Here is a 288,358-nt window from a genome sequence, read left to right on the forward strand (position 1 = left end):
AGTCTTTTGGGTTTTCTATGTACAGTGTCATGTCTTCTGTGAAGAGGGAGATTTTGACTTCTTCTCTGCCAATTTGAATGCCTTTAATGTCTTTTTGTTTTCTGATTGCTGAGGCTAGGACTTCCAGTACTATGTTGAATACCAGTGGTGAGAGTGGACATCCCTGTCTTGTTCTTGATCTTAGGGGAAAGGCTCCCAGTGCTTCCCCATTGAGAATGATATTTGCTGTGGGATTTTTGTAGATGGCTTTTAAAATGCTGAGGAATGTTCCCTCTATCCCTATAGTCTCAAGAGTTTTGATCAGGAATGGATGCTGTATTTTGTCAAATGTTTTCTCATCATCTATTGAGAGATCATTTGGTTCTTGTTTTTTCTCTTGCTGATATGATCAATCACATTGATTGCTTTATGAGTGTTGAACCAGCTTTGTGTCCCAGGGATAAATCCTACTTGGTCATGGTGAATAATCTTCTTAATGCACTGTTGGATCCTATTGGCTAGTATCTTTTTGAGAGTTTTTGCATCTGTGTTCATCAGGGATATTGGTCTATTCTCCTTTTTAGTGGAGTCTTTGGTTTTGGAATTAAGATGATGCTGGCCTCATAGAAAAAGTTTGGAAGTATTCTATCCCTTTCTATCTTTCGGAATAGCTTTAGTAGAATAGGTATTGTTTCTTCTATAAACGTTTGATAGAATTCCCCAGGGAAGCCATCTGGCCCTGGACTTTTGTGTCTTGGGAGGTTCCTGATGACTGCTTCAATTTCCTCCCTGGTTATCAGCCTGTCCAGGTTTTCTATTTCTTCCTGTTCCAGTTTTGATAGTTTGTGGTTTTCCAGAAATGCGTCCATTTCTTCTAGATTGCCTAATTTATTGGCATATAGCTGCTCATAATAAGTTTTTAAAATTGTATTTCCTTGGTATTGGTGGTGATCTCTCCTTTTTCATTCATGACTTTATTAATAATATTTGTTTCTCTTTTGTTTTTAATAAGGCTGGCTAATGATTTGTCTATCTTATTAATTCTTTCAAAGAACCAACTCCTGGTTTTGTTGATCTGTTCCACAGTTCTTCTGGTCTCGATTTCATTGAGTTCTGCAAGAAATCTTTATTAACTCTCTTCTTCTGAGGGTGTAGGTTTTATTTGCTGTTCTTTCTCCAGTTCCTTTAGGTGCAAGGCTAGATTGTATATTTGAGTTTTTTCCAGTTTTTGGATGGATGCTTGTATTGTGATGCATTTCCCTCTCAGGACTGCTTTTGCTGTGTCCCAAAGATTTTGAACGGTTGTATCTTCATTCTCATTAGTTTCCATGAATCTTTTTAATTCTTCTCTAATTTCCTGGTTGACCCTTTCAATTTTAGCAGGATGCTCTTTAACCTCCATGTGTTTGAATTTTTTCCAAACCTCTTCTTGTTGTTTAGTTCTAGTTTCAAAGTACTATGGTCTGAAAATATGCAGGGGACAATCCCAATCTCTTGGTATTGGTTAAGATCTGATTTGTGATCCAGTATATGGACTATTCTGGAGAAAGTTCCATGTGCACATGAGAAGAATGTGTATTCAGTTGCATTTGGATGTAAAGTTCTGTAAATATCTGTGAAATCCATCTGGTCCAGTGTATCATTTAAAGCTCTTGTTTCTTTGGAGATGTTGTGTTTAGAAGATCTGTCCTTTACAGAAAGCGCCATGTTAAAGTCTCCCACTATTAGTGTATTATTATCTAAGTATGGCTTAACTTTGGTTATTAATTGATTGATATACTTGGCAGCTCCCACATTAGGGGCATAAATATTCATTATTGTTAGGTCTTCTTGTTGGATAGGTCCTTGAAGTATGATATAGGGTCCCTCTTCATCTCTTACTACAGTCTTTGGGACAAACTTTAATTTATCTGATATGAGGATGGCTACCCCTGCTTTCTTTTGAGGACAATTTGAATGATAAATGGTTCTCCAACCTTTTATTTTTAGGCTGGAGGTGTCTTTATGTCTAAAATGAGTCTTGCGGACAACAAATAGATCGGTCTTGCTTTCTTATCCAGTCTGAAACCTTGTGCCTTTTGATGGGATCATTAAGCCCATTCATGTTCAGAGTTACTATTGAAAAATATGAATTTAGTGTCATAATATTACCTTTTCTGTCCCTGTTTTTGTGATCATTTCTTTGGACTTCCTCTTTCTTTTACAGAGTCCCCCTTAATAGTTCTTGCAGAGCTGGCTTGGTGGCCACATATTCTTTCAGTTTCTGCCTATCTTGGAAGCTCTTGATCTCTCCTATTCTGAATGAGAGCCTTGCTGGATAAAGTATTCTTGGCTGCAGGTTCTTCTCACTTAGGACCCTGATATATCCTGCCAGCCCTTTCTGGCCTGCCAGGTCTCTGTGGAGAGGTCTGCTGTTAAACTAATACTTCTCCCCATATAGTTAGGGATCTCTTTTCTCTTGATACTTTAAGGATTTTCTCTTTATCTTTGGAATTTGCAAGTTTCACTATTAAATTTCAAGGTTTTGAATGTTTTTTATTGATTTTCGGGGGATCTCTCTATCTTCTGGATCTGAATGCCTATTTCCCTCCCCAAATTAGGGAAGTTCTCAGCTATGATTTGTTGAAATATGCTTTCTGGTCCTCTGCCCTTTTCGGTGCCCTCTGGAACCTCAATTAAACGTAGATTTTTCCTTCTGAGGCTGTCATTTATTTCCCTTAACCTATCCTCATGGTCTTTTAATTGTTTTTCTCTTTTTTCCTCAGCTTCCTTCCTTGCCATCAACTTGTCTTCTATGTCACTCACCCGTTCTTCTACCTCATTAACCATCATCGTTAGGACCTCCAGTTTGGATTGCATCTCATTTAATTGATTTTTAATTTCTGCCTGATTATGTCTAAATTCTGCAGTCGTGAAGTCTCTTGAATCCTTTATGCTTTTTTCTAGAGCTACCAGTAGGTTTATAATTGTGCTTCTGAATTGGCCTCTGACATCGAATTGTAATCCAAATTCTGTAATTCTGTGGGAGAGAGGACTGTTTCTGATTCTTTCTTTTGTGGTGAGTTCTTTTTTCTAGTCTTTTTGCTCAGTGCAGAGAGGCTAAAAACAACTTGTACTGGAAAAAGGAAGAAAAAAAAAGAGAAAAGAAAGGAAAAAACAACAAAAAACAAAAACAAAAACAAGAGGGGTATCCTCTGGTTCTATATACTGTAAATCCATCTACTCCCCTGGAGCTTTCTAGCACTGCTAGGTCAAGAACTTGCTCTTCCCCTGTCCTTCCAGCTGGTCTTCTGGGGCAGGGGCCTGCTGTGCTGATTCTCAGGTGTGTGCTCCTGGGGGAGCTGCCCCGCCAGGAGCAGGGCTGCCCTGCCAGGTGCAGGGCTCGGTGGGAGCTCTTTTTCCTCTGAGGCCCCTGTGCCCTGGTGACCCTGCTCCGTCCCAGGCACAGGGTAACACCAGGAGGAACAAGATTGGCTCCGCCAGGTCTCCAGCCCTGAAGTCAGCTCCCGCAGTAACTACCGCAGCTCCCAGTCCGCAGGGGCCTGGATGCTCCGGGGGTGTAGGCGCCGATCTGCGATCTGCACACCTCGGGGCCCCGGCGGCAGGAGCATCCTTGCTGTCCTGTGTCCTCCCCACCTCCACCTGTCCCAGGGGAGCGCAGGGTCCTGGGCTCTGGGGCCTGCACCGCTGGCATCACACTCCTGGGGCCGCGCAGCCCCCGCTGCGCGGAGCCGCTGCTGAGCTGCTCCCGGGGCCCCAGCCCTTTAGGGAGCTCGGCTGGTGTGTGTGCTGCGCCCTCCCCTGGGGGCACCTCCTATGTTAGTGACCCCGGGAACCTGGGGCTCCACTGCCCATCCCGGGATCCTGCCCGAGTTCCCTGGAGTGCCTTTCCATCCAGGAAGATTTTTAAAGTTCCTGCTTCTCCAGGACTGGGCTTTCCTGTCCTGGGGGCTCTGGGGCTGGGCCTTAGCCTGGCTCCTGGCGGGGGTGGGGGAGGAGGGGACGGAGCCTCCGCCACTGGATTCTTTTTTTTTTTTTTTCTGTCTTCCTACCTTGTTAGAAGCGCGAACTCTTCACACTGTAGCATTACAGCTGTTCTCTCTTTAAATCTCAGGCCGAATTCGTAGGTTTTCAAGATGATTTGAAAGTTATCTAGGTAAATTGGTGGGGACAGGTGACTTAGGGACCCTACTCCTCCACCACCTTGCCCTGCCCCTCTGATCTATAGATTTAATACAATCCAAATCAAATCTCAATAAGTTATTTTTGTGATATCAATAAACTTATTCCGAAGTTTATATGGAAAAAGAGAAGACCCAGAAGAGTCCACACAATTTTGAAGGAGAACAAAGTTGGAGAATTGACACTACCCAACTTCAAGAATTACTAGATAACTACAGTCATCAAAACAATGTAGTGATGGTAAAAATACAAAATGAACCAACCAATGAAAACCTCACAACAGATCAGAATAGAGAATCCACCAAAAATAAACTCATAGACTCAGGTAAATATAGTATACAGATCTTTAACAAAGCATCAAACTCAATACAAGAAGCAAAGACAGTCTTTTCAACAAGTAGTACTAGAATAACTGGAAAGCCACATGACAAAACAAAATCAGAATCCGGACACAGGCCTTACCCTTTCCACAAAAATTAATTTGAAATGGACCATAGACCTAAATATGAAATGCAACATATCAAAACTCCTGAGAGAGAGCATAGAAGAAAATCTAGTTGACCCTTAGATAAGGCGATGACTTTTTAGATACAACACCAAAGGCATAATCCATAAAAGAAAGAACTGATAAACTGGACTTGATTAAAACTAAAAAATTCTGCTCCAAAAAAGACCATGTTAAGAGAATGAGAAGATGTACCACAGACTAGGTGAAACTATTTGCAAAAGACACATATGTTACCTAAAATATACAAAAAACTTTCTAAATGCAACAAGAAAATGAACCACCAGATTTAAATGGGCAAAAGACCTGACACCTTGCAAAGGAGATGCATAGATATGAAGTTTTTATGTAAAAGATGTTCAACAGCATTATCATTAGGAAATTGCAAATTAAAATAACAGTAAGATACCACTATGTATCTATTGGGATGGCTAAAATCCAAAACACTGATAACACCAAATGCTGATAAGGATGTGAAGCAGCAGGAACTGTCATTCATTGCTGGTAGGAATATAAAATGGTATAGCCACATTGGAATACAGTTTGGCAATTTCTTAAAAAGCTTTTACCATATGATACAGCAACTGTATCCCTTGTTATTTACCCAAAGGAGCTGAAAACTTACATCAACACAAAAACCTACACATGGATGTTTATAACTATGTTTTTTTAAACATTTTATTATTCATTTATTCATGAGAGACACAGAGAAAGAGGCAGAGACACAGGCAGAAGGAAAAGCAAGCTCCATGCAGGGAGCCCAATGCAGGACTCGATCCCAGGACCTCAGGATCACCCCCTGGGCTGAAGGCAGGTGCTAAACCACTCAGCCACCCAGCTGTCCCTGTTTATAGCTATTTTATACATGATTACCAAAACATGGAAACAACCAAGATATCCTTCAGTACTTGTATAGATTTTTTTTAAATGTGGTACATCCAGACAACACAATATCATTCAGTGATAAATTGAGATGAACTATCAAGCCATGAAAAGACTTAGAGAAACCTTAAATGCATACTACTAAGTGAAGGAAGCCTATCTGAAAAAGCTACATACTATATGATTCCAACTAAATGACATTTTGGAACAGGTGAAAATATGGAAATAGGGCCTGGGAGTAGAGAGAGCAGAAAGTTGAATAGGCTGAGTGCAGGGGATTCTTAGGCCAGTGAAGCTAATTTGTATGATATTATAATGGTGGATACATACCATTCATTTGTCAAAGCCCATAGAATTTACAACATCAAAAGACTATACAAACCCCATAGAATATACAACAAGTGACTCCTAAGGTAAAGTATGGACTTTGAGTGCTAATGATGTGTCAATGTAGGTTCATTGATTGCAACAAATGTTTCTCTGTAGTGCAGGATGTTGACAGTAGAGAAGGTTGCATGCATGGAGCAAATCTCTGTGCCTTTTCAATTTTGCCCTGAACCTAAAACTATTCTTTAAAAAATGGCTTTTTTGGGGCAGCCCGCTGGCTCAGCGGTTTAGCACCACCTTCAGCCCAGGGCCTAATCCTGGAGTCGCAGGATTGAGTCCCATGTCAGTCTCCCTGCATGGAGTCTGCTTCTCCCTCTGCCTGTGTCTCTGCCTGCCTCTCTCTCTCTCTCTCCTTCTCTCCCTCATGAATATATAAATAGAATCTTTTTAAAAAGACTTTTAAAAATGTTTTTTTTAATTATGCTAAGACTACTTTTTAGGTTGCTATGAAAATTAGATCTAACACCCACAAAGTATCGTGTGCAGAGTCTTTTTTTTTTTTTTTCATGTGCAGAGTCTTGCTGGCACATCATAGCCGCCCACTAAATGTGGGTATGAAAGTTTTTTTTATTTTTTTAAAGATTTTATTTATTTATTCATGAGAGACAGAGAGAGGCAGAGACACAGACACAAGGAGAAGCAAGCTCCATGCAGGGAGGCTGATGCAGGGGTTGATCTCTGGTTTCCAGATCAGGCCCTTGGCTGAAGGCAGGCGCCAAATCACTGAGCCACACAGGCATCCCAGATAGTATTAAATCAACCTTAATACACCTTCCTTTTCCTTTTGATTCATATTTTATAGATAATTCAAATTCTCTTCAGAGGAATTTTCTTGACTCCAGATTTCCCCATAGCTAAGGAGTATCAATTTGAAATTTCCTCATTAAAATATGATATTGGTTCTTTTCCATCTATATTAATAGACCACAATGGTAGTAAAAGCCCATACCTTGACACCTAAGTGTTGAAGCTTTTCTTGTCTACAGTTTCTACTTGAGAATTAGAAAAGTGTTTGTTTGTTTTCTTTTTTAATCTTGGATCCTTAGTTGTCATCAATTAAAACAACTGGATGTATGTCCCAGCACTTTCTTCCATGACCCTGGGCTAGTCACTGAACATCTCTGTACCTCTGTTTCCTTCCTTTTGAAATGAGGTCATGATATTACTGTCAGAAATAAAAGAAGGTAACAGTAGGACACTAACAGCCTATGGGGACTCAGGGAAAAAGACCAAAAAAACTATTAGCCAGGCATAGTAACCCTAAGAGCTTGGCAACTTCTCTACAACTTCATAACTTTTCTTAGAATGTAGCATTCTATCCTGTCCTTGTAGTATTCAGTAGCACAGTACAGTGAAAAAACAACATACTTTCAAGTTTGACAGACCTGTTCCTTACCATGTGACCTTGGGTATGTAACTTTTCTGAGCCTTGGTTTCCTCACTTGCAAGCTGATGATAATAATAACTATCCCACTAGGTTTCCATGAACATTAAAGAATCAATAGCATGGTTATGTTCAATATTCCTTATTTTTTCCTGTATTAATGAAAATCAGAGGACCTTCCAATATTTTGCTTTGTTTTCAGGCAGATGAAAAAAAAAGGGTGCTGAATGATTATCCTCAAGGTTGCAGGGGGAAAAAAGAGGTGATTAGATTGAGTTCCTGAGGTCATAAAATCATAAGAACAGGATACAAGCAAACAAGACAAAAAAAAATTGCTCATCTGGTTAGCAATGGTATGGTTTTCCAATATGGTGGTAGCCATTTAAGCAAATTTGCAATATAAGAATTTGATGATTTTGTGTCCCTTCCTATAATAATACCTAAGTAATATTTCCAAATATATCCACGTTCTAATCCCTGGAACCTGTGAATGTGCTGGCAAGAGAACGTGTAGATGTGATTAAATTAAGGATCTTGAGATAAGGAGATTAATCTGGATTGTCCAGACGGACCCTAAATGTAATCTTAAATGTTGTTATAAGGAGTTAAGGAGATATTTGATTACACAAGGGGAGATGGTGATCTGATGATAGAAGCAGAGACTGGAGTGATGTGCTCTGAGAGGAAGCACAAGTCAAATAAACACTAAAAGCTAAAAAATGATGCAATAAAACACATTCTCCCCTGCAAAGCCTCCAGTCCTGCCTACAGCTTGCCTTTTAGTCCCCTGAAACTGATTTCTGATTCCTGACCTCCAGAACTAAGAGAATACATTTGTGTAGTTTTACCACTAAGTATTTGTGACAGTAGAAACAGAAACCTCTCTTTTTGAAACATAGTTCTAACACAATGAAACAAAGTCCAACAGGCAAAACAAAGCAGTAGTGATTGGAGATAGACTTTAGAGGCCTTAAGAGATCATGAACTCTGGCTTTATCATGTAGAGTTCTCAGAAAAGAAGGAGAAAACCTCCTGACCAGCAGTCAAGTGCTGAGTCCCAGGCCCTGATGGGTCCCACATTAACTTAAGACAGGAAAGGACGTTCTCTAAAGTTAGCCTGTGATATATAATTGATTTCATTTGTTTTAGCTGGAGCTTAATTTGAATTGTGTACATCAAAAGAAGAACTCATAGTGATTTCTTTAAAATTTAAATGTACCTCCTGTGTACCCTCCAGGTTTTTTGAGATGAATATTGTTCTTTTATCTGTTTGCAATGAAAGGTACAGAAAATGATTTTGGGATTTTATAGCTTGAGGTTAAAACACGGCTTGCATGTGCTAATATTAAAAGCTAGTTAAATCTATTCACTTTTCCTCAATAGAATGTCTTATAAGAACCAGCTGCTTTATATCAACATTCAAGGCCTGCCATGATCTGAAATATATTTCATCTCACTCTGCTTGGTGTCCTATTTCCTAGATCTCTGAATAGTTGCAGTTCCTCAAATGCACTTTGCATTTCTTGCTTCCATATCTTTCAAATACTATGTTTCCACCTTAAAATTTTTCTCTTTTCTCCTTCAGTCCCTCACGAATAGAATAGAGAATGCCTACTCATTCTTTCGGGCCCAAACGTGACATGCCAATGTTAGTCAACAACATGAGCCTTCTTTGAATATTCAATATTCCCTAGTTTGTGCCCTCAGAGTATACTACACATATTATTGACTCCTAGTTCTCCTCTACTTAACACTATGGATTGTCTGAACACTCGTGGCCAATAAAAAGAGGCAGGGAGAGAAGTCTAAGAAGGTTGCCACCTTCTCCTTAAGCAAAACACGTTCATTTTTGGTTTTAGAGAAAAATACACTTAAGGATTATACTATTTGGTCCAGCTAAGTACATTTGTGATCCCTTCATTCATAAAGTCTACTGTTCTAACAATATGCATCCTTGTTTGGTGTCTTTTCTCTACAAAGTTTTATTAAGATCTACATTCCTTTTTTTTTTTAACCAAATTTACTAACAATTTATTTTATTTCTAAATAACTCTGACAACTACTTATTCCTCCTCCTATAAAATAGATTTTCCTAACGGATGCATCCTTTGATCAATACCACACATTTAAGATTCTTCTGGTTTACATATGTATTTCAAAATTTTTCATCTTCCTTTAACAAAAGCCCCTCCTCATAACTATCCACAATTATATGTTCTTAATAGACCTCCTCTCATTTCTCAGTTGCCCATCATTTGTAATGGGTAACCTAACTATTGGTCTAAACTCCAGCTTATTGCTCACAGAACTGAGGTTGTTCCATACATAGCATTTTATGAACAATACGGAAAAACTCAACTTCAGCCCACCTTGTGTTACCTTTCCTCTATTCGTGTTATCATGAATTCATGGACCATTCAAAAGATGCAATTTAGCTCTATTGACTGTAGTCATTGTTTCTTATTCTCAAATTATTATTTGGCCACTACAAGTCCTCTTTTCAGACTGTTCCTCCAAAACAAAGATGACTCAGATTCATCTTAAAACTTTCTGCTTGAGATGCCTGGGTGGCTCAGCGTTTGAGTGTGTCTACCTTTGGCTCAGGGGGTGATCCCGCGGTCCCGGGATTGAGTCCCACATCGGGCTTCCTGCATAGAGCCTGCTTCTCCCTCTTTCTGTGTCTCTGCCTCTCTCTTTCTGTCTCTTATGAATAAATAAATAAAATCTTTTAAAAAAAACTTTCTATGCAAGAAGTGAAATTAATTCATGAAATGTAGTTCTTTTCTGTAGAAAAATGATACAGCCAAAATTCATGGGCCAGAGATGCTCATGACACTGTTCCACCATTCTAACATTTCTGGCAGACAGCTAAAATAATATAGGAGAACACGCTCTAAACTTCGTGACAAAGGAGAGATTTTTTTTAAAAGGGAGGGAGTTCATAAATTCATGTTGTTTCAAACTGATCCCTGTTTTTAATTTATTCCAAAGCAAGAGTGTGTAAAATCCATTTTATCCTTTTAGAAGCCTTCAGTTTTGTCCACTAATATAGGGGTTCAGTCCTACAAAGCTGTGGTGATGGTTTCATGGATATATAGATATCCCTAAATTCATCAAGTTATATAAATTAAATCATACCTTAATAAAGTATACATTTTAAATAAAGTTTGAAAAAATTTTCTAGGATGATAGACAGGGTCTATCTTCTAGAAGACTATCATGCAAGACAGTAACCACTAACCACATATGGCTATGAGGCATATGAAATATGACTAATGTAAATGAAATGAGTAAGTGAATTTTTTATTTTATGTAATTTTAATTCCAATTTAATTAGCTACTTATGATTAGCATACACTATCCTGAACAACACATCTATAGGGATAATCAAATAAAATTATGTGGTTGAAAATTCTTACCTTTCTTTTACTTCTTCCTTCCTGTCTCTCAGCCTATCTCCAGAGTGGATAGATAAAATTTTGCTGGAGCACAGACTCAACTACCTGAAAACAGAAAATTCCAACTCTAATATTACCCTCTCCCAGATAAATACCAGGTGCTCTAAACACATAGATCATCTAGCACCTCAAATAATGTTGTCATGCACCTTGTAAAGAATAAATACTGTATTTTGAGATTTAATCTGAATTTCTCCTCTAGCTCCTTTTTATATGAAATATATTAGCCTAATATATTTTATTATACATTATATTACATCATTGTCTGCTCCCTTAGCACAGTTATATTTTAACATTGATTCCCAATATTTTAGAGGCATTGAGAACCATGATATCTATATCCACAATGTTTCAAAATAATTTCCTTAGTGGAGTATGAATTTTCAATAAAACTGAAACTATAAAACAAGAGGAATCTAAAAAATGTTTAGAAGTGGTGGTAAGTTGAGAAAGATTCTTACAACATTATTTCCCAAAAGATGATTTTTTAAAAAGCTGCTTTTAAGTCAAGACTTTTAACTATTAATATTTTGTTGTAAAATATGTCCATTTGAAGTATCTTTCCTTACAGGCAACAGGAAGACAGTGGCAACTACTTGGGTTAAATATTTGTACAAACAGTGGCAACTACTTGGGTTAAATATTATTGTTTAGTGGTTTAATTGCTGACTTAAGTGAAGACATAGCATTTTCACTGATGTGAAATATCATCTCAATGAACTTTATGAAATGTGGTCTGGCTAGGTGGTTCCATGTGTGAGATTAAAAAATTGAGAGATTCAACACTTTTCTAAAAGGCTCATGTAGTTCCCTACATTACTGAATTGGAGATGTCCTTAGGACAATTTACTGATAATATTATCATATATTAAGCTCCATTTAATATCACACTATTTTATGTGTCAAGCACACTTTTTTAAAAGATTTATTCATTTATTTTAGAGGAAGAGAGAGCATGTGTGTTGGGTCAGAGAGGCAGAGAGAGGGCAGGAGAGAGAATCTCAAGTAGACTCCCTGCTGAGCATGGAGCTGAATTTGGAGCTTGATCCCAAGACTCTGAGATCATGAACTGAACTCAAATCAAGGGTTGAACATCTAACCAGCTGAGCTTGCCAGGCATCCCTCAAGCACACATTTTTATTGTGAATGACAAATCTGCTGAATTAGTGTTAACAGAGATTAGGAGTGGGTAGGCAAGATCAATACATCTGGAACAGTAATTATCAAAGGTTCTCTCTAAACTTAAATTTTGAAATGTAAATTTTAATTTTTTAAGTTATTTTATTCATTCTGTTTAAGTAATGTCTATGCCCAACATGAGGCTCAAACTCACAACTCCAAGATCAAGAGTCACATTCTCTACCCATTGAGTGAATCAGACACCCCTCTTTTGAGTCATTTTAGAGTTTTGTAGTCAGACTGTGACACTGCCTACCTTTTAGCCTCTAACCTCTTCCATTCTGACCTCCTCCATGAGGAACCAGTGGTCTTGAGTCTGGGAAGCAGAGCTCAAACAATCCACCAGAACATCAACTTTATGGTTTGTTTAACTATTTTCCTGCTTTCATGGACACTGCCTGGGATAGCTGATTTTTCATCCTGGGTTTATGACTGCACCCTTTGGCTAAGGTCTAGGATAGATCTAACAGAATATATACTTCCTGGCCATCTGAGCTTCTATAAAACTTGTAGTCACTGTCCCCTAAAGGGGACATTCCTTTCTCAATTGATCTTCAATGCAGTATAAGATCCTCTGAAAACTAGTTGGGTGGCTCTTAGGCTGACAAAGAAGCCATGAGCAGTGTACTCATCCCTGGCCTTCTTGTCTTACACTAATTTTTTATTCATTTTAGTTTCCATCATATCCAAACCTTGCAGATAGATCGTACTACCCTGCTACTACCCATCCCTACCTCTAGCCATGTAAGGAAGATTTTTCCACTCCCTCAAAAATAATTCCAAATCTATTAACTGAATTAGCTCCCTGCAGCCTTCTGTATGGACATGAAAAGCCACATGTATTTCCAAAACCAAATCTGTATTAAATAAAATATATATGGCCAGAGAGAGAGTATTCCTGTGAGAATTCCACATGGGTTCATTCCAAAAGTATCTGCATTTGATTCAATTGCATCTGCGGCAGCTCAAATTATTAGACCCGGTAACAGGGTTCCCTTAGTGATCAACTCGTACCCTCCTCAAACACCAAGTCATTTATTCCAGGTTCTAATTAAATACCCCTATCCAGATTATTTCAGCCTTGTAGGACCAAGTAAGGGAGAAAAGGATCAATATAAATAACAGGTTACTAAAATCAATGATTTCTCAAACAAATTATATGGAATAACAACCTAGAATTGTTCACTGCTTTTGTACTGTATTTCCAAGTCCATTCCAAATACCAACCTCAATGGGGAGCATAGGCAAAGCACATAAATATATATTTTACCTAACTTATTGACTCTCCAATGCCAACCAGCAGGAGAAATAACAGTGAGGCATTATTCATAGAAGCCCTCCAGTGGTCAAATAAAATGTACCCTTTTAATATATAATTTAAATTTTTCCCTGTCAATAGTTTATAGCAAGTCTTACCTAAATCTGCCTCAGACTTTTCCCAAAGGAGAGCTACCTTGAGTATATATTATCCTACTCTCTTGTATTCTTCATTTGCTAGTTCATTTTATCATAATATTATTATTATAACTTGGAGGGCTCAGGGCAAGAGAATGGTGTACAGCAATTTGAGGATTATGGGATTCCTAACTCTAGCTGGTGAAACTGTAATCTTGTTCCCTTTATTCATACAGCCTAAAAAATGTAAGACATCCTGTCAATTTTGTTTTTATATGTCTTTCTACTAGGTTTTCTCTACCTTTTCATTTTTTTAACTTATTGACCTGATCCATTTTATTTCTACTAGATAAATTCAATGTCCTTCTTTACTACTACAAAAATAATTTCCTGTGTTTCCTCACTGATCAGTACAGTCAACTTCTATTCCCAATTGACCATTTGTTACAATATGCGTTACTGGTCTAAGAACAACTTTAAAATAAGGATCATGCCTTATTCTTTTTTATATAAACTGAATGGTTGAAACAGATGTTCAAAAATATTTTAATGCGTTAATTAGTTAAATGACCAATTTTCTAGAACCATAGAAATGGGTGGAACAGTAGGAAAAGATCCCAATGTGAAATTTATAGTAGGTACAATCTTTTCCCAGTCCACAAACTCAGGAATGCAAAAAAATAAATTTTACTTTTCCATTTCTGAACTTGATTTCTACCTCAAGTCCCCACTTGACAAAGGTAAAGAATGACCCTTGGTCTAGTTCTTGTTTCCCACCCACCTTCACCCAATGAATTCAAGATTTAAAAAAACAAAACAAAACAAAACAAAACAAAAAAACTTATGAGTAAGAGAGAGAGAGAGAGCAAGCAGGAATGGGGAGAAGGGGAAAAGGAGAAGGAGAAGCAGGCTCCCCACTGAGCAGGGAACCTGAAATGAGGCTCCATCCCAGGACCTCAGAATCATAACCTGAGCTAAAAACAGACGCTTAACCAACTGAACCACCCAAGTGCCCCTGAATTCAAGATTTAAATAGAAATTCAACATTTCCTTTACCCAATTTCCTCTAAGTTGTGTTTAAGTAGTGGGAAGAATAAGTGAGGACAACTAAATATCAAAGCTTTGGGGGCAAACAGTATGTGGGCCTGGACATATTTTGTCTACATGGATGTGCCCTGAGATGCAGATAATTTAATCTGGGTTTTGGCTGTTGTCATCTACTCACTCTGGCATCTGCTGAGATGTGTGCATTTTGCATCTGGTTAGTGGTTATTAAGTTTACCCTGGCACTGAACTCTTCTCCTCATCCCAACAGAGAACTCCTAAGGCCCAGCAAATCTTAGCAGCCCATGTCTGCTCTTCCTAGGACTGCACAAGTTAGGGAGCAAGGTGGCAGGGGAAGCAGTGTGCAGGGCCCCTTCCTGGAGACAGATGCTGGCATCTACTGATATTTTTTCTTCTTAGACATAAAAGAAACAACAAGCCAGGGATCAATATTAAATGTTTAAGGGGGAAAAACATTTTCTTCACACAAATTTGTCAGTTTAACCTTTAAACAAAATTAAATAAATTTTCCTTGTTATGACATTGCTTAGGAGCTTGGGATGCTAATATGTACTATGAATCTCCAACAGGGACTCTATCAATACAGCAAGTGTTATTTTATTTGAGCAGCTCCCCTGGAACAAGTGATCCCTAGAATACTATTTGGGAAACACTGTTCCAGTAAGCTATGTAATATTGGCCTGTTGTTATTGTTCACTTAATCATTAACACAGACAGGGTGTGAGAGTTGCTTGACTCTGTGCCTGAGAATCTGGCATTTCATTTCAATTCAGTTTAAATTCTCCTTTACACCACCTCAAACAAAATGCAAATGTGAACCCCCAGGGATAAATGGGGATGGAGAGCATTAAACAAACTCCCAACCCCTTTTGCTTCTCCATTTCTAACTGGTCATGTCAAGCTAGAGTATTATTATTTGATGAGGTTAGGAGCAGGGTGTTTGGGAAAGAATACTGGGCAGGAAGTGGAGGGTCCAGTGCTGGTGTCCCACTAACTAGTTGTGTGTCTTTGGTTAAAGCACTTCATCTCTCTGGGCCTCAGCTTCCTAATTTTATATTGGGGACTGCAGAATAAACAAGGAAGAGGCTGGACTTACCTTTCTTATTCTAATGGCACTCTGTCTAGTGACCACTGTCATTGGTTGATGGATCTATCCAGCAGACTGTTAAGAAATTATTTCTCAGAGCAGCAGGAGACATCAATATTGACAATGTTTACATTGCACCCTGCTGTCATTCAGTCTTTTCACAACAGTTACTTCATTTGATCCTTAGACTAGCCAATGATACACAGCAGGAATTACTTTTTTTTTTTTTTTTTTTTTTTACAGAAAAGGAAACCCAGTTTCAAATCTTTGTCCAAGGTCACTCAGCTGTTCAGTGACAGAACTGGGCATGAACTCTGGCCTTCTGACTGCAGTCTCATGTGTATTTAACCATCCTGTGTTTCCTTCCCATTCTGAAACCCCAGCAGGGAGTAATTTTACTCCATTCTCCATTACTGCCAGACCATCTCTCTAGGGAAAGCGATACTCATTATTTTTTCTGAGGGGAAAACACAATGTAACTCAGACAACATAATAATTTTATGGTTTGAATGAAAAAAAAATTGCTCCTGTCAAATTCAACTTACACCACAAGACTAAATAAAAATTTTATGTACTGGGTGAAGGAAAAATAGAGGGAAAAAAGGTCCTGAGTGGATGAGCTTAAATTATCTCCCATTTGAATGAGTTCATTTCCCAAAGAGAGTTTCATCAGCCTTTTTAATTAAGAGCAAATTGTTCATCTAGAATCAGTAATTTGCCAATGACCTCTTCTTAACACTCCCGTCTAAGGTGACAGAAATGACAATAGGACTTTCAAATTAAAAACATCAAGCTCTTGCAGATATTGGGCCCTCAGTTAAGTAACTGAATCAGAGGATGGTGGTGACTTGTGGGGAAACAGTAACATTTTCACCAAATTTCTCCCCTAAAATAAAGGCTCAGTAGTGTTAAAGAAGTCTTAGGTTTAGCAGGAACTGACAGTGGGGATTGTATACATCCAGTAACATGTATAAATAGGAATATGTATGCGAATCCACATATACACTCACATATGCACGTCTGTTTACATAACATTGTATGAGCCCAGAAAAAACTCAAAAGAATACCTCAAAGTTGTTAATATGATGTTATTATAGCAATAAATGCAAGCGAGGTAGAGGGAAAGTAAGATGGGAAAGGGTAGACGGGAGCTAAAGAAAAGAAAAAAAAGAACTAAAAATAGAAAGTATGAGTGATAGGATACCTTTTATTTTTTTATATAAGCTTTTATATAAATGTGTATGAATCAAAATTTTAAGGGAAATAATATAGCAGTAATTTTATGAGATACTAAAGCATGAGAGCTCTGAAGAATAAATACTGTGGCAGGGATTGTAGGAGATGAAGCCAGAGAGCTGGGTAGAGGCTGGCATAAATGCAAGTATAAAGGACCCTAGACTTTGTTCTAAGGTCAAAGAAGAGTCACTGGGGAGTTTTAAGTACGAGAGTGACTGGCTTAAACTTGGGTCTTAGGTCATTTCATCAGTGGTAATGTGACTAAATAGGGCAAAGGAGGAGGAAACCAATGATCCCTAATGATGAGTTCCTACACTAGGGCAGTGGTAATGGGATTGGTTGGAAGTACATGATACAGAAAAAAATAGGTTCTACAGCTATCATTATCTCCACTACTGACACATTTATTAAAACTACACTATTGCTATCACCATAATTTAACTGCTACTATTTAATCAGCACTTACTGTGTACCAGGCACTGTGTCCAAAACGATGTTATCTTAATTACCTATTACAGTAACCCTGGAAGATAGGCATCTGGCTGCCAATCACTGTATAGAGCATCGTGAAGCATGGCAAAGTGACCCTGGCAAAAAGAAGAATGAAACAGAAACCACAGTTTGCAGACCGACATGGCTTACACACTAAGCCATTATATGCAACAGAAACTACTACACTCACATTATTTCAACACTGACTCATTCAGATCCAAATGTTCTCCAAAATGATCATAAACTGTTTTGTCAGTAAATCCCAAGACGCATGCATTCCAAAGATAAGAGTTTGGTTCTTCCAGCAACTCACCTAGCTTACAAATTCTAACCCAGCCCAGAACATACTTATTAATTTACATTCTGAAATCACTCCTTGATTAACTCTAGCTACTAATAACCTCTAAGTCTCATCACTAATCATTAGAGAAATTGAAGTCTAAATTACTATATCACCACATACCTATTAGGAAAACCTATCAAAACAAACAGGGGCACAAGGGTGGCTCAGTGGTTGAGCACCTGCCATTGGCTCAGGTCATGATCCTGGGGTCCTGGGATCAACTCACTAAACAGGCTCCCCACAGGGAACCTGCTTCTCCCTTGCCTGTGTCTCTGCCTCTCTCTGTGTGTCTCTCATGAATAGATAGATAAAATCTTTAAAAAAAAAAAAGAATAGCAAGTATTGGTGATGATGTGGAGAAACTGGAACCCTTATGTACTATTGGTGAGAATGTAAAATGGTGCAACCACTACGGAAAATAGTATGATGGCTCCTCAAAAAACAAAAAAATAGAATTATCATATGATCCAGAGATCCCAACTCTGAATATACAAGTAAAATAAACTGAAAGTGAGGTCTTAAAGAGATAAACATACACATATTTTCATAGCACCATTTTTCAAAACAGCCAAAAGTGGAAGCAACCCAACTGTCCATCTACAGACGAATAGATAAACAAAACGTGGTGTATGTGTATAATAGAATGCCATTCAGCTTTAAAAAGGAAAGAAACTCTGGCACACGCTATAACATTGAAATAAGCCAGACATTAAAAGACAAATATGTTATGATTCCACTTATATGAGGTATCTAAAGTAGTCAAATTCATAGAAGCAGAAAGTGGAGTAGTGGTTACCAGTGACTCCGTGGGAGGGGAAGAGCAGGGAGTTGTTTCACAGGAAGAATGTTTCAGTTTTGTGGTATGAAAAAGTTATAGAGCTCTGTTGCATATCAGTGTGAATATGCTTAACATTACTAAACTGTGCATTTTAAAATGGCTGAAATGCTAAATTTAATATTATGTGTTCTGTTCACAACTAAAACTATTTTTTTCTCCTCTCAACCTCTTTATTTTTTTATTTTTATTTTTTTATAATAAGTAGGGTTTTATTTTCCTTTCACTTTACTGAAGTTCAATTTGCCAACATATAGCATATCACCCAGTGCTCATCCTGTCAACTGTCCCCCTCAGTGCCCATCACCCAGTCACCCCAACCCCCTGCCCACCTCCCTTTCCACTACCTCATGTTTGTTTCCCAGAGTCAGGAGTCTCTCATGTTCTGTCATCCTCACTGATGTTTCCCACTCATTTTCTCTCCTTTCCCCTTTATCCCCTACCATTATTTTTTATATTCCCCAAATGAATGAGACCATATAATGTTTGTCCTTCTCCGACTGACTTACTTCACTCAGCATAATACCCTCCAGTTCCATCCACTTGAAGCAAATGGTGGGTATTCGTCATTTCTAATGGCTGAGTAATATTTCATTATATACATAGACCACAGCTTCTTTATCCGTTCATCTTACAATGGACACCAAGGCTCTTTCCACAGTTTGGCTATTGTGGACATTGCTGCTATAAACATTGGGGTGCAGGTGTTCCGGCGTGTCAATGCATCTGTATCTTTGGGGTAAATCCCCAGCAGTGCAATTGCTGGGTCATAGGGCAGGTCTATTTTTAACTCTTTGAGGAACCTCCACACAGTTTTCCAGAGTGGCTGCACCAGTTCACATTCCCACCAACAGTGTAAGAGGGTTCCCCTTTCTCCTCATCCTCTCCAACATTTGAGGTTTCCTGCCTTGTTAATTTTCCCCATTCTCACTGGTGTGAGGTGGTATCTCATTGTGGTTTTGATTTGTATTTCCCTGATGGCAAGTGATGCGGAGCATTTTCTCATATGCATGTTGGCCATGTCTATGTCTTCCTCTGTGAGATTTCTGTTCATGTCTTTTGCCCATTTCATGATTGGATTGTTTGTTTCTTTGGTGTTGAGTTTAATAAGTTCTTTATAGATCTTGGAAACTAGCCCTTTATCTGATAGGTCATTTGCAAATATCTTCTCCCATTCTGTAGGTTGTCTTTTAGTTTTGTTGATTGTTTCTTTGGCTGTGCAGAAGCTTTTTATCTTGATGAAGTCCCAATAGTTCATTTTTGCTTTTGTTTCTTTTGCCTTCATAGATGTATCTTGCAAGAAGTTGCTGTGGCCAAGTTCAAAAAGGGTGTTGCCTGTGTTCTCCTCTAGGATTTTGATGGAATCTTGTCTCACTTTGAGATCTTTTATCCATTTTGGGTTTATCATACACCCTCTTTGTGTATGGTGTAAGAGAATGGTCTAGTTTCATTCTTCTGCATGCAGCTGTCCAATTTTCCCAGCACCATTTATTGAAGAGACTGTCTTTTTTCCAATGGATTGTCTTTCCTGCTTTGTCAAATATTAGTTGACCATAGAGTTGAGGGCACATTTCTGGATTTTCTATTCCACAATTAAAACTTTAAAACAATACCTCCTAACCCCTTTTTGTGACCTGCTTCTTTGCAACTACTACTGAGACTATTGAGATGGTACTCTCTCATACTCAACCCATTTATAAATTTAGCTCTGTATGATCAACAATTTTCCCAAATAATATCTGAGGGATGTAGTATATCAAGTACACCCTGCAGGTCACAAATCCTCAAATACAATGGTCAAGAACATGGGCTTTGTAGCTAGGCACATTAGAGACCTTTGAATCCCTAGCTCTGCACTAGCTATGAAATCTGGGGAAATGTATAAAACCTCTGATCTTTCTTCACCTAGTTACTGGGAATGAGAGTGCTTATTCCATAGGGTCATCATGGATGCTCAATATAATAATAAATGAAAATGTCTGACATAGTGCCTGGCAAAGTGGTGCTTAATAAATGTAGCTGCTAATATTACTCTGTACGCATTAATACCATTCCTCCCACTACTCCATCATTCTGCATGAAAGTGGGAAGGGTTCCTCCCCCCACCACCTGATGCTTCCTTTCTGTTTATTTAACTACCATTTAGTAAACTCCTACTAGGTGTCAAGCCCCGGGCTTGGCATTGGGAGTGTGATACACAAGTGCTCCTTTATAAAGGAGTTTCACCTCAGGTAGAAGAAGCGAACATGCACTCAAGTGATACGTAGAAGTAAACTGGAAGTATGGGCTGGGAAGTGCTAAGAGTGAGTGAGCACAAGAGCATCCACCTTCAGGGTTCCAAATTAAAACATTAATGTTACATGTGTCACATAAGTGCAATAACTAGTTCTAACATGTGATAGCCCTCACATGTAAAGGCACTCAATAAATCTCAGCTTCCTTTTATTTTAAGATATTTGGAAGCTTTCTCCTGTTTCTTTCAATATGTTATTATCTCTGAATCTGCTAATTGGAGTCACAAGTAATAATTAGGAGGTAGAATATCCTACATGAGAAAGTCAATGTTCTGGATTGTTGTAAACTTTTGTTCTGAAATTTTTCTATATGTCTGGAGGTCAGAATCCCAAGGGTAGAACAAATTATTTTAAGATTTGTGTGGAATCAGAAAAGACCCTGAATAGCCAGGGGAATTTTAAAAAAGAAAACCATAGCTGGGGGCATCACAATGCCAGATTTCAGGTTGTACTACAAAGCTGTGGTCATCAAGACAGTGTGGTACTGGCACAAAAACAGACACATAGATCAATGGAACAGAAGAGAGAACCCAGAAGTGGACCCTGAACTTTATGGTCAACTAATATTCGATAAAGGAGGAAAGACTATCCATTGGAAGAAAGACAGTCTCTTCAATAAATGGTGCTGGGAAAATTGGACATCCACATGCAGAAGAATGAAACTAGACCACTCTCTTTCACCATACACAAAGATAAACTCAAAATGGATGAAAGATCTAAATGTGAGACAAGATTCCATCAAAATCCTAGAGGAGAACACAGGCAGCACCCTTTTTGAACTTGGCCACAGTAACTTCTTGCAAGATACATCTATGAAGGCAAAAGAAACAAAAGCAAAAATGAACTACTGGGACTTCATCAAGATAAGAAGCTTTTGCACAGCAAAGGATACAGTCAACAAAACTAAAAGACAACCTACAGAATGGGAGAAGGAATTTGCAAATGACGTATCAGATAAAGGGCTAGTATCCAAGATCTATAAAGAACTTATTAAACTCAACACCAAAGAAACAAACAATCCAATCATGAAATGGGCAAAAGACATGAACAGAAATCTCACAGAGGAAGACATAGACATGGCAAACACGCATATGAGAAAATGCTCTGCATCACTTGCCCTCAGGGAAATATAAATAAAAACCACAATGAGATACCACCTCACATCAGTGAGAATGGGGAAAATTAACAAGGCAGGAAACCACAAATGTTGGAGAGGATGCGGAGAAAAGGGAACCCTCTTGCACTGTTGGTGGGAATGTGAACTGGTGCAGCCACTCTGGAAAACTGTGTGGAGGTTCCTCAAAGAGTTAAAAATAGACCTGCTCTATGACCCAGCAATTGCACTGTTGGGGATTTACCCCAAAGATACAGATGCAGTGAAACGCCAGGACACCTGCACCCCGATATTTATAGCAGCAGTGGCCACAATAGCCAAAGTGTGGAAGGAGCCTCGGTGTCCATCAAAAGATGAATGGATAAAGAAGATGTGGTTTATGTATACAATGGAATATTACTCAGCCATTAGAAACGACAAATACCCACCATTTGCTTCAACGTGGATGGAATTGGAGGGTATTATGCTGAGTGAAATAAGTAAATTGGAGAAGAACAAACATTATATGGTCTCATTCATTTGGGAATATAAATAATAGTGAAAGGGAATATAAGGGAAGGGAGAAGAAATGTGTGGGAAATATCAGAAAGGTAGACAGAACATAAAGACTGCTAACTCTGGGAAACGAACTAGGGGTGGTGGAAGGGGAGGAGGCCGGGGGGTGGGGGTGAATGGGTGACGGGCACTGAGGGGGGCACTTGATGGGATGAGCACTGGGTGTTATTCTGTATGTTGGCAAATTGAACACCAATAAAAAATAAATTTATTATTAAAATAAAATAAAAGAATCCCAAGGGTACATCAGTACTGTAAAACAAAACAACATAAAACTAAATGGGATAATCATCTGTAAGCTTCTATTATTGTAATGGTATGTAATAAGAAGTTACTAAACTTGACTTCTCCTCACTGTATTTCCTTTAGGTGCTACATAAACACTGTAAAATAAATCCTCAATATATCTTTGTCTTTGAAATACATATATACATACATACATACATATATACACACATAAATAGATCACCAAAGTGTTACAAAGCTGTTTTAAAACCCCATCTACAGGAAAGTTAGTGATAATAATAATTATTATTATTAGATTAATATTATTAGAATAAGATTAGATAAAAGTCTAATATTATTCTAAATTATTAGAATAATATTATTAGATAAAGGTCTAAAGACAGAAGCCATTGGCTTTGTTTCTTCCTCACGACACCTTTTCCCGTTTAAAAATAATCCCATCAGTTCAAATCCTTTTTGAGAAGAGGATCCAGAAACAGAGTGTGATTTTCTCCCAAAACAGAGAGAAAAAAGTAAAATCAACTTCCTGGATGCACAGTGCTAAATATTTTTACATATGATATCTCATTTCTTCTCATAGCATCTCTGCAAAATGAAACTAGTGTTCTCACTTTCCAGATTTTAGAAATGAGCCTCAGAGATGTTCTGCAACCTGCCCTATGTCACACAGCTGGTAAGTTTCCAGGTCTATGTGACCTGCAATCCATTGTTAGTTCTAAACTCCCTCCCTGGCAGAAGATGTGACTGCTCTCTAATAGCCTTATTCTCAAATTCTTCAGAAAGAAGCCAGATACAAGCATAACTTTTTCTGGAGACACTTAAAAATTGGAAAGCTGGGACAGTTACTAACCCAAATCATCTTGAACTTGCAAGCTTCTCAAGCTCTTGTAACTAAATAGATCACAAAAGAAAAACTGTTATAAATATTGCAGCAAGTTAAACTTTCTTTTAAGAAAGTTTCTCAAGTGCATGTCTATGGATACCTAAGAAATAAGAACTGCAAGTGGTATCCATATAATGCTCTGTTAGCATTCACTGCTCATTCTCCCTCCTGCTTCAATGATGGAAAAGATTAATATATCATTCAGTTAATACAAACTGTAATTCATTTCCAAAGTGCTGTGTTTCCTTCATAGCATCAAATCTGGCAGCTCTACACAAGTGCTGTTCTGTCAACTGGAATAACATCTTTAATGAACTTGTCTCTGGAATATCAAATGTATAATCTGCTACACAACTTGCAACCCTACTGCTCAAACCCTCATCATCTAGTCTACTGGCTTCCACATCAAAAGAAGAAAAAAAATCCATTCCAGCACCCTGACCTCAATAAGCTGCAAACCAACCACCAAAATCTACAAGATTAGTTCTAGTTTGTTCATGTTCCATTCTGCAATTCTGCTTCTCTAATCACTGAGCACAGAGAGGACAGGAATATTTCACCAACCCTTAAGTATGCTGTCCCTGGGCAGACAATATTCTAGAGAACCATGAAATTTATATTGCCTCCCCCAAGAAGAGTACAATCCTATGGGATCCTAACAGCCTTTTCTGGGGCCACCATTGGGTAATGCTTAGTTGCTCCAAAGCCAACACATGGCCAACAATCAGGTTTTGCCATTCTGTCATATTGCTCTAGTTCTTTAACAGAATTTTATCCAACTATACATCATGCTTTTAAGAATGAACAAAGGCAAGTCAAAATATCTACTCTGCCAATTACAATGAGCCTTTTTTTCCATGCATTCATTCCTGAGCTGCTCTCTTCTGATCCTTTTCTACTTCAGCTACCACTAGACCTCAAGATTTATCTGTGGCTCACAGAATGTGAACTTTGCTTTGCTCTCTTATCTCTCCCAGTGGAAACTCGGGTTCACCTAAGGACTGTGTAAATTTGGCTTATCCAATTCATTTAACAAAACATTTATTGAATACTTATATGTGCCAACATTATTCTAGGTGCAAAGAATAACAAAGAACAGAACAGGAAATATTTATTTCATGGAGCTTATATGCAGGGTGGAGCAGATAATAAACCAAATGAAAAACTAAGTTATATAAAGTGATGGATGCTAAAGAGAACAACTAAAGCAATAAAGTAGATGGGGAAGTATAACTCAACTGCAAACATGGTAATCAAAGAAGGCCTCACTTTGGAAGTGGTATTTTAACAAAGACCTAGATGAAGTGAAGGAGAAGGCTGCTCGTTGAGTTGCATCAGGTAAGAGTAACCTGCCAGATGGGAGAGTCATGGAGAACATGATAGAGTCAAGTGGCTCTATCACTTGTATTTAAGAAAATACCAACATATTACTTACTACTTATTTTTTCTAAGCCTCAATGTTTTCAACTATAAATATATCAAATGACTTTTGAGCTTGCAATGAGATAATATACATAAAACACCAGTTATTGCATAGCAGCTCAATGTTATTTAAATAGATAGATAATATATTAATAGAGAGATGGGCAGATTGACAAGAGGATATGGTAAATTAGGATAGGATTAGATAGGATAGGATAAGATAGGAGAAGACAGGACAGGGCAGGATAGCTAAAGAAGGCCACATGTGTAACTAGAGAGATGACAGATATCTAGGACCAGAGAATCCACCTTACTACTTGGCCACCACTTAACTGGAGCACCTAGCCACACATTCCATAAGGTAGGCAGACTTGTGATTTGTGTCCTATATTTAAACATTTACATTAATTAAAAATTAATGTGACTTTGGGTGATTCATCTAGTACTTTTAAGTTCCTCATCATTTAAAAAGATCAAGGTATACTAAATAATTACTATACCTTCTTCAAGTCTATTACTATATGTTTCAATAAGGTCCAAAATTTATTTTTGGGGCTTTACCACACCTAAATAAAGGAGTGAAAATTATTTATTCTAAGACATGAAGGTATTATCTGTCTTAAATACAGCAAGAAACAGGGACACTTGGGTGGCTCAGGGGTTGAGTGTCTGCCTTCGGCTCAGGCCCTGATCCCAGGGTCCTGAGATTGAGTTCCACATCAGGCTCTCCATGTGGAACCTGCTTCTCCCTCTGCCAATGTCTTGCCACTCTCTCTGTGCCCCTCATGAACAAATAAATAAAATCTTAAAAAAAAAGCAAGAAACATTCTTCAGAAAAGACCACATGTTAAGCCACAAAACAAGTCTCAATAAATTCAAAAAGATTGAAATAATATCATGCATCTTTTCAAATCACGAGAGTATGAAACTAGAAATCAATCCAAGAAGAGTTGGGAAAGAACAGAAATATATGGAGGCTAAACAACATGCTACTAAATCATGAATGGGCCAACCAAGAAATAAAAGAGGAAATCAAAAAAATACTTAAAGACAAATGAAAATGAAAATATAATAGTCCAAAATCTTCAAGATTATACCAGTATGGGCTTAGTTTAAGAAATAAGAAAAATAATCTCAAAAACACAACCTTAACATATACCTGAAGAAGATAGAAAAAGAACAAACAAAGCCCAAAGCCAGTAGAAGGAAGGAAATAATAAAAATAGAGACTAAAATAAGCCAAAGAACAGTTCAATGAAACCAGGAGCTAGTTCTTGGAAAAAATAAATAAAATTAATAAACCTTTAGCTAGGCTCAACAAAAAAAATGAAATGGAGGAAAAATAATAAGCAACATGACAGAAATAAAAGTATTATAAGAGAACACTATGAAAAATTATATGCCCACAAATTGGACAACCTAGAAGACATAGATCGATTCCTAAAACCATACAACCTCCCCAAACCTTCCTGATTCAGATAGAAATAGAAAATTTGAACAGACTAATTACTAGCAATGAAATTGAATCAATAATCAAAAAAATCCCAACAAACAAAAGTCCAGGGCCAGAGGTCTTCACAGGTGAATCTTACCAAATTCTACCAAAAAGAGTTAATGCCCATCCTTCTCAAATTATTTCAAAAAAATAGAAGATGAAAGAAATTTTCCAAATTTATTATACAAGTCCAATATGACTCTGATACCAAAACCAGAAAAAGACACTACAAAAAAATAAAACTATTCACCAGTATCTCTGATGAATATAGTTGCAAAAATCTTCAACAAATTTTAGTAAGCTAAACCCAAAAATATATTTTTAAAAATCATTCACCAAGATCAAGTGGGATTTATTCCAAGGATGCAAGTGTGGTTCAATATTCACAAATCAAACAATGTGATACATCACATTAACAAGAGAAAGGACAAAAAATCATATGATCATCTCAATAGACATTGAAAAAGCATTTGACAAAATACAACATCCATTCATGATAAAAACTCTCAACAAAGTAGGTATAGAACAAACATACCTCAACATAATAAAGACTTATATGAAAAAAACACATCATCCTCAATGGAGAAAAATGAACTTTTCTCTAAGATCAGTTAACAGATCAGGATGTCCACTCTCACCACTTTTACTCAACATAGTACTGGAAGTCCTAGCCACAGCAATTAAAATAAGAAAAAGAAATAAAAGGCATACAAATTGATAAGGAAGATGTAAAACTTTCATTATTTGCAGATAACATGAAACTATATGTAGAAAATGCTAAAGACTCCACCAAAAAAAATATTAGAATTGATAAATGAATTTGGTAAAATGTAGGATACAATAATATATAGAAATCTGTTGCATCTCTATATATGAATAATGACATAAAAATTAAGAAAATGATCCCATTTACAATTGTATAAAAAATAATAAAATAGCTAGTAATAAACTTAACCAAGAAGTTTAATGACCTGAACTCTGCAAATATAAAACACTAATAAAAGAAATTGAAGACAACACAAAAAAATGGGAAGATGTTCCATGGTCATAGACTGGAAGAACTATTATCGTTAAAATGGCCATATGACACAAAGCAATCTATAGATTTAATGCTAATGCCGTACCTATCAAAATATAAACAATGTTTTTCACAGAACAAGAAAAAATAATATTAAAATTTGTATGAAGCCACACAAGACTTCAATTAGCCGAAGTAATCTTGAGAAAGAAGAAAAAATGCGCAGGTATCACTCTCAGATTTCAAGATATTCTGCATAGCTCTAGTAATCAAAACAGTATGGTGCTGCCACAAAAAACAGACACATAGATCAATGGAACAGAACATAAGGTCCAGAAATAGAGCCACACTTATATGGTCAATTAATCTATGACAAAAGAGGCAAAAAATATCCAACAGGGAAAAGATAATCACTTCAACAAATGGTATTGGGCAAACTAGACAGCTACAGGAGTTAGAATGAAACTGAACCACTTTCTTATACACAAAAATAAACTCAAAATGGATTAAAGACCTACATGTGAGGCCTAAAACCAGAAAATTTCTAGAAGAAAACAGACAGTAATCTGTTGGACACTGGCCTTAGCACTATATTTATGGATATGTCTCCTTAGGCAAGGGAAACAAAAGCCAAATTAAACTATTAGGACTACATCAAAATAAAAAGCTTTTGCACAATAAAGAAAGCCAGCAACAAAACAAAAAAGCAACCCTTGAATGGGAGATTGCAAATAATATATCTGATAAGGGGTCAATACCCAAAATATAAAAAGAATTGATACAATTCAACAACAAAAAAACCCAAATATTCCCATTTAAAAGTGGGCAGAAGACATGAATAGACATTTTTCCAAAAAAGACATACAGATGGCCAACAGACACATGACAAGATGCTCAACATTACTAATCATCAGGGAAATGCAAATCAAAACCACAATGAGATATTACCTCACACCTATCAGAATGGCTAATATCAAAAACACAAGAAACAAGTTTGGCAAGGATGTGGAGAAGAAGGAACCCTTGTGTACTGTTGGTGGGAATGCAAGCTAGTGTAGCCACTATGGAAACTAGTATGGTGGTTCTTCAAAAAATTAACAATAGAATTACCATATTACCTAGTAACTCCAGCACTGGATATTTACACAAAGAAAATGAAAACACTAATTTAAAAATATATAGCACCTCTATGTTAATTGTAGCCTTATTTACAATAGTCAAGATATGAATGCAACCCAAGTGGCCAACAATAGATAATTGTATAAAGAAGATGTGATATATTCATACAATGGAATATTACTCAGACATAATAAAGAATGAGATCTTACCATTTGCATCAACATGATGGATATAGAGGATATAATGCTAAATGAAATAAGTCAGAGGAAGACAAATACCACACGATTTTACTCATATGTGGATTTAAAAAACAAAACAAAAGAACAAAGGAAAAAAAGAGACAAAGAAACAGACTCTTAAATGCAGAGAACAAACTGGTAGCTGCCAGAGGCAAGGTGGATGGGGGGATTGGGTGAAATAAAGGGGATTAAGAGTACATTTATATTGATGAACACTGAATAATTCATAGAATTGTTGAATATTATATTGTACACCTGAAACTAATATAACACTGCATGTTAATTGTATTTCAATTTTTAAAAAAGAAAAAAAATTGGGGGGGCACCTGGGTGGCTCACTGATTGAGCTTCTGCCTTTGGTTCAGGGTATGGTCCCAGAGTCCCAGGATCGAGTTCCACATTGGGCTCCCTGCATGAAGCCTACTTCTCCCTCTGCCTATGTCTCTGCCTCTCTCTCTGTTTCTCATGAATAAATAAAATCTTTAAAAAAGAAAAAAGAAAAAAATACAGAGAGCTATTTAACACTTGAATACTGACTATACCCACAACTTCCTCATAGGAAATGGGAAGAGTCAAAACAAAGAAACATACAACACTGACAAAAGCAATTAAAACTTTTAAAAATAGAAATGCATGGTCCAAGGCCTGAAAAGACGTTATTTAAAATGTATGGTAATTTTGACCTCTTGCACTATCAAGTTCAGCATTTGAAAATACCTTCTATATCAATTTTCCATAGTCCTACAAGTGTAAACGTCTCTTCGTTTCAAGTTTTTAAAGTTTGCTTCAGGCAGTAAATATTAGTTCCATTTGATTCCAATGTTATCTAATGATCACAAAAACTTTTTGGATATGCAAAATATGAAGTGAATGAATATGAAAAATATGCAAGCCCATTTCCCTGACCTCCATGATATAGCATACTGTTATTAAAACTGATGACCATTCATTCATTTACAAGCAATTATTGAGAGACTAACAGGCACTATGTCTATATGCAGGGACCACAAGTGTGTCAAGGTCTTTGCTTTGGAAAAGAACAATTTAGTGAGAAAGACAGAAAAAAAATTGCTTTGGTACTGAATGAAAATGCATAATCAATGTGAATACATAATAAAGGTATAGCATAATAGAAAAGTAGATTAATGACCCCTTGGATAATCAAAGATTTCACAGAAAAAATACATTCAAGGAATTTTAAAGAATGAATTTGTCAGGAAGACAATTTTCAACAAATATGTATCCTACTCATAATCAGAAAAAAAAGTGATAAGAGTCATTATTTCAAGGTGATAAGATTTTAGGTAATTATTTTTCTCTCTGTTCTTTTTTTTTTTTTTTTTGGATTGTGTCCAAATTGTGTTTTCTATTTCTAATCAGAAAGTGATGTAATACTAATATTGCAAAATGAACTATGTGCTGTTTATGGTTAAGGTCCTTAAGTTTCATAACTAAAGCTAGAGCTAACTTTTCTCTAATTTATCAAAACTGACAGCAGCCTGGGTATTAAAAGGTAAAAATTTAATCTTTAGTTTCCTGGTAGAGAAATAATAGAGTCAACATTTACTACATAAAAAGCTATCCAGTAACACTTAAGAGACTCAGGAAGCAACATCACTTGAACAACAGTCACACTTTATACTTTGACTTTAAATCTAAGTCACTCCTGTCCCCACATCATTTCTGCATCTTCCATAGCCCAGGCACATTATACTACTTGTCATCTGTGAGCACACCATGCTGATAGGTGCTAATTCCTACACTTGCCCTTCCTTGACTGTGTGCCAGACTTCCACACACACGATTCAAGACCTGTTCTGTGACATTTCTCTCTGATGCCTTCCCATATAAAATGGGAAATAAGAATGAGACTTACCTGTTAGGGTTTTTTCCAAAAAGAGAATCAAGGGTTCTTAAGAAAGAGCATTTCTAATTGTGAGACCTCCTCCATCCAGGCCCTCCTCGTCTTTGTGATCCTGTTAGTTTTGTTACTCCCACAGCTCTGCCACTCAATGACCCTTCCTAAATATACTGTGGTATTCATCTCTTGCCTTACTCACTTTCAGTTATGAGTAAGATACACCCATTCTCTTGTTTGGCTTCATGGATCCCTTAGATACCTGGACTCCCAAAAAGAACAGAGGCACTAGGCAATTTTAAATCAAGAGTATCTGTTGTGTGTAGTGATATTAATGCTATCAAGGTCTGACTAGTGAGTAATTTAGAGTGATTTTAATTCATTCCTTATTACATAGGTCCTCAATAAAAATGAAAAAACCTGTAGTTGTTAATCAATAAATACAATCTGTGAAAAAAATATCTTCAAGACATATTCAAAAAATGTTAATGAATTCTTACTGTATGCCAGGCATTATACCTCATGAAGCATGTGTTCTAGAGCAGGAAACAAAGTACTTACAAATAATAAGGTGATAAACTATACATAAAGAACAACTTCTGATATGAAAAATGAATACTCCATGTATTCTGGAGAAACTCTCCAGGGTTTAATTCAGAAATGCCATTTTGGCAATACCAGACTTGACAGAGTACCACTCCACTATGTTCCCAAGGCTCCCTTAACATTTTTCCCCATGAACACAGTGCTTCTCACTTGGAAATTATCTATTTATATTTCTATCTCTCCAACTAATGTGAGCTTCTCAGGAACAGGAGTCCTATTTCATATAACTTTTTAAGATTTAGCATAAATTAATCATCTAGTGATATGTCATAAAAGCAAATACACAATGACTATAAACCATCAAAATCATGTTCCAAGCTCTACAAAATGTCCACAAACCTCAATACATGTTGATTAAACATGTAGAGCAGCCCAGGTGGCTCAGCGGTTTAGTGCTGCCTGTAGCCCAGGGTGTGATTCTGGAGACCCAGGATCGAGTCCCACGTCAGGCTCCCTGCGTGGAGCCTGCTTCTCCCTCTGCTTGTCTCTGTCTCTCTGTCTCTCTGTCTCTCTCTCTCTCTGTCTTTCATGAATAAATAAAGTCTTAAAAAATTATTAAACATGTAGCCTCAATAGACTGTAAAGGAAACATGCAACAGCAAAAATTTGACAAACGTTGAGCTAAATTATCAGCGCTGAGTGGATAGAGTTCTCTGGTCAATTGTCTTTGGGTTCCCTCTCACATACCCACTTTCAAACTGGAATATGACTGCCTACAAATATCAACATGAATATGCACAAGGAATTTAAAAACCCACAAGATAAATTGGATGATTCTTCCTGTCTCTAGAAATGCATGTTAATTTCAAAATAGGCATATTATTTGAGTAGGACTCAAAGTTTGCATACATATTGAAGATAAGCTGAAAACTTCAAAATAAAGTCATGCTTTCATAGGATCACACTGAGTCATGGAGGTAGGAAATAGAGAAGAGCCTCACCATAACCTGCCATTTATGGAACTCTAGTGAAAAAACTTAGGATCCTCTAGACAAAATCAATCCCTCATTTGAGAAAGCAGGCATACCATTTTACTATACCATAAATGACAATAATTTATAAAAATATGCCAGCTCTAAGTCATACAAATTGAGCTCATCAATAACAACTTTCTCTTTTAGAACAGGCAAAAGCTTTTAAGAGATGATTTGGGATAAACTAGTTCTAAAGAAAGAGAAAAATAAATAACAGAGCCAAATGATTTCTTTTGTATTGATAAATTTAAAAGGAAAGAGCATCCAGAATAATGTCATTTGCCCTAAATTGGTATTCAGTATTACAGAATTTCTTCCAAGTTGTCAAATATTTGAAGACTTAAACAAGAATACAATTGGGAGAGTTTTGTAGAAAAATCTCAAATCTTTTCCTTATTATTATACACACTTTTTCTTTCCTACTTCACTTGAATTCCTAAGCAATATAAAAGAAAACTGAGTAAAAAAAGTCCCCAAAAAGTTATGTAGAGAGATATGTGAGCAGTGAGAAAAATTATCACTGTCTTTCTCTTAGTGACAAAGGTAAAATATTTACGAATTAAATGTACAAGTTTAAACTAACACTTCTTAAAACATTTTGAAATTTTTTAAATATTAAAAATCTTTAGTCTACTCATCCTTAATTTGCTATTGGAAAAGAATTTAGCAGTAAGAAAAAAATTTAAGGAAAACAAAGTCAAAATCCTAATTACAAAAACAATAGCAATTGGCAAAAAAAAATGTCAACCTAAGACAACACTGATCATGTTCTACTAATAAAGTTTTCTTCCCCCAAATTTTTAAATACCAAATCTCTCTGGGTGTGCATGACCAGTCACAGGTGACAGATTACCCAGCCTAACAGTGCAGTCCGAATTCTTCCCAGGCCAGTGATATAGGGTTGTCAGTGCAAAGTAATACCTGCCAATTAAATTCTAAAACTACTCTGATTAAAGGATACTCATACCTAAAAAATGAAAGTCATTTATCCATCAGAATTGGAAAAAAAAGTATTTTATTTTTATCATTTTGTAAGCAACTAAGAACATAATTAGTTGATCAAAAGACTATAGTCATCCCTTCAAGTCCCTCTAAAATAATTTCTTAAAATTCTTTTTAGAATTATTTTTGTCTTCCTTTGTGAAATTTCTGTTCATGTCTTTTGCCCATTTCATGATTGGATTGCTTGTTTCTTTGCTGATGAGTTTAATAAGTGATTTATAGATCTTGGATATTAGCTCTTTATCTGATAGGTCATTTGCAAATATCTCCTCCCATCCTGTAAGTTGTCTTTTAGTTTTGTTGACTGTTTCTTTGGTTGTGCAGAAGCTTTTTATCTTGATGAAGTCCCAATAGTTCATTTTTGCTTTTGTCTCCCTTGCCTTCATGAACAGAAATCTCACAGAGGAAGACATAGACATGCCAAACAAGCACATGAGAAAATGCTCCGCATCACTTGCCATCAGGGAAAATACAAATCAAAACCACCATGAGATACCACCTCACACCAGTAAGAATGGGGAACATTAACAAGGCAGGAAACCACAAATGTTGGAGAGGATGTGGAGAAAGGGGAACCGTCTTGCACTGTTGGTGGGAATGTGAACTGGTGCAGCCACTCTGGAAAACTGTGTGGAGGTTCCTCAAAGAGTTAAAAATAGACCTGCCCTATGACCCAGCAATTGCACTGCTGGGGATTTACCTCAAAGATACAGATGCAGTGAAACTCCGGGACACCTGCACCCTGATGTTTCTAGCAGCAATGTCCACAATAGCCCAACTGTGGAAGGAGCCTCGGTGCCCATTGTAAGATGAACGGATAAAGAAGCTGTGGTCTATGTATACAATGGAATATTACTCAGCCATTAGGAACGACAAATACCCACCATTGCTTTGATGTGGATGGAGCTGGAGGGTATTATGCTGAGTGAAATAAGTCAGTCGGAGAAGGATAAACATTATATGGTCTCATTCTTTTGGGGAATGTATAAAATAGTGAAAGGGAATAAAGGGGAAAGCAGAGAAAATGAGTGGGAAATATCAGTAAGGGTGACAGAACATGAGAGACACCTAACTCTGGGAAATGAACAAGGGGTAGTGGAAAGGGAAGTGGGCGGGAGGTTGGGGTGACTGGGTGGCAGGCATGGAGGGGGGTGCTTGACGGGATGAGCACTGGGTGATATGCTATATGTTGACAAATTGAACTCCCATAACAAAAAAAATATATTTTTGTCAACCTTACTTATTTCCTTACTAGTACTTCTTCCCAACATCACTGTCCACCTGGAGAGCTCAGTAAACCTCATATAACTGTTCAACCATATCCAGCATCATCTGTGTTATTTATGGAGACTAGCAATTAAATCAGTAATGGTGGAATAACCAAATAGGATATAATCCTAAAGTAGAACTAGAGAATAAATTATATTTCTCATGAGATTTCTTTTCCAACAATTAGTAGTATATCCTTAATAAATGCTCATATTAATAAATTATGCTGTGCATATGGTTGGAGTGGGTTGGGGGGTGAAAAGGCTGTTATGCTGAAAAAAAGGATCATGTGAAAAATAGTGTATTACTTAAAGAGCCCTAATGGCAAGAAGTTATTATTGAGGAATTCTGCATTTTTTCCACCTCATTTCTGACCACATTTGTTTCTAGCATTATTCAACTGCTAACGTCTTGATTCTTCCCATGTCCATTGGCATGAAGTTTCAACGGTATCTCTCCTTCCTTGATTTGGCTCTGGATTCTAACTCTGGTTGGTAATTGTATCTCTCTACCTTACACTTCCCATTACAGAGCTGGTCCTAGCATGAATGCTCACTTTTGAATCCCGTTCTTCCTTCAAGATAACTCAAATACTACATCTTCTTTGAACTTTTTTAATAACCAGTCCTGCCTCAGGTATACTTACCTTCCCAGATACAAGATATGCAGAATGTTAATATTTGCAAAGAACTTTGTGGATATCCTAGGACTTGCCTCATTTTGTTTATGTGGCAGTTTTCATACTCTAGATTACGATCTTCTTGAGCAAAAGAATCCTATCTTGTTCATTTTGTATCTTCAAAGCTTTATACACCACTTTATTACTCATTGAGTGCTTAGCATATGTTCAGTTATTAAGCTGAATGCTAAGAATAAAATGAACAAAAATAGGCATGATTCTCTGCCTTCATGAAGCTTATAGTCACATAAGAGAGAGATATTAATCATAATATCAAAAATTAATTATAATTGTGTGTGTGTGTGTGTGTATATATATATAAACAATGTGACCATGACAATGTCTGTGAAGGAGAAGCACACAAATCCTATGCACTTTTAATTGAAAAATCAGACTTCGGCAGGGTGACTTCCCTGAGAAAGAGACGTGCACAGAACTCAGAAAGATGAGTTAATTGGCAAATGGTTAAGAAATGAGCATCCCAGATGGAAAGGACACAATGAGTAAAGACAATGTAGCAAGAGAGAAAATAGCAAATATGAAGAACTGAAAGAAGGCCAACATGGCTGTTACGCTGAGGTTAAGGGTAAAGGTAGTGCAAACTGAGCCTGCAGATGTAAAGATCAGACCTTGCAAGGCCTTGTAGACATGACAATGGAATATTACTCAGCCATTAGGAATGACAAATACCCACCATTTGCTTCAACGTGGATGGAACTGGAGGGTATTATGCTGAGTGAAATAAGTCAATCTGAGAAGGACAAACATTATATGGTCTCATTCATTTGGGGAATATAAAAAATAGTGAAAGGGAATAAAGGGGAAAGGAGAAAAAATGAGTGGGAAATATCAGAAAGGGAGACAGAACATGAGAGACTCCTAACTCTGGGAAACGAACAAGGGGTGGTAGAAGGGGAAGTGAGCGGGGGGTGGGGGTGACTGTGGCGGGCACTAAGGTGGGCACTTGACGGGATGACCACTGGGTGTTATTCTATATGTTGGCAAATAGAACACCAATAAAAAACAAATTTATAAAAAAAATTGTGAGGCCAATGAAGTTGTAAGTGAGAGGGGAACATGATTAGATCTGTACTTTTACACCTCTTTCTAAATACAGAAAACAGAAAGGATGAAGGAGAAGTCTATGCATTAGACCAGTAACAAAATTATTACAGTTATGCAGTGAATGATAAGTTGAAGTCAGAATGGGTCATTGGTAGTGGAGATAGAGAGATGTGTATACAATTGAAAGAGTTACAGGAGGAAAATCCAGTAAGACTGGAAAATGGACTGGAGGTGGAAATTGATGCATATGGACTTATCAAGGATAATCCTGGTTTCTTCTGCAACTGAGGTTAGCAGTGCCATTAGGCATCATAGAGAATAACAGAAAAAGACCAAGTTTGAAAGAGAATCATGAGTTTTCTTTTGAACATATTGACTTTGGGGTACTTTGAGGATATAGAAGAGTCGAAAGCAAATGGACAATGGATTTAAGGATCTAGAATTCAAATGGATGGTTTTGGCTATAACTATAAATTTATCTATCATCTGAAAACAGATGTCCATTGAAACTGTGGCGGTTAATGAAATAACCTGTAGAAAAAGTATAGAGGAATGAGAGTAATAAGCCTATGGCTGAGACCTGAGAGAACCCAGCATACTGAACAGAGGATTATAATACAGAGTGAGAGTGAGAAGTCAAGGAGTCAGGGAGACCACAAAGAGACTTACATGTCAAAATAAAAAGGCAAGAGAGAGGGCATTTCAGGAGGGAAGAAGCAGCCAACAGTGTTGAAACTGCCAAGAATTTAAATTAAATGAGGATTGGATAAGGTGCACTGGGATTTTTTTTACAATACCGAAAATGCAACATAACATAATTAAAGATTCTGAAGCCAGAACAGCAAGTATCAAATCCAAGCTCTACCATTTACCACCTATGGGACCTTGAGAAAAATCATTAATCTCCCTGTACCTCAGTTTTTTAATCTATAAAATGGGAATAAAAATACTACTGTAGAGGATGTTGTAAGGATGGAGTGAGTTAATTATGTAAATTATTTAAGGCAGTCTCTTTCACATAGCATGAATCATGTAACTGCTAGTTTATGATATGTCTAATGAGAAGAAGCTAATTTGTAGGTGAGATTAATATAAGTGGAAGAAAAGAAATAGTAAATTAAGATTTTTGAGAAGTGGGAGGGGCTGAATGCAAAGAATAGAAGGAGTAGCCTAAACTATGAATACTGTTAGTCCCCATATTACAAAAGAAATGAAGAAGGATGAGATATATGCAGATATATGAAGGTCTAAACCATGTATTGGCAAATAAGACTGCTCCAGTCTGATAATCTAAATATTTTTTTCTGTTATAAATGGGAGCTAAGGTCATCTGCTGAGAGTGTGGAGAGAGAGGTATTTAAATTATTTATTGTGGGGAGTAGAAGTGCCAGTTGACAAAAGAAAAAAAATACATATATGTTTTTAAAATCGTTTGTATTTCCTTGGTGTTGGTAGTGATCTCTCCTTTCTCATTCATGATTTTATTAATTTGAGTCTCCTCTCTCTTCTTTTTAATAAGGCTGGCTAATGATTTATCTATCTTATTAATTCTTTCAAAGAACCAACTCCTGGTTCTGTTGATCTGTTCCACAGTTCTTCTGGTCTCGATTTCGTTGAGTTCTGCTCGAATCTTTATTAACTCTCTTCTTCTCCTGGGTGTAGGATCTATTTGCTATTTTTTCTCTAGCTCCTTTATGTGTAAGGTTAGCTTTTGTATTTGAGTTCTTTCCAGTTTTTCAATGGATGCTTGTATTGCGATGTATTTCCCCCTTAGGACTGCTTTTGCTGTATCCCAAAGATTTTGAACAGTTGTATCTTCATTCTCATTAGTTTCCATGAATCTTTTTAATTCTTCCTTAATTTCCTGGTTGACCCTTTCATCTTTTAGCAGGATGGTCCTTAACCTCCACGTGTTTGAGGTCCTTCCAAACTTCTTGTTGTGATTTAGTTCTAATTTCAAGGCATTATGGTCTGAGAATATGCAGGGGACGATCCCAATCTTTTGGTATTGGTTCAGACCCGATTTGTGACCCAGTATGTGGTCTATTCTGGAGAAAGCTCCATGTGCACTTGAGAAGAATGTGTATTCAGTTGAGTTTGAAAATACAATTGTCCTAGAATACCAGTAGCCCATGTGGCGAGACTAGTGAACTTAAATTTATAAAGGAATAAATCTGTATCTAGTGGGAATTTCTCCAGGAGCATTAGCTACTCCAGTGTAGGCATGGAGAAAACAAACGATTGGGTCTACTGTGTGGACTCAGGATGGTATTCTGCTGGAGAGTTGTGATAAAATGGGGCACAGCAAGGAAATGTAGGTCATTATCAAAAGTGTTAATTAAATAATGACATCATGGAACGAAGACTGAATAAGAAAAAATGAATAAAGGAAAGGCTTTATGGAGGGTGAAGACAGAAGGGCCGATGGAATGGAGGTCTTTCTCAAGTTGAAAATGGATATAGGGTGAAGAGGTGAGGCTAGAAGACTATAAGCTTGTAGTGCAAAAGTGGGAATTTTGAATTAGTGACAGTTTGAAGTAAGCAATTACAGGTAATAGCACAGACCAAATTATCACCTTGTCACCATGGGAGTGAATGTCTAAAGTAGAGCAAACTAATAGGTTACTGAAGATGTGAAGGTGAAGACAAATCACCTGCATATACACTGAAGTCACTGATGACAGTGGTGGGCTTGTGCCACAGAATAAATGCTGGTTTATATCTGTGAGAGAAACAGTTTTGCTTCTACTGAATTTTACTAAATTTTGAAAGATGACCCAAATAATGGTTTTAACAGTGAAAAAAGTGAAAATATGATTTTGAGATTTCTAAATTCAGTGTGCATATACCCTGTGATAACAACATAATTTTAAATATCATTATTAATCTATCTTAAAGATGACAAAACTGGAGGTGACTTGTCCAAATGATAAACATTCTAAATGGCAGAACTGATAGTCTGAAACAAATCTGTCTCTAAACTAGATATCCTCTAGAAACTTGATAGTACATGTCTAGCTCCTTCAGTTCAACATTATACTCTGAACAATTGAAGAATATGGTCCCCACGTTTTGTGTGATGCTTATAAAAAGCATAGAGAGCAGGAATATGAAGTCTCTTCTAAATTTGTTGTTCCATCATTTGAATGACTTAACATGTCTTTTGAGATGAATGAAGTTTAATAAGCTTGACCGTTCTCCATGGTCCTAGAAAAATCTAGGCACAGATATTTCCTGAGGCCCTTACTACAATTGATAACGCCTCAATGAAACATTCTCAGAAACAGTGTAAATGTCATAGAAGTTTGAATGCCACTTAATTTTCTGGTTATTCTTTGTCATCACACACTACAGAGTTTAATTCTTCATTGGATGATTTTCAAAACCATAAGTTGAAAGAGAAGAAATTTGATCTTGGTCCATTGAAGAAAATGATTCTATACCAGGAATTAGATTTTCTACTTTGCATAAATCCTATTTTGTAAGAGTTAATTATCCATAAAAAGAAATGAGTAGCTTCAGTCCTGTTTTAAAACTTGATATACCCTCATCAGGACTGAAAATTGAAAGTATCAATCTTTCACAAATGAGAAGTTGTCTTCAAGCCATAAAAGATGTTTTTACGATGACTATCTCCAAGAGGCAAAAGAGAAAAAAGAAAAAAGGTGAGTGAAATATCACAGCAAACTGGCACTTGCCCCATACTTTTCTGGGTCATGGTCTTACAGAGAAAAAAAAAAGAATTTTAGGTCTTTTCCATCAATCTGTGGATTCTAGAGGTTTGAAAGTTACCACGGTTCATTTCAATCAAAGCCCTCTATACTCAGAGAATATAGTAGATATTTGCTGTTTCTTGGTGACCAAGAATTCATTCATCTTGATTCATATCCGGGGTTTCCGTTTTCTATTATTAGATCACATGCTTCAGATAAAGGCTCCAGGACCCAGGGTCAGATGATGAGGTCTGGTCTACCACCCTTTACCTAGTCATTACCTTAGGGAAAGTCAAATGAATCAGGATAAATCAGAGCTGATCCTGGGGATTCTACTTGACAGAGAAAAGGCATTATTTCATTCCTTTTGGATTTGGAACGATGTGGATTAAAAACATAATGGGAGACTCTGAAAATATAGTTAATATAGAGGGAGTCAGAGTCAAAGGATGAAAAGAGAAACAAAGAGGAAACAAAAAGTCATAGTGGCAACTTTTGTACATTGAACACAGATACACTCAAACTCTTCCTCTTTTATATTATGTAAACCGATAAATATATTTATTGCAGATGCCAGTTTAAGATTTTTCTATCACAGCCAATGATTCCTACTTGACACAGTGACTACTATCTAACTAAATATCAACATTCTAGAAATTCATGCTGGAGGAGGGAGACCTGAGAGTATGACTTTTGAAGCTATGTTGTTCTAGAATTGTGGCTTCAAGTGGCCAAACTATTCTCAACCTTTAAGCCAGTTTCTGTATAATACAAAAACTAGTGCCTGTATAATATAACTGAGCAGTTAATTCAAATTGTATTGTACAGGAACTGACTTTCCTATATAATATAATCGGATACATAATTCAACCTCAGTTCATTATCTGTAAAAATGGGAGTAACAATAGTGGTTTATAATGGACTTATTTAGCATACAGTTAGGCAGCATATGTTCAACTTCTAACACAGTACCCAGAACATATATATATATTTAGTAAGTTATAACTATTATTCTTATCTGGCCTATATATCTCCTCACCATTGTTCATGAAGCTACTTTAAGTTATCTCTACACTGGGCCAGAGCCTTACACAGAGTACGTAATCAATAATTATTGAATGAATAAATGAGTTAATGAATAGTCTATACTAATGGTGACAATATTGTCCAAGTGGGCCCAAAATAGTCCCTATTGACCCTTGTAGTTTCACTCTTCTATTCTCAAAAGTGTCCTTGGCTGGATGGTAAATTACATGTTAACTTTATTTATAATATTCCTGTTTCTAAATTGATTTCTCCAGCTGTAATCTAAGCAGACTTTCTCTTACTTGGCCTTCAAAGAACACAAAGAAAACTTGATTAGGATTATCCCACAAGTGTTTTTGTCAAATACAAGCTAGTTTTAATTACTTGTTGACTGAGGAAGACTTGGTTGTAAAGGACAGAGTACAGGATTTAGACTCTAAAAGACTTGAAAAGGCCTAGTCCTGTAGTTTGCCTCCTGTGAAACTCTGGGTATCTTTATTTTCCCCATTTGTAGCAAAACAACATTAATAATTGCTACACCATAATAATTTGGGGATGATTAAATTAAATGATACAAGTGAACAAATATTTTGAAAACTCTAACATTTTGTAATTATGATTGATGCTTTGAATTAATGAGGAAAGGACTCATCCTCCTCTTCTTTCTGCCTTGGATACAACTGATCAAAATCTTTAGACTTCAAGTTTCTTATTTCTTTTCAAAAGTTGACAAAGGGTATGACTAAGCTTTAGATATTACTCTATTATTAAGAGTGTTTTATTATGAAGAAGGGGAAATGAAAGGAAAAAGAGGAATGCATTTTGTAATACCATTCCCTTAGCTTGGATTTTCCTTCTCTCCAATCCACCAACCCCACCTAACCCCTTAGGCCCATCTGATGATTTCCTACAAACCAATGAAGGCTCAGATCCCCTACCATCCATAACAGAAACACTAATTCCCAGGTAGACCTAGCCTCCAATTCTACTAGGTCCCCACTGTATGTGGTACTCCATCTCTATTTTTGTACTTCTCATAGAGAATGGCACTTATCTATTTATATGCTTGTCTTCCATACTAAGCTATAATCCGCTTGAAACACATTTCTAGGGACACCTGGGTGGCTCAGCAGTTGAGCATTTGCCTTTGGCTTAGGTAGTGATTCCAGGGTCCTAGGATCATGTCTCACACATCAGGCTCCCTGCGAGGAGCCTGTTTCTCCCTCTGCCTGTGTCTCTGCCTCTTTCCAGAGGTCTCTCATGAATAAATGAATAAAATCTTTAAAAAAAAGAAAAAGAAATGCGTGCCTACATACTACTTATCTTTCTATCACCAACTATTAGCATAGACATCAACACAGACAAAAAAAATCTAGGGTATATGTTTATTGAACTGAATAAATGTGAACATTTATTAAATACTATAGATTAGAAAATATACTAGGTGCTTTAAAAATGTTGTCTCATTTAATCCTCCCAACAACCCAATTAAATAGACATCATGTTTACCATTTTAAACTTGAAAAAAACTGGGGATTAAAACTTCCCAAAGATCATTCCATAATCCTCTAGATAAGCCAAATTTAAAACCTTGTTCATTAATAAGAATATAAGGTACAGAAATTTAATAGCTATACATTTCTCCTTATCACTATGATCTGCAAATAACCACTTAGATTGATAAAGAGTATTCTCAATTCTGTAAACATGCCTTGATCTGTTGATTAGTCAGAAAAGAGAATGATCATTTATCAGATTTTGTGACACTGAAAGTTTGATCATTCTAAACTTCACTAGAGGAGCTATTCCTGAGACATCAGAGAGGGAAAAAAGTAAGTATATAAGCTCTATCTGAAAAATCTAAAAGCTAGTCATGTTCTTTATCTATGGGAGAAGAGCAGTAGTTAATCAATTTGAGCTAGAAGCTACACGACCTAGCTTTGCCAATAAAATAATGGTATCCATGGTAATCAAGCCAGGAATGAAGCACGAGGTAGTAAAAGATAAGGAAGACATATTCATATAAAAGGACTGTAATTATAAATGACTTTTTAGCCTCAGCAAAATTAATTGAGAAGCTCTTGATAGATGGTTAAGACTGAGCCCTAAATGACGTTGACTGTGAGTTATAGCTTTCTGGTACAAACTCAAAGAATTTCCCTGAAGTGAGTCAAAGCTAGATCTATTCCAATGACAATGCACGAGATGGATAGGAAATGTGTCAAATGATTGATCAGATGCTTGACCACAGGGTTGCTGACTATAATTTTCAGAAATTGAAAAACAGTTTTTACAAGAAATTGGGCTCTAAACTATATCATCTAGGGAGGTAAAAGGAAGGTCACAGAGAATAGATGGTTTCAGCAGAAGGTAATAGATTAGTCTCTGAATTCACTTTTAAATTCCTCCATGAAGGCTCATCATCACCACCTTCTGATCATCCAACCCAACCTCCACATTGCTACCAGAATGATCATTTTCCAACACAGAGCTGCTCAAAATATTTGAGCTCTCAGTTTTCGATAGGATAAAGTCCAACCTCCCTTGTCTGTCATGTATTATCCTTCACAAGGTAGACCAGATTTAAATTTGCAGTGTTAGTTCACTCATTCCTAAAACATTCTATACTCTTTCAAAAATATATCACCATTTTGCATGCTATTCCTATCCTGACATGCTCTTTCCCTTTCCTGATTTTTTTGGTGAATCCTATGTATCCCTCAAGATCTAGCTCAGGGGTTGCATCCTCTGAGAATTCTTCTTTGATTCTCCTAGGTAGGCAGTGATGCCATTTAAACACTGATTCTGTCACCTTGTAATTATCTACCCTCCCCAAATGGTGCTATAGAACCATGACTTATTAACCTTTGTATATACTCCAGGAAATACTACCTGATATTGTGAATACCGTTATGTTCTCTAGGCTCTGGAATACAGTACTAAGTAAAACATGTCCTTACTTAATTCTATAGAGGCTAAGAAGAAGAAAAAAAGTACAAATACTTTTAATAAGCAAATATATGCCAGATAATGATAACTGCTATGAATAAAACCAGAAGAGGATAAGGGAGTACAAGTGACAGAGGTGGTATTACTTTAATTTACATAGGAACGATCTGAAAATGTGATATTTGGTATTTTTGCAGAGATATTTCAGCAAAGGCATTGAGAAAGTAAACAAGAGCATTCCAGCATCTAGATGGAATTGAACAACCAAGGGAGTATCTTAGGATAGTTATCAGGCTCAAGGAGCAATAAAAGCTGGAGAGAGAAAATAAACCACATTCTACGAAGGACTGAAAGTCAAAGCTGGGGAATTAGTAGAGTATAAAGAGGTTTGACGCAAGTATCCAACCACCCCAAGTTAGTATCCTAGCAATACCGACTGTCAGCTGTGTGTGTGCATTTGTGTACTAGAGCAAATGGCAGATAGTCTTACAATTATGAACTTCTACTCACACTCAGAATTCAAACAGATTTGAATAATAGTGGATACTTGAATTTTATTTACCTGGTCCAATGCCACAGCCAGCTCTACATGGAAAGTTCAGGGCTAGGAATAGGCTAGAGGATTGCAATCCCTGTAGTCAAGGTTTTCTTAATAGTGCCACTACTGATATTTTGAACTAATAATTGTTTGTTTTTTAGGGGGCTGTCTTCTCCATTGTGAGATATTTAGTGGCATCCCTAGCCTCTACCCAGTCTCCCAACATTGCCAAGTACCCCCTTGGGGAAAGAGTACAAAATTTACTCCAGTTAAGAAATACTGCTATAATAGACAAATGTAACAGTGTAGGGGGAGACGCATTAGTAGCCAGGAAGACAAAACCACTAATTAACCAGTAAGTAGGCCTGTGGAGTCTAAAACAAATTTTTGAGTTATCATTTATAAAATAACTACAGATAACCAGAAATATCTCTATAACTCCATTCATGAATCCTTGAAAATCTTTAATTATCTAACAGTCATGCTTATTTCACCAAATCAAATAAAAATGATTTATTTACTTTAGAAGGATTCTGAACAGTTCTGAAAAGATAACAGGCATTCATCAAATCCTCCTTTCTGACATACTACAATTAATCAAGACGATGGTGACCTGTTACAAATGTCAGCTTGGTTTTTATATTCCCTGAGGACTGAACTTTTTTTTAAAGGTGTCCTTCAATAGACAACCTATATTGAATGATTACAGTGTGTTCATACATGGGTGCTCTATAGGAAGAAGATATAGTCTCTGATCTTCAGGATTTCATATTGAAAAAGACAGCTATGTATTTGGAAGCATTCCACTTCTGATAGCCTGGGCTGCTAACTCCCTTTTAAGAATCCTCAATTAGAGATACCATAAAGGTGACAGGAAACCTGGTGGATCCCAGATACTAATGTAAGTTCTATAAAAAATTCCTAGGTAGTCAGTGTCTGGGTTGTTATAGAGTGTGTGTGTGTGTGTGTGTGTGTGTGTGTGTGTGTGTATGTGTCTTTGGGGGAGGGAAAGATGAGAGAAATGAGTCTAGAGCAAAAGCAGATTATATACAATGATTTCATTCCTCTTTGCAGATATCTTCAGTGAAATATTCACTCACAGAAAGAGATCATGAAACATTAACAAAATATAAACACTAGGAAAACAACAATCTCCATTATTTGAGAGTACTAATGAACTAATCAAAATTATTCAAAATAAATAAATAAATGAATAAATAAAACAAAATAATTCAAAATAAGCATAATAAACACTCTCAAGTGTATAGAAGATATTGGGAGGGAAAGAACAGACCGAGAACAATGGGCATTAGCAAAAATGTAGTAGTTGAAATAAAGAGCTCAATAGATTGGTTGAACAGCACAATGGATACAATGAATTAATTAGTAAGTTTGAATATCAGGATGTAGAACTCTCCCAAAGGGCATCAGGAATAACAGAGATAGATTTTAATTAGTATCAAGAGCAAAGGAAAAGAATAATGAAGGAAAAAATAAAAAATATATGATTTCACAGAATAACAAAAAATAGTTAGGATCTTGTATGAATTACAATAATATAAATGAGTTAAAGTCTTATATCAAAAGGCAGAGACTCAGATTCGCTAAGAAAGCAAGATCCAGATATTTATTAACCGTACAAGATAATTCTAAAACAAAATTACACACAAAGCTAGAAAAGAAAAAAATATGCAAAATATAATCCAACAAAAAGTCATAGGAGCATTTTTATATCAGTCAAAACAATTTCAGACAGAAAACATAATAGTCAAAGAGCTGTCACATCCTGGCAAAATGAGCAATAAATTGTTAGCAATCATACTTTTTATATAAATTAATACTACTGTTTCAATCTATATAAGGAAAAAACTGACAGAAATAGGTAGATAAAAGATAAAATAAAATTGCAGTTGTAGATTTTAAGCACACACCCACTTAGAATCTGATAGAATACCTAGGCCAAAAAAAGATATTTCAGCATCTAAAAGCAACTATAGATTAGTGTCTTCAATAAATAAGAAATTTCAATATGGTATGAATAAGGCAGAAAAAGATACAAAATGAATGATCAAAATAGTTAATATTCACAGAAGAGGAAACCTAAATGGCTTTAAGTATGTGAAGAGAAGCCAAAACATACTTGTAATAAGAAAATGCTAATATTTTATCTTTCTCCATATTTCTTTCTAAAGCAGTGGATTGAGTGTATATAAAATATGGATGGATATTAAAATCTGATTATACAGTGAGAAATACAGGAAAATATATTTAGTATGCTATGACATGTAAATTTAAATTTATATGTATATAACATATGTATAAATAACACTATATAACTTTCATGAATTTGTGCACAGCTAAGGACATAAACTGACTAGAGTAACTGTCCATGTTGGGTAGAGGTTAGGAATAAAGAACTGGGATGGAGAGTAGAACAGTAAAGTGAAATAAAAGAAGAGGGTTCTTGCAAAGACCAATGATGATTCTAACTCCATGAATGGATGAATAGGATTTAATAAACCCTATGAACCTGATAAAATATAAATTAGATGGTTTTAGGATAGGTTAAGGAAAAACTTTGGAAATGGATGGCAAGTGCTTCACAGAGGCAAGGACAACTAAACTGAGTCTCCAAGGAGAAGTAGGTTGGATTATACCAGGTGGAAAATGCAGGGAGGAAATTGTTCCAGGGCTATGAAACCTCATACTCAAGGACATGGTCAAAAAAGAGATCATTGTATTCAGGGAACAGCAAGTAGATTGGTGGATATAGATTATGATTCAGTGAATTAGGGAAAATAAATGGAAGGATAGGAGATACACGCCTGGTGTCAAGGCCAGAGTGATAGACTGGGTCCAGACTGTGAAGCCACTCATATGTCCTACTATGAAGCCAGTGGAAACCTACAGAAGTGGGAATATGGGATAGAGTGACCCTTATGAAAACCACATGAAAAATTTCCGAGCTGTCACAAACTAGCCAAGCTGTCAAGATTCCAGAGCTGAAGCGGAGTAAAGCAGTTAGCTAAAATGAGGCTCGCGTGAAGAATGTCCCTGTCACTCTGTCTGGGGTGGCATCTGCTGTAACTAGAGACTAGCAAGTCAACAGACACTTTGATCGTCAAATGATTTATGTCAGCCGTCATGTGTCGGAGTGGCAGCCACACATCTGTCATCAGGACAATGTTGTATAAAAGCGATTTTAATTGCCTCTGGATTATAAATAAAATGAGCAGAGCATCACAGAGATAAATTATGGGATCACTGCTAATTTGCAGACTGTGTTATGAAGGACAAAGTAAACCCCCAATGGGCTGGAAAAAAGTTATTTCACTGATAAGAAGTGTAGGCAGGAGTGTTTTAATAACAAATGGCAACGTTCATCCTATGACAAGAGCCTCAATTCAGAAAAATGTCAAGCTGATATATTCTGTTTTCTGTCCTGTATTTAATCAACTGTAGAAGGTATTGATGGAGGAAGCAAACTATAATAAAAGGACTTGTGAATGTCAAATGTTAAAAGATATTTTAGGTAATCTTTTTCAATTCATTATGCATATTAGCTGCAATTTAACATCTCCATACCTGCTTCTCATCTGCCTCTGACACTTCCCTCCGCTCCATTCTCTACCTCTTTGCCATCATATAAACCCTTGTCTTTCTCTTCCTCACTTGTATCTCTCTCCAGCCACAGCAGAATGAGTGCTCCTAAAGCACTATTCAGGCTATCTAACTCCCTTGCCTAGAAATCCCTTTAAGCTGACCACTGCCTGCAGAATCCAGTTCCTACTCCTACTTCTTGAGGTTAAGACCCTTCGTGATACCCATTAGGTCATTCAATAAATATCTATTGAATACCTATTGCATGCCACACACTGCTCTGGACATGTGGGACATACCAATAAACAGCACAGCAGAGGAGGTCTGCTGTGGGGGTCTAGGCTGACATCTTATACAAGAGTAGCCATGGAGGCCATGTTGGCCTGCCAGTACAGATTTCAGACTCTCGGAAGGAGAGAGAATTAAGGAGCAGAAAGGGACTAAGGCAGCTGGAATGTACAAATGTGGCAACCTGTGAGAAAGACTGAGCAGTGATATTTGTAAGGAATCTACAGTGGCTGTGCTGGATATTGGCTTCTTCAGTGGTGAAAGCTGGTCCATAGCAGAGCAGTCAGCTGGTATCCATGAAAGGGTCCTCAGTGATGAAAGCTGGGATGGGGGGAGGGACACATTCTGAAGTTTCCTGAAAAGTTATTGAAATCCTCTGCAACAAAGGCTATTGGGGTCTTCTGCAGAGCAGCCATTGAAAACCCCAGTTGCTCTGTCTACATCATGGCTATCAGTAGCTCCTGCTTTATCCATGCCTTTTGTGGTTTTTTGTTTGTTTGTTTTTTGTTTGTTTGTTTTTGCTTATTCCTAGACTTTTATAGGCCATCTCAGTTTTGCTAATCTCTGGATTGGGTAAAACTGAAGCCAGTCCTTCACGCAGTGCCCTAAAAGGCTACAGAAGCTGGCTGCTCATCTTGCTCCTGTTCTCTTGGAGGGCAGGAAACTCTTTTGGGCTGGGGAGCTTCTTCTTGGTGATGAGCAGGGCTGACCCCAAGGGGATGAGATGATATAGGCAAAATGAAGGTCTTACCCTTTTTTCTGCCGTTATTCTCGAGTTTTTATTTCACTGCTTGTTAAGTGAAATCCTGAGCTCTCTTAGGGTTACTTTTATTCATGGATAGCTAATTGTTGATTTCTGTGGGAAGACAGAAGCTGAGGTCTCCTATTCCACAACCTTGGTGACATTATGAATAGCTTTTTAAATACTAAAACAAGCTTACATTTCTAAAATAAGCTGAACTTGATTCTGATGTATTATCTTTTTATATACTACTGGATTTAGTTTATTATCTATTTAGGGTTTAGGAACTATGTTTTCTTTCTCATAATTGTATTACAGGGTTTCATGTCAAGGTCATATCAGCTTTATGCAGTGACCAGAAAAGCCTTTTTCTATCATGGAAAAAATGTTCAGAAATTGCTATTATATATTCCTTGAGTATTTTAATTTCTTCATGGATAAAGTTATCTGGTATGGTATCTTCTTTGGGAAGACTTACTAATAAAGTCAGTATCTTCATTAATCCTAGAACTATATCAGATTTTCTATTTCTTCTTTTGTCAGTTTTGATGAGCTAGACTCAAACTAGGAATTTCTCCCCTTTATATAAATTTACTGTCATAAAATTTTCAGATTTCTTGGCAATCTGTATAAATGGTCATGACACTCTTCTTTAATCCATGATATTATCTATGTGTGTCTTCTTTCATCATTATCAGTATCACTAGCATTTTATCAATTTTAAGAACTATTTGAAAGACTAATTTTAGATTAATCCTTTCTAGTATACCTTTGTTTTCTTCCTTTTTAATTTTTGCTCATATCTTTATAATTTATCACACTCCACATTTTGGGCTTAACTTGTGATCATTTCTCTACTATTTGAAATGATTACCATGTTGATTTTTTTTTTAAATCTTTGCTTTATCTTATATAAAGCTACACACTTCCCTCAAATCATGGGACTATTTGCATCCCATAATTATTTTTAGTTAGACTTATATTGAATTACGCATGGAGAAGTGCACAAGCATACATACCTAGTTCTGTGCAGTTACCAGACTACATGCAGTTACAGAGGCATTCCCCCTCAGTGATTTATAAAATCACCAGTGAGTTTTGTGTGTATTTAGAATTCCTACAAGTGGAATCATATAGTATAAACTCTTTGGTGTCCGGCTGCTTTTACTTCACAGTAAGTATATGAAATTCATCCATGTTGTGTGTAGCACTAGTTTGTTTATTCTATCCACTATTGTATAGTATGTCACTGGGAAAAAATACAATTTATTTAGTCATTCTACTGTTGATGGATGAGTTATTTCCAGTTTTTGGTTGTTACAAAAACTGTTATAAACATTCCTGAATCAGGTCTTTGATGATTGTGTGTACAAGTTTTTGTTGAATATACATGCAAGAATGATGCTGCTTTTTCTATCTTCTGAAAAGGAATACTAACATCATTAACTTTCAACTTTCTTTTCTATTATGCTCATTTAAAGCCATTAATATCTCTTGTCATGGCATTAGCTATAGTCTACAAGTTTTGACATCTCACATTTTTATTATCACTCAGTTCACATTTTTTTTCCTTTCCATTGTGACTTCTTTGATTGCAGGTTATTCTGAAAAATATTCCTTGATTCCCATAACATATAATTATTTTCTATATATTCTTTTGTTACTGATTTATAGCTTTATATGTGATGAGAAAACTTGCTCTATATAATTTAAATCAACGAAAATATGTTTTAAATAGTTTTAAAGGGGCACCTCAGTGGTCAGTTGGTTGAGCATACAACTCTTGATTTTGGCTCAGGTTATGATCTCAGGATCCTGGGATGGAGCCCTGAGTGGGACTTTATGCTCAGGAGGGAGCCTGCTTGAGATTCTCTCCCCCTATCCCTCTCTCTGCTTGTGCACTCTCTTTTTCTCTAAAATAAATAAATATTTTTAAAAAATAAAATGGTTTTATAATCCAGCAAAAATTCAATTTTAGTAAAGTTCTATAGGTACTTGAAATAAATATATATACATATACACACTCATTCTTCAGTGTGTTATATATGTCAACTAACTCATATTTATTCAAGCGTGATTAAAAATCTCTATTTGATGGATTATTTTTATCTGCTCTATCAATTATAGAAGAAGAATTTGGAAATCTCCCTGTATGATTATGATGTTTATTTTTTCATTTGGTTTTACTGGATTTTACCTCAAATATTCTGAGGTTATTTCATTGGATGTATACAAATTTAGAATTGCTATAACATCATGATGAGTTATCATTATGGAACATCCCTATTTATCTGTTACAATTTATGCTTAAGGCCTTCTTCAATATTTGTATTTTTTCTACACCTGAAACATAATATGTGCTAACTAAATTGAATTTAAATAAAGAACTTATTTTTAAAATCCACACTTTTATTTAGTATTTACATAGTACATATTTTTCCATCATTTTATTTCCATAGTTTTCGCCTCTTTGTGTTTTTTACAAAGACTGCTAAAATTGAATATTTTAAATGTGTTTTTTAAATTCAGTCTAAAAATCCTTATCTTTTAATTGAAGCAGGACATTTATATTGAAAATAACTAATGATATGGTTATCTCATTATTTCATATCCTCCCCTCATAGGTGCACGATTTTGAATCATTAAGTGACTATATAAAACTATAACATGAAATTATGAAACATAATATAAAACATAATTCATAAAACATGAATTAATGTACTATCTTTAAAAGGAAAAGTCAGTAGGGGTAAATAATTATGATGACCTTTACTCAATCTTCAGTTTTTGAGTTGATTAACTTACATTTTTCCTATGCCTTTGTAATAATTCAATTGAAAACGGGAAAAATAAATTTAATGTATTAGGCACTGGACCAAAAATTTTCACAAATGCTGAACCACTTAAAAGGGCCTAGTCCTGTGTTTTATATCCTGTTATCCTGATTTTAAAGATGAATAAACTTAAAAAAAAAAGAAGAAGGTAATTGTGTATAACAGAGCTTGGATTTTCATCTCTGTTTTTCAAAGCTAAATTTGGTTTTCTTTCCATTTGTCTAGTTACTGCCCAGAAACAAGAGCATGGGATCCCTAAGGCTTTAAAAAGAAAAAAGAAAGAAAAATAACAAAGTTGGAAGACTGATGCTACCCAACTTCAAAATTTACTATAAAGTTACAGTAGAGGCTGTACAGTCTCGGTTAAGCATCTGACTCTTTTTTTTTTTTAAGATTTATTTTTTTATTTGAGAGAGAGATTGAAAGCTGAGATGGGAGAGAGAGAGAGAAGCAGGCTTCCCGCTGAGCAGGTAGCCTGATGTGGGGCTTGATCACAAGACTCCAGGATCATGACCTGAGCCAAAGGCAGATGCTCAGTTGGCTGACGCCGGGCAGCACCCACCAACTTTTGCTTTTGTTTCAGTCATGATCTCAGGGTCATAAGATCAAGCCCCAAACTGGGCTCCGTGTTCAGCAAGTAGGCTGCTTAAGATTCTCTCTCTCCTGCTCCCTCTGCCCTCCTGCCCCCACTCATGTGTGCATGCATGCTCACTCTCTCTAAAAACAAAACAAAACAAAACAAAAACTAACACCCCTTTGTTGCACATTTGGGCTGACCAACTTTTATCATTCTAAATTCTCCAACATAATAGTAACATTAATATGAATAATAATTAGAAATATATTAGTAATTAAAATGAGACATGCATTATGCTAAATGATTTATATCTATAGTTTTACTGTCTCAAAACAACTTTATTCTACAGATGAAATACAGAGACTCAGAGAGGTTAACTGACTTGCCTAAGATCACATGTGTTACAGATCAAGTATAAACATAACTAGAGATAGTGACAGAGGATACAGAGATATATAAACCAATTACCTTTCAGAAAAGTTGCTTCAAATTTTCTCTCCACTAACATCATATACAGAGGCTATTTCAACACCTTCTTTCATCCAATGAATTATCTCCCGATTATTTACCTCTTCTCAGTAGGAGTTCTTTTTTTAAGATTTTATTTATTTGAGGTATAAAGAGAAAGAGCAAGGACAAGAGGGAGGAAGGACAGAAAGAGGGAGAAGCCAGCTCCTCACTGAGCAGGGAGCCCTACAAGGGGCTCAATCCCAGGACTCTGAGATCATGACCTGAGCCAAAGGCAGATACTTAACCAACTGAGCCACCCAGGTGCCCATTCAGTAGGAGTCCTAATGCTTTCACAAATCTTCCCATATACAGTAACTTCTTTGAAGTAGTAAGAACTGCTTCTTCAGAAAAACTGGCCTTGAAAAGAAAGCCCACTGGTAGGAGTGATGATGGAAATGGAGGCTAGGCAGGGAACAGATCTTAGCCAGAAAACTAGAAATTCAAGATAAATAACAGACTGCCTAATTCGATGGCAAATAAAAGTGTGTAGGTCTAGGGGAGGGGAGATTATCTATTACCAAGAAAGGATAGAAGCTCTATCCTTCAAAACAGAGAAGTGATAGAGTGAGTGAAGAGGTGATACCAAGTCATCCAAAAATGCAAAAAGGAAAGGGATCTATGAGAAGTAGATCTAACCTCAGGGCTATTTAAATGATTGGGAAGATCAGACCAGTTATGTGATTTTTTTTTTCATTTTTTTAAGCTTAACTGATGGTTTGACCCTTCCTTCTTTGTCACCTTCCAGTCACTACAAGCTTAAATACAGAGAAACAGAGTAAGAAGAGGAAGGCATTGCCTAGAAGAGAGTAGGACTGAGAATTTCTATCTTCCTAGTCAAAGAGACTTAGAGGCCAAAAAACTTAGATGGGAGAGGTACTATACCCATCAAAATGTGTATTTTAAAATGATATACAATGGAATATTACTCAGCCACCAGAAAAGACAAATACTCGCCATTTACTTCATGTGGATGGAACTGGAGGGTATTATGCTGAGTGAAATAAGTCAATCAAGAAGGACAATCATTATATGGTATCACTCATATATGGAATATAAAAAATAGTGAAAGGGATTATAAGGGAAAAGAGAGGAACTGAGTGGGAAAAATTAGAGAAGGAGACAAACCATGAGATACTCCTAACTCTGGGAAACAAAGGGTTGCAGAAGGGGAGGTTGGTGGGGGGAATGTGGTAACTGGGTGACGAGCACTGAGGAGGGCACTTGATGGGATGAGCGCTGGGTGTTATATTATATGTTGGCAAATTGAATTTAAATTTTTAAAAAAGAGGGCAGCCCAGGTGGCTCAGTGGTTTAGCGCCGCCTTCAGTCCAGAGCCTGATCCTGGAGACCTGGGATCGAGTCCCACGTCAGGCTCCCTGCATGGAGCCTGCTTCTCCCTCTGCTTGTGTCTCTTCCTCTCTCTCTCTCTCTCTATCTCATGAATAAATAAATAAAATCTTTAAAAAAATTTTAAAAAAAAGAAAATAGGCAAAAAAATAAAATTATTTAATTTTGTTATGTGTGAAGTGTTCCTTAATAAATCTATTTTTTTAATTAATTAAAAATAGTGGGTATCCGTTTCATCCAGAGTGAAATCTGAAAATCTTAAATTTACCTCCCTGATACTATCTCCTTTTGTTCTCTCCTTAGCCCATTCCTATCATGCCAGCCATTGAGCTAGTTCTCGAATACTTTAGATACCTCTCTGCTCAGAACTTTGATCAGCATGGTATTTTCTTCCCCAACCATCCAGAGAGCTCACTTTATCATCTACTCAGGCCTTCACTCAAAGTCACCTACTCAGTAAGGCCTCCTCTGGTCATTATACAAAATTACCTCCTTCCAGCCCCACCCTCTAAAATAATTTCTTCCCTTTTCTATTTCAATTTCTTCCTTTAACGTTGTCATGAACACACTATGTATATTTTCATTATTTATCTTGCTTTTTGTCTTTATTTCCCTTTAGAATGTAGGTTTTTGAGAATAGGGGTTTTGTTTGTTTTCTGTTTTAGTCAATGCTGTATCCCAGTGCCTAGACTAATACCTGGCTCATAGTAGTTGACAAATATTTACTAGGAAAATGTAATTAAAATTCTTCTATTTTTTTTCTCTTGGATTTCCCCTCAATTCAAATGTTCCTAAAATATTCAAGATGCACTATCAATTTTGTCTAAACAGACAGATCCTCTGGTCTTCCTTAGAACAACTCCCAAGAGTCATAAACCACTTAGAGCAGATCTTCAGACAGCAGGGGAAAGGGTCTTAATATAGAATCAGAGCACATCTTTGGTGTCTCCTATTCTCGGTTCTAGTTCCTGTTGATTCTGCTTGAGCTCTCAGACTCCGTGTGCTTTTGATAAAGCCTAAGGTAGGTTTAGATTTTTCTCAACAGTGACCAATTTCCCTCAGCCCATCAACTGCCTCCTTTCTGAGCTTTTGTGATTCTTTGGGAATGCTTCTCCCTTACCATCTGACCAACAGACTGCTCTAGATAACATACTTGCTTCAGACTCTTTTTTTAAGATTTTTAAATTTATTTATTCATGAGAGACACAGAGAGAGAGGCAGAGACATAGGCAGAGGGAGAATCAGGCTCCATGCAGGGAGCCTGATGTGGAACTCAATCCCGGGACCCAGGATCACACCCCGAGCCAAAGGCAGATGCTCAACCGCATCTGAGCGGTTCCGCTTCGGACCCTTCTTATCCTTCATGAAGATACTGAGGAATTCCTTTAAGACAGTCCACTGCTTCAGAAGAATACAACTTTTTTTAATTTAAATTAATTTGCATATATTATTGGTTTCAGAGGTAGAGATCCATGATTCATCAATCTTATATAATACCCAGTGCTCATTACATCACACGCCCTCCTTAATGTCCATCACCCAGTTACCCTGTTCCCCCAGCACCCTTCCCTCCAGCAACCCTCCATTTGTTTCCTATAATTAAGGGTCTCTTATCATTTGTCTCTCTCTCTGATTTCATCTTGTTTCATTTTTTCCTCTCTTCTATGATTTTCTGTTTTGTTTCTTAAATTCCATTTATGAATGGGATCATATAATAATTGCCTTTCTCTGACTGACTTATTTCACTTAGCATAACATCTGCTACTTCCATCTACATCATTAAACATGGCAGGATTTCTTTTTTTTTATGGCTGAATAGTCCACTTTGCAGGCAGACAGATAAGTAAATATTAGTGATTTCATAGGGTAGGAGAATGTGTGTACTGGGGAGATGGGACATAATGAGTGCCTGCAAATAGTTATGGAGTTTTTTGAGGGAGTGATGAAAATGTTCTAAACTTAGATTGCAGTAATAGTTGTATGACTGTGTGAATATACTAAAATTCATTGAATTGTATACTTTAAATGAGTGGATCTTATGGCACGTGAACTATGAAGATATTTTTAAAACTCATTTATATACATGTATTTTTGCCTCCCAGAGTATCCATCTACTGTTCTAATCTTTAGGTCCCAAGCAGTTTTTTCGTTCATCCAGAAAATATTTACTGAATGCTGCTACTTCTCAGATACCATGCTAGGCACTAGAGATATAAAAAGAACAAGGAAATCAGGCCCACACTTCTCTGTAGCTTACAATTTCATAAAAAAAATTTTTTAATAATAAATTTATTTTTTATTGGTGTTCAATTTACCAACATACAGAATAACACCCAGTGCTCATCCTGTCAAGTGCCCCCTCAGTGCCCGTCACCCATTCACCCCCATACCCCGCCTTCCTCCCCTTCCACCACCCCCAGTTCGTTTCCCAGAGTTAGGAGTATTTATGTTCTGTCTCCCTTTTTGATATTTCCCACACATTACTTCTCCCTTCCCTTATATTCCCTTTGACTACTATTTATATTCCCCAAATGAATGAGAACATACACTGTTTGTCCTTCTCCGATTGACTTACTTCACTCAGCATAATACCCTCCAGGTCCATCCACGTTGAAGCAAATAGTGGGTATTCGTCATTACTAATGGCTGAGTAATATTCCATTGTATACATAGACCATTCATCTTTTGATGAACACCGAGGCTCCTTCCACAGTTTGGCTATTGTGGCCACTGCTGCTATAAACATTGGGGTGCAGGTGTCCCGGTGCTTCATTGCATCTGAATCTTTGGGGTAAATCCCCAACCGTGCAATTGCTGGGTTGTAGGGCAGGTCTATTTTTAACTCTTTGAGGAACCTCCACACAGTTTTCCAGAGTGGCTGCACCAGTTCACATTCCCACCAACAGTGTAAGAGGGTTCCCTTTTCTCCGCATCCTCTCCAACATTTGTTGTTTCCTGCCTTGTTAATTTTCCCCATTCTCACTGGTGTGAGGTGGTATCTCATTGTGGTTTTGATTTGTATTTTCCTGATGGCAAGTGATGCAGAGCATTTTCTCATGTGCTTGTTGGCCATCTCTATGTCTTCCTCTGTGAGATTTCTCTTCATGTCTTTTGCCCATTTCATGATTGGATTGTTTGTTTCTTTGGTGTTGAGTTTAATAAGTTCTTTAGAGATCTTGGAAACTAGCTATTTATCTGATACATCATTTGCAAATATCTTCTCCCATTCTGTAGGTTGTCTTTTAGTTTTGTTGACTGTATCCTGTGCTGTGCAAAAGCTTCTTATCTTGATGAAGTTCCAATAGTTCATTTTTGCTTTTGTTTCTTTTGCCTTCATGGATGTATCTTGCAAGAAGTTACTGTGGCTGAGTTCAAAAAGGGTGTTGCCTGTGTTCTCCTCTAGGATTTTGATGGAATCTTGTCTCATATTTAGATCTTTCATCCATTTTGAGTTTATCTTTGTGTATGGTGCAAGAGAATGGTCTAGTTTCATTCTTCTGCATGTGGATGTCCAATTTTCCCAGCACCAGTTATTGAAGAGACTGTCTTTCTTCCAATGGATAGTCTTTCCTCCTTTATCGAATATTAGTTGACCATAAAGTTCAGGGTCCATTCCTGGGTTCTCTATTCCGTTCCATTGATCTATGTGTCTGTTTTTGTGCCAGTACCACACTGTCTTGATGACCACAGCTTTGTAGTACAACCTGAAATCTGGCATTGTGATGCCCCCAGATATGGTTTTCTTTTTTAAAATTCCCCTGGCTATTCGGGGTCTTTTCTGATTCCACACAAATCTTAAAATAATTTGTTCCAACTCTCTGAAGAAAGTCCATGGTATTTTGATAGGGATTGCATTAAACGTGTATATTGCCCTGGGTAACATTGACATTTTCACAATATTAATTCTGCCAATCCATGAGCATGGAATATTTTTCCATCTCTTTGTGTCTTCCTCAATTTCTTTCAGAAGTGTTCTATAGTTTTTAGGGTATAGATCCTTTACCTCTTTAGTTAGGTTTATTCCTAGGTATCTTATGCTTTGAGGTGCAATTGTAAATGGGATTGACTCCTTAATTTCTCTTTCTTCAGTCTCATTGTTAGTGTACAGAAATGCCACTGACTTCTGGGCATTGATTTTGTATCCTGCCATGCTGCCAAATTGCTGTATGAGTTTTAGCAATCTTGGGGTGGAGGCTTTTGGGTTTTCTATGTACAGCATCATGTCATCAGCGAAAAGGGAGAGTTTGACTTCTTCTTTCCCAATTGGAATGCCTTTAATATCTTTTTGTTGTCTGATTGCTGAGGCTAGGACTTCCAGTACTATGTGGAATAGCAGTGGTGACAGTGGACATCCCTGTCTTGTTCCTGATCTTAGGAGAAAGGCTCCCAGTGCTTCCCCATTGAAAATGATATTTGCTGTGGGCTTTTCATAGATGGCTTTTAAGATGTCGAGGAATGTTCCCTCTATCCCTACACTCTGAAGAGTTTTGATCAGGAATGGATGCTGTATTTTGTCAAATGCTTTCTCTGCATCTAATGAGAGAATCATATGGTTCTTGGTTTTTCTCTTGCTGATATGATGAATCACATTGATTGTTTTACGAGTGTTGAACCAGCCTTGTGTCCCAGGGATAAATCCTACTTGGTCATGGTGAATAATTTTCTTAATGTACTGTTGGATCCTATTGGCTAGTATCTTCTTGAGAATTTTTGCATCCGGGTTCATCAGGGATATTGGTCTGTAATTCTCCTTTTTGGTGGGGTCTTTGTCTGGTTTTGGAATTAAGGTGATGCTGGCCTCATAGAACGAATTTGGAAGTACTCCATCTCTTTCTATCTTTCCAAACAGCTTTAGGAGAATAGGTAGGGTTTCTTCTGTAAATGTTTGATAGAATTCCCCTGGGAAGCCATCTGGCCCTGGACTCTTGTGTCTTGGGAGGTTTTTGATGACTGGTTCAATTTCCTCCCTGGTTATTGGCCTGTTCAGGTTTTATATTTCTTCCTGTTCCAGTTTTGGTAGTTTGTGGCTTTCCAGGAATGCATCCATTTCTTCTAGATTGCCTCATTTATTGGCATTTAGCTGTTCATAATATGTTTTTAAATTCGTTTGTATTTCCTTGGTGTTGGTAGTGATCTCCCCTTTCTCATTCATGATTTTAATTTGAGTCTCCTCTCTCTTATTTTTAATAAGGTTGGCTAATGGTTTATCTATCTTATTAATTCTTTCAAAGAACCAACTCCTGGTTTTGTTGATCTGTTCCACAGATCTTCTGGTCTCGATTTTGTTGAGTTCTGCTCGAATCTTAATTAACTATCTTCTTCTGCTGGGTGTAGGATCTATTTGCTATTTTTTCTCTAGCTCCTTTATGTGTAAGGTTAGCTTTTGTATTTGAGTTCATTCCAGTTTTTGAATGGATGCTTGTATTGCGACATATTTCCCCCTTAGGACTGCTTTTGCTGTATCCCAAAGATTTTGAATGGTTGTATCTTCATTCTCATTAGTTTCCATGAATCTTTTTAATTCTTCCTTAATTTCCTGGTTGACCCTTTCATCTTTTAGCAGGATGGTCCTTAACCTCCACGTGTTTGAGGTCCTTCCAAACTTCTTATTGTGATTTAGTTCTAATTTCAAGGCATTATGGTCTGAGAATATGCAGGGGACGATCCCAATCTTTTGGTATCGGTTCAGACCCGATTTGTGACCCAGTATGTGGTCTATTCTGGAGAAAGTTAGAATTTCATAAAAAATTGATTGAACAAGTGATAATAAGGATAATAAAATAATTGCTCTCAAAGGTAGTATATAGAGTTTTATGCCTAACCCAATAGTCACTGTAATAGTTACCAAGGTAGTTACCATAGTAGTTATTAAATGTAGAAAATGTTGTCCTTCATATCCACAATTCTGACTCTGTTTTCTCTTTCTCTTCTCTGGTCTTGGCAACCTCCATACAGACACCTGGACATCTTTTCCACTGCCAAAGATCTGATGTGGTTCTGTATCCAGAAAGGACCCTCAGGCATCATCTTTTCTATGGCTGATACATAACTCCTGGCATTCCACAAACTCTTAGATTTTTTCCATGCAAATACCCATTATTTGAGAAGAACATGTTTTCAGAAGATAATTCCCTTTCAAAATTACCCAAAAAATCAAGCTCAACATAACCCACATTGTTGCACAATAAAATCCCAATGATTTGGCATGAGCTATTTCCTCCTGGCACTCTGTTTCAAACATAGCATTGACTTCTTGTTTGAAGTGTTGAAAATACATATTCTCAACACAATCATTATGAAACAGAATCCTTCACTTCAGAGAGGATTGAGAGACCAGAGGATTCAGAAATAGAGTTATTCCAAAACAAGCTACACTTATGAGACTTTAAGCAGTTCTCCAACACTGGCATCAAGGTGCCCCTTAGTCATTTCATTCCACTCCAATTTATGAGGAAAACCATAATGAAGTCTCATGTTACCTCTCTAGTTGTATTAAGCTGTCTGCCCTTATTTGTGAACCCTTATAGCTACAGTTTAGTGCATGATTTTTATTTCCTCTTTACTGGCTTCTCAGCTGGAAGAAATCAATAAAGAGATGCTTAACAAAATCCTCAAGAAATTAACCACAATCCTTCTAAGACATACATGTAGGCTGGTTTACCAAACCAGAGTATATGATTGTTTAGACACTAAAACATGCTACAAACGGCAGCTATATCGTACTGGAAAACACCTGGAATTGGGGTCAAAAGACCCATGATTAAGTCCAAACTTGGCAAGATACTGCTCTCTGAGCCTCAGTGAAAGGGGCCCAGTAATCTGAAAGTAATCTGAAAAGTAATTTGAAAATATTTTATCCTAGAGATACTTTAATATTTTTTTCATTATATCTTTTCAATTTTTTTCACTGATTTTTCAGACACCATGTTATATACAGAACGTTCTATAAATATTCACATTTTAAAACTATGCTACCAGATGACATAGCAAAGACTGGCCCCTTTGTGACCCTAAAACCTTGCTCTACCAACCTTTACTCCCATTGGCCAGTTCCTTCCCTGCCACTCCCTTGTATCTCTCCCTATCCACACACCCCAACTCCATGTCTGTGCTTACACTGTTCTGCCTGCCAGCTAGCTGTGCCTTCTCTCCTCCTTGTTACCTATCTTTTTTGCAATTTATCCCTTTAAGTCCCAAATGGATCCTGTGTTATCCACAATACCATTGTAGCTTTACAAATAGGTACTGTTCTTTTCTAACTTTTCGTGACACAAATAATACATGTGCCTGTGCACACACATACATCTTCTAAGTAGCCTCACTTTGTGTCTGGTTCTCCAACTATGGCAGATTTGTCTGCTCCTTGGAGGAAGGAGTAGAGAGCAAGCCTGGAATGGTTACCCTGGAATGAGATTGCAGAAAGTCTTGAATTGCAGGTTTCTCTAAGCACCTTGAGATACTTAAAGCTTATAAGCAGAAGAGTGGTCGATCAGGACTGTGTTCGGGGAGATCAGAGTCTAGAGACCAGCCCAGAGGCTGCTGCAGTCCACTAGGCAGGAAGAGATGAGGACAATAACTAGAACTCTGGCAGTGGAAGTAGGGAGAGGCATGGGGCTTGTAATAATGCCTTCTGGGGTCCTCATCTACCCATGACTCCTGTTCCTACTGAGTGTATCTCAGTAACTGAGGGCAGCATCCTCTCAGAGGACAATCACAGAGGACAAAAATCTAGGAAGCCATCTAGATAACTCCTTGTCCCTAACTCCACATCCCACCAGATCACTAAGTTATGCCAATTCAGCCTCTTAGATTGATTGCATCTTCCATTTCTAACAACTTGCCACCACCTGAAATCAGACCTTTGGTACTTCCAACTTAGATTATTCCTACGTAGTGTCCCTCCTCCAGACTTATGCTTCCAATCAATCCATCAACTCTGTCACATGGATCTATCTAAACTGCTACTCTGATCCTTTCATTTTATGCTTAAAATTTGTCAATGATGCCTTCATGCCCACATTAATTCCAGTTACCTTACCATAGCTGATAATATCCACTGTGAGCTGACCCTCTGCCAGTCCCCCCAGAGCCCTCCCTCACCCATGTTCTAACCCTGCCCCCAAACTGGTCACAAATGTGAATAGAAACTAATGCTGTGTAAACACCTCCATGTTTTTGCACATGCATTCTTTTCCCCTTTCCCTCTTTTTTCCATCTCAAAACTACTTTATTCTCTAAGTATTCAAGGAAATGCTCATCCTTAGCTAGAAATCCTCAATGGTACTTCCCTGTGTTCACAGAGCTACTGATGCTACTGACTTCACAAAACACAAAAAATTATAATTATCTTTACTTTATTTGACTCAGTTCCTTGAAGACAAGCTGAATTTTCATCCTATTCTCCTTAGTGCTATCACAATTTCAAGGCACATAGATGACATGTCATAAAAGTTGAACAAGTTAACAAATCAGTGACTGTGTGAGATGGCACTCCCAAAATAGAAAGATGGAAAACAAGTCAAATGTATAAAGCCTCAGATGTTCACATCCTGACCCAAGTCCAGGTTCATGCCTGAGTCAGGGCTAGGCCTTAATCAAAGATAAAGACTCCTGCTAAGATCAGTGACTTGGAAACATATTAGAGCTGGCATTTGTCAAGCTAAATTTATTAACTCAGCAGTGCTGCTGATTTTGAAAAAATAGCCAAAGTGCTGGAGTTAGCTTGACCCACCTGTCACTCTTGTGTAGTAGAAAAATCACTGGGCTTATTATCAGAAGCCCTCAGTTCATTTCTTTTTTTTTAATTTTATTTATTTATTCATGAGAGACAGAGAGAGAGAGAGACAGAGAGACAGAGACACAGGCAGAGGGAGGCTCCATGCAGGGAGCCCAATGTGGGACTCAATCCTAGGACTTCAGGATCACACCCTGGGCTGAAGGCGGCACTAAACCACTGAGCCACCCGGGCTGCCCCCTCAGTTCATTTCTGATCCTGCCTCTTTGTGTTCTGTAAATGAAGCTTATCATTTCTGTAACTAAGTTTTGTCATCTTTAAATGGAGAGGATAATCCTCCCCACCTTACAGAACTGACATGAAGTCTCAATAACATAGGGCAAATAAAGTTCCTATTGTAGTGGCTGGCTCTGCATTATAATTATAAATTACAATAATTATTACTATCATTTGAGGATTCATTAAAATATTTTGCATGTGCTTTTTTTTTTTTAAGAATGTGGATCACTCTGGGAGCATTAAGTTCTAATAAACCTAAATCTGCAGAGCATACTAGCTCAGGCTTAACCCATATTAGAGATTCATCCTAATTGATTAGTGACCAGTCTAGAGGATATAAGACATGCACACAAGATGAAGGATTTCAAATACTGGATGCTTTCACTCCTACTAGTCATCAGTTACAGAAGCAATAACTATATACCAGATGCCATAAATGCATTGCTGCCTTTAATCTACTCCACAATTAGAGAAGGTAGATGTTATTATCCCCATGTTAAAGATGAGGAAAGTAACGTTCTAAGATGTCATCTAATGTGCTCAAAGTCACATAAAAGTGTCAAAATCAAAATGTAAAACTAGTCTGTTGGCTCCCAAACTCATGCACGTTCCACTCATGCAGTTTTTTCACTGAACTTTATCCTGCAGTCTGTGGGTCACAGAGCATTTCATATACATGATATCCTTTGACCTGGTCCAACTCCCCATGAAATAACCAAACACAGAAACCGAGACTCAGGACATTTAGGTTGCTTGTGCAAGGTCACAAAACCAGTAAACAGCAGCCAAAGTATGTGGAACTCACACTGACTCATTCACTACACTTGCCTGCAATGGAAGAACCACATCTGGCCAGAATGAAGAGTATTGAAATAATAAAGAGAACTGCTTCTTCTCAAACCTTGTGTTATAAATTAACATAAAACTTCCTCCTGATGGAGTAATTATACAAGCTATACTTACATGAGAAAAAGATTATAACACCATTACATATAAATTTCTTCCCAACTTCCTCCTAGTATGAGAAGAAATTAGGTAATATATGCCAAACCATGCATTTGCCAAAAAGCACACTTGGGATTGAAGGAATCTGCTCATAGATCATAAGGCTATAATATTTTTAAATGGAGCTTCATTTAGTCAGAAGATGAGGTTTTATTAAAAACTACAGAGATTTGGATGAAAATGTAAACATGTGTTAAAAGCAATTTCACTGATCTATGTTGTATTAGGTAAATTGAAAAATCTAATATTCAAAGACAGTACCTATTCAATTTGTTTTAAAAGTTTATCAAGCAGGGGCACCTGCATGTCTCAGTCAGTTAAGCATTTGCCCTTGGCTCAGGTCATGATCCTGGGGTCCTGGAACTGACCTCTGTGTAGAGCTCCCTGCTCAGCGGGGAGTCTGCTCTCCCTCTACCACTCCCCCTACTTGTACTCTGTGTGTGTGTGTGTGTGTGTGTGTCAAACAAATAAAATCTTTATTAAAAAAAAAAAGGTTTGAGAGGGGGTGGGGAAAGATGGCAGAAGAGTAGGGTCCCCAAGTCACCTGTCCCCACCAACTTAATAGATAACTTTCAAATCATCCTGAAAACCTATGAATTCAGCCTGAGATTTAAAGAGAGAACAGCTGGAATGCTACAGTGAGAAGAATTAGCACTACTATCAAGGTAGGAAGACGGAAAAAAAATAAAATGAAAAAGCATCCAGTGGTGGAGGGGCCCCGCAAGGAGCCGGGCTAAGGGGGGCAGCGAGAGCCTCCGGGACAGGAAAGCCCAGGCCCGGAGAAGCAGGAACTTTAAAAATCCACACTGGATTCTTCCCAGAGAGAAAGGCACTCGGAGGGAACTCGGGCAGGATCCCAGGAGGGGCAGAGGAGCCCCCAGGTTCCTGGGGTCACTAACAGAGGACCTGCACCCCAGGGGAGAGCGCTGCACCCCGGAGGCCGAGCTCCCTAAGGGGCTGCAGCCGCGCAGCGGGGCCCCGGGAGCACCTTGGGGCGGCTCCGGGCAGAGGGGGCTGTGCGGCCCCGGGAGCCCGATTCCAATGGTGCAGGCCCTGCAGCCCAGGGCACGGGGGACACAGCCCAGGATCCGGCGCTCCTCCCAGGACAAGCGGAGGCTGGGAGGGCCCAGGACAGCCAGGACGCTCCTGCCGCCAGGCGCCCGCCCCCCCCCCAGCCCACCAGCTGTGCAGATCGGCACCCCCCGCCCCCAGAGCATCCAGGCCCCTGTGAAATGGGAGCTGCAGTAGTTACTGCGGGAGCTGACTCCAGGGCTGGAGAGCTGGCCACCAACACTGTTGCTGCTCCTCCTGGTGTCACCCTGTGCCTGAAATGGAGCAGGGCCGTCAGGGGACAGGGGCCTCACAGGGTCAACAGCTCCCACTGAGCCGGGCACCTGGCAGGGGGCGGGGCAGCTCCCCCAGGTGCACACACCTGAGAATCAGCACAGCAGGCTCCTCCCCCAGAAGACCAGCTGAGCGAGTTCTTGACCTAGCAGCACTGGAAAGTTCCAGGGAAAGTCGAGGGATTAACGTATATAGAACCAGAGGGAACCCCTCCTTGTTGTTTTTGTTTGTTTTTGGGTTTTTGTTTGTTTTCAGGTTTTTGTTTTGTTTTTGTTTTTATCTTTTGTTCTTTGTTTTCCCCCTTTTGTCTTTTTTTTCCTTCCTTTTTCCAGTATAACTTGTTTTTAGCCACTCTGCACTGAGCAAAATGACTAAGAAAAAAAACTCACCAAAAAAAATTGGAAATAGCACTCTCTGCCACAGAGTTACAGAATTTGAATAACAATTCGATGTCAGAAAGCCAATTCAGAAGCACAATTATAAAGCTACTGGTGACTCTGGAAAAAAGCATAAAGGATTCAAGAGACTTCATGACTGGAGAATTTAGATCTAACCAGGCCAAAGTGAAAAATCAATTAAATGAGATGCAATCCAAAACTGAAGGTCCTAACGACAAGGCTTAATGAGGTAGAAGAACGGGTGAGTGACATAGAAGACAAGTTGATGGCAAGGAAGGAAGCTGAGGAAAAAAGAGAAAAACAATTAAAATATCATGAGGAAAGGTTAAGGGAAATAAATGACAGCCTCAGAAGGAAAAATCTACATTTAATTGGGGCTCCAGAGGGCGCCAAAAAGGACAGAGGACCAGAAAGCATATTTCAACAAATCATAGCTGAGAACTTCCCTAATTTCGGGAGGGAAACAGGCATTCAGATCCAGAAGATAGAGAGATCCATCCCTAAAATCAATAAAAACCATTCAAAACCTCGACATTTAATAGTGAAACTTGCAAATTCCAAAGATAAAGAGAAAATCCTTAAAGCAGCAAGAGAAAAGAGTCCCTAACCTTTATGGGGAGAAGTATTAGGTTAACAGCAGACCTCTCCACAGAGACCTGGCAGGCCAGAAAGGGTTGGCAGGATATATTCAGGGTCCTAAATGAGAAGAACCTGCAGCCAAGAATACTTTATCCAGCAAGGCTCTCATTCAGAATAGAAGGAGAGATCAAGAGCTTCCAAGATAGGCAGAAAATGAAAGAATATGTGGCCACCAAGCCAGCTCTGCAAGAAATATTACGGGGGACTCTGTAAAAGAAAGAGGAAGTCCAAAGAAATGATCCACAAAAACAGGGACTGAATAGGTAATATTATGACACTAAATTCATATTTTTCAATAGTAACTCTGAACATGAATGGGCTTAATGACCCCATCAAAAGGCGCAAGGCTTCAGACTGGATAAAAAAGCAAGACCGATCTATTTGTTGTCTGCAAGAGACTCATTTTAGACAGAAAGACACCTCCAGCCTGAAAATAAAAGTTTGGAGAACCATTTACCATGCAAATGGTCCTCAAAAGAAAGCAGGGGTAGCCATCCTTATATCAGATAAATTAAAGATTATCCCAAAGACTGTCATAAGAGATGAAGAGGGACACTATATCATACTTAAAGGATCTGTCCAACAAGAGGACCTAACAATCATGAATATTTATGTCCCGAATGTGGGAGCTGCCAAGTATACCAATCAATTAATAACCAAAGTTAAGACATACTTAGATAATAATACACTTATACTTGGTGACTTCACTGTAGTGCTTTCTACAATCGATAGGTCTTCTAAGCACAACATCTCCAAAGAAACAAGAGCTTTAAATGATACACTGGACCAGATGGATTTCACAGATATTTACAGAACTTTACATCGAAACACAACTGAATACACCTTCTTCTCAAGTGTGCATGGAACTTTCTACAGAATAGACCACATACTGGGTCACAAATCAGATCTCAGTGGATACCAAAAGATTGGTATCATCCCCAACATATTTTCAGACCATAATGCTTTGAAATTAGAACTAAATCACAACAAGAAGTTTGTAAGGATTTCAAACACGTGGAGGTTAAGGATCATCCTGCTAAAAGATGAAAGGGCCAACCAGGAAATTAGGGAAGAATTAAAAAGATTCATGGAAACTAATGAGAATGAAGATACCACCCTTCAAAATCTTTGGGATACAGCAAAAGCAGTCCTGAGGGGGAAATACATCACAATACAAGCATCCATTCAAAAACTGGAAAGAACTCAAATACAACGCTAACCTTGCACCTAAAGGAGCTGGAGAAAAAACAGCAAATAGATCCTACACCCAGCAGAAGAAGAGAGTTAATAAAGATTCAAGCAGAACTCAATGAAATAGAGACCAGAAGACTGTGGAACAGATCAACAGAACCAGGAGTTGGTTCTTTGAAAGAATTAATAAGATATTTAAACCATTAGCCAGCCTTATTAGAAGAAGAGAGAAAAGACTCAAATTGATAAAATCATGAATGACAAAGGAGAGATCATCATCAATACCAAGGAAACACAGACGATTTTTAAAACTTACTATGAGCAGCTATATGCCAATAAATTAGGCAATCTGGAAGAAATGGACCCATTTCTGGAAAACCACAAACTACCAAAACTGGAACATGAAGAAATAGAAAACCTGAACAGGCCAATAACCAGGGAGGAAATTGAAGCAGTCAACAAAAACCTCACAAGACGGCAGCCCTGGTGCCTCAGCGGTTTAGCGCCATCTACAGCCTCGGCATGATCCTGGAGACCCAGGATCGAGTCCCACGTCAGGCTCCCTGCATGGAGCCTGCTTCTCCCTCTGCCTGTGTCTCTGCCTGTTTCTCACAAATAAATAAATAAATACTTTAGAAAAAAAAACCTCCCAAGACACAAAAGTCCAGGGCCAGATGGCTTCCCAGGGGAATTCTATCAAATGTTTATAGAAGAAACAATACCTATTCCAAGAAAGCTGTTCAGAAAGATAGAAAGAGATGGAATACTTCCAAACTCGTTCTATGAGGTCAGCATCACCTTAATTCCAAAACCAAAAACTCCACCAAAAAGGAGAACTATAGACCAATATCCCTGATGAACACAGATGCAGAAATTCTCAACAAGATACTAGCAAATAGGATCCAACAGTACATTAAGATTATTCACCAAGACCAAGTGGGATTTATCCCCGGGACACAAGGCTGGTTCAACACTCGTAAAGCAATCAATGTGATTCATCATACCAGCAAGAGAATAAACAAGAACCATATAATCTTCTCAGTAGATGCAGAGAAAGCATTTGACAAAATACAGCATCCATACCTGATCAAAACTCTTCAGAGTGTAGGGATAGAGGGAACATTCCTCAGCATCTTAAAAGCAATCTACGAAAAGCCCACAGCAAATATCATTCTCAATGGGGAAGCACTAGGAGCCTTTCCCCTAAGATCAGGAACAAGACAGGGATGTCCACTCTCACCACTGCTATTCAACATAGTACTAGAAGTCCTAGCCTCAGCAATCAGGCAACAAAAAGAAATAAAAGGCATTCCAATTGGCAAAGAAGAAGTCAAACTCTCCCTCTTCACCGATGATATGATGATGTACATAGAAAACCCAAAAGACTCCACCCCAAGATTGCTAGAACTCATACGGCAATTCGGCAGTGTTTCAGGAAACAAAATCAATGCCCAGAAATCAATGGCATTTCTATACACTAACAAGAGACTGAAGAAAGAGAAATTAAGGAGTCAATCCCATTTACAATTGCACCCAAAAGCATAAGATACGTAGGAATACACCTAACCAAAGAGGTAAAGGATCTATACCCTCGAAACTACAGAACACTTCTGAAAGAAATTGAGGAAGACACAAAGAGATGGAAAAATATTCCATGCTCATGGATTGGAAGAATTAATATTGTGAAAATGTCAATGTTACTCAGGGCAATTTACACATTTAATGCAATCCCTATCAAAATTCCATGGACTTTCTTCAGAGAGTTGGAACAAATCATCTTAGGATTCGTGTGGAATCAGAAAAGACCCCGAATAGCCCGGGAAATTTTAAAAAAGAAAACCATATCTGGGGGCATCACAATGCCAGATTTCAGGTTGTACTACAAAGCTGTCGTCATCAAGACAGTGTGGTACTGGCACAAAAACAGACACGTAGATCAATGGACATAATACAGAATCCAGAAATGGCTCCTCAACTCTATGGTCAACTAATATTTGACAAAGCAGGAAAGACTATCCACTGGAAAAAAGACAGTCCCTTCAATAAATGGTGCTGGGAAAATTGGACATCCACATGCAGAAGAATGAAACTAGACCATTCTCTTACACCATACACAAAGATAAACTCAAACGGATGAAAGATCTTGATGTGAGACAAGAATCCATCAAAATCCTAGAGGAGAACACAGGCAACCACCCTTTTCGAACTTGGCCACAGCAACTTCTTGCAAGATACATCTATGAAGGCAAGGGAAACAAAATCAAAAATGAATTATTGGGAGTTCCTCAAGATAAAAATCTTCTGCACAGCCAAAGAAACAGTCAACAAAACTAAAAGACAACCTACAGAATGGGAGAAGATATTTGCAAAGACCTATCAGATAAAGGGCTAGTTTCCAAGATCTATAAAGAACTTATTAAACTTAACAGCAAAGAAACAAACAATCCAATCATGAAATGGACAAAAGACAGGAACAGAGATCTCACAGAGGGAGACATAGACATGGCCAACAAGCACATGAGAAAATGCTCTGCATCACTGGCCATTAGGAAAATACAAATCAAAACCACAATGAGATACCACCTCACACCAGTGAGAATGGGGAAAATTAACAAGGCAGGAAACCACAAATGTTGGAGAGGATGCGGAGAAAGGGGAACCCTCTTACACTGTTGGTGGGTATGTGAACTGGTGCAGCCACTCTGGAAAACTGTGTGGAGGTTCCTCAAAGAGTTACAAATAGAACTGCCCTATGACCCAGCAATTTCACTGCTGGGGATTTACCTCAAAGATACAGATGCAGTGAAATGCCAGGACACCTGCACTCCAATGTTTATAGCAGCAATGTCTACAATAGCCAAACTGTGGAAGGAGCCTTGGTGTCCATCAACAGATGAGAAGCTGTGTCTATGTATACAAAGGAATATTACTCAGCCATTAGAAACGAAAAATACCCACCACTTGCTTCAACGTGGATAGAACTGGAGGGTATTATGCTGAGTGAAATAAGTCAATCAGAGAAGGACAAACATTATATATATGGTCTCATTCATTTGGGGAATATAAAAAATAGTGAAAGGGAATAAAGGGGAAAGGAGAGGAAATGAGTGTAAATATCAGTGAGGGTGACAGAACATGAGATATTCCTAATTCTGGGAAATGAACAAGGGGTAGTGGAAAGGGAGGGGGCTGGGGGGGTTGGGGTGACTGGATGACAGGCACTGAGGGGGGCACTTGACAGTATGAGCCCTGGGTGATATGGTATATGGGGCAAATTGCACTCCAATAAGAAAAATGGTCTATCAGGCATTTATTGAGCTGCCTATGTTTCTAGACAATGAGATTCAGAGATATAAGGTATGGCTACATCCTAAGGGATTTCTGGTCCAATAAGGGAAACTGAGCTATCAACAAATGAGGTTAATAAATTATGTTTATTTCGCTTCCATTGTAATGCTTGAAAGAGTTACACAGTGCAAGGAACAGTCAGTTTTATGCAAAGATACAAAAAGACTTCAGAAAATAAGTAACATATTAAATCTCAGAAATAGATAAGTGGTATTACCAGAGGGACAAGGGACTACATGTAGTTGTATGTAGATCAAAGGGCATTTGGGTTCTTTAGTCCTGAGCACTTCAAGTAGTACTATGAACTAAAGTTTAGGGGACAGTGGAAGCAGAAATAAGACTAAAGATGAAGTCATATAAGAGTCTAATCTCTGGTAGTAGCAGTGAAGATGGGCAGATGATTTCACAGATGTCAAGGATATAGAGTTTTCAACCTGTCTATATAGGAAAGATAAGAAAGAGAAAGTTTTTTGCTTTGATACCTTGGAAATCAATAACAGAAATAGGGAATAAAAGAGGAGCATATCATGGGAAGGGACATCAAATTCTGTCTTTGCTGATGGGCTTGAGAGTCTATGTAACATCCATATGAAGAAGGGAAGTAGGCAGGCATATAAGTAAGACAGTATCTCAGAAGAAAGGTCCAGCCAAGAGATATTACAGAGTAAGGATCAATCATATTTGGTTGATGGTAGATAAAATTATATGAATGGATAGCTTTGTACAGAGAGGGTAGACAGAATGAGAAGAGAAAAAGGCCGACTGAGTACTAAGTACTGACATTAAGATATGCTATAATGGTCAGAAAGAAGGAAAGACATCAGAAGATAAAGACTAAAAGTCACATAGATAAGAAGTCACTTTATCCTGGTTTCCTTTTAAGAACCAAAAGAAAAGAGTTTAGAGAATAAGAAGGGTAGTCAGCCACTCAAATGCACAGTGAGCTCAAGGAAGAAAAGAGACAGGAAGAAAAGCAAGGCTTCTGCAAAGAGAATTTAAAATACCTTTTAAGGGCTCCTGAGTGGCTCAGTTGGTTAAGTGTCTACCTTCGGCTCAGGTCATGATCCCAGGGTCCTGGTATCAAGTCTACCATCAGGCTCCCTCCTCAGCAGGGAGTCTGCTTCTCCCCCTACCTCTCCCCCTGCCCCTGCTCTCTCACACTCTCTTGCTCTCTTTCTCTAATAAATAAAATCTTTAAGAAATAAAAAATAAAATACCACTTAAAATATCACTTAATAGAGAGACAAAAGATGAAGAGAATTAACATTAAAATAAGAATGAGGGAATGATGAAAATGCAAGGAATGTAAGAGGCATTAAGAAGCCATAATTTGGGCCGCCCGGGTGGCTCAGTGGTTTGGTGCTGCCTTCAGCCCAGGGTGTGATCCTGGAGACCCTGGATCGAGTCCTGCATCGGGCTCCCTGCATGGAGTCTGCTTCTCCCTCTGCCTTTGTCTGCACCCCTCTCTCTCTGGGTCTTTCATGAATAAATAAATAAAATCTTTTTTTAAAAAGTCATAATTTGGGGGTGCCTGGGAGGCTCAGTCAGTTAAGCAGCTGCCTTCAGCTCAGGTCATGATCTCTAGGTCCTGGGTTACAGTCCTGTGTGGGACTTTCTGCTCAGCAAAGAATCTGCTTCACTCTCTTGCTCTGCCTCTCCCCCCACTTGTGCAAGAGTGCTTTCTTTCTCTCCATAAGTAAATAAAATCTTTTTTTAAAAAAAGTCATGATTTGTGTTCATACATATTGGGTAGGAGGGCTACGAAGAGATTACCTCACCAAAGTCTCTAGATTATGCGACACACCTCACTAAAAGGAAATAACACAGAAGGAATGAGTCTGATGATCAAAAAAAAAATTTTGTGTTTTAAATGACTGTGGTATATCCAGGGTAGAGTCCACAGAAGTTTATTTAAAAAAGAAAAAGAGAAAAAGACATAGATCCTGCTGAAAAGAAAGTGAGTGGCTAGAGATATACACTAGCGGTCTAAGTTGAATAAAGAATTGAAGTCATGAAGGGAAGAACACTGGAAAAAAAGTCAAAGGAAAGAAACCACTCCTTCAAAGAAGGAATGAAGAGCTGTTGGGCTAAGAGAAAATTTAGTTTTCTAAATTTTCTACATGAAAATGTAGTTTAACATTTCAAGAGTTAGAGTGGTACGTGCAATAACTACCATATGACTTTGGTAGTGAAATAGCTGGAATAAAGGAAAAAATTACTGGAGCCCGTGAGGTCAGGAAGATTCCAGGCTAATATGGATCAACCACTTGGCTATGGAAATTATTTAAAAGAACAAGGGTTGAAAGAGAAGTAAAAATAATGGCCAGGAGTAAAAGTCTTTGATGAAAATGAGGGAGTAGCCAGGAGTTCAGGAAATGGGAGCCATGCAAAGCTATATGTATGACCTAGTCAAACATCATGAGCCTCTTAGGTAGAGCTGTTTTATAAAAGGCAGGAGGATAGAGCAATGGTTTGCATGTGACAATGGGAAAAGTAAATAATGTCGGCAGAACTTCAAGGACCTTTCAGGCACATGATAGAAGAGAACAGCCAGGTTTAGAGAAGCAAATTCCAGGCAGAAGAGCCAGAGTTCTGCTGAGAGTTCAAGAGTAAAGGTCCCATGGAAAGAATGTGGAGATAGAACCAGTAGAGGGCAAGCACTCTGCAGAATGAGGATGGCAATATTTTTAAAAGTAAGCTAAAGATGGAGGCTCTTGCCTTTTACTCACATGATAAGATGAGGCTCACCTGAGAAATTATGGGGCCATTCTTCACAATGGGCATGGGATACCAGAAGCCTGATGAGGTGGTTGTCTTCATCTTACATGAATTGGTTGTTGAGGCTCTTAAAAGGAACCTGTGGTAACAAAGAGTGCATGCTCTCTGATCTCTGAGGAGCCCACAGGGAAGGAGCAGAGACAGTCTGAGAAGCAAATACCTGCTTACATGGTAGAATGATGTTATCATACTGATGGATTTCAGGAATCCTGCCCTCATCTGGTTTCTGCTACCCTTTCTTAGCAATTCCAAGTGTTCTCTACCGAATCTTTTACAATCCTCTCTTTTTTAAAAAAAGAATTATTCATGTGCATGCTACCTTGCTTGAGCAATGAGGTAGGAAGCAGGGAGGATAGAGTAGCAAGACTGGTTGTAAAAGACAACTGTTAACACACTGGCAGACATTCACTATCTTGGGTGTGAAGCTATCCAGAATGACAGCAGGAAGTGGGACAAAAATGAAAATTATGACCAGGCACAAAAGTCCTTAAGAATCTGAAGTTCAAGAGATTGTAGTTTTATGGCACTTACTGCGGGTTACTTTCATGATAATTGAGATGGTGTAGCAGCAGCTAGGACCAATTCAGGGGCTCATTTTCCTTACTGGTAAAATGAAAATTATAAAATGTACATTTTATATATGGCAAAACTGTTTGGAGAATTAGATGAGATAATATGTATAAAAATTCTTAGCATGATGCTAAACAGGTTGCAGATTCTTGAATCTGATAATGTGTAACATATATTTTTATATATAACTGTTCTCTCTACACTTCATTTTAATCCTACAGAAGGCCAGTGACTTGAAATGGGTTTTGTGGAGCCAAATATTCCACCAATTATTGCCCATCCAGTTGTCTTTTAACAATCCCCAATTAATCCTTATCTCTCTATGTATTAATTCTAAATCTTCAGTTCTCTCTGGCTAACAATTGCATCATTCATTCCAAAATTAGCATATAAATGCTAGCATATATAACACTACCCCATATGTATATATTAAAATATGTGCGCATATCATGGTAGGAAATTAATTTTCCCTCTATTACCCTAAACTCATTTTGTTGTTTATTTTCAATTTGCTTTGTTCATTGGATTTTTAAACCAATTTACTGATGTGTCACCACCATTCTAGAAAGTAAAGGCTTAAAAAAAAAAAATTCTCTAAAATTAAAATAAAACTTACATCAAAAGAGGTTCTATGAAGATGATTCAAAGGGATCATGTATCTGGCTAATTCAATGCGTGTCATATGGCTAGAGCTCTATATAATTATACAAATAACTTTTTTTTTCTTTTGATATGGAGGCAGCTTAAAGAGGAAGGTAGGGTAGGAGTTTTGTATCTAAAAAACATGAGTTAATATTAGGGCTCTTCTCTTTACCAGTCATAGGACCCTCGTCAAGTTATTCAATTTCTCTAAGCCATATTCCTCCTTTCAGAACAAGGGGATAATATGGACTTCACAGGGTCACTGTAAATAAAATGAGATTATATCTGGAAAGAGTCTGGAACAGTGCATAACATACTAGAGTTGCTCAAAAAAATAATTTTATAAAACCATATAATTTTCTAAGTGCATATTTTTCAGACTTTTGCAGATTTTTATTTTACATTTAATCCCCCATAGAACAGTAAGTCAAACTTTCTATGATTAGGAGAAACTGGCATTTCCCAAAATGAGGGAAAAGACAACCTTGTCAAGGTTTTTAGGACTTAAGCCATCTCTCAAAAGCATCTGAAAGGCTTTATTATTGCTCTTGCTTTGCTCCTATTAATCAATACTGATACCTTACATCAGTATTGTAATTTTTACTTTTAAAAAATGCTTTCGGGCAGCCCCAGTGGCGCAGCAGTTTGGTGCCGCCTGTAGCCTGGGGTGTGATCCTGCAGACCCGGGATCGAGTCCCACATCGGGTTCCCTGCATGGAGCCTGCTTCTCCCTCTGCCTGTGTTTCTGCCTCTCTCTGTGTGTCAATAAATAAATAAAATCTAAAAAAAAAAAAAATGCTTTCAAGAAATTCATCTTACGCTATTCATATAATACTCCCTCGGTTTAATGAGGATGTACATTACCATCTCCATTCTAGAAATGAGGAACTGAGGATAAGAAACTAATTCATCAAGGTCAAACGGCTGGTAAGTGTCAGAGCTGGAATTTGAATCTTGTCTTTCCAACTCCAAGGCCCATGTTCTTTTCACACAATCAGTTGGAATGGCAAAGTCCAACTTAAAATTATATCTCAAAATTGTAATTTCATGAATTATATTAGATCATAGCTGCCTCTCACATTAGTTAATACTATTTTTAGAATGCTAATTTTCCCTATATGACACCACTAAAATAAACAGTCAATTTAATGCATTTCTTTAATACAGTCATAAAGTCACAGAACATCAAAAATGGAGGAACTGTAAAAAAGCATCTAGTCCAATCTCAGGGCAAGAATTCAAACCAAGAAATGTTAAGAGATATACTCAAGATTATACTTATTAATGTCACGTCAGAGGTAACCATAGTCTCTACATTCTGGGCCATTGTCACTCTTTATACTGATCTCCTAGACAAGGACAAAAATGACACCGAATTTCTTTTGCTTCTTTATTTAAAAATTTATTTGCTCTGAATCTCTGACATAATTTTGTCTTCTAGTAAATTAAAATGAGATACTCTGGAAATCAGAAATTTTTATTTAAATTTGTTTAGCATTTTCTTTAAGCATTATTGAATGTGTAAAAAAAAAAGAAACATTATTCATTTAAATGTATCACTTTTAGTCTATAAGTTCAGATTTAAGTACATACTGTATTTTAATTAGAAAGAGAAAAGTTAGAACAATTTCATGTTATTCCTGGGATTTAAAATTATTTTCTTGAAGCAAACTTCACTTTAGAAGTGAATTTTGAACACTCTGTCTTGATTTCACAAGTAATGTAAAATTTTCCCCATTATTCTGCCATCACAAATGTAGTAACTAGACACATTTGATGCTGTCATGATATGATTGTAACTAGGATTATTAATATACCAGAATCTGTTGCAACATTCCCAGTTTAACGGTTATTTTCCTTCCTTTTCACTTTTTTATCAAAGCAATAGAGCATAACCCAGACATAAAAATTCATCCTTTTTACATGCATCTTTGTAACACTAGTTCATACAATTGTCCTTTCTTCTAACAGTTATTTTCTTCAACTTGGAGAAAGCTTCTGGGACCTGACATATACCATCTCTCTTCCTTTTGGGAAATTTAAACTTTAGAATTGGCTTAACACAAACTAAAAGTTATAACCTACAAGTGTAATAATTGCCTAGGAGGTAGGGTGTACAAAGAAAAGTACTGGCTTTCACGTGAGACACATGAGGTTTTAAGCCCCAGTTCCTCCACATAATAAGCTTTGTAACCTTCAGCAGCTTTAATTTCCACATTTTTAGACTATAGATAATAAAGCCTACCTTACAGAGAAGCTGCAATTATTAAAGGATATAAAGTCCATAAATAACCTAGTTTTTAGTATGCATTCATAGTATACCTTTAAGAAATATTGAAATAAAATAATAGTAATGAAAACCTAACATACTGCCGAAGACATTCACTAAACTGGAAACATGGTGTCAGACTATGCTGAAAGTTTTTATTACTCTCTTCTAAGTTTGAAGCAAATCATTCAAAAGAAGGGAGTGAATAATCAGGGGATTTGTCTCAATTCTTTCATCATTCATCCAAAAGTTATTTAGTAAAAACCTCCAAAAAGCTAGGCATTATGCAAGATACAGAAGACACAGCAGCAAGTTCTAAGATATTTCCCTGTGAAGCTCATAAATGCATAATAAGTAGAAAAAAATAGGTTATAGAAAATTATTGTTGAGGATATCTAGGTGGGTTTCCACCAAAGAGACCCCAAGATAAGGATTTGAGTACAAGTAATATATTTAGTACCTAAGGTAAGGGAGTGGGGAAGTGAGAAAAGCCAATAAAGAATGCCTTGATGGAACGCCTGGGTGGCTCATTGGTTGAGCATCTGCCTTTGGCTCAGGGTGTGATCCCAGTCCTGGGATCAAGTCCCACATCAGGCTCCCTATGAGGAGCCTGCCTCCCCTTCTGTCTATGTCTCTGCCTCTCTCTGTGTGTCTCTCATGAATAAATAAATAAAATCATTTTTAAAAATACCTTGAATAATACCATATTGTATACTTGAAATTTGCTATGAGAGCAGATCTTAAATCTCCTCACACACACATGCACACACACCCCATGTAACTATGAGGTGATGAATGTGTTAATTAGCTTGATTATCATTTCACAATGTATATACATTTCAATCCATCATATTGTACACCTTAAATATACACAATTTTTATTTGTCAATTACGTTTCAGTAAAAACAGTGGGTGAGATTCAACCTCCCCCACGAATGCCTCAGTGGGTTACCATGTGGGAAACTGGAGCTGAATCTCACTGTCAACCCTCAGAGAGACAGTGTAGCACATATTATTGAGCTGTTCCATCAATAGGGGAGAAAGCTGGTCTACCAAATCCAGCCCTAAAGGCTGAGGGTTACTTCTCAGGGCAATAACTGTAGTACTTCCAGCCCACCCCACCCACAACCCCAGCAAACACTTGTAGTCTGAATAAAGATTTCTAAAGAGGGACACAAACATTTGAAGCAGTAAGCTATATCTGCATGTACAGGAAACTATCCACAAAGATGCAGATTTCTAAGGTAGGCTTAGAAGATATGGGTGGGGTCCAACTGCATTTTCTATAAATGGGTTGCCATTGAAAATAGGGTGGTATACAAGGTCCTTTCTGAGAGATAGCAATATGATGAGACAAAAAAAAGTAAGGAAGTGAGACATGCAAACATCTAGGTATAGAGCATTCTAAGCAAAGGGAAAACAAATTACAAATTAAAATACCATAAGCCAGAAGCAAGCTTGACAAGTTCAAGAAAGCATGGGAGTAAATGATCAAGAAGAAAGTGCTAAGAGGTAGAGATCAAAGATAATCTGCCAAGAGCCAGTCATACAGAGCCCTGTAAACCATAATAGAGTTTGCACTTTAATCTAGATGAAACAAAAATCCACTGGAGGAGTATTAAGAAATGATGTAAATCAATTTACAGTTTAACTTTAGTTCAAAGTCCATTGGAAAATGGACTACGAGGGGAAATAAGAGTGTAAGGAAGGAGACTAGACAGGAGGTTAACACAATATTCTAGAAGGAGAATTTAGTATCAGTGGAAATGGTGAGAAGGGAACAGATTTGGGATATACTTCACATAGTAGAGCCAAGAGATCTTTCTTTTTTTTTTTTTTTTTAGATCTTTCTAATGAAAGAGAAGAGTCAGAGTTCTAGGACTAAAAAATAATCATAAAACTAAAAGCCAAAGGAAGAATTTTTTGGTTACTGAGAAACCGAAGAAGTAACTCTCATTTTTGATTGAAGCTCTGTAACTGCCTATATCAAGCCCTACTGAAAAAAAAAAAATGGGAGAGGGGGATCCCTGGGTGGCGCAGCGGTCTGGCGCCTGCCTTTGGCCCAGGGCGCGATCCTGGAGACCCGAGATCGAATCCCATGTCGGGCTCCCGGTGCATGGAGCCTGCTTCTCCTCTGCCTATGTCTCTGCCTCTCTCTCTCTCCCTCTGTATGACTATCATAAATAAATAATAAAAAAAAAAAATAAAGTGCTGATGCTTTAAAAAAAAAAAAGTGGGAGAGGAAATATAAATGGCAGATTCACATCACAGTGAGGTAGCTGTCTCTCCAGATCATTGGGGAAAAAAAGGATTACATTACAGGCTAAAGCATGAGAACCTGAAGATTAACAAGACCACGAAGTATCCATTTCCAGTAAGTACCAAGGAAGAATTAGGGACAGAAGTGGTCTGTCCTGAAGGAGAGGAATGGGTTATCATTGACATTAATTAGAATTGCTGGCCCATAGCGATCATAAAAAGCAGACAATTTTCAATCAGTTTTATTATTGTTTATGCATATTCTTACAATGTGTGCATTTATTCCCGCATCAGGGGTGGATCATTCATATCAATTCTTGGTAGCCACTGCCAGGGCCCAGAAAATGAAATGACTATAATTAAGATGATAATATTAGCAAATCATTATTAAACAATAATTAGATGCTAAGAGCTTTAGCTGTTTTACATTTTTATAAACAATATAAATGTTTAATACATTAATTAATAACATAATAATATTATAATAATACTAAGTAGTAGACCCTGTTACTATTCCCATTTCACAAATTAGAAAGCCAAGGTTAGTAGAATTTAAGAAAAATGATCGAGTTCAGGGCACCTAGGTGGGTCAGTGGGTTAAGCATCTGCCTTCGGCTCAGATCATAATCCCAGGGTCCTGGAATCGAGCCCCATGTTGGGCTCCCTGCTCAGTAGGGAGTCTGCTTCTCCCTCTCCCTCTGCTTGCACCCTCTGCTCATTCTATCACTCTCCCTCTCAAATAAATAAATAAAATCTTTGAAGAAGAAGAAGAAGAAGAAGAAGAAGAAGAAGAAGAAGAAGAAGAAGAAGAAGAAGAAAAGAAGGAAGAAGAAGAAGAAGAAGAAGAAGAAGAAGAAGAAGGAGGAGGAGGAGAAAAAAGAAGGAGGAGGAGGAGGAGGGGGAGGAGGAGGAGGAGAAGGAGGAGAAGAAGAAAAGAAACTTGATCAAGTTCACACAATTGTTAAATGGCCAGGCCAAAGATTCAAACCCCTGTCTGACTAACTCCAAAACACAAGATCTTAATTTTTCACTATTCATTTAATTTCGAATAATGCAGCATATTTTAACATTTTTAGATTAAAAATTCAATTTTAACATTCCACAAGCAAAAAAAAAAAAAAATTCCGCAAGCAAGTCCAATGATGCGGTTATGTTTAATGTTGCTGAGGCATGAATTTAATCACATATGCTGAGGGTCTTGGAAGTGAGACATCACTGTGCTTGTGAGAGTGAGCATGATCTCATCCAGTGCCCCCTCTCAAGGAGAGAATGGCCATTCTCACTCATCATGGTTAATAAATAAGTTGTGAGAGGGGTTGCCAAGTTTTGGTTCTTTGTGAAGGAAAAAAAATAGACTCAAAGAAGACAATTATTTATGCTATTGACAAGATGAAAAAGGAGTTAAAATATCTAAGTAATAGTTTACCAGAAAATGGAAATTTTAAGTAATTTAAACTATATACAATGTTACATGTAGTAGTGTTCACATCTAGGGCAGACACAACCATAGTTTGGAAATTTAGAGATATAAAGTAATTTATCCAAGGCTACAGAGCTGTGAAAAACAGCGCTACATACACTCTGCTATATTTCCTCAAAAATGATCATTATATGGTCTCATTCATTTGGGGAATATAAAAAATAGTGAAAGGGATTAAAGGGGAAAGGAAGGAAAATGAGTGGGAAAAACCAGAGAGGGTGACAGAACATGAAAGACTCCTAACTCTGGGAAACGAACAAGGGGTGGTGGAAAGGGAGGTGAATGGGGGGTTGGGGTGACTAGGTAATGGGCACTGAGTGGGGCACTTGACGGAATGAGCACGGGGTGATATACTATATGTTGGCAAATCAAACTTCAATAAATAAATATACATATTTTTTAAATGATCAAGGGAGTTAAATTGGTATCCTGGCAGCATTCCTTCTACAAACTGTAGAGGCATCTTCCTCCCAACCCCAGCCATATTCCTGTACCTCCTCCATCAATGGAATAGCTAATGTAATTGTTCAAAGTCCTAGAAACCATCAAAGGCCACTGTATGTTAATAAAGCAGCAAGCTGGCACTGGACTGCTTTCTATATTTATATGGTTAAAAAGCATAGGCAGGGTCTAGCCTCTCGGGATTCTGGTTTTTTCTCTCACTTCCTCCACATATTCAGTAGATTAGCTAAGTTTAGCCAAGTTTACACCACTCCTAAGGCCATGCAGCTAGCCAGAGAGGTAATAAAAGCCTTGCTTAGGTCTCATGCCTGAGCCTCAACTCCCTACCTAACCTCTAGCAGAGGTTTATATTAGGGAATCAGGTACTTACACAGCTAATGACAAAGTGGTACTTTACTTCTCAATCTGCTATTGTCCCCTGTGTATAGAGCCCCTTGGAAGACTCACAGGAGAAGGAACAACTGGCAGTGCAGGATTCATGACATAATACCATCAACATCCACCCCAAATTATAAAGCCAAGTGACAGGCTGTTTTCCAAGTTACTACCAAATGCCATATGTTACTTAGTGATAATTACTGCTTATGATAAAACCCAACAGAAACAATGATAATTACATGGTGAGGCAACCGTGTTATCTCTCATGCACCTGGAATATAATGCCTGTCATCACAGTGGCGACAAGAGGGATTAGGCTTCCCTCTGCTCCAATGCTCTCATGGTGAGACTTTCCTCTACTGGATAAAAAGATTTGTTGTCATTTTAATAATATAGCATTATGGGCTTTTGAAGTTCTGAAGGTTGATGCTAGGCATTTTTATTCATCCTTTGATTTTAAAAAAGACTAGAGGCATTTTTCCCACGTCGAACATATGGAAACACAAAACTGGTGGCACAAGGGGACCCTTTCTGTACAATCCAAGTTAGGAGATACACTAGGTACATACGTAGGCTATAGACTTCAAATCTGGGCTCTGTCACCTGCTAGCTGTAAGACCTTGGACAGATAGCTAGTAAGCTTGTCTTCTCACTTCTCCAAGTCTCATTCCTTAGTTATAAAATAGACATAATAACAACTATCTTACAGGATGGCTGTGAAGATTAAATAAGATTATGCTTCACACAAAGCCTAACATTGAGGGGATGCTCACAAATATTATTTTATTGCTCTGACAGGTTTGCTCCAGATCTTAGAGGAGACCTTCTTCTCCCCTTCTTTACTTCAGAATATTTTTCTTAATTTTTACAAATTCTCAATAGCCAAAAGGTCAAGCTATTAGGTAAAGGGAAAGAGGACAAGAAGTCACTTCTTCTGCTTCTATAAAAGACCTTTGACCTGAACTCAGCTGATGAAGATTCCTCATGGTTCTGTATAGTTCAGGTCAACTCACTAGGAGAAATATGTATTGCAACTTGGAACCAAACTTCAGCACATAATTATAAGTATCCCCACCATCAAGCATTCATTTATGGCACCTCATAGCCCTGAACAGGGGATCTGGGATCTCAGGAAATTGACATCTTGAATTATTAGATAATTATTATTAGATAATAATTCAATTATTATAATAATAATAACCAACACAATTCTTTGATTTAAACGCTGTTATAAGACTGAAAGTTGAACATGATGATCCTCCTTTCAGAGGAAGGAAGAATCAGAGACTCAGAGAAGTTGTTACATATCAAAGGCCACACCTTCAGAAAGTTGAGAATCAAATCCAAGTCTTCTGTCTACAGACCCAAGTCTTTCCCTGGCTGCTCATTTCTATAAGACTCACATCAATGAGGTTGATGTGCTGACCAGGCAAAAAAGGTTTAGGTCATTTTCAATAAAAGTAATTTCATTGATCCCTGACAAAGCTATTCTAATTCAGCAGGTTTATTTTTAATGATCATAAACAAAAAGCTTACATTATCTTTTAAGTAAATAAAATGGGTTTTAACACTTTTGAGCTAAAACATAAAAAACAGCATTTTGCTCAAATATTTACATCTATATTTGTACCAGAAAGCCTATTTATGAGCCTAATGAGAGCAGCAGGGCTCAGTGACAGAAGCAGCATAATTGGCCTCCTGTTCCCTTTTTTATGGGTTTCCACTTCCCTACCATCCAGCCAGAGTCCATTTCTCCTCCTCCCAGGAGAAAAAGTGAGTGATGAGCATTTCAACAAACCCTTTCACATTTTTGCTGCTTCTCTGGGCATTTCCTACCACTTTTATAGGTTATGCACCATTGAAATCAGTAGCCCTATAGAAATATGGTCAAGGAAATGTGATGTTTGCTCAAAAGTGGACTTGATTTATCAAGCTAATAAGTATAAATAGAATTACACAATTCTGGAAATATCCTTAGATACAATATGAATGGTTTTAAAAAGCAATATAATTTTCATTTCCAACCTTTTCCGAAGCCCCTCTCCCCTTCAAGAGCCAGCTCCCTGACATCTGCTTTGTAAAGCCCCTGCTGACTACCTGATCAAAGGGACCACCCTCCATCTAGTAGAGAGTCTTCCTGCTTCCTTATCTTATGGGGGGCCAGATTTTGATAATTTACCTGGACACAGTTAAGTGCCCAAAAAATATATATTGAAAATATACATACAAGAATAAACATAGTAGGGAAAAAAATGAGATTGATGTGTATCTAGCAAATTTGCTAAAATGCCAAGACTGGACACCTGGGATTCAAGCTCTGACTTTGTACTCATTGAGGTCTAGAACTTCCTAAGTTTTTATAACATTTCATTCATACACTACTCCAAGCAAACATGTATTAAGTATGCAGTCTGTAACAGGCTCTGTGGCAAGGCTCAAGAACACAGAATAAAGAAATAAAGGGGCACAGTATCCAACATTGGTGTTCATAGTTTAGGGACGGGCAAGGGGGTGGTGAGGCAGGGCGGTGGACAGCAATGGTGAAGAAGAAATGTAAATAAACATGACTATTTGATAAGGGCTACACAGAATGATTTGTAAGATGCTATAGAATTACAAAGAAAGAATTTCACACTCCTTGGGGAGGCCAAAAGAGACTTTTTCACCGAGGAAGGGAAACTGGCCCAAAAGAATGAGTAGTGTTTTTAATGCAGACACGGAAAAGAAAGACACTCCTGGCATAGGGTACTCCATAAGCAAAGAAAGAGTGGCATTTTAGATACATAGAATGCTGTACTTTAGTATGACTTCAGCATGTGAGGAAGGGCAAGAAGGAAAACTAGAGAAACAGGCAGGAAGCAAATCATGGGAGGGCTTGTTTATCATCTAGAAATCAGAACACAGTGAAGAGCCACAGAAAGCATTCAATGGTGTTTACCAATCATGAGTGAATTAGAATACATGTCTATGCTTCCATGTGTCTTCAGATCTTCCTCAGAAGAGAGTCATTCCAAAAAGGGCAATCAGAGAAGACGAATGAGGAAGAGTCACCGATTAGGCAGTATAAGTCATGCAGCTCAGGGAAGAGCTTGGCCTTTGAAAGGCAAAAAGAAGGTGTGGAGCCAGATCCTGGAAATAACAATACAAATGAGGAGGGCTGGAGCACTGAGACTCTAGCAATCAGGGAGAGAAGCAGCATATAAGGATGGAAATAGAGGCAGCCTGGAGCCAAGGACAGAAGCAACAAAAATGACTTCCTCCTTTAAGAGCCCACTTCCTATGGTGTCTCAGCCAAGGTTTCTAAAACTGTGACCCACAACAGGGCACTGCTATCTACCACCTGGGAACAAACAAAAAAATATGTCAGAAACTGGGAAGGGATCATTGTAGCTCCTGGGCAGGTTATCCATGGCACAGTTCAAGCCTGAATCTGTTTTGTAATTCATGTCTCAGTTCAAATGTCGCCTCCTCACTGACCCTTCTGTCTCTAAAACAGCCCCTCCTCATATATAAGTCACTCACCAGGGATTTGTCATTGTCCTCACAGCTCTCAGCAGTCTCTGAAATTATGTGGTTTATTTATTTACTTCTGTATTTTCAGTTTCTCCCCATTAAAACAGTGGCCACATCTGTTGTCTGTTCCTAGGAGAAGATCTGAGGAAGTACATAAACATTGTGTTCACTGTTAAGCACTATGTAAAAGTTAGTTACTGCTATCTATATATTTAGTAAGTTTTTATTTATCCAGCTTTCTTCTTGTTTCTTTTCAATATTTCTTCTACTACATTTTGGCTTACAAAAATATATCTTCCATCCAAAGCTGGCATAAATATACTATTCCACTCCCAGATTTTTCCAAGCTCGAAATATTTAACTCTCTTATCCCTCTGAAAATTATCTTAGTGTAGAGGATAAGGAATGCAATCAAGTTAATATATTTCATATATTGGCATCCAACTACCCACTAGTATATCCAATAATCATTTCTTTTCTCATTATTATAACACTTTGGTTAAATCTTCAGGCCCTAAATGTATTCAGTCTTTCTTTAAAAAGTATTTTTAAACATCTACTAAACTAATTTAAATCTCTTTCTGAATTCATCAAATTTTCAATTCTGTATCATGTAGCTTTGACAGTCACTTTCTAAAATGCCTTAAAATCTTATATAGCAATGACACTGTCATTGCCTTTAAAGAAAAAGCTCTTAGTACTCTTACCCACCATTACATAAAGATTTATATTTAAAAAAATCTTAAGATCTGGAATATTCTGCAAAAGTATAAATTACACCATAAATAAAATGAAGTAGAAGAAGTAGCAGAAAGAGGAATTAAGAAAACAATCCCATTTACAATTGCACCAAAAATAACAAAATACCTAGGAACAAACTTAAGGAGGTGAATAACCTGTACTCCAAAAACTATAAAAAGGTGATGACAGAAACTGAAGACAACACAAAGAGAAAAATATTCCATACTCATGAACTGCAAGAATATTGTTAAAATGTCCACATAACCCAAAGCAATCTACAGATTTAAGGCAATCTCTACCAAAATACAAACATTTTTCACAGAATGAGAACAAATAATCCTAAAATTTGTATGAAACCACAAAAGATTCTGACTAGCCAAGAATATTGAAAAAGAAGAAAACAACAGGAAGTATTACAATCCCAGATTTCAAGATATACCACAAAACTGTAGTAATCAAAATAGTATGATACTGGCACAAAAATAGACACATAGATCAATAGAACAGAATAGAAAACTCAGAAATAAACCTACAATTATATGGTCAATTGATCTATGACAAAGGAGATTAAAATATCCAATGGGAAAAAGAGCATTTTCAATAAGTGATGTTGAGAAATCTGGACAGCTACATGAGAAAGAATAAAACTGGACAACTTTATTATAGTTTCTTACACAAAAATAAACTCAAAATGGATTAAAGGCCTAAATGTGAGACCTGAAACTGTATAATTCCTCAAAGAAAATATTGGCAGTAATTTCTTTGACTTTGGCCATGGAAACATTTTTCTAGATATGTCTCCTGAGGCAAGGGAAACAAAAGCAAAATCAAACTATTGGTACTACACTACATCAAAATAAAACCTTTTGCACAGCAAAGGAAACCATCAACAAAACAAAAAGGCAATTCACCAAACAGGAGCAGATATTTGCAAATGACATACCCAATGAGGGGTTAATATCCAAAATATACAAAGAATGTATACATTTCGATACCAAAATCACAAATAATCCAATTACAAATGGGCAGAAGGGTGCCCAGCTGGCTCAATCAGTATAGCATGCAACTCTTAATCTTGAGGTCATGAGTTTGAGCCCCGTATGTGGTGCAGTTTACTTAAAATTAAAAAAAAAAAAATGGGCAGAAGACATGAGCAGACATTTCTCCAAAGAAGATTTCCAGATGGCCAACACACTCTTGAAAAGATGCTCAACATCACTCATCATCAGGGAAATGCAAATCAAAACTATGATGAGCTATCACCTTATATCTGTCCTAACGACTAAAATTAAAAACACAAGAAACAACAAATGTTGGCAAGGATGTGGAGAAGAAGGAACCCTCCTGCATGGGAATGCAAACTAGTACAGCCACTGTGGGAAAAAAAAATATTGAGATTCTTCAAAAAATTAACAATTTCCATATGATCTAGCAATTCCATTTCTGGGAACTTACCCAAAGAATGAAAAACACTAATTTGGAAAGATACATCCACGCCTATGTTTATTGCAGCATTATTTACAATAGTGAACATATAGAAGTAATCCAAGTGTCCACGAATAGATGAGTGGATAAACAAGTGATACCTACATGCACGCACAAAATGGAATGCTACTCAGCAATAAAAAAAATAATGAAATCTTGCCATTTAAAACAACATGAATGAATATAGAGGCTATAATGCTAAAAGAAATAAGTCAAAGACAAACATCATATGATTTCACTCATATGTGGAACTTAAAAAACAAAACAAATTAAAAAGAGACAAACTAAGAAACAGACTCTTAACTCTAGAGAACAGACTGATGGTTGCAGGGGTGGGGGAGGAGATGTTTAAAATAGGTGAAGAGGATCAAGAGTATGCTTATCTTGATGAGCACGGAGTAATGTATTGAATTGTTTAATCACTATATTGCACACTTGATAATATAACACTATGTTAATTATACTTGAATTTTAAAAATATTTTTAAAATTTAAGAAAAATAAAATATAAATGAACTAGGAGATAGTACCACCTTTATAATACTCGGTATAACCTGTCAGGAAGAAGGCGTAGCTCTCCTTTTATTCATAACTTTGTTTTTCCCATTGAGGCTACATAATTTCTTTTTATGAAAAAAAAAAACGTGTTTTAGAAAAAAAAAACATTAAGTATAAATATAGAAATAATAGGCAACATGAGGGATGGAAGCATTGACCAGTTTTATGAAAAGTATTTTTTTTTCAGCAATCCCCAAGCTCTACATTAATAGAATATAAGCAGGAATGCAATCGATTTCTGCAGATTTGTTGTAAATCTTGTATCTCCTTATTGTTATCAATAATTTTAGTTGAATATTTAGAGATATAACCAAATGAATGACTCATTCATTTCCTATTGTCATTTCTTTCAATCACTGAAAATGCTTTGTTGATTGCCAAGTGTGTGCTGCACACATTGGATACATGCTATTCTCTGCTACACACAAAAGCTATTCTCTTGCTTTTTGTTCAGGACCTAAAAGCAAGCCAGTGATTGAAGGCATAGGATAGTAAGGAGAGTTTGTTGCTAAGGATAGGATGTAATGTATTTTCTTTTTTTTTTAAGATTTTATTTATTTATTCATGAGAGACACAGAGAGAGGCAGAGACATAGGCAGAGGGAGAAGCAGGCTCCCTGTGGGAAGCCTGATGTGGGGACTTGATTCCAGGATCCTGGGATCATGACCTGAACCAAAGGCAGATGCTCAACTGCTAAGCCATCCAGGCATTCCAGGATATAATGTATTTTCTATAGGAAAGAGACTACCAGCATCTTGGACAAGCATCTGCAGGAAAAAGAGAACCAGATATTGTAATACCAGTTAATTTATTATGCAAACTAGGTGGGTTCTGAGGGACACTCAGGTCACTGCAGCAGTGACCTGCAGTGGAGCCTCTGGTGGGCCGCCCAGATATCCCTTCAAGACCACGGCACTCATCTTCCCAGTTGCTGGGAGCCTTGACTGCTGACAGCTCACTAGGGAGTCCTTCCAAGAAATGAGCTGCCTCACCCAAGGCTGTTCTCCTCCCTCCTCCCTCCCTGGTCACACACCTGCCCACATGGATGACTGAATAATGCAGGGCGCAAAAGCTGCTAAGTGACTCAATCCTGCTTTCTCACTCCCTTCCGTGTAGGGAGTGATATTGTCAAATCTCTATCACAGTCTCTTTCTCAAGAATCTGACCTATCTTTGCTGTGCATTTCTTTTGCTTCTTTTTTAATTCATTTTTTTTTTCGGGAGGTTGGGTTGGCTTTTGGTTTTGGTTTGTTTTGCTTTTGATCTCACCCTCAGGTACCAAAGCTAGGCTCTTTGCTATCATTATACTTCTTTATTCCCAACACCTAAAACAGTACTTGGCACACACCTGGGCTTAGTGAATATTTCCTGAGTAAACAAAGAGAATTCCGAGTCTTCCTTGCTCTTTCCAGGTACTCCTAAGGCTGGACCGTTGCCCCTGAGCCCCAGAAGCAGATGAGATGTGCTCCTAACAGACTCCTGTGCAGGTCTCTGAACACTGCCTGGTTCCTGGATTCCCACTGCTTGTAGAACTTTCATTATTTCCTTTTTGATCTCCCCACTGCTGACACTTGCCTGAACCTAAAGTTGGTACCCTTCTCTCCAATTACCTTCTTTTCCTTCTTGCCTGTACTCTACTTCATCACCTAGAATTGATTTCTTCCCAAACTTACACCCACCTCCAGTACATGACTGAGACAAAATTCAGACCCAAAGACATTTGATTTCAAAATTATATTCTGCCCACTTAACCATGCTGCCATTGAAAACATAGCAATTACAGCTATGCTTACAACAAATATTTGTATGCCACTTTACAGTTTACAAAGAACTGATATTTCACAGCTAAGTCAATACTTAATAACATCAATTACCTCACATATGACCTTTGTTGTCACTGTAGCCACATCTACCCTTCCTAGAAATATCTGACCTGTCAGAAAGCTCTTCTAACCACAAATTTACTTTAAGACAAATATAATTAAATTCAGAAATCATAAACAACAATAATCAAGTTGGTAGTGTCACAGAGACCCCAAAATTCCCCACGCTGCCTGAATCTCCATCCATAGTGGCCCATCACTTCACTCAGAAGGCTGAGATAGGAGCATCCTGGGTCATTCTCCCAGAGCCTCAGTTTAAGGTACCATCTAGATTCCTCCTCCCACACATCTGCTTGCTTAGTGTCTGTGACATGGCCTCAGCTGTACACAGGGCTCCCTGGGTCATTTTAAAATCTGCTGTTCCTCCTTTGCATCCTCCTTGTAAAAGAAACAGGAAGTAACTGCAGGCTTTCTCCCTTCTGAGGCCACCCTGTTGGTAGCTCATTAGAAGCATCTTCTTCCACAGCTGTTCCTCTTCTCTAGATAGTCACCTCAGGCTTCCTTTGACATGGCATTTCCTAATAAGATTTTCAGCCTCTCCACCCATAACTCTGAGTTACAGCCATGGTAAACTACATTCAGTGCTCAGTAATATCCTCCAAAGTGGCTGGTACAGGGATTATTACCATGTTGATCAGCATTTGAGCAAAGAGAAAACTAAGTCAGTGATTTACCCAAATTCACAATTTCATTAAGTGATGGAACGAGGACCTGATTCTAGATTTTCTAGCTCCAAATCTTTTGGCCCGGCCACTGTACCATCTTGACATAAATTGCAACATCAACAGCCATAAAACCTGCTTGTTATGTGCTAAACAGTGGCCTAAGCTGCTACCACACACTAGCTCATGTGGCCCTTAAGACAATCCTATTTTCATGGAAGAGGTAAATGATACTATCCACATTGAACTCAAAGGAACTGAGGTTGAGAGGTTGTATGCAATATGCAGTCTCATCACACAAGCAGGGTAGGGTGGAGCTGAGATGTGACTCAATCCTAGGTGATGGCTCCACCGTGCTGCAAAATTTAGCTGTTATTCTAACAGAAGTCATTCCTATTTGTTGGTTTTATTTGTGACATTATGTCCACAGGATACACTGTCCAGAGCCACCATGACTCATGTGGTACCTGTCACCTGTGCTCACCTGCCATTTTATAAAATTTTATAAATTTATAAAAACACATTTACTCCTCTATTCATCTGTGTTTTCTCAAGTAATTTTGACACATTTATTTCAGACAAACTCTTCCTTGAAAATTCTCTTACAGACACCAGAAACATAGGCCATTCTCCACATCTTCAGTCAGTAACATGTGAAAAAGAGGAAAGGAACTAGTATTTGTTGAATGTTCACCTTGTATCACCCATTATATGTACCTCCTGGAGTATAAGCAACAACTCTCTACCAATAGGTATCATAAACCCGTTTTACAGATGAAGAAATAAGATTCAAAAAAAGGTAACTTCCTCAGCATCACACAACCTCCAAGTGGCAAAGAATTCATTTTCAGATCTGCCTTACTCCAAAGTAGAATACTTTTCCCCACCACTTGCATGCAAGCTAATACACAATATACTGTGGAGAGAGAGCAGAGAATTACCTTTTTAAGCAATAATACAAAATTTCCAGGGATCCCTGGGTGGCGCAGCGGTTTGGCGCCTGCCTTTGGCCCAGGGCATGATCCCGGAGACCCGGGATCGAATCCCACATCGGGCTCCCGGTGCATGGAGCCTGCTTCTCCCTCTGCCTGTGTCTCTGCCTCCCTCTCTCTCTCTCTGTAACTATCATAAATAAATAAAAAAATTAAAAAAAAAATTTCCAGACTAAGCCTTTTGCCTTTCATCAGTATTTGCATTCCTCAACCCCCCTCCCCACCATGACCTCACAGGACCACTTGGACATTCTTCTCCATGAAGCAGAGGCATTTTGAATATTAATAATATAAAAACCAAAATACAGGGATCCCTGGGTGGCGCAGCGGTTTGGTGCCTGCCTTTGGCCCAGGGCGCGATCCTGGAGACCCGGGATCGAATCCCACGTCGGGCTCCCGGTGCATGGAGCCTGCTTCTCCCTCTGCCTATGTCTCTGCCTCTCTCTCTCTCTCTCTCTCTCTGTGTGTGTGTGTGACTATCATAAATAAATAAAAATAAAAAAATAAAAAAAATAAAAAAATAAAAAAAAAAACCAAAATACACATAACTCCAAAGCACCAAAAAGCAGACATTAGAATTCATCTAATTTGTTAGAAAGACTATTTGTTACCTTGTGCTGAGAAAATCATGTTTACTGTGTATATTGCTGGGGGCGAACTAAGAAGATTTCAGAGTTAATTTCCCCTCATAAATAATACATGCCTCAGCCAAAAGTACACAGGCCTCTGCCTCCGGACTTCATCTCCGGGCTACTGACGCCATCTATCGGCCTGTGCTGCCTGCAGCGGTGCCCGCAGTTGGGAACAACATGCACTGAACGTCCCAACACTGCCTGGACGGGTGTGTCTGTGGCTCTCTGGACCAGAAGAGAATGAAGCTTAATGTTACAAAAGATGTCCTTTAAAAGGATTCATTTCAAAAGGATGCTCTTGTTTTTCTTCAAAAAGGATGGCTTTTTCCTAACAGAGTGGCTGGAAGATGGGAAGAAGACCTCCCCCATTGAGGACAAGCACAATGGAAATGTGATAAAACTATGAGCCAGAAAGGAATACTTTGGCTGAAACAGCCCATGAAATTAATAAGAGAGGAACAAGAATGCAGCGTTCTGCAGTGCAGCCAGCACAAACTAGCTAAATCCCGATGGAAAGCCTGAGTATGTGAGGAGTTTTCACATCTTCAGGGCTCTCAACCTGGTCCCTAGAGGAACTTCAGGGGCCCTCTGAAATTTTATGCAAAATGGCTTTCATGTGCTTTTCTTCATGGCAGATTTATAGAGTTCGCTCGTTTAATCAAAGTTTCCACACACTAAAGGCTTGAAAACCACTGGCGCAGTTACCTCAGAAGACAAAATCTTGTCAGCCAAGAGTATGAGTTTTGGAGTTATATAGGGTAAGCGTAAGTCCCTTCTGCCGCTGTTCAGCTGCATGACCCTGAACATGTACACACAGACACATTTAAGTTCTCTGCCTTGATTTCCCCATTTTAGAGATGCAGATTAATTGTACCTGGGAGAAAGGAAATGACTTGCCACAGGTCAGATACCAGGGAGTGCTGGAGCCAGAGCTCTAACCATGTTTGGCTTCCCAAGCCTAGCAACTGTTTCATTAGTTTCCCTTCTCTTCACTAAAAAACCTATCCTGCCTGACCCACCATCAACACTGAGGATAGCTGGTCCTTAAAGAGAGCCAGCTTCATGAGCTTGCAACCTGTGCAGCTATGCAGGGATCTGTGCCCAGAAGAGTCCCTGCACTTGCGGTTTGATGCTCTATAGTCATCATCTTGAAATTAATAATCTTGTCTTTGAATTCTTGCTCTGTAAGTGAGGTCTGATGGGATGCATGAGGGAGGGGAGGGACTTGGAGCTTCAGCTCACAATTGATCTTACTTCTTGCAACCTCCTCATCTCCCCACTGGATTCTCAGCCTCCTCTGTCATGTCCTCTCATTGCCAATTCAGCACCCTAGCCATCTTCCCCAATTTCCCTCCCCAGCTGGCTGCCAGCAGACTCCACTCAAGGCAAAAAACAAGAGGTCTCAAGGCCCTGTTCTTCTATCTCCTCCCTCTAGTTTCCTCAAAGGGCCTGGGAGCAGGCGGGGGGGCGGGGGGGCGGTGAGCAGTGGACACAAGTAGGGGATGATCTGAGGATAGGGCAAGGCAGTGTCCATCCCTGCCACAGGATAACAGTGGGCAATTCAATGGGGGCCTCTCATCTACCCCCAATCCCAGCATGAGGCACATCTCTACACAGAGGGTGCAAATTGCTGCAGGTTGCTCTTTGCCTTGGAAGATTAGGACAGGGAACCCACGGCAAGAGGAAATTGACCACTCCACCCTGCTAGAGCCTCACATTTCTATTTTGCACTTGAGCCCCAGGAAATTATTATGTAGCTGACCTTGTCCTTAAAGAAAAATATATGTATATTTTAATATTGAGAAATAAATGCTAATAAGCTGCTATTATTTGAACTCATGCTTTTAACTTTCTCCTGTTAAATCCTCTGTCTGCTGGCATTAGCGCTCTGGCCTCATATTTATTTTGGCATGAAAGTGCAAACAAACAAAAATTCAATTGTATCAAAAAAGAGACTATATATAACACTACACTAAAGATGTCCTATCATATGGAACCATATGGTATTTCTATTTTAAAAACTAAGGCGGGGGGAAATGGGCCAGTTGGGAAAACTCTAATATTTTCCCTTGTTCTTACTGACTCTTATATGCTACAGCTCTGTTCTGATAGCACTGACAGGAAGGTCTGCTGGGGATTAGTCCATTTTATAGACTAAGCAGCTAAAAGGCTTTCTTTCTTTCTTTTTCCTACTTTTTCTTAAGGAAATAGTCTGCAAGCTCTATTTTCTAGTCCCAGCCAGAATGCTCAATCCATGGTATTTATAAAATAACATGCATCCATTCAAATCTCAGGGAAATTCAAAGACTCACCCACTTTCTCTCATCTTTCTTCCACTTTCTCAGTGCCCATGAGTGGACTTGTACAGGCAAAATTAGAAGTAGGAGGAGTAATTCTGATGGCCTATTCTCCCAATTTCAAATCAATCTATTCTACCTCAGGCCTTCAACCACATTATCACTTGGGTGAACACTTTAAAGAAACTATCATCTCACTCCTTTAGGTCTCCAGTGTTTGGAGACCACTAAAAGAACCTATTCTTCCCCTGCATTTAGGAGTCCTGAAACAACTTACCAAAAGGCAAGCAGAAGATAGAAGAAATCATTAATTGCACTAACAAACACACATAATACATAGGAGCTCGGCAAGGTCACAGTCCAAACCCAACTCAAAGAGAAAAGCTTTCACAAAAAAACAACATAAAAAATCTGCCGATTTTGTATACCTCCCAAATCCATGGAACAAAGGGTTAAGAAGAGAGATTTCCAATCCCATCCTTTCAATATCAGAGATATTTAACACTTTGCCTTTAATTCTGATAAACTTTAATTATCTAATTCAGAGGAACCTAGTGCCTTAGTAGGAATATTAGAGATAACACAGGCTCATTAGAGCATTTAGCTGGAATAGGAGGCAGGCGAATAGAAGCTTCTTGCAGAGGTCTGGCAAGCTAGCCAGCAGACATGTAGGAGACAAAGACAGGATAGAATGGTGAGGAACAGCAAGGGTTTCATCGGGGACTCCAGCCTGCTGGGGACACCCCAAGGGAAAGCTCTTCAGTAGTTCTATTATAGTGCTTATCATACTTGATTAGACTCACATGCTTAATTGTCTATCAACCCTACTAGACTGTGAATTCCTCTAGGGCAAAGACTGCTTAGTTCTTTATGCCTCAATGCCCACAATAAGTATAAAGTCTCTACCCCAAATTGTTGGTTTGGGGTGCAAAAGGCTTGAGAATACACATCTTTAATTGAAATCTGGACCACTGCATTTTCTTAAGATCAGTTCCTCATGGAGAATCATGATCAGTCATAGTATTCTTTTCCCTTCATTCAGTTACCCAACTGCCAGTCCTAAGGACAGCAACAATGTATTGATCCTGGTTGTGAGACTACTCCACACCTTAGTCTTCCTCCCCTGCTCAACACTGTATTATCATTAGGACTAGCCCCGTATTACCAAATTCTAGCACCCTCTGACCAGAAGAGAGAAAGACTTATGACCTTTAATTGGAACTTAGGAGCTTCAACCAATTCAACAGACCCATCCAAGCGCATCCTCTGTCACCTGGAGCCTTGTCAAAACCTGACTAACAAGCCAGTATATTTCATCGTCCATCAGTCTCCACCACTTCATTCCACCTGAGACAGCCTATTTTGAAGAACAGGACGAATGAGCCTTCAGCGTGTAGCTCCCTCTTCCCCACGATTTCTGTCAGAAATACCAATATAGACCAACTGTCCAATTTTCCATGATCCACACCACAATTGGGGAACATTCTACCTGCCATCTGTCACTTTTTTTCCGTCAGATTTTTCACAAGGCAAAGGAAACTGATTGTGTTTTTACATATAAATTAAATTGATACCAGTAATAAAACACCTGACCGAGTTGTGCGAGTTAATAAATGCAGCCTGTTCAGGATAACTACGTCTGCACAAGATGGAGTGGCAGTAATCTATCAGGGATGGCAGGCCCTGCTGCCTGCCTGCTCCTAACTTGAAGCTGATCTCAGTAGCCCATGGAGTGTCTATTTTTCTCTCTGTCCTATCCATCCATTTTCTTTGGAGTATGAATGTTGTGGGGCTGCAAAATCATGTAGAGAGACTGTCCTCAGCCAGGCAGTGAAGTGCAATGAGAAGAGCACTCACTCTGGGCCAGGCAGACTTGAGTAAAGATCTCCACAGTTCCTAATAGTAGAGTACACTCAGATTATTCACTAGGTTTCTCCAAGCCTCACCTTTCTCAAAATGTAATATTGCAATACTGCCTTTAAAGGTTCTTGTGGGATTAGAAATAAAGTATATAAAGCACCTGGCTTGCTGTTGGCCACCCATAAACAGTATTCAGTGGCCAGACATAAGCAATCATCTGTGTCAGCCTCCACTAAAAATTGATACTTGTCTTATTGTTGTTGTTATTTTTAACCATTTTAGTAGATTATTTAGAAGTATGGAAGATTTTTACCTGCCCTACGACCTAGCAATTGCACTGCTGGGGATTTACCCCAAAGATACAGATGCAAAGAAACGCCAGGACACCTGCACCCCGATGTTTCTAGCAGCAATGTCCACAATAGCCAAACTGTGGAAGGAGCCTCGGTGTCCATCGAAAGATGAATGATGAAGAAGATGTGGTTTATGTATACAATGGAATATTACTCAGCCATTAGAAATGACAAATACCCACCATTTGCTTAATGTGGATAGAACTGGAGGGTATTATGCTGAGTGAAGTAAGTCAGTTGGAGGACAAACATTATATGGTCTCATTCATTTGGGGAATATAAATAATAGTGAAAGGGAATATAAGGGAAGGGAGAAGAAATGTGTGGGAAACATCAGAAAGGGAGACAGAACATAAAGACTCCTAACTCTGGGAAATGAACTAGGGGTGGTGGAAGGGGAGGAGGGCGGGGTGTGGGGGTGAATGGGTGACGGGCACTGAGGGGGGCACTTGACGGGATGAGCACTGGGTGTTATTCTGTATGTTGGCAAATTGAACACCAATAAAAATAAATTTATTATAAAAAAAGAAGTATGGAAGATTTTTCCAAAATGAGGTAAGGAGGATGAGAAAAGTAATATCCACTTTGTACAATACAATAAAACTAAGAATCACCATCAACTATTACTCAAACAGCCTTTCTCCTATGGTAGCTAGGTCCCTTTAGTTCATTCTGATTACCTTATCTACAAATAGAAATAAGGGAAATAGGAACTTCAGCAGTAGAACCAGACCTCACCTAGATAAGAACGTTGCTAAAAGCCTGGAAGATCATTCAAGATTCAACAGAGCCCTAGCAACCAAGTTTTTCTGTCATTCCCTCAGCAGCCACTTCCATGGTCACCACTGCTCTGCCATCAAGTAATTCAACACTCTCCTAATCCACTTCTGCTCCTACTGTTGTAAGTGACACAGTGTCCTGCTTTTTGGCTTTTTCAAGATTTTTGCTTATACATAACTTCTACTTATTCAGGGTTCCTAATGCTCATGGCTTCTCCTGTTTCATGAAGCCTGTCAACATGTCTCATGATGTCCTCTTTGTGTTCTCTGCCTCCACGGACAGCCACTAACTCTACATCTCATATTCAAACTCCCCAGTGGAGAACTTTACAGTTCGGTTTATCACTGTCAAAAATAATCACCGACACCCAAGTAGGGAATAGCTCTTACAACAGGCTACCACAACTCAGATCTCTCTCTGCCTCAATTCAGACACCTACCCCTTGTCCAGTGAGTTATGGTCAGGACCTCAGAATCCAAATTCCGCCTAGGCACAGGATGACCCCTTCCCCCTGCCCCCAAGAGCTGCTTCTGTCCACAGCAGACTGTGAGCTTGGCAGGCAGTCAGCACAACAGATTCCTCTCCAAAACATCTCTTTCCTCAGGCATTTTCATTCCAGAAAGGGCTTGTTACATTAAACAGAGAATTGATTACTGCACCAGAGATGGTACTTATTATACAGGATTGCTCGTTTCACAAATTTCAGAGTAATCAGCACAACAAAACACCATACCTAAACTGTATCCATTGGAATAGGGAACTTTTGAATCATAGAAGACTTTGTATTTACGCATAAATGGAACCAAGTTAATATAAAATCCACTTTCAGGATAACTGGGATATTTCCAAGATGCCTCCTGAAATAAGAGCTGTGTAATAGAAACGGTGTGATACCTAACTTATTCTAATTCTTGATCCTGCATTTGGCATCCCCTATTCAATAAGTATTTGTGGACCATATACTAACAAAATGCAACTGCTTGCTGATTGTTTTACAACCTATGGATGATGAGGGACAGTTTCAAAATAGCTTTGGTGAATGCCAGGTGGTAAACCCTGTGAAAATTGGTAAAACAATTACATTTCATGCCTGAAATTCACACCTCTAATTGTGATGTTCTGCTGTTTTATTTCTTGGCAACACATCCTTAACTCATTCCCTTGCAGCATTAAAAACTAACAATTCAACAAAGCCAACTCTCTTTGCTTGTAGTCGGGATGAGTTTCTATTTTATTCTGTCAAGAAAGAGTTGTGGGGGGAAGAAATCCTTGGCCAAATCAGGAACTTCTTTTTTTAATGTTTGGGAGCATCATACTGCACTTTATAGCAGTTTAAGGCAATTTGCATGACTTATTAAATGATGAAAAGCAAAGTAACATTGTTTTATGAATGATCACGGGGTCAGAGGACTCAAGGGTGACATACAGCAGCAGGAACAATCTCGCCTGTGAAATGCTGCTGAGGGCAGTTACCCAGATGTCATTTCTGCAAAAGCTTCAGTCCAACAATTTCATGTCTCACACCGGCTGGACGGACCATATCGGAGCAGCCCCAGTGCGGTGCTTTTGTAATGTAGAATTCACTGAATGAAAGGCATGAAGAGGCTTAGTAGGTACGTCCATGATCCCCCAGGATCTTCTATTGCTTAGAAGAATAAATTGAAATGATCTATTTAAGAGGCTGTCTCTTCAGTTAGAAGGAGAGAGCCCTTCATCTCTGTTGCCTCAGTATCTAGCACAGAGCAGATAGCCAATGAAAGCTTGTTGGGGTGGGGTTCACCCACCTCAGACATTTTTTATGTGGGTTGCTGATGACATTTAGAAGCCAGAGGGGAGAATGAGCTAAGGATGACTTATTGGGATGACAGTGTATAGTTTTCTATTATATATGTATATGGGTATTATGGATCATGTATGTACATATATAGGTTTGCATATATGTGTGTGTATATGAGAAAGTCTATTCAGTGGGTTCTGGTATCACCAGAATGATTAAGTCTATTTGAGGGTCAGCCCAAACTATCTTTGTTCATTCATTGTAAAGACTGTTCTGTACCAGAACTGCCCCCAAATTTGTTTAACATTTCCATTTTCAACACTGCTAAGGACTGTCCCACCCTCTTCCCAGTTCACTCTGCAAAATGATACTTTTCAACCTAACTTGTTACCTCAAGAAGAACTGCCCTGGGGCTGTGTGAGTGCCAGTTTCTCTGCTTTGGGGGGCTAAATAATGAATTGGAAGGAACAGGGCCTTGGAAAACATACAGTCAAGAACTTATGTCCAATGTGTTTCCAGTTACTTAATACAGTGTTTGGCACATAATAAACTCTTAGAAGTGTTACTGCAAAAAAAAAAAAAAAAAAAGAAGTGTTACTGCAGTAAATCAGTTGGGCATCTGCTTTCAGCTCAGGTCATGATCTCTGGGTCCTGTTGGGGGGGAGAGGGTGGGGGGCAGGGAGTCCCTGATCAGCAGAGTCTGCTTCTCCCTCTGCCCCTCCTGCCTGCTGGTGCACACTCACTATCTCGCTCTCGCTCTCGCTCACTCACAAAAATAAATAAATAAAATCTTTTAAGTTGTACTTATTTTTATTACCATTTTTCCACATTATTTTCTCATCTGAACATTCTGAGTTACAGACCGTGGTGCTGAATCCCTTTTTGCTGTTTTGATAGGATGAATTAAGCAGCAAAACCACTTTTTAATTTGCATATGAACCAGAAACAGCCTCCCCCAGGCAGAGAACATTTGATATTCCTACTCTGATATTATTAAATACAGCCCCCAATCCTAATCATAGAAGTACTTAAAACTCAACATGGTATGGGCTACACTTTTGCTGTCTTAGCAAATGAGATTAACTTTCATAAAATCCCTTATCTTACAGAGAAGAAAAGGTCTTGAATTCTTTGTGAATCTTAGGGAGAACGAGTCATATTCTCTTTCCGTCAACCTAAACCCCTAATTCCAAGGACTGTTATTCTCAAATATTTCCTTTGACAGATATTAAAGGATTGACCATTCAGTGCAAGATGCTTTGCCATACCTAATATGCTCTTTTGACTAATCTACTCAATCAATTCTCTGACTTAAGTATATGCCTCTATAGCCTGATGACTGAGGACCACTGAAGCTAACCCTTTAGGAGTGATAGGCTACTTGAAACATGTTCATACATTTTCCATACCCAACAGCCAGGTTGTGAATCCGCCAAGAGCCAGTGGTGTTTATTCACAAATCTTTGTCTGCTTATTGTAGGAGATATTGTGATCATGTTATTTAATTTACTTTGATATAAAGCCATTAAGTACGGGTACAAAAAAGAGAGCTGTTATACCAATAAAATTAAATAGAATGTTTTGAAAAGATTCAATGAAGTTGAGTCATTTTTAAATGCTATTAAATTAGCAATGAGAGAAAAGATTTCTAAAAATTGGGAGGAGTGGCACCTGGGTGGCTCAGTAGATTAAGATCTTTACTTCAGGTCATGATCCCTGGGTCCTGGGATGAGCCCCTGTCCTGCTCCCTACTCAGTGGGGAGTAGTCTTCTCCCTCTGCCCCTTCCCCCCACTTGTGTGCTCTCGTGTTCTCTCTCTGTATGTCAAAAAAATAAATAAAATCTTTTTTAAAAAATAAAATAAAAATCTTTTTAAGAATTGGGAGGAAAAAACTATAAAATTTTAAAAAGATTTTGCATTTGGTTTACTTGGCAAATAACCTGAGTTTTAGCTCCACTTCCAAGAAATGGAATGTGGAGATTGTAAACTGTAATCATGGGTGGGGTTTTCACAAGTAAAATGACTGTGTGCTCCTATCCGCAAATTCATAATCAAATTGAAAACATGACCATACATTAAAAGATTGATGACTAAATATTCCCTTGACTGTTACAGGTTAAAGTAAAATGTTTAAAGAATGTATATATCATTCTAATGGTACATTAAGCAATTTTTTTTCAATTAACTAAAAAATAACTAATACAAATCACATGGCCTCACATTGCCTTAGTTATACAATGTGTCCCATGTCTAACATAGCAGCTGAAACATAGGGGACCATTAGTAAAAGCTGGAAGTCAGGAAGGCAAGCAGGAGGAGAAGAATGGAGTGAATGAATGGCTTTGAGGATTTAATCAAAAAATTGGTTCTTAGGCTGACAAAGTGGCCAGCAAGGAAGATGCAACTCCTGAAAAGTGCATCTCAAGGTGAGAAGAAGCACTTAGCTTGTCCCATTCCCCCCCCCCCCCAAACTATAAATGGTTTCAAGTAAAAACTCTTCCTTCCACCAATAGAATTCACTATCTAAATCAAATTCCCAAGAAATTTGAGAAGATTCTCCCATAATCTTCCCCTGTATTTAATATTTATGCTCTCCTTCCTCTCCACTGAGCATGCAGGAAGAGTTGCATTTTATACATTTCTACAGCCAGCAGAAGACGAGAGGACAATTTAAAAACAGCAGGAAGAGGTAAATCTGACTTGATAACTTCCAATGCCAGATGTGTCTAAGGTTAGAAAGTTTCTATCTGATGCATAATTGTGATGACTGTCGTACAAGAGATTAGGAAACCAAGGGAAAAGGACATTAAGCCCTACCATGCACCAAGCCCAGTGCCAGTCCTTTATCTTTTCATCCCACAGCAATCCTGTGGGAAGCATTGTTATCTTCATTTTACAAAGGAGAAAACAGACTCACAGAAGTATAGATAGCCATTTGCTCAGGATCACACAGCTAGTAAAGGGAAGGAAATCACTGCACTTGCTTGACCCAACCTTGCTCCCCAGTCTAACTTCAGGGATACCTGTGCCAATTGAAATTGGTTTGTGCTTAGCCCACAAGAAATTCCGGAGATTTAAAGTTTCAGCTGAGAGCAAAAATTTAAAGAAAGACTGTATATACACCCACTGTCTCCATCCTCATCACAATGCAAGCAGCATAACTGTCTGACACTCCAAATTATGCAAAGTGCCTGTGAGCACTTGAGTACACTGGAGGGTCCTTGTACACATTTGGGTAATTAGGATTGGAATCCTTCTAACCACTCATTGACCAAAGCAATTCTTCTCAGAAAAGCTTCTGCTCATACATCTTTCTTTTTTTTTCATCTGCATGAAAACTATTTCCCAGAGTAAGAGTTCCACCTGGAGGATGAGAGAGAATCCCTGACCCACTCTGTTAAATTGTGAAACAAATATACTATATAAGGTTTAATGCAGAAAAATGTTCAAGAAATTGAGCTATGTGTGAATTTTATGACCCAATCTTATTTAATCCTCAGTAACAACCTCTTGAGAGAGATACTATTATTCTTCCCATTTTGTTGATAAGGTAACTGAGGCTTCAAACCAATAATTTTTCTGATATCACTCAACAATTAAGCATTGAAGAGGAAATTAAAACTCAGGTTTTCATGAACAAATTTTGGGCTCCTAAGTGGTATTACTGCATCTTTAGCAATAGAAGTACTAAAAGATTGAATCTTGGGCTTAGAAGTCAAAACATTATCTTCCATCTCTAGCTCATACCCCACAAAATTCTCCAACCCAGATGTTTTGTTCCCCTTTATGCTACTGCTCTCACTAGAAACTAATACATCCTGCCACAAGCAATCTGACTTAAGGCCACTCACACTCAAGCGTAAATAAAGCTTAATCAATAAGGCTTAAGCTTTAATTATTTATTTATTCAAATTGATTATTAAGCTTAATAAACAAAGCTTAAGCAAAAATTCATTATTTCTTTACTATGCAATTAATTATTCACATTAAAATTAAGATAAATAAGGCTTAGTATATCAGGTCCTGATAGAAAACCCCAGTCAAGTCTGAGCTAGCCCTGGTTCTCCTTCCTTCTCTCTGCCCCAAGCCCCAAGCACCCCACTTTCCTCCTTCCCTCTAGGCTGCTACCACCCACCTCATCCCTCAAGAGGCTTCTCCCCCACCACCAAAATAGCATACAATCCCTCTAGCAACTGCAGTACTTGTAAATTTGATACAAATTCATACATCCTTTGTGTTTTAAGGATTTCCTTCTAGAGTACAATGAGTAAGTAAACGGAAGATAACGTAGGGTAATATGGCAGTTTTTGTTTTCCAAAACAAAAACTATGTTCTATGCTCTTGTTAAACTGACTTTGGCACTCTTTTCATTAAGTAGAAAGTTCTGCATGTACTTCTTTGAATGTGAGTGGATCTCTGTGACTGCCTGACAATAGAGAATGGTGGAAATGATCCCAAGCAACTTCCCATTTTTAAAAAAATGCCATAACCTTTCTCCTTGCATTCTTAAGACAACCCCTTTTAGAATTCAGACACCACCCTTAAATAAACCTAAACTAGCCCTCAGGGGAAGGCCATACTAAGGAAGTCACAGGTAGATGTTCTGCTCAAGAAATCAGCCAGAATGTTTTTCTGTCCTCTACACTCTCATGGTACTTCATCTAACTACTGTAACAGCTGACAGGGTAATATTATTGTCTTTCTTATCTCTCCATGGGATAAGTTTGTTGAAAGTAATCAGATTTGGACCCCAGCTCAATGCCTGGTGTATAGTAGTCTACAATTTTTAATTTAGTAACTAAATGAAATATTAATTCTTGGTTATTGATCAGGAAGGCTACCTGGAAAAGGTTATATTTGATCTGGGTATAAGATAATGGATTGAACTGGAACATTCCAAGTAGGGATTCTGTTTGAATAAATATTCAAAGACAGCAAAATGATGGCAATTTGTGGGGGTGTGAGGGGGAAAGCAGCAAAATATATGGAGAAGTATATGTATTATACAAGAAGAAATAGTGAAGGAAGAGTTTAGTGAGTAGGGTATGATGAGTCATGTAGTAATTTAAATTTCAACTTTATTTGTTAGCCATTGGGAGATAGTGAAAAGTTCTAAGAAAAGAGGTGTTGCCCGATGTTTATAGCAGCAATGTCCACAATAGCCAAACTGTGGAAGGCGCCTCAGTGTCCATCGAAAGATGAATGGATAAAGAAGATGTGGTTTAGTATACAATGGAATATTACTCAGCCATTAGAAACGACAAATACCCTCCATTTGCTTCAACGTGGATGAAACTGGAGGGTATTATGCTGAGTGAAGTAAGTCAATCAGAGAAGGACAAACATTGTATGTTCTCATTCATTTGGGGAATATAAATAATAGTGAAAGGGAATATAAGGGAAGGGAGAAGAAATGTGTGGGAAATATCAGAAAGGGAGACAGAACATAAAGACTCCTAACTCTGGGAAACGAACTAGGGGTGGTGGAAGGGGAGGGGGGTGGGGGATGGGGGTGAATGGATGACGGGCACTGAGGGGGGCACTTGACGGGATGAGCACTGGGTGTTATTCTGTATGTTGGCAAATTGAACACCAATAAAAAATAAATTTATTATAAAAAAAAAGAAAAGGGGTGTTGGCTTAGTGTTTTCCCTAAGCTACACTTCCTAATTTTAAACTATTTGTTTCTGACATAAGTGTTGATCAAATTAATCATGCCTTCTGTAAATGTTTGAACATACCTTTTCCATATCTAATAGTCAATGATGTTAAGATTCCTGGTCAAAATCATGGTCCAAAACTGTTAGAACAAGTGCTAATTCCCTGACCTTCTCTGAGAACCTAAGGGTGTGCCTAGAGGTAATTGACACCTTATGACAAGTTCTTGATGTTCCAAATCCCACAGTGGAACTCTTTATAGAATCACCAGCCAGGCTTCCTGTATCTCCTGCAGCAAAACTAATGCGATAAGAAGATTATCATCCAGAGACAAGTAGCAGAATTATTAGCTCCAGCATCACCTAGACACTACTTGGCAAAGAATCCTTCTCAAATAATCTGAAGATGTTTCTTTGACAAGTGTAGGCTGAGATCAGCTTCCTTTATTTGTGGCTCTAAAAAACTCTGTAACTTTTAGCATGATTTCTAAATGATCTAGCAGAATTATCTCTAAAAACAGATTCCTCTACTAGGTCAATTCATGAGTATTCATCAAACATGTAGTAAATACCTACTATGTGCCAGCCATTTTATACACACTACTTCATTTAATCCTGTCTTAATGTTCATGAGAAAAGGGTTCATTTTAATGCCTGTTTTAAACATCAGATGAAGTCCAAGATCAAGGATATTAAGTAATTAGGCCAAGGTCACACAGTTGGTAAAGACTAGTTTCAAACACTGGCTAGCTAGTTTTTTTTTTTCCTTTCCCCATTACTCAATTCTGTCTCTCTAGGACAAGAACCAGATTGGTATTGGAAGTACAAAAGTGAGGAAAATGTCATCCCTGCTCTCAAGAGCCTCACAAGATATGTAGAAGGTGACAGGTAAACAAAGAAAAAATAATTAAGGCCCAAATTGCAATACCAATAAGATGTAGTAGAAGCATTTAAAAAAAATAGTAATTACTTCTAGTCATAAGAATCTGGAAGGCCTAACAAAGGAGAAAAATTTGACATGGATTATTATGATTGAAGAAGATTTTTATTGATGGTGGACTAGAGAAGACCACTAAGTGACAGCCACCACTGGAATTAGGAGCTGGGACTGGGCTGTCAGACAAACCTGAGTCCAACAGAAATCTCAGAATCAATTCTAGATAGTGGAGTCATCAGATAAACATCTAGAGAAACATATCTATTGTGTTTAAAATATAAAGCAATGTACTGAAACTAAGAAAAAGAAAACCGCTGCAAATCAAAACCAATGAGATGTCACCTCACATCTGTTAGAATGGTTACTATCAAAAAGACAAGAGGCCTCCCATCCAAGTACTAACCAGGCCTGACCCTGCCTAGCTTCCGAGATCAGACGAGATCGGGCGCGTTCAGGGTGGTATGGTTCTGTATGTTAGTAAATTGAACACCAATAAAAAATAAATTAAAAAAAAAAAAAGACAAGAGGCACCTGGGTGACTCAGTCAGGTAAACATCCGACTCTTGATTTTAGCTCAAGTCATGATTTCAGGATTGTGGGATCGAGCCCATGTCAGACTCCACATTCAGCCAGGAGTCTGCTTAAGATTCTCTCTCCTTCTGCCCCTCTCCCCCCTGCCCTCAAATAAATAAACTTTAATAAAAAGACAAGAGAGAAAAATAAAAAAATTTAAAAATCAAAAAAAAAGACAAGAGAGGATGTAGAGAAAAGGGAATGCTTGTGCATTATTGGGCGGGGGGGAATGTAAATTTATAACAGCCACTATGGAAACCAGTATGGAAGTTCCTCAAAAAATTAAAATTAGAACTACTATATAATATAGCAATTCCACTTCTCATTATTTATACAAAGAAAATGAAAACACTAATTCAAAAAGATATATGCACCCCGACGTTAACTGCAGCATTTACGGTAGTCAAAAAAGAGAAATAGCCTAAGTGTCCATTAATAAAGGAAATGTGGTATGTGTACATGTATGTACATATGTATACATATCCATACAAAAGAATATTATTCAACCATAAAAAGAATGATATCTTGCCATTTGTGACAAAATGGATGGATGCATCTTGAGGTTATTATGCTAAGTGAAATAAGTGAGATAGAGAAATACAAAGATCCTACTTATGTGCTAAATATTTAAAAAACAAACAAACAAAAAAAAGCCCATAAATACAGAGAACAGATTGGTGGTTGTCAGAGGTGGAGAGTTAGTGGTGAGAAAGATGGGTGAAGGGATTAAAAAACCACAAACTTCCAGTTATTAAATAAATGAGTCTTAGTGATATAATGTACATCATTGTGACTATGGTTAATGCTACTGTATTGCATATTTATTTGAAAGTTGCTAAAAAAGTGAATCTTAAAAGTTCTCATCACAAGAAAAAAATTTGTAACTGTTTGTTGATGGGTGTTAACTATGCTTATTGTGGTGACCATTTTATGATATACACAAATGTTAAAGCATTGTGATGTACACCTGAAACTAATGTTATATGTCAATTATACCTCATTTTTTAAAAAAGAGAACATTAGGGAACATGGAAAAGGAAACCAAAAAAATCAAAATATTAACAAGCCTAATGCATCAATTTACTAAATGGTCTAAAAATAACAGCATGACTAAGTTGTCTTTGTTCTAGGAATGCGAAAATCTCTTAATGTAATTCACCAAATACAATACTCCAGAAGGAAAAATAAATATGCTCATCTAAATATATACAGAACACAATTTAAATTAAACTCAATATTCTTTTTTGATTAAAACTCTCAGCAAATTAAGAAATTAACAAAATTGTCTTAAATTGATATTTACAAAAACAAAAACTGCAGCAAACATACTCGAAGGGAAAATGTTAAATGAACTCTCCTTCAAAATCAAGGACATAACAATGATGCCCATTGTTGTTTCTCTTTAACATTGCACTTAAGCTACTACCTAAAATAATGACACAAGGAGAAAAAAAAGATGAGTACTGCATTGAAATGAAAGAAAAGAAACTATCATACTTGGTAGTCAATATGAATATCTACTTAGAAAACCCAAAAGAACCTTCAGACCAATTAGCAGAATAAAGATCTACTAATTCTAGAAAAACAGAACTTAGCTAAACTTTTAATTAGATTCAATATCGTAAAGTCAATTTTCTCCAAAATTAAAATGACAAATTCTAATCAAATCTCAACAGGCTTTTCACCTAATTTGACAAGCCAATTCTAAAATATATTTGGAAGAACAAAAACTAAGAATAATTATCCAAGTACACTATGTGGAAACATATATAATAAAGTTAACATTACAGATCAGTGAGGAAAGTACAGGGGGGAATTCTTTAAGACATAACTACAAAATCTTATGGAATAGTATTAATAAATTTGACTACATCATAATTTAAAACATCTTTGTATCAAACGAAGCCATGAAGAAAATGAAAAGATAAACCATAAGCTGGAGGAAAATATTTATAAAACAAAACAGAATTATTTATCCAAAGTAGATGAAGTTGAACAATACAAAACCATTATTTTTAGTGGCAAAAGAGTAAATATTGACAACTCATTTGGTTGAATTTAATGTAAAAAATTCTTATGAATCACTTTTTTAAAAACTAAGCAGGAAATGACATGAGCATCATGGCAGCATAAGGTCTCCCTCATTTTTGCCTCCCTTGATATTCCCCATCCAACTACAAATAAAAGTACCTTTCTGGGGGATCCCTGGGTGGCGCAGCGGTTTAGCGCCTGCCTTTGGCCCAGGGCGCGATCCTGGAGACCCAGGATTGAATCCCACATCGGGCTCCCGGTGCATGGAGCCTGCTTCTCCCTCTGCCTATGTCTCTGCCTCTCTCTCTCTCTCTCTCTCTGTGACTATCATAAATAAATAAAAAATTTAAAAAAAAAAGATTTTAAAAGTACCTTTTTGGGAGGTGTAGAATTTAGCACCAAAGGATCTGGGAGCAGTCTCACCCACCTGTGCCTAGGTAACGGGCAAAGAGCCCTCGGTAGGGCTATTGACCCTAACATGACCTATAAACCAGCTCTAGCACCTCTCCACCACTGAGGTCCAGGCATCCCTACAGAACATAGACTCCTACAATTACCAACACATGAAAGAGCTTTTGTCAAAGTCCAGGTTTCCAAAGAAGATCCAGCACTCGAAGTAAAAAAAAAAAAAAAAAAAAATCCAATATACTGGAGTAAGAGAACAGTCTGACTTTACCCATGTCACCTCTCCCCCAAGGTGGGCAGCTTAGGGCCCAGAGAGATTACCCCACCCCCTGGGAGAAAGGGAGAGAAGGTGAGTGAGCACCTGGCTTCCCCAAGTGGTCTCACCGAAGGGGTTCATTTTTCTCCTGCTCCATCCAGTACTGAATCAAGAACTCCATGACTAGAGGGGTAGACATGTACTAGGGAAAGTACCAAGGACTCTCAGCATTAAAGGGAATAACTGTATGGTAGGCTCTGTCTAGAAGCCTACCCATGAGCTGCTGGAAGAATCCCATCCATGGATTCTCCAAAAGACCGGACATCCCCAGCACTTCAGTGCCTCAACCACACACACCTCTGTGGCTGTCTACCTATTCACCCTCCTGTAGGTTACAGCGAAGGTGAGCTTTGGAAGATGGCAAGTGAGCGCATGGGAATGCAGGCCCTAACCTGTGGTCCAGGGAGAGAACATACACTTGAACATAGCACCATCTTTGGGAAAACAAATGAGAGGCTGTCTGGCTTTACATGGATTGTTTCAGGATCCAGAGGCATCAAGCTTTAAAATTTCTGCCACAAGAGGGAGCAAGAAGCCTGGAGCAGGTGTAACCACAGGAGGACCAAAAAAGCCTCAAAATCTCTAGGGGGGGGGGGGGGGGGGTCCCTGGGTGGCTCAGAGGTTTGGTGCCTGCCTTCAGCCCAGGGCATGATCCTGGAGTCCCGGGATTGAATCCCACATCGGACTCCCTGCATGGAGCCTGCTTCTTGCTCTGCCTGTGTCTCTGCCTATCTCTCTCTCTCTCTCTCTCTCTCTCTCTCTTTCGTCTCTCATGAATAAATAAATAAAATCCTTAAAAACAAAAATCTCTAGCAGGGCAAATGGAGGATATTTCTTCCAAGAAGTCACTAAAAACTGGACGAGGTGACTGCTACTTCCAATGTAAAGACAGCAATGTGAAACTCAAAGGAATATGAAAAATCAAGAAAACATCTAAAGGACCATAAAAATATTCCAGTAGCCAAACCCAAAGACAAGGAAACCTACAATTTACCTAATAAAATTTTCAAAACAGCTGCTTTAGGAAAACTCAGTGAGCTACAAGAATACACAGAAAGACAATTCATTGAAATAAGGCATGTATGTGGTATATGCACACACACACACAATAGAATATTATTCAGCCATTAGAAAGAAGGAAATTCTGCAATTCATGCCAACATAGATGAACCCTGAGGGTATTAAGCTAAGTGAGATAAATCAGAGAAAGACAAGTAGTATGACTTATACGTGGAATCTAAAAAAGCCAAACTCATAGAAACTAGGAGAATAGTGGTGGTTATCAGGAATTGGAGGATGAGAGAAATGAGAAAATACTGGTCAAAAGAAACAAACTTTATTAAAAGATGAAAAAGTTCTGAGCATCTAATGTAAAGGATGGTGACTATAGTCAATAATACTGTATTATATACTGAGGGATGCCTGAGTAGCTCAGTTGGTTAAGCTCAGGTCATAATCTCAGGGTCATAATATCAAGCCCCATGTCAGGCTCTGCAACCACCATTCAGTCTGCTTGAGATTCTTTCTCCCTCCCACTCTTCTCCTCCCTCTGCTTGTGCTCTCTCCTTCTCTAAAATAAATAAGTAAACAAAAAAAATTTTTAAATAGTGTATATACTTGAAAGTTGCTCAGAGAACAGATCTTAAATGTTCTCCCTGAAAAAAGGAAATGGCAATTACATGATGTGATGAAGATGTCAGAGAATACTCTGGTGGTAATCATTTTGCAATATATAAGTACTCAAATCAACATATTGTACACCTTAAACAATGCCATGTCAATTATATCCCAATAAAAAGGAAAAAAAAAGAAAAAGCTAAGTAAGCACTCTTATAGAAAAATGACTAACAGACATAGCCAGCATTTCATAAAAGTGCAAACAACTGACCAACAATTGAACAGATAATAAGCATTAGAATCAGTAAAACATGAGTTAAACCCAAAAATATAAGCAATCTCACGTGCATTATATTGGCAGAAATTTTAAAGATTGACAATGCCAAGAAAGCCAGCGTGGTTTAGGCTGAAAAAATAGAACAAAGAGAATTTTCACTGAGCGCTGATTCTCCATCTTGGAATGAATCACTACTATTACTCCTTGCTTTTGAAATCCCATCTCCCTCCAGGATAAGAGCAAGCACACAAGAACACAAGGACATTACTGGGCATTAGACTAGGGAACTGGGCTCTTGTAACTTGTGCAACATTCAGATTTGTTCAGGAGTAACAAGAACAGTGTAAACAAAATGCTGGACTCTAGTTTAAACAGGAAGCCTAAACTTTAGGGCAGTAGTTCTCAAACTTTACTATGTACCAGAATCACCTGGAGGAGTTCACAGATTTCTTAGTTCCATCTGCAGAATTTCTGATTCAGACATCTGTGATGGGGCCCAAGAATCTGAATTTCTAACAACCCCCAGCTAATGCTGATGCTGCTGGTCTGGGGACCACTTTGAGAACTCTTGCTCTGGAGAATGAACTTTGATCTATTATTGACTAAGAAGAAAAAAATGATGTAATGGGTGGGAAGCTAGCATTTATTTGTGCCATGTACTATGTGCCAGGCAATGTGCTTTTAAATAAATTTATAGTCACAGCAAATTCAAAAAGTATGTATTATTAATGCCATTTCACGAATAAGGAAACTAAGGTTTTTGAAGATTGGGTATTTTTCCAGTATCCCACATGGAATATATGAAAGAAGCGGAGATTAAAATACAGGATTGATTACACCTCTGATACATTTTGTACTCTGCCCCATTCAGCCATGATTGTCAGTGAGACAAAACATCCTTTACTACTGGTATCACTGCCTAAGATGTAAGTATATCACAGTTGCCTGGTACTGGCAAATACATCACTAATATACATAAGTTGGAAATGTAGAACCGACGTGAAGATGGCATATGGGGGGATAAAAAACCTAACTCAATTCTAAGGGCTCTCCTACCATCACAAAGTGCTTGTGGTTTCTAAATAGGATTACACAAGGGACTGAATGTGTGACTAGCATTTCAGAAGAGGAAGGCATCAAACAATGTGAACATTTATTACTATTTAAGCTTCATGTTAACGTCACTTACATCTCTGCAATTGTACTAAAACTCAGATCAAAAAGCCCACTTGAATTTGTAGTGCTTACTAGGATGAATAACTCCCTACTTCTGTTATCTCTTTAAAGCAGCAAAAAAATACCAAGCCTTCCTAGGTGGACAAAGCCCAGATTTATAAGAAAACACAAAACAGCAAACTGTGCTACACAGCAGAATTGGTCTAGCCTGCTAGAGAGGTCCAGGTACAGATGCTAAGGTAATCAGCCACTTACCCTGTAAATAGATACTCTGATCACCAATTCCAGTATGTGTGGCGAGTGGAGAGGGAGGGTGCCCACAGAAACAAGCAATGGTCAGCACACCAGCTGGGTGTCCTATAATCAACTCCATTCTGGAACTATCTGGCTGGAGATAGCATCAGATTCCACAAGGTGAAATCTCAGTTCCACAGAACTGCCCTCTCTCCACGTCAGATGCCAGTCACAAACTCAGGTTGTTACCTGTACTTCTGACCAACAAATGGAGGTTCCAACAACTCAGAATGCCCATTGCAAGCCCAGTGATTCCCACAATCCCCTCCTTGGGTTCAATTAACTTGCTTGAGCAGCTCACAGAACTCAAAAAGCCTGTTTATACACTAGATCACCTGTTTATTTTAAAAGGCTGTAACTCAAGAATAGGGCAAAATATGGGGGAAGGGCATAAACTTTCATATGGGCTACTCCCCCTAAATCTTCATGTGTTCATCAACACAGTGGTCCTCCAACCACTGTTTTTTGGGGGTTTTATGGAGGCTTCATTACACAGGCTTGACTCATTAACTCACTGGCCAGTGGTTCAACTTTTAGCTCCTCCCCCTTCCCTTGAGGTGAGAGAAATAGGAATAGGAATGAAAGTTCCAAACTTTTAATCACAATACTGGTTCCTCTGGTGACCAGCCATCCTCAGGTGATGAGCAGGCATTTTGAAAGTCAACTGATCAACATCACAAAAACACCTTTAGCATTCTCATCACTCAAAAAATGTCAGGGGCTTTAGAAGACCTGTGACAGAAAGGAGAGGAAGGTCAAATATATATATATATTATTTATTTTATAAATAATATATATATATATTTTATAAATTACAGCATCACACACTGTCACATTATACTGAGTTCTAATGTTATTCACTGTAAATCACACCATTTTATTACAGCTTTGGAGCAGGGGAAAGAACCACATAAATATTCACCTTTATAGATTTAACAATAATCTATATTTGTCCATACTTTTTCTTCAGTGTCCTAATCAAGTTTGGAGCTTAAGTTTCAGATTTGCATAAACTATGCTCATGATAGTGGCCTTTTCATACCTCTAGGATTAACAGTGCTATTTTCAGGCATCGAGAAGAATATTGGCGTTTCATTGGCATGCCCTTGGAGCTCTATCCTTTTTCTTAACTGAAGGAATGTCCTGAAAGTTAGCCAGCCTCTCTTGAAAGTCAGCCAACTGCTTTTGAGAGAGAGGCTGTTTGGCACCTAAATGACAGTAGTTCAGACACATAAATTGGTTACCCCAACTTCCCACGTTAGCATTTTTATGATCTATTCTAAGATATTTGGCAGTTTCTATTTCTTTTCATTGCATTGCCTGGCATATGTCAGTCATTCTTGTGGAAACAATAAAATTTTTTCATTTTAATGCTGCATTACAATGGGGTATTTTTTAATGCATTTAAATCAATAGTCAGAGATCCGGAAGTTAAGCTACCAAGCCCCCAAGTTACAACAGTGATACAAATAATTCAACTGAGTTAACAATCATGTGTTTAAATAACCTCCATGTATGGAAAAGTTCACACATCTAAGGCAATGTAAAAATCCAGTAACAAACTCTTCTGCCCGGCAACTGACCACTGTTTGTCTGAGTTTCGAGATGCATCTCAACCACAGAAACATTAACATGTAAGGAGAAGTACCTCACTGTCAAGGGAATAATAGTGTGGCACTATTTATTTATTTATTGAGCACTACCTACATGAAAGACTTGTAACCCTATAATAGAAGTATTAAACCTTTACTAGAGATGATAAAACTGAGGTCCAGAAAGGTTTAGGGAGTTTTCCTGAGATCAATAGTAGGAAACCCAGTGTGACCAAAATGTCAGATTCTCTTTCCCCTACAACTGTGTTTGTCTAAGATGCACATGAGAATCACCTGTGGTCGTGGGTCTTGTCCAGGTGGGCAGGCCTGAGAATCCTTCCTATTCAGCCAGCAAACATCAGATCCAGCTGTCGGATCCACCAGATTGTACCTATACAGTAGTTTGCTTATACCTTCTCACACATTTGCACTAATCCACATGATTCATTCTGCCAATCTTGAAAGGTTGCTTATTTAAAACATAGGGTAATAAAGAAAAATGTCACAATTTTAAATGTGGTGTGGATCTATCTGGATTTACAATGACCCTAACCTATCCAGTGCTTGTAACATTCAAATTACCTTTCAGAAATGCCAGGACACCTGCACCCCGATGTTTCTAGCAGCAATGTCCACAATAGCCAAACTGTGGAAGGAGCCTCGGTGTCCATCGAAAGACAAATGGATAAAGAAGATGTGGTCTATGTATACAAGGGAATATTAGCCATCAGAAAGGACAAATACCCACCATTTGCTTCGACGTGGATGGAACTGGAGGGTATTATGCTGAGTGAAGTAAGTCAATCGGAGAAGGACAAACATTATATGGTCTCATTCATTTGGGGAATATAAAAATTAGTGAAAGGGAATAAAGGGGAAAGGAGAAAAAAATGAGTGGGAAATATCAGAAAGGGAGACAGAACATGAGAGACTCCTAACTCTGGGAAATGAACAAAGGGTGGTGGAAAGGGAGGTGGGCGGGGGGGGGGGGGTGGTCACTTAGGCACTGAGGGGGGCACTTGATGGGATGAGCACTGGGTGTTATTCTATATGTTGGCAAATTGAACACCAATAAAAAAAAATTACCTTTCAGAGCCGAGTACTTAATCACTGCTAAGTATCATATCCCTTGAGTCCTATTTTTAAAAAATACAACCAAATAAAAACACAATAACAGATGTTTTTGTAGAATTCTACCAATTATTTATTTATTTTTTCTTTTGTTTTGTTTCAAGTTTTTATTTAAATTCTAGCTAGTTAACACATAGTGTAATATTGGTTTCAGAAGTTAGTGATTCACTATTTACTTAAAATACCCAGATAACAGATTTTTAATTTTTTTTTTTTTTTTTTTTTTTTTTTTAGGTAGCTGAGGGGTTTATTTTTTTTTTTTTTTTTTTTTTTTTTATTGGTGTTCAATTTACTAACATACAGAATAACACCCAGTGCCCGTCACCCATTCACTCCTACCCCCCGCCCTCCTCCCCTTCTACCACCCCTAGTTCGTTTCCCAGAGTTAGCAGTCTTTACGTTCTGTCTCCCTTTCTGATATTTCCCACACATTCCTTCTCCCTTCCCTTATTTTCCCTTTCACTATTATTTATATTCCCCAAATGAATGAGAACATATAATGTTTGTCCTTCTCCGACTGACTTACTTCACTCAGCATAATACCCTCCAGTTCCATCCACGTTGAAGCAAATGGTGGGTATTTGTCATTTCTAATAGCTGAGTAATATTCCATTGTATACATAAACCACATCTTCTTTATCCATTCATCTTTCGTTGGACACCGAGGCTCCTTCCACAGTTTGGCTATCGTGGCCATTGCTGCTAGAAACATCGGGGTGCAGGTGTCCCGGCGTTTCATTGCATTTGTATCTTTGGGGTAAATCCCCAACAGTGCAATTGCTGGGTCGTAGGGCAGGTATATTTTTAACTGTTTGAGGAACCTCCACACAGTTTTCCAGAGTGGCTGCACCAGTTCACATTCCCACCAACAGTGTAAGAGGGTTCCCTTTTCTCCGCATCCTCTCCAACATTTGTTGTTTCCTGCCTTGTTAATTTTCCCCATTCTCACTGGTGTGAGGTGGTATCTCATTGTAGTTTTGATTTGTATTTCCCTGATGGCAAGTGATGCAGAGCATTTTCTCATGTGCATGTTGGCCATGTCTATGTCTTCCTCTGTGAGATTTCTGTTCATGTCTTTTGCCCATTTCATGATTGGATTGTTTGTTTCTTTGGTGTTGAGTTTAATAAGTTCTTTATAGATCTTGGAAACTAGCCCTTTATCTGATATGTCATTTGCAAATATCTTCTCCCATTCTGTAGGTTGTCTTTGAGTTTTGTTGACTGTATCCTTTGCTGTGCAAAAGCTTCTTATCTTGATGAAGTCCCAATAGTTCATTTTTGCTTTTGTTTCTTTTGCCTTCGTGGATGTATCTTGCAAGAAGTTACTATGGCCGAGTTCAAAAAGGGTGTTGCCTGTGTTCTTCTCTAGGATTTTGATGGAATCTTGTCTCACATTTAGATCTTTCATCCATTTTGAGTTTATCTTTGTGTATGGTGAAAGAGAGTGGTCTAGTTTCATTCTTCTGCATGTGGATGTCCAATTTTCCCAGCACCATTTATTGAAGAGACTGTCTTTCTTCCAATGGATAGTCTTTCCTCCTTTATCGAATATTAGTTGCCCATAAAGTTCAGGGTCCACTTCTGGATTCTCTATTCTGTTCCATTGATCTATGTGTCTGTTTTTGTGCCAGTACCACACTGTCTTGATGACCACAGCTTTGTAGTACAACCTGAAATCTGGCATTGTGATGCCCCCAGATATGGTTTTCTTTTTTAAAATTCCCCTGGCTATTCGGGGTCTTTTCTGATTCCACACAAATCTTAAAATAATTTGTTCTAACTCTCTGAAGAAAGTCCATGGTATTTTGATAGGGATTGCATTAAACGTGTATATTGCCCTGGGTAACATTGACATTTTCACAATATTAATTCTGCCAATCCATGAGCATGGAATATTTTTCCATCTCTTTGTGTCTTCCTCAATTTCTTTCAGAAGTGTTCTATAGTTTTGAGGGTATAGATCCTTTACATCTTTGGTTAGGTTTATTCCTAGGTATCTTATGCTTTTGGGTGCAATTGTAAATGGGATTGACTCCTTAATTTCTCTTTCTTCAGTCTCATTGTTAGTGTATAGAAATGCCACTGACTTCTGGGCATTGATTTTGTATCCTGCCACGCTACCGAATTGCTGTATGAGTTCTAGCAATCTTGGGGTGGAGACTTTTGGGTTTTCTATGTAGAGTATCATGTCATCGGCGAAGAGGGAGAGTTTGACTTCTTCTTTGCCAATTTGAATGCCTTTAATGTCTTTTTGTTGTCTGATTGCTGAGGCTAGGACTTCCAGTACTATGTTGAACAGCAGTGGTGAGAGTGGACATCCCTGTCTTGTTCCTGATCTTAGGGGAAAGGCTCCCAGTGCTTCCCCATTGAGAATGATATTTGCTGTGGGCTTTTCGTAGATGGCTTTTAAGATGTCGAGGAATGTTCCCTCTATCCCTACACTCTGAAGAGTTTTGATCAGGAATGGATGCTGTATTTTGTCAAATGCTTTCTCTGCATCCAATGAGAGGATCATATGGTTCTTGGTTTTTCTCTTGCTGATATGATGAATCACATTGATTGTTTTACGGGTGTTGAACCAGCCTTGTGTCCCAGGGATAAATCCTACTTGGTCATGGTGAATAATTTTCTTAATGTACTGTTGGATCCTATTGGCCAGTATCTTGTTGAGAATTTTTGCATCCATGTTCATCAGGGATATTGGTCTGTAATTCTCCTTTTTGGCGGGGTCTTTGTCTGGCTTTGGAATTAAGGTGATGCTGGCTTCATAGAACGAATTTGGAAGTACTCCATCTCTTTCTATCTTTCCAAACAGCTTTAGGAGAATAGGTATGATTTCTTCTTTAAACGTTTGATAAAATTCTCCTGGGAAGCCATCTGGCCCTGGACTCTTGTGTCTTGGGAGGTTTTTGATGACTGCTTCAATTTCCTCCCTGGTTATTGGCCTGTTCAGGTTTTCTATTTCTTCCTGTTCCAGTTTTGGTAGTTTGTGGCTTTCCAGGAATGCGTCCATTTCTTCTAGATTGCCTAATTTATTGGCGTATAGCTGTTCATAATATGTTTTTAAAATCGTTTGTATTTCCTTGGTGTTGGTAGTGATCTCTCCTTTCTCATTCATGATTTTATTAATTTGAGTCTTCTCTCTCTTCTTTTTAATAAGGCTGGCTAATGGTTTATCTATCTTATTAATTCTTTCAAAGAACCAACTCCTGGTTCTGTTGATCTGTTCCACAGTTCTTCTGGTCTCGATTTCGTTGAGTTCTGCTCGAATCTTTATTAACTCCCTTCTTCTCTTGGGTGTAGGATCTATTTGCTGTTTTTTCTCTAGCTCCTTTATGTGTAAGGTTAGCTTTTGTATTTGAGTTCTTTCCAGTTTTTGAATGGATGCTTGTATTGCGATGTATTTCCCCCTTAGGACTGCTTTTGCTGCATCCCAAAGATTTTGAACGGTTGTATCTTCATTCTCATTAGTTTCCATGAATCTTTTTAATTCTTCCTTAATTTCCTGGTTGACCCTTTTATCTTTTAGCAGGATGGTCCTTAACCTCCATGTGTTTGAGGTCCTTCCAAACTTCTTGTTGTGATTTAGTTCTAAATTCAAGGCATTATGGTCCGAGAATATGCAGGGGACAATCCCAATCTTTTGGTATCGGTTCAGACCCGATTTGTGACCCAATATGTGGTCTATTCTGGAGAAAGTTCCATGTGCGCTTGAGAAGAATGTGTATTCAGTTGAGTTTGGATGTAAAGTTCTGTAGATATCTGTGAAATCCATCTGGTCCAGTGTATCATTTAAAGCTCTCGTTTCTTTGGAGATGTTTTGCTTAGAAGACCTATCGAGTATAGAAAGAGCTAGATTGAAGTCACCAAGTATAAGTGTATTATTATCTAAGTATTTCTTCACTTTGGTTAATAATTGATTTATATATTTGGCAGCTCCCACATTCGGAGCATATATATTGAGGATTGTTAAGTCCTCTTGTTGAATAGATCCTTTAAGTATGATATAGTGTCCCTCTTCATCTCTCACTACAGTCTTTGGGGTAAATTTTAGTTTATCTGATATAAGGATGGCTACCCCTGCTTTCTTTTGAGGACCATTCGAATGGTAAATGGTTCTCCAACCTTTTATTTTCAGGCTGTAGGTGTCCTTCTGTCTAAAATGAGTCTCTTGTAGACAGCAAATAGATGGGTCCTGCTTTTTTATCCAGTCTGAAACCCTGCGCCTTTTGATGGGGTCATTAAGCCCGTTCACGTTCAGAGTTACTATTGACAGATATGAGTTTAGTGTCATCATGATATCTATTCAGTCCTTGTTTTTGTGGACTGTTCCACTGAACTTCTTCTTAAAGGGGAATTTTAAGAGGCCCCCTTAAAATTTCTTGCAGAGCTGGTTTGGAGGTCACATATTCTTTTAGTTGCTGCCTGTCTTGGAAGCTCTTTATCTCTCCTTCCATTTTGAATGAGAGCCTTGCTGGATAAAGTATTCTTGGTTGCAGGTTCTTTTCATTTAGGACCCTGAATATATCCTGCCAGCCCTTTCTGGCCTGCCAGGTCTCTGTGGAGAGGTCTGCTGTTACCCTAATACTCCTCCCCATAAAAGTCAGGGATTTCTTGTCTCTTGCTGCTTTAAGGATCTTCTCTTTATCTTTGGAATTTGCAAGCTTCACAATTAAATGTCGAGGTGTTGAACGGTTTTTATTGATTTTAGGGGGGGATCTCTCTATTTCCTGGATCTGAATGCCTGTTTCCCTTCCCAGATTAGGAAAGTTTTCAGCTAGAATTTGTTCAAATACATATTCTGGTCCTCTGTCCCTTTCGGCGCCCTCGGGAACCCCAATTAAACGTAGGTTTTTCTTCCTCAGGCTGTCGTTTATTTCCCTTAATCTATCTTCATGGTCTTTTAATTGTTTGTCTCTTTTTTCCTCAGTTTCCCTCTTTGCTATCAACTTGTCTTCTAGGTCACTCACTCGTTCTTCCACCTCGTTAACCCTCGACGTTAGGACTTCTAGTTTGGATTGCATCTCATTCAATTGATTTTTAATTTCTGCCTGATTAGCTCTAAATTCTGCAGTCATGAAGTCTCTTGAGTCCTTTATACTTTTTTCTAGAGCCACCAGTAGCTGTATAATAGTGCTTCTGAATTGGCTTTCTGACATTGAATTGTAATCCAGATTTTGTAACTCTGTGGGAGAGAGGACTGTTTCTGATTCTTTCTTTTGAGGTGAGGTTTTCCTTCTAGTCATTTTGCTCAGTGCAGAGTGGCCAAAAGCAAGTTGTATTGGGAAAAAGAGAAAAAGAGAGGAGAGAAAGAAGGAAAGAAAAGAGAAAGAGAAAAAAAAAGGGGGAAGAAAAAGAAAAAAAAAAACGAAAAAAAAAAAAAAAAAGAAGAAAAAGAGAAAGAAAAAGAAAGGAGAAAAAAAGGGGGTGGGGGAAGGAAACAAATCAAAAAGCAAAACAAAGCAAAAACAAAAACAAAAACAAACAAACAAAAAAAGAACCACCGGGGAGTATCTTCTGATTCTGTGTACTTTAAGTCCCTTGGCTTCTCCTGGAAGTTGTCAGTCTAGCTGATCTTCTGGGGGAGGGGCCTGTTGTGCTGATTTTCAGGTGTTAGCAGTTGGGGGAGCTGCTGTGCCCCTGCCTGGTGCAGGGCTCGGTGGGGGTTGTTTACCCCGTGAGGCCGCAGGAGGAACAGCCCCAGTGGCGGGGCAGCTCTGGAAACCTGGATTCAGCTCCGGCAGGAACTCCGTCTGCAGGGCCTGGAGGCTCCGGGGCGGGGCCGCTGCTCTGCTCAGCTGGGGCAGGAGCGTCCTTGCTGTCCTGGGCCCTCCCGGCCTCTGCCTGTCCCGGGGGAGGCGGGATCCTGGGCTGTGTCCCGGCGCCCTGTGCTCCGGAGCCTGCGCTGGTGGATTCGCGCTCCCGGGCCGCAGCCCCCTCCGCGGAGCCGCCGCCCGAGCCCCTCCGAGCTGCTCCTGGAACCGCGCAGCCCCCTCCGCACGGAGCCTCTTCCTCTGCCCGAGCCCCTCCGAGCTGCTCCCGGGGCCGCGCAGCCCCCTCTGCGGAGCCGCCGCCCGAGCCCCCCGAGCTGCTCCGGTCCCGCCGTGCGCGCTGCAGCCCTTAGGGAGCTCGGCGCACTCTCCTGGGCGCGCAGTTGCTGTTACTGTCCCAGGGAACCCGAGGGCATCCCCGCCCTCCTGGGTCCTGCTCCCGCCCCGCAGCCCCCTCCGCGGAGCCGCCCCCGAGCCCTCCGAGCTGCTCCGGGTCCCGCCGCGCGCTGCAGCCCTTAGGGAGCTCGGCGCACTCTCCTGGGCGCGCAGTTGCTGTTACTGTCCCAGGGAACCCGAGGGCATCCTCGCCCTTCTGGGTCCTGCTCCACCTCCCCGCGAGCCCCTTTCCGCCCGGGAAGGTCGGTGCAGCTCCTGCTCCTCCGGGACGGGGCTCTCCTGTCCTGGGGACACTCGCCCCGGCCTCAGCCCGGCTCCTCGCGGGCCCCTCCCCTTGGAGGCCTTTGTTCCTTTACTTCTTTTTCCCCGTCTTCCTACCTTGATAGATGCGCGAACTCTTCTCACTGTAGCGTTCCAGCTGGTCTCTCTTTAAGTCTCAGGCCGAATTCATAGATTTTCAGGATGATTTGCAGGTTTTCTAGGTAGTTTGGTGGAGACAGGTGATTTGGGGACCCTACTCCTCCGCCATCTTGCTCCTCCCATCACAGATTTTTAAAAGGCTAAGTAATTTGTTAAAGTTTATAAAATTACAAAGTATGAGCCAAAACCAGATCTTTCTGGCAAGGGAACCATGAGATTTCAAAGAGAACAGGCTGACTTGGTGTTTCTGCTTAAATCAATCATATTTATGAAAATGGATATAAAAATTCTAAATAAAACTGTGGCAAATGGAATTCAGAATACATCATAACAAAGTAGAATCTACATCAGGAATGCAAGGATAGTTTTTAAATTTAGACATTTATTAATGTAATTAATAATATTATCTGATTAAGAGATATGCCAATGCAAGGGATGCTAAAGTTTTAATGAAATTTAATAGCATTCACACTAACAACCTAAATGTTCTATGTTAGGGAAGAGGTTAAATTATGCTCCATCCACTCAATAAGTTAGGGAACCATTAATGACATCTTTTTGGAAACTATATAATAACATAGGAAATTATGCATTGGACAAACTAGTGAATGAAATTGTACATAAGATTACAATTATATAAGAAAACAAGCATATAAGAAAAGATTGAAAACACACAAACCAAAATTCTAAATGTGATATAATGTGCAAGCATTATGGGTGTTTTTTCTTCTTTTTAAGATTTTAGTTCTAATATTTTAAAATGAAAAATATAACCTAATATAAATAAGAGTCTTCTCATTATAACTATTAAAAATGTGTTGAAAACACTTTCATCTTTATTCTGACTACCTGTATTCATTTTCTTCCTCATTTTCAGGGCAATTTGGTATATCAAGGATCCATGTTTTCTAAGAACTATTTCACTCTACAATGCCTGTTTTATATCTCATCAGGGGACTGCATGAGATGCAGGCACTGTTTATGCATACTGGCTTTGAATAGTGATCACATGGAGAAAAGCATTTTGTCTGCTGTCATACTTAATACATTCTGGAAATAAAATTACATTCTGAAAGTAAGATTTGCCAACTTTCCTTTCAATGAGACAAGCTTTTTTGTTAGAAGAGGCTAAATTGGTTTCCTTTCCTCATTCCAAAGCTCAAAACTCTCATGGCCTCATGATCTGTAAGAATACAAGTCGATGTATTAAATGTTTCCCATGTACCACTCGGCCTGTCCTTTCTCTTGCAGAAGCCAAAGGCAAGATTTTAAGTTTTATGAGTCTATTTTAAACCTGAAACAAAGGATCATACTTTCATGGCATCATCCTTAAGAATCCCATTGACATATTTGTTCCGGCTAAAGGGGAATTCAAAGGCTACCTACAGCCAACATTTTCTCAACTGCTTTAAGCTAGCCTTCTCCTGTCTAGCCCCATTTAATCCCTCCCCTCTCTCCCAAATCTTTATCCATAGTTCTGGTAGACCCCAGGAGGCAATCCTAAGAGTAGTACCACATGGTAATACTATAAGCTTGGAAACTGTGGGGTATTGTCTAATTAAAGAGGAAGAGGTTGGGCTTAGTTGTGTGACCTCGGCAAGCTTTGTCACCTCTCACAATATCACCAAGGGTAACAATGTCTGCTCATAAAATCACTATAAAAATTACAGAAGATTGTCTCTGACCTGCTGGCACATAGCGGTGACTTAAATTGTATATACTGAATAGTAAAGTATGACTTAAATAACTGCCCATCAGAAGGAGAACTAAGGTGAAAGAAATAATCAAGTAGAAGGGTGTGAAGGAAAAATTATTTGCTCATTTATCTAGATTTGGGTTCTAAACCTTTTTCTGACACTAACTAGCTGTGTGACTTTGGGACAAAACCTTTTCCTCTATGGGCACCAGTTTCTTTGTCTGTAAAGTGTGTAATCAGATTGCACGATCTTAGACTCCTTTCTGCCTTAATGTGCTCTATTCTTTTGGTTTCTTTCTTTTTTTAATCATACCAAGCACACTGCTTTCAAACCCTGCTCACTTCCTTGAGAGAAATCCTCCGCTCTTTCCCCTGATATTTCTCAGGCAGCTGTCACTTCCTACACAGAGCTACAGAAAGGGCTTGTCATAGCCCCAAGCAAGCATGGGTGTTTGGCAGCCAAGGTGCAGAGCTGAGTGAACAGGGCAAATTGTCTAACCTTCCTGCCTTGAACAGGGTGGCAACGCACACTCTTTGATCAGACAAAGCTTTTTCCAGCCCTTCCGCCTGGAACTCCCTCTGTGTTCAACCAGTCACTCACATTCTCGTTACAATTTCCCCATGAGCCAGAAGCAAATTGGAGCCAAAGGGTCTGAGTGCTTTGTGCACGTGGGAGCCTTCACTGCCTAGCAATCCCCAGCTGGCCTGCCACAGTTCATCTACAGCAATAAATGTGCCTGGTCAATGCTCACTTGCAAAGCTGCAGCAGGCACTTAATCTGGAAATGAGGGAAGGGAGATCCCTGCTCACTGAAGCAAAGGCTATTTCCACAAATGGCTCAAAAAGGGCCTTCCTCAAGGGACCTGCAGAGAGAGCCCAGAGGCACAAGCCCAGGGGCAGGACAAAGGCAGGTGGTGGAACTATGTAACAAACAAGAAAAAATGGATCCTGGAATTTTAAAGTAAAGAAATTCAGCAACACAGAGAGCTGGACACCAGCACCAGTTTGAACTGATCAGTCTGGGCTACCCTAATATATCAATCATAAAATGAAAAGTTACCCTCACAACTTGCTACTTGCAGAAATTCTCACAATGTGCTTAGAAATAACTGTTACCATTTACTGAATAACTACTATGATTCAATAACCTATGTGTGGTAGATATTACCATATTCCTTTTCCAGATGAAGAAAATAAGGTTCCTTTAATAAGTTACTTTGCCCAAGGTTAGAAATTACTAAATTATCCTAGATGAATTTCTCTCATCTTGAGGTGAACATTATGTGCAAGTAATTTATGAAGGAGGAGCTCCCAAGAGAAACCAGTAGCTGAGTGGGAGAAACAGGAGAGGAAAAAGGAAGGAGACAAGCAAGGATAGGATTTTAAGACCAAGTCCTGATCCAAGACGGGAGTACTACAGGGTTGATTTTTGTCTCAGAGTCACACCAACCAGAGCAAGGGAGCTGGGCTGACATACCAGTCATTGATTAAGGGCCTCCGAAGGTTAGTTAAGGACATTACCAGCACTTAGTAAAGTGGCAACCCACTACAGGCCATTAGCAGCAGAAGCCGACCAAAGCCAGGAAAGAGCATGGAAATGACAGAAAGAATCCATTCAAAGAGGGCCTGGACAGGGCCCTAACAGGACACCTCATAAATGGATAATGGAGAGCTCAACCCAGGTCTGCCTTCATTTGTTCTTGACAGCCACTTTCAGGAAAAGGATAGCATTTACTACTGTCATTATTTAACAAGAAAAATGACTCTCAGATTAAGTAGCCACCCAAGGTCATACAGCTGATAGGTGGCTGACTCCACATTGCCTTCTCTTTTCTCCACATTGGGCTGTTTTCTGGAGCAAAACAGAGGAATGGCATCACATAGGGGTACTTGAAGGCATCCTTGCCACCAAATATTTCCTCCTTTAAATGTTTATAAATCCACAATTAGGAGTACATTCTTTTGGGTAAGTACTGCTTCTCCACAGGTCCTGTATTGAAATGCTGTGTCCGCACCACAGACATTTCCTGAATACACACTTTGTGCCAAGGAAGGTTAAAGCAGGAATTAGACATACCCTAGCAGGACTCAAGCCCCTCAGAGGACATTGTACATATGCAAAGCTCTTGGGGGTTCCCTGAGATCTTCACAGAAGCCACAGTAGTAGTTGAGTGAAGAACTTTTTCCTCATTTTACAATTGAGAAAACCAAGTCTGAAAAAGGATAACTTCTCAAAGTTACACAGTAAAGACTAGAAGAGCTAGGAGGGGAAGCCCTGCATTGTCTTACCCTTCTTGAAGATTGTCTTACCTATGAAATCCCGGAGTACAGGGTGATCAACATCTCTTTTCCTATCTTTATCTCCTACTTCTTAATCTAATTTCTCTTTGAGGAACAACACTCTCCAGCCATGGTGAGACCACACCATACCACCACAACATTGGGCTCCTGATCCCAGTTGCCAAATTGGGGTACTTTATCCAAACCAGGTTTTCTCATATAAGGGCACGACCCTTATGTGACCCAAGAAAGATCAATCAATGTTTTGGAAAATATTGACATAGATGCTAAAAGAAAGGGTTTCCTTATTGCCAAGATCATAAACACTAAAAGCTACCTAAATTTCTAGCTTCCAAAATTACCTTTCCAAGCAGAGAGAGACTTTGTCTGGAAAGAAGCCAACACAAAAGAAAACAGAGATCAAGGAGTGAGAGATAGAAGGAGGGAGGGATGAAAGGATGGCAGAAGACAGGAGAAGAGAGAGGGTGCAGGAGGTAGAATTATTGCAATAGCCTGGATCTAGCCACTGCTGAAGGGAGCACTGGCCACCTCAGACTACCTAGTTATGTGAAGCAACACATTCTCTTCCTGTCACTTCTAACCAAAAGACTTTTTTGCAAATGCTATACTATATAACTTTCAGATGTGTCTATATATTTATCTATGGATATAATATCAATATAACAATAGATTCCAGTAAGTATAAAGAAATGTTTTAAAAGAATCATTTCTTTGAGCTACATGGTAAATAACATACTGAGAAATTATACTGACACAGCACAATAGTAAGTGGCCTCCAAAGATGGGATTCCAACTGCAGCTCCATAACAGAAAACTTGATGCAAAAGCCAACTCAATCACTTACCAGCTCAGCCACAATGACCAAATCTTTCAACATCTCAGAGGGCCCATCTCCTCATCTGCAAAATAGAACATGTGCCTGCCTCTCTCACACACTAGTTGTGAAAATTATTAGGGAAAAGATGTGAAGGTGCTACATAAACTAAAAAATACTGTTTAGAAGCAAAGGATTCATTACTGCAGCTATAGACCCTGATGGACTACTCACCCTTTGCTAAAGTGTAGATGTGTGTCTACACAGATGACAGTTGTATGGGTGTAAATACAGAATGAAGTAGCATTTCAATGATTACGCCCTCTTGTCACTCTAGCTTTGATGGAGTAAGTACTTTGAGGTGTTTGTTGGTTTGCAGTGATGATTCCTGGGTGATTTCCCCACCAAGCATCATAGCAGAAAAACAATAATGGACTATGACAGACTTAGAGTTAAAGCTGTCTGGACTGTTCAATACAAAACACAATTCTACATATACTATTTCATCCTCGAATGCAAATGCTCCTGACAGCATGTCTAGTGGCTTTTTAGGGTACTGCAAAATTCATGAGTTCTGTTAGACTCTGCTTCTTTGAAATCCCAGGTTACTGAGATCTGTAACCTGGGTATCATTGTCTTTCCCTCAACCCCTTATCTCATCAAACTGTCAGCCTTGCCAATTCCACCTCATCCGTCCTATCCCATTAGCACTGCCAATACCTGAATTCAGTCCTTCATCACCTCACAGCCCCAACACAAGATGATTTGTTTCTAAAAAAGTATCTGACCATGATATTCCCCAGCTAAAAACTCTTGAATAACTCCCTACTCTTTATAAAATCAAGGATTAATCTTTTAGTATATTAACAAGACTCTTCCTGAGTTTGCACTCACCTTTATCTCTCCACCTTTTTCTTTTTTCTACCCCACATGCACCTTATGGTCTAGCCATGTCAAAATATTACTTCAAACTTCCCAAACTTTGCTCTTTCATATCTCTATGCCCTTGCACTTGATGCTTCCTTCTTTCTTCTAATTTTTATTTAAATTCTAGTTAGTTAACATATAGTGTAATATTGGTTTCAGGAGTAGAATTTAGGGATTCCACCACTTGCATATAACACCCACTGCTCATCACAATAAGTGCCGTCCTTAATACCCATCACCCATTTAGCCCATCCTCCCATCTACCTCCCCTCTATCAATTCTGTTTGTTCACTATAGTTAAGAATCTCTTTTAGTTTTCCTCGCTCTCTTTTTCCCCCTCTTCCCCTATGTTCATCTGTTTTGTTTCTTAAATTCCACATATGAGTGAAATCATATGGTATTTGTTTTTCTTTGACTGACTTATTTTATATAGCATAATACACTCTAGCTCCATCCACATTGTTGAAAATGGCAAGATTTCATTCTTTTGATGGCTGAGTAATATTCCATTGTATGTATATACTACTGCTTCTTTAGCCATTCATCAGTTGATGGATATTTGGGCTCTTTCCATAATTGGTTATTATTGATAATGCTTCTGTAAACATCAGGGTGCATGTGCCTCTTTGAATGAGTATTTTTGTTTGCTTTGGGTAAATACCTAGTAGTGTAATTGCTGAGTCATAGGGTAGTTCTATTTTTAACTTTTTGAGGAAACTCCATACTGTTTTCCAGAGTAGCTGCTCCAGTTTATTCCTGCCAACATACTTGATGTTTTTTGTGCGTGGAACTCCTCATACCCTTCTCAACCATACCTCCTTTATCTGGAAATTTTCAGACTATTCAGAGAATGAAGTGAAGGCAGCATCCTCCCTATGAAGCTTTTCCTGGAAACATCATTTCTCCTCTCTAGCCTTTTGGAGTTCAACTTTCCACTTATATAATCACCATAGCTAACATATATAGAATGCTTACAGTGCTCTGGCCAGAACACCAAATGCCTTACATAGGCTAATCTCATTTTATCTTCTCTAACACTATAAAGCATATATCATTTTTATTTCTCTTCTACAAATGGAGAAAATAAAATTTAGTAATATTATTTAACTTCTTGAAATCATAGAGGTAATTAGTAGTAAAAGTAAAATTGGAATCCTGGACAATCAGACTCCAGAACTCATGTGCTTAATACCCAATATACCACAGTGCACTACTAGTACATTTCTTTTTTTTTCAATTTTTTTTATTTATGATAGTCACACAGAGAGAGAGAGAGAGGCAGAGACATAGGCAGAGGGAGAAGCAGGCTCCATGCACCGGGAGCCCGATGTGGGATTCGATCCCGGGTCTCCAGGATTGAGCCCTGGGCCAAAGGCAGGCGCTAAACTACTAGTACATTTCTATTATATCATTTATCACATTGCACTAAATTAATTATTAGTATGTCATACTTACAAAGAGCCTTGAACTGACTGAATCCTTAAGGTCAAGATGTATCTTCATTTAGCCAACTGCTCAATTGGTGAGGGAAAAACCTGAAAGTGACAAATACAATGCCATTTGGTAAGCATGGTGTGATTTGAAGGCAAGAAAAGGATGCTGTGAGGATACCAAGAAGCAGGGTCTGAAAAGAGAGGGGAGGCATTTCAACTAAGTGAAATAAGTCAGTCAGAGAAAGATAAATAGTGTATGGTTTTACTCATGTGGAATTTAGAAACAAAATAAATGAAGAAAGAAAAAAAGAAACAATAGAGAACAATCAGATGGTTACCAGAATGGAGGTAAGTGAGGGGATAGATGAAATAGATGATAGGGATTAAGACTATACTTATTATAGTCAGAGCTGAGTAATGTATAGAATTTTGAATCACTGTTATATACCTGAAACTAATATAATATGGTATGTTAATTATACTAGAATTATAATTTTTTAAAAAATAAAACATAAGAAAAAACCTAATGGGAAGACAAGGATTTAACAAACATTTAACATTAAAATGTGTGATGTGTTTTCATTGGGAATTTATAGGGTATCTTGAACTATTCACAGGTAGACCTGACCTCTTTCAGGGAATCAGATAAGGTCTCCTTGATTAAGCAGAAGTGGTCTTCCCCTCTTTCCCTATGTTTAAGCTGAAACCTGATGCATGAGTGAAATCAACCAAGAGGGGAATGGAAGGAGAATTGGAGTGCATGGAATAGCATGTAAAAACCTGAGTCAAGAGATGAGTAGCATAGTACAGACATCTCAGGAAATGAAAAACAGTCCAATATGGCTGGAGCATAAAGTATATGAGGCTGAAAAGGGTGACAGGAATGAGATCTTAAAAGGCTCATAAACCAGGATGCCTAGGTGGCTCAGCAGTTGACCATCTGCCTTTGGCTCAGGCTGTGATCCCGGTGTCCCAGCATCGAGTCCCACATCAGGCCCCCTGTAGGGAATCTGCCTATGTCTCTGCCTCTCTCTCTGTGCCTCTCATGAATAAATAAATAAAATATTTTAAAAATAAAAAAATAAAAATAAATTAAAAGGCTTATAAATCAAGTTAAGGAATTTGGGTTTTAACATAAGGGCAATGGGGAAAACTATTGACAGATATTAATCAGGAAAGGGACATGCTACATTTTGAGAGTAGCTAAAAAGAAATCCCAGGTCTCCTTTAATATAGTATCTAGGTCCTGAAAGTTTTAAGAGATAGGGCTTTTAAAAGTATAGGTCAAGTTGTGAAATGCTCTTTGATTTTTTTTAGTTAGACGTAGTTGACCCAAATGTAACATTTACAAATGTTAATGTAATGTAATACAATGTTATATTAGTCTCAGGTACAAAACATAGTGATTCAACAAGTTTGTACATTATGTTATATTTACCACAAGTATAGCTACCATCTGTCATCATACAGTGCTGTTACACTACCACTGACTATATTCTCTCTGCTGTGCCTTTTATATTTCTGTGACTTATTCATTCCATAACTGGAAACCTGTATCTCCCACTCTCCTTCACCCATTTTGCCCATCCACCCACACACTCCCCTCTGGCAACCATCTATTTGTTCTCTGTATTTACAGGTCTGAAACTTCTTTTTTGATTCTCCATTTGGGGTTTTATTAGATTCTACATGAGTGAAATCACATTTTATTTGTCTTTCTCCTTTTCCTATCTTAATTGGCCAAATCACTCTGACCTTCTCAATTTCTCCCTAATGGCAACTGTCAACAGGTACCATTTCCCATTTAATGTTCTGGCCTAACTGGGAATGGAAGATACTTCAGCAGCATTTAACTAAAATTTTACCATAATAAAAGAAAAATGAGTATTTACATGGTAAAACAAAATATGACCATCTAGCTCAAAAGCTCATACTCTGTCATGAATGTCATACTCTGTTATGAACCTCCTATTCTTCACTCATCTCTCCCCATAGTCTTCCCCCCATGGCTTTCAGGTAAATTATACACCGGTAACTCAAAATTCATGTCTTCCTCTGACTTATTCCTAGACTCCATGCTTGTATACTCAGCTGAAAACTTGATATCTCCTGTTTCCTCCCTTATACTTCCAACCAGATGTCTAAATAAACATATGTTGGCAAATTGAACTCCAATAAAAAAATAAAAATAAAAATAAATAAATAAACATCTTAAATTTAATGTGGTTAAAATAGAAATTCTGATTCTATCTTCTCCCCAAAATCTGTTCTCCCAAGTCTTCCCCATCTCTATGAACAGCACTTGTTATTATCAAATACTGTTCTTGTATATAGTCTATTTTCTCCCAGGAGATGCAAGTTCAATGAAAGCAGGGAACTTGGTTGTTGTTTCATTACTCTATTACTCAGTATCTAGAACTGTTGTTTCATTACTCTATTACTCAGTATCTAGAACTATAGCTGGCATACAATAAAATCACAAAAAAATATCTTCACCTACTAGCTTCTGACAGCCTCCAAGTAGCAGATACTTTCTTCCATACTGCTAGTTTTCAAACTGATTCCATCCACAATGACATAAGCAATTTGCTGGTTTGGCCAGTTGTGTCTACAATCATCAGGGGCTCAGTATCTCTCTTTTCTCTCGGAGGTTAATGTAATTCACATTAAGAAAAGGCATAACTTTGATTCCATTCATTTTAACAATGAAGGAAGAAGCTACCCTTGAATTCTAGAATTCAATTTAGAGAGATAGACATACCTAGATACCCCTTATGGAAGGCAGACTGAAAGTCTGACAGAGATTTTTTTAAAAACCATAATTAGAGTATAATTGCAAATATTAATTGCAACTCTTGAGGAAGACGGAGTCTGAAGGAAAGGAGGATTGAGCTAGATGTAAGATAGTGGTGAGGACAAGGAGGATGGCATCACAAACAGAGTTACAAATTAAACAAAGCCACATTTATGAAGGAATACAAGGAGCTTTCAAGAACAAATAGTAGTGATCTATGCCTAGAGCTCAGGGTACACAAGGTGGGAGAAGCTCAGGACAGTGCATGGATTACAGAGTGAGCATATACTCCGAACAAGGTCAGGACACATAGGAACTGATAAAACATAACAGTCATGAGCATGAACTTTGCCATCAGAGTATCTGGGTTCCAATTCTGGCTCTATTATTTCCTACTCCTGTGACCTTGTTACATAAATTAATGTAAGGACATACAAAATTGAAATGGTAGTAATACCTGCCTCAGAGGGCTCTTGCAAGGATTAAATGAGATAAGTTGAAGCTTCTGCAACATATAAATTCTTTTTAAAAGTTGGATATTTTTAATATTATCATTGTCTAGAAAATTTTTTCTGGTTTTAAGTTTGTTTCATATACTTGATAGAGTACAAAGATTAAATTCTTTCTGTAGTCTATTTAATAAACTATCTTTATCAAAAGTTTAAATAAAATTGAATCCATATTCATGTAGAAAATACTGTATTTAGTGTACAAAGGAGGAGAGGGAAGTACATTGAAAGTAATAATGGTGAAAAGCTTTAAAAACATAGTTTCTGATTCATGTTACCTGAATTGCATGACAAACCCAGATAATTCCTAGTTCTTAGTTGCCCCATATCCCCAAATCTAGAACCAAACTGAATCAACTCAAATCACAGACGTTTTCCCATTATATAGAGAAACTATCCCTTCTTATAACAGTTGGGGAAAGAGGAAGCCTGAACTTCAGGGTAGCTTCCTTAAACCCACAGGAAAAAAAAAAAAAAAAAAAAAACCTGCTTCTCCTAGTATAGAAAGAGAGAGAGTAGGGATTTCTATTTAAAAGAAAGGGCGATAGCAAGGCAAAAAGCCAACATCTTGGGAGCAGAAAATAAGGATTGTACTCTGTTCTCCACTCGGAACTTAAAGACAGCAGTGAGGAGCAACACACAAGATAGTCCCTTAGCAACATGGGGTAAAAAGTCACACAACTAGGTGCAAGAGAGCCTGAATTAGCATTTCCAAATTTCCCTCAACTCCAGTGTCGGAGGAATCCAAAAGTTTCCCCCGTGGACCATAGAATATGCTGTGGCTGGAGCAGGGCAACACTGTAAATGATAGCTACAGAAAGGGCTGCTCCAAGTGGAGTTAACCAGGAGCATACTCAGTACCAGTGAAAAGGGGTGGAGTTAGCAAAGGGTCAGAAGAACCACCAGACCCTACTGGAGGCCAGAGAATAGACCACAAGTTTACCAGTCACAAATTTTGTCCTCTATGCCAATGGCCAGGCAAAAACCCCAAAACACTGCCATGGAGATAAGAGCCAGAGAGCAATAAAAGGGCCAGAGAGCAATAAAAGGGCCTGCACGCCCCTTCCAGCTGCTGCAATAGCAGCATGAGCCCCAATCTCACACTTCATGAACATCTTTGTGAAAAGCAAGGAGGAAGCTGGATTTAAAAGAAGATCATTATCCAAAGGGCCTAATCATTCAAAAGCCATGGTTTAAAACTGGAAAGGACTAAGAGATATATCAGTAATTTTGAGTCCCCCTCCCTACCACTCACCCTTCTTTACAACTTCCCAACAACATAGGGCTTTTGAGGATTAAATCAGTTATAAAAAATAAAATCATATATTCTCTGAGTAATAGTGAGAATGCAATCATGACCCCAGAATACCTGCAATATCTCATCTATTCTTTATAATAGGTTTATGAGATAGACACAATTACTACTCCTATATTACATATGAGTAAATTGAAGCTTCATGAGGCTTAGTTGCCCAAAGTCAGTAGCCTGGGCTCCATCCTATATCTGATGCCAAAGTTATCTTTTTAACCACTATACCAAACTTAAGGTTAAAATCCAATTGAGAAAGATATTGACTATCAATATATGGACTCCAAGTTTCACTTGATAGAAATAGTAAGAAAGAAAAAAATTTACAAACTGTGGAAGGAGCCTCGATGTCCATCAAAAGATGAATTTGGATAAAGAAGATGTGGTCTATATATACAATGGAATATTATTCATCCATTAGAAACGACAAATATCCACCATTTGCTTCGACATCGATAGAACTGGAGGGTGTTATGCTTAGTGAAGTAAGTCAATCGGAGAAGGACAATCATTATATGGTTTTATTCATTTGGCGAATATAAAAAATAGTGAAAGGGATTAAAGGGGGAAGGAGAGAAAATGAGTGGGAAATATCAGTGAGGGAGACAGAACATGAGAGACTCCTAACTCTGGGAAACGAACAAGGGGTGGTAGAAAGGGAGGTGGACGAGGGGTTGGGGTGACTGGGTGATGGGTACTGAGGGGGGACACTTGACGGGATGAGCACTGGGTGTTATACTACATGTCAACAAATTGAACTCCAATAAAAAAATATACAAAAAAAATTTACAACCAGAAGGGAAATTATATTTGAAGTTTAGAAGAATCAGTCTCATGACAATATATGAAGAGACTAAACAGGTAGAGACTAATGTATGAAGTCTAGCAAAGAGGTTTACAAAAAGTAGAGTGAGAATTAAAACTTCAGGCCTATTTGATGTAAAAGTCAATGATTTTTCCTCTGGACCAATCTCCCTCACAAAGATGACCTCCAAATTTGGGAACATAAGGAAAGCAAGTATAGTGATATACATTGAGTGATGGGAGGCATGTCAGTATAGAAAGAAAATGTTAAAATTCCTTTTTTGATATGTGTCTTCCATAATATCAATCTCTTTGAGGGATGCCTAGGTGGCTCAGTGGTTGAGCATCTGCCTTTGGCTCAGGGTGTGATCCTGCGGTCCCAGGATCGAGTCCCACATCAGGCTCCCTGTATGGAGCCTGCTTCTCCCTCTGCCTGTGTCTCTGCCTCTCTCTGTGTCTCTCATGAATAAATAAATAAAATCTTGAAAAAAAATCAATTTCTCTGAAAATAAACAGGATTCTCTAAATTCCAAAAATTATTTCCAAACCTCTTGATACTTGAAAAGAGCACCATCATCATTGTAATATATACCTTGATTAATATTTTCTCAGCATGAGAAATGGTATTACCTCAATTACTTTTAAACTTTAAAACTTGAAAGTCCCATTTAACACAGTTCATGAATTTCATTGAAAGTTTTGGGGACAGCCCGGGTGGCCCAGCGGTTTAGTGCCTCCTTCAGCCCAGGGTGTGATCCTGGAGTCCCAGGATCGAGTCCCACGTCAGGCTCCCTGCATGGAGCCTGCTTCTCCCTCTGCCTGTGTCTCTGTCTCTGTCTCTGTCTCTCTCTCTCTCTCTCTCTCTGTATGTGTGTGTGTGTCTGACATGAATAAATAAATAAAATCTTTTTTTAAAAAAGAAAGTTTTTGTAAAATTCTTGTAATCACTTTGGAAAAGTAGAAAATATCTTTAACAGATAGATGACTTGATTTCAGATAAGTCCTAGGAAATGAGCCTTCGTAGTTATTAATGAAGTCAAAACATATACAACTAGAAGTATAAACAGCAAAGCAAAGGATTTTGATAAATTAATCATTTGGTTCGATTCAATCCAATTAAATAAACTGTTACTGAACACTAACTACTTCATGCAGGGTACTCCACTAGGTAATAGGATTACAAGGCAACTTAAGGTAAAGTTTCTGTCCCCTAGGACTCAGAAATCTATCTTGCTGCAGAAAGAACGTGTTTTTAGCAGCCACACTGACCTGGCTTCGAATCCTGGCTCTGCCTTGCAGTGGTGCATGTAAGGCAAATGATTCAAACTTCCAAGCCCCCACTTCATCCCCTTTAAAACAGTCAAAGTAATATATACTACAATTGCTATACGAATGAGTAACAAGTAGGTAAATCCCAATAAATGTTGGCTATTAGCCTTAGTAGATAAGACTAGTTTACAAACAACTATGACAAATAACCCTGTAATAGAAAAGTTATGTTATAGAGAAGCAGAGTCATGATGCTTTTATTCTTTCTGAAAGGTTTTTTTATTCTAAAAGATATTTTTAAGATAATAAGTAGGTAGAAATTTAAGTTTTCTTGACTGATCCAATAGATATTGTTAGAAAGCAGATACCCCAACTAACAAAGGAAACTAAACATTTATCAAACCAACCACATTATCACATGTATTTAAACCTAACCACAACCCCATAAGGATGTATTATAAGGAAACAGACTCAAAGAAATTAAATAATCTCCAGGATCACACAGCAAACAAGTAGCAGAACTAGAATCTAAAGTTCTATGTACTCTGTGCCTTGCATCCCTTGTGCCACCTCCCAGACTATCTGGACATGCCTACACAAAAAGGTTCTTGTAGAAGGTGTTCCAGGAACATTTGCTGATCTGAGTGGTGTTGAAGGAGTGAGGTGGATGCAAAAGGAGTACAGCAAAGCTGTCTTGCTAGAGAGGTTGTTGATTTCAGCAAGATTTGGAGATCTTTGGGATAAGGAAGGGATGGAGTCATAAAGGACTGGATGGATACGAATGAAACCCACCCATCTCCAAGTTACCTTTGGAACATTAGTCAATTGATGCTTCCAGAAAACCTCTTTCAAAGGCACCCCTTTGTGCCTTTTTTAGTATAAGTCACCACTTATTCACAGGGGAGATATGTTCCAGCACCCCCCAGGAAATGCCTGAAATAGAAGATAGTACCAAACCCTATATATATATATATATATATATATATATATATATATATATACACATACTGTAAACATAGTGTTTTTACAATAGGGAAAAACATAGTGTGTATATATATATATATATATATAGTATATAGTTTAATTTATAAATTAAGAGATTTTTAAAAATAATACAAAATAGTACAATTTTAACAATATACTATAATAAAAGTTATGTGAATGTGGTTTCTCTCTCTCCCTCAAAATATCTTATTTACTGGGGATCCCTGGGTGGCGCAGTGGTTTAGCGCCTGCCTTTGGCCCAGGACGCGATCCTGGAGACCTGGGATCGAATCCCACGTCGGGGTCCTGGTGCATGGAGCCTGCTTCTCCCTCTGCCTATGTCTCTGCCTCTCTCTCTCTCTCTCTCTCTCTCTCTCTGTGTGTGTGTGACTATCATAAATAAATAAATATTAAAAAAAAGATTTATTTAAAAAAATATCTTATTACTGTAACTCACCCTTCTTGTGATGATGTGAAATGATAAAATGCCTACATGATGAGGTGAAGTGAAGTGAATGATGTAGGCATTGTGATATAGCATTAGGCTACTAATTACCTTCTGATGATACATTGGAAGGAGAATCATCTTCTTTCAGACCAGGGTTGACCACAGGGAACTAAAACCACTGAAAGATAAGCTGCAGACAAGGAGGCACTACTATATGAGTTTAGATTCTTCCAATGCTTCCAGATGGCCACTTCTGAGCCCTCCCCCATTCTGATCTACATCTGAATATGCTGCCTCAAGAACAGGCTATATCCTTCTTAAAATCATAGCTCCCAGGAGCACCTGGTGGCTCAGTGGTTGAGCACCAGCCTTTGGCTCAGGTCATGATCCTGGAGTCCTGGGATCGAGACCCACATTAGGCTCCCCACAGGAAACCTGTTTCTCTCTCTATGTCTCTGCCTCTCTCTGTGTCTCTCATGAATAAATAAATAAAACCTTTAAAAAATCATAGCCCCCAGATATGAATGCAATGGTCCAAGTTGTGGTCAGTTTAAAATGAATTGAAAAGCGCCATAACCACCTCTACTTTGAACATTATCAAAATTAATGTGGCCTGAGATGAAAAATGTATTTTGTTTTGTTTTGATTTGCTTTTAGCAGCATGCACCATTTACTGACTCTGATAAGTCTGAGCAAGTTTTATTCAAGAAATACATGTTTTTAATTAATAAAAAATGAAATTCTGATATTTTCCAAAGTCTATAAGAGATACTGAAAAGAAAACTTCCTATTTCAGACTGTGACTAGAGTTAAAGGGGTTTCAGAATCACAGCATGATTTCCTAAATCAAGATGACAGCTAAAATGTTTTCTCTTCAGTGATTCAAGAGGAACTGAGCAACTATCTGAAGAACAAATCCATCGTCAGTGTGGCAGTTCTTTTCTTCCCCATTTGTTTTCATTCTATCTGCATCACAAATTGGATATAACATTTAGGGGCAAGTTCTCTGATTAAAATGGAAAGGTTTTTCAAGAAAGAAATGCTTGTATTGGGATCACAATTTTTTAAAGAAAAATAAATGAACAACTCACTCCACGGATCTGCACTGCTAGTTTAATATTTCTGAATTGAGGCTTTCTGGGATTTTTGTCAGGGTTTGTTAAAAGACTTTGATATATGAGAAAGAGCTAGCCCTCATGGACTGTGGCTCCTTCCTAGGATGCTGTCTTAATAACAGAGGAAGGAGAGTACTCTTTGCTACCAAGTAGGTCCTAGTATTCCTAAGCACTAGTCATGCTATGAACTAGTAATACTATGAACTAGTATTGCACAGAGCATTAGCCTCATGATTTGTAAGGACAAAGACAAAAGCAGCACCTAAATGATTGTGTAAAAGAATTAATTTCTAATCCTTAATAGTAGGCAGATATATGAATAAATAGGAGAATAAGGTTATTAAATTAAGGAAAAACACTTAGAACCAAAAAAGCAGCTTTTCCCTTTCTATTCAGAATCAAAATACATATCAAAGATATTTTTTAACTAGACCAATCATGTGGCAATTTTTCCTCAGATCCAAATTTCAATAATTAAATATTTATTGAGCACCTACTCATGGCCAAGAAATAGGTAAGTATTGGGAATACAAAGAATAATAAAACAAGTTTCCTTATCTCTTGTAGCTCTAATTTAAGAGTGATATAAATCAATAAATAATAATATAGTATATTTATCAAAAAGTGCATCAGGCCCCAAAGGCTCTTTTCATTTTTTAAAAGATATTCATGGGATCCCTGGGTGGCGCAGCGGTTTGGCGCCTGCCTTTGGCCCAGGGTGCGGTCCTGGAGACCCGGGATCGAATCCCATGTCGGGCTCCTGGTGCATGGAGCCTGCTTCTCCCTCTGCCTGTGTCTCTGCCTCTCTCTCTCTGTCTCTGTGTGTGACTATCATAAATAAATAAAAATTTAAAAAAAAAAATAAATAAAAGATATTCATTCATTCATTCATTCATTCATCTATGAGAGAGAAAGAGAGAGAGAGAGAGAAGGGCAGGAGCAGGAGTAGGGACAGAGAGGGGAAGGACAGGGAAAGAATCTCAAGCAGACTCTACACCTAGCGAAGAGCCCCACATGGGACACAATCTCACAACCCAGAGATCATGACTCTAGCATAAACCAAGAATCAGATGGTTCAAATGACTGAGCCATGCAGGCACCCACCAACCCAAGGCTCTTTTCATGAGAAACCTGTGCAGTTTGCCTTCAGGCTTCTTGACTTTTCCTTTTTGTAATATCTTCCTGTTCTCGACCATAATCTTACCATAGACTCCCAAAGTTCTTAATCACTGCTATGGGAGAATTTGACCTCTACATGAAGAGCAGATCTTAAATTCTCAGTAATAAATCCCAGGGTCTAATCCTGGATTTATCACTAGTAAGCTATGTGTTTCTGACTAAGTTATTTCTTCTATCTAGACCTCAATTTCCTCACTTGTAAAATAGAGTGAGGGTCTGAAAAGTCTTCAGGGGCCCTTGCAGGTCTGATATTCCATGGTGTGGTCTGCACCAACCAGGGGCATTTGAAGTGAAATAGCAACACTTGACCAAGAGCAGAAACTCTCTAATAAAGGAATTTCCAAATACTGGGCTACCCCTTGGGGTAATAGATTTGGGGAAAATAGATTTGAGGCTGAAGGCAGTAGGTCTATCTAATTCCAATTCAATTCAATGGGCATTTGAAGAGTGTCCATTATGAGCCAGATGAAGAAGGAGTTTCAGAGTCCAAGAAGCTTTTGTTTCAGTGGCAGAAAAATTGTAAGCAGATGATGGTTATATAAAAAAAGTTAGTATCAGAAAGGGAGACAGAACATGGAAGACTCCTAACTCTGAGAAACAAACTAGGGTGGTGGAAGGGGAGGAGGGAGGGGGTTGGGGGTGACTGGTTGGCCAGCACTGAAGGGGGCACTTGACAGGATGAGCACTGGGTGTTATTCTGTATGTTGGCAAATTGAACACCAATAAAAAATAAATTTATTATTAAAAAAAAGAAAAGTTAGTACTGAAAGGAAAGCACAAGGCATTGTATGAATGCAGAGAATACCTAAAACAATCTAGAATTTCAGGAAAGGCTTCCCAAAGGTCAGGACAATTGAGCTGAAGCAAGGAAGACAAGGGAGGAAGACAAGGGAGGAAGGTCTTAAAACAAAGATGTCTTTCTGGGAATATCTACCAGGCAGAAGCAGCAGGTGAAAACTTAGCAGTCACATTAGCAGCATGCCTCTAGAAAATGAAAGTTGCAGCTAGAACCCAAGGTCCACAATGCAAAGAAGCAGGACATAAGTTGAAGATGGAAAAGTGACAAAGAGCCAGAAAATTCAGGACTTTATGTTTCATGCTAAAGATTTTAGACATTTTCCTGTGAACCTCAAAGGACAATTAAAAGGTTTAAACAGAAATGGATGATCCATAAGTAATGCCTCCCTCAACCACACCTTGGACCAGTTCATGTCTCTTACATAAACATACAGTTAGAGATCAGAATGCATATACTTTCCAGTCTGTTCTTGAAGATCTTCTAAGCGCACCTTCCATAACCATATCCCTAAGATGCCATGCTACGCCGACCCCAGGATAATTCATTCTGTACAAGCTAAGCATTTCTCCACGGGCTGCTTCCCAAGCAAGACAGTCAAAAGCTGCAGCACAAGCTCTGAACAAACTGCAACTCCTGAATTATTCAGGGCACTATTAAAATGAGACTCACGACTCACAGGGCAAATTAATTTTAATTTTTAAACAGGCAACATTTTTAACTGTTCATTGCCTTGAAATGTATCTGTCCTGGCATTTTTATCATCAGAAGAGTAAGTAAGACTCAAAGTGAAAGAGGAAAAAGAGCCACGATGCCATAAACTAAGGACTCGCTCATGTCCAGGAAAGGCCTTCTGGAATGAGCAAGAGTCACATTATCTCTTCTCAGAGAGAATATATCTTGAAAATCCTGTGTCATTCTAAGAAATTCAGTAGTGGAAAATTCATTTTCCCTCTGCTTTTGTCATAATGACATGTGGTCAGTTGTCTGAAACTCCAGTACCTTCAGCCAGGGTGCTTTAACTCTAAGCCCATTTTTATACAAAAGCAAGAAGAAAGTGGAGCCAATGGCCTAAGGTATTGAGACCTGAGAATATTCATCTGGGGACACTTAGATGGTTCAGTGGTTGTACATCTGCCTTCGGCTCAGGGAGTGATCCCAGAGAGCCATGGAGTCCCACATCAGGCTCCCTGAATGGAGCCTGCTTCTCCCTCTGCCTGTGTCTCTGTCTCTCTGTCTCTTTCTCTCTCTCTCGAATAAATAAATAAAATATTTAAAAATAAAAAATAAAAATAAAAGAATATTCATCTGGCCCCAGCACCTAACACATAGTTGTTCCATTAAGTTTTACTACATTGAGCTAAATTTCACGTGAAAAAGTCTTTCAAACTGGGCATATCCTATATGTTGCTCCCTTTCTTCTATATTGTTTTTGTTCTCTATAACTAGTAATTTAAGTACCTTTGGGATGTCCAGTGACCCCAGGAACAATATTAAATGCACTACTACTACCTAAACTTCGCCTCAAAAATGACCAGATTCTGACCTCCTTGTCATTCAGACATTTCAGATCAGTGTAGCTGCCATGCATAAACTGAAAATAAGGAGGCCAAGTTGGGGTTTGGGTGAGACTGGTACCTAGGCTTTCTGTCTCCTATTCCAGGGGTTTTATCACCACACTCCATGGACTGATGGAATTAGGAAGTCCCTCAGATGTACCCTGGCTTCCTACTCCACTCTTTCCCTTCCTGATTGCTGGGAATCACAGAATAAAGAAAATAAATGAATGTTTTTGAGGCCCCCTCACTATAGGCCCACCACTCTACTAGGCAATTTTTATACACTATAATAATATTTAATCCTTTCAATAAGTCTGTGAGGAAGAACTTTTTTAATTGACATATAATTGACATTTAACATTGTATTCATTTCAGGTGTGTAACATACTGATTCAATATTTGTATATATTGTAAAATGATCACCACAATAAGTTTAGTTAATATTCACAACACACATAGTTGCAAAAGTTTTTTTCTTGTGATCAAAACTTTAAAGATCTATTTTCTTAGTAACTTCAAATATGCAATACAGTATTGTTAATTATAATCATGTTGTACATTACATCCTCAAGACTTATTTATCTTATGCCTGGAAGTTTGTACCTCTTAACCTCCTCCACCCATTTTGGTCACCCCCATCCTCTCTGCCTCAGGAAACCACCAATCAGTTCTCTGTATTATGAGCTTATTTTTTGTTGTTGCTTTTTTTTAAGATTCTACATATAAGTGAGATCATACAGCATTCCACTCTCTGTGTCTGATTCATTTCACTTAGCATAATGCCAGGAAGAGTTTTTTAGACCTATTTTACATCTAAGAAAAAGTTGAAGCCAAATAGGATTAAATAGTCAACCCAAGGTCACACAGAAAACTAGTAGTAGTAGTACTAAGATTTTAATCCTCATCTGACTCCAAAGTTTTTGTTCTTTCTACTCTACTAAGAAGGAACTGAGTAGGTTGGGGTGAACTTTTTCAACGAGCAAGGAGTCTTCCATTTCACAGCCTATATGATATTTCTCAGGCTGACAGCCCATGTGCTATTTCTTGAAACTGGTATTCCTTCACTGGTAGGCAGATAGGATTTCTCATTCTCTGCCCATCTGTGACTCAACACAATTTCTCAGACTCATCAAAGAGGCCCAATGGCCAAAAAGGCAGCACTGTTCAGTTCTATTCCACCCACTCTCAGTCTCATTTCCAGGCTCCTAACACTGTCTTAACTAAGAGTCTCATTATCTCTCTTACAGCTTCCTCATACCTCATTTGTCTTTCTTGTCTCCTGTCTCTCTTTCTTCCAATCCATAGTCCACACAGATTTCAAGGATGTGGCTCCAAAATGTAAATATGAATATGTCACTATCAGCTTAAAACCCCTCACCTACCTTATCACATCCAAACTGTAAACAAGACATATAAGACCCTCCATGCTCTGGTCTTTTACTCCTTCCTTCTGCCTTGCTACTCTCCCCACCCCACCCTCATTCTTAAACTTATGCTCCAATCCTACCTAAACACTGCCACTTCCCATTCTGTGCGCACCTATAAGTTTTACTGCAACGTACACACACACACACACATAAATACTCCTCCAACTACTGAACTCCTCATCATGCCTCAAAACCTAGATTAAGTGTAGTTCTTTCATGAAGCATCCTATGGTCACTGCAGAAGAAGTTTATCACTCATCTCTGGGCACCCACCATTCTTTGTACATTCTTAAATCATTAAACTTATACCATATCAATCTGTCATGTCAGAACTCTCTTTACTTTTCTTAGGCTGTCTTCATTAAAGGAAAATAAACTATATCTCATTTATCTTTAAATCCCAGGTTGAACCTACTGGGCATCCAACAAACATTAGAGGAACAAACAGATTGAATATGTGGCTTAAGAGTTAATATATCAAGGAATGGAATCAGGTTAGCCAAAATCTATATTCAGTTTTTTTCAGTAACTTTTTGTGTTAAAAATCAATCAGTTTTCTGAATATTATTTTCATTTCCCACTTAAATCATTTCTGTATGGAAAAATGTGCTGATAAGCTAATTGTCCTCCTATAGTTATATTTCTTTTAAGTTAATAAATGGGCATTCTGATTTACATGTCAACCTTCTATGAACATGGATAGTCTAAGTCAATCCTCATGAGACTAACCTCTGGCTTCACTGGAGAAACTGTCTTTGGAGTCAAGATAACCTAAAAACCAGCTTGTAGAGCTTTGTTGAAGCAGGCAGTCAAGTTTTATCTTTATAGAACTGCTCTTTAATTGAAATTTAAATTGGGAGAACTCAGCCACTCAGCCTTAAATTTGTTAATTGTAAAATAGAAAATTGGATTAGATCTTAAATCACAAACTCCAATACCTGTTGTTAACCTAAATGAGTAAACTCTGCTGGGTTTTAGACAAAAAGAAGCTTGGTTGCCTGTATGATTATCACAATCAATCATGATTTCTACCTAGTTGCATCGCCTATTAAAACATAAGATGCTAAACAAAGCACAACCATAAGCCTTGTACAGACATCAGTCACCTGGTAGAGAAGCTCTTTGTGACTCTAGGAACCCTAAATGCTTTAAAAGCATGATACTGTGACTGCTATTTCTCTGAATTTCTTTCTTTCTTTCATTTATTCATGTAGTATTAAGTATTGCAGGCACTAAAGTAGGGGCTGGAAATACTGGTGTCAATAAACATGACCCTGCCTTCCATGGACACTAGGGTCTATTGGAAGAGATGGCTTTTAATTAATTAAGGACATTAAGTGGTGTCAAAGACAAACTACAGAGAGCATTGGGAACATAAGAAAAGATACTGTCTAAGCACAAGATAGTTTCCCTGGAAAAGTCAGAAAGGCTTCACAGAGGAGGTGATATGTGAGCTGAATTCTTAAGGATAAAGAAGAGATTTTCAGACAAGGCAGGGCATTCCAGGCAAGGTGAAGAACATGGATAAAGGCACTAAAAACTGAAAGAGCTCCAAGTGGAAGAAGAAATGATATAAACATTCAATTGCTCTTATTAGGCCAAAAACTGCAAGAGGAGAGGAGTGGAAAGGAAAGGAAAAATACTCTGTAATTCCATGAGGCTTGTCCCTAGCTTCTTGAAGGACAGTAAAACTCCACCACAAGCACCAACCATTCCTCATCTGCACTGCTCACTTAGTCCAGGTTTTTCCATTAAAGAAGTGAGTAAGATATTTCTCATTACTGAAGCACTGTGTTCACACTGCAGCTTTGTTTCTCATGGGGAGCTGCTCAGCCCAGCAAATAGGACCCTCCTTCTCAGAGGCCCCAGTGGCTCAGAGGCACTCTTCACTGAGACGCAATCTGATCCATGTTAATTCTTTGTAGTAATAGACACTAGGCAGTTGATTTAACATATTCCTTAAACTGCCTCTAAACAAAGTGAAGGAAACAATCACTTACTAAATAGGTTGTTAAACCTTTTTTTTTTTTAAGATTTTATTTATTTATTCATGAGAGACACACAGAGAGAGAGAGGCAAAGACACAGGCAGAGGGAGAAGCAGGCCGCATGCAGGGAGCCCGATGTGGGACTCAATCCCCGGTCTCTAGGATCGCGCCCTGGCTGAAGGCAGGCGCTAAACCACTGAGCCACCCAGGGATCCTCTAAACTTTTATTTAAACTTTGGATACTTTCCTTACCCTCAAGTTGAAGATTGCCAAGGAAGGGAGAGAGAAAGGAATAAACAATAAGATCCACTGCTGCTGGGGGGAGGAGCAAGACGGCGGAAGAGCAGGGTCCCCAAATCACCTGTCTCCACCAAATTACCTAGAAAACCTTCCAATCATCCTGAAAATCTATGAATTCGGCCTGAGAATTAAAGAGAGACCAGCTGGAATGCAACAGTGAGAAGAGTTCGCGCTTCTATCAAGGTAGGAAGACGGGGAAAAAGAAGTAAAGAAACAAAGGCCTCCAAGGGGGAGGGGCCCCGCGAGGAGCCGGGCTGAGGCCGGGGCGAGTGTCCCCAGGACAGGAGAGCCCCGTCCCGGAGGAGCAGGAGCTGCACCGACCTTCCCGGGGGAAAGGGGCTCGCGGGGAGGTGGAGCAGGACCCAGGAGGGCGGGGATGCCCTCGGGCTCCCCGGGACAGTAACAGCAACTGCGCGCCCAGGAGAGTGCGCCGAACTCCCTAAGGGCTGCAGCGCGCACGGCGGGACCCGGAGCAGCTCGGGGGGCTCGGGGGCGGCTCCGCGGAGGGGGCTGCGGGGCGGGAGCAGCTCGGAGGGGCTCGGGCGGAGGAAGAGGCTCCATGCAGAGGGGGCTGCGGGGCGGGAGCGCGAATCCACCAGCGCAGGCTCCGGAGCACAGGGCGCCGGGACACAGCCCAGGATCCCGCCTCCCCCGGGACAGGCAGAGGCCGGGAGGGCCCAGGACAGCGAGGACGCTCCTGCCCCAGCTGAGCAGATCAGCGGCCCCGCCCGGAGCCTCCAGGCCCTGCAGACGGAGTTCCGGCCGGAGCTGAATCCAGGTTTCCAGAGCTGCCCCGCCACTGGGGCTGTTCCTCCTGCGGCCTCACGGGGTAAACAACCCCCACTGAGCCCTGCACCAGGCAGGGGCACAGCAGCTCCCCCAACTGCTAACACCTGAAAATCAGCACAACAGGCCCCTCCCCCAGAACACCAGCTAGACGGACAACTTCCAGGAGAAGCCAAGGGACTTAAAGTACACAGAATCAGAAGATACTCCCCCGGGGTTCTTTTTTTTTTTTTTTTTTTTTGTTCTGTTTTGTTTTGTTTTGCTTTTTGATTTGTTTCCTTCCCCCACCCCCTTTTTTTTCTCCTTTCTTTTTCTTTCTCTTTTTCTTCTCTCTCTTTTTTTTTTCGTTTTTTTTTCCTTCCCTTTTTTTTTCTCTTTCTCTTTTCTTTCTCTCCTCTCTTTTTCTCTTTTTCCCAATACAACTTGCTTTTGGCCACTCTGCACTGAGCAAAATGACTAGAAGGGAAACCTCACCTCAAAAGAAAGAATCAGAAACAGTCCTCTCTCCCACAGAGTTACAAAATCTGGATTACAATTCAATGTCAGAAAGCCAATTCAGAAGCACTATTATACAGCTACTGGTGGCTCTAGAAAAAAGTATAAAGGACTCAAGAGACTTCATGACTGCAGAATTTAGAGCTAATCAGGCAGAAATTAAAAATCAATTGAATGAGATGCAATCCAAACCAGAAGTCCTAACGACGAGGGTTAACGAGGTGGAAGAACGAGTGAGTGACATAGAAGACAAGTTGATAGCAAAGAAGGAAACTGAGGAAAAAAGAGACAAACAATTAAAAGACCATGAGGATAGATTAAGGGAAATAAACGACAGCCTGAAAAAGAAAAACCTACGTTTAATTGGAGTTCCCGAGGGCGCCGAAAGGGACAGAGGGCCAGAATATGTATTTGAACAAATTCTAGCTGAAAACTTTCCTAATCTGGGAAGGGAAACAGGCATTCAGATCCAGGAAATAGAGAGATCCCCCCCTAAAATCAATAAAAACCGTTCAACACCTCGACATTTAATAGTGAAGCTTGCAAATTCCAAAGATAAAGAGAAGATCCTTAAAGCAGCAAGAGACAAGAAATCCCTGACTTTTATGGGGAGGAGTATTAGGGTAACAGCAGACCTCTCCACAGAGACCTGGCAGGCCAGAAAGGGCTGGCAGGATATATTCAGGGTCCTAAATGAAAAGAACATGCAACCAAGAATACTTTATCCAGCAAGGCTCTCATTCAAAATGGAAGGAGAGATAAAGAGCTTCCAAGACAGGCAGCAACTAAAAGAATATGTGACCTCCAAACCAGCTCTGCAAGAAATTTTAAGGGGGCCTCTTAAAATTCCCCTTTAAGAAGAAGTTCAGTGGAACAGTCCACAAAAACAAGGACTGAATAGATATCATGATGACACTAAACTCATATCTCTCAATAGTAACTCTGAATGTGAACGGGCTTAATGACCCCATCAAAAGGCGCAGGGTTTCAGACTGGATAAAAAAGCAGGACCCATCTATTTGCTGTCTACAAGAGACTCATTTTAGACAGAAGGACACCTACAGCCTGAAAATAAAAGGTTGGAGAACCATTTACCATTCGAATGGTCCTCAAAAGAAAGCAGGGGTAGCCATTCTTATGTCAGATAAACTAAAATTTACCCCAAAGATTGTAGTGAGAGATGAAGAGGGACACTATATCATACTTCAAGGATCTATTCAACAAGAGGACTTAACAATCCTCAATATATATGCCCCGAATGTGGGAGCTGCCAAATATATCAATCAATTATTAACCAAAGTGAAGAAATACTTAGATAATAATACACTTATACTTGGTGACTTCAATCTAGCTCTTTCTATACTCGATAGGTCTTCTAAGCACAACATCTCCAAAGAAACGAGAGCTTTAAATGATACACTGGACCAGATGGATTTCACAGATATCTACAGAACTTTACATCCAAACTCAACTGAATACACATTCTTCTCAAGCGCACATGGAACTTTCTCCAGAATAGACCACATATTGGGTCAAAAATCAGGTCTGAACCGATACCAAAAGATTGGGATTGTCCCCTGCATATTCTCAGACCATAATGCCTTGAAATTAGAACTAAATCACAACAAGAAGTTTGGAAGGACCTCAAACACGTGGAGGTTAAGGATCATCCTGCTAAAAGATAAAAGGGTCAACCAGGAAATTAAGGAAGAATTAAAAAGATTCATGGAAACTAATGAGAATGAAGATACAACCGTTCAAAATCTTTGGGATGCAGCAAAAGCAGTCCTAAGGGGGAAATACATCGCAATACAAGCATCCATTCAAAAACTGGAAAGAACTCAAATACAAAAGCTAACCTTACACATAAAGGAGCTAGAGAAAAAACAGCAAATAGATCCTACACCCAAGAGAAGAAGGGAGTTAATAAAGATTCGAGCAGAACTCAACGAAATCGAGACCAGAAGAACTGTGGAACAGATCAACAAAACCAGGAGTTGGTTCTTTGAAAGAATTAACAAGATAGATAAACCATTAGCCAGCCTTATTAAAAAGAAGAGAGAGAAGACTCAAATTAATAAAATCATGAATGAGAAAGGAGAGATCACTACCAACACCAAGGAAATACAAACGATTTTAAAAACATATTATGAACAGCCATACGCCAATAAATTAGGCAATCTAGAAGAAATGGACGCATTCCTGGAAAGCCACAAACTACCAAAACTGGAACAGGAAGAAATAAAAAACCTGAACAGGCCAATAACCAGGGAGGAAATTGAAGCAGTCATCAAAAACCTCCCAAGACACAAGAGTCCAGGGCCAGATGGCTTCCCAGGGGAATTTTATCAAACGTTTAAAGAAGAAACCATACCTATTCTCCTAAAGCTGTTTGGAAAGATAGAAAGAGATGGAGTACTTCCAAATTCGTTCTATGAGGCCAGCATCACCTTAATTCCAAAACCAAACAAAGACCCCACCAGAAAGGAGAATTACAGACCAATATCCCTGATGAACATGGATGCAAAAATTCTCAACAAGATACTGGCCAATAGGATCCAACAGTACATTAAAAAAATTATTCACCACGACCAAGTAGGATTTATCCCTGGGACACAAGGCTGGTTCAACACCCGTAAAACAATCAATGTGATTCATCATATCAGCAAGAGAAAAACCAAGAACCATATGATCCTCTCATTGGATGCAGAGAAAGCATTTGACAAAATACAGCATCCATTCCTGATCAAAACTCTTCAGAGTGTAGGGATAGAGGGCACATTCCTCGACATCTTAAAAGCCATCTATGAAAAGCCCACAGCAAATATCATTCTCAATGGGGAAGCACTGGGAGCCTTTCTCCTAAGATCAGGAACAAGACAGGGATGTCCACTGTCACCACTGCTGTTCAACATAGTACTGGAAGTCCTAGCCTCAGCAATCAGACAACAAAAAGACATTAAAGGCATTCAAATTGGCAAAGAAGAAGTCAAACTCTCCCTCTTCGCCGATGACATGATACTCTACATAGAAAACCCAAAAGTCTCCACCCCAAGATTGCTAGAACTCATACAGCAATTCGGTAGCGTGGCAGGATACAAAATCAATGCCCAGAAGTCAGTGGCATTTCTATACACTAACAATGAGACTGAAGAAAGAGAAATTAAGGAGTCAATCCCATTTACAATTGCACCCAAAAGCATAAGATACCTAGGAATAAACCTAACCAAAGATGTAAAGGATCTATACCCTCAAAACTATAGAACACTTCTGAAAGAAATTGAGGAAGACACAAAGAGATGGAAAAATATTCCATGCTCATGGATTGGCAGAATTAATATTGTGAAAATGTCAATGTTACCCAGGGCAATATACACGTTTAATGCAATCCCTATCAAAATACCATGGACTTTCTTCAGAGAGTTAGAACAAATTATTTTAAGATTTGTGTGGAATCAGAAAAGACCCCGAATAGCCAGGGGAATTTTAAAAAAGAAAACCATATCTGGGGGCATCACAATGCCAGATTTCAGGTTGTACTACAAAGCTGTGGTCATGGAGACAGTGTGGTACTGGCACAAAAACAGACACATAGATCAGTGGAACAGAATAGAGAATCCAGAAGTGGACCCTGAACTTTATGGGCAACTAATATTCGATAAAGGAGGAAAGACTATCCATTGGAAGAAAGACAGTCTCTTCAATAAATGGTGCTGGGAAAATTGGACATCCACATGCAGAAGAATGAAACTAGACCACTCTCTGTCACCATACACAAAGATAAACTCAAAATGGATGAAAGATCTAAATGTGAGACAAGATTCCATCAAAATCCTAGAGAAGAACACAGGCAACACCCTTTTTGAACTCGGCCATAGTAACTTCTTGCAAGATACATCCACGAAGGCAAAAGAAACAAAAGCAAAAATGAACTATTGGGACTTCATCAAGATAAGAAGCTTTTGCACAGCAAAGGATACAGTCAACAAAACTCAAAGACAACCTACAGAATGGGAGAAGATATTTGCAAATGACATATCAGATAAAGGGCTAGTTTCCAAGATCTATAAAGAACTTCTTAAACTCAACACCAAAGAAACAAACAATCCAATCATGAAATGGGCAAAAGACATGAACAGAAATCTCACAGAGGAAGACATAGACATGGCCAACATGCACATGAGAAAATGCTCTGCATCACTTGCCATCAGGGAAATACAAATCAAAACCACAATGAGATACCACCTCACACCAGTGAGAATGGGGAAAATTAACAAGGCAGGAAACAACAAATGTTGGAGAGGATGCGGAGAAAAGGGAACCCTCTTACACTGTTGGTGGGAATGTGAACTGGTGCAGCCACTCTGGAAAACTGTGTGGAGGTTCCTCAAACAGTTAAAAATATACCTGCCCTACGACCCAGCAATTGCACTGTTGGGGATTTACCCCAAAGATACAAATGCAATGAAACGCCGGGACACCTGCACCCCGATGTTTATAGCAGCAATGGCCACGATAGCCAAGCTGTGGAAGGAGCCTCGGTGTCCAACGAAAGATGAATGGATAAAGAAGATGTGGTTTATGTATACAATGGAATATTACTCAGCTATTAGAAATGACAAATACCCACCATTTGCTTCGACGTGGATGGAACTGGAGGGTATTATGCTGAGTGAAGTAAGCCAGTCGGAGAAGGACAAACATTATATGTTCTCATTCATTTGGGGAATATAAATAATAGTGAAAGGGAATATAAGGGAAGGGGGAAGAAATGTGTGGGAAATATCAGAAAGGGAGACAGAACGTAAAGACTGCTAACTCTGGGAAACGAACTAGGGGTGTTGGAAGGGGAGGAGGGCGGGGGGTGGGAGTGAATGGGTGACGGGCACTGGGGGTTATTCTGTATGTTAGTAAATTGAACACCAATAAAAAAAAAAATTCCTGCATCTGAAAAAAATAAAAAATAAAAAAAAAAAAAATAAGATCCACTGCTTACATAGCACTTACTTTGTTCTGGTTATGATTTTAACGCCTCACAAACATTAATTCATTTAATCCTCACTACAGCCCAATTAGGCAAGCCCTGTTATTGTCTTCCTTTAAAGGTGAAGAAACTAAGACTCAGAAATCTTGTTTCTCGCCTATTTGCTAATAAGGGGAGAAAATTGACGTTTGAACTCAGGCAGGTGACTTTGCTCCTAAGAACTATGATCCGCTGCCTGGTGATACATTAAATGAATGGCTCTGGAAGACTTGTGAACCCAATGTTTTGGATAAATTGTATCATTTAATCTTCAAAACAATATCATTATGAATTAAAAGCTGAGGCTTGGAGAAAATAACTGGTTCAGCACTGCATAGCTGATAAGTGAAAGAGGTAGAATTTGATTTCAAGTCTGACTTTATTCTCACGCTACCATAACTATCTCTATAAGTGGTAGTTAAGGGTTTATACAGAAAACTAGTTAACAAAGCACTAGGCCTGACTTCCCTGGATGATATTATTTGCATTTTAATTCCAATATCGGATAAAGTTGAAAATACCTAAAATTGAGATTTAATTAAACAGGAGTTTTGCCTGGGCTAGTTGGTCGTTAAACAGTGTTCTTGAAGCCCCAGGGGCTTCTCCAGTGGGAAAAAGTCTAAGTCCTTCACATAAACCGCTACATTAATCAGCTTTTGTTGTAGTGGCAAACAACTAATTCTCAAGGCTTCTTAACAACAGAGGTTTATAGCTAACTCACCTTGCATGCAGTCTGCACCATGGCATTACCAAAAAATTGTATCTCCTCTAAAATTATAAATTCAGGGATGCCTGAGTGGCTCAGTCGGTTAAATGTCTGCCTTCAGCTCAGGTCATGATCCCAGGGTCCTGGGACTGAGCCCCACATCGGGCTCCCTACTCAGCAGGGAGAAGGCTTCTCCCTCTGCCTTTCCCCCAGCTTTTGCTCTCTGGCTCTATTTCTCTGTCAAAGAAATAAATAAAATCTAAGAAGAAAAAAAAAAAGAAGAAAGAAAGAAAGAAAGAAAGAAAGAAAGAAAGAAAGAAAGAAAGAAAGAAAGAAAGAAAGAAAGAGAAAGAGAGAGAGAAAGAGAGAAAGAGAAAGAAAGAAAGAAAGAAAGAAAGAAAGAAAGAAAGAAAGAAAGAAAGAAAGAAAAGAAAGAAAAAAAGAAAAGAAAAGAAAAGAAAAAAAAGAAAAGAAAAGAAAAGAAAAGAAATTCAATCTCCTACTAACCAACCACAAATCCTACCCATCTTCTAGCTCATTTGCTCTAGTTACTCCATATCAATAATCACTTAACCTCATTGAGATTACCAACCCATTGACCCTCTACTTTTTCTCTAACCACCAGCCTTCTATCATGTAAACCCCAGCCCATGGACAATAGTTATTATCAACCTCATATTAATATCTTGAACTCTCTTACCTCTGTACCCCTCAATTGTGTTCATACCAACCTTGAATGAACCTAACCCTCTGCTTCACTCATGCAGTTGAATTTGTTGAAGAATATCATGTAACTGGAAAAATTGTTCTCACTGTAGATTCATGATCATCAACCCCAAACTCAGCACTGCCTGGTGATGCTACTGCATTCTTCTGTTCAGCTCAGGCTCCTGCTCTACACAAAATTCTCTAGTTTCCTCAAAGATCCTATACTTCACCCATATTTATAGTAGTTGGTCTTACCTTGTATTTTATTAAGAAAAAAAGAAACCACCTGACAATAGCTCCATACCTTTAAATCTACAAAAATACCTACTTTGCAACCATTTCTCCTTCTCTCCTGTAATAACTGTGAAACATTCCTTCTTCTAGCAATTGTCACTTCCTCTACCCTTAATATATGCTTTGGATTTTACTCTCTCTCACATTCTCAATTATCCTTCTTTCTCTTCCATCTTCTGTTTCTCCTTTTCTAATGGATTTTTATATCATTAAATCTATTATCATACTTCTGATAGTTAAGAAGAAATCTTCCCTAGCTCCCAAATCCCTCTCTAGTCAATGTCTCATTTTTCTGCATAGCGAAACTTCTCACATCTGCCACACTTAAATGATGGGACATGAATCAACATATATATGTAACATTTTTTACCACATCTGATCTATGCCACATGGTCAATAAATGATAGTATTGGTAGTAAAAACAGTAATAAAAATAATTGTAACTGACATAAAAATTTTCTTATATGCCAGCATAGCCCTTGGCATTGTAAGTAGATTGTCTAAATTTGCTCCTACAACAACCCTATGAAGTAGATATTAATTTTATCCCAGTTTTTATAGATGATGCATCTGAAGCTTAGAAAGATTAAATTGCTCAAGGTCACACAGCTTATGAAAATATGTATGAAAATATGACTAAGATTTCCTTCCATTTCAGACTCCATAGCCAAATGCTGTTACTCTCTAAATAATCCCAGCTTCTATTCCTCTAACATTCTTTCTGTACTTCTACTTCATAAAAATAGATACAGTTTTTCCCAAAAGCAGAGGAGTAACAATCAAGAAGAACCTCTGTGAAGCTGGATGATGCTGCCATCATCTCCAGGTTCCTTAGGGTGTCAGTACATGAGCAAGTCCACTAGGAAAATTCAAAGGTAAGTGTTGATGGGGTTCAGGGCAGGCCACCCCATAATATACTACCTTGGCATGTGGATTATTTTGAGCTGAAGACAACCAAGGCTCAACAGACCAATGAAACCTTTTTATAGCCCCCTTAGCTGCCTAAAAGAATTCAGATAGAACACCTGCCCAGGAAGAGAGCTTATTAATTGTTTGCCAAACATTTGTTCTCCTTGTCTTCCTGTGAACTGTTTCCCTCCTGTTTGAAGTCCCACACCTTTACCCCCTTCTCCTTAGCTTGGAGTGGCACATGAGCCTCAATTGCCTGGCTATCTGGGGGGCCTCATGCCTTTGTGGAGCTCCATACATATGAAATTAAATTTGCTTTACTCCTGTTAATCTGTCTAATGTCAATCTAATTATTAGGCCAGCCAAAGAATCTAGAAGGAAAGAAAGGAAAAGTTTTCCTCCCCTATAGTGTTTTTATGTGGAAACACCAGGTTTAAATCACAAGAAATGACAGAGGAAACATGGTGTGGATAGTTAAAGATGGTAGAAGAGGTTCTAACGGAGGGCACTTGAGGGAGTGCAAACTCTGTGATTTTGGACTGGGGGAAAACAGCATAGGAATAGACTGATGATAACGGTTTGGTCGATACATCAAATATGCACTAAATATAATGAACCTTTTGGGTAGGAATAAAGTATTAGTTATAATGGGATCCCAAATTTCTAAAAGGATTTTAGACATTGAGCTATTTGTACCAAGCTAATTGTGACCTTGGTTCAGGGTTTTATTTTTTTTAATATATTTTTTAAATATTTTATTTATTTATTTCTGAGAATACACAGAGAGGAGAGAGAGAAGCAGAGACACAGGCAGAGCAAGAAGCAGGCTCCATGCAGGGAGTCCGATGTGGGATTCAATCCCGGGACTCCAGGATCACGCCCTGGGTCGAAGGCGGCACTAAACCGCTTGAGCCACCCGGGCTGCCCGGTTCAAGGTTTTAACAACTCACATGAGTTCATTTAGGTAAAGGACCTAGCACAGTCCCTAGTACATTATAATAATGATGCTATTACTATTGTCATTCAGAAAATTCACATAATGGTTATTGAGTAAATGGTAATTCTTCTTTTTTATAGAAATGTTTAAAAATCGCACGTTAGAATTCCTTATTCATTAAAAATAAGTAGTAATATACTTTTTAAGCACTCATTCTACCAGGCTCAAAAAATGAATTATATTAACTCATTTATTCTTTTCAATAACCACTTAAAGAAGATATTATTATTTTTCTGATTTTACAGAGAAGCTAAGCAGTTTGTAGATCAAGTGGTAAGTAAGTGTTAGAGGCAGAATTGAACTCATACCCTTAATCACCATCCCACAATGATCAATACGGGTATTATACAATCCATTTCTCTCATGTGTATAGTACCAAATTAGAACATGAAGTGTGTGTGTGTGTGTGTGTGTGTGTGTGTGTGTGTGTAACAATAGCAAATTATCTAGTATTTATTTCCAACAAATAGAATTTTTGGTTAACATGCAAAAGAAAAGAAGAAAAGAAAACAAACAAAACTCCGAATTAAATCCAGCTCAATACAGATGGAAGGAACAATGAGTAAGAAGCAGAAAGTATCCAATGAATGAGGTGATGACCCACTCTACATATGAAACCTGAGGGGATGACTAGTAGAGTTAGAATGTCCTCAAAGTTGTTCTCAATCAATAGGAAAATGTCAAGACCAGAGGGAAAAGCTGAATGAGAATGGAGGTATCAGAAGTGCTTACAATTAGATAACAAAAAGCCAAGTATCAAACACTGGAGGTTAGAACACATTGATTGCAAAATCAGTAACAATATGGAAAGTGTAGCTTTGTATGCCTCAGAGGCCAGACAAAAAAAAAAACTGAAGAAACTATAGGAAACTAAGTATAACCAAAGGAGGAAAGAGGAAAAATAAGTTGTAAAGGCAGGGGAGGGTTGCCTAATCTACTATGTACCAGCATTTCATGTTTATAATCACCTTGAGATATAGTTAATATTCCCGTTTTACATGAGAACATTGAAATCTAGAAAGGCAAAGTGAATTTTCCGAGGTCATTCAACTACTACAGTGAATTTTAAGCACAACTTCTTAGAATTTGAGCTATCTGGATTTATAAGCCATGATCTTTTCATTCCCCAGGACTACTTTGTGAAGAACTCTCTAGGTATGGAAAGCATGCTCAAGAGGTTTAACTAAAAAAAGAAAATGCTATGGAATCTTAACCCTTTTCCTTCCTGCAAGCTAGAGGGTACTTCTCATGCTTCTGAATCACCACTGTATTTTGAGAACACAAGTTATAGGACTCTGAGCCTATTATAGCCTTATAGAAGTTACTTGTAGATCATGGTTTTGTTCCCCATGTCTTTCTTCATATTTATATTTTCATGGCACCAAAAACTTTCATTTTCATGGATTGGTGGAAAATGAACATATGAAACACATACACACATGTGCACACACATGAACACACTTCCTTCTTTCTTTAGACCAGAATGCTAAAAGGAGGCCACACAGAGTAGGGGCAATTAAAGTTTGTCCAACCACAGCTTTTCTAACAGGACTATGGTTGCCAGTTATATTATTCAGGCACGGTAGGGTCTTTCTGCATCCATTAAACTTAATTGTATGCTATACCACATCCTCTTATACTGGAGTTATATCATTATTCTGGAAAAGTTTACATAATCCCTTTAAGAGGATATTTACAAACATTGAGATTGTCATGATTCTGTAACTTTTCTCTAATAATTCTAAAATTTTCGAGTCTGTTCCTTGTAATATTGTGTTCCTGGTCCCAAATTCTTTTTCAGTTAGGGTTCTTTGGCTTGGAGGCTTGGAAGCAATAGAAAGTCAAATTCAAAATGACTTAATCACTAAGGAGAATGTATCATCTCCTGGAACCATTAATGTAAATCCTAAATAAGAGGGCTCCAGGGTTGGTTAATTCAGTTACTCAACTTATTAAAAACTCAGGGTCTTTCCATCTTCAATGTGCCAGCTTTGCCCTCAGGGAAGCTCCTGTTTTGACTGAAAGATGCTGCTGCATTTTCCAACTCCCCAAATAAACACCTCTCTCTTATGTGTCCTTTTTAAAAGGAAGAAAAATTTTCTCAAAAGCCCTTCATTAGACCTCCTGTTTTGTCTAAGTAGCTAGGATTAGGCCACAGCATTTTGAAAATTTTAAGCTCAATGAAGAAATAAATGTTGTTGGTCTTGTTCACTTCTATATCCCTAGAACTCAGAACAATATTTAGTGTGTAGCTTATATTTAAACAATCTCTAGCATCCTGTTGTATTTTATAATATGTTAATAGCAATAACAATAGGAAAAACATAGCATATCTGTTGAGACTATGGAGCCAAAGAGCTGGAGATATTTTTTTTTTCGTTTTTTGGACCTCAGATAAACAGAAATGGTTTAATGATACCCCTACATTCATGACAACTCTCATCATTGCTCCATGTAGGGCTCATTTCTTTATTTACTTATTTATCAATAATGTAATGGAAGATAGTCTCACCACTCAAATGTTAGGATCTTGACAATAACCTATGTCTAATTTTATGATCACCATTCATATTCCCTGCCTATCCCCACCAAAGATAACCATCATAATAAATTGTGTCTCAATATTTTCTTCATTCTCTTTTTTTAATATAGTTTAGTACATTTATAAGTATTTCCAAAAATTTTTATTTCATTTTTTTCAACTTTACAAAAAAGTAATCAACTTTAATATTTTGGGATTTACTTTTTTTACTTAAACTTATATTTGCTGATGTCAATTATATTTATGCATGTCACTGTAGTCTATTCACTGTGACTGCAATACAATAGCCCATTCTGTCAATATATCACCATTTATTTTCCTACTTTGATATTAGCAAACACCTGAGTCATTTAATTTGGGGTATTATAAAAAAAAAAAAAAGCTGCTGTAAACATTCTTGCAGAGCTCCCATACAAGAGTTTCTCTTGTGTATTTACACCTTAATATGGATTTGCTGGATCATAGAGTACATAAATATTCAAATCAAGTAAATAAAACCAAACTTTCCAACTAGTTGACCTATTGGCTTTTGGTTCCATTATCTTCTCCAATACACAATATCATCATATCCCTAATTCCATTTTTTCGATTATTTGTGCTTTCCTAATTCAGTTGTAGATTGCATGCATACCACACACACACACACACACACACACACACACCACATATTTTTTATACAACTACTTTGTTGTCTGTCCACCATAAGTAATATAATTGATCTGTGCCTTCATTTTTCAATCTATAAAATAGGGTAAAATATAAAATGTGACACCTACCAGGGATAGTTAATTTTATGTGTCAACTTGACTGGGCTAAATGTTATTTCTGGATGTGTCTGTGAGAGTGCTTCTGGAAGAGATTAGCATTTGAATCAGTAGACTAAGTAAAAAAGAGCACCTTCTCCATTGTGAGTGGGCATCACCCAATCCACTGAGGCCCTAAATAGAACAAAAAGGCAAAGGAAGTGCAAATTTGCTCCCTGCTTGATCTGGGACATCCATCTTTCCCTGACCTTGGACATCAGTCCTCTTACTTCTAAAGTTTTTGATTTCAGATGAGGACTTATACTATTTGCTCTTATAGTTTGCAGGTCTTCAGGTTTGGACTAGAATTACAGCACAGGCATCCTTGGACCTCCAGCTTATGGGGAACTTCTCAGTCTCCATAATCATGTGAGCCAGTCACTCTTTTTTTTTATATATAAATTTATTTTTTATTGGTGTTCTATTTGCCAACATATAAAATAACACCCAGCACTCATCCCATCAAGTGCCCCCCTCAGTGCCTGTCACCCAGTCACCCCACCCCCCAACCTCCCCTTTCACCACCCCTAGTTCGTTTCCCAGAGTTAGGAGTCTTTATGTTCTGTCTCCCTTTCTGATGTTTCCCACACATTTCTTCTCCCTTCCCTTATATTCCCTTTCACTATTATTTATATTCCCCAAATGAATGAGACCATATAACGTTTGTCCCTCTCCGATTGACTTATTTCACTCAGCATAATACCCTCCAGTTCCATCCACGTCGAAGCAAATGGTGGGTATTTGTCATTTCTAATGGCTGAGTAATATTCCATTGTATACATAAACCACATCTTCTTTATCCATTCATCTTTCAATGGACACTGAGAGCCAGTCACTCTTGAGAAATTTCTTGCTATCTATTTCTTTGGAGAATTTCAGTACACTACCTAATAAGGGATTTTTTGAGGAATATATTATTAATACATGTAGAATTATTGATTAAAAGTATCCTATCAAATATCAATGTTATTATTCCCAACTTACAAATTAGCAAGTTGAGGCTTAGAAAGGTTAAATAACTTAACAAACATCACACAGCTAAGATGTGGTAGGGCTAGATTGTATACCCAAACTGAAACAGAGCTTCTGTGTGTTCTTGACCACTCTACCATACTACCTCTTTTTATATCATGAAATTAAAAAGTTCTTGTGAAACTTTGCTACAAGGGAAGGCAATGAAAAATAATACTTTTGATGACTACACTCATTACATATTTGGAAAATATATCTCTCCCTTGCCAAATAGATACTAGAATGCCAGGATGATCAATATAAGGTATGTAGCATAACAACTAGCACAAAATAGGTAGTTAATATATTTTAGATATAATTACTACCTCATAATATCTCACAAAACCAGGGTGACAGAGCTTCTCCTTATTTTATCAATAAGAAAAATAAAGCTTTAAATGAATAAGCAACTTGCCCAAGGTTGTATGTTACAAAGTAGTAATAGATCCATAAGTTTGTCTAATTGTAAAGCCTGTGTATGTCTGGAAAATGTTGTATTTTGCTGTAAAGTAAAAACTGAATTTCTCTAGCCCAAAGAGCAAAGATTACATAACATAAACAAAGAAGCATGAATGCCCACAACTGTTATTATCAAATAATGGCCTAACAATTATGAAAAAGATCAATTCAAATTTCAGGAAAATTTATCTGCTTAGAACATTTTACTATAAATTTTTATTCTTATTCAAGAATCAGATCAGTGTTTCATGATGCAAAAGAGAAAAAAATAAACATACTCAGGGCCCTTCAATAAAGATATACATACTAAGTGAATGTGATAAATACCAAGAGTGGGAAATATGGTGTTCAAATACCAAATCCCACCATTTTTTAAAATTATCTACTTTTAATATTGTAATAATGTAGTATGGTGACGGATGGTAACTACACTTATCATGGTGAGCATTAAGTAATGTATAGAATCGTCGAACCAATATGTTGGACACCTGAAACTAATATAACCTTGTGTGTCAATATACTTCAATAAAGAAAGATCTTTTTCCCCTTTACCTCCATCTACTTAAGTGATAGAATAATCATCCTCCAATATTTGAAAGTCTTTGTGATGAAAGATGAATTAGATCTGTTCTGAATGGCATCATAGAACAGATCTAAGATCAGTGGCAGACTGTATAACATTATTAATAATAATATTAAGCTAACATTTATTAAGTATTTATTATCCAGCAGGCACTGTGCTATGTACTTCATATGAGTCATTTCATTTATTTCCAACAAAGCAAGTAGTAGTAGGTCTCATTCTGCAGGTGAGTAAATACAGGTTTAGAGAAGTTAAATAATTTCTGAAGTTATTTATGATTGATGAGCAGTGGATACTAATCTAGGTTTGCTGGAGTCCAAAATGCATATTCTCTACCATAATGGTATGTGCTTAACAGAAAGAAAACTTTGAACTTCCCAAATACAGTAGGATCCCTATCACAAGAGGTATAAAAGACAGGGCTGGAAACCACTGGACTGGTATCTTACTGAAAAGATTCATATATTTATTCATTCAACTCATACTTGCTAAGTGCCTACTATGTAGAAATCATTTTATAATTTAAGGATTATATGAAAAGCAAGATTGTTCAAAGAAAATAGATTTAAGGGATCCCTGGGTGGCGCAGCAGTTTGGCGCCTGCCTTTGGCCCGGGGCGCGATCCTGGAGACCCGGGATCGAGTCCCACATCGGGCTCCCTGCATGGAGCCTGCTTTTCCCTCTGCCTGTGTCTCTGCCTCTCTCTCTCTGTGTGTGACTATCATGAATAAATTAAAAAAAAAAAAAAAAAGGAAATAGATTTAAATGGAAGGCAGGAAAAACTGAACTGAATGATTTTTTTTTTTTTAGTTTCTCTAGTCATATAATTCTTTAACTCTTGATTCCCCAATTCCAAACAATGCTAGCAGTTTCTAAAGCATTAAAACAGGAGGAACTTCCTACCTCAGTTACTTTCTCTTTCCCAATATCTATACTCCATCCTGTATTCAATATGCTGATTTGAATTAGCTTAGATGCCACTCAGAACTGAGGAGTGAATTCCAGAGTTCTTTACAACTGATTGCTCAAACCTCAAGCTGTGATACAGCATGAACAGCCCATCTCCCAAGTGTTTCATATGCTCTCACTGTCATTTCATCAGGGAAGGGAAATCACTTATTTTTTTGCTTGAAATCATTTCATTTCCCGTCTTCAGGCTGGGTAGCTTAGCTATTCTGATAACAAGATAATAGATCTCGCTCGTGTTTGCCTTACCTATCAAACATTATGAGACATTTCCTTCACTAATTACTAAGCAAACTGAGAGGAGTAAGACAACTGCCACTGAAAATACAGGGATTTTCTTTTTATTTATTTATTTTTATTGTGGGAAGAACACTTAACGTGACATCTACCTCTTCATGGTTTTTTTTTTTTTTTGGTTTTTTTTTTTAATTTATTTTTTATTGGTGTTCAATTTACTAACATACAGAATAACCCCCAGTGCCCGTCACCCATTCACTCCCACCCCCCGCCCTCCTCCCCTTCCACCACCCCTAGTTCGTTAGTTCTTCATGGTTTTTAAGTGCACAATACAGTGTTGTTGACTATGGGCACAATGCCGCACAGCAGATCTCTAGAACTTACCCACCTTCTATAACTCAAAGTTTATACCTTTTGTGGAGCAACTCCCTGTTTCCCTCTCCCTCCAGCCCCTGACAACATTCTACTTTCTGCTTCTATGACTTTGAATATAGAAATCTCATGCAGGTGGAATCACGCAGTGTTTGTCCTTCTGTGACTGACTTATTTCACTTGGTATAATATCCTGCAGGTTCATCCATGTTGTTGCATTTGAAAAGGTTTCCTTCCTTTCTACATGCCATGTGATTAGAAAAAATTTATCCATTTCTGAGTTTTGTGATGAAATTTTTATCAGCTTTTTCAAAACCATAATTTGTTGCTAATCTTTCTCTAATTCTAGATAAATATAGACTTCCATGGGTTTTATGAAAAGGGCAAGTACCAACCTTCAGCATCTGAATCTTTCCTAAGAATCTATTGAATTATCCAAGTATATATGTTGGGAAGATTTTAATAATTAAGGTGGTTTTGAAAAATTATTCATGGTAATTTTCACATTATGTGACTTCTAGCAAGGATACATCCAAAAGGGAGGCTGATCCCACAGTCATCAGATTCTATTTATTTGATGAATTTGTTTAGAAAATGGCAATTCATTATTTTAAGATTGGACAATAAGCATTATAATCCAACTTGTATTTTTTTATTTTTTAATAAATTCATTTTTTATTGGTGTTCAATTTGTCAACATATAGAATAACACCCAGTGCTCATTCCATCAAGTGCCCACCTCAGTGCCCATCACCCAGTCACCCCCATCCCCCTAATTTGTATTTTTTTAAGACAGCTGTAGGTCATACCACAGTGATAGAAAAGCAAGAGTACTTCATGTGGCAATAAAAAAGACAAACTTTCAATGATTCTACCATTCTCTGGCATGGCTTTAGATCAGACTGGTCAATAAAGCTACAAAAATAACATATACTAGAGGCATACATTTGAACTCTCTAATTCAGGAAACCTAGGATGAGTACAGGTACCGGAAATGTATTTGATGTCTTCAATGAGTCTGATGTGTGAAGAACCACTGACTTGCCTGGGTATAGTCCAAAATCCTTAGCATAGTCACTAGAGTCATCATGGCTAACTCCAGCTTAGCACCACATACCAGCCCCATCTCCAAACTACTTCAATATTTATACCTAAATAATATGAGCTACTTGTGGTTTTTTTAAATCATCGTGCATTTGCTCATGATGTTCCCTCCCCAGAAATAAACTTTCCCCCTTGTACAGTTGGAGCATTCTACTCCTATTTCAAGACTCAATTAAAAAAAAAAATCATTACCTGTTTCATTTTTTTCTGAGAAAACATCTTATTGTAATTCCTCAGGCTACCTTATAACTTAAAAATACATATATTGCAATTAACACAATGTATTTTCACTGTTTGTCTAGATCTCTGTCTTCCCTGCTAGGCTGTGAAGCCCATAACTATTCATCAGTTTATCCATAGTGCTTAAAACGGTGCTCCATCCGAGAGAGAGGCAAACCAAGAAACAGACTTTTAACTATAGAGAACAAACTTATGGTTACCAGAGAGGAGGTGGGGAGGTGTGGGTGAAACAAGTGATAGGGATTAAGGAGCATACTTGCCATGATGAGCAGAGGATGATGTAAGGAATTGTTGAATTATGATATTGTAAACCTGAAACTAATATAACACTATATGTTAACTAACTGGAATTAAAATAAAATCTTAAAAAACATTTTTTAAGACCATGCTCTGCCAAAGGCAGGTGCTAAAGTGATATTTGCTGAATTTTTTGAATATATAAATGAATGAATAAATGACATCACCAATCATCCAATCGTTCAGGCCAAACACTTCAAATCTAGGTTCTTCTCTGCTGTTCTCATGGATTCCACTGTTAGATCTATTCTAATGACTTACTTCTCTCCTTCTCCATGGCAAATGCATAAATTTTCATCAACAGGCTAGTGCCATCTTAATGCCCTCCTATAACAAACACCCCATGGTCTTCAGCAAAAAGTCTAATGCCCTATCATGCTGTATAATGCCATGCCTTCTCTGTGTCTCCTTCTTAACCCTAATTTCTACCATTCCCACAAACACAGCCTACCGTCTACTCATATGGACCTACTCAGGCTTCCAAAGCAGACCATCAATTTATGTCTTACTTCTGTGTTTTTCATGTATTTCTCCCCTTAGAAACTCCTCCTTCTTCTCTGCACAGATAAAAAAGTACCACCATAAAAAAATTCAGCTCAACTCTTCACCTTCCCTGGAAAGGATCAGCTAATCCTTACCCACCTAGATTGGGCTAGTGACATAGTCCTCCTTCCACTCCCCTAAACTCCCAGCACATCCTTCTAGGCTCAGGTCACTGCAATTGCTGGCTTATCTGTATTTACCAGTAAGCTAAGAAATTTTCCAAGGAAGAGACTCTGGCACCTACTACAGGCCTACTTCATGTGATTCTGACAAACTACCAGCTGTATCTACAATGTAACTCTAGACTTACCTCACATCAATTTGTTTAAAATGTATTTAATTTGAAGGATTTAAATGTAGTTTTTCTTAAATTAATATCACGTGGAAAATATTGTAATTAGAGATGAAGCTTGAGAATTAAAAATCAAGAGCCATTTTATCAGAAACATGTCTTGTAAGGGGATTTTTACAGAATGTACCTAAAGAAATTAAGGCTTTTCATGACGTAAGCACAATGCCAGAAACAAGGGACCCAAAGATGAGTGAGACAAGACTCCTACAATTAAGGACTTGGCAAGTGGTGTTTATAATTAACTAAAAAAACAACAACAAAATAATCAGTGTTGATCAATACTCTTTTGGCATGTGATCAGAAGCATTTTTTGCACTGAGCCCTAGAAATTTAAACAAACTTATATTTTCTCTGCTTCTTTTTTTTATGATCATGAATCCTGCTTGATTAAAAATCTCTATAATATTCTTTCATTCACTCATTAACTCATTCATTTAATAAGTATTTCCTGACCATGTCCCACATCAGGCACTTTGCCAAGCACAGATGGTACAAAAATATAATAAGATAAATACTTTTCCTTAGAGACATTTTTAATGAAAACAGATAAATGCAATAAACATAGTAAACCTAAAAACGAAGTAAACTTAACTCTGCCTGGGGATCATGAACAACTTCTCAGTGAAGATAACATTTAACTTTAGTCTTGAAGAAGGAGTTAGAGTTTGCCAGAAGTTTTATTATTTGAGGTGGCAATAGAGATGAATATGGAATTGGTTTTCACAGTGTGTGCTAACCAATATAAGCCTCTAGCTGTACAACACAGTTAACAACCCATGAGGGTGTTCTGGCATTTTCCTGACTGGAATCTCTTAAGATGATTTTCCCAGGCACTTGAACTTAAAGAAAAGTATAAGTATATGTGTGGGGAGCACTCAACAAACTATTTTTCTATGCCATAAAATCTTTCACTTGAGAATAAATTTGTCATCTCCAGATTTTGCTAACATGGGCTTTTTAGTGCCTTCCAAACAGTAAGAAGTAGGGATTCATGGAAAAGAAAAAGTTTCACAATACTTTCAAAAAGTAGAAGACATACCAGTCAATAGTCAACATATTTTAAATTCCTCATTAAGACAAATAAGGAGGAAGACTTGTACTATATATCAATTTTGTTTATTTTTTCTTCTAAGTTTGATTTTCCTAATCATAAATGAATAGATTCACACTGGAAAACTGGGAAAGAACAGAAGAAAATAACAATAATCATAACCGCTGTCACTTACTGAACACTTTCTCAGGGCATTGGGCTTTACCTACATCATCTAATCCTTACCACAACGCTATGAGATAAGGTAATATAATCATTATCATTTTACAGAAAATGAAAAGAGGCTTAAGGACACCTAGAGATAGCAGCGAGAAATAGTGCCACTTAACAATAACTTAAAATATCTGATTCCAGAACTCACATTTATTCATCTTCTTTCAACAAGGCTGCCAGCACTTAATGTAGTTACAGATTTCCCCCTTTTTCTTAATTAATTAATTATTTTTTTAACAGATTTATTGAGAGAGAAAGAGAGAAAACACATGAGTGAGTATCTGCACACAAGCAAGTGCCCTGGGTGGAGGGGCAGAGGGAGAGAGAGAAATCTCCAGCAGACTCCCTGCTCAGCTGGGAGTCCAATCGGGCTCAATCCTAGGACCCTGAGATCATGGCCTCAGACAGAATCAAGAGTCTCATGCTCAACCAAGTCAGTTAGGCATCCTATCTTAATTAATTTATGGACTCAAATAATATTTTATTGCATAGTTGCATCAGGCACTATATTAGGTGCTGAAGGACAGTCTCTGCCATCATTGAATTTTTATTCTAGTGAAAGTGGTGGACATTGCATGCAAGCAATTACAAATGTGCAATTGCAAAGCAATTACAAATGTATTATACACATATAATAAAGGAAAGGTAGTTTGGGACCGTAAAATAAGAGGGACCAAATTTAGCCTGGTGTACCACAGAATGCTTCCCCAAGCCATCTATCTGTGTACTTACTTATTTATAGTTGGTCTACTATTTCTGAGTTTTCAACATTACTTTGTTTACTTAACACTATATTCTAAGCATTTCCTGAGTAATTAAGTGTGATTTGTTTTAGCTACTTACATAATATTTAGATTTAGTAATGCATCCATTAACCATTTCTATTATTGGATATTTCAGTAGTTTCCCATTTTTCTTTGTTTTAAACAATAATATAGTTAACATCCTTGTTCATAAAGCTTTTTTTTTTTTTTTTTGTCTATGCCTAATTATCTGAAGATCATTTCCTTGGGAAAAAGAATTCCCAAATTAGAAGACTATAGATACCTGGAATATTATAGGATCTCAAAAATACATTTGCTGAATAAGTGAATACAGACATGAATGGAAAAATAGAAAATTATCACCATTTCAGTTTAAAACAGATGTATGGCTGTTCTGAGGGGTAAAAATGGGTTTCTAAACACCTCTTGCAACTCAAGTCCAAATTATCATTATTTACAGCAAAAGTAAAAAGCAGTTAGCACCTTCATCAAGTGCACTTCTATTTGTAACTTTTGTACAAAACTGTATTCCTCATTAGTGTAAAATGAGACCTTCCCTTTTTTTTTCCTGAGAAAGTGTGTGCACATGCAAGCATGAGTAGAGTTGGGGAGAATCTTAATTTAAGCAGGCCTCCCTGCCAACACAGAGCAGGGCTTGATCTCACCACCCTGAGATCATGACCTGAGCTGAAATCAAGAACTAGATGCTTAATCTATTGAGCCCCCCTACCTAGATACCCTTAGACCCTCCTTCCTGATCATCATTGCCATGCATCAAAACAGAGTGCCATGTAACTACCAATAGGAACTACTAGTTGTGAATTTCACACAAACTCCCTGTTACCACCATCAAAGAAGAGTTTTGGAGACCAGTTATGTGACCATAAAGATGTTTCTTAACTCCTTAGATTCCAATTTCTATATTCAAAGAATTAGGAAAAATATCTCTGGCTGTGTGGCTGTCAAGAGGATTAAAAGATAAATGAGGAACGGCATACATATGCTGCCTACCAACTGTGCATCAGGTACTGTGTAAGGCCCTTCTTATGCTACATATAATGTCTAACCATGGTGACTCAGCATTTAGATCATTTGTCAAGAAGTATATATATACATGGGGGAAACAGGATAAGAGGATGATAGCAAAAGATACAAATTTCTCCTTGAGATGATAAAAGTGATCTAAAATTTGTAATGATAGTTACAATTATCTGTGAATTCCCTAAAAACTATTGAATTGTACACTTTAAATGGGTGAATAATGTGATATATGGATTATATTTCAATAAAGCTGTTAAAAAAGAGAAAATAAGTTATTAGGCAGCAATATTACCCAGTCAGACAGATTCTGGACTATGCAAGGCTGTATTTTAGCTCATTTAACAAATATATATTAAGCACCCGGTATGTGACAGAAGCAATTATAGATGGCAGAGATATAGCAACACACAAATGAAACAAAGCCCTACCCTAATGGAGTTAATAATAAGCCAAAAACATAGGCACATATAACAAGTATCAAGCATGGTAAGTGTTATTTAAAAATAGATCAGACTATTTTAAATTCAGTGATCAAGGAAGACAGCTCTGTGGAGGTATCCTGTGAATGGAAAACCAAATGAAATAAAGGAGCACCTACAGTAGAGGAAATGGCAAATATCATGAGCCTGAGATAAAAACGAATGTAGATATTCAAGAAACAGAAAAAATGCCTGTGTGCTGAAAGTATATTGAGTTCATTATCTCTGAGTTTGTGCTTCTGCCAGTCTGAATACCTGCTTGTACCTCTTATAAAATGTTGCAACTTCACTAGAAATAATTTGGAATTATAGTATCACCAAGGGAACTTGGGATGTAACCAAAATTCCCCATTGTGGAGGCATCTTAGAGCAAAAGGGAAGTAAAATTTCTAATAATCAATGGCCATTTGCCTTTGGTTGGAGCAAAAATCTCTTAACTCTTCATTAAAGCTTTAATATTAAGCAAAACACATTATCCAAATACATTCATATATATGTGATATTATATATATATTCATTAAATGCTTCTTTGCCCAAACTCAATGAAATATGTGAAAATTTACAAACATTTCACTTTTGAACCCATCAAAATCTTGTTCCTCTATTCATTGCCTATCTTCTACAATAGCTTTTCCTTCCTCTGATAGTCTCCCAATTTTTCCTTTATCTTTTTCACCTAGATTTTCTTTCCTTTTAGCCAAATTCTCCTGGTATTAACCCAACGTCCCCCCCTCTCTGATGTTATCCTAATCCTCACAATTTCCTTCAAAAATAGGATCACTGAAACAGGATTACATACTTGTAGGTAGATTTTAAGATCTGGCCTTTGTCTACCAGATAATTATCACATATTTCCTCAAACTTTGAAAGGAAAAGTAGAAATTTACTGAAAACTTTTAATAGTATGGGGAACTTGGAATCCCAATCTCCCTGACCTATAATAACTAATAATAACTAATACTTGTATTTATAGATGCGTTTGATCTTTGATGCTGAAGTCTGGCAAAAACAACAACAGAAACATCTTATTGGAAATATTCCCAAAGTGAAGTTATTTTCAAGGCCCACCAAATAGAATAGGAATTTTAAAAAGCACAAAATGCGGGGCAACCCTAACTGAGGATCATACTTGTTATATCTCCAGTAAAAAAATGCTAGATACCAATCTAGTCTTGCAAGCAAAGAAAGGGCAAGTAAATCAGAGGTCCTGGCAATCACCTTTCCAATAACTTCAGTCAACATTCAGGATAGATCCACAGGCAGATGCTTCTGCTGCACTATTCTCACCATTTATGAATAGCCTTAAGCTATAAATGCAGGATGTGGTATGTAAACAAATACTCCAATGGGAAATAGTTCTAACAGACTTTTAGCATTTGCCCAAACATATTGAGAGAGTCTCAGAACAAAAGCAGAGTAAGACCCAAAACAAAGTTAATGGCTTTGCAAAATAAGACCATTGAGTAGTTGGTCCCTTGCCATCTCGGGTGACCCAAAATAAAATGCCCATGACAGATCTTTGGAATTACCCATGATTTGGGATGCTTTGCAAAGAGTAATTTTTTCCTAGGAATGCCTGGGTGGCTCAGTCAGCCGGGTATTCAACTCTCGACTTTGGTTCAGGTTGTGATTTTGGGGTCATGGGATTGAGCCCCATGTGAGACTCCATGTTGGGCGTGGAGCCTGCTTGGGACTCTCTCTCTCTCCCTCTATTTTTGCCCCTTCCCTGTTTGTTCTCTCTCTCTCTCTCTCTCTCTCTCTCTCTCTCTCTCTCTCTCTCTCTCCCCCTCTCAAAATAAATAAATAAAATCTTTTAAAAAGAAAAGAGTAATTTTTTCTAAACACAATATGGATTCTGATCTACAATGATTTGGAGTCAAGGAACTTCCAGATGCTCCATTGCTGACAAAGGAATCAGCTACTCTAAGAGGCAAAAATTATCTTAAAAATGGATGACCTAGAAACCAAGAGACTAGCTTATCATTATGTCAAGCAGAGAGTCCTTAAGAAGGGTATTTGTGTCTGTGATGCCTCAAACACCTAGATTTTAGAAGTGCTCAAATAAACCATTATAGAATGCTAACATTCATCAAGGAATGCTCTTACACCAAAGAACAAATACTGGAAACTATATGAATGTAAGTTACATGGAGATAAGCTCTGACATTCCCAGGATAGCTGACTGGTAGTACCAGATGACATCGAATGGAACCTTCCTAAGATGCTTCATAAAATCCACACCACAGCAAGGACAATCTGGCCATCATTGTACACAAACAATGTGGGGGAAATTTGGAAAATTCGCTGAGGACATCTCTACTGCTCGTCTTACCTGCTAAAATGTAATCCTAGCAAAATTGTAAAGATGGGGGCATGAATGGCACCAACTTCAGACTCTATTTGACTCTCAAAATGGAATTTTATTTTTTTACTCTGCTTGTTGCATGCTTGTTTTCAGGGTCATTAAAGCTTTTCCTTGTCAAAGAGTAACAACTTGACAGCAAGAGAGAGTTATTTTGTTTTAGACTTCGCAAATCTAAATTACCTTTCTAGTAACCATACCCATTACACTGGGACAGTGGTTAAAGAACTCTGCAAGGCATTACGCTAATTTTGGGGCATCCTTACTTTTCAGGCAAAACAAATTAAATTATCAGTTTAAAGTTAATCAAATTCTCAAAAGAATTTGAATATACTTTTTTAGCCAAGGTCTTGTCCTTAGCCTAAAGACAGTAATATCAACTCCCTTTAAAGTCATCAGTCTCTTCCTATGATTTAATAACAAGCCAACCATGCATTTAGTAATATAATTTGTAATCTTAGACTCTGCCTTGATACAAGTAAATATGGCTAAAATTCAGAAAGGGACTAATGTAATATGCTCAGTTTTATCAACAGATATGGTCAGCCCTCCTCAAAGTCCATCCAGCAATCCTTGTATGACCTAGAACCTGAAGAACTGATCTTCCAAAAGAGATATCAGAGAAATACAGCCTTTGATCCCCAGTGAAAAGGACACTATCAAGTTCTTTTAACAAAAAAAAAAAGCAGTAAAACTCCAACGGGGTGGATCCGTGGATATATGTCTCACAATTTAAAAGTCACAAGCTATCTTCAGAATATAGGTAGATCATCCCAACTGAACACTTCAAGATGAGAATCCCTAAGAATTCTCCAGAAGCATATGATCTTCAGGAGAGTGCTAACTCAAGATTATTTAGGTCAATATGATAACAGCATAGAATACACAGTTTCCACCCAAGATCTTTGAAACTAGACCAACCAGATTCCCAGAGGCAAAGAATAACGTACTATCTGTCATCCAGCATTCTTACTTTAATAGTTGTCTATTTCCTGCCATTTTGCTGATTTTCAGTCATAAATTGCTAATAAAGGAGCCTCTGCACCATAGTCATAGTAAAGAGACTTCCTCTAGTCATATTCATACACCATTTTGTTCAAGATAGAATTATTCAATACTATCATAAGATTCTTATATACTTTTATTGAAGTATGGTTGACACACAATGTTACATTAGTTTCACATGTAAAAAATGGTGATTCAGCAAGTCTCTACATTATGCTATATCATAAGATTCTTACAGATTTTGACAACAATGACCCTAAACCACAGTTACTTGGGTTTGCCATACACTCTCAGTACATCAGATAAAAATTTAATCACTATTTACTTAAATACTCAGAGTCATCCACAGAACATTTCTAGTACCTCATATATAACCATGATATCAACTATAATATACAGTCATGTAAAAATTGGACTTGACTGTCTAACAGTAAAAAAGATTTTTATAAATATTATTACAGTGTTCTCAACAGAAGCCAAAAAGCCAGCAAGAATGGGAATGAACAGTGAGGCTATGTTTTCATAATATAGAGAATCTCCTCAGAGATTCTCCAACATCCTTACAGGAATCATTCAACAATATCTAGAGAAAAACTCTCTTCTCAAAATAAGAGATAACTGGCACTCTTATTACATTAACCATCTACTTCCACAACAAAATTTGTGTTCCAACAGGTCCTGTCTTATGTGGCCCTCAAACCCTTACTTGTTTACTATAACAAAATTCTACTTGTCTATACTGGTAATTAGTCAAAAGTTTCAGGTACTCATGATCACCATACCTCTGTGCTTTAGGTCTCATTTAAGTGCATTCCCAAAATTTTCAAAACAAAGCTACTATAAGCTATTCTGGAGAATTAGATTAATTACTGATCCACATTTTATATGCACCAAGTGAGCAACAATTTCTACAATAAAGGTCACGGAATTAGAAAAGGTGGTCAGAAATTTATCACTAGATCAAAATTATAAATGATATTTTCCTAGTATCTAATGTTCATGCCTTAGAAAGCAGGTCTAAAACTATTTAGCACAAATAAAATAAATAATTAAATAGCTTTCACATCTATTAGCTAGCCATGATGGTACCTGTGTAATTTTAAATACTTCATATTGAATTTGGTTAACTATAATTGGTCAGGTAGAACAATTCATCCAACTGAAGGTGATGACTCCTGACTGTCCAAAACAGATCAAAAGGGAGTGTGGGGGGAGAGGGGGAAGGGGGAGTGTGCGATGTGTTTTCTTTATAGATTTTGGTATTTAGGGATCATGATTCCAAAGCATTCGGGCTCTGATTCTTGGTGTATATAGCAGTTGTCAAGTGTGGCTTCTCATGAGTTGCAAATACTGCTGCACATCCACTGTCACATCAGATGATCCTACCACTTAATCATCTGACAAAAGAAGCAAGTAGGGCAAACCCTTGTTTGACTCTGAACTGCTGTGAGTTAAGGACGTCACCTAGAAATCAGGACTGTAGTGTAAATCTGGCATACACTGATTTTAAGACTGACCCTCTGGCCTCACTCGAGAATGACCAAAGGATAGAGGTCTGAGAACCTATACAACAAATTCCATTGGTCATGCAATACTGAGAACCTAAAGAACTATCTTCATCAGTTATTCAATGATATTCAAAATCTCATGTCACTTAAATTGATTCTACCTTTAAGTTCAACAAACCTAAGGACTTACCCTACTTCTGATACCTGATTTCCCCTAACAAGATGTCATTTAAGAATTGTATGTTTGGTGTTCTCTGTCAATGGCATAAGTCAATAAAACTCAGTTTGGGGGATCCCTGGGTGGCTCAGCAGTTTAGGGCCTGCCTTCGGCCAAGGGCGTGATCCTGGAATCCCGGGATGGAGTCCGGGATCAAGTCCCGCATCAGACTCCCTGCATGGAGCCTGCTTCTCCCTCTGCCTGTGTCTCTGCCTCTCTCTCTCTCTGTGTGTGTCTCTCATAAATAAATAAATAAAATCTTTAAAAAAAACTCAGTTTGTATTGTAATGGGTATTTTTATTTTGCACTTTCTACACTTCAAACAGGCAAAAGAAAATATAATCTAGTGAACAAGTGTAGGATCTGCTCCTCCGGATGTAAAATGACTTTTTCATGGGTTAAAGAAAGGAAGGCAAAATGTATATGGTACAGACACACTACCAAGCCATTTCCAAGAATTTTGCCTCAAGAAGATTGGCATGCGCCCAATGTTAGATAGGCTTTCTGCTTTCCTGCTCTGATATAATACTGACTCAGCTTGGCTTAGACTCATCTCATACAAAATCAATATAAAATGATAGATATGTATAGACACATGGATCAAAGTACATGGTAGAAAAAGGACTGCATTTAACCTTGATGCTCAAAGCAAGTTATCTGTTATCATAATAACAGGAAGAAAGTAAATGAGAGACATATATTTCCCTATTTAGATGCAAAATCACTAATATGTCAAAGTGATTCTAGAGTTTACCTGATAGGATAAAAAAAGTGAGAACAATTCAAAATTTTTTTATATAGATTAGCAATGAATAATCAATGTATAGATTATTTTTAAAATAAAGATAGCCTAAAATACCCATTTTATTTACATTACAGAGGAGAGATCCTAAATGAATGAATAAATCAAAGACAATTCAATAAATAGTACCAAGACAACCAACTTAAAGCCTAATGAAATTAGACAAATTTTCATAATCTTGCTATGTAAAACTTCTTACAAATCATTATGAAGAAAACTAAAACTCCAATAGAATTACAAACACAGTATATAGATAAAGAATTCACACAAAATAAAATCCTGAAAGGAATAAAACCAGTAATCAAAGTGAGAATATGTTAATATTACTAGTCATTGTGGAAATGCAAATTAGCTATAAAATCGACACTCTCTAAAAAACATTTTAACTGATAATGCTCAAGATAATGGTGAAGCGAACATAAAACCACAAATGTCAGGAGTATTAACAACTTCATGGGACTATTCTACCAATGGTAAGAATCACAGCAAGGTTTTACTCAACAATACTACTCTACTCTCAAAGAATTTTTAAAGCCAACTTATAACCAATATTCAGCACAACATTATTTTAAAAAGTAAAGATTCAGAAACAACTTTAATATCCAGTCATAGGAGAATACCTACATTAATTATGGAAGGTTGAACATGCATCATTTGTGGATAATCACCATTTTGAACACTTTCCAAAATTTTGGCAATTTTTTTTACATTAAAAGTTTTACCTCCTAATGTAGAAGTAAGAAAACTAACATCCCTAGACTTCCTGTAATCGAATGCAAGACTTGAAGTAGGAAATGAGCAATAAGAATAGCACATGATGGGAAATCAATCTTGTAGCAAATTCAGTTATGGAACTACTAAAGTCAGTGGTGGCTGCAATGAGGTACACAAGGAGTGAAGCTTTGAAGCTAGGCTTCTCCAAGTTAGGACACCAGATGATCTGATTACAGACGAGTTGGAAAGAGATTCTGAATTGCTGTGAAATGCTTAGAATGATTTTGCATTAATTCTATAATTGGCCTATATACCTTATTTTTTATCTTCCTGAATTCTCATAGCAACTCACTTGTTCAAATATATTGTTCCATATATAAGTAACCTGAATATTTCAGAAAACAGTTTCATCAAAAGACAGGTGACTGTTCAGAAGTTCAGAAATGAGGATGAAGAAAAGAAATCAGGTATTTGAGTACCTACTAGGTTGGAATTAATGAAATTTGGGCCCATTACCTATATTTCTCATTAAATCATCACAATCACCTAGAAAAATAGACATTAATGTTTCCATTTTATAAATAAGGAAGTCAAGGAAGGCTAAATAATCTTCTAACAGTTACTGCTCTAATGGAAAGATCATTTCCTTTTTTAATCTTCACAACAATTACCATTTTCCAGATGAAGAAAGGAAAGTGAAATCACAAAATTATCAATTCCTGAGAGTTTTCATTATAATTAAGATTTGAATTAAAATCTGTCTGGCTCTAAAGTCTACCTAATTCACATTCTACCATACTGCCTTCTGAATTTCAGTATGGTTGGTGGATACACATATGTACACAGAAATAAAAATATTCAGTAGTTTTGATGCTCCTTGGTCATTGACATTGCCCCAGTTCCAGAATGAAGTCATATTTATTCTGGATTGCATTGAAATTACATAGGAATGGCAAAATGATTCATTATAAGGGACTTATTTCAAACTACTCCTTGTCTTCCATGTTAGATGAAAAAGAAGTGATCTCCAGCTTTCAATTTATTATTATTAATTGACTTTACCAATTTCTCATAAATAGGTGTTGAATAATTTTATTTTTTTTTTAATTTTTATTTATTTATGATAGTCACAGAGAGAGAGAGAGAGGCGCAGAGACACAGGCAGAGGGAGAAGCAGGCTCCATGCACCGGGAGCCCGATGTGGGATTCGATCCCAGGTCTCCAGGATCGCGCCCTGGGCCAAAGGCAGGCGCCAAACCGCTGCGCCACCCAGGGATCCCGGTGTTGAATAATTTTAAATCAACAATTTGCTATAAATAAAAGGATGAATGATACTCAACAAAGTCACACACAATAACGTTTTATCTCTGCCTCAAACACAATGTCATTGTGTGACAGATTGATTTGCATTGACATTAAATGTCAGTTTTGTGAAGTTCCATCATGATGCACGTAGGACTGGCACCCAATTGAATAGCCTGCATTTCCATGTACAACAATAAAACCAAGTACATTTGGAAATGTCAGAAAACCTTCCATTAGCACCATTTGAGAGCATGATGGTTAAGACTATAGACTCTAGAGCCAGACTGCTTAAGTTCAAATCTCAATTATTTAACATTACTAGCTGTGTGACCTTGAATAAGTCACATAACCTTTCAATTCTAAAATAGAGAAAATAGTAACTTCCACATAGGTTTATGAGATTTGAAGAAGTTTCCAAAGCACTTGGCATAAGGGCCTGGCATGCAGAAAACACTAGGTACATATTACCTAATACAGCTACCACTTGCCATCAAAAGACTTTGGGAGAATGGAATTTAAACTACTGCACATACACATATCTGTATTTGGAAAGTTTATTTCAATTGATGTGAACCTTGATGTGCAGAAACTTGTTGGAGAAATCCTTTCACAAGGCATAGGAATCTCAAATTACAATGACGTATGCTTTAAATATATTATAATTTTGTCAATTATACCACCATAAACCTGGGAGGTCGGGGTGGGGTGGGAGGGGTGAGAACAAGCATCAAAGCAGGACAAGTATAAAAGAGAAACTGGAAAGCTAGGAACTCCTCAATTGTGTTTCCATGATTGAGTTCTGGGGGTCTTCCTTGAATCCTTCTGGTCATTGTCTTTTTCTTGATTTACTTTGAGTAACTTTTGCTTTCATGCATCTTGAAGATCCCTAAGACAGTCTCCTTGCTAAAAAGACAGAAAGAAAAGAGAGAACAGATACAACTGAGAAGGAAGTCCTTGTCCCAGCCAGTGAGAACAGGCTCATCCACGACTTTGGTTGGCCCAAATTAATTCCTTCCACCCTCTCTAGTGGACTATCTCACATTTCCCCAGCAATGATGTTCAAAATGTTAGCCCAAGTTATATAGCAGACTCTGAGGTCAGAGCCCTTAATGATATGTAGATATCTTGAAGAAAACATGAGTTAGAAACTTGAGCTGACATGTAGATTGAAGTTTTTATTTATAGCTTATTGAAAGTGAGAAGCTACATTTTCATTTAATTCATTTTACTGGAATGTAGAGGGTTGATTAGAAAATATATTAGATAGAACCTTTACCCCTAAGAGTTAAAGCCATTCCCAGGCTGCAAAGAAGTAATGAATTTCAAGAGTCCATGGATTCTTCTCTGTTCAAAGAAATAACTTTGGGGATTTTTTTATTTTGGGGTTTCTTTCATCAGCATCAAAATTTTCCAACTACTATATTAAGGAACACAGTTATATTTATTTAAATTGTTTCTCCTTGCCACAATATTTTTCTATGGTCTTCCTTATTTAAAAAAAAGGTGAGGGGATTTCAAAGTAGTTATCACAACTTTTCTTATTATACTATGCAATTCCTTCATATGTAAACTCCAGCAGATTTATCTATTTGTATCACCAGCACCTAGAAGAGTAGAAAGCACATCATAGGCTCTCAATAAATTTTAATTATTATTGAATCCATGTTACTATAACAATGATAATAGAGTTCTCTGATCACTAAAGCAAAAAGGTATAGAAGAAGCCTATAGGTTTTAGAACCAGAATAGACAACCTAGCTGTGTTTTCTTAGCCACTGTGAAGTATAGTAATAAAGCACATGGCCAAACAGTTTGAAATCACAGTTACTTTTTCAATTATTTTTATATAAAATTATCTTAAATTATGTATTGAATCTTTGCCATTGTTTGGGGCTTTTAGTGTGCTTCTTAGCATTTTAATATAAAATTTAAGTTCTGTATTCTCTATGAAACTGATGCTCTGAAATATGAATAGTAGGTAATACCCACTAAGACACACTATCTGAAGGCATATTTCCAAAAAATGTAAGCTGATTCTCCATGATAAAATCATAAACCCCAAAACTTGCAAAATTGAAAGGTTGGATGTCGAGAACATTTACTCCAGTCTTCTAACTTCTAGCATATGAGAAAGGATCTACAGATCTGATGAAGATTTTAAAAATTTTGAGTGTCAGCAGCAAATATTAAAAGGATTAAAAAGAAAATAAAATTGTAAGAACTATAATCCAGGGAAATAACTTTATTATATATAAAATCCTTAAAGTAAAAAATCACTAAGACTATAATATATTAAAAAATCAGAAGGCGCAAAATAAGTAATTTGCAAAAGAGAAAAAGCAACTAATAACCAATATATAAAAATGTAATAACATAACTCCAATTATAGCAATATAGTAATTAACTCCTTGTAGTAACAAAGAGGTAACATCTTTCATATGTGTCTTTAGTGATTTTACATATAACAGGCTGGTGAGCAATAAAACAGTAATTTTTCTATTTAACTGGTAGAATTGTATACTGCCTTAAATCTTTGGGAAACTTAAGAAATCAAAAACTTAAAAAAATTATTTTATTGACAGCAATTGCATCCTTAGGAATTTAAAACATGAACGAATCAAATCCAAGTAACAATTAATCACATAAGTATTTATACTTATTTTTAAAATGAAAATAAGCAACCTTCCCTGGGGAAATGGTAATGTGAACACTGATATCAATTTAATGAAGTATTATGCAGTCATTAAAAATTTGGGTTTTGTATGATCTTACAGACATATCTGCAGCCCCATATTCATTGTAGCATCATTCATAATAGCTAAGATATGAAAACAACCTGTGTCCATCAACAGATAAATGGATAAAAAAGAAGCTGTATGTATGAACAATGGAATGTTATTCACCCATGGGAAAGTAGGAAATCCTGCTGTTTGTGACAATGTGGATGAATCTTGAGGGTGTTATGCTAAGTGAATTAAGTCAGACACGAAAAAGACAAATACTATATGATATTGTTTATATGTGGAATCTAAAAAAGGCAAACTCAGAAAACAGATCATAAATAGTTGTGGTTACCAGAGGCTTGGGGAGGGGAAAATGAAGAGACATTGGTCAAAAGGAACAAACTTCCAGTTATAAGATTAACAAATTCTGTAATGCAATCCCTATCAAAATACCAACAGCATTTTTCACAAAACTAGAATAAATAATACTAAAATTTGAATGGAACCACAAAAGCCCTGAAGAGCCAGAGTAGTCTTAAAAAAGAAAACAAAATTGTAGGTATCACAATTCCAGATTTCAAGATATACTACAAAGATATAGTTATTAAAACAGCATGATACAGGCACAAAAATAGACTCAGAAATCAGAATAGATCCATGGAGAAGAATAGAGAGTCCAGAAATAAAGCCACACTTTTATGATCAATTAATCTATAACAAAGGAGGCAATATATACATTGGGAAGAAGACAGTCTCTTCAACAAATGGTGCTGGGAAAACTGGATAGTTACGTGCAAAAGAATGAAACTGGGCCACTTTCTTACACTATACACAAAAAACAAACTCAATGGGTTAAGAACTGAAATGTGAGAACAGAAACCATAAAATTCCTAGAACAGCATACAGGCAGTAATTTCTTTGACATTAGCTATAAAAATATTTTTCTAGATGTGTCTCCTGAGACAAGGGAAACAAAAACAAAATTAAACACTTAGGACTACACCAAAATAAAAAGCTTTCACAGGCAGAAGGAAACCATCAAAAAAAAAGATAAGGCAACCTAATGAATAGAATATATTTGCAAATGATATATCCAGTGAGGGGTTAATAACCAAAATATATAAAGAACTTACACAATCAACACCAAACACAGACACACATACATACATAAACAGACAGACATAATTCAATTAAAAATAGGCAGAGAACAGACATATTTCCAAATACCTATAGATGCCCAATAGACACATGGAAAGCTGTTCAACCTCAGGAATCATCAGGGGTGTGCATATCAAAACCATAATGAAATATCACCTTACACGTGTTAGAATGATTAAAGGAAACAACAGGTGTTGGTAAGGATGTGGAAAAAGGAATTCTTGTGCACCTCTGGTGGGAATGCAAACTGATGCAGCTACTCTGGGAAATGGTGCAGAGGTCCCTCAAAAAATGACCAATAGAATTATCACATAATACAGTAATTCCTCTACTGAGTATCCAAAGAAAACAAAAACACTAATTTGAAAAGATATATGCAGCTCATGTTTATTGAAGCATTATTTACAATGGAAAAGATACGTAAGCAGCCCAAGTGTCCATCCATAGATGAATGCATAAAGTGTTTGTGTGTATGCGTGTGTGTGCGTGTGTGATGGAATATTACTCAGCCATGAAAAAGAGTGAAATCTTGCTATTTGCAACAACATGAATGGTTCTGGAGGGTACTATGCTAAGCAAAATAAGTCAGTCAGAGAAAGACCAATACTGTATAATTTCACTTATATGTAAAACTTAAAAAATAAAACAAATGAACAAAACAAAAAGAGACAAAAGACGTAACTATAGAAAACAAACTAGTGGTTACCAGAGGGAAGTGAGAGGTGGGTGAAATAGGTGAAGGAGATTAAGAAAATAAAAGAGGGCAGCGCAGGTGGCTCAGCGGTTTAGCACCGCCTTCAGCCCAGGGCGTGAGCCTGGAGACCCGGGATCAAGTCCGGCATCAGGCTCCCTGCATGGAGCCTGCTTTTCCCTCTGCCTGTGTCTCTGCCTCTCTCTCTCTCTCTCTCTCTCTCTCCTCTCTGTGTATTTTCATGAATAAATAAATAAAATCTTTTAAAAAAGAATAAAAGAAAGATCTTTTTTAAAAAAGATTAACAAGTTCAGGGGATGTAATGTACAGCATAGTGATGATAGCCAATAATACGGATTACATACTTGAAAGTTGCAAAGAGAATATATCTTAAATGTCTCACTACAAAAAAAGAAATGGCGATTATGTGGTGGGATAGAGGTGTTAGCTAATGCTGTGGTATAGTTTATAAATGTATCAAATCATCACATTATGTACCTTAAATTTACACAATGCTATGTGTCAATTATTTCTTAATAAAGCTGGGAAAAAATGGTTTTGAATACTATTCAAAGTCTACATCAAATATTAACTGAGCAAATCAAGATACAAAATATGATATGAATTTTTATTACAATAATATAAGCACACTATAAAAATTTTCTGAAATGAAATATACCAAATACTAATAGTAATGACAATAACAATTACAAAATAAAAATCGAGCTATGCTCATAGAGATCTATTCCACTCAAATTAACCCAAACCTACATCTAAAGAATCATGAAAATATTAGCCACCACAAACAAAGATTAGAAAGTAATTCTTCCTTAAACATGTAGGAATTTGAAATAATAATAAAAAGTTTTCTCAATACATCCACCGCCACAGAAAATTTCTGTGGCAAAATCAGAAAGAATGAGATGATGTTTCATTGCAATTTTGATATTCATTTCCCTGATGGCCATCTGCATGTCTTCTTTGGAAAAACGTCTATTCACGTCTTCTGCCCATTTTTACAAGTTTGTTATGTATTTTGGTTACTAACCCTCTATCAGATATATCATTTGCAAATATCTTCTCCCATTGCATAGGTCACCTTCTAGGTTTGCTGATTTTTCCCTCACTCTCCAGAAGCTTTTAATTTTGATGTTGTTCCACTAGTTTAATTTTGCTTTTGTTTCCCTTGTCTCAGAAGACCTATCTAGAAAGAAGTTGCTATGGCCAATGTCAAAAAGGTTACTGCCTGTGTTCTCTTCTAGGATTGTTCAGGTTTCACATTTAGGTCTGCAATCCATTTTGAATTTGTTTTTGTGTATGGTGTGAGAAAGTGGTCCATTTTCATTCTTTTGCATATTGCTGCCCAGTTCTCCCAAAACCATTTGTTGAAGAAACTGTCTTTTTCCCATTGGATATTTTTTCCTACTTTGTCAAAGATCAATTGACCATATAGTTGTGAGTTCATTTCTGGGTTTTCTATTCTGTTCCATTGATCTATTTACCTATTTTTGTGCTAGTAGCATACTGTTTTGATCACCACTGCTCTGTAATACACCTTGACGTCTAGAATTGTGGCACCTGCTTTTCCTTCTCAAGGTTGCTTTGGCTATTCAGGGTCTTTTGTGGTTCCATACAAATTTTAGATTTGTTTGTTCTACCTCTGTGAAAAGAACTGCTGACATTTTGATAGGGATTGTATTAAATGTGTATATTGCCTTGGGTAATATAGACATTTTAACAATATTTGACCACCTCACATCTCTTGGAATGGCTAAAATGAAGAACACAAGAAGCAACAAGTGTTGGCAAGGATGTGGAGAAAAAGGACCCTCTTGTACTGTTGATGGGAATGTACACTGGGGCAGTCCTTCTGGAAAAACAGTATGGAACTTGCTCATAAAGTTAAAAATAGAACTTTCTTAAGATCTAGCAATTGTGCCACTAATTATTTACCCAAAGAATACAAAAATTATAATTTAAAGGGCTACTTGTACCCCAATGTTTATAGCAGCAGCATCCACAATAGCCAAATCATGGAAACAGCCTAAGTATCCACTGACTGATGAACAGATAAAGAAGAAGTGGCATTTGTATACAATGAAATATTGTATCAGACATAAAAAAAGAATGAAATCTTGCTATTTGCTACAACATGAATGGAGCTAGGGAGTATTATACTACGCAAGTCAGAGAAAAACAAATTCCATATGATTTCACTCATGTGTAGAATTTAGGAAACAAAACAAACAAGCAATAAGGAAAAAATAAGAGAAGAGAAAGAGAGAGAGAGAGAAAGCAGGAAAAACAGACTCTTAATTATAGAAAACTATGGTGACCAGAGAGGTGGAGTTGAGGGTTGGGGTAGATAAGTGATGGGGATGAAAAAGTACATGTGCTATGATAAGCACCAGGTGTCGTATGGAAGAGTTGAATCACTATACTGCATACCTGAAACTAATATAACACTGTATGTTAACTACCTGGAATTAAAATATAAACTTTTTAAAAATGAAAAACAAATCAGAAGGAATAGGAGGGACCTATGAAGAAGTTGATTTATGGCAAGAAAAGAAAGTATAACATGGACTGTCTTCTAAGTTTGCTAGGAAAGATATTTTATTACAGATAACCTAGGCTCTAACTCAGTAAACCCACCCTAGATTTTAGTAAGTCCCAGTCTCATAACAAAGTTAAATTCATCTTTCTACAGCCTATTAACCTTTCATTATTGGCTCTCAGTAAAAGTTAAAATCTTTTATAAAGCCATAGATGCTATATCAATATATAGCATTATATTACAGCAGAATTTTTTGATATTATTTAAAACCAAACTTGATTGTAGATACTTCTGCCTTCTAAAAGTTTGGATAAGGTACACAAATCACATTAATGGAAGGAAAAATATCTCCACCCTGGTTTCGTCACCTATGGTGAATAAGATAGTAAAACATAAGATTTCCTATTTTTTATACTACTTCCGTATTGTTAAAGAATAAGTAAGACCCAGGACAGATGACACTGTTTTAGCAGTTACTCAATTAGTTTTTAGTTCTCAAAAGTATGCCTGGAAGCAAATAAGGGAATGGGAAGTTAAAATCATTCTCAATAACTATTGTGAAAAGTAAGATGTGAATGTACCTTTTTTTTAAATTTTTTTATTTATTTATGATAGTCACACAGAGAGAAAGAGAGAGGCAGAGACACAGGCTGAGGGAGAAGCAGGCTCCATGAACCGGGAGCCCGACATGGGATTCAATCCTGGGTCTCCAGGATTGCGCCCTGGGCCAAAGGCAGGTGCTAAACCACTGCACCACCCAAAGATCCCTGAATGTACCTTGAAGAAGGAAAGAGAGGTACTAGCATGGCAAAAGGCTGGAACTTACTGGCAAATTTGATCAGTTTCCAGTGGTGGAGTGGTAGAAGAACTTTTAAGGAGGGAGATGTCTAAATTTGAAATTTATGGTATTTTCAATTTTGGCAATGAAAATGATCCCTCTATAATGCCTACTACAACATAAATATTTTTGTGAATGGTTTGAGAGGAAATTAAGGAAAAAAATAGTGTTTCTTATTTGAGTTGATGGCAATAAACTGGTAAATAAGATACAGTGTTGTGGAATGTTTACAGAACTGTAAACTCCAGGAAGTCAGGGTCCTCTGTCTTATTCATCACCTAGAGACTGAGTTCATGACTGAGAAAATCTCCAGTAAACATGTGCTGAATGAACTAACAAAATACAGCATCAATATACAAAGTTTAAACATAGTCATGTGAGAACACAGAAGAAAGTACTTAACTGTTCCTAGAGTTTTTAGGAATAGATTTGTGAAGAAGTTTAATTGAATGAAGTGCCATTTGAGCAAAATCTTGAGTTCCCCAGAAAACAGCATCATGAGTGCATTCTAGCCAATGGGGACAACACATATGGGAGCACAGAGGTGTGAAATGGCCTGGGGTGTCTGGGGATCTGCAGACTGTGTGGTGTGGCTCAGTCTCAGCATCCATGTGAGAAACTGCTGGGAAAAAATACAAAATAGGAGCAGAGGCCAAATCCTACTGACTTGGTGTGATGCACCACAGCAGAGTTCAGATGTTTCACTATGGGGATATGACTGGGTGTGTGTTAATAGGATAAGTACCCCATTTGACCAGGACACCACACTCTTATAAATACAAGTGAATAAACTAACCTCTGTGGTAATCTGAAGATACCCTCTTTTGTCCATGTCAGTTGAGGAAAGAAGCCATTTACACATCCAAGATGCATCCATTTGGAGGCCCAGAATTGTGGAGGCATTTCAGTCACACAACTTAAAAGACAACACAACACACTGAATATTGAAACTGTGAGACACCCCCTGCCTGTCAGTGCTGTATCGACAAGATCAGATGATCTATGAGATGAAATGGCATTCTTGCCTATTCATAAATGATACACACACACAATCATAATTTAAATTCTAACACATATGGAAGAAAAACCTAATTAGGATCATCAGAATGTGCATTGGAAATAGCACTGAAATATAAGGAGACTGGGAAAAGAACCTCCAGGTCTTTTGATTATCATATGCCTAAAATCTGCATATTCATACTCATCTGGAAAGCTACCATGAGCTGTATGGTCCTTATGCTACATCTGCAATTGCTATCTTCCTTTCCCCACCCCTTGAGTCTTCCACTAAATAATTGCTTTTTTTAAAAAAAAAAAAAAAGCAAAAAATGGCAAGAGTAGCAAAGCAAAATTTTATCACTGTATTTTGCAGCCTCAAGCCAAATTGACAGTTCAAGCTTCCTTATTCTTATATATGTTGTTAATTTACCCCAGTATTAGTGATATTCCAAGATATTTAGACAAAACTATATGACAGCAAAGAAGACTCAAAGAGCAGATCCCAGTTGCCTAGTACAGAGGACAGGGGCAGAGGACAACTGACAGGAAGTCCTGAGAGACAGTTTTAATTTGGGGTCCACATACCACCAATAGGAATATAGATGGATTTCTAAGGTCCATGAACTTGCATGCATAAAGATAGTGCATATTATTTTCACTTATTTCTAATTGAAATTTAGTATTTCCTTAAACTATGAATGTAACTAATAAATCACAATAGTATGAGCAGTGCCCATGACTTTATCACCAGGAGAAATGACAGATATTTTTATTTAACATTATAATCATTACAAATATATCACACATCTCACTAATTTGAAATTATAGTATTTAGACTTGCCTTTAATCACACTTAATCACAATCTTCTTACCTACAGATGTCAGCCTAACTATAGCATGGCTCTGCCCCTAGTAGTCATTCAACTCCTAACAATAAAACTGTGTGTTCACACACTAGTAACCAAGACATAGTCATTGCCTTCCAGTGAACTTTATAATTGCTTATTGGTGAATATACCAAAAGGTATGAGTCATGCTAATATTTTAATTCCTGTATTTCAGTATAATTGTCATTCTCTGTAATTTTGTACATTTATTATATGCATATAAAAACCTTATTCTGAGAATTGGTCTAAAAGCTTCACAGGACTACCAAAAAATTCCATTAAACAAAAAGATTTTTAATCACTTGGCCTAGATCACATTGCTTTCTGGAAATTACCAGGCATCAATTCATATCTTCCTTTCTTCCATTTATCAACTTGGTGTCGTTAAAGGATAGATTCTGGAGAATGAAGTGTGGGAGGGTTGGCAGTCTCCACTACTTAGAATAAAAACAGTAGGACTTCTAATTTTTATGTCAGGAAGGACTCAAGTCTGGAAGCTAAACTCTGATAACTTTCCAAAGTTCTGAACACTTGTTCTTTTGCTTGTATTCTGTCTTTAAAATTATTTGTATTCTATAGTTGTCAGCAAATCCCTAAGCCAGAAAGGCCTTGGGTTTCCCTTCAGAGGTAAAAGGAAGGCAACCATTAAAACAAGAAGAGATCTCTCACACTCATAAGAATGGCTAAAATCAAAAACACAAGTAACAACAAGCATTGGGGAGGATGTGAAGAAAAAGGAGCCCTTTTGCACTGTTCGTGAAAATGCAAGTTGGTGGAAAACAGTATGGAGGTTCTTCAAAAAATTAAAAATAGAACTACCATATGATCCAGTAATTTCACTACTGGATATTTACCCAAAGAAAATGGAAACACTAATTTGAAAAGATACATTAACACAGCATTATTTACAATAGCCAAGATATAGAAGCAACTCAAGTGTCTATCTATAGATGAATGGATAAGAAGTGGTATATGTATGCAGTAGAATATTACTTAGCCATTGAAAAGGAATGAAATCTTGCCACTTGCACAAATAGATGGTTCTAGAAGGTATAAAGCTAAGCAAAATAAGTCAGAGAAAGACAAACACCGTATAATTTCACTCATATATGGAATTTAAGAAACAAAGCATACAAAAGAAAAAAGCACACAAAAAAACCACATTCTTATTTATAGGGAACAAACTGGTGGCTTCCAGAGGAGAGGTTGATGGGTGGATGGGTAAAATAGGTAACGAGTATTTTGCACAGCAAAGGAAACAACCAACAAACTAAAAGGCAACCTATGGAATGGAGGAAGATATTTATAAATGACATATCAGATACAGGGCTATCCAAAATCTATAAAGAAATTATCAAACTCAACACCCAAAACAACAAAAAATCCAATTAAGAAATGGGCAGAAGACATGAACAGACATTTCTCCCAAAGAAGACATACAAATGACTAACAGACACATGAAAAAAAGCTCATCACTCAACATCAGGGAAATACAAATCAAAACCTGATGAGATACTACCTCACATCAGTCAGAGTGGCTAAAATAAACAAGTCAGGAAATAACAGGTGCTGGCAAGGATGTGGAAAAATGGAATGTGTCTTACACTGTTGTTGGGAATGCAAACTGGTGCAGCCACTCTGGAAGACAGTATAAAGGTTCCTCAAAAAGTTAAAAATAGAGTGACCCTACAACCCAGCAATTGCACTACCAGGTATTTATCCAAAGGATAAAAACATAGTGATCCAAAGGGGCACATGCACCCCAATGTTTATAGCTGCAGTATCCACAAAAGGCAAAATATGGAAGGAGTCCAGATGCCCATTGACAGATGAATGGTAAAAAAGATAGATTAGATAGATAGATAGATAGATAGATAATGAAATATTGCTCAGCCATCAAAAAGAATGAAATCTTGCTATTTGCAATGACATGGATAGAACTAGAGGGAATTATGCTAAGAAAAATAAGTCAACAAAAGACAAATACCAAATAATTTCACTCATGTGGAATTTAACAAAACAAATAACATACAGAAAGGGAAGAAAAAACAAAATAAGATAAAACAAGGAGGTTAATGATAAGAGACTCTTAACTATAGGAAACAAACTGAGAGTTCCTGGAGGTGCAAGGGTGAGTGGATGGAGTAACTGGATGATGGGCATTGAGGAGGGGACTTGATAGAATGAGCACTGGGTGTTATATGCAATTGATGAATCCTAAATTCCACCCATGAAACTGATAATACACTGTATGTTAACTAAATTGATTTAAATTTTCAAAAGATTCCACTTATCATGATGAGTGCTGAGAAATATACAGAATTGCTGAATCACTACATTGCACACTGGAGGCTAATTTAACACTGTATGTTAAATATAACAAGAATAGACCGAGCAACAGAATAAGTGGTGGAGTGTGGTGGGGGAGGTAATTTCCAAAAGGAGAGATAAGCACACTGACTTCCTGTCATAGGAAGAGAAGAAGGCAGATACCTGGAGCCATTCTGTGACTGGAGAAAAGTCACAGTAACATAGCGGACATCTGACATAGAAAAATTGCTGAGAGATTATTGTTAGGAATAAATCTGTTCTGACTCCAAGATCTGTTAGAAAGCCTATCAAAATACCATGGGCTTTCTTCAGAGAGTTAGAACAAATAATTTTAAGATTTGTGTGGAATCAGAAAAGACCCCGAATAGCCAGGGGAATTTTAAAAAAGAAAATCATAGCTGGGGGCATCACAATGCCAGATTTCTGGTTGTACTACAAAGCTGTGGTCATCAAGACAGTGTGGTACTGGCACAAAAACAGACACATAGATCAGTGGAACAGAATAGAGAATCCAGAAGTGGACCCTGAACTTTATGGGCAACTAATATTCGATAAAGGAGGAAAGACTATCCATTGGAAGAAAGACAGTCTCTTCAATAAATGGTGCTGGGAAAATTGGACATCCACATGCAGAAGAATGAAACTAGACCACTCTCTTTCACCATACACAAAGATAAACTCACAATGGATGAAAGATCTAAATGTGAGACAAGATTCCATCAAAATCCTAGAGGAGAACACAGGCAACACCCTTTTTGAACTCAGCCACAGTAACTTCTTGCAAGATACATCCACGAAGGCAAAAGAAACAGAAGCAAAAATGAACTATTGGGACTTCATCAAGATAAGAAGCTTTTGCACAGCAAAGGATACAGTCAACAAAACTCAAAGACAACTTACAGAATGGGAGAAGATATTTGCAAATGACATATCAGATAAAGGGCTAGTTTCCAAGATCTATAAAGAACTTCTTAAACTCAACACCAAAGAAACAAACAATCCAATCATGAAATGGGCAAAAGACATGAAGAGAAATCTCACAGAGGAAGACATAGACATGGCCAACATGCACATGAGAAAATGCTCTGCATCACTTGCCATCAGGGAAATACAAATCAAAACCACAATGAGATACCACCTCACACCAGTGAGAATGGGGAAAATTAACAAGGCAGGAAACCACAAATGTTGGAGAGGATGCGGAGAAAAGGGAATCCTCTTACACTGTTGGTGGGAATGTGAACTGGTGCAGCCACTCTGGAAAACTGTGTGGAGGTTCCTCAAAGAGTTAAAAATAGACCTGCCCTACGACCCAGCAATTGCACTGTTGGGGATTTACCCCAAAGATACAGATGCAATGAAACGCCGGGACACCTGCACCCCGATGTTCATAGCAGCAATGTCCACAATAGCCAAACTGTGGAAGGAGCCTCGGTGTCCATCAAAAGATGAATGGATAAAGAAGATGTGGTTTATGTATACAATGGAATATTCCTCAGCCATTAGAAACGACAAATACCCACCATTTGCTTTGACGTGGATGGAACTGAGGGTATTACGCTGAGTGAAGTAAGTCAATCGGAGAAGGACAAACATTATATGTTCTCATTCATTTGGGGAATATAAATAATAGTGAAAAGGAATATAAGGGAAGGGAGAAGAAATGTGTGGGAAATATCAGAAAGGGAGACAGAACATAAAGACTCCTAACTCTGGGAAACGATCTAGGGGTGGTGGAAGGGGTGGAGAGATGGGGGGGGCTGGGTGACGGGCACTGAGGGGGGCACTTGACGGGATGAGCACTGGGTGTTATTCTGTATGTTGGTAAATTGAACACCAATAAAAAATAAATTTATTATAAAAAAAAGAGGCCCCCGCATATGATGACCACAGTGGTCCATCTCTAATTCTAGAATATGATCACTGACCTTAGAAATCCAAAGCCCCTGGAGTGCCACCACCACATCATTCCCCCCTTCCCACTACTTCCCACTATATCTTATAAAAGTGACAAAGTATTTCCACTCTGGTATAAAATGTCAATTCCTTAGGAAACAGAAATAACTAAGACCCATTCTCAAGAATACTGAGCAAGCTGAAACTCAGAGGGATTAATTAATTTACTGAAGTTCAAATAAAATAGTCAAGGTTACTTGACTCTAAATGGTTATTCTATATCTACCACATTCTGCTATGCAGAATCATAAACAAGAGCTCACATTATAGAACCAAATCCAAGCTTCTTCAACTTCATAGCATCATAATTTTGGTCAGATTTATTTCTCTCTCTGTGCCTCAATTCCTTCATCTGTAAAATGTGAATAATAGTTCTACTTCACTTAGCACCATACACTTGGCACATAACAAGTGGGTGATTAAAGTTATTTTCATTATGGCATAGACATAAGTACAAAACTCAGAAAGAGAAGGCGGCACGAAACTAAAGATAGCAAGGCAAGATCCAGTGTCTCACATGATTTGCACAGCATTTTTATTCTTTCCACTTTAATTTGAGAAACATTTATTGCATATCCAATATATACAAGGAATAGTATAAAGATGACGCGGAACCAGATCCTATTTTTAAAGGTTTATTCTCTTTTAAGAAATGATCGACGTGTCACCATGAGCTAGATGGAAGAGACATTCAATTAAAACAAGACCTGTTAAAAAAAATTAAAAAAAAACAAGACCTGTATCATTGTATTGTAATTTACCATCCTCATTTGTACTATGAGCTTTTTAAAAGCAGAAATGTTTAGTCTCCATTGTTTTCCCAGTGTCTATTCCAGTGCCCCGAAAACAGAAACTACTTAATAAATGTTCAGGAAAGAAGGGAGGGAAAGGGGAAGCAGGAGGAAGAAGTGAGTGGAGGAGAAAGATGAAAGAGCAGGAATAAATAAGAAGGGAAATAGTCTACAAAGAGGCACAATCAGAAGATTGTGGGACTTCAGAGGAAGGTAATATTAACTGGGTGGAAATACTGTGGTATTGGAGATATACTAGATAACTTGAAGAATGGGTTGGGACTTAATCTTGTTCATGGTGCCTGACATGTAGTGGGATTCAGCATTTGTTCATTGAATGAGTTAATGGACAAAAATCACATGGGTGGGAAAGAGTCTTGGGAAACCACTGTTGGAATTTGGACATGCTACTTGCCTTTCCTATTATCAGACGGTTCACCAGACAAAATAAAGAACGAAATCGTGTCTTTTAATGTCTCCTACTCACATTTCCATCCCTAATTTTTTCCAGTTTATTTTTTGAAAAATCTAAAATAGAAAAACTTTATTCTCTGTTACATAGTGGTTAACTCACATTTTCATAATTCTATGCCTCCCCTCTGGTTCCATGTGGACAGTTCCCAACACGGGGTGGGTATAAGAGTTGATGCTCCACAACTTTTTACAATATCTGAGACTCATTAAACATGTTAAACCAGAGAAATGTATCTAATGCCTCTTAAATGACACGTTTTTTATGTCTCAGGGAATGAGGAAGGACTGTATAGTAAAAACCAAGAAGCTGACAAGTTACATGAACAACCTTCTTTGAGATCTTTTCTGGCCTAGTAGCTCAGATGTTCTGTCTCATTAAGTAAAACTACTTTCCTCTCCTTGTGCTATTAAAGAGATAGGTCATAATACCTTTGAACTGAACAACATGTAGAGCTCTCTCTTTTGCCTACAAATGTTGAGCAGTGGAAACAGTCCCAAACAAAGATGGTGAGCGGGGGAAGAGGGAAAAATAAGATAGGAAGGAAGTTATTTAAACAAATCTCTGGCAGGTCATCAAGATCATCTAATAAATGTTAAGATTTCTTGGGAAGAAAGAAAGGAGAGGAGAGGAAAGACTAGAAGAATGGAGGAAGAAAGGAAGTAAACTAAGGTAGGTAACAGCTTGCAATTTTTGAAAAGGGGATATTTATGTCTATTGAGATGTAGTCCATGTGAAACATGGTACCAGGCATTGCAGATAACAAGATGAATGGGGCACAATCTCCTCAGCACCTTGCGCCAGAATGTGAAGACAGGTTGGTAAACAGATGTTTTCTGTGTAATACAAGGGCCATAATAGAGGCATATCCACCATGGGTTAGGACATCTTGGAGCTCTGTGTATGTCAACAGCATGAAGAACAGAAATCATGTGAATTCCAGCACAGCCTCTTACTGCCTGGATGATTTTGGTCAAGTTACATAATTTCAGCTTCCTCTTTAATAGCAGCCCTTACCATTAACAATCATTGGGGATGTTAAATGAGATAGCATACATGGAACTTTTTATCTCAGTGTGGGAGCCATAGAATTTGTCATTTGTATTTGCTCTATTATTTGAGAACATTCGATTCTTCTCTAGAAAACAAGAAATATAAATGGAATGGATGAAATCCTTTAGAAGTACTAAGTATAGAAAGGAAGTAAAGAAGTAGTTTGTAAAATGGAGGCAGAATTCACATGGTATGTTAAATATCGATAGTAAATAAGTTAGTAACCCATAAGATATATTAAAGTTGGATAGGATAAAAGAATGTATGAAAGCATAAAAAAGAGTGCTCCTAATAAATAGAAAGAGATGAAAAGATAAATTCATATGATAGATCATGCCACTTCTGGGATGATGGCTATGCCATCAAAAGATCAGCTACCCAGCATGGGCCTATTACGGCACAGTGTATCCTTTGCCCAGGAAACACAAATAAAATCTCTCACAGCTCCTCAAGCTAATTTGTGAGCCTGCCCTGTGTACTTGCACCTGCATCTCTATAAAAACAGAATATGTGTTTGGGCCCAGATACTTTGTGTTTATTGGCCCTTTACTCAATCCTCAATTCTGGTCCTTGCATATACATCAGTCAAGAAGGCTGATGTAACAGAGACAAAATATACAACATCACATACTTTGGGTAGTATGGTGCATACATCTCACTTGCATCTTAGCCTAAGGATACTAACCTGATCTCTTTCCCTTTGCATCTCCTCATTTTTTAAATTGGTTTGATAAACTCTACAATTAAAGAACCTTAATTTAGTCTATAAACACTTCCATCCCATGACTTCTGAGGTTTACCTTTTTATAGGGTGCCATTGCTTCAAACTGATTTCCTACATGTCAGAGTTGTGCATATTAATTCCTTTCTTTCTTTTTTTTTTTTTTTATGATAGTCACACAGAGAGAGAGAGAGGCAGAGACATAGGCAGAGGGAGAAGCAGGCTCCATGCACCGGGAGCCCGATGTGGGATTCGATCCCGGGTCTCCAGGATCGCGCCCTGGGCCAAAGGCAGGCGCTAAACCGCTGCGCCACCCAGGGATCCCAATTCCTTTCTTTCTTTTATCTTACTGTAAGATAACAAAAGAATTGCAGTACATTCTGGAATGAGTATGGCTTGCTTATATTTTTCTATTTATACTAAATAGGTCTATCATACTCTGTCTCACTCATAAGTCCTTCTGTGTAACCATCACCTACATGATGCCATCTCTCTAGACCAGGAGTGGATTGATACAATACCAGATAACCATTGGCTGGCCAGTGACCTGAGACTTGCAAGACATGATTCAAAAAGATCAGCTAGGCCAGCCAAGTAATTATGCTGAGAATTTGGATCTGAGACACTCAAGCTAGTATCAGTTATAAAGAGGGACTAAAGTGGGCATCCCATGCTATGACTGATGTGGAAAGTAAGCAAAGAGATGAGCAGAGCTCTACTGGCCACACTCAAGACAATAAGAAAGGAAGAGAATGCTGGTTTGTGGAAAGAGGGAACAGAGCAGATCCACAAGAAGCAGAGATATCACTGAAGAGTGACAACAAATTCTCCTAGCAGAAAAGGGGGCAGAAAAAGGAATGGGAAATTTGCCTTAGTGGAAGCTTTCCATTTCCAGCTTTAGTGGGGCCCAGCCATTTTGAAGTTTCTCTCCTGGGTCACACACAACAGTACAGTTTATAAGAAACCTCCACTTTCTTTATTCCTGTTTCTTGCAACCAAATCAATAAAAGATTTCATTAGAATACTACTTGTTCATTTTAATGTTCCCAAATAACCCCCATTTAGAGGCCACTTACAAATCTTATTTTAAGAGCCTATATTGATGGTAAAACTATATGATTCAATTAATACAGTGTCACTCATATATTTAAGTGCTACACTGTTAGTGTATCATAAAAGACACCAGCTGTGCAGACCCTAGTAAATTAGAGTATTTGCTGGTGACATTGAAGCCACCAATGGAACACTGGTCCCCTTACACCTATCCCATTTAGGATAATTAATCCCAGGAAGCTTCATAGTCTCATGCTACTGGACAAGTTAATGACAGAGAAAAAAGTAACATACCCCTAAACTCACCCAATTTATAGAAATGCCAATAAAAACTGTCATCAATTAGCAAACTGAGTGTGAGAGAGCAGTAATGGTGCTTCTCCAGAAAACTTACTTCATTTGATAGTTGGATCTCATTTGGCCTAGATGTAATTATTTCTTGGTGAAAAAATTAACTAGCAAAAAAAAAAAAAAAAAAAAAACCTAATCTGCTAGTCTCCTGATTTTATGGGAAATGAACTGTGAAGGCTGGACAAAGTCACATAAAAAATGTTTGTAAGCACATCACAGAGAACCTAAAAATGAATTTCTCAACTAAAGTTTTATTATGCATATATTAACCAGTGAACTGATTTCCAGCTCTAAAAATTATTTCTAACTCAAAATATTATTTTGAATGAGAATTTTGATGTTGCCTTAACTGCATTGCCCCTAACAATTCAAGCACTCTGTCAATGACTTTTGACAAATAGATTTTTACCCCATGTACAAGAGAGGAAACTGAGATTCAGAGAAATAATATTACTTGCCCAAGGATACAAAGCAAATAAATTATAGGGCTCATATTCTAATTAAACTGTGTCTAGCTCCAAACCTAGCTTTTCTATTTCATCATGTTACTTCAACCCAATAAGAATGTGTTAAATTAATGCTATTTAAGCAATAAAATATGTTCTACTTAATCATTTTTAAGAATTTGTTTAGCTGTCTCAAGCCTTATTTAATTTTTTTTTGATCAAGCCTTATTTAAACACAAGAAATAGTTTAGGCTTCTTCAATGAATTGAAGAGATAATTAATCAGGATCACTGATACTATCTAAAAGGTAAAAAGATAGTGGTCTGAGGCTCTCCAACAACATAATACTTGTTATCCCTTTAAGAAATGGTCTTTAGTCATCACAGAGTCTGCACACCATACATTTGCTAAATAAATAAATGAAAATCCCTCAGGCACCTGAAACTCAGCATCTCCAAAACTAAATTCATTTTCTCTGTTCCCTTTTCCAAAAATATAATAAACTTATATGTCTTGTACATCAATGAATATGATTACCATCCATTCCATTTCCTACAGTAGATTATAGAAGTCATCCTGACTCTTCTTTTTTCTGGTCCCCTGCATTCAATGTGTTACTGTACTAGATACCTTCCAGATACCCTCTCCAGATTCACTTTCTTCTCATTTCTTCCGTGCTCTGTGTCCCTAGAAGTTGGCTACATATGGATGGCATCAGTGGGCTTACATTCAGCCCATGTAGAGCCCCAGGAAGATATTTAAAAAGGGGGAAAAGTGAAGTCAGTGTAGCTATACCCATGGTGTCATCTCTACTAGGATCCTGTGAGCTAGCTGTGACCTTAATCAAAAGTAACATTTCCAATCAGCCTTTCTCACCAGTTCTGGTAACTACTCTTTCTTCTTGCTATTGAAGGCTAGAGGCAGAAATAACTGCCCATATTGTATTAATCTTCTTTCTAACATACCTACATTCTATCCTCACGTTTATAAATATTTACTAAAACCCACCTCAAAATAACTTTTGAGTATGCCTTTTATTTCCTGTATTCTGAGTAATACTGCAATCTAATCCTGTTTATTCTAGATATTTCTTGAATCTGTCCATTTCTCAATGCCTTTGCTTTAATTTTGAACTTCATCTTTTGTTTTCTGGATTTCTGCGATGCCCTGTTGACAAGTCTCTAATTCATTTTCCATATCCTAATTAGTGATACCTTCTTTAAAAAAATATCAAGTCACAAATTATATATATATGGGACATTATATATATATATATTATATATATATATATTATATATATAACATCATGGCCTTGTTTCACACCCCTCAATGACTGATTCATCACTGTATCATGGCTCCAAGCCCTCAGAAAGTCCAAGTTCCTCTATTATCTGGTCCATGGTCACCTCTCTAGATTGATTAGCATCCTAATCCCCTTAAACTCTATGTTTGAACCACACTGGTTTGTAGTCCAGCAGGCCTCTGTAATACACTATGTTTGATCCCCCAACTCCAAACTTCATAATTGACTTCTATATCCAGATCAACCTTTTCATCCAGCTTGCATTGACTAATTCCTGCTTCCCCCTGAAGGACTCACTTTGGCTTTATCATCTCTGAGAATCTTTTCCTGAGATCTCTTCCCATTCTAGGTTAGTGTTCTTTCTCTGTGTTCCACATGCCTATCTTTGTAATGATACTGATCACACTGCTTGCCCCTACTAGACAACAGTTCCTTGAAGGCAATAACCAAGTCTATTATCTCTGAATCCATAGCTCCAGGAAAGTACTTGATATAGAATAGGTATTCAATAAAGGTTTATTGAATTAATTTAGCCCCATGAACATTCCTCCCAGCAAAATTCAAACCTTACAAAACATACTTTCCCTATATTCTCCTTATCAAGGTGTCTTTGGTACAGAAGTGTTTGTGATGTGCATGTTTATTTGAAATATGATGTGATATTGATTTGTATGTATATTTATATTTCATGCAGTCACATTATGCCATGCTTTGGTAATAGCTGCATAATTCTCCCACTGGGAGAGCAGTTTCTATAATCGCAGCTGATGATTTCTTTTTATAGACTTTATATTTTATGCACTGCTTTTTATTGTCAGAAATCAAATTAAGAAAGGGAATTCTCCTGAAATGAGGGTTCTGGCCCCGAAAACTATAAATCCAAAGGTAGGAACTTATCTATCCCAATGAAACACCGGGTAAATTACCACAGAGATTACAAACTGCTTGAGAAAATAGTTTTCAATTCACCAAGATAGAGTAGGATGTAAAATCAGAACAAATATGATGAGACTCACAGAACCTATGATCTTGAACTTTGTGTATGAATTGCTGAGATACTGATATATTATGGATATCAGTGTTACAGTTAATTTTTTTCTTTGCTCTTTTTTGTTGAAAGGCAGACTGTATAATTATAGATTAAAGGAAGTAAGGTGTGGTCTTTTAGTCTTTAGGTATAATAAAATACTACTTGTTATAGAATCTCTGACATACTCCCATTGCCCCCTTTTCCATAGAAACCATAAACTTCCCATTTTATGAGAATGTATCTTCCACTTGTCAGTTATCTACTGCTGTACAACATACCACTACAACTTACTAGTGGTGGTTTCACTTATTCTATAACAATTCTCTTTTTTTAGGATTGTATTTATTTATTCATGAGAGAGGCAGAGACACAAGCAGAGGGAGAAGCAGGATCCATGCAGGGAGCCCAATATGGGACCAAAGGCAGGTGCCAAGCCACTGAGCCACCCAGGTATCTCAATTCTATCACAATCCTGTGGGTTGGTAATGTGAGCTGGGTTCAGCTGGGTGATTCTTTTGCTAGATTAACCCATGTGGTAAATGGTCAGCTAGTGGGTCAGCTGGGGCTAGTTAAATTATGAAGGCTCTTCTGAGACTAGAGACTCTCCTTATGTCATGCCTCATTCTCCAGCAGGCTACTTGCTCCAATTCACATGGTGGTCACAGAGTTCAAAGAGCAGAAGGAGGGGCACACCCCAAAGTGCAAGAAGTTTTCAAACTTCAGCTTAGACCATGTTTGCTACTTTTCCATTAACCAAAACAAATCACATGAACAAACCCAGAGTCATTGTGAGAGGAGATAAAGGAAATTTATGGATATAGGAAGGCATGAATAAATTGGCAGCTGTTCTACAATATCCAACTATATCATTCCTGATGTTTCCTTATGTGATAAAGACTCAGTTATATATTGCTCCTGACTTCTCCCTACCCCTCTACTCACTAACCCCCAAGAGAGTAGGAGTGATCTTTTTTGCTTGGAAATTTGTATGGAAATAAAACAAGCTCCGACAGCTCTGACAGCTCTTCTCTTCTTTCCCATTTGGAGTGGGACTGCCTACAAAGAGCATGCATTCTTCCTGCACCCTAAAAGTTGTCTGTGTCTATCAAATTTAAGGCCTCAGTAATAGAAAATCTATTCGTTAAATGTTAAAAGTCATATTCTCCAATACCTACATTTTGCCCACAAAGAAATTCTGGGCCCCTATCTATATACTGTTCTTATTTCTCAAGTAATTCAAAAGTCAGTCAAAGAACATCCTGCCCCTTCCATCCTAATTAATTCTCCCCAAGCATGCACATGTGTGCGCACACACACACACACACCAGTATTTGAATGAAAAACTAGCCAAAATGGAAGCTCTTTTAACTGAAAAAAAAAAGGAATACATAAGAGGAGAGTTCCTGGGAATGAGATAAAATAAGATTACGGAAACTCTATTATTGAACAGTGGAGAACATAATGAAGCAAAGTCTTCGAAAAAGACTTCAGCCACAAGCATTAAAACAATAAAATAAAACTTGAAGAGATCTAATACATTACAAAACCCCAAAAAAAATAATTAACCAGTGCACTGAATCAGAAAAAAGGCCAAACCCAAAGACTCCCAGTGAGGGTAACTAAGACTGTGTTTACCAAAATAATTGGAGTTGGTAACAAAGACTAAACTAACAAGAGTTGGCTGGCAGCACAACATGTAAATAAATGAAGAGAGAGGTAAACTAAAGGAAGACATTTTTCCCTTTCTACATCTATAATCTTTCTTGAGGGAGTGTAGAGAGAGATAACCTCAAGCAGGGTATGGAGCCCAATGAGGGCTCAATCTCACAACTCTGAGATTATGACCTGAGCTGAAACCAAAGAATTGGACCCCACCCAGGTGCCCCAGTCTACTTCTGTAACCTTAATCACATATGATTGATCTCATTCTATAAGTGAAGGAATAGAGATAAAAGGAAATTAAGAGACTTTTCAGTGTGCTATAAAGAATTTAATCTTGCCTAAAAAGAGGTCTGGCCTTTGTACTGGCATCTGGGCATCTGGGCTTGTTTGAGAGACTTGGGCTAGCCAAATAATAACTAAGAGTTAAAATGGGGGCTTTGACCCATACCGTGTGATAAATTAGGGTAGGAGCTATGGATCACACCTGGTGGGGCTGGATGCTAGAGACTGAGATCGACCATACGAGCAATTAGTCAATCAGTCATGCCTATGTAATAGAGCCCCACTATGAACACCAAGACTTGAGTGAGCTTCTGTGGTTGGCAATACTCCATGCATATACAGTCACACATCGCTGCCAGGAGAGGATCACAATTGCCAAGAGAGTAATGATGGAAGCTTCATACTTGGAACACTCCTAGACTTTGCCCTAGGATCTCTTCCTTTGACTGATCTTAATCCCTATAACAAACTGTAACTGTGAGCATAACAACTTTCCATGAGCTCTGTGAGTTTTTCTAGCAAATTATCAAATCTGATGACACTTCGGGGAACCCTCTCTTCCACACTTAACCAAACTTGCAGCATGAATGAGAAATTAGATCTGTCTTATGGAGGACTGTGTGCTCTCTAACTCTGTAGTTGACCCTAACTCTTATACCAGAGTAACCCATGAGCCACTATGTGTGGCTCTGAAGTTTGCACACTCAAAATCTAGAATGCACAATTTATACTGAGTACAACTATTATCACCAAGTAAGATGGATAAAAACACTACTCAATAGACCTCTTAAATAATAGATATTTTCACCAGTCTCAATAAAGACTATAAGAATTATGAAAAATCCAGTATTAGTTGTTTAGGCCATATAAGAGCATTATCGGAAATGGGCTTTAAGCCAAATAAAATCCAAGTTTAGACAACCAAAACTTGGTGTGACAAGGTCAAGTATCATGGGGCAACTGTGCAATGCCTAACAATTCCTAGAATCGGTGCATATCTGTATGTGATGGTCCTGTTAACTCAGGTAGGAAGAGGTAAAGTCATAACTCAGACCAAGTCCTGGCACAGGATCACTACTAGTCCTAGAAGCCATGGTGCAGATAAAACTATATAAGGGAATTAAACAAAATAAAACAAATGATAGGCAGCTGTTAAGATTCAAAAGCTTGGAGCTTTGTAGGACTTAACAGTAAATAATGAAACATCCTATTTGTACAATGGGGGGAAAAACTACTGTTCCCAAGATGAAATAATGATCTACTATGAAGTCTATGACTGGAATTATCTTGGGGTACCTTGGATTATTTTCTGAACAAATGTCTGGAATACATCTACTCATTGCACAAGAAAGTTATTGGAAGCCAATAGGTTACACATACAACAAATAAAAATAAATAAATAAATATGATCATGATTAGTTATTGGTACCTGGGAAATGTTTAAAGTAAAGTTGACTCTTGAACAATGTGGGGGTTAGGGGTGTTAACCCCTATGCATTCAAAAATATAATTTTGGTCTCCCCAAAATTTAACTACTAAAAGCCTACTGTTGACCAGAAGCCTTACTAATAACAGAAACAGTTGACTGACATTCACTTCATATGTTATATGTATTATATACTATACTCTAGTAATCTAGAGAAAAGAAAATATTGTTAAGAAAATCATAAGGAAGAAAAATACATTTACAATACTGTACTGTATTTTTAAAATCTGCATATAAGTGGGCCCATGCTGTTCAAATTTGTTGTTAAAGGATCAATAGTATCACTCAAAATAGAAGTATAATATTACACAAAGAGGGTATCCATTTTAAGTTTGAACTTTAAGAGTACAGTAATCTGCCAATTTCTAAAGAAAAACCAGAATCTGTTGTCTTATTCTTTGTTGCTTTACCAACTTCTAGCACAGGTATAAGACATAGCACTCAATAAAGGATTGTTGGATTTGTTTAAATTAATGAAAATAAGTAGGAAATAGTACTGTAATCTGGGCCCTGCTTCCTGAAAGACTCCTCTCTCTCTCCTTCCCTCTACCTTTTATTGGCCAACTCCCTCTTAGGGAAGGGAAGGAAAGGGAAGTGAAGGGAAGGGAAGGGAAGGGAAGGGAAGGGAAGGGAAGGGAAGGGAAGGGAAGGGAAGGGAAGGGAAGAGAAGGGAAGGGAAGAGGGGGAGGGGAGGGAAGGGAAGGGAAGGGAAGGGAAGGGAAGGGAAGGGAAGGGAAGAGAAGAGAAGAGAAGGGAAATAATAAAATTGTAATAATATCTAATATTTCTTCAGCTCTAGGAACATAATGATTCTGCTTCTCTGTCTTCTACAGTTTATACTAATTGAAAAGGATAGAAAATCTATAAAATAGACTTTGCAAAATAATATAGATCCTCATTATTTTTATCATAGATGATGATGAAAAGAAGCAATTATGAATATTGGTTAAAACCACCATGACCTATTCAATGCTAAAATTCAATATTAGTTGTTCTGACCATATAATAGTCTTACTGGTAATAAGCACTAAGTCAAATACAATCGAGAGCAGGCAAAGTAAAACTTTGCACCCCATGATCAAGTCTCTTGAGGCAGCTGTGCAAAACTTGACATTTAATTTAAAAAGCATGGAGGCATGATGGAAAAGCCTCTCTGTGTGGAGAGTGGAGAGCAGTGGCGCATTTTATTTGACATGGTGGATTTGCTTTCCTTTATTTTCATATTTTAATAAGTTCAACTCATGAAAGCATAATGAAAATAGAAAGATCAGCTATAATCAGGATGCATGGACATTTGGGGATCTTGATTTAAAAAGCAGTTGCCTTCCTAAGTCTTTCAACAAAATGTAAATTAAACAGATGAAATTGCCTAAAACATCACTGATTCCCAAGGGAATGTAATCATGCTTAAATGCCAACACTAAATTAATCAGAGGAACAGAATGTGGAGATGAGAAATTTCATTTTAAGCAGCTTCATGTTTCATTAAAGTAAGTGGACATGGCAGGTCAGGTTAAGACTTTGCAAAGAATGATTTGAAAAGCAGAAGGCAAAGGTTTCCATCTCAAAACTATGCAGCCACAAAACCTATTCAAATAGAACTGAATGTTAATTCATGTGTATTGTAGTCTCCATAACTGATAATTTTCCCTAGATACTTCTTTTTTCTCAGTGCAGAATTCTGGGGGGAAATGTATTAATATTTGTGTAACTATGTTGTTTTCTTCAAAATAGCTTAGTTGTAGTTTTATATACTATACTCACGTTGCATATAAATAATCGTGTTCTACACTAAATGGACTACAAAAAAAATTGAGCTGCCATTTGAAACATGGCATGTATTTAACGTGGAAGAGGCAAAGAAAGGGGTTTGGATGAGATGGTAAATGAACAAAATTTTGTCAGAACTTATTTATTTGTTCAACAAATGTTTTTTGAATGCCTGTTCTATACTAGGCACTGTTGTAGATGCTTGGCATGCACAGCAAATGCACATACATGGAGAGCTTTAGATCTTAAAAAGTAAAATATGTCATATAGTAAAATATAATAACTGGAATAGAAAAATATAGATTGGGGTAAGGAGGAGAGGGGGTGCATGGTTGAAGAAAAGAGTCAAGTTTTAGTATCAAAGAGGGTTATTAAGGCAGGCCTCACTGTAAGGAGGGTTTGAAAGAGATGAGAGGGTTATCCATAGAGATGCTTTTAGGATCATTCCAGATAGAAGAAATATTAGTTCAAAAGCCTTGAGCATGCTTTTTGACTTGAATATGGGATCACAACTTCAATATTTTTGACATGGGTTTCTAAAAGGCAGACATTATCAAAAGAGATGAAGAGGATTAGCAATATGAAAAACTTGGGGTTGGGGAAGATAAATTCAGTATTGGACATGCTGTGTTTGTGAGATCAAGTAGTAATCCAAATGGGAATACAAAGAAATGATTACATATGTTAGTTTAGAATACAAGAGAAATCTGGCCTGGAGATACAAATTTGTAATTATTAACATACAGATGATAAAGCCATAATAACAGAGATCTCCAAGATTAGGACTCACTTATTTAGACTTGCCAAGAAATATAAAGTTTTCTAATTTTTAGTCCTTGTCTGTTTCTTTTTATAAATTTTAATTCCAGTATAATTAACTTGCAGCATTATATTAGTTTCAGGTGTATAATATAGTGATTCAAAATTCTATACATTACTCAGTACTCATCATCTTAAAGGTACTCTTTAATCTCCATCACCTATTTCAGCCATCTCCCCACCCACCTCCCCTCTGGTACCCATCAGTTTGTTCTCTGTAGTTAAGAGTCTGTTTTCTTTATTTGTATCTCTCTTTTTTTATTTTCCTTTGCTCATTTGTTTTGTTTCTTAAATTCCACATATGGTATTTGTCTGTCTCTAATTTATGTTGCTTATCATTATACTCTGTAGCTCCACCTATGTCATTGCAAATGGCAAGATTCCATTCTTTTTGATGGCCTGAGAATATTCCATTTTATATATGTCATATCTTCTTTCTCCATCTATCTGTCAACAGACACTTGGGCTGCTTCCAAAATTTGGCTATTGTAAGTAATGCTGCTATAAACACAGGAGTGCATGTATCCCTCTGGTTTTTGTTTGTTTGTTTTTACTGTAGTTCTATTTGCCAACATATAACATAACACCCAGTGCTCATCCCATCAAGTGCCCCCATCAGTGCCGGTCACCCAGTAACTCCCACCACTCGCCCACCTCCCCTTCCACCACCCCTTCTTCGTTTCCCAGAGTTAGGAGTCTCTCATGTTCTGTCTCCCTCTCTGATACTTCCCACTCATTTTCTCTCCTTTCCCCTTTATTCCCTTTCACTATTTTTTATATTCCCCAAATGAATGAGACCATATAATGTTTGTCCTTCTCCGATTGACTTACTTCACTCAGCATAATACCCTCCAGTTCCATCCACGTCGAAGCAAATGGTGGGTATTTGTCATTTCTAATGGCTGAGTAATATTCCATTATATACATAAACCACATCTTCTTTATCCATTCATCTTTCAATGGACACCGAGGCTCCTTCCACAGTTTGGCTATTGTGGACATTGCTATAAACATCGGGGTGCGGTTGTCTCCGCATTTTACTGCATCTGTATCTTTGGGGTAAATCCCCAGCAGTGCAATTGCTGGGTTGTAGGGTAGTTCTATTTTCAACTCTTTGAGGAACCTCCACACAGTTTTCCAGAGTGGCTGCACCAGTTCACATTCCCACCAACAGTGCAAGAGGGTTCCCCTTTCTCCACATCCTCTCCAACATTTATTGTTTCCTGTCTTGTTAATTTTCCCCATTCTCACTGGTGTGAGGTGGTATCTCTTTGTGGTTTTGATTTGTATTCCTCTAATGGCCAGTGATGCGGAGCATTTTCTCATGTGCTTGTTGGCCATGTCTATGTCTCCCTCTGTGAGATTTCTCTTCATGTCTTTTGCCCATTTCATGGTTGGATTGCTTGTTTCTTGCTGTTAAGTTTAATATGTTCTTTATAGGTCTTGGATATTAGCCCCTTATCTGATATGTCATTTGCAAATATCTTCTCCCATTCTGTAGGTTGTCTTTCAGTTTTGTTGACTTTTCCTTTGCTGTGCAGAAGCTTCTTAACTTGCTGAAGTCCCAATAATTCATTTTTGCTTTTGTTTCTCTTGCCTTCATGGATGTACCTTGCAGGAAGTTACTGTGGCCAAGTTCAAAAAGGGTGTTGCCTGTGTTCTCCTCTAGGATTTTGATGGAATCTTGTCTCACATTTAGATCTTTCATCCATTTTGAGTTTATCTTTGTGTGTGGTGTAAGAGAATGGTCCAGTTTCATTCTTCTGCATGTGGATGTCCAATTTTCCCAGCACCATTTATTGAAGAGACTGTCTTTCTTCCAATGGATAGTCTTTCCTCCTTTGTCAAATATTAGTTGACCATAAAGTTGATGGTCCACTTCTGGATTCTCTATTCTGTTCCACTGATCTATGTGTCTGTGTTTGTGCCAGTACCACACTGTCTTGATGACCACAGCTTTGTAGTACAACCTGAAATCTGGCATTGTGACGCCCCAGCTATGGTTTTCTTTTTAAAATTCCCCTGGCTATTCGGGGTCTTTTCTGATTCCACACGAATCCTAAGATGATTTGTTCCAACTCTCTGAAGAAAGTCCATGGTATTTTGATAGGGATTGCATTAAATGTGTAAATTGCCCTGGGTAGCATTGACATTTTCACAATATTAATTCTTCCAATCCATGAGCATAGAATAGTTTTCCATCTCTTTGTGTCTTCCTCAATTTCTTTCAGAAGTGTTCTGTAGTTTTTAGGGTATAGATCCTTTACCTCTTTAGTTAGGATTATTCCTAGGTATCTTATGCTTTTGGGTGCAATTGTAAATGGGATTGACTCCTTAATTTCTCTTTCTTCAGTCTCATTGTTAGTGTATAGAAATGCCACTGATTTCTGGGCATTGATTTTGTATCCTGCCACACTGCCAAATTGCTGTGTGAGTTCTAGCAATCTTGGGGTGGAGTCTTTTGGGTTTTCTATGTAGAGTATCATGTCATCTGCGAAGAGGGAGAGTTTGACTTCTTCTTTGCCAATTTGAATGCCTTTTATTTCTTTTTGTTGCCTGATTGCTGAGGCTAGGACTTCTAGTACTATGTTGAATAGCAGTGGTGAGAGTGGATATCCCTGTCTTGTCCCTGATCTTAGGGGAAAGGCTCCCAGTGTTTCCCCATTGAGAATGATATTTGCTGTGGGCCTTTTGTAGATGGATTTTAAGATGCTGAAGAATGTTCCCTCTATTCCTACACTCTGTAGAGTTTTGATCAGGAATGGATGCTGTATTTTGTCAAATGCTTTCTCTGCATCTATTGAGAGGATCATATGGTTCTTGGTTTTTCTCTTGCTTATATGATCAATCACATTGACTGCTTTACGAGTTTTGAACCAGCCTTGCATCCCGGGGATGTATCCCTTTGAAGGAAACAACCAACAAAACTAAAAGGCAACCTACTGAATGGGAGAAGATACTTGCAAATGATATATCTGATAAAAAGTTAATATCCAAAATATATAAAGAACTTATAAAACTCAACACCCAAAAAATAAATAGCCCAATTTAAACAAAAATGGGCAGAAGTCATGAACAGCACTTCTCCAAAGAAGACATACAAATGCCAAAAGACACATAAAAAGATGCTCGTGATCATTGATCATCAGGGAAATACAAATTAACAGTACAATGAAATATCACCTCACACCTATCAGAATGACTAAAATCAACAACACAAGAAACAAATGTTGCCATGGATGTGGAGAATAAGATACTCTCTTGCACTGTTGGTGAGAATGCAAACTGGTACAGTTCTGGAAAACAACATGAAGAGTCCTCAAATAGTTAAAAATAGAACTACCTATGATCTAGTAATCACACTAGATATTTACCCAAAAAATATAAAAACACTAGCCCTTTCTCTTTTGATCTTTTCTGTCTATGTCACATCCCACCTATTAAAGTCAACTAACTCATCCAGTTCAAATGAATTCTCCTCTAAGAGTCTTTACACTATAGTGATAACATCTATTCTCATTTTATTTTCATAGCTGTTTGTTGGGCCCTCTCTTTCCATTTGTATCATAATCTATCTTATTATACAGCCCTATATCTCACATCAACCAACATCTGCCTGACCGTGAAAAAATTCCAAAGATTTATTTTAGTCATTTTATGTTTCAACCCTCTCCTAGAGCCTAACACAATGCCTAATGCAGTAGGTGTTAATTGAATGTATTAGGTCAAATTGGATTACTAAGTCTTTAAGTTAACAATAGAAAATCATTTAAGTGAAGAAAAGAGAAAAGTTATGTTTTTATCTAATTTGTGTGCAGCTTGAACTGGAATTGGAGAATTATACAGAAAAATTTCTATCATACATGAATGCATCCCTCAAGTGGGGAACATAAAAAATTATTTATCACTTACTCTGTATAAAGCACTTTAAATACATTATCTCATTTTATTTATTTAATGAGCTCATCTTGTTTGTAGAATTAGCCTCACTTACAAATAAGAAGACTGCATAGTAAATAGAATAACAGGAATTTGAGCCCAGACATATCTGACTCAAGAGCTCATCTCCCTTGCACCATCTCACTGCTATAACTTGGGTTATCAGAGCTCTAAGCATCACAGCAATAGTCCAGGTATGGCTGGTGACATCTTGAGATTTCTGCCAATATGAGACCAAAAAGCTATGCCCTCTAATTTCAAATTAAGACATCATCATCCTCTGCACCATCCCACCTTCACTACCTACCTTGAAAGCTTCACAGTTTAGGAGTGAAAAGGAAAATTAAACTCAAGAAAGGATGAAAGAGGAAACTCAGAAAGCTGGGCTAGCCCTTAGATTTTTCTGATAATTGACTATGTCTATCATTCAGGCCTCTCTGGCCCAGGACATCACCAGGCCTCATCACCTAAGGCCCAAACTTCCAGTTTGAGAAACATTATATTAGGTTGTTTATGACCAGTAAAGGAAGTTAATCTGGTCTTAACATCAGCCTATAGCAAGCCAGCCAACGAAAGACAACATGCACAGTGAATCAAGAGAAGGACCTACACTCAAGTAACCTGGATTCAAATCCTAGCCCTACCACTTATAGTTGTGGAGCCTCAAAGATATAATCTAAATTCTCTGACCCTAATTTCTGGATCAGGAAAAAGAGGGTAGTAATATCTGCCCTACCTATCTCTCATGGGACTATTCTGAGAATGAAAGAGATAATGAAGGACAGGTGCTTCAGAATCCAGGGATATTATTTCACTTTTATCTATCTAGGTTTATGATGACTATTTCTGCAATCTGAAATAAGTTTGCATAATTTCTCTATACAGTGTGTAAGAGACATTAAGAAGGATCTGAGTTTGTGACCAAGGCATCTAAGATAAGACCCAGGAATGACCCAGAAATGAATAGGCTTAATAGGAATGTTCCTTTAAGGACAGAATATTTGCTGGACTTCAAATGAGTGGAAGAAAATCTTCAAAACAAATAAAACACAAAAGATATCTACATATGGTAGGTTACCAAAAAATGCCACAATTATTTATAGCTTCTTCCATCAAGGGTGGAACATATTTCTCCACCCTTGAGTCTGTCTCGACTGGTGATTTGCTTCGGGTACTAATAGTATACAGTGATCCTGACATTATGCAGGTTCTAAGCCTGAGCCACAAAAGGTTTTGTACACTTCTATCTGCTCCCTTGGATCTTTGCCCAAGTCATATTGTACAAGTCTAGGCTTGTCTGATGGATAATGAGAGACCATATGTAACTAAGGCAAACTATCCCCCTAAGCCATCTTGGACCAGTGAGGACCAGCCAACCCTGCTGTCCATATATGCATGAGAGAATTCAGCCAAAGTCAACAAAATTTGGCCCCATGCAACCAATTCCAGACCAAAATTCTGGCCCACAAAATCATGAGTTAAATAGTTCTTTATAAGCTATTAATTAGGGGAGTAACTTATTACATAGAAAATGATGCCTGTTCTGACAACTGAGCTTATAGGAGTGGGAACTTGCAGTTGAATCTGAATTGTTGCCATACCTATCATGTCCATCTTTGGAAAATTTCTATTTGCTCATCTTGAAAGTTGGCTGGAGATTTACAAAGGAGTAGAAATCTCCTTTGCCTCTAAACAAGTAACCTTGACTTGGGAGCTTGAGAATGTGAACAGAGTTGAGAGGTCCATTTTACCTGGTCCCAAATGAATCTCTAAGGAGGAAAATAAATAAACAAGTGGATAAGCAGCAAGGAGAATGAGCAGTAGACTCTAAGCTGAAAGACTTCAACTTCCTGGAAAGAAACCCAATAATTCAGACTTCAATGGTTCACTTTGTTCACTTGGTTGCAGATTCAGCACAAACATTACATTCTCACAATGTAATGAGGAAGAGCTCGTTTTTCTGCCTATCCAAGAAAAAGTGAAGTTGCAAGCTACCTTCATTATAAATCAAAATGCCTTTCTAACCCTAGTTGTTAATAACAAATGTATATTTCCCATTTCACCCTCATCTTTTTAGAATACACACATTAAGGGACTTTATAAAATATTCTGCTTTGCTCAAATTTATTTTCTTTTTTTTAATAATAAATTTATTTTTTATTGGTGTTCAATTTGCCAACATACAGAATAACACCCAGGGCTCATCCTGTCAAGTGCCCCCCTCAGTGCCCATCACCCATTCCAGAGGTCACTGAGCCTCTTATCTAAATACTTTTTGTGGGGTTTTTTAGATTTATTTTTTTTTTTTATGAGAGAGAAAATACAAGCACGGGGAGGGGCAAAAGGAGAGGGAAAGGAACAAGCAGACTCCCTGCTGACCATGGAGCCTGATGAAGGCCTCAATCCCAGGACCCCAAGATCACACACCTGAGCCAGTCAGACACTTAATCAACTGAGCCTCCCAATTGCCCCTAAATATGTTTTTTATAAGTTAGGAAATTTATATTATTAATAAACAGTCTAGAAATCTGACCCTTAAAGTGCCTCACAAATCATTATAATTTTTAAAATATAACATTAATTCAAAAAACATAGTCTTCATTTTTATTTTCCATCAACTCTGATACCAGTAATGGCATTCTTTTGGTTGCAGTAAAAGAATAGAGAAGAAAATCAAAATGGCAGCTGAAAATATTTGTAAGATAGTGTCATCTTATTTCAGAAGTTTACAGAAATGTTGACTGTGTTCTATTGGTTGATCTCGAAGCTTAACACAATTGATCCATCTTCTACCCAAAATTTATTAGAAGGAACATCCTTATTATCACCTATTCATCCTGACTGCCAGGGTTTTCCTGGAACTCAGAAAAAAATCAAAGAGCTTCCTCACCAAGAAAAGTATATGGAGGCCACCAAGCCCCAAGAGGTGTTGTGTGAAATGCATAAGTAGTTGAAGATATTGCCTCTATTCTCAAAGAGCTTAGAACCCTTTTATGGAGATATTCTAACACACATGAAAACTATGATAGAATAACTAAATGCCAAACTGAAAAAAGACAGACAGAAGTGCCATTAGGAGGAGAAATGTCATTTATTAATTTCCTTCTACTTGGTGTATGTTGCAAATACTATCTCATCTATCCTGCCAACAAAAAGGAAAGTATTATAACTATTTAATAATGGGGACGTGAGGGAAAGAAAAGTGAAGGAATTTCTCCAGGTGAACCAATAAAGAGTAGAACCAGAATTCATCCAAATTTGTCTGAGGATCCTATGCCTTTCTTTCTATATTACATTGTCAGGTTAGAGTAGAAAAGAAGCTGCTTCATGCCTCTTCAAGTTTCCCCTAACACTACTTATATGCTTCTTTATTTATAATAGTTACTAATAAGGAAGGTGTTGGTATATTGAATTCAGAATAAGCTTTGGAGTCAGAAAGATCTGATTTCAAAATCCCTACTCTGCCTCTGACTAGCTGAAATGATATAGGCATGTCACTTAACATCTAATAATACCTATCTAACAGCACTTATATGAGGAATAAATAAAATTCATTCATGCATTCAACAAATATTGATTATCTACTATATTCCAAGCATTATTCTGGATTTTGTTCACACAGTGAATAAAAGAGATAAAAATCCCTGCTACCTTGGTTCTTACACTGTCAGTAAAGGAGACAGATAAGTTAATAAATAGATGGTATAAATTTAAGCAGTGGTAAAACCTATGAAGGAAGATAAAGCAATGTAGGGGGTAAAGAGTACAATGAGTACCTTCATTAAGCAGGTAATGGGCTATTCACTGAATTGAATAACGTAGAAGCGAATATAAACCCATGACTGTCTGGTGGAAACAATGGTGGGTTGAAGATAACACATACAGATTGCACCACCTGAGAACCATGCCCAAGAGCTATAGACAAGTACTTTGGGACAAGAAAGGGGACAATAATCAATTCTTCCAGGAAGAGACAAGGTGATGACTTTTGGTGGTAATAATAAAAGGAAGAACTCAATAAAAGGAAAGACAAATGTAGCTACCACTTTGTGCCAGGCATTTTATTTTATTTTTTTAATAAATTTATTTTTTATTGGTGTTCAATTTGCCAACATATAGAATAACACCCAGTGCTCATCCCATCAAGTGCCCCCATCAGTGCTCGTCACCCAGTCACCACCCCCCGCCCACCTCCCTTTCTACCACTCCTAGTTCGTTTCCCAGAGTTAGGAGTCTCTCATGTTCTGTCTCCCTTTCTGATATTTCCCACTCATTTTTTCTCCCTTCCCCTTTATTCCCTTTCACTATTTTTTATATTCCCCAAACTAATGAGACCATATAATGTTTGTCCTTCTCCCATTGACTTATTTCACTCAGCATAATACCCTCCAGTTCCATCCACGTGGAAGCAAATGGTGGGTATTTGTCATTTCTAATAGCTGAGTAATATTCCATTGTATACATAAACCACAGTTTCTTTATCCATTCATCTTTCAATGGACACCGAGGCTCCTTCCACAGTTTGGCTATCGTGGCCATTGCTGCTAGAAACATCGGGGTGCAGGTGTCCCGGCGTTTCATTGCATTTGTATCTTTGGGGTAAATCCCCAACAGTGCAATTGCTGGGTCATAGGGCAGGTATATTTTTAACTGTTTGAGGAACCTCCACACAGTTTTCCAGAGTGGCTGCACCAGTTCACATTCCCACCAACAGTGTAAGAGGGTTCCCTTTTCTCCGCATCCCCTCCAACATTTGTGGTTTCCTGCCTTGTTAATTTGCCCCATTCTCACCGGTGTGAGGTGGTATCTCATTGTGGTTTTGATTTGTATTTCCCTGATGGCAAGTGATGCAGAGCATTTTCTCATATGCATGTTGGCCATGTCTATGTCTTCCTCTGTGAGATTTCTCTTCATGTCTTTTGCCCATTTCATGATTGGATTGTTTGTTTCTTTGGTGTTGAGTTTAAGAAGTTCTTTATAGATCTTGGAAACTAGCCCTTTATCTGATATGTCATTTGCAAATATCTTCTCCCATTCTGTAGGTTGTCTTTGAGTTTTGTTGACTGTATCCTTTGCTGTGCAGAAGCTTCTTATCTTGATGAAGTCCCAATAGTTCATTTTTGCTTTTGTTTCTTTTGCCTTCGTGGATGTATCTTGCAAGAAGTTACTATGGCCGAGTTCAAAAAGGGTGTTGCCTGTGTTCTTCTCTAGGATTTTGATGGAATCTTGTCTCACATTTAGATCTTTCATCCATTTTGAGTTTATCTTTGTGTATGGTGAAAGAGAGTGGTCTGGTTTCATTCTTCTGCATGTGGATGTCCAATTTTCCCAGCACCATTTATTGACATTTCTAATGGCTGAGTAATATTCCATTGTATACATAAACCACATCTTCTTTATCCATTCATCTTTCGATGGACACCGAGGCTCCTTCCACACTTTGGCTATTGTGGCCATTGCTGCTATAAACATCGGGGCACAGGTGTCCCAGGGTTCACTGCATCTGTATCTTTGGGGTAAATCCCCAGCAGTGCAATTGCTGGGTCATAGGGCAGATCTATTTTTAACTCTTTGAGGAACCTCCACACAGTTTTCCAGAGTGGCTGCACCAGTTCACATTCCCACCAACAGCTGTGCCAAGCATTTTAAATACACTACCCTATTTATCATCTCAATATATTAGAAGTATAGACGTTATTATTCCCATTTAACATATGAAGAGACTGAGACTCAGGTCAGGTGTCTTGCCAGTCATCCCACAGCCTGAAAATTAATATTCAAACCCAAGTGTCTGAAGAGTTTGATTATTCAAGATCATTTGGTTTTCCCTCCATAAATCAGTAGGTTCAGAAAAGTCTGTGCTGAAAGAACTGCCCTCAGAATCAGCCAATTTCTTTTTTTTTTAAGATTTTATTTATTTATTCATGAGAGAGAGGCAGAGACATAGGCAGAGGGAGAAGCAGGGTGGGGATCCATATAGGGAATCAGGCCCTGAGCCAAAAGCAGACGTTTAACTGCTGGGCCATCCAGGCATCCAGAATCAGTCAATTTCTATAAAAGCTCCTAGTATATACAGTAATCTCATGTCTGGCTTTCCAGAGCATTCTATTACTCTTCTCACTCATGGGAATTATGACACTCTGCAATTTTTTCCCAAGGCACTTTCCCACAACCTTCTAGATTAGCAGAGTGCTTTCAAATCCACAAAGTGTTTTCACACTCTTTAGAGTATTTGGTTTTTAATGGTAACTCTGCGAAGTAGGCTGGAATGTGTGTCATACCCATTTAACAAATAAGAGAAATTCATGCAGTTTAAGTAATTGTCTGATAACACCTAGCTGGTACGTGGGCTTCACAAAGCTTTAAATATAATCTTTGACTCTACATCAATTGCCTTTTCAACTACACTCTACCTACATAAAGGATAAAGAGGCCAGTTCAGGCAAAGGCAATTCCTAATGCTCCCCTTTATCTAAACAGAAAAAAAGAAAATTCAATACAAAAAAAAAAAAAAAAAAGAAATGAGACAGAGAAGGAAATGACTGTGCTGAGAGACCTCTCTATACTTCTTAAATTCTCCCTGGATCTTTCTGCTTGCTTTTCTAGAACCACTTATCTCATCACACCTAATAGGCATGGACTAGTTCTGATATCCTGAGTTTAGGAGAAGCACCACTTGGGCAGGAAGTCTATCCAACCTAGAATAAACCTAGAGGCAAGAGTTAAGTACAAATCTTTGTCTGTGAAAATCTTGGTACATATAGTTCAATTACTCCATACTAAACACTGTGCTGGGCTCTGGGAACAAAGATAAGATTCAGGGAGAGTCTCTGTCCCTGAGCAGACAACAGCAATTGAAGAAGAATAAGAAGCCCTCTACCAGTAATAATGAAAGGAAGAATGAGACAAAGGCTCCAAGGAAACACAATCCAATGTCTTCCAGCATTCAAAGCCTGGTTCACTCATTCTATGAAGTAGGACCAGAGAAAGCTTGATCTCTGGCTAAGAATTTAATATGGAGGGGCTTGATATGCACATCCACTCAGTACATATTAGTGGTTAAAAGTCTAGTTGGCAGGGGGTAAGAGGAGAAAGAGGGATGAATAAAACACATAAGATGTTTAGGGCAGTGAACCTATACTATAATAGTGGATATATGTCATCATAAATTTAACCAAACCTATAGAATGTACAACAACCTACCATAATCCAAGAATATACCCAACCATAAACTACAGATTTGGGGTGACAACCACATGTCAATGTAGGTTCATTAATTCTTAACAAATATACCTCACTGATGGAGAATGTTATAATGGAGGAGGTGATGGATGTTTGAGGGCAGGGAGTATATGGGAAATCTCTGTAACTTCTGCTCAATTTTGCTGTGAACCTAAAAGTGCTCTAAAAAATAAAGCCTGAAACAAAAGTCTAGTTGGCCGCAACTCTGCCACTTTATAATTATAAGACCATGAGAAAGTTACTTTAGCTCTTCTTGTCTCAATTTTTCACTCATAAATAGGCATAAAAATACACACTACATATAGATGTTCAGAAGACTAAATAAAAGTAAATGACATATTTCAGTAAAGTGCTTTAGCAGAGTGTCTGGCTATGTCAACCCTCAGTAAGAGAGCCTCTTTTTTTTTTAATATCATTCATACAATACTGAAGAACTGAAGAAACTAGTAGACCAGAAGGCTGAAGCATGAAGTCCAATGGGAAATAGAAGACTGAACAAGATGCCAATTGCTTCCCAAATAATTCTGTATGGAGAAGCATGGGAGCTATAAAAGCATATCATAGACTGAACTCACTGTCTCTCCTTCCAAACTTGTACTCCTTCCCACAGTCCTTATCTTGGTGAATGACACTGACTCCTCAGTCACTAAAAACAGAAAGCTAGAAGTCAACTCAGATTCTGCTCTTTCCTTACCTCCCAGTCACCAAGTCCTATAGAATCTACCCACTTCAAATCTTCCCTTTCTCTCAGTTCAGTCCATGAAAATGTGCCATTACTATCTACATTGGTTTCATTCTTCATCATCTCATCTGTGGACTAAGGCAGTGCTGGTCTATCTAGTTAACCTGACTTTCTCCAGGCCTCAGCCCCTCAAAGCCAGAATAATCTTTCTACAGCCACATCAAAACCAGATTAATCTTTCTACAGCATTAAATCTGATCACTTGTCTACCTTTTTAAAAATATTTCAATTGCTCACATTGTCTAGGACAAAGCCCAACCCTTTTACAGTGCTCCCTATTATGGTGCCCCTCCTCTATCCCCTTTCATGCAGCACAACTCTGGTGACCTCATGATTGGTCCCCAGATCCATCAGGCTATTTCATGCCTCTGTGCATTTGTTCATGCCATTTCTTCCACATTTCCCACAAAGTGGTTCTTGAAATACTCAGCCCCTAAGATGCTCTATGAAGTAAATGACCTTTTGTCTAACAAGTTTTAGGAAAACTACACCTTTTTATTCCTCCTGGAGGCTCTTTAGCCTCTGAGATGTCCTAAGTCAGGATAATGAAAGGAAGAATGAGACAAAGGCTCATTTAAATGGGATCTCCATTCCTATACATGAATGATTGTATGTATTAAATTTAGTCAATCCTTCATCTTGTTGGCTTCTGAGCCTGATAAATATTTAGCACTTTTATTTTCAGAAAATAATAGTGGATCTTTGGCTCTAATTTTATTAATTCTACCTGTCATAGAATTAGATGGATTTAGCAAAATCCAAGAAAAAGCATATCAGATTTGAGGCTTGCTAACCATAACAGTGTGTTCTTAAGATTGATGCATTAATAATTCTTTATATCATAGAAGCAGTGAAATGTGGAGAAATACTCGTTGCTAAGTATGAGCTCAAAATCTTTCTCCAAATTGGGAATTTACGTACTGTGTCATTTGTTTGAAATAATAACGTCATTAACTTCAATAAAACATTCAAACCCAAATCAAATTAGCTGTTACCTGTCACTGTTCTTTCCATCAACCATTTTATCTTTGAAGAGTGGTCAGGACTATAAGTGAGATTGCTAACATTAGCAAAACTTGGAGAAGCCAAACGCTGAACGTTATAAATGGATTTGTGTCCAAAACAAATTTCAAATATTGAGACTCTCCAATTCAGCCTAGTTTGCATAGTCTGCATATCTTATTGTGGTAGAGACTCAGAAAGAGCAAATGGTGAACAAAGAAGACACCCCTCAGTGTAGAAAAATGGAAACTTAGAATCAGGGAGACTTTAGATCAAAATTTAGTTGAATAGTATTTAAACCTAGCTTTCTTAATCTCTCTGAACTCTGTTTCCTCATCTGCAGAAAGGAAGGCAATAATAAAAACCCTACCATGTTATCTCAAGGTTTAAATAAGAAAATACAGAAAACATCTAGAATAGTACCTCTAACATACCATGACACAGTAGATAATAAATATTAGTTTTCTTCCCTCTTTCCTTTCTAATCTACTTACAATTCTCATTGATATTTGTCCAGATCTTCATTCTGTTGTCATAGACATCCTTATCTTTGTCCACAATACACTTAGTTTTGCTCAAGATCATAAACCAGGGATTGGCAAACCATATTACACAGACCAAATCTGGTTAACCACCTTGTTTTTATAAATAAAGCTTCATTTGGGCATAGCCTCATCTTTTGTTTAATCTATGGCTGGTTTCACACCACAGTGAGAGATTTGAGCAGTTGTGATACAGACATATGTATTAGTTGTCTGTTGCTGCTGTAACAAAACCAGCACAAACTTAGTGGCATAAAACAATGCATTTATTTTACAATCCCATAGTTTAGAAGCCCAGTACAGGTCTGATCAGACTGAAATCAAGGTATTGATAGGGCTGCATTCCTTCTGGATCCTCTAGGGGACATTCAATTTCCTTGTTTTCTTCAACTTCTAGAGACTGCCTGGACTCAGTGACTCATGGCCACCTTGCTCCATCTTCAAAGGCAGAAGAGCAGACTGAGGCCTCACATCTCACATAATATCACACTGATCTCTTATGCTTCTCTCTTCCACTTTAAGGATCTTTGTGATTACACTGGGCTCACTCAGAAAATGTGGAATACACCATTTGCTTCGACGTGGGTGGAACTGGAGGGTATTATGCTGAGTGAAATAAGTCAATCAGAGAAGGACAAACATTTTATGGTCTCATTCACTTGGGGAATATAAAAAATAGTGAAAGGGAATAAAGGGGAAAGGAGAAAAAATGAGTGGGAAATATCAGAAAGGGAGACAGAACATGAAGATTCCTAACTCTGGGAAACTAACTAGGGGTGGGGAAAGGGGAGGTGGCAGGGGGTGGGGGTGACTGGGTGACGGGCACTGAAGAGGGCACTTGATGGGATGAGTTAATTTCTCTGTGCCTGAGTTTCTTTATCTATTCAAATACTATCCATTTCATACGGTTGCTGTGAAGATTAAATGCATGTAATATACTTAGTGTAGTCTCTGGCATGCAGTAAATTCTTAATCTTAGTTGTAAATATAAGAAAGAGGTTCCAAGTAAAATTAGGAATATTGCTCTGTTCTTCAATTTACAGAGATATTTGAAGAGATGTCTCAGCAAGATCCAAGAATATAGCTAAGTTTTTTTCTTAAACCTGCTATCCTTAACTCACTACTGAAGATGCCAACCAATGTTGCCAATGGCAACAACCAATTTTTCCTCCTCCATGCTGCCTGAACTCTAGGCAGTAGCTGACTTCACCATGTCACCCATAGCTACTTACAATTAAAGGAACATTTGTATCACTTGATTGCACTGACTAGTATGTAAGGGACTGAGGCTTTTAGGGGGCAGCCCTCCTGTATATAGACATTCTAAACCAAAGCCATTAAAGAGGTCAGGTCAGGACCTAGAGACTTATATTTAGATCCAGAGGCCAGAGGAGCCCTTACTCTGGGCTCCAGGGGTTAGAAGGCCCTATGTATCACAAAAACCAAATCATAGTCCTTTTCCTTTTAATTCCACAAGAAAGATTTTTTCTTTAAGTTTTAGTAATCTATTACGCAAACAGGAATTATAAAAAAGGGTCATACAAGCCAAATCCTTTCTCCCTACCCCCAACCAACACCAGATGTGGGATTGAGAGTATATACAGAAGGAAGAGAAAATTGCCACCTCTTGTCTGAGAAACCAAAGTGATGTGTTGAGGAGAAACTGCCCCCTTCAGTCCCTAAGATCAGTCTCCAACCTGGGTTGCATCTAACTCAACACTGCCCAGGAATCTTGAGCTCTGGCCCAGATTCCATTCTGCCTTCTCCAGAGTTCTGAGGCTTAGGAGGGATAGGATCAGCCCAAAGCAGAATGTTCAAGTCTCATGAACATTACGTAGGCCTCAGACTATAGGGCCCTGGGTGGAAATACGTGCCAGGCTGTGGGCATAGCTTGATTTATACCTTTTAAAAATTTAGACATATGGTATGTAGGCCTCCATTTATCACCCTGCCCTGAATCTTGCAAATATTAGGGAGGATCTGTTCACATGTTATCTCCTTATTAGAGTGCCCACCTCTGAGTTCCCTTTCTTCACTGCACTGCTAGGGGTGGACTGTGAACGACCATAACTGTACCTGTGCAAAAAGGAAGAAGCAGTGACTGAGATCATGATGGCTTTCCAAGGCCAACATGAGGCAGCTTTGCTGACCCATGTACCTTTGTCATCAGCATCCTATTGCTTAATAGTAATCCATCTCCTCTTTATCAAGTGGATCAACAGAATAGAGCTGGTACCTTTGTTTTTAGCAAACTTATCAGAGGAAGTATGAATTCATGTCATCTGAAGAGGAGAGAATAAGTCAAATACTAAGAGGAAAATCCAACTTGATACAGGCATTCCACAAACATATGCTGAAAAATACAAACAGCTAAATTTCTATGACTAAAAACATGTCACTTTCTTCCTCTTCAAAAGTGAGTTTGAAAAGAAGTACCAAAGGATACACATATACAAAGCATAAAAGCAAATATTTATCCACTTACTGAAGGTCGGGAGTGGGGGAAATAGGGGGAACAAAAATCAATATGTTTAAAATAAAAAGCCACCTTGGGCTTTTAGGTAGGTCTTGAGCTATCAATGAATTAATTTCTTGATCAATGCAGCAGGAGCTAGGCAGCTTATCTGAAGGAAATCGGCCCTTAAGAAGCTCATCTCTGCAAAAGGTTCCTGCTGACAGAAGGTTAATAACCCTTCTATCTGCAGCTACCTCAGTAGATTCAGGAAGGGAAACAGAGTAGAACCACATACCTAAGGATGTCACAGAAATTGACATCCAGAAGATTCCAGACAGAAATTAAAACAGTTCAATCCTTGGTCCTATTGGTGTATCTGCTAACAAAGATAGAGCACTTGTAGGAAGGAATGGAAATTTGACAATTATTTTTCAAAATAGTTTCACACTATTGAGGTGCATTTAATAGTCCAGTTAGAAAGTTTTAAAAAGATTATTTTGAATTATATAATCTATTTTGTTTTGGTTTTGTTCAACTCAGCAAATGTCTTTTGAATACCACTCAAGTGTCCACTTAAGGTGCTAGATGTTGTGGTTTCAAACATGAAAAACACAAGCCCCTTTATACAAGGAATTCATTGTTGAATAGGAAGTGAAACAGACAAGTTCACTGATAATTAGAGAAAAACTACTGTACCCTAAAGTAAGGTAATCTGACCTCGTCTGGGTTCTTGTCATACAAATAGAAACCAATCCAGGATTGAGTTCAATATTTCTTGTCTGAAAGGATAAACTAGGCATACTCCCCCCAATCTCACATCCACAGTTTTTATCAAAAGAGAAGAAAAAAATTTAATCAGATCCAGCAAATCCTCATCCCTCTCTTTTAAGATACCAAAGAGAACTTCCATTAGCTACAAGTAAGGAGGGGCAAGAAGAGCCAAGAGATTCTCAGTCCAGTAACTAGAGAGTCTATATTTCATAAGATCAAGGACAAAATACTTCTGACAGGAGAAACAGCCTTTCTTCAGTATGGGACTGTACTACATAATCTCTGGGGGAAAAATAAGGTTTAAATTATAAGGGTAAGCTTACTTCAAGATGACATGGTAAAGAGAATTAGTTCAAGGTTTTCAGTGGTTGAAAGACTAAGGGGGACCCATATTATCCTTATTCGGAGGACCAGATTTCATCTCTCTCTGGATCCCTTTCTGGACCACAGGCAATGATATGTATCTAGCTGTAGTCTGTGGTGTTGCTCAAATTTGTAAGCTACAAGAAAATATAAATTTGCAAGATCCAAAGTATTATACCTTATCCTCTGTATGGGATAAGCAGTGTTTTCTGAATGAGGAGGGTATGGCTACAAGCTTGAAAAACTTGAGAAGTGGCTTTGTAAGAAAAAAAACCCGAGACTAGAGTTAATTCAGGGCTATCCAATGGGAACATGTTCACCCACCGAGGCTCACATCCAGCAGAAGGAATGCTTCATTATCTGGAATTCCAGGCTTTATCCTCCCTTCACTGTGATGCATTTTGAGATCTACTTAACCCTTTACTAAGAAAACTTACATGAGTGCCTTGAACACACTGTTTGCTTGAGATGATGAAGATAAATAGGACCCAAACCTTCTCTCATTGTCTTGAGAGGTTGCTGGATCAGGAACTTGAGGGGCATTAAGCTTTTTGGTTTTTTGTTTTGTTAATTTTGTTTTTATTATTTTTAAAGATTTTATTATTTATTCATGAGAGACACACAGAGAGAGAGGCAGTGACACAGGCAGAGGGAGAAGCAGGCTCCCTGCAGGGAACCCAAGTTGGACTCCATCCCGAGCCTCCAGGATCACAACCTGGGCTGAAGGTGGTGCTAAACCACTGAGCCTCTGGGGCTGCCAGCATTAAGCTTTTTGATTAAGTTAGGGACAGGTATCATTTGAGTCATTACAGCAGCAGAGAGACCTGGGTAGAATGGAAAATCCTCAAGATGCCCAAGGCAGAAACAGCCAAAGTTATCTGAAGAATACCTCTTCACAACTTAAAAGGTGAGGAAGTCACCCATTCACCCCCACCCCCTGCCCACCTCCCTTTCCATTATCCCTGTTCATTTCCCAGAATCAGGAGTCTCTCATGCTCTGTCATCCTCACTGATATTTTCACTAGCTTTCTCCCCATTATTCCCTTTCACTACTTTTTATATTCCCCAAATGAATGAGACCATATAATGTTTCTCCTTCTCCAATTGACTTATTTCACTCAGCATTATACCCTCCAGGTCCATCCACGTCAAAGCAAATGGTGGGTATTTGTCATTTCTATGGCTGAGGAATATTCCATTGTATACATAAACCACATCTTCTTTATCCATTCATCTTTCGATGGACACCGAGGCTCCTTCCACAATTTGGCTATTGTGGACATTGCTGCTAGAAACATCGGGGTGCAGGTGTCCTGGCGTTTCACTGCATCTGTATCTTTGGGGTAAATCCCCAGCAGTGCAATTGCTGGGTCATAGGGCAGATCTATTTTTAACTCTTTGAGGAACCTCCACACAGTTTTCCAGAGTGGCTGCACTGGCTCCCATTCCCACCAACAGTGCAGGAGGGTTCCCTTTTCTCCGCATCCTCTCCAACATTTGTGGTTTCCTGTCTTGTTAATTTTCCCCATTCTCACTGGTGTGAGGTGGTATCTCATTGTGGTTTTGATTTGTATTTCCCTGATGGCAAGTGATGCAGAGCATTTTCTCATGTGCGTGTTGGCCATGTCTATGTCTTCCTCTGAAATTTCTGTTCATGTCTGGGTGATATGCTATATGTTGGCAAATTGAACTCCAATTAAAAAAAAATGGTGAGGAAGTCTTGACTCACCAGCACTACATTTAGATTTATGCAAAAGTATAAATTTAACAAACACTAACAAAAATCATTTTTCACACTCCAGTTACCCAAAGTTACTGGATCTTATACTGACAAGATAGTCCATGTTGTGATGAGCACTGGATATTGTATATAAGTGTTGAATCACTAAATTCCATAACTGCAACTAAATTATACTATATGTTAAGTAGAATTTAAATAAAAACTGTTAAAAAAGATAACCCTATCCATGAACAACCTGGGTTTGATCTCAGTAAATCAGGTCATAATCAGAAATAAACTGGGAACTAGTCAGTTATCTGAATTTATCTGTTGAACACCTTCAAGACTCAGTCGATGCATCACCATCTTATGAGATCTTCCCATTTCATCCCAAGCTAGGATTTATAGGCCAGTTTGTCTGTTCCCAAAGCATCTTATAACATTCTTAATTATAAAATACTTCACATTGCTGTGTGACTATTTTCTGGTCTTCCTTGAACTCAGAGTTTGATCTCTTTCAGGAAATGATCTTGCTCTTCCTGTATCACTAGCATAGTGGTTAATGAAACTTCTGAGGACCTTGAGTGGTCATCAATAGGTTACCATAGGTAACAAGAATCACTGTTTTGTTCACAAATTCCTTTTCTGACTAACAATATTCCACAGGGATGCTGCTAGCCCCTGTTACTTCCCAAGATCCACAGCTAGTCCCAAATAAGATCCCTCACAGCTAATCCACAACAAATGTTTGCACTTGCTCTCCACCCCTAGAAAGGATGTACCTAAGCTTACTGATCCATTTTTAGCATTTGGCAGGTCCTATGGCATCTCATCTCAGAGAGTTTAAACTGTGAGCTCCTTGAGGACAAAAATTTGCTTTTTATCTCTCCTTCCTGAGACTCTAACAAATGGTGGGCATTCAATAAACATTTGTTGGCTAAATAGCACACTTGCTGATGTTCTTGCTTATTTTTAGTTACAGCTCTACATTTCTATAGAACATACTACTTCAGGAAGGTAAAATAACATGTTTATACAGGCAGTAAGCCACAGGGTAGGAATAAAATCTTATGTCTACCTGAGCCATAGATCATGCTCCTGCAGCTGCACCAAACCGCTCTTCATACAACTCTTAGATTAACCAGATCCTTTCACATTTCAGCACAAAGGAATAATTGAAAAGTTGGAATTTCAAGCAAAAGACAGTTAATGAAGAAGAAACATTTGGTTACAAGGACTTTCCCTGGAACTTCTCCCATAACAGCAAGCTTTACTACATTCCATGGTGAGCTAACTATATTCTGGAGATCACAATGAATATTCTTCTCATCAATCTATTTAATACTCATAGAAAAGAGACTGGTTCTAGTATTCCTCTTTTATGGATATGGAAACTAAAGTTAAGAGAGGTAGATTGCCAAAGGCACAGGTTTTGACAGCTGATACAACTATGACTGAAAACCAGGTCTCTCAAGCTCTTTACAGTCTAAGTACATAACTAATTCACTTCTCTAAAATAAGTACAAAGTTTCACATTATTATGATCTACTCCAATGATCAGTGAGAATCAATCATTAAATGCACAAATAATCTTCAATTGGGAGGAATGATAAATGCACATTAAAGAGATTTAAAGTGCTAGATTTGTCCTAACTAGTAAAATGCCAACAAACTCACTAGGCACAGTAACAAATGAACTACTTAGAGTTTAAAAGATGTCCCAGGTCAGGGAGGTACAAAGTGAAATTTGCATTTCAAAAACATTGCTCTAAATGTTGCATAGAAAATGACTTAGAAAGGGGCGAGAATTAATATAGCTAGTCCAGGTGGAAAGCCATTGCCATAATGCCTGTAAGAGTTGGCAACACCCTTAACTAGGGCATTAAGTTTGGTATTTTCTCTATATTAACAGTCCATCCTTGCCCTCTACTAGGAGGTACAAATGTTTTCTCTTTCCAATACTTTCTTGAAGAAAAAAAAAAAAAAACTAAAGGAATAGATCATTCAAGATTCTAGCATCTAGGAGTGTTCTGGACTCTGTTTAGAGAGAAGCTTCCCAAATAATCAAATGTGATAGCACAGAAACAGAGAAGAAACAGAGAAGAAAAGTTTCTGGGGAGGTCTTAACAGATTAGTGGAAGACAAGCAGAAGTTATCTGTGGCACAAATATGCTACACAGGGAGTTAAATCGGAGAAACATGAAAAAGACTGTAGACAGTATAATACAAAAAAAAAAAAAAATAGGAGGCCCTGCCAATAATGTGTGTGAGAACAAAAATAATACAACCATCCACCTGGGAACAACTCAGAGTCATTGACAATGAAGCTGGACAAGTGAAAACAAAGTTAATGAGCAGAAGAAAAAATAAGGTACTTCTAGTTCTGTTTTTCAATTAATAGCTAAGGAGCAGTAGCCATTAGTCCCATTCATCTATGTCAAGCATTTTCCCCATAAAATACTGTAGGAATAGTTCAGAGGAATTCTAGTCTTAAGTTTTTTTTAATTGAACTCAAGAATTTATTAAGAAACCATTCTGTGCTAGGAAATATGGATGCAAATGAGTAAAATGTGGTTCTGACCCTCCAAGCATTCACAATGTAAAAAGAAAGCCGGGATATAAACTGTTAATTATGATGAAAACAGCTATAATTTTTTCAAGCAGCTAATATATGTCAGACAATGTGCCAGGTGCTTCCATATATTATTAACTTACTTAATTCTTAAGCAACTCTGAGAGGCAGGTATAATTACTCCCATTTTTATGACTGAGAAAGTTTAGACTCAAAAAGATTATATAGATTTCCCAACATCATACATTCAGACGACAAGAAAGTCTCCTTTACTATGAGGCTCATATTCTTCCCATTCCATCATATAATCTTTCCAGAAGTATAGGCTATAGGTTAGGGAGTGAAATAGACTACACACAGGAGCAAGACACACAGTGATATCCTGAGGAAGTCTGGGACACCAGCTACATAGGCAAAAAAAAAAAAAAAAGGGTTTCAAGGTGGGTCCTACAGAGAATGGATGTCAAGTGGTCAAAAACTGAAAGAAGATGAAGTCATGGTATAAGGACTGACAAAAATCAAAACTAAAGATCAAATTCTGTCCCCGGGCAACCAAGACTGATAAACAAAGCAAAAAGGGGAAGTATCAGCAGATAGTGAGAATGGAGCAGAAAGACAAACCCCTGAATGTCTTCTATGCATAGATTCTGTACTTGAAAAATGGAGGCACCACACCCTAATGGGATTGTTGTAGGACTCAACCAAATTAATGAGTGTAAACAAACAGGAGAGATGAGGAAGAAGACAGGGTAAAAGGTTCAAAATATGAGAAACACTGTCTACCACTGCCAGCTTTGAAGATGGAGGAAGTGAGCTACAAACCAAGGAATACAGGCAGCCTCTAAAACTGTAGAACCCTTGGCCAGCAGCCAGCAAGGAAATGGAGACCGCAGTCCTACAGGTGCATGGAACTGATTCTAGCAGCACTCTGAATGAGCTTGGAAGCAGATTCATCTTCAGAGCCTCCAAAAAGGAGTGAAGTCATGCCACACCTAAATTGTGGCCTTGGGGAATACTAAGCAGAGAAGAAACTGAGCCCCATTGTGCCTGAACTTCTGACCTACAGAAACTGAGAGAACAAATTTGTATTCTTTTAAGTTGCTATATCTGTGGTTGTTTGTTACAGCATCAATAGAAAACCACTTTGACGGGATGAGCACTGGATATTATACTATATGTTGGCAAATCGAACTCCAATAAAAAAATATACAAAAAAAAAAGAAAACCAATGAACCAATGCACACTTGTTGATTATTATTATTTACCCACCTATTTAACTCTTTATCTAGATGATGTCTTGTAATCACTTTTACCCCTATTTTTTTCTTTTTTTACTTAAATTGAAGTTAGTTCATACATAGTGTATTATTAGTTTCAGGGGTAGAATCTGGTGATTCATCAGTAACACACAGTGCTCATTACGAGTAGTGCCCTCCTTAATTTCCATTACCCAGTTACCCCATTCCCTCACCCATCTCCCCTCCAGCATACCTCAGTTTGTTTTCTTTATTTAAGAGTGTCTTATGGTTTGCCTCTCTCTCCATTTTAAATCTTATTTCTTATTTTATTTTCCTTCCCTTCCCCTATGTTCATCAGTTTTGTTTCTAAAATTCCACATATGGGTGAAATCATATGACATTTGTCTTTCTCTGACTTGTTTTGCTTAGCATCATACTCTCTAGCTCCAACCATGTCATTGTAAATGGCAGATTTCATTCTTTTTAATGGCTGAGTAATATTCAGGTGTCTGTCAACAGATGAATGGATGAAGAAGATGTGGCACAGACATACAATGGAATATTTCTCACTCATATTTTTTCCCTAATCAATTATAACTTGAAGAGTCCAAAAACTAGCCCCCAAAGACATTCCAACTTTAATCTGCCATTTTGTACAAACATAAGTCTAGACACAAACATGGAATTTGTAAAGCTGATTCTTTACATTGGTAAATAGGTGAGCACTGAACACTAGAATTGCAAATAATCACTTTTATTTTAAAATACTAATAAGAATTATTTATGCTTTCAAAAAGTTAAATTAAAAATTCCACCTTTCTTAAGAATACACTTATCTTGATGACCACTGGGTGATGTATGGAACTGCTGAATCACTATATTGTATACCTGAAACTAATATAACCCTGTATGTTAACTGCACTGGAATAAAAAAAAATTTTTAAATCCACCTTTACTTAAACAATTTTGATTAATACACCCAAATATTGTTCAACATCGATATACAGCTCTTGTGAATATCATGCTGATTCATGGAAACTACATATTAAAACACAAAGAAAAATATTTCCTGATGGATGCTGGGCAATGCTAGAATACTAATGGGATGTTAGGCAAAAATCTATTGCACTCATGTTACCTAAGAGAAGAGATTCAACAAGATAATAATTTTGCCTCCTCTCTTTTTCTAAAGCTTCTGTTACTCAAATCCTCACTGTATTCAAAAGTATCCATCTCTAACATGAATAGGTAAACCCACAAAACTTCAAGTATTTAGACACAGTTGTCTTCATTCTAAGAGCACAGGGCAGGAGATATGAAAAAGCATTTTCCTGGGGCCTGAATGGTGGTACTTATGTGAGTTAATGTTTGGGATGTGGGTCACTATATGCCAGTGCTAAGCATCAGATTCTAAGTGAGAGAGATATCCATATGCTCTTAAGTAAGTTTTATGTTGGTGTGTTTTTCATCTGTAGGGCCTAATAAAGCACAGGGCTCAGGGTGCCTGAGTGGCTAATCAGTTGAACATCTGCATTCTGCTCAGGTCATGATCCTGTGGTCGTGGGATCGAGCCCCACATAATGCTCTCTACTCAGCGGGGAGTCTGCTTCTCCCTCTCCCTCTGTCTCTCCCCCTGTTTGTACTCTCTCTCCCTCTATTTTTCTCTCTCTCAAATAAATAAATTAATACAATCTTTTAAAAAAATTAAAAGTACAGGGTCTTGTATAGGGACACCTCTTACCTCATTCTAAGGGTGACCCCTACCTCAAGATGAAACCAAAGATGCTACTTCTTTTGACTGTGCACCTGAAGAGTGTACTATTATCAAGGTTAGATAAGTATCTCTGCAATGATACACAATAGAAATTTAAATTTGTGCTCCTAAAGCTACATGTATACATGCCCACACACAAACACATACACAAATTCACACATACACATGCATACTTCTATGCCTATTCTGAAGCCAGTAAAGAGTGCTTTCTTAAAATCAAAGTGTCTACACTGGTTTTCTCTAATTTAATCAAAGTTTGCATTATTTTGTGGGGTCAAGAGGTGGATACTCTGTTGATCAATGAAGGCCAACCGCAATATTATTTCTAGGGCCACCACTATAAAATCAGAATCACCCTAATTACAAATAGAAGTTGGAAGCACTATGTAGCTAGAAAAAAAATAAACTTAAATTCACAACAGAAACATAAAACTTGAATAAAAGATCCATTAGAAAAATGCGCCTTCAGATTGATGATAAATGTTTCACTCATCACTTTTACTGCCAGATTCAAATGATTACCAGATGGTTTTAGCAATTAATTTGCATTCGGCACACAAGTATGGAGCAGTTAACATGCATTCAGTGGGCTTTTCTCTGATACTTTCCACAATAAAACAAATGTAGGTTTAAATAATCTATGCTCTGTTTTTCTTTGCAGCCCTAAAATACCTACTCCATAAGTTCATCTTTCTCTTCATCATGCTTTCCCTCTTCTCCTTCTTCTTCTTCTCTTCCTCCTTTTTTTTTTTTTTGAAATGAATGCTTGAGATGGAAGCTTCCATTCAAAATTCCTTCAGCCTGTGCTCTAGCACAGAGGGATGAGGTATAAAAAATTATAGTATGGTATATTATATAGGATATAGCAGAGACTATAAATACACATATAGTAGAAATAGTAATATTCTTTGAATATAGACATTCAAATTCATACTCAAGTTCAAACAGAAAGACACAGGGCACTATAGAAAGAGCATGAACTTTAGAAACAGACAGCCTTGAGATTGAATCCCAGTTCTCCCACTAGCTAGTTATGTGACATTGAAGAGTTTAATTAAATTCTCTGAAACTTAGGACTTCATTAGTAAGGTATGGATTATTAACACGTATATTTTAAGCTATTTTAAGGTTTACAAAAGACAAAGGTTATAAATCACATTGCACAATGCCTTACCCATGGTAAAAAATAAATAAATAAATAAAACAAAATAAAACAAAAATATCTGTTGGTTGGTTCCTTTCCCTAGCAGTTACTGAATTGCCATCACATATCAGGTACTCTGCTACCATGTATTTCACTGAATGCATGTTTCAGACATCCTGTGTGCAGAGGGTTCCACAGGAAACCTGATGGAGGTATCCGTTTTGTTAGTGGGTAATTGGTGGAGAGGGGGAGGTGACCAGCTCAGGGTTCTTTCTGCTTGCTGCTTATTGGTATATATTTGACCTCAGCCTCAAAATTTAAATCCATAATCCAATACAGGGAACAAAATCCTCCTCCTATGTCTCAGAGAAAATCTCAGATGGACAACAGATTTGTCCTGAAATAGGAAATAGTTAAAGTGGTAAGATCCAGGACAGAGATACTAGCTTAATGTAAATGAGAATAGACTGTTTGGACTAGAAAGACATATGATGCCATGAACATCTTACCACTAGTCCTAGAAAGAATTTATTTATTCTTTATTGTGTTAGGGGCTGCAGTAACAAAAATACCATAGACTGGTTGGCTTATAAACAACAATAAATCATTTTTCATGGATCTGGGGGCTGAACAGTCTAGGATCAAGATGCAGGTAGATTCCATAGCTGGAGAGAGCTTACCTCCTGGTTCACAGATGGCTATCACCATAACCTCACTTGGTGGAGCTCTCTAGGGTCCCATTCATGAGTCCACAAGGAGCTCTTACAACCTAATCACTTTCTGAAGACCTCACTTCCTAATACCAATATATTAGGCAAATATGAATTTGAGGTGGGGTGGGGGAACACAGCATTCAGACCATAGTACTGATATATAGCTAAAATTAACAACTGGGGAAACAACAGATGTTGATGATGATGCGAAGAAAGTGGAACCTTCTTATACTGTGAGTGGGAATGCAAACTGGTACTGCCACTCTGGAAAACAATATGGGGGCTCCTCAAAAAGTTAAAAAAGATATATGGAACTCTTTTTAAAATAAAGAAACAATAAAAATTTAATTAAATAAAATTAGAGGCATGAACAAAGAAAAGGTCAACACAATGAGGTTAATTTCCTGATCTCAGTAAAAGCAATTGTTAGAGCAAGGAGATAGGGAGAATCACATGAGCCCAGGAGGAATGATGACAAGTTGGCACAGTAGCAGTGAAATAAGTCTGGGCTTCACAGAAGGAGCAATACAGTCTCAGTTACCATTTGAGCCACCCAGAAGCATCAGGGTGCCCCAGCCAAGATTAGGAGAACTTATCAGCAAGAGGACATAAAAGACCACCAAGATGAGGGCACAAAGCCCTTCTAGACACTACTAGAAGAAAGGAAGAACTCCAGAGCTCACTAACTGAGACTTCACATCATCTTTCTCACTGATTATCTTCATGCAGTTGTTTGGCTAGAGGGAACAGCATCCATTTAAAAAGAATACATGAATTAGATAATACATACATTACCATAGTATACAATTCCTATTTAACAAAATAAACATTCATTGGGTAACTACTGTTTATCAAGCATCCTTCTAGGTGAAAAGGATGCAAAAGTAGATATATAGGCAAAAAACTACGACAAAATAAAGCAATGAATAAAAGCTAGCAGATAAAGAGGAAATGGGGAATAAGTGGGCTTCAAGTTGCTGAATACGGCTGGTATCTACTGAACATATTTTGGAAGAATAAAATATTTACATTTCTTTTCAATAATTTGTTATATAGTTTTCTTGTCCTGTGAAACCCATATACACACTAAATGTTATCTAGTTTTCTTGTCCTGTGAAATCCATATACACACTAAATGTTTAGACATTTTTAAGGTTCTATTACCCTCACTTACTATGCAGAACTCTAGAAGCCAAGCTTATACTACTACTCTATTAGATGATATGGTGTGCCACCTAGATGCCTCTTCAGTACTGTAATGCTGAAGGTTCTCCAGAGAAATGGAACTGATAGATTAGATAGATAGATATAGATGATAAAGATATAGAAGACAAATAGATACATACACTTATTATAGGAATTAACTCACACTATTATAGCGACCAAGAAGTCCCATAATTATTTGTCATCTGCAATACAGAGAGCAAAGAAAGCTGCTGTTATGATTCAGTCTAAGTCCAAAGTCTTGAGAACCGGGAAAACTGATGGTGTAAATCTCTATCTAAGTCTAAAGACCTGAAAATCAGAAGCACTGATGCCTGAGAGCAGGAGAAAATGGAGGTCCCAGCTCAAGCCAAAAGAACAAATTCTCCCTTCCTCCATCATTTTGTTCTATTTATGCACTCAACAAATTGAATGCCCACCTGCATCTTCTTTATTTAGTCTACAATTCAAATATCAATCTCCCCCAGAAACACTCGTACAGACATACCCAGAAATAATGTTTCACCAGCTATCAGGTGTTCCTTATCCCAGTTACACTGACATGTAAAATTAACCATCTCAAGGACTAAAGTATTCTGCCCCCACCCCCAGATGTCAGAAATTCTGACAGCAGACAACTCTCAGCTGTCAGTCCTATTCAGAAAATGTCTCAGGTGAAGATCCCCAAGGCCATGGCTCCTGTCAGGGGCAACTACTTCCAATGACTGACCAACATAAAGATATAAAGACACAGTAACTGCTCATATCCATGTGCATCTAAAGATAATTTAAAGTTAAAGATAATTTTAGATAAAGTATCTAAAGATAATTTAGAAGGGCTATCCCACATTCAGAACCTCCATAGGGTCAGCTAAGGCCTTCATTGAGAATATATCAGAGCCCAAATTCTCTTTGCCTAATCCTGATTTTCCCTCTTCACTTCTATAAGTGTTGATCCCAAGGGTATTCTCTAATAAACTTCTCACATGCTAATCTCTGCTTCCCAGGGAACCCAAACTACAACATTCTTGACTCAAGGGATGAGGAGATACTTTTATGGGGAATCTGACCAGCTTAAGAAAAAAGGCCCAAATACAGTGATATCAAGGGCTTCCCAGTGAAATTGTTCAGCCAGATCTCTCTAAGGTAAGGCACATAGTTGGCAAGAAAACCCACCCATGGTTTAAAAGAAGCTCATAATTAAGTTTTTTATAGCCCACTTTTAAATATACATGGTCAGCAAGGATCACCAGCTACCTGAGAAAGCATTTTAAAATGAAAGACAAAGACCAAAACAAACAGAAGTTAGCAACTTATTAAGGAAATAGATGATACATGGAGATATAACCCAAAAAAATCAATATTTGATTCTAGAAAGATGGCAGTGGAGTAGGAGGACTCTAGCCTCACCTGATCCCATGAATCCAACAGATAACTAACAAAACATCCTAAATACTCCAGAAATTCACCTGAAAACAGGAGAACAAACTTGACAATTAAAGGCAGAGAAAAGGCCATATCAAAGAAGGCAGGAAGTGTGGAGATGGAATTTAGGAGAAAAACAGATCATGACCACTATGGTGGGGAGGGAGCCATGCGCACAGGAAGGGTGCACACAGTGGGTACATAGGGAAAATGAATCACATCAGCATTTGGCTTGGAAAGTAAGAGGGGCTGAATTTCATGACTTCTGACAACCAGCAGGGCTTAAAGTCTGGAATTTTAAAGGTCAGTGGACTTGGCTGGGATAGAGCCCACAAGGCATTATGCTGCTCTTAGAGAGAAGGCAGTCAAACAAGCCACAGACGCACAGAACAGAAACAATGATTTGGAAAGTGCCTGGGGCATACAGTGGGGAGGTTATTCATTCATCTCAGAGTGCATCCCAAAGTGGTAGCATTCATGAAAAGACCCTACTAGGGACAAAGGAATTGGTTGGCACCACTCCTGCCTCCTACCCCTCAGCATCAACATAGAGCCACCCGTGGGAACCAGCAGACCATCTACACTAGCTACCTACTTTGCTTACACCAAGTTCCACCCTGCTGTCCTCTGGTGGAACTGCCCCTCCCAAGAACATTTGTCTCAGGCCCAGCATGGTGAGCACCCTCCCTTGAAGACCAGGCCAAACCCCTGACAACACCATGTCTCCTGACATGGAAGTTCGCAGAGCTTTTGTTCAGGTAGCAGTGGTAACAGGTCTCATTTTGCAAATAGACCAAAGCACACCTAGTTAAAATGTACCACATTCAGGCCAGGGACAAAACAATATCCACAACAGTCAGAGAGTCTTTATAGATAACAAGCCTAAGGGATAAAGTGGCCAGGACAAAACAGCAGAGAACATGTAGCACACATCACATTGGAGATATTCCTAGAAGGCCCTGGGGAATAGAGAACACCACACAGCAGGGCACTACAGGACATCTTCATAAGGCCATTACCCTCAAGAATAGAAGATATAGCTGACTTTCCCAACACACCGAAACAGACACACAGAGACTTGGACAAAATGAAAAGACAGAGAAATTCATACCAAATGAATGAAAAGGACAAGGCCATGGCCAGAGATCTAAGCAAAACAGAGAATATAAAGTAATGATCATTAGGATACCAACTGGACTTGACAAAAAAGAAGACATGAATGAGACCCTTAACACAGAGAAAAAGGAAAAATAGCAGAGATAAAGGATACAATAAACAAAATGAGAAACATACTTGATGGAATGAAGAGCAGGATGGAAGAAGCAGAAAAATGAATTAGTGACCTAGAAGACAGAGTGATAGAAAGTAATCAAGCTGAACAAAACAGAGAAAAAGAATTATGCCAAATTATGTGAACAGCCTTAGGGAACTCAATCACTCCATCATAGTAACATTCATATTATAGGAGTCCCAGAAGAAGAAGAGAGAGAAAAGGGGGGGGGGGATTTATTTGAAGAAGTAATAGTTGGAAACTTTCCTAATCTGGGGAAGGAAATAGATATCCAGACCCAGAAGGTACAGAGAACTCCCATCAAAATCAACAAAAGCATATCCACACCAAGACATATTGTTAATTAAATTGGCAAAATATAGTGATAAAGAGAAAATTTTAAAAACATTAAGAAAAGAAGAAGAGGAGGAAGGAGGAGATAGTAAATTACATAGAAAAACCCACCAGGCTATCTGGAGATTTCTCAGCAAAAACTTTCCTAGCCTGCCAGTACTCACACATAATATATTCAAAGTACTGCCTGGGGACAATCTGCAGCTAAAAATATTATATCCAGCAAAGCTATCATTCAGAATAGGAGAGATAAAGAGTTTCCCAGATAAACAAAAACTCAAGGAGCTTGGCAAGAAATATTAAAAGTTACTCTCTGGGTGGGAAAGAAACCAAAAGTGACAGTATGAAAGTAGGAAACACAAAGGAGTAAAAATGAATATTTCTTTTAAAAAAAAATCAGTCAAGGGACTCACAAAATAAAAGGATGCAAAATATAATAATATATACCTAAAACATGAGGAGGAGAGAAGAATGGGTTCAAATTTAACCATCAATTTAATATAGACTTCTATATACAGAACAGATTAGATACAAACCTAATAGTAACCATATGTCAAAACCACTAATAAATATGCAAAGAATAAAAAGGAAGAAATCTAAATATGTTACTAAAGAAAATCAACAAACTATGAAAGAGAGAAACAAACTATGAAAGAGACAAGAAAAATCAGAGAAAATCTTCAGAAACAATAATAAAATAAATAATAAAATGACAATACATACCTATCAATTATTACTTTGAATATAAACAATCCAGACACTCCAAAGACACAGGGTGTCAGAATGGATAAAAAAGAAAGACCCATCTATATGCTGCCTAAAGGAGACTCATTTTAGACCTAAAGACCTACAGATTGAAAGTGAGGAGATGGAGAAATACCTGTCATGCAAATGGAGATTAAAAGAAAGCCAGAGTGCAAATACTTGTATCAGACAAAATAGACTTAACAAAGATTGTGATGAGACAAAGAAGGGCACTATATAATAATAAAGGAGACAACCCAACAAGAAGATATAACGATATACACTTATAAGTATATAAGTATATATACTTATACACCCAACATAGGAGGACATAAACATATAAAACAATTAATAAAAAACATAAAGGAACTAACTGATAATAAAACAATAATAATACAGGATTTTAACACTCCACTTACATCAATTGTCAGACCATCTATGCAGAAAATCTAAAATGATTTTAGAAACAATGGCTTTGAATTACACACTGGACCAGATGGATTTAGCACATATTTTCAGAACGTTCTATCCTAAAATAGCAGAATACACATTCCTTTCAGGTGCACATGGAACATTCTTCAAAATATATCACATATTAGGCCACAAAACAAGCCTCAACAAATTCAAGAAGATCAAAGTCATATAATGCATATTTTCCAACCACAATGTTGTGAAACCAGAAGTCAAACATAAGAAAAAATCTGGAAAGACCACAAATACATGGAGGTTAAACATGCTACTAAACAATAAATTGGTCAATGAGGAAATCAAAGAAGAAACTTTAAAAAGTATATGTAAACAAATGAAAATGAAAAAACAACAGTCCAAAACCTTTAGGATGCAGAAAAAATAAGTTTTAAGAGGGAAGTTTATAGTAATACAGGCCTACAGGCCTTCTTCTTTCAAAAAGAAAGAAAAATCTGAAATAAACATCCAAACCTAACACCTAAAGGAGCTATTTAAAGATGACCAAACAAAACCCAAAACCAGCAGAAGGAAGTAAATAATAAAGAATAAAGAACAAATAATTTAGAAACAAAAAAACAGGGGATCCCTGGGTGGCTCAGCAGTTTGGCGCCTGCCTTTGGCCCAGGGCACTGTCCTGGAGTCCCAGGATCAAGTCCCGCATCAGGCTCCTGGCATGGAGCCTGCCTCTCCCTCCTCCTGTGTCTCTGCCTCTCTCTCTCTATGTCTATCATAAATAAATAATCTTTTAAAATTTAAAAAAAAAGAAACAAAAAAACAATAGAAGAGATCAATGAAACCAAGAGCTAGTACTTTGAAAAAAATCAACAAAATTATTAAACCTCTAGCCAGCTAATCAAGAAAAAAAGAGAAAGGACTCAAATAAATAAAATGAGAGGGGAGAGATGAGAGGGGAGAAATGACAACACTAAAGAAATACAAACAATTCCAAGAGAATATTATGAAAAACTATATGCCAATAAATTACACAACCTAGAATGCAAACTGGTGCAGCCACTCTGGAAAACAGTATGGAGGTTCCTCAAAAAGTTAAAATTAGAACTATCCTATGATCCAGCAATCACACTACTGGGTATTTACCCAAAGAATACAAAATCACTTATTCAAAGGGTTATATGAACTCCTATGTTTATAGCAGCATTATTTACAATAGCCAAGGTATGGAAGCAGCCCAAGTGTCCATCAAATGATAAATGAATAAAGAAGAAGTGATATAGATAGATAGAAAGATAGATATAGATACAGATCATATAGATATATATAATGGAATATTATTCAGCCATAAAAATGAATGAAATCTTGCCATTTGCAATGACATGGATGGAACTAGAGACTGTACTGCTAAGCAAAATAAGTCAGTCAGAGAAAGACATACCATATGATTTTACTTATGTGTGGAATTTAAGAAACAAAATAAACAAGCAAAAGATCAGGGGAAAGAGACAGTGATAGGAAGACAAATCAAGAACCAGACTCAATTATGGAGAACTGATGGTTACCAGAGGGGAGATTGCAGGGAGGGGATAGGTGATATATTTGATGGGGATTAATGGTTGCACTTTTCGTGATGAGCACCTGGTGTCATATGGAAGTACTGAATCACTATATTGTATAGCTGAAACTAACATAACACTGTATTTAACTGGAATTTTAAAAAGGAAAAAATTGAAATCCCTCCAATCAATTGCAAAAATAAAAATTAAATATTCCTGTACTATAATACTAGAAATAAAATCAGTGACAAGCTGGGGGGAAAAAATCTTTCAAGAAATATGAGAAGGCATTGCAATTCTTAAAACAAAAATAAAAGCTTACTAAAATAAAAAGAAATGTTCAGAGGACATAACAGAAATTTCAAAATAGGATAATCAAAATGAAAAATTCAATAGAGGTTTGAACACAGAGTTGAGAAATTATCCCAGAAAGCATAATAAAAAGAATAAGAATGGAGAAGAAAAAAGATATGAAATTAAAACACAAGTTCTATTTATTTTGACACCCAAATATTAGGAGTTTCAGAAGGAGTGAACAAAGGAAATTTTTAAAAATCATCTTAAAAATAAATTGGCAATTTTTCCAGGAAAATAAGAGTTTTCATATTTCTAAGGGTTTATTGAGTGCCCAGAATGATGGATAAAATAGATCTATACCAAAGAATAACAAGAAGAAATGTCAGAGCTACAGGAATAAAGATCCTAAAAGATCTATACAAGTTCCATACAAGAAGATCTTAAGGGTCTATACAGTTTTCATACAAAGAAAGAATCAGAATGACATTGAACCTCTCGACTAAAACTTGAACCTCTCGACTAAAACTTGAACAGAGCAATGCCTTAAAAAGTTAAAGGGAAATTTATTTCAAACTGAGAATTCTATACCCAACCAAGCTATCAATTAAGTGTAAGACTAGAGTAAAAATATTATTTGATATGCAGTATTTCAAAGTATTTACTGCCAATTCATCTTCCTTATGTTGTTTTTGGAGGACATGTAAGGTTTTTTTAAGATTTTTTATTTAGTTAGTTGAGAGGAGAGAGACAGAGAGTGAATGATGTAGGGAAGAGCAGAGGGAGAAGCAGATTTCTCATTGAGCAGGGAGCCTGATGTAGGGCTTGATCCCAGGATTCCAAGATCATGATCTGAGCCAAAGGCAGATGCTTAACTAACTGAGTCACCCAGACACCCCTGTAAGTTTTAAATAACAAAATAACAAGAAATAGAATCACAGAAATAGGGCAACCCAGGTGGCACACCGGTTTGGTGCCGCCTGCAGCCTGGGGTGGATCCTGGAGACCACGGATCGAGTCACACATCGGGCTCCCTGCATGGAGCCTGCTTCTTTGCCTGTGTCTCTGCCTGTGTCTCTGCCTCTCTGTGTGTCTATGAATAAATTTTAAAAAATCTTTTTAAAAAAGTATCACAGAAATAAGGAATTCCTCATTGGGGAGAGGCAAAAGAATACCAAGATGACAACTCACAACAAGCACAGACTTCAAAACAGAAAATGCTGAGCTACACTTTTTCCAGAGAATAAAATTAATAAAATACCTGATGTTTTTTAATGTGTTGAGAGGATATTTGCTCAACTTGGGGTGAGTTGAGAGATAAATTAGTTGTAAGTACCTAGTAAACTAAGCAAATAAAAATCAAGAACTTTATTAACTACACAGAAAACAATAATAAACTGAGCAAGAAAATTGTTTCTGAACTCTGAATAGAATTGGCATAGTCATAATAATATAAACTCTATTTATGTAGCTGAGACTATAATATACTTTGAGAAATTGGGGGATGTTAAGTGTGTGTATGATGGGGCAGGTGGGGGATGAGAGGTGAAAATAGTTGAATTCTCATTTTCCATAGTGGGAAATCAATAAATGCCTAAAACTAAAATATCAAAGAGTAGCAGTATAGACATATGATTTAGAAAACTGGAGGTAAATATCTAAAATCAACCAAAAGGAGGAGGAGGGGCAAGATGGCGGAAGAGTAGGGTCCCCAAATCACCTGTCCCAACCAAACTACCTAGAAAACCTTCAAATTACCCTGAAAATCTATGAATTCGGCCAGAGATTTAAAGAGAGACCAGCTGGAATGCTACAGTGAGAAGAGTTCGCGCTTCTATCAAGGTAGGAAGACGGGGAAAAAGAAATAAAGAAACAAAAGGCCTCCAAGGGGGAGGGGCCCCCGAGGAGCCGGGCTGAGGCCGGGGCGAGTGTCCACAGGACAGGAGAGCCCCGTCCCGGAGGAGCAGGAGCTGCACCGACCTTCCCGGGGGAAAGGGGCTCGCGGGGAGGTGGAGCAGGACCCAGGAGGGCGGGGATGCCCTCGGGCTCCCGGGGACACTAACAGACACCTGCGCCCCGGGAGAGCGCCCCGAGCTCCCTAAGGGCTGCAGCGCGCACGGCGGGACCCGGAGCAGCTCGGGGGGCTCGGGGGCGGCTGCACCGAGGGGGCTGCGGGGCGGGAGCGCGAATCCAACAGCACAGGCCCCGGAGCACAGGGCGCGGGGACATAGCCCGGATCCGGCCTCCCCCCGGGACAGGCAGAGGCCGGGAGGGCCCAGGACAGCGAGGACGCTCCTGCCCGAGCTGAGCAGATCAGCGGCCCCGCCCGGAGCCTCCAGGCCCTGCAGACGGAGAGCTCCGGAGCTACTGCGGGGGCTGACTCCAGGCTCCAGAGCTGGCCCCGCCACTGCGGTTGTTACTCCTGGGGCCTCACGGGGTAAAAAACCCCCACTGAGCCCTGTACCAGGCAGGGGCAGAGCAGCTCCCCCAAGTGCTAACACCTGAAAATCAGCACAACAGGCCCCTCCCCCAGAAGACCAGCTGGACGGACAAGTTCCAGGGGAAGCCAAGGGACTTAAAGTACACAGAATCAGGAGATACTCCCCCGTGGGTTTTTTGTATTTCTTTTTTTTGTTTTGTTTTGTTTTGTTTTGATTTGCTTTTTGATTTGTTTGCTTCCCCCACCCTTTCTTTCCCTTTCTTTCTTTTTCTTTCTCTTTTTCTTCTCTTTTTTTCTTTTTTCTTCCTTTTTTTTTCTCTTTCTCTTTTCTTTCCTTCTTTCTCTCCTCTCTTTTTCTCCTTTGCCCAATACAACTTGCTTTTTGGCCACTCTGCACTGAGCAAAATGACTAGAAGGGAAACCTCACCTCAAAAGAAAGAATCAGAAACAGTCCTCTCTCCCACAGAGTTACAAAATCTGGATTACAATTCGATGTCAGAAAGCCAGTTCAGAAGCACTATTATACAGCTACTGGTGGCTCTAGAAAAAAGCATAAAGGACTCAAGAGACTTCATGACTGCAGAATTTAGAGCTAATCAGGCAGAAATTAAAAATCAATTGAATGAGATGCAATCCAAACTAGAAGTCCTAACAACGAGGGTTAACGAGGTGGAAGAACAAGTGAGTGACCTAGAAGACAAGTTGATGGCAAAGAGGGAAACTGAGGAAAAAAGAGACAAACAATTAAAAGACCATGAAGATAGATTAAGGGAAATAGACGACAGCCTGAGGAAGAAAAACCTACGTTTAATTGGGGTTCCCGAGGGTGCAAAAAAGGGCCTGAGGGCCAGAATATGTATTTGAACAAATTCTAGCTGAAAACTTTCCTAATCTGGGAAGGGAAACAGGCATTCAGATCCAGGAAATAGAGAGATCCCCCCCTAAAATCAATAAAAACCGTTCAACACCTCGACATTTAATAGTGAAGCTTGCAAATTCCAAAGATAAAGAGAAGATCCTTAAAACAGCAAGAGACAAGAAATCCCTGACTTTTATGGGGAGGAGTATTAGGGGAACAGCAGACCTCTCCACAGAGACCTGGCAGGCCAGAAAGGGCTGGCAGGATATATTCAGGGCCCTAAATGAGAAAAACATGCAACCAAGAATACTTTATCCAGCAAGGCTCTCATTCAGAATGGAAGGAGAGATAAAGAGCTTCCAAGACAGGCAGGAACTGAAAGAATATGTGACCTCCAAACCAGCTCTGCAAGAAATTTTAAGGGGGACTCTCAAAATTCCCATTTAAGAAGAAGTTCAGTGGAACAATCCACAAAAACAAGGACTGAATTGATATCATGATGACACTAAAATCATATCTCTCAATAGTAACTCTGAACGTGAACGGGCTTAATGACCCCATCAAAAGGCGCAGGGTTTCAGACTGGATAAAAAGCAGGACCCATCTATTTGCTGTCTACAAGAGACTCATTTTAGACAGAAGGACACCTACAGCCTGAAAATAAAAGGTTGGAGAACCATTTACCATTCGAATGGTCCTCAAAAAAAGCAGGGGTAGCCATCCTTATATCAGATAAACTAAAATTTACCCTGAAGACTGTATTGAGAGATGAAGAGGGACACTATATCATACTTAAAGGATCTATCCAACAAGAGGACTTAACAATCCTCAATATATATGCCCCGAATGTGGGAGCTGTCAAATATATAAATCAATTATTAACCAAAGTGAAGAAATACTTAGATAATAATACACTTATACTTGGTGACTTCAATCTAGCTCTTTCTATACTCGATAGGTCTTCTAAGCACAACATCTCCAAAGAAACGAGAGCTTTAAATGATACACTGGACCAGATGGATTTCACAGATATCTACAGAACTTTACATCCAAACTCAACTGAATACACATTCTTCTCAAGTGCACATGGAACTTTCTCCAGAATAGACCACGTACTGGGTCACAAATCGGGTCTGAACCGATACCAAAAGATTGGGATCGTCCCCTGCATATTCTCAGACCATAGTGCCTTGAAATTAGAACTAAATCACAACAAGAAGTTTGGAAGGACCTCAAACACGTGGAGGTTAAGGACCATCCTGCTAAAAGATGAAAGGGTCAACCAGGAAATTAAGAAAGAATTAAAAAGATTCATGGAAACTAATGAGAATGAAGATACAACCGTTCAAAATCTTCGGGATGCAGCAAAAGCAGTCCTAAGGGGGAAATACATCGCAATACAAGCATCCATTCAAAAACTGGAAAGAACTCAAATACAAAAGCTAACCTTACACATAAAGGAGCTAGAGAAAAAACAGCAGATAGATCCCACACCCAGGAGAAGATGAGAGTTAATAAAGATTCAAGCAGAACTCAACGAAATCGAGACCAGAAAAACTGTGGAACAGATCAACAGAACCAGGAGTTGGTTCTTTGAAAGAATTAATAAGATAGAGAAACCATTAGCCAGCCTTATTAAAAAGAAGAGAGAGAAGACTCAAATTAATAAAATCATGAATGAGAAAGGAGAGATCACTACCAACACCAAGGAAATACAAACAATTTTAAAAACATATTATGAACAGCTATACGCCAATAAATGAGGCAATCTAGAAGAAATGGACGCATTCCTGGAAAGCCACAAACTACCAAAACTGGAACAGGAAGAAATAAAAAACCTGAACAGGCCAATAACCAGGGAGGAAATTGAAGCAGTCATCAAAAACCTCCCAAGACACAAGAGTCCAGGGCCAGATGGCTTCCCAGGGGAATTCTATCAAACGTTTAAAGAAGAAACCATACCTATTCTCCTAAAGCTGTTTGGAAAGATAGAAAGAGATGGAGTACTTCCAAATTCGTTCTATGAGGCCAGCATCACCTTAATTCCAAAACCAGACAAAGACCCCACCAAAAAGGAGAATTACAGACCAATATCCCTGATGAACATGGATGCAAAAATTCTCAACAAGATACTGGCCAATAGGATCCAACAGTACATTAAGAAAATTATTCACCATGACCAAGTAGGATTTATCCCTGGGACACAAGGCTGGTTCAACACCCGTAAAACAATCAATGTGGTTCATCATATCATCAAGAGAAAAACCAAGAACCATATGATCCTCTCTTTAGATGCAGAGAAAGCATTTGACAAAATACAGCATCCATTCCTGATCAAAACTTTTCAGAGTGTAGGGATAGAGGGAACATTCCTCAACATCTTAAAAGCCATTTACGAAAAGCCCACAGCAAATATCATTCTCAATGGGGAAACACTGGGAGCCTTTCCCCTAAGATCAGGAACAAGACAGGGATGTCCACTCTCACCACTGCTGCTCAACATAGTACTGGAAGTCCTAGCCTCAGCAATCAGACAACAAAAAGACATTAAAGGCATTCAAATTGGCAAAGAAGAAGTCAAACTCTCCCTCTTCGCCGATGACATGATACTCTACATAGAAAACCCAAAAGTCTCCACCCCAAGATTGCTAGAACTCATACAGCAATTCGGTAGCGTGGCAGGATACAAAATCAATGCCCAGAAATCAGTGGCATTTCTATACACTAACAATGAGACTGAAGAAAGAGAAATTAAGGAGTCAATCCCATTTACAATTGCACCCAAAAGCATAAGATACCTAGGAATAAACCTAACCAAAAATGTAAAGGATCTATACCCTAAAAACTATAGAACACTTCTGAAAGAAATTGAGGAAGACACAAAGAGATGGAAAAGTATTCCATGCTCATGGATTGGCAGAATTAATATTGTGAAAATGTCAATGTTACCCAGGGCAATTTACACGTTTGATGCAATCCCTATCAAAATACCATGGACTTTCTTCAGAGAGTTAGAACAAATTATTTTAAGATTTGTGTGGAATCAGAAAAGACCCCGAATAGCCAGGGGAATTTTAAAAAAGAAAACCATAGCTGGGGGCATCACAATGCCAGATTTCAGGTTGTACTACAAAGCTGTGGTCATCAAGACAGTGTGGTACTGGCACAAAAACAGACACATAGATCAATGGAACAGAACAGAGAACCCAGAAGTGGACCCTGAACTTTATGGTCAACTAATATTCGATAAAGGAGGAAAGACTATCCATTGGAAGAAAGACAGTCTCTTCAATAGATGGTGCTGGGAAAATTGGACATCCACATGCAGAAGAATGAAACTAGACCACTCTCTTTCACCATACACAAAGATAAACTCAAAATGGATGAAAGATCTAAATGTGAGACAAGATTCCATCAAAATCCTAGAGGAGAACACAGGCAACACCCATTTTGAACTCGGCCACAGTAACTTCTTGCAAGATACATCCACGAAGGCAAAAGAAACAAAAGCAAAAATGAACTATTGGGACTTCATCAAGATAAGAAGCTTTTGCACAGCAAAGGATACAGTCAACTAAACTAAAAGACAACCTACAGAATAGGAGAAGATATTTGCAAATGACATATCAGATAAAGGGCTAGTTTCCAAGATCTATAAAGAACTTCTTAAACTCAACACCAAAGAAACAAACAATCCAATCATGAAATGAGCAAAAGACATGAAGAGAAATCTCACAGAGGAAGACATAGACATGGCCAACATGCACATGAGAAAATGCTCTGCATCACTTGCCATCAGGGAAATACAAATCAAAACCACAATGAGATACCACCTCACACCAGTGAGAATGGGGCAAATTAACAAGGCAGGAAACCACAAATGTTGGAGAGGATGCGGAGAAAAGGGAACCCTCTTACACTGTTGGTGGGAATGTGAACTGGTGCAGCCACTCTGGAAAACTGTGTGGAGGTTCCTCAAAGAGTTAAAAATAGACCTGCCCTATGACCCAGCAATTGCACTGTTGGGGATTTACCCCAAAGATTCAGATGCAATGAAACGCCGGGACACCTGCACCCCGATGTTTATAGCAGCAATGGCCACAATAGCCAAGCTGTGGAAGGAGCCTCGGTGTCCAACGAAAGATGAGTGGATAAAGAAGATGTGGTTTATGTATACAATGGAATATTACTCAGCTATTAGAAATGACAAATACCCACCATTTGCTTCAACGTGGATGGAACTGGAGGGTATTATGCTGCGTAAGTAAGTCAATCAGAGAAGGACAAACATTATATGGTCTCATTCATTTGGGGATTATAAATAATAGTGAAATGGAATATAAGGGAAGGGAGAAGAAATGTGTGGGAAATATCAGAAAGGGAGACAGAACGTAAAGACTGCTAACTCTGGGAAACGAACTAGGGGTGGTAGAAGGGGAGGAGGGCGGGGGGGTGGGAGTGAATGGGTGACGGGCACTGGGGGTTATTCTGTATGTTGGTAAATTGAACACCAATAAAAAAAATTAAAAAAATAAAAAATAAAAAAATAAAATAAAATAAACCAAAAAGGTTAAAAGTGATTACTTCTCTAATATGGAAAAATGGGGGTAGATTATAGATCTGAGGACTGCTCTTTTTTTTACAAAGCATTGTAAAATGAATTGGCCCTTTATACCATGAGCATATATAATTGATAAAAATAAAAGCTATTTGAAAATCTTTAATGATTCTCCATTTCTCTTAAATTGCAGTCTAAATATACAAAAATTACTTTCAAAATTCTTTCTAATCTGGATCCTAATAGGCTCCTTAGTTTTTTTCTTATCTCTCTCCACCCTCACATTCTATGTTCCAACTAAACTAAGTAACTTGCAACTCTTTTCAGATGAAGAAATGGTTTGTAGGCCTTGAAAGGACCTTTGCCTTTATTCTTTAGTCAAAGACCGGGAGTTTCTGAAGAGTTTTAGAAAGAGTGGTGTATCAGTGTGGAGAATAGATCAAAAGGAGACCTGTCTATAAACCCAGAAATCACTTAGAAGGCAGTTGCCATAGCAGTGAATGGAAGGAACAGAAACTGAACAATGAGGGGTCCAGAGATCTAAATTTTGATCACTATTGATTTGCTGCACAATCTGAAGCAATTCACTTAACCCCTCTAATTCCTAGATCTTGGCAATGCATTATACAAATATAAGATGATTTTTCACCCAAACCTGGCCCATTTTTAGAGTCACCATCTCAGGGGATGTCACCATAAAACATCCAACAGTAAGAAATCTCTGACCCATTTTTTACATCGCCCCCCCACTCACATCCTGTCAATCACCAAGTCCTTTTGCTTTAACCACTAACATTTCTTGAGTCTATTTATCTCCATCCCCATTAGTACAACCCTAATTCATTCCACTGTAATCTCACAGTTGAACTATAACAACTAGTTTCTTATATCCACCTCTGCTCTCCTCCAATCTATTGTCCACAGTGTGTCTGGAGTGATTTTCGAAAACCAAACCTGATCACATTACCATCCCCTAACACCTAGCTTCCTTTTGATCTTAAGATAAAGATAAAAATCTCAAACATGGACTCCCATGTTTCACAGACTTTTAACTTTTTTATTCTGACTCCTGGAAAGCTCTCTGGCTACATCATGTGCCGTTCTCCTCTATTCTTCAACTACAGTAGTCTTGAAAAGTGATATACTTCTTCCCATGCCACCTTTGCATATGCTGTTCCCTCTGCTTAGAATGCTCTTCTCCTCCCTCTTCCCCACCTCCCTTGCTAATTCTTAATCATCCTTTAAATCTCAACCCATTCATCTTTTCTATTAGAAAGGATTCTTTGATCTATTCCAAGTTGGGTTAACTCTTTACCATTCACTTTTAGAATACCTTAGAATTTTTGTTATGGCATTTGCCACCACTGTGAATAAATCATTTTTTTCTTGTGTAATTAGCCACTTAATAACTAGCCCCTGAATGAAACCATAAGAGGTCTGAAAATGATCCAAAAAAGGAACAATAAGAGAATATTTAGTGCCATGCTCTGGACTGAGAATAGATGTATGAAAGAGCTACAAATAAGATAGGATTATTTAAGGTAATGGACTATGCCTAAGCCTTTCCAAACTTTGTGGGCACGATGACAGAATAACAAATTTTAAAATGTTTTTTAAAAGTCTTCTCACCCTGAACTTGAGAATTTTGTAGTTTGCGTCCAATTTCTAGCCTCCCCATCACATAATTCCAGAAACCCTAAACAGCTCATTGTTTTCCCATATGCACCACATAAACTCTGCTGTACCACATTAGCCCAATTCTACTTCCCTTTGGCCTATATCCCTACCCTCAAAACATTCCTCAAAACCCACATCAAAATTTGAGCTCTCATATGAAACTTCCTTGAGTTCTCCAGTCAGAAACCATCTCCCTTATTTTTGCTGAACCCTCATAGTCTGTAATTTGTGGCCATTATAATTATTTATAGCATATTGATTTGGTTCTTATAAGCCATTGTAAATAATTCTATAAGCTGCTTTGTTATCTACAAAGCCCTTTTACACCCAATATTCTTCATGCTCCCACTCAGCAACAATGCTGTAAAGCAATGTGCTTAACTCCACGTTATCGGAGAAAGGTAACTCAGTTTATAGGAGAAGATGAACAGGTAATTGTCCAAAGTCACATAGCTAATAGATGATAGACCTGGGATTTATGTCCAGATGCTTTTACTCCAAATAATTTTCTCCTTCCATTATTTCAAGTTTACTGTCTTCATTTCCTGTCTTGCCTAGCATCTAGGTGTGAATATGTCTTAACTTCCCTTGTAAACTATGAAGCATTTGATAAAGACATAAATCTGTAGGCACTTTTAATGAATTTCATAAATTGGCTGATGACACAGAAGGTTCAGAGAAACTTGAGAGTCAAGTAAGAATTGACTCAAAAAGGCATTTTCTTGATATCTTGATTTCATTATCATATGAAATTATAATAACTGTCTCCAAACCCAATGTGAACATCTAGGAAATGGGTGAAATTGTACAGCTTGAAGTACGTTAGGCTCCAGACATATTTTTAGTGCTGTTCATCAAAAGCAATGAAGAAGCTAAGCTGCTACTGAAGGGAAAAACAGAAGAAAAGCTTTTGATATGAAAGGTTCTCATTAATAAAGAATAATGTGGGTATTTCCATTAAAAAAGAAATGATTTAGCAACAAATATACATCAGGCCCTATTTCTGTGTAGTAAATTACCCTAAAAGTTAGTGACTTAAAAGTGTTTCACAGAGACACTGGGGTGGCTCAGTTCATGTCCTACTCTTGATTTCAGCTCAGGTCATGATCTCAGGTTCCTGCAATTGAGCTCCACATCAGGCTCCCCAGTCAGCATGGAGTCTGCTTGTCCCTCTCCCTCTGCTTATCACCCCACTAATGCTCTCTGTCTCTGTCTCTCTCTCACATACACATGCATGCATACACATGCTCTCAAATAAATAATAAAATATTTGTTAAAAGTGTTTCACAGACTTTTAACTATAAAGAACAAACTGACAGTAATCAGAGGGAGATGGCAGGGGGATGGGTGAAATAGGTGACAGGGATTAAGAAGTGCACTTGTGATGATCACCTGGTGATGTTTGGAAATGCTGAATCACTGTATAATATACTGGAATATATGTTAACTACACTGGAATTAAAATAAATACTTAATTTTTAAAAAACTGTTTCAATGGGTCATGAATCTGGGCATGGCTTAGTTGGGTGCCTCTGATTTAGTATCCCTGATAAGGCTGCAATCAAGTTCTTGCCCAAGGCTGCAATCTCACATTAAAACTCAAATAAGGGAAGATATGCTACCAAGCTCACTTACATGGTTATCAGCAGGCCTTGAGTCCTCACTGCCTGTTGGCCAACGATATCAATTCTTTGCTCTATGAACCACTCCACAGAGTTACACATAACATAACTTGCTTGCTTCTCCCAGAATGAGAACTGAGAGAGCAAAATGGAAATCAGTCTTTTTATAAGCTAATCTCAAAAGTGACAACCCATCACTTTTACAGCATTCTATTTATTAGAATCAAATCACTAGGTCATCTTTGCTCAGAGGAGGGAATTATATCAAGGACTACAAACAAGGATCATTGGGGACCACTTCAGAAGCTACCCATCACAAACTCTGAATGTGTATGTATATATATATATACATTATTTGTATATATAATAATATATATGTATTATTATATATATGTGTATATGTATATATACACATTATTTCATTTGGTCTTCACAACTGTTCTATACTATTATAGTATAATAATTTCAGCTTTACAGTTGAGAAAATTAGGATTTAGAGGACATTAAGGAACATATACAAAGCCATATAGTTAATAAAAAAAGAATTAGAAGAAATTTAAATCCAAGACTGCTTCCAAAAGCCCATTAGTTATAAGCAGAGTGACCCATGTACCCCTGATCACCTGGGACAGTTTCAGCTCATACCTGTTATCCCAGTGTAATTATTAATAGCACACAGTTTTACCTCCAAAAAGGTTCAGATTTGGATATAAAATTATAGAGCCATCCCATTGTATATATTCAAAGGAAGCTCATTTCAAAAGTCAATTCCTCCTGGACCATTTTCTGATCCTCCAAGGTTGGAGGATCCTTATGAGGAATGTGCACTCAATCCTGATTAACTGAACAGAATCAAATTGATTTCTCAATGCAACTGAACTTAAAATACTTAGAAAACATCAGTAGACATAGGAATTAATAAAATAGCTAAAATCATCAGAGGGACAAAGGAAAGACTAGATACCTTTCATTCTTTCCATATTTACTGAACACTTACATGAGCTAGGTACTATGCAGATGTTAATATGTGTTTCTTCTCTCAAGGACAAGATACCTAGGAGAAGCCTGGGATTCTATAGTACAGGTGGATCCATGCAATGACAATATAAATGTTTTTATACTTCCATGCCTTTACCTCTGTCTAGAATTCTCTCACTCTAACTGCCCACATGTCTGATGGATTCCTAATTGTCTTTTAACAAACACATAGATGAAGTATCATCTTATCTGAGTCTTCCATGATCCTTTCTCCACCCCTCCATTAGAGTGGTTCGTTCTTGCCTTTGTTTCCTTGTATGTTTTATCCTAATCTCTATAATGCTTATTAACCCTCCACTATAAGAATTGGTTAACAGAACCATATCCCCTACTCACTGGACTTTAAGCTCTTGACAACAGGAACCAAAACTTACGCCAAAACATAGTATGTGCCCAAGAAATTTCTGTGTTGAATTGAACTAAGCAAAAGGCTAAACATTCATCACTATCATCATCTGCTGATACAGACTAACTGCCACATCCAAGACAGAGCCTGTTGAAGTGCCCTTATTCCCCCAAAATTTAAGACTACAGAGAGTGACTGATCTGGAGCTTTCATTTTACAAGTCAGTTCTGATTAGCTGGAAATGGCTACATGAGAAGGATTCTGAGGCTGGATCCAGATTCAACACAAAACAAAGTCATAGCTATCTGAGAAAGGATAAAAAGCAGGGAGAAAGACCCCATGTGCCTGTATTTACCATCCCTCACATATATTCACTTCTGTAACAACAGCGTAGAAGTATCTGTATATTCTCACTAAAATACACACAGAAAGAGAGAGAAGGTAACTGCTTTTCCAGCATCCTCAAATCAAAACTCTCAAAAATGTTATAAAGCATTGAGAAGCCCTAATCATAATCACAAGGGATTTTTATCAGTTTTATTTATTGCTATATCACTTAGCTATTGCCCAGTTAGAACAGTGCCAGGTACTCAATAAACACTAGTACTGTTACAAATTGTAACAGAAAGTGTACTGTTAATTCAATATTTTAAGTACATTATTACCAATGAGGAATTTTCGTCTACTCTGGAAACCTTAGCAGCATTTCTTACACTGAATCCAGGAAAAAAATCAGTCTGAGTGCTTATTAAAAACATATGTCAAGATTTTGGGAATGCTTTTGTGCCTTTGCACATACTTTTCCCCTTGTTCGGAATGTCCATTCTTCTTTTTTACCTAGAAAACTCCTATAAACCCTTTAAGGTCCAGTTCAAAGGTCATCCCTGTGTGAATTCATGCTAACTCTCCTATGTTACTATACTATGGTGTTGACTTGTATACTTCATAAGGAACCCATGTCTCCAACTCCAGTCAGATAAAATCTTTTTAAATGAAGGCAATTCTTCCTTAAAATGGTTCTCCTTTTTCCTTTCAAAACCACAAAATGCATTAGATGCATTCCTGAACATGATTAGGAGAAAAGAAAACCAACTAAAAGCTTTTACAAGATGCCTTTTCATCACTGCATGGCAGAGAATAAAATCAGTTCTTGTTATTCCTTAGACAGACAGTCTTTCTTTGCCTCCTGGGTTCTACAGCTTTTAGTTCTTCCCATTGTTACAAACCATGACACAGCATGTTACTCACAAAAGAAAATTACTTTTTCAAAGAAGGCACTGAAGCTGCCCCTGTGAAGGTAATGCCTCCAGTTTGTGAAGGTCAATTGCTGAGGCCAAAGTCATAAGACAATCTTCTCAAACATCTTGGGGACCATCTATAACCTATGTGTTCAGACCAGGCATAAAAACCCGTGTTACAACTCATGAGCTGGAGAGATGGCATCTGACCAAATACCCCTCAATGACAAGGAAACAGAAAAGGAAATGGCTGGAGTCTGATTAAAGCCAGCCCACTGAGTGAGTTCTCAGAGTTCTAAAATTCCCCTAAGAAGGTATGACCTTGTAGCTGTCCAAAAGAAGAATGAGAATGACTGACTTACTCAAAAATACCGTGTATCACAATTTCTCAAATGGTTCAATTTCTTCTTCACTATTGTGTTGACATATCTATCTCCCTAAAGTGCATAAGGCATTACACTTATGACCAGAATTTTTCTTTGTTTTGGTTTCATCCCAATGGAGCTACTCAAACCTTGAAAACTTACAGAAGGCCTCTCCCACCATCCTCCTGTTTCTTTGTCATATCCCAAAAACCTGGGTTACAAGACGTACCAGACCTTAATATGCTCCAAAAAAATAATAAAGTAAGCCTTAAATAAAACCCAAAGAACTCTGTTCAAAGGGACTTGGAAAATTCAGGTCTGACCCAGGCTGGCATCAATGGACGAAGAGTCTGATTTTATAGGATGGCATATAGCAGCAGGAAAGTATGGTCATTTATGGTATTCACTCTCTCTATTTATCTGGTTATATCAGGATTGTAGCTGGCAGCAGATTTATACGTGGAGAATTTGAATCCAAGCCTCAGGCCATAGGAGTTGTCCAGGGTCAGAGATCCAGGGATTTACTTTCTTGAGGGTTCAAGAAACTTCATGGGAAATAACTATCCCTAAGGAGAGAAAGATTAATATAATATGGTCAGTCATAAAGCCTGAATGTACCTACAGGGTATTAAAGAAAAGATAAATGCCCAAAAGACATGTCCATTACCAAGTCTTATTTCAAGGACAATAAGACTAAGTCCAAATTCTACCTGTGTTTAATAAAGAAAATTCCAGCACAGCACCAAACTTGGCACTCATCACCTCACCCCCAAGAGGTACTGAACCTAGAGGCTGAATATCTTCAGTACCTATATCCTACCTGTGCTAGAGCAGTAAGAGCCTAGCCTACTGAGCTCTATTGCCACCTGAGTCTCCTCTGGTGAATAAACCAATTCAACCAACAGAGTCTGCCAAAATGGTATTATAAATTACTGTAAGTGGGTGTCTCAGTATCTTCTGCAATAGTTAATTGTATATATCAACCTGAATAGGCTAACAAATGCCCAAATGATAAAACATTATTTATGGATATGTCTCCAAGGGTGTTTCTGAAAGAGATTAACATTTGAATCAGTAGACTGAATGAAGAGACCTATCCTTGCCAAGATGAGTAGGTATCATCTAATCCTTTGAGGGCTCAAATGGAATGAAAAAGTCAAGGTAAAGTGAATTCTCTCTTTCTTCTTTAGCTGGCATATCAATCTTTCCCTGCCCTACTTTGGAGCTCCTGGTTCTCAGGCCTTCAAACTTAAACTGAATTAATTATACCACAGGTTTTCCTGGTTCTCCAGATTGCAGATGAAAGATCATGCAACTTCCTGGACTTCATAGTCGTGTGAACCAATTCCTATAATCTCATCTTATATATATCTATATATATCCTATTAGCTCTTTCTTTGGGAAACCCTGACAATACACTTTCATTCAGCAAATATGTACTAAGTACCTAAAATGTGGCAGACATTTTGCTAAGCTCTCAAATTACAAAGACATGATCCCCTCTTCAAAAAGTTCACAGATGAGTTGGAAACACAGAGAGCAAAGAAATAATTATAATACAATGTGATGAATGCAATATTAGGATATGCAGAATATCATCGTTGTATATCAAAGAAGTCCCTAACCCAACTCAGAAAGTTCAAAGAAGTTTACATGAATGAAATATTCAAGAATACCCTTTTTATTTTTTTATCTGAGTACATTGGCTGAGTACTAAACAGCATAGTAGGAGTTAGTGAGGAATAGTGTGAAGAACAGGCACTCTAGACAGACAAAATGGCATAAGCGAAAGTAAAGATACAAAAAGAGCTGTGTTCTCTAGGAACTAGAAGCAGTTCATATTGCTGGAACACAAGGTATGAGGCAAGGAGGAAAGGAGATGAAACCAGAGAGGTGCATGGAAGTCAGAACATGGAGGGCCTTGCATGCCATGTCAACAATCTTGAATTTTACCTGCTGAGAGATGGAGAACCATTATGATCCCTAACTATTAGCATGACTAATGAGACTGATACCCAAAATAAATAAGGACAGGTATTCTTATTTCTCTGGAATTGGTGTTTGATATCAAATGACTCCAACATTTACTGTATGATTTTAGAAAAATTAATTAAGTTCTCTAAGACTCATCTTCCTCATCTCTAAAATGGGGATCACAATACCTTGTAATCTTTCATGAGGATTAAATGAAACAAAACATTTGGTGGAGTCAGAACTCAAGCCCTATACAAAGTTAAGAGTCTTGTCAATTTTGACTGCTGCCTGCTGTGAGTTTTATTACATAATGAAGCAGTCTTCATAGAAAAGATTAACAGAGAACCTCTTCTTCAGCATCTTGTTATATCGAATAAAAAAATAAAATGAGATCATCCTCCCCTATAGTTTCATCTGTAGGTCATTTTACTTCCTACAGCAGGGCATCAATAACTTGCAGTATATGCGAACTGACTGAATGAAAAGTTATATTTAATTGGGAAATCAATGAATAGAAAGAGAGCACCAAGGTCATAGAGACAGTACAGTCTTGACCAATCTCACTCCCTTGCCCTTTCTCTGGGTATTCCATCATCATATCACACTTGCCAATTCCTCAGCAGTCTTAATTATGGACAGAGCCATTTGTCTTCAAATATCACAGCTCTGTGAAATCTATGCATCGATAAATACAGCTCAAAAGCTGTTTTCCACACTGCTGGAGAGTTAATTGCTTCTGTGGTTAAAGCAAATGTGGTCATTCTTTACCTTTGAGGGGGACTTTCAAGGTCTCCAAGTGGCTAGATGTTTCCTAGAAAAACAGAAAAAAAAAAAAGGAAAACAGTTTTAGGGCTTGAAATTGTGTCTCAAAAAATCCATACTTTCAGATTACCTCTCCATGGCCAATGAGTAGCAAACCAGGCTTCCAGGATTAAACAAAGCCAACTAAGTCAATTATCTATTTCAAAATAGACATTTTCTTTGTGCCAATCATCATTCCTTTAGCTATTACCCTTTTCAGAAAGCATTTACTGGGTATGAGAGATGTGTCAGATATAAAGCAAGTATAAAAGCATTATGACTAAACTCTAATCAGTACATAGGATCTCAAAAAACAGGATTAGTTCTACTGCAAGATGGGGGTCAGGAGAAGCACTATAGAGGAGATTCTACTTAAACTGAATCTCAAGATGAATATGGACTTGTCTGACAGGAATGAGAATTAAGAAAGGAAAAGCTTGTCATATAGATGTAGCAAAATAAGTAAAGAGACAGAAACATGTTGAAAGCAACCAAGGAACTGTAAGTGCTCTGGTGTGGATGGCACATGAGGTAGAAGGAGAAGGGAGGGTGAGGACGTAGGAAGGAGCCAGAAAATGGAATGCCTTGTATCATTTAAGAAAGCTATGAGAGCATTGATGGACTTTAATCAAGAAAATTATATACTCAAATGTATTCTAGAAAAATTATTCTAATTGCCAGTCTGGACAATATTTGGAGAAGAGAGAGAGAAGACTAGGAAAGACCAATTAAGGAGTAGTTGCAATCATTTAAAAGGGAGATCATGAGGACTAATCTAAAGGAATAGCACTAAGGATAAAGATGAGTGGACAAGCACAAAATGATGATGACAATTCCAAAGGCATGGCTGCAGGCAGGTAGGGAATAAGGTTCTTTGTTTCTTCTTTCCAGGAACAGATGGGTACAGCCTTGGAAATGAGTAAGATGAGATTAACCAGAGCAAAAAGATGGTGAGAATAGATTACAGAGACTTTAATTCCATTAAATTTGTCTGAGTTTGATTGGACATCTAGATTGTGACAGGAATCATGATACACCATGCCTTGTGAAGAGACGAACAAGAACAGATCTCTGACTCAAAGCACAACAGAATATACATGGGCAGAGTGGCTGTACAGGTACCAGATGACCAGAAGGTAAGCACTATTCTCCCATTTCTTTGCTTTATTTTTCTTGTTTATTGTGTTTATTGTGCATTTTCTCCAACCCTTAACTTGAGCTTTATGAGGGCAAAAGTTTTTATCTGTTTGGTTCAGCACCTACAATAGTATTTGGCATATAAAGGCTTCTCATTAAATATTTACTAAGTAAATTAATTTATTCTGATCAGAACCTGTATATTTTTTCAGTTTGTAGACTCATGTATTTAAATCTAGAAGTTTTCACTTATTACTTCTTTCAATTTTGCCTCTATCCTATTATCTCCATTCATTACTACTCTAATGTTTGAATCTCTGGCTTCCAAGTCTCAATTCCTTTTTTTTTTTTTTTTTCCCATCTCTTTACCTCTCCATGCTACATTCTGGATAATTTTCTCAAATCTGTCTTCAAAACAATTATTTCTCTCTTCATCTATCAACTGAGTGTTTTATTTTAATGACTTTTTTCTTTTGTATCTAGCATTTCACTTTGGTTCTGTTTCAAATCTACCTGTGATTTTTCAAGTTAACTGGTTTGTACCTTAGTTTCTATTCCTCTTTGATCTTTTATTTCTTTGATCATTTTAAATCTATTTATTTTAATATCTTTTTTATATCTTTTATTTTTTTAAGATTTTATTTATTCATGAGAGACAGAGAGAGAGGCAGAGACACGGGCAGAGGGAGAAGCAGGCTCCATACAGGGACCTGATGTGGGACTCGATCCCAGGTCTCCAGGATCAGGCCCCCGGCCGAAGGCGGTGCTAAACCACTGAGCCACCCGGGCTACCCCTATTTTAATATCTTTTAGATTGATCTATTATTGCTATACATGGAGGAGATATTTAGCTCATCTGCTGATACATATTTTATGTGCTGATTTTTCTCATGGAATTTTATTCTATTGTATGATTTTTAAATATTTGGGTTTTTTTTTTGTTTTGTTTTTTAAAGGTTTATTTATCCATTCATGAGAGACAAAGAGAAAAGCAGAGACATAGGCAGAGAAGAAGCAGGCTCCTGGCAGCTCCTGATGTGGGACTCGATCCCAGATCCCAGGATCATGCTCTGAGCTGAGCCACCCTGGTGTCCCTGGTTTTTAATATTTGATGTGTGCTCATCTTCACCAATACTTTGGGAGTCTTGGTACTTTGGAAGCATCCCTGTTTTAAATCTACCTCTGTTAATATCCATAGTTTTCATTGTTTTTAGACCAGTTTTTATGTTACGTTCTTTGGTTTGGTACTACTTTGACTCCTATCCCACAGCCATGTGTGATGCAGACCTGGGTTTCTAATTTCCAGTCATGATTTGTTTACCAGACATAGCCTCAGGTAGACTACAAAATGCCTTGCGTCCTCCCAGGAAAGGCAGGCCAGGTTTTTCCGGTCCTTATTCAGAAATAGAGGATTTTTTCAGGGCTTCTGCTTTTAGGCAAGTAGTTTGTCAATAGCATAAGCTTGAAATCTGAGGCCTTTAATAATCTGATGCCACCAATATCAGAGAATCCTAGTCACCAGTCCCTAGACTTTAAATTCTGTATGATGTTACAATATAAGCTTTTCAGCTTTCCCACTCTGACTGAGCTTCCTCTTTGTTTTGTCATCTGGGTATTTTCTGTTCTTGGTTTAATCTTTAGCTATGTATGCAAAAATTCTTTTGTTTATTGTATCCAGCATTTTCATAAATTTAAAGAAAAGCAGTCATTCCAATTCTTCTCTATTTGCCAAAATTCATAATTCCATAATCCTAAAACCAAAAATTGTAGCTTCAATGTTAATTGTGCAAGTTGCAAGAGCTTATATTTACTCTCCTTCATTAACTATTTTACTGATATAAGCTGAGATGACATATTAATTTCCAGATACCAATGTTTGAGAGGACAATTGACAATATGACACACTTCTGGAAAAAACTGAAGGTGGTGAGGAATTCTGGAGACTGCCACAGTGGAAGCATTTGACCAGTCTAAGCATGCTTAGACTAAAGAAAAGGAGACTTGAGAACAAAAATATTTAAAGGACTGTCATGTAGAAGGAGAATTAGTCTTTTCTCATGTAGTTCCAGAGAACAAAAAGCTAGAATTTTGGTGAGCAAGCTCTGACACTGAATCATCACATAACAAGCCTGGACAAATCACTTACCCCTTATGGACTCCAGGGTACTCGTCTGTAAAATGAGGAAGTTGAATCACATGAATGCCAGGTTCCTTCATCTCTAATAGACTTTGTTTCATTTTTCACCAAAGGTAATGAGCAGGATTTTTCCAGCAATGAATCAGTGTGCACACTTGATGAATGATTTTGACCTCCCTTATTTTATCCTCACTCAAAATAATATATTGCTTTTTTTGCTCCACCTAGACTGCAGATTTCAGACTAGGTCTCCGTACCCCCTTTTGGGTCACAAATTATGGTTTAGGAATGCCTGAACCTGGTTCAGGAATGGCAGAGTGGTATGGGAGAAAGACTGGATTTTGGTGTCATAGAAACAGGAGTACCAAGCCAAATGTTCACCTAGTTCTTTGTCCTTGAGCTCCATTTAATTTCTCTGAATATCAGTTCCCTCTTACATAAAATTAAATAATATATAACTTAATGGTTTTTAGGATTATTAAAATTTTAAAACCAACATAAAAGTGTCTGACACACAACAGGCATTCCGTAAATGTTAGTAAAATCAAATATCAAAACCAAATGTTCTGTATTGACAAGAATTGGAATGGTGCCTATGACAACAAGATATATTTTAATCCTTCCAACATGTTACACCATCAAGCCTTCATATTGCAAAACATCTTCTATCCCCATCACAATTTGCATGCATTCCAAATTCTAGTGGTTAATTATTTTCATACAAGGTACAGTTATCTGAATTACACCAACACCTTGGGCATCTCTAGAAAATTATCTTTCCCTTGAATTGTTAAACCATGGGTAATCAAATCCCAGTCTCATAAATATTTGATTTAATGAAAAACAATTGCTATCCCTCTTAGTAACTAGTGTTTCTTCCAACTTATCTCTGGCCTCCTTCATTATCTCTTTGCACAGAGGGACTCCAGCCTCTCATATTTTTGCTATCACACCAGAATGGTACTTTATGAGCTGACATCTACGCATCTATCTCCTGACATCTAAGAGGATCTTAACTTGGTAAACAATACAACTGGATTCATTAAAAGTTTCTGATTCATCGCAACTCCATGAAAACTTCCTTCTATTTTTTCTGATGATATTTCTTTCCTGGGGTCCTTTGTCATGGGGGTTTCATTCTGGTAAAATTGTTCTTGTCTCTGAAAAAATAAAATTAAAATCATCTATACTCCCTAGGTATATAAGAATAACTACAGACATACCTCATTTTATTTTGCTTCACTTTATTGTACTTCACAGATATTGTACTTCACACAAATAGAAGGAGAACAGAGCAACCCTGAGTTGAGCAGACCTATGGGTGCCATTTTTCCAACACTTGTACACTTTGTGTCTCTGTGTCACACGTTGGCGATTTTTGCAATATTTCAAACTCTTTCACTATTGTTATATTCATTATGGTGATCTGTGATCATTGATCTGTGATGTTACTATTGTAACTCTACTGGAACACCATGAACTGCACCCACATAAGAAGGTGAACTTTACCAGTAAATGTTGTGTGTACTCTGACTGCTCCACTGACCAGCCATTCCCATGTCTCTCTCCCTCTCCTCAAGCTTCCCTATTTCCTTAGATACAAAAATATTGAAATGAGGCCAACTAATAATCCTATAATGGCCTTTCAGTGTTCAAATTAAGAATTGCACATCTCTCATTTTAAATCAAAAGCTAGAAATGATTAAGTTTAGTGAAGAAGGCATGTTGAAAGCTGAGAGAGGCCAAAAAGCTAGGCCTCTTGTGCCAGACATTTAGCCAGGTTGTGAATGCAAAGGAAAAATTCTTGAAGGAAATTAAAAATGCTACTCTAATGAACATACAAATAACAAGAAAGTAAAACAGCATTATTGCTGATATCCAGAAAGTTTGAGTCGTCTGGATAGATCAAACCAGCCACAACATTCCCTCAAGCCAAAGCCTAACCCAGTGTAAAGCCCTAACTTTATTTAATTCTATAAAGGCTAAGAGAGGTGAGGAAGCTGTGCAAGAAAAGTCTGAAGAGGTTGGTTTATGAGCTTTAAGGAAAGAAGCCATCTGCATACCATAAAAGTGCAAGGTGAAGCAGTAAGTGCTGATGCAGAAGCTGCAGCAAATGATCCAGAAGATCTAGCTGAGATAATTCATGAGGTGGCTATATTCAACAACAGATTTTCAGTATGGATGAAACAGCCTTCTAGTGGAAGAAGATGCTGTCTAGAACTTCAATAGCTAGAGAAGAGAAGTCAGTGCCAGCTTGAAAGCTTCAAAGAACAGGCTGTCTTATTAGGGAGTAAGGCAGCTGGTGACTTTGTTGAAGCCAAAGCTAATTTATCATTCCAAAAATCCTAGAGCCCTTAAGAATTATGCTAAATCTATACTGTCTATGCTCTATAAATGGAACAACAAAGCCTGGATGACAGCACATCTGTTTACAGCATAGTTTACTGAATATTTTAGCCCCACTAAAATATTCAGAGACCTACTGCTCAGAAAAATAAACTCCTTTCAAAATATTACTGTTTACTAACAATGCATCTGGTCACCCAAGAGCTCTGATGAAAAAGTACAAGATGAATGTTGTTTTCATGTCTACTAACACAACATCCATTCTGCAACCCATGAATCAAGTAGTAATTTCAACTTTCAAGTCTTATTACTTAAGAAATACATTTTGTAACACTACAGCTACCATAGAGAGTCATTCCTCTGACGAATCTGGGCAAAGTCAATTGAAAACCTTCTGGAAAGGATTCACCATTTGAGATGCCACGAAGAACATTTGAAATTATGGGGAAAGGTCAAACTACCAATATTGGAAGAAGCTGATTCCAACCTTCATAGATGACTTTGAGGGGTTCAATATTTCACTGAAGGAAATAACTACAGATGTGGTAAAAATCATAAGAGAACTAGAATTAGAAGTGGAACTTGAAGATACAACTGTATTACTGTAATCTCACGATAAAACCTGAATGGAATTACTTCTCATGGATGAGCAAAGAAAGTTATTTTGGAGACGGAATTTACTCCCGATGAAGATGGTTAAAATGACAAGAAAGGATTGAGAACATTACACAAACTTAATTGATAAAGCAGTAGCAGGGTTTGAGAGGACTAACCCCAATTTTGAAAGAGGTTCTACTTACCAGTTTTGAAATGCTTCCTGGAGCACTAACCCTCTCATACAGTTCTACGAACAGTATCATGCACCATGGTTGACTTGTTCATGAAAGCAAAAGTCAATCAGTGTGGCAGCCTTCATTGTTATTTTATTTTAAGACATTACCACAGCTACTCTATCCTTCAGCAATGACCATCCTGATTAGTCAGCAGCCATCAACAATGAGGCAAGATACTCCACCAGCAAAAAGATTATGATTCACTGAAAGCTCAAATGATCAAATGATGCTAAGCATTTCTTAGCAATAAAGTATTCTTAATTAAGATACATACATGTTTTTTAGATATAATGCTATTGCATACCTAATAGACTACAGTTCAGTATAAATGTAACTTTTACATGCATTGGGAGACCAAAAAAATTCATTTGACTTGCTGTATTGTGATGTTTGCTTTATTGTGGTGGCTTAGAACCAAATACAGTATCTCTGAGATATGTCTGTATAACTGAATCATGAGAAAAATATTGAAGAGAAACCAACTGAACTAATATAGTACAGGGATTATGGGTTTGAAATTGGGTTCTAAAGTTAGACCCAGTTCAACAGGCTACCACTCACTAGTTGCATGACTTTCAACAAGCTGAGAAAGCATATAAGCTTTAGTTTCCACATCTGCATAATAGGCACAAAACTGTCTTCAAATATGCAGCAGGAGAGGAAAAGGAAATGCTGGATCTCCTACAGTAGCAGAAAGGACATGAAAGTCTGCCCCCTGGAAACACCAAAAACAAAGTGGAGAAATTCAAAGTTTAAAGTTGGAAGTTTCTCAATCATGGGTGAAGTGGATCCAAATAAATCTGTTTTATTATGTTTTTTGTTCTTATACTGAAATGGCCTAAAAAAAACAGAAAACACTTTACTATATTAAAACTTAGTCTCTAATTTCACAACTAAAATGTGGGATAATGACACCAGAATTTATATAAGCTCATGAACAGAAGCAGTAGCCATATCAAAATATGTAATACTTCTTCAGCACTTAATTGGTATGAAGGATAACAGTATATGCTTTACTTGCATATTTATGTGCATACCTCATTTAATCTTTATAATGTCTTGTGTGTATGTGCCTTATTTAACAACTCACAAGGAATTTATATTATGATCCTCACTTAACAAATCATATCTTAGCCTGGCTTCCACCTGAAAGCAGAACCTAAGATAAGGACTTGTGTACATGTAGTTGTCTGTCTGCACCAGACAGCAGAAATGATGGATGGAGAGAAAAGGAAACCCAATGCAAGGAGATACTAGCCAACCAGACCCATTTCTGGCCTCCTTTTAGAAGAGTCCCCACTTTCCTTTCCCACTGGTTGAGAAATGTTCCATGGAGCACTAACTCTCTCATACATCCAGGTTGTACATGTGTGAGTGTTGGGCAAGCTCTCGCAAGCATACTGGAAAGAAAGCAGCACACACTTTATTGGGATGTTGTTAACAATGAGGTTGGTGGAAACTTGAGCAGAACTGTTACAATGGCTGAACTGGAACAGAGAAGAGCCTAAGAGGATGTGAGGCACTAAATACACAAAAGGGATCCCATGAAGGTAAAGTAACAAGGCTTATAGATAATGTCTTGCCCAAGATAGGCACAAATCTGGTCTTCCATACTAGATCCCCTTCTCTTTCTATTCCTCAAATAGAAAAAGGTGAAGAGGGGATCCCTGGGTGGCTCAGCAGTTTGGCTCCTGCCTTTGGCCCAGGGGCCAAAGGGGTCGCTGTGTGATCCTGGGGTCCCGGGATCGGGTCCTGCGTCAGGCTCCCTGCATGGAGTCTGCTTCTCCCTCTGCCTGTGTTTCTGCCTCTCTCTCTCTCTGTGTCTCTCATGAATAAATAAATAAAATCTTAAAAAAAAGAAAAAGGTGAAGATATGGAAGGATGATTATCCAGACACAACTTTCAAAAATAAAAATCTCTCCATGTCATATGTCCTACTTGGCTCTTCAGTTTCACCTGCCACCACTTTTCTCCTCACCCGCTATGCTCCAGTCTTACCACAATACTTGCATGTCCTGGATGTTCAAAACCTATGTTCTTATTGGTGCCACACATTATATTTCTGCTGCTTCTATTAAAGCAATCTAAGACTATGTCAGTCAACCCACAGCTTTATATACTTGATGGCTAGCAGGAATTCAAAATCAGCATTGCTCTAAGTTCCCAATTACTGGAAGCCAGGAGCCCTGAGTTCTAGTTTAGACTGCCTCTAACTCACTTTGAGACCTTAGGCCTCCTTGCACTCCCCTGAGCTGAACTTCAGTTTCCTAGAATTCTAAAATATTGGGTAAAACAAATCCTTGCCAAGGTTCCTGCCAACAATAACAGTCTACATATCTGAAGTCATTATAAAAATAGATCATAATAATTCTATTTTCTCTTCTCATTATTTTCCTTGAGAATGAGGAAGAAGTCTTCTGTGTTAAACAGAGAGGCAAGATCAGATCAAACTTCTGATTTTCCCTGAGCAGGCTGTTTGATGCACCAAAAGTCAAGACTGTTGAAATTGGGGTAGAGTCAGGTGGAGATCCGTTCTAAACCTAAAGATCACCCCATAAACTTCGTTCCAAATCTGGACAGTGATCCAGTGAAAGCACACCCTCAAAATCTTCTCATTATAGGAGTGTGTCCCAAAGGTACATGGATTGTCAGTGCAGGGAGAAACCAAAGAGGCCATGATATCTAAACTCTTCATTTTACAAGAGAGGTACTTCAGGCCCAGAGAGGGAACATGACTCTCCCTGTATCCCATGAGCTACTCACTGAGATTAAAGCCCCAGCCCTCTGACTCAAACTCATGCTCTTTCTAGAGTATCACACTATCAACTTGAAGAACAAGTTTATTGAAAAAAGAAAATAAATAAAGCACTAGACAAAGAACCGAAGACCTGGGTTTGTGGCCTGGTTACCCTGTCTTCCAATTACTTACATTTCATCAAGCACTGAAAGTGAAGATTATATGAGAAGGTCATGTCAAAGTGCCTAGTAACAAAACCTAACACATGGTGAGTGTTTAATAATAAATACCTTTCAAATATGAATCCCTCAAGGAAGTGTAGTAAGATTTGGTTGAGGTAACTCATGTGAACATATTATATAAAATACAAAGTAGTATAGAAATAGAAATAACACATTTTCAACAGTAAAACAAAGACCTTTTTAAATAGGATTGCAATGGAGGAGGAAAATTATTACTTTCCATCTCATGGACAAGTTGCAGCAATATTTATGCTCTTAAACTACTAATGCTTGCAATTCTGCATCCAAACTCTGAGTCTTAGACATAAGCATTCATCTTGACTTGAAAATAAATCCATTCTATCTGGACCAACAGGAAAGACACAGTGCATAGCAAATATATTGAAATAAATAGCTTAATGTAGGCTCTCACTTGCTGAATGTAGCCAGCTGGGTTGACTATCTCCAGAAATAATTCAAGATGCCCTTGAAATAATAAAACATTACTTGAAATGCTCCTAAATATTTTATGGACACCAAAATAAAATGGATTGTTGCTACAATAAACTCTTCCTCCCTTAAAGTTTCTGAAAAAATATCTGTGACTATATCTATTAACCCCTCCTGGGGTGAGAAGGTTAGTGGGGGTGGGCAGGTAATTAGCACAAGACTTTGACTTACACTCTCTCATTTAATTCTCCCTCCATCCCACTTATTATGCCCGTTTCAGAGATGCTGTCAAATCTCCTTAGAATCAAATCCAGGGCTATCTTTCTACCATATACAACAAACCCACTGGAAAACATAATCTCATGTGCACCATGGAACTACCTTTCTAGAACCAAAAGGCCTAAAAACCAAAGCAGAAATCTAAACTCTCAGAACACTCTTTGGGAATTTGGGAGTCCATTTTGATAACTGGGTTTTTTTCTTTTCTTATAATAAAAAGAAAATAATACCTTGCTATGTTAAGAACTTTACAAAGCATGTTTTAACAATAGCATACTAAGATTTAAATCCAAGTTTTCTGACTCCAACTTCATCCCTCACCAGAGCTTGTTTCAAGGGAATCTAAACAAGAATTCAGATATATAGGGGTGCCTGGATGGCTCAGTCAGTTGAGCCTCTGACTCTTGGTTTCAGCTTAGGTCATGATCTCAAGAGTCCTGGGATTGGGCCCCTGCTTAAGGCTCTGTGCTCAAGTCTGCTTGAGATTCTCTCCTTCTCCCTCTGCCCCTCCCCCAGCTCATACAAGCTCTCTCTCTCTCAATCTCTCTCTCTCTCAAATAAATAAATAAATAAATCGTAAAAAAAAAAAAAGAGTTCAGATACCTAATGGATGACAATATAGTCCTCCAAAAAAGAGAAATCTCCTTAATTACTAAGTATGTTTCCAGAGAAGAAAACAATTCCAACAGTATCATCTCCAGGATGCATCCATTATAGAAGCTATTGCCTGGATGGGAAAATTAACAGGCCAGGAATTATGGTCTATTGTTTTCTAATTTCCCATATATAAAATATATATTAGCCAGCTAATGAAACCATCCCAAACCATAAACAAGAGCAAAAAAGGAACCATAAAATATTTTTTAATCCAGCAGAAACACTCTTTGGAATTGATATCAAGGCAGGGGAGAGTGAGAAGATGGAATCCCTACAGGAAAAGCTGCAGATGCAAAGACATTCATTGCAGTGCCATGTAAACAGTGAAGCATTGAAAATAAACCACAAATCCAACAATAAGAAAATTGTTAAATGAACTGTGGTACACCAACCAGATGGTATTTTATGTAACTGTTAAATAGAATGCTTCTAAATACTGGATAGTTAAAGCTAAAAAGTACAGGATATATTAAATCAAAAGAGAAAAATTACTATGTCATGTAAAAATAACATGCTATAAGCAAAAAGCAGAAGAAAATATTAAAGTGACAACCATGGATTTATAAGTATAACAAAATTACAAGATGTTTTGGTCTTCATTTTTAAATTTCCAGTACATTTATTATAATACATTTTATTTCTACCACAGCTTAGCATTATTCCAAACTGACTTTCTTCTAGCCAAATAACAGAAAAAGACAAGACATTTACAATCTCTTTGGGGAATCAGTGATTTTTTTTATCCGCTGTGTGAAAGTTCTTGTAATTGATCTTTGTCATTCAATTCAATGTCACCCAAATTTACAGATCTTTGTTTCAAGGTAATGTAGATAAATGAGTCTCATGTTAGACTATTGACATTATCTTGGCACTTATGCACCTCAGCACTTTGGGTGTTTGATGAACATGTAATCCAGGCTTGGGAAAGCTAAGAACTTGGTGTAAGGAGTACTCTCCTTCTTTCTGATTTTCCTGGCAGCACAGAAAGAACCTGGCTCAGAACTGAGAGATTGGGAATCCATTCTGCTCTGGTTCTATAACACCCTACATATACGAATAATGTAGCCCCATGTGTCTACTTGTTCATCTCTGACAGAAAAAAAGTGGGAATCTCAGCTCATCCACTGCACAGGGCTATGATAAGAGATTCTCTGAGATACAAACACAGGCTGTCCAGAGTCTAGGCAGGAGTTTCCAAGACAGGAACAGTTTTTCAGGTGTTGCACAAGGGATAAAAACTACCACTTATAACATATATGGTATTACAGAAAAAAAAAAAACTATACCATTTACTCAATGCTGTCTATATGCCAGGCACTGTGATAAACATTTTATTTTGTTATTCACATATTTTTAAAACATGCATTGATCATCCACTATGTAACAGGTGCTGGTACATTTAGGTCCAGGAATGCAAACCCTTGCCCTCATGGAGTTGACATTCCTGTGACACAAGACAATGAACAGCAAACATAAAAAAACAAATTATACAATGTGTTAGGAGATTATCTGGAAAAGGTTAAGGTAGCATTGAGTAAGGGGGCTCCTGAGTACAGGGACTCAGGAGAAGAGATTTTAAATGGGGTGGTCTGGGGTAGGCAACACTACAATGTTTGAGCAAAAACTTGAGACAGGAGCAGCTGGTCATGCAGGTATCAGAGAGAAGAGCACAGCAAACAGGATATTCCAGGGTAAAGAAAAAAGGTTGGAGCTTGCTTGACATGTCTGTCAAAAAACTAAGGGGACTTCCATGACTAGAGTAGAGTGCAAAGGAGAGAGAATAATCAGAAATGAGGTCAGAGAGGCAACAGGGAGTTTGATCACCTAGAATCTTATAAAAGACCAATGTAAGGACATCAGCTTTTATTCTGAGAAAACTGGGCAGAGGGTTGGATCGGAGGAGTGATATGATCTACTTGCATTTTAACACAATCACTCTGGTTAATATATTGAGAATAAAAGGTGACAGGGCAAGAATAGAACCCCAGAAACCATTTAGGAAGTTATTGCAAAAACAGGAATGGCAGCATGAACCAGGAGAGGAACAGAGGAGTTGGCTGGATTGTGTGTTTATTTTGAAAGTGAAGAACACAGAATTTGCTGCCATGCTGAATGTAGGATATAAGATAGAGTCAAGGATGACTGTATGTCTTCTGACCCGATAAACTGGAGGGATCAGGTTGCCATCCTTAAATGTGGGAAAGACTAAGTGAGAATAGAATTGTTTGTCTTGATAATCCTCACCAGAAACCTATGATATAGGTAATGTTATCTGCATCTTACAGATAAGAAAACTGTTGTTTATATGGTTAAGTGACTTACCCACAGATCATATGACTTTTCAGCTAGAGAGCCAGGATTTAAGCCCTGGTCTCTCTGACCCCAAAGCCTAAGCATTTAAACACTGCATATTGCTGCTTCACAAAGCAAAAGCCAGGAGCATCCAATTTTTGCCATCAGTGGTCACATACTCAGAATCCCATAAATGTGTAGATGGATGACTATTTTATTAATAACAGTGGCAAATGGAAAGGGATTTCTAATACTGGTCATGATATGAATCAACTGCCCAAAGAGATGTGACTCATTCCTGTTTACCCTTCTGTCAGTAAGCCTCTGTGGTGCCCAGTTCCTTGATGTAGCACTCAGAATTTATATGAGTTGTGGTTCAGCTTCAGTTATAATAACTAATAGATCTCAACATGCTGGCTCAACACCTAGCGGTAGTTGGTATGTGGTGTGTTCCCATTAGGATCATCTAGGGTGCCTTTTAAAAATACAGATTCCAAGCACCCCCACTTCACCTACAGAAATAGAATCTCCTGGGGTAGATTCAGGAATCTTTATTTTTAGAGTTGATATTCTGCAGAAATAAAGACACCAGTTGGTTAAATGGTGCTAAGAACTTCTGAGTTAAGCAAGAGCAGTGAGGGACAGATGGTTGGGCTGTATTAGCTTACTAGGTTAGATGTGCTAGCTAAGGTTAAAACATATCACTACTCAATACATGGTTCCTGAGTAATAGCAGTGGTATCACCTGGAAACTTGTGAGAAGTGTAGGCCCTCAAGCCCCATCTAGACCTACTGAATCCAAACCTGGATTTTAGCAAGGTTACCCACTGCCTTGGAGGCACAGTGGAACTTGAAAAGCACTGGAACGTATTAATGAATCCTAACTTGACCCTACCCTGGGGTCAGATGGGCTGCAGATGGCTCACTGTCCATTTTTTGTACAGTTGACATTTATACACAGCCTCATTGATACTGGATTAATACCTCATCTTACTGACTCCTCACGACAAACCTACAAGGTGAATATTATTATTCCCCCTTTACAGGTGAGAAAACTCAGCGTGATAGTAACTTACCAAAGCCATTTTTAAGAAGCAGAGCTAGAATTTTTTTTTCAGAGCTAGGATTTGAACCCAGGTCTGTTTATTATCTCACGCAAATGCTCACTGCACTGTACCATATTGCTTAAAATGAAGGGCAAATTGAAGGCTCAGCCAAATTCAGGAAAACTCATATGGGCAACCAGGTGAAAAATGGAATTTGCCGTCCAAGAATGTCTGTAATGGAATTCAGAACAACATGTCATTGAATCAGGCTTCTTCACCCAAGCTTTAATCACATTAGATACCTGCCATTACATTTTTACAAAACAGCAGGTCTGGCTCCTCTCCACTGCACACATAGTGTGGCATCTGGCATCTGGCAGGCTCTTGGGATGGCGTAGGCCACGTTCTACATGAGGTGGGAGGCACCCTGTGCTATTTGTAGCAGTCACAATTCTGTACTGAGTAAACTATTCCCTTGAAGTAAACTATTCACCCATGTGTGGTAAACAGAACCAAAGCAGCTGCTTCAGGGTGAGCCAACAGTACCATTTATTCACCATCAGGTTCCCTAGGATTCTGTAGGTAGCAATAATAATCATAGCAAATTCTTGTAGAGTGCTTGGAGTCTGAAAAGAGCACTGACATTTGTTGTTTTATTTGACTCTTACAGAAGTCCCAAGAGTTAGATATTTTACTGATGAAAAAACAGATTCAGAAAGATTGATGACTTCTCCAAGACCACATAGCTAGCAAATGGCCAAGCATGTACTCAAACCTATGTCTTCTGATTTTAAATCTTTTGTTATTAGCCCAAGACAGTGAATTTAAATAGTTTAAGAGTTGGGCCTCAGAGCTATAGAAATCAGGGAGGATTTCCAGTATGGATATACTGAAAGTTGCAGCCCAATGAAAGGATATTTATTACTACTGAACCAGAATCTAGACATGTCTTTTTTTTTTTTGTCTTTTTTAAAAAATATTTTATTTATTATTCATGAGAGACACAGAGAGAGGGGAAGAGACACAGGCAGAGGGGGAAGCAGGCTCTTTGCGGGGAGCCTGATACAGGACTCGATCCCAGGACCCCGGGATCATGCCCTGAGCCAAGGCAGATGCCCAACCACTGAGCCACCGAGGCGTCCCTGTCCTCATTTAGTCTGAAGAGATAGAATCATCTGGACATCCAGCAGAACATCATACTAGCCTATTACATTGATGACGTCTTGTTGATCAGGCTGAAAGAGCAAGAGGCGGCTAGTGTGCCACCTCCTGGTAAGACACGTGCTCCTGGGGGTGAGAGATGAAGCCCATAAGACATGTCTTTTTGAGGAAAAACAAATGTTTGGTTTCCAATGCCCAAAGGACATCCATCTCCTCCTCATGTCCAAAGGTCTTCACAAAATAAGCTAGTTCAACTGAACAGAAGTGAGGGTTCCCCTGATAGCGAGGTTGGCTTCACAAACTCCCTAGCTAAACTAGGAAGTTCTTCAGAGTTACTCCCTTTGTTACATGGAAAACTAAGGGATCCCTCACCCTCCTCTCCTTCCTGGCCTTCCCTATAATTATGTAAGGCAGTTAATAACATTCTTCTACCACAGTGTTTTCCATAGCATTATCCAGCTCTGGAAGCCAAACACACCTCACTGCACAACTGTGAAGGCACAGGAGACCCTATATACTCTGCTACTCCTCCACTTGTAGATCATTCTCTGTAAACCTTGTTATAGTTAATACTATACCTCATTAGTTGTGTGGATTACTATACACCATGTACAAAGTGGCATCGAATGTGGTGAATTCATTCATTACAGTGTTATGGGATTTTGGAAGTGAGAAAATAATTTAACCAGACTACTTCAATTGGAAGATCTCACTGCTGGGGAACAGTAGCAGGTCATCAGCCATTTGGAATGGTCACTGACTGGATAGCTAGGAAAGTTATACCGTAAACATGGAAACTGTAGAGCAGTAGATCTGAGGTTAAAGAGCATCTAAAGAAGATAAAAGAAAGCTTAAAACAGGAGCATTTTTACTAACTTGGAAGTCTTTTTGAACCATAAGGAGAAGTAATAATAGATTATCTTGAAGACAGAGAGGTTAAGGCATCCCACCCCCTATAGGACTATGATTCAGCTAACAGGGCAACTGACTCCCTTGGATACAGAAAAAGCATATCCAGAAAGAAAACCAGGACTGGCCCCCTTTATGATGCTATTAGAGCCACAGCAGTCAATCCCACCATATATGAAAGAGTTGATATTAATTGTAGCATATCTAGTAGGGGCCCCAGGATAACATCATCTGAAGCAAGCATCTTAGTGAGCAAAACTAGAATTAGACTGTCTTTTATGTTGAGCAGCTATCATAAGTCTCCAAGCCAGAGACATCTTTAGAGGTTTAAATAGTTAGTATGCATGAAGAAGTATGCCATCAGCCTTGTTGAATGAAGCTGACTGGCCTGTTACGGGGAGAGTTTCATATGACTCTCATCACATAATTAGATCTCCAGTTGACTAATGATTATGAGAGAATAATTGCTGTCTTAAATTTGGTACTTTATGGAATTGTGTAGACATCCCCCACTGAGGAGATTTCCCAGAAGTGGGGCCACTCTAGGATGGCTTGATCAGGTGGCATGGTTATATAAGACCCAAGGGTATTGGGGGGGGGTCTCCAAGCAATAAGGTTTTGACCTAGGGAATGTGAGATGATTTGATATGGGCAGGGCCCTCCAATTGGACAAATGGACAATGGCCTTGAATTTGCTCCTGCACTCTGAAGTATAAGGGTAGAGAGTCTGTTTCATCCTCCAACAGGTATAATAGACTTACCTCTTGGGGATCCACATGGTCAATAACTTTCTGCATTCTTATAGATATGATCAAAGAGCCCCAAAGACCTCTCCCTAAGAATCCCAAACACTGGATTAGAGTATGAACTCATCACTATGTTAAATTTATAACCCTTATCAAACCCAGCTGCAGGAAACATTATTGACTTCCCACTCTCACACATTGCTGCAGAATCAGCTGGGGAAATAGAATTTCATAAACCCCCAAGAGTAGAATAGAGTGAGGAAAGACAAATCCTGATTTGGAGGAGGAGGCTGACTTCCATCCCCCCTTTGGTAGCTTAACAGAACACTGGCTCAGTATGTATGGATTAACTCAACAACAACCATGCCATGGCCAGTTCCTGAGCTATTCTGATGGCTTCTTTTTCCTAACAAGGCTACTTGTTCAATCATTCCACTTTGTCGGAGACCAAATAGTTTTCCAGAATGCAATACATGGAGTCCTATAACCTTAACAGCAGTCCCAGGCAAAACAGGATGGTTAGTAACCCTATTGACCAGGGATCTTCTATTCTAACAGCAATATAGATATCTCCTGGCTCCATAGCCCTTACACAGAGATAGTATTTTAGAAGTAGAAATAGAACACCTCTCTCCTGGAACTCCAAACATGGAACTATCCTTGTGGGATAATGAGACTATGGGGTCTTTGTCCTTTGTCCTTCAACACCTCTGCTTCTACATGTTTCTCTTAAAAATCTTTCTTATATCTGCCCAGGGTGGGACTAGTGTGAGCACATCCCTTTTCACATCATTGTTTCTGCCAAAGGAATGGGTTTCTAAGATTCTGCCAATAACTTTTGCACAGGCATGAGGCAAGACATTGAGTCAACACATTAGAACAGTCAAGAAAGATACAGCAAGTTGCAGGTCTATACCAATGCAGAGAAAAGTTGTGAACTATATGGACATGGATCAGAAGAACTGAACAGGAATAAATAGCCAGCTCACAGGCATCTATTGTTTGGACCATTCATGGTTTTTCTGTCATTGACTTTGAATGTCTAAATGGCCTAGCAAGAGCTCTATAGGTCAGTATGACTCCTAAACCCTACTGCCTCACTCTTGGCCACTGTACTCATTCACTGCTCCTTGTAGATGTAGAAATGCACTTCTGGATCCTCTAACCCATAGAGTCATTAGGCATTTCTGAAAGAAGAAAAGAAAGAAAGAAAGAAAGAAAGAAAGAAAGAAAGAAAGAAAGAAAGAAAGAAAGAAAGAAAGAAAGAAAGAAAGAAAGAAAGAAAGAAAGAAAAGAAGAAGAAGAAGAAGAAGGAAGGAAGGAAGGAAGGAAGGAAGGAAGGAAGGAAGGAAGGAAGAAAGAAAGAAAGAAAGAAAGAAAGAAAGAAAGAAAGAAAGAAAGAAAAGATTTAGCATAGAGTAGAGCAGGTATCAGCAGGAAGTTTAACACAAAATAAATGCAAAAGACCAGAAGGTGTGAAAGAAAAAGTTAAATGCTGCTCTATAATTGTTGTTCCAGATGTTATCATCTTGTGTCAGGATAACTAAAACTTGCTACTAATCTGTTTCCATGCTTGGGTATATCCTCCCCTGCACACTGCCATGATTGCCATCTGCATACCACTGCCTTACTCATCTGTAATCCCCCACTGCCCAGCATGTGGCAATGTGAGCACCCAATAATGACTGATTAGTTTAACAGTTTGTCCACTGACTTAAAACTTCGTTGGCTTGCCCATCACTATCATCATGATTTTCAGTCTTCTTTTATCCATAGAAACCTTTGTTAAAATAAGTTTATTTGGAAACCCAAAACATAAAGGAAATAAAGTAGAGCTGCCCTGGTTGAAGAGGAGGCCTGGAATCTTTCCTACCATCCCTCCTCCTCTAGCAATGGTCTCTGTAAAGGAATAGGAAACATCATGAAAAATGGTTTGAAACCACTTACTTAGAGTCTTAAAGCTGAACTCTATGGCTTTTCATAACCATGTCCACATGCCTCTTCATTGTCTCAATCTCTCTAATGTGAACCTTCTTCTTCAGAGCATTCAGCACCCTCTGAGCTCGCCCTGCTCATCCTCACCTATTCATGCAGTAACTTTTCCAACTGGAATTTTTTCTGCCCTCCCCTCTGCCTGTCTAAAGCCTACTGTACCATTCAAAGTCTAGCTCAAGCCCATCTCCTTCCCTCATTACTGCCAATTAGGCCCATGTTGATTCTTCCTTTTAGGAAAATTGTTGTTTGAAACTGTGGCACCATTTTGGAATATTCAGTACTTAGTCCGGCATGGTTAAGTGCCTTATGCATGTATCAGGAATTTCTAAACTAAATTATTTGCTCCTGAAGGACAGTAATCATATCTCTCATTTTCACAAAGTATCTGATACATGGCATGTGACAAGAGATGTAGGTCTGTTCATATTACAGGTCCTTTTAGATCAAGAGAGGGGAGTCAGTCCTATGATCTACTTTCTTCTTATTTACTGGAGTCATGCCTCTAAATGGGACCAGGTGTTGGTATTGTGGTGTGTCTTATTTGTGGAGCTCTAACACTATGAAAGGCAAGAGGATTCATAGACAAATTCCTGTGGAGTTTGGAGTAAACCAGTAACTCTATAGATTAGTCATCAAGACCATGATCTCTGTCCTGAACTTAGGTATCCATCTTTTGCCCATCTGAAAGGCTATGGCTGGAACTAGAAGGAATTTGACAACTGAAAAGCATCTATGACATCTGATAAAATCATCACCAATATAATACAATATATAACAATGTAATGCTAAGGCCCCAAGTGTAAGAGACACTGTCCATGCTCTGTCCAGCTTCCCTCACATCCTGCACTATTTGCATTCATGTCAGTACCTGTATCTTCTGGGAGGATTACCTCAAGCTAACAGAACCCATTGCACGTGCTGGAAATGTCTGACATTTAGCACACATAAACACCGGGAGGGGTGTTTATAGAAATAGAACACCTCTATTTCTAAAGGCAGCCTTTAGCCAGTAACTACAAATACCCCAGCTCCTTCTTCCACTCACTGGGAGAATTCTGAGACTTGTGTTTTGCAGCGTTGTCTAGAATTTCTCCATGGAATAAAGCAACAATTTCCCACCATGACAACTGACTTAAAGGTCTCCCTTAAGTGGTTGACTTCTCTTTCCCCATCATTTCTTACTCATCTTCTATGTTCATTCCACCTTCCAATAAACTGAATGCATTCAAATCTTTGTCTCAAGGTCTGATTGTCGGGAACCCAAACCAAAATACCAAATCCATCAATCTAGAAATAGGAGTCATCAGAGATAAGCCTGTGTCAACATGAATGCTCTGAGATAAAATGGCCAAGTAAGCATGTGCTGACCTCCTTCCCCACAAAAGGAAATGCTCGCTTTCAAGTTCACCTCAGAGACTACATATTCTTCTCCCTCTTTCCAGGCAAGGAGAACATTAACAGAAGACAGGAATAGTCAGCCATGTCCCACAGTTACAGAGACTCTTCTTTCCAACACTTCTCATCAACCTCTACTCATATTTAAGTTCTCAACCTCACACACAACACATCTCTCAGGAAGCCTTCTCTGATCCTTCCTTTCTCTCTATCTCACTCCCACATACCTTTTATCCCTCCAGTCCTAGCACCAAGAGCCTGTTCATGATTGATGCTTTCTGTACTTTCCACCAGACTGTAAGCTCAGTGAAAGCTAGGGCCATATCTCATGTTTGTGTTTACCTGCAAAATATAACACAAGGTCTGGCACAGAGTAAGTGTTTAAAGAATAATTGCTCCATGAATGAATGAGTAGATGAATGAATAAATGCAACTTTTCAAATGCCCATCCTAATTCTGGTCATTGTTTATGATCTTGGATCATATTCTCTTCCATTTACCAGAGTGACTGACCTAAACTCATAGGACACTTGGTTTACAAGGACCACATAGATCCCTTAGGAGGTTATTTTCACAGGAAAACTCAGATCAGGCCAGGATTCAGAAAACCTGGTTATCTACCACTTTTAGATGCATAACCTTGAATAAATCTCAAATTAATTCTCTCATTCAACAAACCCTCTTGACCTGCCTCCCCATCTATAAAACTGAAAATTTGCCTCATCTGCTTTGAAAAACAGTGTCCTTCTCTCAATATTTATTGAGCACTAAGTAGTTGCCAAGTTCTCTGCCTGGAACTGAAAATATAACACTCAGCACTCAGACTGTCCTCAAGTTGCTGATATTGGTGATGATCCAGTGAGATGAGGAATGCATCCTACAAAGAGGGAAACTGATATTCAGAAAGGTATGTTATCTGTGCAAGTTCACACACTAGATAAAAGAATAACCAAACTTCAAATGCAGCTTTATAGTGAACAAAATACCATCTTCCCATAGCCTAGAGTTTCAGCTTCCCCCATTCCTCCTACCTCCAGTATGAGGCCCATATGTTCCTGCCCTTGCTTTAGACTTTAGTGTAGCTTTATATTTCAGCGTACAATCTAATTTTAGCAGCAGGCTAGGTGGTATGGCTAAAATTAGCTAAATAGTAAAGGAATAAAATAGTATAGTAGGCACTCAACAAGTACTGGCCACATTGAATCATGAATACTTTCAGTTATTTAGTTTCATAAGACTTGAAAAGTCCAAGGACCTGGAGCACTTCAAGCACTCCAGCTGTATCTAATCAGTTCAATTCAACTCCATTCCATTCCTTCCAATAACCGTTATTGGCTGCCTATGATACAGGATACCACAGTAGGATGGATGATACAAGTATGAACCTGGAGGACTAAAGAATATTTACAAAGGAGTAATCTTAAATGAAAGCAGCTGCTACCATGCCCAGTGTTAGTTGCTACCTGGTCAGTGTTTATTGAGTGAATGAATGAATAGATGAGTTTGCATATTCCAATGATATTTGCCTTTTTAAAAGAGGAGATGCTCTGAGTCACATAAACCTTTATTTGAACCCTAGCTGTGCTACTTACTGAGTCTGTTTTCCCATTTGTAAAATGGTGATGATACTGCATCCCCCCCCCCCATCTTTCTTTTTTTCTAATAGTTTCTTGAACATTTACAGGAACCAAAGTTTTAATAAAATAAGAGGAAGTTTTGTGCTGGCTACACTACTAAATGATAGATTTTAGAGCTCCTCCTTGGACCCCTTCTTCCCACGTCTTTGGGATCTGTTCCTTAGAGCATGACTGTCAGAATCCTAACTGCAATCTATCCTGCCTGCAGACTTTGGGCAAATCTGCTCATCTCTCTAGGGCAAGTCCGTTTATATATAAATTGGGGACAATAGTAATAGCTAACTGACAGGATTCCTGTGAGGTAAGTAAGATAACATGAGGAAAGCTCACCTCTCAGTGCCTGGCACAGAATAAGCATTCAGTAGATAATAGTTCCCTTCCCTTATGCTGCTTTCTCTTTGCTGCCTTAACGCTAGCACACTGGGGTCTTGTAACTCATTTCTCATCTTTCCACTAGGACCTTCCAGTCCACATTTAGTAAATGTTCCTGCTGGTACCACATAAAAAACAGAAGCAGAAAGATCTCCCCCAACCCAAAATCTACTATCTGATATAACTAGGGGTATAATCACGTCATAACATGGAAGCTCCACTGTGGGTCACCTAATTGCCAAGGACACAGATCCTGTACCTGCTGAAGGTCATGGAAAGGAATCACCCCAGGCACTCTTTAACTCAAAAGAGAACCAACTCAGCTGTGCCCCACGTGGCCTGAGTTCAGAGTAGGTGTAAAGAGAAATTTCCATTGCTGGGGGCTGCTGAATCTGTAGGAAGATCCCCAGAGGCACCTGTGAGCTGTAGGTGGCTGCGGCAAGAAGGACTCTATTGCTGAGCTTACAGCACCACCTGGTGGGAATTCTAGCCAACACAGCTTCTTTAACCCCAGGATCAAAGACGACAACTTCTGGAGCCCAGCAATTCCATGAGGGCCACTTACACATTTGTACCATGATTGTCTCCAAAGGAAATAGATCAATTACCCCATTTTCTTAACAATCATCATATTTAGCTACCAATAAGACCTTTCCCTGGGGAACTGTTGTGTGGGAAGTGTGCAGGAAAAGCATTATTGTACAGACCCAAGTTCAAATCCTGCAGTTCAAAATTTACTAAGCTGTGAATGACCTAAAGCAAGTAACTGCTTAGCATCCACATGTTCGGAATGGAGATATTTGTATTGGTCTTTCAAGGTTTGTAAAGAATTAAATCTATTCTGTATGTAGAACACCTGAACTCAGTAAATATTTGTTCATATACCCTACTACCACCAGCAGCATAAACTACTGTAAGCTTACCGTATAGACAGTCTTCTAACCCAAAGCAGATGAATGCTGAAAGTAGTCTGTAGGTCCCATTTTCCTAAAGCTTATAAAATGTTTATAACTTTCCATCACTTTCTTCATAATCCTCTTTCCCAGAGACCCAAGTTAAGAACTTCTTCTTAAGACCCTTTTCTTTCTGTCTCACTGTAAGTGGCCACACAAGAATTTACGTAAGAGAGGGTTTAAGCTTTCAAATATTCAAACATAACGATTTCATGAAGGGAAAGGTAACGATAAAAGTGATGTAGATACCGCCCTGGCAACAGACCCAGAGCACTGGTGGTAAGTGAGCCTGTCTCCACAATTGGTTGGAGAAGACTTGAGGAAGGAGGATCTGATATCATGAAGGAATCGTTAAGGCTAGCAAGAGATTTAAACATCTTCTCTTCCAACCCTTCCTTTTACGCAGGAGTAAACTAAGGCGCATGAGGATAGAGCTTTGCAAAAATCACATGAAATTAGTGACAAAACCCAGATGTCTTAAGTAGAGAGAATAAGATGTTTTTACATATGAAACAGGAGGTGTTTCAAATCAGGGAAAAGAAAGATTAGCACTGGGATAACTACCTGGTCAATTTAGAAAAGAAAAGAAAACTAGATTCTTACCTCACTTCCTACACCAAAATAAATTCCAGAGAGATTTTTAAAACACATAAAAAAAAAATAGAGAAGTAACAGAAAAATAATGGGTTAATAGTTTTGTAAACTTGAAGTGAAGAAACACCTTCCCAAGTATGACATGGATCCCAGAAGCCCTAAAGGAAAAGACTACTAAATCTGACTATATGAAATGTTTATACTTCTGCACAAGAAAATAAAGTTTAAAGAACACAAAAAATTAGGAGAATATTGGTCACTCATCTGCTAGACAAAGGGCCGATTTCCTTACTATAAAATGAGTTTTTATAAATCAATGAGGAAAAGCCACACAGCCAAACAGAAATGCTAACATCCAATAAATAGATATGAATATGCTCGGTTACACTCATAACCAAGAAAACACAAATTAAATCAACATGGGGATACCACTTTATATCCCCACAGTTGGCAAAATAACTAAAGCTTAATGATACTCACTGTGGTCAAAGATGAGAAAAAATAGGCACTTTCATACACTATGGAAGTATAAACTGGTCCAAGTTTTTAGAAGAAAATTTTGGGAAAATATACTTCCCCAATTCAAGGTGCAAATACTAGCATCTTTCTTTTGTTTTTATCCACATATGCTCTCATGTGCAGGTCCAGAATCTCCTTCCTGAGGGCCTGCGCCAGGAAGTCCAAGGGCTTCTCAGAAGGAAAGGGTGGCTCTCAGCCACACTCATAACTTCCAGCAAAAAGAGATTTGGAAAGTTAAATGTGTCTGCTCCTACAGGTGCTTCTCATTCCCCACAGCTCTGAATCACTGTGGACAGCTAGTTCCAGAATATTCCTCAGATGATTCTTGCCCACTGCATCTAATTGCCCTTGTGGTCTCTGCCTCCGTCACTGGGATTCTTTGAGAGTGGGAGATGCCCACTTCCCAGCATCAGGTCAGAGAAGCAGATTCCTCATTACACTGGAGCCCTCGAGGTTTTCCTCACACAATTAGGTAAGTCCCTCTTTATTATGGAGGGGGGATGTTCCAAGACCCCTAGTGCATGCCTGAAACCACAGGTCGTACCACATCCTATATATACTATGTGATTTCCTAATCATAAATACTGTGAAAAGAATAGAAAGCCTCATATAAAATTGAGTTGTAAGTGATGCCTGCGTGGTTCAGTCTGTTAAGGGTCTTCCTTCAGCTCAGGGCGTGACCTTGGGGTCCTGGATTGGGTCCCACATGGGGCTCCCTGCAGGGAGCCTGCTTCTCCCTCTGCCTGTGTCTGCCTCTGTGTGTCTCTCATGAATAAATAAATAAATAAATAATCTTTTAGAAGACGGAGTCCTAAGCCCTAAAGGGGGAGCTCTCATGTACACACCAGTCCACAAGCTACACAGCCAGCAAGAAGAACGAAGATAACCATTTCAACAAGGGAGGGCACATTTCACATAGGAATTTATCTCCTGCCTTTATATAAAGGAAGACCCACTGCGCTCCTGAAACAACACACGAACTGCTGCCTGCAGCCCCCGCCAGACCCCACGACCTCACACTCTTGTCCTTGGCCAGTCAACTTCTGTTTAGAACAACCCTCCCCAATTTCTTCCAACAGCCTAATAAAAGCTGACTTTCCCTTTGTTTCTACAGACTTGCCTACAGTTCACCACTGCCAATTTGTCTCAAATTGCAATCCCTCTGCTATTCTTGAATAGTCTTTTATTTAAATGAAGTTGCTCTGCCCTGTTTAACATGAACACGACCTGTGATAAAGTCTAATTTATAAATTAGACACCGTAAGAGATTAACAACAATAGCTAATAATAGAACAATTATAACAATACACTGTAATAAAAGTTATGCGAATGTGGTCTTTCTCAAAATAGCTTATTGCACTGGCCTCGCCCTTCTTGGGACGCTGTGAGAGGTAAGATGCCTGCGTGGGGCAATGACGTGAGCGAGTGACACAGGCACCCGATGTATTGGAACGTGTGACATATGTGATGATTTGTCAGGAGGATCATCTGCTTCCAGACCATGGTTGACCACTGGTGACTGACATTGCAGAAAGCAAAACTGCAGGTGTGAGGGAGTACTGCATTCCCTTCCAGGGAGCTGAAGGGTGCGGCCCAGTGTGGACCTGTAGGCCCAGCGTCTGTCCTTCACAGGCTGGGAAGATGGTGCTCCAGCACCAGTGGAAACACACCCCAGAGGGTGAGGGAGTGGCGGTGCCCACGTGTTGGGACAGATCTGGCCCCTGTCAGAGTGGCTGGTGTTGGACCCTCTTCTAGATACCAGAGGTTCTTTCAAAATCTGTGAGCTCCTGGGTTACAATCAGACCAGGCCTCCACGCAGGTACTGCAGGCTCAGCTGTTAACTCAGAGCTACTTCCCCAAAGGGCAAGGGAGCCACAGGACGGTTGGTTCCTGCACACTCATCACTCTTCCACATCACTAGGATCACCAAAATCCACCCCCCCCAAAAGCTCTCCCTAACTCTGAATCTCAGGAAGAAGATGAGAGCAAGAAAGAAAGGGGAGAGGAATGGAAGCCCCTGCCTCCCACATGGACTTCTTACAACCCCTGGCCTAACTCCCTCCTAGAGTCTCCCATTGGTTCCATTAAACCTTTTATTCAGGCAGACACCCAGCCTGGTACACAGCTGCAGACGAAAGCTGCTGCCCTTCAAGATGCGCTTGAGGATGAGAGCAGCTGGCAGCTGCTTTCACGGAAAAAGAACAGTTAATGTGTGGTGGTGTTCTCCCTTATACCAGAAACGTGATTTGTAGAAATTTGCCTCCAAGAAACACTTGAACAAGGACACAATGATAGCCATCGTAGCAGAAACTGGAAACAAACTAAATGTCTATAAATATGAGAGCAGTTAAATAAATGATAGTATATCCAAGCCATACAGTGCCACACAGCATTAAGTGCAATGAGGTAGATTTATGTTTACTGGTGTGAAAAGATGTGCAAGATTCTTTAGTCACTGAGAGAAAGCCATACTGCAAAGCTTTTTTATAATATCCTCTATCATTTTTAAGAGATTCTCTATAAAAATAACAAACACTATAAGCCACGTACTCTAAGTGCTTTGCATATATTAACTTATTTACTCCTCATAACGACCCTATGGTGTAGGTGTCCATTTTATACATAGAAACTGAGGTGAGGGATCCCTGGGTGGCTCAGCGGTTTGGCACCTGCTTTTGGCCCAGGGCGTGATCCTGGGGACCCGGGATCGAGTCCCACAACGGGCTCCTGGTATGGAGCCTGCTTCTCCCTCCTCCTGTGTCTCTGCCTCTCTCTCTCTCTCTCTCTCTCTCTCTCTCTCTATGTCTATCATAAATAAATAAATAAATCTTTAAAAAAAAAAAAAAGAAAGAAAGAAACTGAGGCAGAGGGAGGTCATGTGATTGCAGCACACCCATGAAGCTCACAGGGACTTAGTTATCATTGGAACCCAGGCAGGCTGGCTCCAGGGCCCAGCATCTCAGCACCACACCTCCTTTTTCTCTGTAGGTGGGTCTTCCCACACTTGTTTGGAAAGAAACCTAAAAAAATTCTTAACACTAGTTACCTCCAGGAGTCAGGATTAGGAAACTGAAGGAATGCAAGAAGTTTTACCTTTTAACACATGGCCTTCTGTACTACTCGGCTATTTTTATAATAAGCATGCATTACCTTCACAATACAGACACACGCACATGCACACACACATACATAAACATATACATATACTTGTTGTTTACGATGAGTCTAGACTTGGATGGATGACGTCATCCACCTTGGAGCTAATCCCACTGATGTCCTTACACTGATTTGCTAAAATCCTACTCAGCCTTTCCTCCTTCATCCATCAATACTGAATCTGCTCTGAGTGCCAGGCCTGCTCACTAGATGCACTGTCCCACTTAACACCTTCAGAGACTTTCACCAGTTATGACAAAGTCCGTGAGGCACTTCATACTCAAAATTAGTACTTTGGCAACACTAGTTATTCTCTATTCACAAATTTCTGTCACTAGCGCTTCCCTTCTGTCCCCTCTTCCGGGATTGCTCTTACCCAGCCATCCATTTCCACCCCCACTTGTGAAACTTTTATTCATCTCTTAATGACAGTTCGAGAAGAAGTACCCCAGCCTGGCAGCTTTCCCCAAAGAACTCATGATGTGCTTTTCCCATCAAGAATGAGTTTGGTATCTCTCCTCCTGCTCCCATACACCCTGCCTGTGTCTCAATCCTAGGACTTCACACCTCATTCTCATTGCCTGATATGTACCCCCTGTCTCCTGCAAGCTCCATGAGGGTTCTGTGCTCCTCTTTGTTTCCCAGGCAACTAGCATAGGGCCTGGCAAAGTATAGATGCTCAAGGACATTTGGGAACTAAGGACGCCTGGCTGGCTAAGTTGGTGGAGCATGCCACTCTTGATCTCAGAGTCATGAGTTTGAGCCCCACGTTGGGTATAGAGAATGCTTAAAAATAAAATATTTTTTAAAAGAGTATTTGGGAACTAATAGAAACTATTAAAAACAATAGTTAGCCCTGTCATATGCCAGGTACTTAACCCTTTACATGGAAGGCCTATAATTACAGTTCTAGACAAGAGGTCTTTTAAAAGCATAAAGTGATTACATCATTTGCGTAAGTTCGCACAGCTGGAAAGCAATAGGGGTCAGATATAGATCAGGGTGCATGACCTCAAAACCAAAACCGTGGACTGAACCTCTATGCTACAGCTGCCTCTTGATGGAAAACTAAGTCCTCTGGTTCCAGGCTTCTAACTCCTCTCCATCACTCCCTAAGCTCTAACTCAGGAATGTAGCACACACGAAGCTTATGCTTTATGGAATACATACAGCTGCCATTTCCTCGTTCCACCAAAGCTCCCAAAGGGAAAGCCAAATATTGTCATTTGTGCTACCCCTGTGATTGGCCAGAGTCTGCAGCCCAGGAGCAGGTGCTAAGGTATCTTGAGAACAGACGGAGGAGGAAGGCAGGGAGGGAGAAAGGAAGGTATCTCACCTCTTCTGAGTCAGTTGTCAAGGTAAAAAAACAACTTCAAAACAGCATCTCAACCTCTTTCCTATTTTTTTTCTTTCCAAAAAGAATACGGTGGCCCTACTTCCTCTCTCCCAGCTGCATCAAAGCGCCTCAGAACTGACACTACAGCACCACCTTGTGTTCAAAGGCCATTATGTCACCCCAGTTGAAGCATGTAGATAGAAGTCCCTTTTTTCCAGTTTGATGAATGTTAAGGATCACACGCACACTGTCTTATATACACCACCCCTTTACAGAGTACCGGTGTGCGGGGGACACAGTGTGCTCTGCTTTCATTCCCTGTCAGTGAAGGACTCGTCACCCAGCTGTGGGGAGTGCACAGCTATCGATAGAGCCTTTTGGTGTCAGCCCCAGGAATTACTGCAGCTGCAGAGAGCTGCCTTGCCCAAGGTCACATCATTCCCAGGGAGACTCACATACAATGACTGACGGATGCAGTGATGTAAAGACTGGTGACCTTGGCCCAACTAAGCGTATCTCTGAAGCGCCATTCTCTCTCCAGAGCTCCCCCATGGGTTGGCTGAGGCTGTTGCTGGACCTGCATTTCAAAGAGCTTTCCCTGTCCCCAGTCCTGCTTCCTGTCCCTGTTTTCCATAGGTATCTCTCTGGAGGGCGCACCTTAATAACCGTCCTGCACACTAAACTCCATCACAGAATCTGTTCCCACAACACTGCCTCTGAAATGTGGAAGTATCTCTGTTTATTCATCTCTTCAAAAAGCATTTACTAAGCCTGTGTGTATTAAGGAATAAATTAGACACAAGACTGAATTCTCTATTTCTGTCATCTGGAGCTCTTTCTTATTATTATTCATTCATGAGAGACACAAAGAGAGAGGCAGAAACATAGGCAAAGGGGGAAGCAGGCTCTCCGAAGGGAGGATCCCAGAACCTTGGGATCATGCCCTGAGCTGATGGCAGATGCTCAACCACTGAGCCAGCCATGCGTCCCTGTAATCTGGAGCTTAAACTAGTTTAAATGCAGCTCCTGATTCCGTAACTGGTTAATAGGCAGGCGAGACTACCAATAAGACAGGTAAACTACTTAATAGTACTAAAACCTTCTCTGAGGTCCTGAAGTCACTAAAAGCAATAGAACGTCAGGGCCACATTGATATTTTATCAATGTCATGTGACTTGCCGATCATGGGAAAAGGGGATAGATATTTCTCACACGGATGCAAAGAGTATATTTTGATTTTTTTAAGTTAGAAGTGAAAAGAAATGACCTTCCCCATGGCAGCATCTTGTTACGCTTCTTGGCTTTAGCCCCCTTCCTTAACCAAAGCAATTAAGGCCATTCCTGGGGAGGTATCAGATGCCACCAGTACTCTGACCCCTAATCCAGAGATGCAGGTCCTGGGAATTTCCCACCTATTTTCTGAATGTGAGCTCCTCAAATCTTCCATCATCCATTCCAACATTAGGGCACCAAAGCATCTTCACTCAGCATCTCAAATATCAATATGGTATAGACTACATATCACCTAGAGGGAGGAGAAAGCCAGGCAAAGAGTATGTTGTCTCCAGCAGCTCTCAATAGTTAACAAAACACAGAACCATAAAACCTCACTAAGTGGACACCCATTGTCCTTGTCTATCCAGTACCTGTACACCTTCCACATGTGGGGTCCATCAGCTTCTTCTAGGAAATACTCTCTTCTTGCTCTAACCACGTGGTTCTCGCAGGGCTGTTATATCTGTATGTGATTCCATCACCTCTATCAGCACCAACATTGGAGAGAGACTCCACCTAACAAAAAAAAGCGTGGATTCACCAACCCCTGGAGGAAAACCATAGAGAGAGCACCCTAGTCAGAAATAAACACGCAAAGTAGTAAGAGCTGGTTTGTTACAGTCTAAACAAGTCACTCACCTCTCTAGGTATTCTGTTTGCAACAGGAGTAAAAACGGTACCCATTTTATGGCCTGCATGTGTCAGGTGCTGTGCTTGAGCTTTATCTATCTAGCTTTATCTAGTGCTGTCCTTACTTCTCTCAACCACTCAGAGAGGCTGTTATTATTTTTCCCATTTTACAGATGAGAAAGTGCTGGCTCAGAGAGGCTAAGCAACTTGCCCAGTGTCATAGAGCTGGGAACTAGCAGGGCTCGTATTTGAACCTAGGTTTGTTTGCTCAACAACAAAGCCCCACTTTATTTCACATATTACCATCTCTCAATAGCCCCTTACAAGTTCTTAAAAGAGTATATGTGAAAATTCTTTCCTAGCACAGCACCTGTACATGATAGGTACTCACTAAATGTTAGAAGAGAAGGAAGCTGAGGTGGAACAGTAGCTGTGCAGTGGAAACTTGCACAATGGACTGCACAGCCCAGTCCACCACCATCACATACCCGAATCTGTCAGTAAAGATGATTAAGTTACAATAAACATGGAAGAGGCCGTGCATCACCTCTCACAGAAGGAGTGTGCCTGAGACTTTCTCCTCTACCACTCCAGCTCTTCAATTCAATGAACACCTCCGCTCTTTTTTTGTAACGCCAAATACTTGAATAAGCGTTCAAGTATTTTCATCACATCCCTCCGCTCCCATGATTGATGCTTTTAGAATAAATGATCTGCCCCTCAATCACTAATCGCCCGCATTTCAGGAATTTCTTCTGTGGTCACAGAAAAGTCAATGAGTCATCACTCACCCCCACCCCAACCTCCTTCCTTTTTTTTTAGTAATAAATTTATTTTTTATTGGTGTTCAATTTGCCAGCATACAGAATAAGACCCAGTGCTCATCCCGTCAAGTGCCTCCCTCAGTGCCCGTCACCCAGTCACCCCCACCCCTCCCCGCCCTCCTCCCCTTCCACCACCCCTAGTTTGTTTCCCAGAGTTAGGAGTCTTCATGTTCTGTCTCCCTTTCTGATATTTCCTACCCATTTCTTCTCCCTTCCCTCCCAACCTCCTTCCAAGGCAAAACTGAAGCAGCAAGGCCTGAGCAATAGTGTTTTATCGACAGGTTTATGCAAGCAAAGACAATGAAGCTTCTAACTGACCTAAGAAAGAAGAATAGTGAAGAGAGTAACATTCATGGTCCATACCCAGCATATCTGACATCTGGTGGGGATCATTTTTTAACATCTCCTTCCTCCATAAAATAAATTTAATTTCAGTAATATGAAATAAAACAAATAACTGGGATGATAAAACAAGAAGTGCAAGCAGTAAAAATGTTCTTTTTGGCCCTATGTATATATATTCATGCCAATAAAAATTAAAACTGAAATAATTAAAGTAGAAAAGGGAGAAAGTATGAATTAACACTTTATATTTATGTTAGCTACTTTAAAAGAGAGGACAGTAAACATATAAAGAACTGCTTCCAAGAGACTGAACCGCACAATGTTCCAAGAATGATTGGCGCAGAGAAGGAAAGAACTGGAGCAACTCAAGCTCAGCTCTGTTTCTTCGTCTTTCAATCACTGTACTATCCAATTTTCCTTTTGAATCTACTGCTTAAGTGCATAAATACATGCCCAAAATGGGCTACAACAATTCCACATGGTTTTGAATTTACTTTCCAAACCCACATGTTTAGCTGAGTTGACATGTGCTGGGGACTCATAGAGTAACTGGAAGCTCTCCAAATTAATTTCCATGAAAATTACAATTTTTAATAAAAGGTAACAAAAATTTACTAGATGATGCATATATATGTGTCATGTTGAAATCATTTAAACTCCACAGTACCCACAGTACCCAGTTGATTTTGGGTTTTTTTCTTTTTCAGGGACATGTACTTTGTAACTGACATTGTTTAGAATTGCTAGTTTATGGTGATAATAAAAAGCAAACCAATTTCCAGACAGCTTTATTACTGTTTATAAATACTCCACGGACAGTGAACCCCCTTATTGCTCACACAGGGAGCAGACGCTTCAACTGCTCTACCCTTGTCACACCACTGCTACTGGCTACTGTGATTAGATTCCTGCTTTGTCCACGAACCGTGCTACATACTTTGAATATGCTACTTCATTTAATCCTCACAACAATCTTGTTAGATGAATTAATATACTCAGGACGATACCAAGCACACAGTGGGAACTCAATGCGTGTTCTCATCTTCATCATCATCCATTCCACTTACTCATTTGAAACTGAGGTACATAGAGACTAAGTAACCTACTCAGTGTGACCCAGCTGGTTAAGGACAGAACCAGAATGTGAATTCCAATCTACCTAACTTCCAAAGTGAGTTCCATCCACACCATTTGACTAAACATTTGCAGGCTGGGTATGGTGTAGCAGAAAGAGAAGCTGCCTGCCTTCAACAGAATTGAATAGATCCTGGATTCAATTGATCCCAAACACTTGTGTTCAGTTAATTCCCTCTCACACTAGTATTTCATAATATCTGACATTCAGTCATTCATGTTTCTTTTCAGTTTTTTCTTTTTTTAAGTTCATTTTAATCTAATATTTTATTTTAATTCGTTAGCTAATTTACAGTGTTATATTAGTTGCAGGTGTACAATATAGTGAATCAACACTTCCAAGCATCACCCCATGCTCATCATAACAAGTGCACTCCTTAATCCCCATCACCTATTGAACCCATCCCCCCACCCCCTTCCCCTGGTAACCACCAGTTTGTTCTCTATAGCTAAGAGTCTGTTTCTTGGCTTGCCTCCCTATCTCTCTTACTTTTTTTCCCTTCGCTTATTTGTTCTCTTTTCAGTCTTAAGTAACAGGCAGAGCAACTGTTAGAGTTTAAATATTTCTGTGATCATTGAATAAATGTGTGTGCTACCCATAGGCTGACAGCTGCAAGAGGGCAGGGTGGAACTACATCTGCTTTGTTTC

The 288,358-nt window shown here is 38.2% G+C and overlaps 3 long non-coding RNA genes across 5 annotated transcripts; 1 reads left to right on the forward strand and 2 right to left on the reverse strand.

The window, feature by feature from the left end:
• Positions 1–17,202: 17,202 nt before the first annotated feature.
• On the reverse strand, positions 17,203–129,546 carry LOC144295483 (uncharacterized). The gene is made up of 3 exons (XR_013362625.1): positions 129,465–129,546; positions 85,670–85,801; positions 17,203–17,326 (listed from the first exon to the last, which is right to left on the reverse strand). It is a non-coding gene; the product is annotated as an uncharacterized LOC144295483 (long non-coding RNA).
• Positions 129,547–177,456: 47,910 nt separating this feature from the next.
• Positions 177,457–223,538, reverse strand: LOC144294975 (uncharacterized). 3 transcript variants are annotated; one of them, XR_013362313.1, is made up of 4 exons: positions 223,431–223,538; positions 220,407–220,487; positions 219,672–219,732; positions 177,457–177,713 (listed from the first exon to the last, which is right to left on the reverse strand). It is a non-coding gene; the product is annotated as an uncharacterized LOC144294975 (long non-coding RNA). The 3 variants fall into 3 exon arrangements; XR_013362311.1 differs by lacking the exon at positions 220,407–220,487; XR_013362312.1 differs by lacking the exons at positions 219,672–219,732; positions 220,407–220,487.
• LOC144294976 (uncharacterized) lies at positions 221,674–259,003 on the forward strand. The gene is made up of 5 exons (XR_013362314.1): positions 221,674–222,152; positions 224,128–224,250; positions 232,617–232,755; positions 255,485–255,729; positions 258,786–259,003. It is a non-coding gene; the product is annotated as an uncharacterized LOC144294976 (long non-coding RNA).
• Positions 259,004–288,358: the final 29,355 nt, after the last annotated feature.

The sequence above is a fragment of the Canis aureus genome, chromosome 23 (genome assembly GCF_053574225.1).
Source record: "Canis aureus isolate CA01 chromosome 23, VMU_Caureus_v.1.0, whole genome shotgun sequence".
Classification (NCBI taxonomy): Eukaryota; Metazoa; Chordata; class Mammalia; order Carnivora; family Canidae; genus Canis; species Canis aureus.